General features: G+C 44.3%; 1 protein-coding gene across 2 annotated transcripts; it reads right to left on the reverse strand.

The window, feature by feature from the left end:
* Positions 1–59,829: 59,829 nt before the first annotated feature.
* On the reverse strand, positions 59,830–236,382 carry GUCY1A2 (guanylate cyclase 1 soluble subunit alpha 2). Of its 2 annotated transcripts, none has more exons than XM_079973698.1 (8): positions 235,555–236,382; positions 215,852–215,913; positions 210,629–210,750; positions 203,079–203,797; positions 137,691–138,176; positions 115,550–115,693; positions 87,149–87,303; positions 59,830–70,050 (listed from the first exon to the last, which is right to left on the reverse strand). In XM_079973698.1, the coding sequence occupies exons 1-8, from the start codon at positions 235,864–235,866 to the stop codon at positions 69,843–69,845; spliced, it is 2,208 nt and encodes a 735-aa protein (XP_079829824.1). In that variant the 5' UTR covers positions 235,867–236,382; the 3' UTR covers positions 59,830–69,842. The 2 variants fall into 2 exon arrangements, with proteins under 2 accessions (XP_079829824.1, XP_079829825.1); XM_079973699.1 differs by lacking the exon at positions 235,555–236,382 and adding an exon at positions 224,066–224,121.
* Positions 236,383–288,358: the final 51,976 nt, after the last annotated feature.

The following is a 288,358-nucleotide window of genomic DNA, read 5'->3' on the forward strand; positions in this document are numbered from 1 at the left end:
TACTATACCCAATTGCTGACATAGCTTAATTAACACAACTTAACAGCACCTGCTATACTGCTTCACAGCTGTAAAACTAGGTCACGTTATTTGCTCTGGCCCTTAAAGAAATACACATCTTGTGGAACAATAATGAACCTTCAAATTTAAAGAGACCATTCAACACTTACCAAGCTCTTTTAATCAATATTCACAGAGAGAGAGATAGAAATGTCATCTCTTGGATAATGGTGTTGCTCTAAGTAATCACCTACCCCCCCCTTTCCCTTTCAGTCATCAGCAGCAGCACTCGCTTTATGGTGGCTGCGTAAGGCCATTTGCCTATTCACTTTCTGCTCTACCACTTTCACTGCTCATCGGGTCCTAGGAGAAGGAGGGTCTGGAATGGTTTCTAGTGATAGTGTGTCAGCTAGCTGCTCCGGCTCTGCTGCTCTTCTCCCATTATCTCCCAGCTTTGTCCCTCTTCTGTCTTAGAGCCATGACCTTCTGCAAACCACTGTTGTGAATCTACACTGTCTTCCTCTTCTCTGGGAGGTGCAGGAGGAGGGGGCCGGTCTCCACCATTCCTCCTCAGTCCAGTCCCCGACGCCCTGTCCTAGGACCAGAGGTGTCCACACCATGTGCCTGGTTTCTTGGCCATCTCTCAGACCTCTGCTGCCCACAGTGGCAAGCCCGATGTCTCAGTGGCAAGATCAGAAGCAGGACCTGAGCACAACAGCATTTCCCCCACTTCTTATGCCCAGCAGGTGGCCTTCAGAAGCATACTGCCTCCAACACTGCGGGTATAACATCATTGACATGGCGAGGAGCCCTAGATAGCCTTATCCTTCACGAATATCTTGTTTTAAAGCCATCCGAGTTGGCAGCTGTGGCGTTCGTATGGAGCCCCCGGTCGTCTCACGGACTATTGACCCGTACACCACTAATCCGCTGCCACCAACCAGGTCTTCCCCGGTAAATCACTTAGTCTCAGTCAGGTTCATAAGTTAACAATGAAGATTGTAGTTTATTGCAAACACAAATAAACTTTAGATGCATTCGAAACGCTGTTACCCTTTTCCCTCTTAGTCTTGTTTTATTCTGTCTCTAACTCTTCTACCTCCCCTCACACAAAAACCAGCTGCACTAACTGTCTCTCTATTTCAATCTGTCTGCCAACTGCTTTCCCAACTGCCTTTCCCAACCAACCAACCAACCAACCAACCAACTAACCAAACATCGGGCTAAACCCTTTTATAAACAGGTAGGCTCCGCCTCTGGCTTTCCTATTGGTCTACCTATTAACTCTTTTTTTTCCCCTGTACAGACATTTTCAAAAGAATGGTCAAACGCCACAGCAGCCATTACTACCTGTTGCGCAAGCAAGTTCTACAGCAAAACTGGAGGCATGACATAAGCTTTGCGTCTTGTAGGTCCACAGTGCATGCAAAATTCAGCACATGCCCATCAACTGCTAGAGCTGGACTGCTTTCCTTTTTTAAAAAAAAAAAAAAAGAATAATATTTATTCCAATTTTGAAGTTTACAAAAAAGACAAACAATCCAAGAGAAAAAGAAAAAAAAGAAAAAAGAAAAAGAAAAAACACACAAATCCAACCTTTACATAACTTTCTTTCCTTTGCTTATTTCCTTGACCTCCTCACACCTCCCTTTTTTGTATTCTAGTTTGATTAGATATTTCAGCAAATCCTTTCCATCCTAAAAAAAAAAATAACCTTGATATACTATATTTTTGCATTCTCCTCTTTCACTAATTACCAATCCATTTTTACTTAATCCTTTATATCATTTCTGCTAAAACCACAGAACTTCATTCCAACATCCTTCTAACATTCCTTAATTTTACAATATTTCTGTAAATAAACTTTAAATTTCTTCCACCAACTCTTCTCCTTGGTCTCGGATTCTGCCAGTCATTTCTGCCAGTTCCATATAGTCCATCACCTTCATCTGCCATTCTTCCCGGGTGGGTAGATCTTGTGTCTTCCAATACTTTGCAATAAGTATTCTTGCTGCTGTTGTGGCATACATAAAGAAAGTTCTATCCTTCTTTAACACCAATTGGCCGACCATGCCCAGGAGAAAGGACTCTGGTTTCTTCTGAAAGGTATATTTAAGTACCTTTTTCATTTCGTTATAAATCATCTCCCAGAAAGTCTTAATCCTTGGGCATGTCCACCAAAGGTGAAAGAATGTACCTTTGGTCTCTTTACATTTCCAACATTTATTATCGGGCAAATGATAGATTTTTGCAAGCTTGACTGGTGTCATGTACCACCTATATATCATTTTCATTATATTCTCTCTTAAGGCATTGCATGCCGTGAACTTCATACCTGTGGTCCATAAGTGTTCCCAGTCAGCCATCATAATATTATGTCCGACAGAGCTGGACTGCTTTCCAACAGAAGCCACACTCTGATGGGGCAGAGTCCTGTGATGGGACAGAGTCCTGTGTCCATTTGAAATGTTGCTCTTGTCCACCTCTTCACCTCCCCGCCTCCCATTAATGTCTATGGTTCCTCTGCTGGCCCATATTTTTACAAAGCCAGTTTTTCTGCTGAGCTGCATGCTTCACTGCTTGCCGGCAGCCAGTCTGAGATCACTGCCAGAGATGAAAGTCACCACCTTTTTAATATCTGGGAGAAGTATTTTGCGAACACTTAATAATTTATTTGTTTTAATATTTCTCTCCTCCTGAGGTTTGGGCAATAGGGACTCGAATTAATGAAAGCATCTGTCTTTGCAGATGCGGGGAGAGAGAGAGAGAGAGAGAGAGAGAGAGAGAGAACTGGAAAACAGTACAAATGAAAGCTATAAATATCCTCTAAGCAAAGTGTTCTCCCTCCCCTCGACTCTGATGGCTGTGGAAAACAAATTGCAGTGTTTAATTCAAGTTGAAATGGGCAGGGCGAAGAAATACAATTTGTTTGTCCTACGTGTGGCTTTTCTGAGAAAGCCAGTATATGTTAGAAAAGGCATGTTTGCCACTGTTACATATTTCATCAGCCCAGCCTTCTCCCACCTAGTACTGTCTTCTGGGTGTTGCTGGACTACAACTCCCATCATCCCTGACCATTGGGCATGCTGGATACTGATGGGACTTACCATCCAAAGCATCTCTGGAGGTCAACAGGTTGGGGAATACCACATTAGGCCAATGCCAGAGAATGATGCAAGCACATGGTTGGTTCTACTTGTGGCACAGTAGAGTTGTCTCTAGCATATTCCCACGCACATCTATTTTTCTTCAGTGGGTACTGAGTCCCTAGGTTGCTCATTTGTTCTAAAAGCCCCCACAGGATCACACTCCTTGTGTTTTTCAAAGGGGGTCTCATTGAGGCTAAGGTCTGGACCCTGGTGACTCCCAACAGGACCACTGAAGCAGCAGTAAACGCAGGAACATAAGAAGCTGCCTTATTCTGAATAAGATTTGTTGGCCAATCTGGTTCAGTATTGTCTACACAGACTGGCAACAGCTCTCCAGGGTTTGAGACTAGGGACATTCCCAGCCCTATTTGGAGATGCTTCAGAGATGTTCTGCTACTGGACCACGGCTCTTCCGTAGCTCAGTGGTGATGGGATATATACAAATATCTGTCTGGAAGCAGCCACAGTCACCTTGTAAGATATGCCATGTGTGTGTCATTGTGCATATTAAGGGCTGGCAATCTGTAAAACGGATTGGCCAGAAAAATTCTTCATTAACAAGATCTCTGTCAAGGGTGAAAAAGCGAAAATGTATGATGTGTTCCTTCTCGGTTACTGTTTAGTAACAGGCTGGAAAATGTGTGGGGAAAGGGTTTGCATTTAAATAGGGAATCTGTAAGGTCATGTGATGCAAAATGAATCTGTGTTCTGTCCTTGAAATGTGACTTGCTTTCCTGAAAAAAATACATTTTTTCTACAGTAATCTGAGGTATGAAGGGAGATATTCCTCATCCCACGTGTTAGAGTACATAATACAAAAATGGAGAAACAAAGAGATGATGGTGGTCACGATGATGATGATGATAGAATAATGGAATCGTGGAATCATGGAATTGTAGAGTTGGAAGGGATCCTGAGGGTCATCTAGCCCAACCCCTGCAATGCAGGACTAACACAGCTAATAATAATAACATCCAGCATCATATGAGTCAGGCTATTTGTCCATCCAGTCCATTGTTCCCCAACCTGGTGCTATACAGATTTTCGGACTTCAGCTCTCATCAGCTATCTGAGGCTAATGGGCTTTGTAGTCCAAAACATCTGGATGGCACTAGGTTAGAGCTAGTCCACTATTGTCTGTTAGAAAATTCAAGTCTAAGACCCCATAAACTCTACATTGACGCGGGTGGCACTGTGGTCTAAACCACTGAGCCTCTTGGGCTTGCCGATCAGAAGGTTGGTGGTTCAAATTCCAGCGACGGAGTGAGCTCCCATTGCTCTGTCCCAGCTCCTGCCAACCTAGCAGTTTGAAAGCGCACCAGTGCAAGTAGATAAATAGGTACCACTGTGGTGGGAAGGTAAACAGCATTTCCATGCACTCTGGCTTCCTTCACGGTGTTGCGTTGCGCCAGAAGCAGTTTAGTCATGCTGGCCACATGACCCGGAAAGCTGTCTGTGGACAAACACTGGCTCTGTTGGTCTGAAAGTGAGACCCTGAAAGTGAGACCCCTGGGCCAGTTGGAAAAGGCCCTGGAAGGGAGCGGGCCCTGCAGTCCTCACCCAGCCGATGGTCCGAGGCCTCACTGCAGCAGGAGTCCCTTTGTAGCCGGGAGAGAGGGCCTGGGCCACGCCCCCTGGGCCAGCTGGAAAAGGCCCTGGAAGGGAGCAGGCCCTGCAGTCCTCACCCAGCCGATGGTCCGAGGCCTCACTGCAGCAGGAGTCCCTTTGTAGCCGGGAGAGAGGTCCTGGGCCACGCCCCCTGGGCCAGCTGGAAAAGGCCCTGGAAGGGAGCAGGCCCTGCAGTCCTCACCCAGCCGATGTTCCGAGGCCTCACTGCAGCAGGAGTCCCTTTGTAGCCGGGAGAGAGGTCCTGGGCCACGCCCCCGGGCCAGTTGGAAAAGGCCCTGGAAGGGAGCAGGCCCTGCTCCATTCCAGGGCCTTTTCCAGCAGGCCCAGGGGGCGTGGCCCAGGCATTTATTTGGAACAAACTTTTTGGGAAGGGTGGGAAGTGTTCTGCCATTCTTCCCTGTTCCAGGTGGTTAATGTGCTTTAATATGTCCTCAAGCAGTCGGTGGCAATTTAAATTTAAATTTAAATTTTTATTTTTATTTTCCTTTTTTCCATTGTTGGGGGTGGGTGGGATGGATATTTAGTTGGGGATTAATTTTAGTATAATTGTTCTGTTTCTTTTTGTTGTTGTTGTTTTATTGGTTCTGTATAGTTTGTGTTTTGTTTTTAAGGGGCGGGATCAGGGCTGCCTGGGAGTGGGGCCCCAGCCAACACGATGGCTGGGACAAGTTCCACGGGGGAGGAAGCACTGGGACATCCGATCTCGGTGATCATGGGCAGGAGGCGGAGTTACGCTAAGACCAGACCATGTCATTACCGAGGAGGCAGGTTTAGTCGTTGTTTGAAGATTATCCCTGCCTCCGGGTCTGGCCTTGACCAGATGGATACTGGAATCAACAGGGGAAACCTACATGACCTGAAGGTGTTGCTGTGTAATGCCAGGTCAATGATGAATAAAACCACTGCCATCCACGACCTGATTGTGGATGGAGGATTTGACCTGGCATGTGTGACAGAGACCTGGTTGGAGGAAGCAGATGGGCCTGTCCTTGCCGCTGCTTGCCCACCAGGTTTCTCTTACGCACAGCAACCCAGGTTATGTGGGCGGGGAGGGGGGGTTGCAGTGATTTTTAGGAAGTCACTAGCTTGCACCAGGCGTCCTACTGGGAAGATCCAGTTTTCTGAGTGCATGTTCTGGAAGTTGGGCAATAGGGGCAGTACAGGATTCCTTTTGGTGTACCGACCTCCCCGCTGCACCAAGGATTCCCTGTCTGAGCTGCTTCAGGTCGTGGCGGATTTTCTCCTGGAGACACCTAGTTTGGTTGTCCTAGGAGATTTTAACATCCATGCCGACACGACCTTACAAGGGGCTGCTCGGGACTTCGTGGAAAGCATGGCCTCCATGGGGCTGTCCCTGAATAAGTTTGGCCCAACTCATAGTCATGGACATGCCTTAGACCTGGTGTTCACCTCTAGTGACGTGGGTGATCTGACACTAAGTAAAAGTGAAACAAAAGAAGTGCCATGGTCAGATCACTTCCTGGTGCAACTGGACTTCTCCGCGACCCTTCCCCTCTGCAGGGAGGTGGGACCAATTCAGATGGTCCGCCCCCGCCACTTAATGGATCCAAATGGTTTCCAGAGAGTGGTAGGGGATGCTTTATCCCATGTTGATGGCCTTTCAGCTGATTCCCTGGTGGCCCGCTGGAATGCGGAGTTAACCAGGGCTATCGACTGTCTGGCTCCGAAGCGCCCTCTCCGATTGCATGGAGCCCGGAGAGCCCCGTGGTTTTCCACGGATCTGAGGGCAATGAAACAATCGTTGAGACGGCTAGAGCGCCGGTGGCGGATAACTCATTCTGAAGCTGACCGGACACAGGTTAGAGCTCAATGTCGAGCCTACCAAGTGGCGGTAGCGACGGCGAAGAAGACTTTCTTCACCGCCTCTATTGCATCTGCAGAAAACAGCAGCAGGAGACTTTTTCAGGTGGTCCGCAATTTAGCGGAACCACCTGCTACATCAGGGCCCAGTACGGGCCACATGATCTCCTGCAACGATTTTGCAAAGTTTTTTGCAGATAAAATCACTCATATTCGGAAGGAGCTAGACACCACCGTGGTAGCAGTGCCGGGGCAGGAGAGTGCTAGAGCTCTGTCTGGTCAAGTTGCATGGAATCAATTTCAATCCGTTACCCCCGAGGATGTGGACAGGCTGCTTGGACGCGTGAAACCAACCACCTGTCTCCTGGATCCTTGCCCATCCTGGCTAATAAAAGCAAGCCGGGAAGGGCTGGGCGATGGGCTCTGCGGGGTGGTGAATGCTTCCCTCTGTGAGGGAACATTCCCAGATCCGCTGAAAGAGGCGGTCATTAAACCGCTTCTTAAAAAACCATCTTTAGACCCGGCCAGTATGGCCAACTATCGCCCAGTCTCAAATCTTCCTTTCTTGGGCAAGGTGATTGAGCGCGTGGTTGCTGAACAACTCCAGGCACGCCTGGAGGATGCGGACCATTTGGATCCCTTCCAATCGGGATTCAGGCCTCATCATGGGACTGAAACTGCCTTGGTTGCGCTGGTTGATGATCTCCGGCGAGCTAGGGACAAAGGTGAGAGTTGTTTCCTAGTTCTGCTGGATCTCTCAGTGGCCTTTGATACAATCGACCATAACATCCTTCTGGACCGTCTAGAGGGGCTGGGAGCTGGGGGCACTGTTATACAGTGGTTTCGCTCCTTCCTCCTGGGCCGTGTTCAGAAAGTGGTGGTGGGGGATGAGTGTTCAGACCCCTGGGCCCTCACTTGTGGGGTGCCTCAGGGTTCCGTCCTCTCCCCCATGCTTTTTAACATCTATATGAAGCCGCTGGGAGAGATCATCAGGGGATTTGGACTGGGTGTCCATCAATATGCAGATGATACCCAGCTCTACCTCTCCTTCAAATCAGAACCAGTGAAGGCGGTGAAGGTCCTGTGTGAGTGCCTGGAGGCGGTTGGAGGATGGATGGCGGCTAATGGATTGAGGTTGAATCCTGACAAGACAGAAGTACTGTTTTTGGGGGACAGGGGGCGGGCAGGTGTGGAGGACTCCCTGGTCCTGAATAGGGTAACTGTGCCCCTGAAGGACCAGGTGCGCAGCCTGGGAGTCATTTTGGACTCACAGCTGTCCATGGAGGCGCAGGTCAATTCTGTATCCAGGGCAGCTGTCTACCAACTCCACCTGGTACGCAGGCTGAGACCCTACCTGCCTGCGGACTGTCTTGCCAGAGTGGTGCATGCTCTGGTTATCTCCCGCTTGGACTACTGCAATGCGCTCTACGTGGGGCTACCTTTGAAGGTGACTCGGAAACTACAACTAATCCAGAATGCGGCAGCTAGACTGGTGACTGGGGGCGGCCGCCGAGACCACATAACACCGGTCTTGAAAGACCTACATTGGCTCCCAGTACGTTTCCGAGCACAATTCAAAGTGCTGGTGTTGACCTTTAAAGCCCTAAACGGCCTCGGCCCAGTATACCTGAAGGAGTGTCTCCACCCCCATCGTTCTGCCCGGACGCTGAGGTCCAGCGCCGAGGGCCTTCTGGCGGTTCCTTCATTGCGAGAAGCAAAGCTACAGGGAACCAGGCAGAGGGCCTTCTCGGTAGTGGCGCCCGCCCTGTGGAATGCCCTTCCAGCAGATGTCAAAGCAATAAATAACTACCTGACATTCAGAAGACATCTTAAGGCAGCCCTGTTCAGGGAAGTTTTTAATCTGTGATATTTTAGTGTATTTTTGGTTTTTATGGAAGCCGCCCAGAGTGGCTGGGGAGACCCAGCCAGATGGGCGGGGTACAAATAATAAATTATTATTATTATTATTATTATGAGCGCCACAACCCCATAGTCGCCTTTGACTGAACTTAATCATCCAGGGATCCTTTACCTTTACCTTGATTATAGCCCTGGAAGTTATTAACTACCGGGGCAAGAAATATATAATCTTAAAAGTGAGCTAAGCAATCCACCTCTATTTCTACTACGTCCTGGCAACATTTTCATTCATGTTTTACACTGTCAATAGTTGAGCAAACCACGTGATCAGAGATAACTAGGCAAACGTGGGTCTGGTTTCTCAATGAATTTCTTCTTCTTGAAACAATTGAAGTTTTGCATTGCCTTTGTCAATGAATTTGCCATGTTTGGCATGTAATCTTGATCATTAATATTATTCCACTAGACTGGAGAAGGCCTTTACACTGTGAATAATGCCTTGTCAAATAGCCACAGCTGTGTTTACTGTCCGATGCACTTTACAAATGAAAGGGAAATAGCACAGACACTTACTCAGAAGCGGGCAGCCGGCATCATCCATAGCAAGGTTAACAGCTTGTAACAGGCAAACTGCCATTATGGTTGTCAAGTCTCAGGGAGCAAGCCTCAGAGCAGGGCAAGGATGGGTAGATCATTTAGGTATGCGGGTCAAAGCTGGAATCAGGAGATCAGTGGAAGAGTCAGGCTGAAAGGCTATGGATAAGAAGTAGAACCGAATCATTGAAGACTGGATAGCTCAGTTGGTTAGGGCAGTGTTTCCCAACCTTGTGCCTCCAGCTGTTTCTGGACTACAATTCCCATCATCCCTTGCCACTGGTCTTGCTAGTCAGGGATGATGGGAGTTGTAGTTCAAAAACAGCTGGAGGCACAAGGTTGGGAAACACTGGGTTAGAGCATGGTGCTGATATTGCCAAGTTTGCAGCTGTTTGGTACAGCTGCATATTCCTGCATTGCAGGGGGCTGATCCAGATTATCCTGAGGTTCCCTCCCAACTCTATGATTCTATCCCTTCTATGATCTGGTGAGTCAACAGCAGATTCCTAGAAGGAATAGAATCATAGCATTGTAGCATTGTAGCGTTAGAAGGGACTCCAAGAGTCATCAAGTCCAACTCTCTGCAATGCAGAAGTCTCAGCTATTTGAGGGTTATTGGTAGAGCTTTGCGTGGGGGGAGAAATTTGGTTCAGTTCACATTTAAAGGCAAAACCAACACATCCTTCAAAATTCACACTTTTCTGAATTTTGCAGAAAATGAATATACAGTGGTACCTCGGGTTAAGTACTTAATTCGTTCCAGAGGTCTGTTCTTAACCTGAAACTATTCTTAACCTGAAGCACCACTTTAACTAATGGGGCCTCCCGCTGCCGCCATGCCACTGGAGCACGATTTCTGTTCTCATCCTGAAGCAAAGTTCTTAACCCGAGGTACTATTTCTGGGTTAGTGGAGTCTGTAACCTGAAGCGTATGTAACCCGAGGTACCACTGTACAATGTTAACGTGTGCATACATAGGCATGCACTAGTGAAAAGAATATGTAAAAATGCATTGTGGTGTGGGGGGTACTTTGCAAAAATGTATATAGAAGGGAAAAGTGCATACAAACATGTGTATATCAGGAGAATGCTGATGAATATTCATGAGGACTTTTTAAAGAATTGCAGGTTGATGTGGAAATGTGGAGATTTTGAAAATGAGAAGCTGAAATTGACAGATTCACCCATTCCTAGATACTGACAGAATCTGGACAGTGCACAATTTTACTGGCTAAACCTGATTAGCACAATCATACAGCCCTGCCCTTTCCTAGCCTGTCCCTATAGGATTACCCAATTTCTCCAGTCTTCCTTTCAAGTGTGTGCCAAGAAATCATGCCTCACTTCTGCCAGGTCTGTATATAGAGGCTGCTGCCACAGGGAATACACAGGTTGCAGAAAGCTGGCTGTCACCATTCCAGCAGCAATTTACACTCTGGCAGACTGCATTTCCTCACCATTGTCACATTGGGGCAAGCTTAGTGTCATCCAATAGGATTTACAGTGACTTTGGCACAATTGGCACAATGTAAATGGCTTGGGATCTTCAATCAGAGTCGCAAGGCAGCCTTTCTGTTCCGTTTTATGTGGTAGTCTTGAAGAGACCTGTTATCTTTTTAAAGACTAGTTTAGGGAAAGCTGAAGATTCTCTTTTTAAATTTATTTTTAATGCTTTTATTAACTTATTATACCAACACCAACACAGACGTCACTCACCAGACAAACATACAAAAAGATATAGCTACACATATGGAACAAACAATACACATACACCCCTATTTTAATTCTTATTCATTTCTATTTGACTTCCTCCCCCCTCAATGCAGGTCCGGTTGTATACAGTCATTCCTTGTGTTGCGTCGGCTTCATGTTGCATCTTTTCGCATTACGTCCCACGGCAACCCAGAAGTACTGGAACGGGTTACTTCCAGGTTTTGCCACTTGTGCATGCGCAGAAGCACGAAATCATGCTTTGTACATGTGCAGAAGTGCCAAATCGCGTCGCGCGCCTGCGCAGACACAGCGCTTCGAGTTACGGGCATTTCCCGTTACAGGCATGCCTCTGGAACGGATCCTGTCCATAATGCGAGGTACCATTGTATTTAATAAACTGTTTCTTTCTCAATTCCTCTTCTCTATGTTTCCTCTATAACTTACATTTTTACACCATATCTTATTTTGTGGAAATTAGTCCCGACAAGTCCAAGTATTAATTTGAGGGCACTGCTTTTTCAGGTATTCACTATATTTTCCTCATTCTTTTTGAAATTTTCGTTTGGATTGGTCTGTAATTGCCTCTGACAGTTTAGCCAATTCTAAATAATCAAATAGCTTATCTTGACATTCTTTTTTTGTTGTTGTTGGGATTGTTTCATTTTTCCATTTTTTGGCAATTAGAATTCTTGCTGCTGCTGTCGCATAAAGAAAAATTCTCTTATTTTCCTTTGCAATATCTGGCTCTAATATTCCCAGTAAAAGGGCTTCTGTTTTTTAAAAAAAACCTTTGTTTGAATATTTTCTAGGCAGAGCTGAAGATTCTCATTGCATGGATGAGATGTTGAAGTCGGGAGATATGTTATGCCTGATATTATTAAAATATTTAGGGCATATCTGTGAGATTCTGCACATCTTCTTTTTCCTCCATGACTGGTGGTGCAGCCCACTTTCGAGATGGATGGACGCCAACAACAAAGGAAGCTGTCTTCTGCTGAGTCAGACCATTGCTCCATCTAGCTCAGTATTATCTACACATTGATGTAAGGGAGCGAGTGGTGCTGTGGTCTAAACCACTGAGCCTCTTGGGCTTGCCGATCAGAAGGTCGGCGGTTTGAATCCGTTGCTCTGTCCCAGCTCTTGCCAACCTAGCAGTTTGAAAGCACGCCAGTGTAAGTAGATAAATAGGTACAGTCATACCTTGGGTTACAGACACTTCAGGTTACAGACCGCCGAAACCCGGAAGTACCAGAACAGGTTACTTCCAGGTTTTGGCGGCCATGCATGCGCAGAAGCGCTAAATCGTGCTTTGCACATGCGCAGAAGTGCCGAATCGCAACCTGCACGTGTGCAGACGTGCCACTGTGGGTTGTGAATGCTGCGGGTTGCGAAGGTGCATCCCACACAGATCACGTTCACAACCCAAGCGTCCTCTGTACTGCTGTGGCAAGAAGGTAAATGGCGTTTCCGTGTGCTCTGTTGTGCCAGAAGCGGGTTAGTCATGCTGGTCACATGACCCAGAAAGCTGTCTGCGAACAAATGGTGGCTTCCTCAGCCTGAAAGCGAGATGAGCATCGCACCCCATAGTCGCCTTTGACTGCACTTAACTGTCCAGGGGTCCTTTACTTTTTTACCTTACACACTGATTGACAGCAGCAGTCCAGGATTTCAGACACAGTTTTCTCACAGCCCTACCAGAAGAAACTCCAGCGGGTGCAGAATGCCACGGCGAAACTCCTTAAGGGGTCCTTGCTGCAAGATCACATTCACCCGGTGCAATACCAGCTGCACTGGCTCCCAGTGGAGTACAGGATCATGTTTAAGGTGCTGGTTTTAACCTTTAAAGCCCTATACGGCCTAGAATCCTCGTACCTATGGGACCGCCTCTCCTGGTATGTCCCACAGAGGAACTTACGGTCTTCAAACAAAAACATCTTGGAGATCCTGGGCCACAGGGAGGTTAGGCTGGCCTCAACCAGAGCCAGGGCTTTTTCGGCTGTGGCTCCAATCTGGTGAAACACTCTGTCACGAGAGACTAGGGCCCTGTGGGACCTGACACCTTTCCGCAGGGCCTGCAAGACAGAGCTGTTCTACCAGGCCTTTGGTCAGGGCACAGCCTGACCCCCTCCTGTGGCAATCCTCACAGAACTCTAGCTCAATGGTTGCTATTAATTTGATTTGAATTAATTTTATAATGAAATGGTTTTAGAATGTTGTATTATTTTACTGTTGTTAGCCGCTCTGAGCCCGGCTTTGGCTGGGGAGGGTGGGATATAAATAAAATTGTATTATTATTGTTATTATTATTATTGAACCTAGGACCTTCTGTGTGCAAAGCAGATGCTCTGCTACTGAGCTGTGTCTTTTCTCCTCAATTCCACCATTAGGGTCAAGGTGAGGGTGGGAAACAATTTTTTCTTGCCCTTCTGCCTGAAACAGGGGCTTGTTCTGCAGAAATCAGAATGGAATTTGTGCTAAATGGAACCAGCTTCCTGCCACCAGAGGAGGATTCTGAGATAAAAGTCTGTGTCACATCTTTATTGGCATTTTCAAGTAAATCCCCCCCCCCAACTCACAAAACAACATGGTTCTCATCTCTTTAATGTTAGGGAAGGGGAGTTTGCTATCATTCTAACTTCAAACAGTGTACACAAACCCTGGGAACATGACAAAATGTGGAATATGTCAAAAGGACAGGGCATGAAACTCCCCCAAGATCTATCTTCCAACATAAATTCATATCCAGATGGCCGGACGTGGAGCTGTTTCCCTGCTAAGATGTTTGCACATCTACCCAGAATGGGGCAGTGTTATCTAAGGCAACACATTAATTCTCACTCTCTTCTTGCTTGCAGTCCTGAAAAGCTATGCAGCTTAGAGAGAGAATCTCATGATAAGCTAGGGAGGGAGGTCTTTCGATGCAGAGAACCACTTGTTTGAAAGTGGCGCTTTACAGAACCCAGGGATCCTCTGTGTGTGTGCCCCTAAAATACACACCAAGCTTCTCTCCAATGTGTCAGGTCTCTTAGAGAATAGGTTTGGTGCATAGGAGCCATTGCCACAGGGCTATGGATGCCTTGACCCCCACAATATTTTTAGGCAGGGAGCTCAAATATACTCAGAGTCGAGTGTGAATTTCATGTTCTTTATTCAGCTCGTAGTAGCAATGAATGAAACTTTCCCCAAAACATCTAGCTATGTATACTTTACTTACACAATGGGCCCCTTGTGATTGGCTAATTCCGGGCTGCTCCTGTAGGCCAATTAAGTTGTGGATTCACTTCCTCCAGAAGCCTGATTGGCTGCTCCTGCAAGCCAATCAGGTTACGGATTCACTTCTACCTGAAGCTGGATTGGGTGGCTCCTGTGGACCAATCAGACTGCTGCATTCTGGATCCTATTGTTCTAGGATTCAGCTCAGTACATAACAGGAGCCAAGCCCCCCCCCCCCAATATTGAGGGGGCAGAAAAGGCCCCCTCCTGAAGATGTGCATTCCATTGCCTACCCGCCACACCTGGGGGAAAGTTGCTAAAATCTCTCCACAGATAATCAAACCTTTACACACACACACATACGGCCAAAACAAATTGTGGGCTAAAAGTTCTCCACAAATGTTCAACGGCTGTGTGTGCCTGCACTATTTTTTTTTTAAAAAAATCAAGATATCACTTCTGTTTCCCAAACAGTTTTCATGTCCAACTGTTCGAAAAATGTGGAGCTGTAGCATTTGAAGTGTTTGTCTAAACTAGGACAAAGTGTGCTGAAAATGACTGAAACAGATTCAAAAGGTAGTAATACAGAGTGAAGGGTTTTCTTCCTGTCCTTAAACATGATTTTTAAAAGATAGGTTTTTTATTTTTTTAAAAAAACCTCCCTAAGTACATACATTACGGTATATGTGTATAATATTATTCTTTATGGAGCTCAATTTGGCGTTCAAAATTACCTCTTTTCTCAACACTGTGTTGTAAATATATCATATTTTGAGCATGGCTGAGTCACATTTTACATTTTTAACAAACCTACATTTTAGATGCTGTTTTGCCAGATTTAAACACAGCCTCCATTGAGGCATCTGTTGCAGCCATCTGCTGCAGACAAGTGATTTGGGAGTCTCATTCGTAACCCAAGCTTTACAGAGGCAGGTCTCTCAATGAAGGCAGCAATACTGTTTGTTTGTACCTTTGGGACCACAATGAACGACTGGGGCAAATTACTGGCCATGAGAAAGTCCGGGATGAGACTGGGATGTTGTGGGGTGTGAAATGTCTCCCCTTGGGGAACGGCCCTCTCTTTCCACTCCAAATATACCTAAAATAAGTTTGTTCGGTATCAGATTGATTACTTTGAAGTTGCCATGGAACACACTCCTGGAAAACAAGCCAGTTGACTTTCTCCATCTTCTGGCATTGTGTTGTTGTTGTTGTTGTTTAGTCGTGCCCGACTCTTCATGACCCCATGGACCAGAGCACACCAGGCACTCCTGTCTTCTACTGCCTCCCGCAGTTTGGTCAAACTCATGCTGGTAGCTTCGAGAACACTATCCAACCATCTCGTCCTCTGTCGTCCCCTTCTCCTTGTGCCCTCCATCTTTCCCAACATCAGAGTCTTTCCCAGGGAGTCTTCTCTTCTCATGAGGTGGCCAAAGTATTGGAGCCTCAGTTTCATGATCTGTCCTTCCAGTGAGCACTCAGGGCTGATTTCCATAAGAATGGAGAGGTTTGATCTTCTTGCAGTCCATGGGACTCTCAAGAGTCTCCTCCAGCACCATAATTCAAAAGCATCAATTCTTCTGCGATCAGCCTTCTTTCTGGCATTGTACTGAGATGCAAAGGGGGGGGGGACTGGAAGAAGGGAGGTGTCACGCATGCAATGAGAAAGACGTTTAAGACACCCCCTGAAGCACAGCCAGAAAGGAGGTTCCAGTGTAGTTGCTTGTGAACCAGACTGGGATGTTGAGAGGTCTTCTCCACTCTGCCCTGCTGACCTGCCATAGCTCTGGAGAAGAAATAGTTGGACATGGAATGCTGAGCAACAGTGCTGCTGCTGGAGAAATGGAAAATTGGTTTGCCTGGGGTGAGGGTGGGAAATCCTTCCTCCAGGATCTCCAGGGAGAGGGAAGGAACTAAGTGCAGTGGAAGATGAGGTGAAAAGGGGAATGTCGTGGCTGAGAAGGCAATGAAGAAAGAAGGGAATAGAAAAATTCTCACACAGGTCCTGTGTTCTCAGTTGGCTAGTTTCTGTTAAGTATAATGGCTTAACTGATATTAAAATGGAAGATGCCTGTATGTGTTTTGCCAAAGGTTTAACTGGGATATATTGAAGCTAAGAAGATCTCTATTACCACCTACATGTATTCATAATGGGCTGCTAATGTTCTCTGCTAGTTCTCACATGGTGTTTAACTTTAGATCATATGAGAGAGGTATCAATTGCAAAACACCATTTTGGGGAGTTGATGTTTGAGTTTTTCTCTGGAAGCCACAGAGAAATAAAGGATGTGCTAATGAGGACTCCCCTGAAGAGAAAGCAGCTCCAGGCTAATAGAGGCTGCATGGAGAGAGGCAGATTTCTGATTTTAGGTCTGTTTGGAGTTATTTCAAATTAGTAAGAAGATGGAACCTGTGCTGGACGTGCACATGATGTCATACAACTGTTTGGATGTATCATTCTCTTCTCTTCTTTGTATCTGTTTTTGGAACAAGTTCTGTAGTTAAAGCTTTTGAATCATATTGATGGGTCCAGACACTTTTTATTCCAATAGGAGTTACCGTATTTTTGCTCTATAAGACTCACTTTTTCCCTCCTAAAAAGTAAGGGGGAAATGTGTGTGCGTCTTATGGAGCGAATGCAGGCTGCACAGCTATCCCATAAGCCATAACAGCAAGAGGGATTGCTGCTTTCACTGCTCAGCGATCCCTCTTGCTGTTCTGACTTCTGAGATTCAGAATATTTTTTTTCTTGTTTTCTTCCTCCAAAAACTAGGTGCGTCTTGTGGTCTGGTGTGTCTTATAGAGTGAAAAATACGGTAGTTTTGTATGCATCCTATTGCTTTAAGCTGTTCAATATTAATATCTACAATAGTTTCTACACACATGCCTCTATCTTTCATCCAAGCAAGCAAGCAAGCATCATTATCAGAGTTCAGCGATACATTTCCATCAAGCAAGGAACACTCAAGAATGGTATGAAGCCAAATCATATGGCCTTGGGAGCAAGTGTATGGCAGGGGATAGGGATAGTCCTAAGGGCCAGACAGAGGAGAGCTTCCTTACCATTGGTTCCTCAACCCCAGCATTAAAGGGAAGGCTGAATTGGAATACATATAATCTGTAAAAAAATAATATGCACATCTAATTTCCATGCTTTGCTCTGAAGCCATTCTATCAGGCCCAAAGCTGATGTAGCATTTGACCCCAAGTTCAACTGTCTAACCATTAGTTCAAATTGATCTGATATGCATGCTTGGCATCATTCCACCCAATTGAATATAAATGGTAATAATGGCAGAAAAGTCTTGTTTGGTTTATTTTTTACATGGGACAAGCGTCTGGTTCTTATTTCATTTGCAGGCTCTAGGGCTTCACACACATTAAAAGCAAATTATATATTGCATTACAGCCTCATAATCCAGATAGTCCTTAATGAAACCAAGTGATACGAAGAGGATACAAGGTTTGGCTGGTCTAATACCCAAAGTTCAATGCAATCTAATTCTTTTTTTTTTTTTAAAAAAAAGGTGCATATTCAGATTGATTGCCTCTAATGACTGAATCTTCTGTTTTAATTGCAAGTGTCAGAAGCAATTCATCAATAGCGAAGATATTAATCGCAGTATTAAAAAGCAATATTGCTTATGATCACTAAGAGGAATTTGCATTCTCTCTGCCCCCCCCCCCCGGCCTTTGAAAACCCGAAGGATGTCTCAGTTGTGATTAATTTAGGATTGTGCCGTTACAAATAGGGAATCTAGAAATGTTACAGGAACACACACCCCTGAAGAAGTGTGCATGCACACGAAAGCTTATACCCAGAACAAACTTAGTTGGTCTCTAAGGTGCTACTGGACAATTTTTTAAATTTATTTTGACTGCGTCAGACCAACACAGCTACCTACTTGAATCTGGGTTGCCATATGTCCTCTTTTCCCAGGACACATCCTTTTTTTCATGGGTAGAACCGTCATAGCGATCCATAGTTAAAAGTAGAAGCCGGCAAATGTATCCTCTCTTTTTTGCAATTCAAAATATGGCAACCCTATTTTCAAGTGCCAGAATAAAAAACAAAACCCTGACGATGTGTCAGAAATTCCTATCACTTCCCCAACTTTCAAAGCCTGCTCCCAGTTAGAGGGCAATGCAATTGCTTCTTTTCTTGTTGGAGAAAAATTGCGTATCTTGCAGATCCTACGTCTTAGGTAGCTGCTGAATATCAGAAGCCAAGGAAGTAAAAAAAGCTCAGATGTGAGACAAAATATTCAGATAGCCAACCATGTTGGATTCTGGATTCTGGTTGATAAGGATTTTGAGCGATGCCATTTTGATGCCTCAGAAGTAGGGGCCAGGAGAACCTTCTGAGGGGGGAACAACCAAAGAGCAACAAGATATACACTTCATGAATCTTTTGAAGCTTTTGGATCTTTGCAAACAGGCTATCAGGTGGCATGAGGATTAGCTTGCAGGTTTTAAAAAGGAAAGCGGAACACAAACACACCAGAAACATCGGGTTTGGTAGTTTCTGCATGTTTGTATGTAAGTCCCATATGCATATTTAAATAGTAGTACAGTGATACCTCAGGTTACATACGCTTCAGGTTACAGACTCCGCTAACGCAGAAATAGTGCCTCGGGTTAAGAACTTTGCTTCAGGATGAGAACAGAAATCGTGCTCTGGCCGCGCGGCAGCAGCAGGAGGCCTCATTAGCTAAAGTGGTGCTTCAGGTTAAGAACAGTTTCAGGTTAAGGACGGACCTCCGGAACGAATTAAGTACTTAACCCGAGGTACCACTGTATGCAGGTAAGGGATCATCATATTCAATGCGAAATTTCAAAAGCTCTTGGATACAGTCAAGAATAAAAAATTGCATTCATTGGATTGTATCCACTGCAGCTTTAATGGGGTTTCCACCATCTCCCCACCCTCCTGCACCCCCATGTGTTCTGGGCTTTCCCCAAGCACTCTAGAGCAGATTTGGGGTAGGCGCAGGGAGGGCCCACCGGGGGGGGGGGGGAGTCTGACTGCACAGGCTAAAATTCTTGTGCTGTGATGTAACACTGCATTGGATGCAAGCCATCACTTGCCTCTACCATTAATGTCCCCCAGAGACTCTGGAAGCTGAGTAGGTCACCCACTTTACATGGGACAAAATAATTTGGAAACCTCAAGTGCCATGAGGTGATGGAAGCTAAGACAGCTAAAATTGCTATGCCTGAAAATATCGGTTGTTAAGTCACCGAAAGCAGCCGTTTTAGGTGAGGAAGTCTATGCCTCTGCTTATTTGGTTGATTGGCTTGTGGGGAAAGCATTGTCATGCTGCATTCATCCAGTTCCCTAGAATTGTTCATGGCTGAGGAAGTTTTAGCATGACCCTTATGTCACCGTAATATATTGTGGGCTGACAAAAGACACCTTTTCATTTTTGGAAGATAGCTGCGCCCTCTGACACTGAAGAGCTCACCCATCTATTGAGAGCAGATGTCTGTGCTATTTTAAAATGTCAGCTACAGGAGCACCAGGCATTAATAAACTAACCAAGCAGCAAGGACAGGAGAAAAGGCCTTTAGTGGAATTCTGCAAATTCAGCTGGATTAAGTTCATGCTAGGGAAAGGGCTATAGAACTGTACACGTCACTTGTGAGGAGCCAGGGACTAGGGGTGAAATATACTCGGAGTTGAGAGTGGATTTCATGCTTTTTATTCAGCTCATAGTGGTGAGGAGGAATGAATGTTCCCCCACAATATCTGCTTTATATACATTATTTACACAATGGGCTGCACGTGATTGGCTAATTCCGGGATTCTCCTGTAGGCCAATCAGGTTGTGGATTCACTTCCATCTGGAGCTGGATTGGGTGGCTCCTGAGGACCAATCATACTGCTGCATTTTGGATCCTATTCAACTCAATACACAAGAAGGGGAAATCCCAAGGTCTATGTAGAGAGGCCTGGAGATGCATTTTGTCCTAGGGCCTGAGTTTCCCACTCTTACATGATTGGGTGGGATTACCCATGTGACTAATGTGACCCAGAGGAAAGTAGTGCTGCTATGTTTGTTTCCAAAGTGCATATTCTAGAATCTTTGGGGAGAAGTGTACCAAAATGATTGCTTCTTCCCTCAGAAACGGAAAGTGAAGGATGTTCATATGAACATTGGAAGCTGCCTTTCCACCAACTCAGACCATCAAGCTCAGTATCGCCCACTATCAGAGACTGGCAAGACACTAGTGAGTGTGCCCCGGGGGGAAAGGGGCTGGAGTCTGACTCAGATTTGTGGCAAGAGTCGGAGCCAAGGGAAGCCAAGGGAGGGTTGAGCACATGATTGGTTGGAAGAAGAGGAAGAGGAGCAAGCACAGCAGGTCTCTCCTTTACCTCTGTCTCCCAGAACCAGGAGGGAACTGAAGAGGGAAGAGCAGAGGCAACTTCCATGCAGGCGTAGTCTCTGGCTGCATGTGTGCAGCCCCTCGGGGGAAGGTTCGTAAACTAGTAGAGAAGGAGAGTGGTCCCCTGTTCTTGAAACTGCTCCATGGAGTGCAGACTTTGGGAAAGCAGCCTAGATGCTAGACTGGTATACATGGGAATTTGTTGCCGTGGAAATGACTAAGTGCCAGCTTTGACAATTAAAGAGGCTCTGCTATGTGCATTCCTTTGGCTAGGGAGCACCCTCGACACCCACACTGACTGGCAGCAGCTCTCCAGGGTTTCAGATAGAGATCTCTCCCAGCTCTACCTGGAGATGCGAGATTGAACCTGAGACCTTTTCCACTGAGCTACACCCCTTCGCCAGTTCAATGTCTGACGGCTCTGATAGGCCAATGATATCTCTCTGCAAAGGAGATTCCGACTAAACATTCAGAAAAACTTTCTGACAGTAAGAGCTGTTCAGCAGTGGACCAGACTCCCATGAGAGGTTGTGGACTCTCCTTCCTTGGAGGTTTTTAAGCAGAGGTTGGGTGGCCACCTGTCATGGATGCTTTAGCTGAGATTCCTGCATTGAAGGGGGTTGGACTGGATGACCCTCCTTCCAACTCTAAGATTCTATGATGGGTTCAACAAGGAGAGCTACAGTTAGAGAACACTGCCACCCACCTCAGACAGTCCTGAGCGATTCTCCTGAAAACAGTTCCAGCACACCTGTTATGGGAGTGGAAACCACAAGCCCACAAAATTTATACTCCTGTTCCTGGGAGCAGGCCCCACCAAGTTCACTGGACTTCTTCCTGGCTAGTCATGTGGAAGATTGCACTGCTAGGCAATAATCATTCATCCAAGTGGATAGAATTAAAGAGAAAATGAGGAAGTACAGTGTTTGAATGGGATAAGCTTGCATTTGTCACTTTTAAGGAAAGTTCACTAGGATATAATATAGCTGGAAGTTAATAGCAGCCTGTTATTCAAAGTACCAAACCTTTCTCTTTGCATTAGATTCATGTCTGCTGGATACACTGGGATTAAATAGGCAATATAAAAAAGGCAACACAGTGGTACCTCAGGTTAAGAACTTAGTGTAATTCGTTCTGGAGGTCCGTTCTTAACCTGAAACTGTTCTTAACCTGAAGCACCACTTTAGCCAATGGGGCCTCCCGCTGCCGCCACACGATTTCTGTTCTCATCCTGAAGCAAAGTTCTTAACCCAAGGTACTATTTTTGGGTTAGTGGAGTCTGTAACCTGAAGCGTCTGTAACCCAAGGTACCACTGCATTGTCAATTTAGCCATTGATTGCTTTTCTCCAGTTTTTCTAACACACTCTCCTCCTTTTAACATAATAGTGGTTAATATATGCATGTGTTGCAGCTGCAGGAGCATAACCATGGTGAGTTCTCTTGTACCAGCCTGGTTTTCGCTGCATTAATTTGGACCCTGTCCCATTGACAAACCTTTCCCCTACAGACGGATCTGTCAAATTTGCCATCCTGCAAATGTTTGTCATGGCGAGAGAAAGAGGCAAATGAGTGGAAGGAAATTAATCCCAAAACTAATCTCTAAGCTTTCCAACAAGCAAAGCAGAAAATTATAAAAGTAATCTGAGATTGATACTGGAAATGCAAATGCACTCCATGAATGCTCAAAACTGAGTGGGGAATGATAATGACCACAGTCTAATTCTGCCTGCCATTATTAATAATGGTGAGCTGCTGCTGCACTGTTGTGGATAGGAGTGTCAGGTTAGAACCCGGGAAACCAAGGTTCAAATCCCCACTCGACTGGGAAGCTCCCTGTGGGGCTCAGGGCCTGTCACTGCCTCTCAGACTAACCTGCCTCATGGTGGCTGTGACAAAATGGCATGATGTGGGGTGGGTGTCCTGGATTCGGGACAGTAAAACCCCAAGCCTATGCATCTCCTGGGCTGCTTGTGAGCAATAGCAGTGAGCAGGTGGAGGTGGGCCTGCACTCCTGGCCTGGCTTCCTAATGCTGGGGCTGCAGGCAGAGGCAGCATGGAGGTCCTTGCAGGGTGGGCACAACAGCTGAGCTGATACAACACTCCCTCTTGGTAACCGGCAGCGACCCTGACACTGGGAAACCACAAAGGCAGTGCAGCTCTGCCCAATTGACCACTATTGCTTGTAAGGAAGAAGGCAGGAGGGTACTAGCTGAGGCCAGACTGAGCCTGCTGGGGCGGAACTCCATTTGCCCTAGGCCGCATTTGCGCCCTATATTTCAAGCACCGTGATGCCACTTAGAACAGTCATGGCTTCCCTCGAAGGATTCTGGGAGCTGTTAAAGGCGCCGAGAGTGATTAGGAGGCCCCAGAGCCTAGGACTTGCCGATCAGAAGGTCGGCGGTTCGAATCCTCGCAGTGGGGTGAGCTCCCATTGCTCGGTCCCTGCTCCTGCCAACCTAGCAGTTCGAAAGCACGTCAAAGTGCAAGTAGATAAATAGGTACTGCTCCGGCAGGAAGGTAAACGGCGTTTCCGTGCACTGCTCTGGTTCACCAGAAGCGGCTTAGTCATGCTGGCCCCATGACCAGGAAGCTGTCTGCGGACAAACGCCGGCTCCCTTGGGGGGGTCATTAATGAATAATAGTTCTTTAAATGTGTGGGGTGACTATGCCCCTAGTGGACTAACCTCTGTTGAGACTGGACTGCATCCTTGCTAGTTATGAAACATATACAACAATGGTTCTCTCTCACCCGCTAAGGAAGATGTACTTTTGTTTTAAGGCGTGCAACTTACTTGTAATTTACTGCGGCAGAGGAGGAGACCCAAATGGTACGTGTTCCTATTCCAAATGAGCCACTGGGGAGGTGAAAAATGTGAGCAAGAAAATGTTTTTCTGGCCTGAGTGCTCACAGTTATTATTTCTGGGATAACTTGAGTTAAAAGGCTGGGTCAAAGCAAAAGAACTTGTATTCCCGGGACAGAGACTCAAAACAATTATAACTGCAGCCTTCCTTAGAAACTGCTAAATGAAACACATTGGTTTTTATTGTCTACCACATTCTCCCGTCTCAGACCTTCATCAGCCGGGCACACCTTTCTGTGCACCAGACTGACAGTTAAAGATTGAGAAATCACAGGCAGTCAAAACTTTCCAACCAGAAATATGTTGTTACAGGAGGGAACATAATTAAAGTCTGTTAGATCAGGCCAATCCTGTTCTCACAGGGGCTGATCAGATGCCTGTGGGAAGCTCTGAAGCAAAACCTGAGCTCAAGAGCACTTAGGGCTTATCCACACTAATAGTAATAGTAATAATAATTTTATTATTTATACCCCACCCGCCTTGCTGGGCTTCCCCAGCCACTCTGGGCGGTTTCCAACACATATAAAAACATAATATAACATCAAACATTAAAAAAGCTTCCTGATACAGGGCTCCCTTCAGATGGCTTCCAAAAGTTGTGTACAGTGGTACCTCGGGTTACATACGCTTCAGGTTACAGACTCCGCTAACCCAGAAATAGTACCTCGGGTTAAGAACTTTGCTTCAGGATGGGAACAGAAATCGTGCTTCGGTGGCATGGCGGCAGCAGGAGGCCCCATTAGCTAAAGTGGTGCTTCAGGTTAAGAACAGTTACAGGTTAAGAACGGACCTCCGGAACGAATTAAGTACTTAACCCGAGGTACCACTGTAGTTCTTGATCTCCTTGACATCTGGTGGGAGGGTGTCCCACAGGGTGGATGCCACTACTGAGAAGGCCCTCTGCCTCTCCTCTTCCCAGAGGTGAGGGGTTGTGAGCGGGAATCGCTTCCCGCACTCGCAGGGGGGTGTGGCTGGGTCCCCTGCGTCACTGGAGTCCTGGGCCCACAGCTGGCTGAGGGGCATCATTTAGCCGCATTTAAATGGACGCGGGCCCACGAGCCCTTCCTTGTTTTGTTCCTGCTTCCTCAGACAGGAGTCAAGTATAGTCTGTTTGGATCCAATGCCTAAGCCAACACCCCTCACATTCTGTAACCAATAAATTTGTGGCCTTTTTTCGTCCATTAACCTAAAATACTTGTGTCCATGTGTCTTATTTCATCTCAAAGCAGGGAGCGGGGCCTCGACGCACAACCTCAGAGCTGGATCTCGGTGAGAGTGAGTTCCATAGTTTAACTAGGCACTGCATGAAGAAGTATTTGCTTTTATCACTCCTGAATGCTATTGTATTGTACCAAATATTGTAAGGTAAAGGTAAAGGGACCCCTGACCATTAGGTCCAGTCGTGACCGACTCTGGGGTTGTGGCGCTCATCTCGCTTTATTGGCCGAGGGAGCCGGCGTACAGCTTCCGGGTCATGTGGCCAGCATGACTAAGCCGCTTCTGGTGAACCAGAGCAGCACTCGGAAACGCTGTTTACCTTCCTACCGGAGTGGTACCTATTTATCTACTTGCACTTTGATGTGCTTTCAAACTGCTACGTTGGCAGGAGCTGGGACCGAGCAACGGGAGCTCACCCCATCGCGGGGATTCGAACTGCTGACCTTCTGATCGGCAAGTCCTAGGCTCTGTGGTTTATCCCACAGTGCCACCCATGTGGCTTTAAAAGAGCATTAGACAAATTCATGGATGAGAAAGCTATCAATGGCTCCTAGCCGTGATGGCTGTGCTGTGCCTCCAGAGCTGGAAGCAGTAATGCTTCTGAATACTAGTTGCTGGAAGCCACAGGAGGGGAGAGGTCCTGCTTGAAGATTTCCCATAGGCATCTGGTTGGCCACCTAGCCATCTTGCCACGGGGTGTGCGTGTGTGGAATAGCTGAGCCATTGGCCTGATCCAGCAGGCTCCTTTTATGTCATTATGGGAGCTGAATGTTCCTTTCTTACATTCCCATTTTCCACCTGTTCAGTTATGCTGGCCAAGGTATTTGCCTCTTCCAAAATGTGTTACTTTGCATACTCTACAGTGCTCAGAGATTAAAACCCATTTGGTGTTATCATTATTACCTTCTTTCCCCATACCGACTAGTACCATCTATTTGCAAAATGGGACAGGGGATCCTATCTTGCTCCATGCACTGTTTCTGTTCCTGTATTCACTGTGCTATCTTAGCACTGCACAAATTAAGGAGCAGCAAGCAAGTAGGCCAGAACAAACGTGAATGATTTCTGGTGCAGAGGGTTTCCAAAGATAGATAGATAGATATCTCCATGCATTGTTTTCCACGGCATTCAGTCGAGCTGGAGGCAGAGAAAGCCTAGCAAAAATGCACCCGGAGAACAAAATCATAGATGCCACACTGATTCCTGACATTGGGCAGCTACAAATCTAAAGCAACCTTTCAGGTTGAACGCATTGAGCTCTCGGTAGCAAAGCTGCCATTTCACATTTAATCTATTCTGCACAAACTAACTGAAATGATAAGTATAATCTGCAGAGCCAACAGCTCAGACATTGATGTTTCAGATTAATGTGAGCAGACAAGATGGTGTGCAAAATCCAAGTCATAAAAAAGAGCTGCACCAGTTTAGCAGGAGGTGGGGTGGGCAATGGGAGGAAAACATGCACAGTTACCTAATAATAATAATAATAATAATAATAATAATAATAATAATAATAATTTTTACATGGGAATTATTATTATTATTATTAAAATTCATATACCACTTTTCAGCCAAAGAACCCAGGGCAGTTCCCAAAGGAAAGATACAAACTGAGAATACAAAATACATAATAAAACAAAACAAAACCAATAACTCCCCTCCCACAAACACATTTTAAAACCATAGAATGTCAATCAGCCTAATGCCTGGTTGAAGAGAAATGTTTTCTACTGGGGCTTAAAGATATGTAATGAAGGTGCCAGGTGAGCCTCCCTGGGGAGAGCATTCCACAAATGGGGAGCCACCACAGAGAAGGCCCTGTTCTCGTGTTGCCACAACATAGGAAACTGCTTTATACCTAGTCAGACCATTGGTCCACCCAGCTCAGTATTGTCCACACTGAGTGGTAGCAGCTCTCCAGGGTTTAAGGCAGGGGTTGAACCAGCTGATCAACTACCGTTAGTGGCTGCCAATCTTTCAGCCCAATCTTTCTACCTAACGTCTGACATTGCATATGATATCAGATGTAAGGCAGCAGAAATGGCCCGATGGACCAAACCGGTAAGGTTGTGGGCCTTAATTAGGCCCACAAACCAGAGATTTCCCACTGCTGCCATACACAATGTAATCTCTGGAGGCCAGCAAAGCATGGTCTGAAACCTCACAATGCAACAGGGTTGTTGAAACTCAGTGGTTCTTGGTCTGTTTGATGCCTGGGACTATGTATGTTGCTCTGCGTTCTACAGAACAAAATGGGATTGGCATCCGTCTGTCTCAAGAGAAAAGGGAGTGCACCTCTGGGGGTGAAGTCAAACTGCTGCATTAGCAATACCAACATGTCATTCCCAGGGCAAAAGCCTGGGCATGGAGATCCTGGGCTGCCCAGATGACAAGACCCACCAAAAGCAGAGGAATATGCTTGGGACTAGCGTGGCTGTAGGAGTTCCTGGTAGGAGGCGTACAAGGCGTCGCTCCACTCTGTACTCCAGTCTGGATTTGTGTAGAGTTTACTTAGCCTTTTCTTCTCCTGAAGATATGCCACAAGCCAGTGGAGGTTTAGAATCAGAGTTTTCCTTCTCCTAGATGAGCTACCTTCCCAGGTTGAGCCCTATCTGAACCTCGAAGAATAAAGGCAGTCTGGAAATGAAATAAGCATTTTTATAAACCCACCACTGTGACAGCTATTCCATTCAACCGCTTTCTGCATCTCATCTCAGCTATTGGAAGGCTGACCCAATCTCTGTTCTCCTCTGAAAGAAAATTACATGCAAATGATGTATAGATGGTATATAACATCAGTACAGATAGCAAAAATGTATAAAACTGGGTCAAACACCTGTTGGAAATGTAAAGAAAAGGAAGGGACCTGTAATCGTTCTAAGGGGGTTGCTGGTGCGTAAGTTGCCGCCACTCCTGGCTAGGTTGCCTGGTTGAACCCTTTCTCTCTGGACAGCCTTGCACTCGTGGCTGTCTCAGTCGCTGGCAGAATCCGTCAGTAGGCGTTTCTTAAACTTCTTCCAGCAAAGAAGTTCTTTGACGCCAAGTCTCCTCCTACTCTCGCTGCACGGAAGTCTTCTGCGCAGGGAAGGTGTGGGCAGCGGAGGACCCACGCTCTCCCCACTGGTCTCCAGTGAAGAATCCTGGAGCCTTTTCTCCGATTCCCCCTTCTGCCCCCCTTCACCCCTGGTGTTACGCTGATTTCCTTCCCCAGCAGATGGGCTGCCTCTCTCCCTGCTGGGACCCTCTCCGGCATCGCTCTGGAGCCTTCCCTCCGCCTCTGGCTCCGATGGCAGTTCCCTGACAGGACCTTTTACCATATGTGGTAGGAATGCAGAGATTTTTATTTTTTTTAAAAAAAGGGAAATGATATATAATGAGTTGAAGAAGATGTTTAAAATAACATTTATTTAAAAAACCAGAAGCATTTTTGTTAGGAATAGTAGGACAAGACCTGCCAAGGAAAATAAAGAACTTATTTATGTATGATAGCACAAGGATGGAAGAATGAGGAAACCCTGACAAAAGAACAGTGGAAAGAGAAGTTGATGAACTATGCAGAACTGCCGAAATTGACATGCAAATTATGAGACAAGAACAACTGTGACTTTAAAGAAGAATGGGAACCTTTTATAAACTATTTAAAAAGACAACAAAAATGAACTGGACTCCTTGGCAAGTTTTGAATAAACATACACAAATTTATTGAGGGTTAACATAGTAGATAGATAATATAACGATGTATACAATTTTATAATATGCAGAAGTTAACATTGGTTGAGAAATCAGAGAGAGGAGCTGGGGGAATGCATAGGGGGGAGGGATTGTTGGGGAGGTGGGAGGTGGGAAATGGGGGGGGGAAATAATGAAGATGATTTGTTTTGATAATTTGTTATATTGAAATTGTTAATAAAAAAAATTATATATAAAAATGGAAGGCCGACCTAATCTCAATTTGCAGTGTGTGTGTGTGTGTGTGTGTGTGTGTGTGTGTGTGTGTTTCTGCCTGGAATTTTTTTGGGAAAGAGGTATTGATGTGCAGGCTTATACTGCATTTCCCCCCTTCAGATATCTTTTCGGTTTTAAAGTGGTCTTAACTGTGCCAGACACGCCACATTGTATTATAGCGATAGTATATTAAATAACAAAAGAGGAATGTCAGCAGAATGATTATATTTTGACATTGCACAGTGCCAGGGAGAAAGAGCTAAGTTGCAATCCAGTGAAAGAAACCAGTTTGTATGCCAGGCAACCGGAAACACAGTATGACAGCTTAGAAACAAAGCTATATTGCTTTCCTCTCGATTGCGTACTTAGAGCTGTATTGCTTTTGTTCGTTCCGATTGTGTACTTTACAAAAAAGGGAACAAGAGCAGGAGCAAACAAATTGAAATATTGGGTTCTCGAAGGGAGGAGGGGGTGAAAAACGAATTGCATTGATGACCTGTCTGCAGAAGTTGCATCACGAACAGATCTGGATGATCCCTCTTTGAACGCTGTGAGGTCCTTCTGTGGAAAAATGTCAAATTGCTGCTGCTGGAATCAATAAGCTTTCTCTTCAGGGAGCAGGAAAGTGAGCTAAACTGTCAGTGGTGGTAGAAACAGAAACTCTGAAAGGGAGAAGCAGAGGAGCCAGAGCCAAAATGAGAAATGAGAAAGACAAAGCAAGATTTGCTCAAGGCTAGTCCTACCATTAGGCAGAAAGGGGCAGCTGCCTCAGGTGGTGTGTGCTGAGTGTATGGAGCAAAGAATGGCAGCAAGGTGTTATAGGATCCTGTGCAGCCTGCCCTGCAATGCAGAAGCTAGGCTGCAAAATGCAAAATTCAGCTACCAGTCCAGTCACCTTCTATTCATGGAATGGGAAGGAAGTTGCCATCTTGTCCTTTGCCTCAGGCTACAAAAAAAATGTTGGGTTGGCCCAGGACCTGCAATGAAATGTTATGTTGTATCACCATCCTGGCTAGAGCAGGCATGTGTCTCACTGTATAGTTGTACCTCAGGTTACATACGTTTCAGGTTACATACGCTTCAGGTTAAGAGCTTTGCTTCAGGATGAGAACAGAAATCGGGCTCTGGCGGCGCGGCAGCAGCAGGAGGCCCCATTAGCTAAAGTGATGCTTCAGGTTAAGAACAGTTTCAGGTTAAGTACGGAGCTCCGGAACGAATTAAGTACTTAACCTGAGGTACCACTGTACATAGAACAGTCCTCTATTCGAAGGGCTATGAGAGGGCAGTCCTCTGCTTGAAGGTGCCCTCTATTTGAAGAGCCCAGTTACGATGCTGAGAGTAACCACCCATTTCCTTCGAGTTAATAAGACGATGTCACTTCATTCGTTCGGAAAGCATCTATATAGCACTATTACTTCCAGCCCTGATTATCCTGCAGTTGAGACAATGAGCAAATCACTGCACATTTGTTTTCAACACCTGTCTCCGCAAGTGCAGTTTCCAATGCAGAGATGCTTTTTCATATCTGGCAGCTGAGCTGTTCCTTTCGCCGTTGCTCCAAGGGTCTGGTTATTGAGTGTTGATGAACTGCACGCAATCAGAGACCCACAATGCCAATGAAGTACTTTCTTGAGCTCAGCTAATAATAACCTGGCATAGGAAGGCAGGAAGCCGCCTTATATCAAGTATAGCGCTGTGCTGCCTACCCTGACTTTCAGCAGTTCTCCTGAGTTTCAGATGGAGGTATCTCCAAGCCCTATCTGGAGATGCCAGGAATTGAATCTGGGAACTTCTGCACACCAAGCAGGTGTTCTACCACTGAGCCCCCCAACCCAAGGATCTAAAACTTGAGAATGCACATGAACCATTCATTTCAAATGCTGAAATACCGTATTTTTCGCCCTATAGGACACACTTTTCCCCCTCCGAAAATGTGTGTGCATCCTATGGGGCGAATGCAGGCTTTCGCTGAAGTCTGGAGAGCGAGAGGGGTCAGTGCGCACCGACCCCTCTCGCACCCCGGGCTTCGGGCAGATATCCGCAAACCTGGGGAGCCCGGCGGGAGTTTCCGCCGGGCTCCCAAGGTTTGCGGATAGCAGCCTGTTCTGGGTTCTGGGGTCGGGGGTCGGGGGAAGCTCGGGCTGGGGGGGATTTTTAAAATATTTATTCCCCCCCCCAAAAAAAAAACCTAGGTGCGCCCTATGGGCCGGTGCGCCCTATAGGGCAAAAAATATGGTATATATTTCTTAACATATCTTTGCAGTCTTTGAGGCTACAGACCTCTTGAAAATGAGATTTTTAAAAAAATGCTTTGTAAGAAATTCCACACTTACCTAAGTGCAGTATGAGAATCAGCCCACTGAACAGCAGCTGTGGAAAGGGCAAATTCCATGCTAGGAGGAGAACTGAAAACAGAACTGCCAATATCACCATGCCATTATACAAATCTATAGAGCAAACACGTTTGGAAGACTGTGTACAGTTCTGGTTGCCTCACCTCAGAAAGGACATTTTAGAGCTCAGAATGGTTCAGCAAAGGGCAATCAACATAATCAAGAGAAAAGGTTTCAGCATTTGGGGGTTTTGCAGAGCAGAGAAAAGGCAAATAATAGGAGACATGGCAGAGGAGTATAAAATTACACATTGTGCGGAGAAAGCAGATATTGAAAAGCTTCTCTCCTCTCACAAAGCTAGAACTCGTGGACATCCACAAGATTGGAAGATTCAGGATGGAGAGAAAAAAGTACAGTGTATAGGCAGGTCAAGATGGTGGAGGATGTAGAGATGGCCAGTGACGGGGACGATCTGGAATCAGTGTGATGAACTGTTTCAAAAGGACTGGAACAAATTTATATTTTCCATGAAAGAAAATTGTAAACATCTGAAAACATTTGTATGCTTGAACTGAAATTTTTTGTAATAAGGAACTGATTTACCGATAACAAGGTGAAATATTACAATAAGCTAGAAGGTAAACAAGAGATTATAGAAATGCGAAGCATAGAGAAAGATGTGTGGAAGTCAGAAAGAGTGAGGGAAGGAGGTCGATGCTCTTATAGAGTAATGCATTAAGTTAAAGAATTATGTAACAAAATGTGAATATGATAAAAGTGGAAAATTTAATAAAAATTATTTTTTTAAAAAGAAAGGAAAGTACAATGTATATGTAAACTGTGGAACTCACTGTCACAAGAGGTAGTGATGTCTGCCAACTTGAGTAGCTTTAAAAACAGGACTAGAAAAATTCATGGAGAACAAGGCTACCAGTAGATCCTAGCCACGATGGCTGTGCTCTGCCTCTACTGTCGGAGGAAATATGCCTCAGAGTCCCAGCTGACAATCACAGTTGGGGAGAGAATTGTGCTAAGTCCTGCTTTAGGGCTACCTACAGCCTTGGTGGCCACTGTGAGAACAGGTTGCTGGACTAGATGGGTCGTTAGCCTGATTCAGAAGGCACTTCTCATCTTCTTAATCACAAATGCACAAAGCCCTGGGTGTAATCCACATCCACAACGAGAGGAAATGCCCCCAACTGGTTTTCACGGCTGTATTATTGCATCAGTGAATGAACCAGAAAGCCAATCTGTTCACATTGACTTCCCACCCATCAGTTCACAGAAAATTTGCTTGATATTTTTGCGGAGGGAGGATATATATCTGATTCAGCGTTCATTTGAAGAGAACACCTTAGAAGGTATAACTGCAGAAACTTTTCCTCCTTCGTCTTGCTCTTGCTTTCATTCTCCCCACCCTCCTGAGCAACCTGTATCTGAGAAAGTGATTTTCCTGTTCAGTGCAATCAATCTTAGGCATTTTATTCCTTATTTTTCTCATCTGATAGCTGTCTTCTGGTACCCAACTGCCCCTTCTGTTTCAATTCCAGCCTTTCCATGCCTTATGGGTTTTGTTTTCAATCTCTATGCTTCTTTCATTCCAGGTTTCTGTCAACTCCAAACCTTCCCTCTGTCTTTCTGGTTGTCACAGAGCTCCGTTATTTGATTTAATCTGTTCCCCCTGGTTTCCCAACCTTTACAGCTTCCCTAATCTGATGTCAGGTCTTTTAAGTGGGAAATTGATTCCATAAGGCTGTTTTGCATTTTTCAAAGTGTCTTGACCAAGGACGGGGCAGGGCGGAGAGAGACAAGCTTAAATGTGCTGTTCTGCAAAGAAAGTTGTGAATCCAAGGAGTTTCAAATGTTTGCCTTCAGGGACCACATCTTTATGGGGTGGATTTGACTAACTGGGGAGCCCTCCTCTTCTCTCCATGCCCCCCAATACTCCTCTAGATTTGCTCAGGGGGGTTGAGAGAATCTCCAGAACAATGAACGGAGGCGAGTGGAGGCCATTCTGTTGGGCAAGCAGAAATACTTGTGAAGATGAGACCTTTCTAACAGCGCAACATTGATTTGCTCCTACAGTATCAACTTGCCTGCTAAGGAACCTTGGACATATTGGTCAAATGTGCAATATGCAAATGTGTATATTAAGAGAAAGTGACACTAAAAATGCTGGTAAATTCCAATGACATTTTTTTAACAGTAAATTGCTATTGAAATGTGAAGAGCTGAAATTAAGAATGGAAAAAGTGAGGAACAGATAAAAACTGAAATTCACAGATTTGTTCATCCCTGGGATAGAAGAAGGTGAACAAGCAGGATTTCAATCGTGAAGAGGAGGGCAGGTCTATCATAGGTGTCAACTTTTCCCTTTTCTTGCGAGGAATCCTATTCGGAATAAGGGAATTTCCCTTAAAAAACGGGAAACTTTGACAGCTATGAGGTCTATGGGGCTCTTGTCAGCAGGACCCAGATTGGGCATTGGGTCCTTAGCAGCAGCCCAACTAATCCTGTCTTCTAGGGTGCATATTCTGATCTGGCAGGGCGCACAGTAAGCCTAGTCACAGAATAAATATTTCACATAATTTTCTTCTTCATGTCTAGAATGTCTCCTATGCCGAGTATGTAGAAGTCAGTTTCTTATTTTGAGGTGGCCCCATCTGAGTTTGTTGTTAAGAGGGGGCGTGATAAAATGATAACCCATTCTGATCATTAATGCTAATGTTGCCACCATAATTCTGTGGCTGCCTGATGATTCTTACTATGCAAACAGTACAATGTGCCCTGTAAGTTTTGCATTTGTATTTCTTCATGGATAATATACGGTACTAGTTTTCTCATTTCCTCTTTGATATCCTGCCCTTAGATATTGAGTCATTCATTATTTCAGCATTTTAAAATTCCGCGTATCTGCTTTTTCTAGTCTGGCAGCCTCTGCTGGATATTGAATTATATTAATACGATACATCAAAGTGTATTGTTGGTGATAAAGCAATAATCTCGAAAGAAATAAACAATTCCGAGGCACAATGTCCACTATCCAACGTCATATTTTTAAATGAACTTGCTTTATCCATTGTGTATTGTATAAACTGTGTCTGGCAGTTAGTTTGCTTCAAGATGAACTTATTGTATCTACTATCAATCATCCCCAGAGAGAGATAATCTAAAGTTTAACCACCACGTATTAATGCCAAGGGATGCATCAGTGCTAGGAGGTCGTTTACAGTTCATTCAACACTTGTGCTCATTCATAAGAATTGAAGAAAAGCCTAGGCTACCAAGCCTGTGTACCAAGCCTGTGAATCACCAAGTGCCATCATCTCCTAGCCAGCATGGCCATTAGTCTGAGATGATGGGAGTTGTAATAGTCCAATCACATCTGGAGGACCAAAGCTTCCCCATCTCCAGCCTAGACCAACAGCCACTTAGTCCATCATCCCTTTTCCAGCCACTTAGTCCATCATCCCTTTTCCAGCCACTTAGTCCATCATCCCTTTTCCAGCCACTTAGTCCATCATCCCTTTTCCAATCACCCGGTGAGCTTTAAAAGTAGCAGAGCAAAGAGCTCAAAGACAAAGGGCACTTAGCAGCACCCGTAGAAGTGGGAGAGATAGGGGGGTGGAGATTCACTTGGGACAATGCCATTATCCAACAGGCTGTGTCCAATAGCCTCTCTGTAAAGACTGAAATCAATAAGGATGCTAAGAAACTTTTCCTTGTCATTATACTTTCCTGGGCAACCAACTGGGAGCTGCTGACAGCATCCTGACATCACCTGACTATCTCTTCATCCCACCACAATCCTTGAAATGCAACTTGCTCAACCCATTTCCACTGTAGCTGTCAGAGCCCTCCTTGTACCTTATGTGGAGTTGCTTTTCACTCTAACTTTATCAGTTCTTAGGTTCCCCATTTAGTGGCCCTTACCAGTTTTGTGGTCAGGCCACACTCCTGCGCACATAACACTGGTCTTGCTGTTAATGATTTTTACAGAAATTCCACATTGCCAGGCAGATGCTTCTAGTGAGTCCACAGGCAGGACACGAAGGCATTAATCCTCCAGCTGTTCATCTACCCCAAACCCACTCAGCAGCAGGTGCCTTTTAACATGGAGGATCTGTAAAAATGTGTAAAAGCTAAAGTACTCCTGGACGGTTAAATCCAGTCAAAGTTGCGGCGCTGATCTCGCTTACAGGCCGAAGGAGCTGGCGTTTGTCCAGACAGTTTTCTGGGTCATATGGCCAGCATGACTAAACCGCTTCTGGCACACAGAGGACCGTGATGAGTGCCAGAGCGCACAGAAATGCCGTTTACCTTCCCACCACAATGGTACCTATTTATCTACTTGCACTGGCGTGGTTTCAAACTGCTAGGTTGGCAGGAGCTGGCACAGAGCAACAGGAGTTCACCGTGTTGCAGGGATTCGAACCACCAGCCTTCTGATCGGCAAGCCCAAGAGGCTCTGTGGTTTGGACCACAGCACCACCCATGTCCCTTCAGAGGATCGGTACCACCATCATGACTAAAAGTCATCCTTTAAATAAATTTAAAAATGCCCCAAACCAGTAAGCCTCTCCTCATAAGGAATGTGTTTCAACCCATAATCTCAAGGGCCTTCTGAGCCACTCCCACCCTGGAGAAGCTAGACTGGCTCCCTCCTTGTTGTCCTTCTTGTTCCAAGAGACATTTAAGAATTGATGGCTTTTAATTAAAGGGCTGGTGCCATGCTATTTTTTATTGTAGTTATTGGTATGGTTTTAATGGACTTTATATATGCATTTACTTTTAATTTTATCAGTGATTACTTTTTTTTAACTTTGTTTTTTTTTTCTTATGGTTTTTTTACAGTTCTTATTTTTATCTGTAAGCCTCCTTGAGTCCCGTCAGGGGGAAAAGGCGGGCTATAAATAAATATGTCATTATCATCATCATTTTGATCATCTGTTTCTGCATAGCAGCAGATGCCACACTGGTATCTGTGAACATCATAATTATAAGATCCTTCCCATTTAGAAGCCAAGGCAGATATCCCTTCTTCAATGTTGAAATTAAAAACCCAGCTGCATAATTTACGTGTTCTGCAAGAGTCATGCACTGGCTGATTGTATTAATTTATAGTCTCCCTTTTGGCCTAGCCGGGCCCTCTGGATGGCCCACAATCTTCTTTCATAAAAGCAATTAAAATCTGTTTTAAAGAACTGATATAAAATAATAGAATCAAAACTCTGAAAACACAGTAGAGCATGGCAAGAGGAACCCTCAGTATATCAACCCAACATCTCAAAAAACCTTCCACACTAAAAGGTTTTCATTAGTCATTGAAGGTCAAAGCATCTGAGATGTACTTTGCCCATACCTATGACCTGGAAATATTAGAGTACCTCTAGCTGATTGCTTCCTAAGCTTCTTTATAGGTTTCAGTCACCACTTCATAATTAGATGGTTTTCCCGCAGGTGAGCAAAGCCAACTCAAAGCCAAAAAAGCTTCCTTCCTTATTTCAGAGACATTTGTTTTTCTTCCCAAGACAATATTTCTGCTCTTACCCTCCTTTTGTCTCTGCAGGATTTGTTCCTCCCTCCCTATCTTTCTTTCTCTTGATAACTTGTGCATGAACCGTGTCACAGTCTGAGTCAAAGTCCTGGCTGAGGATGTCGGGACCGGGGGCAAGATGGCAGTGTGGGAGCAGGAACGAGAGTCCAGAAGCCAGAAGTCAGGAAGCCAAGAGTCCAAGGGTCAGGAAGCAAGGAGTCACAAAGTCAAGGGTCTGAGGATCAAGAAGCAAGGAGTCAAACACAGCAAGGCAGGAAACATGTTGCTGTGGCAAAGAGCTGAAGGGAAATGACCTGATATCCCTTCCCGGCTCTTGCCACCAGGTGCTGTGAGTTACCAATCGACCTCACCTGTGAGGCTGCGCCTTGCCTCCTCAGAACAAACTTAGGAAGGCCCCAGTCCTGCGAAGTCCTACTGGTCACAGGGCCTGGTTCCTGCACGTACTCCTGACAAACCGAAACATTTCCAGACAAATTATCAGTTTAAGATCAACAGGCAAAAGCCCTGTTGAAACTCAACACACATCCGTGTCACTGAAACTTAGAAAACCAGGTTTCATATGACTACACAGTTTTCTCTGTTGTGGCCTTCACTTCTGGCTGCAGTGCCCTTGTCCTTGGAGGAAACATTGCATATGAACTTGAAATAAATAAGTAAACAAAGAAACCACACTGTAAGGGCCCATCCATTCAGGACTGGGCTTTAAAGCTCTATGTCCGAGTGTTTGTTTGTTTGTTTGTTTGTTTGTTTGTTTGTTTGTTTTGCTTTGTCCTGGAGCTTTCCCCAGGAAAACCCACATTTTACTGCTGGATTGGAGCAAATGGCAATTGTGTTTCCCATGTATTGCTGTTTGTTCCGATTCAGCAGTAAAAGAGGAAGTGCAGTGCAAAAGGAAGTCCAGATGAGCCCGAGGTCATAGAATCATAGAATTGCACAGATGGAAGGGACCGTGAGGGTCTTCTAGATCAACCCCCTGCAATGCAGGAATCTTTTGCCCAATGTGGGGCTTGAACTCTCGACCCTGAGATTAAGAGTTCCATGCTGTACCGACTGAGCTCTCCCATAAAGCTTTATGCAATTTTCCAATCCCAGCGAGTTTTGTAAGAATATACCCACGCCATATAACACCAACATGCTACCCTGGGTTCCTTTGGGAGTAACTGGCAGCCTATCCATCACTCTATCAATATGCATTACAGAATGTATGTCAACAGTAGAAATGAAAATATGCCCTGTCACTTAGAGAAGTTGCAGATCTTCAGAGAAAAAGAAAAAGAAACCCACAAAGGAAGTCCTAGTGCCCTTCTGTCTAGCTGGGAGGCAACGGTTGTCCCTTCCTATTTTGGAGTGGGGCTGTCTCTTTTTCGTTTGTCCCCATCCTTCCCCTTTGGTGACATCCCTTTCCTTTCATGTAAAAGAACGGCAAATTTCACCTAGTCAGTCATTTGAAACAGGGGCTCGGCGCTCTTGGAATCTGATGAGGTCACAACATTGTAGGTGGCAAGAAGGGTAGCCTGATAACAGCAGAAGCGGCTGTGTTTATTATCTCTGATCCCAATTTGATGTGACTGGAAGCAGCATGGTAACAAGGCTGTCACTGATATCTCCGTTGCCGCTCCGTTTTATAGAGATGAAATTAAATGAGGCATCCAGGGATGGCTTGAGTGCGCAACTGCTTTGTACAGCCAACTCCTGGTCCCTTGCCTTGTCAGAGGATCATAGAACTAGGAGGTATATAAAAAAAAAGTGGTTAGGTATGAATAATAAAAAGAAAGAAATGGGCATTGATTTCCAAGTTGGGATCATTAGGCCTAGTGCCAGAGGTTGGCAAGACTAGCTGAGGGGTTCAGTCATGGACTGGTTGGATTGGGGGGTAAACAACAAACTCGCAAGAACTCGCAAGACGTTTCGTCTTGCGAAGCAAGCCCATAGGGAAATTCGTCTTGCGGAACGACTCAAAAAACGGAAAACTCTTTTGTCTTGCGCATTTTTCGTCTTGCGAGGCATTCGTCTCGCGAGGTACCACTGTAGTTAAAGAGCATACACAGAGTGCTCATAGCAGCTATCTGACTCTTCACAGTGGCATAGTCTTAGTTACTGATTTACTAGTGCTGGAGCCACTCTGCCTTAGCTTTACATCAACAACAAAAGCACTACAGTCATACCTCATATTACGTCCGCTTCATGTTACGTTCTTTCAGGTTACATCCCACGGCGACCCGGAAGTACTGGAAAGGGTTACTTCTGGGTTTTGCCACTCACGCATGCGCAGAAGCGCAAAATGACATCATGCACATGTGCAGAAGTGGCGAATCGCAACCCACGAGCATGCGCAGAAGTGGTGAATTGCAACCCACATGTGCACAGACGCACCGCTGCAGGTTGCGCTCTTTTCATGTTGCGAACCGCCCTCCGGAACAGATCCCGTTTGCAACCAGAGGTATCACTGTATTCCACAGACTACTGCATACAAAATCCATACAGCTCTCTCACTGAGGCTACTTTTTATAGGGAGAATGAGTCATCACCCAAGATGAGTCACGAGTCGCAGTGACTTAGCAGTTTGCTGTTAACAGTTTAGCAGTTAGCAGGCTTAGGCTTGAATGATTGTGTAGGGCTTGTAGGCCTTACTGCTTCTTCTGCTTTCAAGAACCTTTGTCCCATGACAGAAAAGTCCAAGCCAGTGGATTGGTGGAGGGACAACAACGAGTGGTCAGAGGAAGAAGAAGGAGCAGACTGGCTTGAGGAGGTGTCAGCAGCAGGAGAGATGACAGGGTTTCAGACTCTGACCCTGAGGCTGGAAGGGAGGGTGACCAAGAGGCAGAGTGGAGACAGGCTGCTGAAGAATCCAGGGAGTCTCTCCCTCCTGCTGCAACCAGCTCCCCTTCCCCAGTCTCCTAGAACTCGCAGAGAAATGTTGTTTTCCAAGTGGGGGCACATTCAAAAAAATGGCATCTCTCTCTCCCCCCCCCCCCCCCGTAGCCTGAAGTGGTATCGCCCTCACACACCCAACCTGGTGCCCTGCGGATGTTGTTGGACTCTCGGCAGTCCCATCCAACATGGTCAACAGTCAGGCATGAGGGAGGTTTGCCGTCCAAAACATCTAGAGGGCACCATGTTTGGGGGAGCTTAGTATAGTCTACTTTGCCATAACTGTACCCTTACTATCACATTTTGCTACACCTCTACCAGGCAAGAAAGGAAAGCTTGACGAGAAGATACAGTTTGAAAAGCCTCCAAATAAAAACTGAGCTCTTGCTCTCCAGTGAGGTTCTCCCAAACAAACAGTAGGAAAGGGAAAAGGAACAGCTTCCTCTGGAAGGAGACAGCACAGGCTTGCAAGTGAGTGACTGAGACATTTGTCAAACAAGACACCATTATTCCGGGCCAAATTGCTCTGTAGACCACCAATGATCCATAGACTAAGAATAATTGTGTTGTGTCTGGTTCGCTATTTTGCCAGGAGACTGCAAATCAACCGCAGTGTTTTACTGGGTGTATTCATCTCATGTCTGTTTTTCATCACTGTCAGCGTAGGCTTCTGATGTGTTTCAACCCCCTAGAGCCATTATTCCAACCTGCTTTTTCATTTAAGATTTCACAAAAAGCCTTTTATTAATGCCCCCTTCATGCCCAGAAATTCTATACCAACTACATTCTCTCTCCATTCTTTTGTGATTCTATTATAGAAATCAATCCTCGCGGACCTGTTGTGCATCGTTCCATGTGAGCCCTGGCTGTCTATTACTTCTTCCTCAGTCTGTTTACACTGCCCTTTTGTTTTAACTTAAAGGCACAATGAAACCACAACATTTTGATCAGGGCCTCACATTTTAATTTCAAACTTCTGCTAACTGAGCCTCTGTTTTCTCCTACAGTATTCACTTACCTCCTCTCTCGGCATATCATTTTTGTAAGCTCTAAATGGACCGGTTCAGAAATACTAGTGCTTTTACTACATGGAAGTTTGTGAAAATACAACATATTTTATATACAGCTGAAATTCCAAAAGGAACTACTGTTCCCAGGATTCTTTGGGGGAAGTTACATGATTGCTGTTTTGTATACGCAGCCTGGACCTTATCCTGTCTGTAGACTGAGGCATATAGTTTCCATTCTCTCTCTGAAAAATGCAATTTATAATTGCCTTTCTCACAGAGGTATTCTGAAGAGAATAAAGAAAACAGCCTCACATGTCAAAAGTGCTGTTTGTCAATAACAGCCATTTCCATTGCTACAAGCCCAAGCAAGGAGTAGGCACATTTTGCCAGAAGCCTGGGAGAGATGAGATATTATTTACAGGAGTGAGGGGCTCCCCGTGGAGGTGTGTTGTCGCCTCCGGTCAGCCTCTGTAAACAGAAATGACAGGAATCAATAGTAATGCCTCCACAGTGACTAGCCTGTTCCGTGGTATTTCCAATTCACTGAATGGAAATGGATGATTACGTTTTACAATCCCAACAAACACGCCAAGGGTGAACTGTGCTAAAATAAACAATATCTTACAGAAACAATTCTCCCAACCGAACAGAACAGAGGAGGTAAGTGCAGAGACTGGCGATAAGGCAGCAGCCCTTAAAAACAGGCGTCATCATGGAAACATATTTGGAAAGGGCCTTAGAGATCATTGAGTTCAACCCACTGCTCAATTCAGGAGCTGCAACACCCCTAACAGATGGCTGTCCTACTGCTCACCCTGCTCAGGATGTGGTCCAGCTTGTCATCACCTGTCTTAAAATGTTGGGCTCACAACTGGACACACACATACCAAATGCAGCCTGACCACCAGAACAGTACACCATGAAACTAATCATTTGCCCCTGCTGCCCAAGGCAATTGGCTCATTTTGCCTAATGGGTAGGAAGACATTGGGGGCTTTGTATTGGGCTCAGGAGCATTTAGGTCTAACTCAGTGTAGACCCATTGAAATTAATGGCCATGACTAACGTTGGTCTATTAATTTCAATCAGTCTGCTCTGTAACTTAGCTGGACACAACCCGATAAAAGTGGCAAGCCAATAATTTGAAAAAGCAGCACCATCAAGGGGAATAGACTAAAACCAAAGAAAAATCAATAGTTGCAAAGGTGAGGAATTGCAAGTAGTGCAAGTTGATTTGCGACTCAATAAACAAACGCTGCCACAAGTTAGGAGGCCATTGTTAATATTCTGCAACAACGGCAGAACCAAAATAACCTTCAAAAACAAACAAGTGCACTTTTAATACTAAAATAAAATGTGTTCTCTATAACTGCCCAAGTAACATTTAAGTAGACCATAGGTGAGGAACCTGTGACTCTTCAGATCATGTTGGCCTCCAAATCCCATCAGCTGTAGCCAGTGTTCAAGGGTGATGGGAAATGATGAACAGGTATAGCTCAGTGCCATTGGTCGAACGCATGTCTGACAGTTGGTTATCTCTTGGTGAGGTAACCAACTACCTATCTCTGGAAATAGAGAGAGACCAAGATGGTAATATTTTAGTACACCAGTCACAGAAAATTGCTGATGTGTTAACCAAACTAAACTGATGGATGCTAACCCTGTAGACACACCAGTGACAACAGGTTATCAGGTAGATGATACTGAAGAAGCGTTTTCTGACACTACACTGTACAGAAGAGTGCTAGGCAAACTAAACTTCATTGCCAGATGTTCAAGACCTGGCATTGCAGTTAGCTGTAATTTCTAAGCAGACAAGTCAACAATCCTACGGTTAAGGATTGGAAAGCTCTGAAACGCATAGCACACTATTTGAAAGGCACTATGCATTACAGACTGAGATTTAACAATCAAACGTCTAGAGGTCTTGAGATATTTGCAGATGCGAGTTTTGGAAGTGACCCTACAGACAGGAAAAGCACGTCTGGAGTTTGCTATATGTACAATCAGGGTCTATTTGATTGGTCGTGCAAGAAGCAAACAACAGTTAGCTTGAGTACTTGTGAAGCTGAACTGAATGCACTGTCTTATTCACTTGTGGATTGTGAATGGTTGTTACAATTGTGTAAAGACATGAGAATTCCTGTAAAGTGTCCAATCCAGGTTTATCAGGACAACAAAGCATGTTTGGCTTTGCTGACTTCTGAAGGTTGTAAGCAAAGCACGAAGCACTTGCAGTTGAAGCTGCAACATGCTAGAGAATGTGTTCAGAAAGGACTCGTAACGGTGTCCTACATGCCAGGTAATGAAATTCCAAGGTTGTTCCGAAGGATCAACACTGTACCTATGTACAGAAACTGGGTTTGTACTGATATTGTACTGACACACTGCCCAGTGGTGTTCACAGAAAGGGGGAGCATGTTGGTTTCTGTATGTTGCCACTGTGCAGTGCTTTGAGTCACAAGACTCTGTTTACATTCCAGAGACATTCCAGACTGTTGGAAGTCTCATGGAAAACAGGAGACGGATGTGATGTTTACTGGTTTCCTGTTTCTTTGGTTCAGTTGCTCTCTGCTCTCACAGAGAGAAGATGTTTCTTTTCTGTCTGCATAACTAGAAATAAAACTCTTTGCAATGTAGCTCAAACTTCTCATCCTTCCCTGTCTTCCGTGAGACTTCCAACAGTCTGGAATGTCTCTGGAATGTAAACAGAGTCTTGTGACTCAAAGCACTGCACAGTGGCAACACACAGAAACCAACACCATTTTCAATCCCTGGCATCTCAGGGAGAGCTGGAATTTAGACAATACTGAGCTAGATGGTCTCACTCAGTATAAGGCAGCTTCCTAGTCCAACAGCATCTGGAGGGCCACAGGTTGTCCATCTCTACAGCAGATGCTCTTACCTATTAAACTAGTTCAAGTTTGCAGCCCTACTTTGCAATAGAGGCTTGTTTCCAGGCATACTGGAATAACTAGGACTGGCCCTGGCTAGGAGACCCACAGTGCGCACAGGTCAGGAAGCCGTGAGAAAGACAATGTGACTTCCTTGACCATTTTGTCTCAGTGGTGCGGAAGCCAGTACATTGTCATGTTTCATTAGATTTGCAAACCCCAGGCCCTAATGGCTTCCTGGAGAGGACTCTTCTGGAATTAGGATAATTAGCTGAAATGTTGATCCTGGAAGAAGACAGCATGACCTTCAGCACCTTTCTCCCAGATATGACAGTGACCCTAATAGAGCTTGACTGCTGTTGAAGCAACATGGTAGGCTTCTCAAAGAGTTGCAGCAGCGCTTTATTGGAAATCTATGGCCATCAGTCAGAAACCGAAGGAATCCTTGCTGGCTTTAAGTAGGCAATTAGCTAAGAAAATGGGAGGTTTGCATTGGGAACATCCATAAAGTAAGCCACATTTTCAATGGCCTTAAGTTCATTCTTTCTGTCTCCACCCCACCCTGGTTACATTTTGCACCATTTTAATCAATTATGAGGTTCTCCTTCATCACAACTTTGCAACCCCTTACCTACTTGGTTGGAAGACGTATTTTATGGGTGGCCTTGTATCTGAACAGTGGTTGAGGAAAGTCACATAATCTTATATAAAAACAATGTTAAAGAAAAATCACTCACAGTCTGTCTCATGTTCCATCTAGCTCTCTATTTTCAGGAAAGAAGAAATGATTTTGAAATAGATCTGTGTACCAACCTCTCATTGCAGTAAAGAAATATATTTTACAATATGGGCCCAAACAACTCTCCTCCTCCTCCTCCTTCTATTAGATTAATATCCTTAACAGGCATAATTATATTTGAAATTATGCCTTTCTGTAATTTTCTATTAGGTAAAGGTAAAGGGACCCCTGCCCATTAGGTCTAGTCACGGACGACTCTGGGGTTGCGGCGCTCATCTCGCTTTATTGGCTGAGGGAGCTGGTGTACAGCTTCCGGGTCATGTGGCCAGCATGACTAAGCCGCTTCTGGCGAACCAGAGCAGCGCACGGAAACGCCGTTTACCTTCCCGCCGCAGCGGTACCTATTTATCTACTTGTACTTTGACATGCTTTCGAACTGCTACGTTGGCAGGAGCAGGGACTGAGCAACGGGAGCTCACCCCGTTGTGGGGATTCGAACTGCCGAACCTTCTGATCGGCAAGTCCTAGGCTCTGTAGTTTAACCCACAGCACCACCCGCATCCCTGTAATTTTCTATTAATTCTGCACAAAAATGCTTAACAGATAAAAGTACTGTGCAATAATTTTCAGATGGGTGCAAATCCAGTTGCCTTCAGTCAGTCACCCTTGATCACCCTTACTTAAATCAACTGAAATGTATTTGGGTTAGATGTTTTTTATTTAAAAAACTGTGTTAGTCAAGAAATATCTTTGCACCCAAAAGATGTCACATAAATTCCTCCCAATATTATAGGAAATCCTTTAATCCTAGACAGATGTGTCTGCATGCTCTAACAATGCTGTCACGAACACTGGAGTTATTTGCTCTCCGTGACTTGATACCTTTCCAGTATCAGCCATTGTTTTTATCTGCTGCGGGGAATATATTGCCAGATGAACTGCTCATTAACCACTTGCAACTAGAAACCAAGATCATATTAAGAAGAGATTCAGGTGGCACTCTCTTTCAACTTACCGTATTTTTCGCTCTATAAGACCACAAGACGCACCTTGTTTTTGGAGGAGGAAAACAAGAAAAAATATATTCTGAATCTCAGAAGCTAGAACAGCAAGAGGGATCGCTGTGCAGTGAAAGCAGCGATTCCTCTTGCTGTTCTGGCTTCTGGGATAGCTGCGCAGCCTGCATTCGCTCCATAAGACGCACACACATTTCCCCTTACTTTTTAGGAGGGAAAAAGTGAGTCTTATAGAGCAAAAAATATGGTAAGCAAATTGGGTGATTTCTATTGCTTGAGCTTGCTAAACAATGTTTGGGATGTTCCAAGTTGCCTGCTGCCTCACCACTTTACATCATCCTTTCCCAACCTGATGCCCTCCAAAGTTTTTGGACTGCAACTCTCATCAGTCTCGGCCAGCACTGAGTAGTCCAGAGCAGCCTTGGGACCCTGGCTTGGATAAAGTCCGCTTCACATCCTTGTGAAGTATAGCTTCTCCTGGAGTCTAGTCCCTTAGCAAAGACTTGGAACACTAGCAAAATACAGTTTTGAGAGATTTTTGAAGCTGGGACCTGTCTATTGGTAAGGCTTTGGGGCTTGATGAAGGCCTATGGATATTTTTATTGTATCTCTCAGTGTGTATTTTTTTTTAAGATACTGGATTGGAGGTGGAAGAATAATAAATATATTAATGGCAGTTAAAATTTTAATCAGGCTGAACTAGAAGAAGCCTCCAGAGAAATAAATTGGAAATTAGGTGCTGGGAAATGATTAAATTGGCAAAGCTAACGTTCTGGCTTTAAAAAATAGTGAGAAACGAGGAGTGTGTGAGATGGACTGTTCAAATAACTTTTTAAATAATTATAAGAATAGTGTATTTTTTTAGAGAATCTTGATTGGATTAAAACTGACAGATTCTTCAAAAAGAGGATTAGTTATTGTTGCATTATAAGCAATGGAATGGAAGATAATTATTCCATTTAAAATGCATCCTTTATTTACAGAACTGTAGGTTATATTTAAATACTGATAAACTTGTTAGTTGATTCTTTAGTTTCTAAAAATTGAATTTTATATATATAGCAGATGAAGGGTAATAGAAGTCATAGGTCCGCTCTTTGGGCCATTATATATCTTACCCTCCACCATGTTGCAACAGGAAACCATGACAACCATCTTCTAGAAAGCGCATGTGTCACATGACCTGCATGAGAGCACGGTGCCCCAAACTGAGCATCTTTCAGGGCCATGGTCTCATGCCTTTTGGGGCTCTTTGCTTCACACAAGAGCTTGGCCTCAGAAAATGGGATGTCCTGATTTAATTGGACCAAGATTTGGACCAAGAGAAGGTGGAGTGGGGAACCAGCTTTAGGAAAAATTGGGGATAGTGGACATCTGCCAGGGAAGCATTTTAAATGGGCCAGATCCTTGGTATTATATGAATCATTTTGTTGTTGTTGTTGTTTAGTCATTTAGTCATGTCCGACTCTTCATGACCCCATGGACCAGAGAACGCCAGGCACTCCTGTCTTCTACTGCCTCCCGCAGTTTGGTCAAGCTCATGTTAGTAGCTTCGAGGACACTGTCCAACCATCTCGTCCTCTGTCATCCCCTTCTCCTTGTGCCCTCAATCTTTCCCAACATCAGGGTCTTTTCCAGGGAGTCTTCTAATACCAGCTTGGCTTATATTGACTTAAATTGTCCCATGTCTGGAATGGAAATCAATTGTTGTTGTTACTTTCAGCCAGCAAGTGATGCATCACTGATTACATTCCCTTCTACATTTGCATTGCATTTCCTTCTCATTGTAATGAATCGGGTGGAACAACATAGAGGCAATGGTAACTTACACTTTTTCATGGAACTGAAACAGTGCTGCCTGGGACAAATGCAGGGCAGAAAGGAAAACCATGTCTGCTTACATCCCTAGTCTTGAAACACCCGGCCATTGCTGCAGCATTGAGTAGCTTCACATTTTTGTCCTTAAAAAGGCACTATCCAAGCACCCATCTGCTCAAACTGAGAAGCGCTCACCTTTTACTGAAATTTGGGGAAATAAATTGATTCTCTGCCTCTCTTCCCAGGACTGCAGGAGTATTATGTTAGGTCTTTAACTAACTGAAGGACAGGCTGGTAATCATCACATCAACACTTAAGGGGAAAATGTAAATGCAGCTTGAATTTCATAGGGTTGTATCTAACCAAGTTACACCCACTGAAATGAATGGACTCAAGTTAGCCAAGTCCATGAATTTTTGAGGGATCTACTCTGTATAGAATTAACATTGAACACAACCCAAAATCTTGAAAGCTGCATTTTAGCTGAATGGCAACCACAGATGGTACTGTTCAGAAACTGATAACTGGGGAGGCTTTATGATGGTTCTGGGATTGAGTGCGAACATCAGGCCCACTTATCATGGGAGCATGAATTCATGTCTTAGTGCAGTGAGGGGAAACCTCTGGCCCTTGAGATGTTGCTAGACTTCAGATCCCATGATCCCATATCACAGAACACAGGATGATGGGACCTGGAGTACAGTGACATCTGGAAGACACCAGGTGCCCCATCCATGTCTTAATGTGAATGTGTCTTTTTTCTGGTATGTTCTCCAGTTGCCCTCAGAGCATCGGGCAGCTCCCTGTCCGGAGGCTTCTGGTTCCTTTCACTGAAGGGTAGGTGCCCCTTCAGCTAAGGTGCAGCGCCCCTTCAGCTAAGCGGGAGGAAAAATGGAAGGGGCTCCATTTCTCCTGCCGCTTCTCTGAAGGGGCGCTGCGCAGAGAGGGGGATAATTTTTTTTCTTGTTCTCCCCCTCTAAAACAAGGTGCGTCCTATGGTCGGGTGCGTCCTATAGAGCAAAAAATATGGTATTTTGTGAGTGCCAATTGTTATAGCAGAATTGTAAGCAACCTGATCTAACATACTACTAATAATGGAGTATGTAGCTTTGATATTTTATTTCTGGGCATACAAGGGCTTCCTTTCTTTCATTTATGAGGTGAAGAAGAAGAGTTTGGATTTGATATCCCGCTTTATCACTACCCTAAGGAGTCTCAAAGCAGCTAACATTCTTCTTTCCCTTCCTCCCCCACAACAAACACACTGTGAGGTGAGTGGGGCTCAGAGACTTCAGAGAAGTGTGACTAGCCCAAGGTCACCTAGCATGTGGAGGAGCGGGGAAGTGAACCCAGTTCACCAGATTACAAGTCTACTGCACTTAACCACTACACCACACTGGCTCTCATGTGCTTCACATGTGTGTGAGGATGTCCACACAAGCTCAACACATTTCGTCTCTGTGCAGAGGCTTTGTGCATATTATTACAATCTTTCTTACTGTGTTGGATTTCACAAGTCATCTAAATGTTTGCTCGTTTAAACCTGCTTTTTAATTTAGTGGAATAGGAATACAGATTTTAAAGTGGCACACACACGCCACACGCTTTTTTAAAAACCAGGATATTTGTCATCATGCCCACAAAGCAAACAGCCTGACAACATTTAATAGGTTTGGCATAAGATTTATTGATGTAAATATAGTTTAAATAATTGATCATACACTCAAGGGTAAAGAAAATGTATTTTTTTTCCTTCTTTAAAACATAAAACCAGGATATGGACAGTATAAATAGAACACACAACAGTCATAACCACTTTATATTTTGTTTTAATCATCCGGATTTACTGTCGATGTTTCGAATTTCCTCATATACAAATTCATCTTGTTCTGAAGTTGATGACCTAGAAATTTTTGCATAATGAAACATGCTATTTACACCGCGTATGACACACACAAAAATATACAAAAGTGTTTAAAAGGCTTTTGCTGTGTGAAAAGCATGGAAGATACATTTCATGTTTTGACTGAGGGCACAAACCAACAAGCACTGCTATTGCGCTTCCTCCATCTACTCCAGAGATGTGAGTATCTCCCTGTCAGACCAATAGTCAGCGCTGAGAGCTTTGATAATATGGGGAATCAATTCTCCCAAATCTCAGCTAGTCAACTGTCACTTTTAAGACCAAACAGGATGGGAGATCAATGCTTAGAGCAATCTTTGAAGCTCTTCTCTCTCTGCAGCCATGTTGGAAGATGGGACAAACAGGAATGGAATTTGACAGGGGGCCATTTCCCCCATCTGGTAGCATCATCGCACTGTCCAATTTCTTGAGTTGGGCCTGAGATATACAACACATGATGACATTGTGAAAAAAGGTAGATGGATCTACTTGGTGTGGAGATGCCATTTTGAGAGGCCTTAATGTGCCATGCCTAACATGAGGTTGTGAACTTAGGGGTAGAAGTGAAGGGCATGTATTGGGTGTATGTGAGTTAAGGAGTGTAAACAGAGGGATGATGCACAGAAGCTCAGGTGTAGGATTTTTTCCTTAAAACCTCACAAAGCACCTTTTGAATGTGCCACACCCAGTCATGAGGAATGTATGGGCATAAGTGGGGAAGCCTGCTTTTGCACATGGGTCTCTCATCCTGGATCCGACCGATCATCTATTGCTATTCACCTCAAAAGCATCGGCGAGAAAATTGAAAGAGCACAGCAGCAGTGTTTGCTGTGTTGTTCCTCAGCACTATAAATGCATACAGACTGATATAGATTAATTCCAATCTGAAATGGCTATTGACATTATACCTCATGTTTCACTCACTTCTGACAGGAAATACATGGGATGCAAACCAAGTGGAAATTACCAAAGAGAAAACATTGTTGGGAACTGTACATACTTTGAGAGGTGGGTTTAGCTGGGAGGGAAATGTAAATCAAATATTTCTGACACTGCAGATTATATTAGCAGTTGAAAAACACACGCCTCACAGATACTTTTGTATATGGAAGCAATGTGGAATGATGGCATTGCAATTGCTATTTGATATATCTAGTACAGTTTCCAAACAAACAAAAAATTGCTCATGGCATATTGGTATAATAAAATAGCAGATGTACACTATTATTTACACTGCAAACTAAATAAGAGATAATGACCTTATGAAAATGCATCAAATTGCTCGGAATAGTAAAAATCACAGACCTGATTCATAAAATATATGCATATGTATATGTATATTATATATATATATTTATATATACTTATATATAGTATATGAACATGTATAAAATTTAATGGAGCAGGAACATAAGGATTATTTATGTTGCTAAAATACCTACTAGAGATTTTTAAAAAAACTGGGTTCTCCATTCCATCAGAAATGGACATTTCAGAATTGAATAAAAACCCACATGACCTAGAAGCTCCATGGCAGAGTTGCAGAATCCCCTGCATATGTGGAGCTCTGTTTGAGAAGCAGCCACCCCATTCACTCCTATAGGAATTCCCATAAGGTGCTTTTTCTCCTGGTAAAGTCAGTGGAGCAGTTCTCCCTCACGCTGAACTCTGTGGGTGCAATGCAGCTAAAGTTAAAAAGCCTTTTGGCTGCCACTGATACTAATGGAAGAATTAAGCATGTCCTTAAAATTTTGCTCATTGGAACAAGCGGGGATTAAGGCTGCAGTCCTGAGCACTCTTAAAGGGGGAGCCGCACCACTGAACTTACTCGGGCTTACTTCTGAGTTAACACAGAACTGTGCTCCAAGAGCATTTAAATTTGGGTGGTTGGTGCCCTACAAGTGCAAAGGGGATCAATGGGAGCTTTTTACAACTGTGTGTCACAGGGCTTTTATTTTATTTTTTTACAAACCTGTCACTGTGAAAAAGCAGCACTGCCATGAAAGAAAGGAAAGGAAGTCAGTGTTACAAACATGGGCCCAATCCAGTGCTTTATGCCTGGTTTTGGACCCCCCCCCCACACACCATATATGTGTGTGTGTGCATCACCAGTTACATTCTGCACACACAATGGATGATTATAACATCTAGCTTAAAATGTTATTTAAATTATGTTTAAGCAAGAAGAATGAAATACAATGACAATCATACGTCAAGTGGTATTCGAAAACTTTCCTCAAGAGTTGACACGATCAATGGAAGAGGGGAAACAACACCCCATTCTGGCATTTTGTTTGGTCAAATAATTAAAGAATGGTGGCCACGTTCTCAACTGACCTCCAGCAAAGTCACTCCAAAGATATCTATGCCACGGAGACTACATGAAGTCTGTCCAATCAGACAAGCATATTTGGCCACTGAATGCCACTGATAATTTCCATCTTTGGGCAAAAAAACCCCTCAATTTTGGTAGGATTAGTCACACCATTAAACTCAACACGCTATTGTAAGCACTTAAGAGGGCTTATTGAGAAGGCTTCAGTTCTGAAAGCAGAATGCTACATTTTTATTTTTTTAAAAAGTTCCTCTTTTGTGGAGAAGCACATAACAGAATTTTAGCGGGAGAGACAAACGCTCTTCAGTGGCGCGCTTTTACGTGCCAAAGATCCGGTGTTCAATCCTTGGAAACTCCAGTTGAAAAGATCAGGACATTGCTCTGAGTCTGGGGAAAGCTGCTCCTCTTGTAGTAGAAAATATTCCACGAGAAGGACAGCTAATCTGACCTCATAGAAAGCTGCTTATGCTGTAAATTTACATTAGCCATGTACTGTACCCCATCTCTTATTGGCCTCTGTTAATTCACATACACGTTGGTAAATTTTTGCCCTGTGGCCTATTAGAAATATCTAGTGAACAGCATTATGATGGAGCTGTGAAAAGGCCTGGAGATCAGCATATACCTGTGTATAAGTTTTCCAGATTTAAAAAAATGCTCTTATACTTTCCATAGCGACATTTACATTCCATCTTTAATAATGAAAAGAGTGCAAAGGCTCTGACTCAGCTGTGTCCTCATGGAAACACATGCATATAGCAATAATCACACTGGTTAGTTGATTGGCAGGGGAAATGAAGCATGGCGGACTCGCCGTTTCTTTAAAAAAATTCATTGATTGGATCTCAAATTTTATTTTATAAGGGTCTACATGAGCACAGCAGAAGTCAGAGGGAGTGACAGAAGATGCTGAAAAATAATGACTCAAGAATTGGAGAACAAGTTGAAGAAATGCCCATATCCCTGAGTCCTTAAAGTTTCAGAGACTTTAGCAATCTGAACAGCACAAATAAAATTATTGAACTGAGATGCTGAATTATTCCCCTCTCCCCCTTTTTATGAATCAGGTACTGTGTCAAGATCACACATGAAATAGCTGGTTAATTTCCTTTTTTCTCTTTAAAAACCCTTTTTTGTCAGTGATATTATAAAATGTGGCAGATTGGTTGAGGGTTAGAAAATATGGGTGTGGAAGAAGTAGACGCTGACACTGCTATTTATTGTCATCATATTAATAATGTTTGGAAAAAAGCAAGTCGCCTCTGCTTGGTGCAGCGAATATTAGAAAACTGCATTCTGTTTATAAACATTTATAAGAAATAGCTTACCGCTATGGAGGCTTTGACTGAGAAGATGCAGAGTAGAGTAAATATTGCTTTACCTTTTATTTATTTATTTAAAATAAAGAGCGTACTTTAGGCTTACTAATATGGCAACAAACAAGGTTCTCCAAGACAAAGTAAAAACATTGCGTTGTAATACAGACACACGGACTTCCGGGTTAGCGCGATCGGGTAATGGCGGATTCCCTCCGAGCTCTGGAGGGAATCGGCTCTACTGAAGACGGGTCTTGCCGTGGCGGCGACGCGGGGACCCTCAGAAACCGCAGGCACTGAAGCCTGCGGACTTGGTGACTCGGCGGGCACCTTAAGCGCCCCCCGACCCGCGAAGAGTCTTTTTAAAGGCTTCGGAGAGGGTACGGAGAGTGGCGTGGTGCTGTGAGTAGACCGCTACTTCAGTGGAGTGAAGCCGCGAGCCATGACCGAAGAGCGCTGATTTTTTTCCTTGAACATTTGGACTCAAAAAGAAAGAACCCGTGAGTAGTATGGAATTTGGACTTTGAAAATTTATTTCTTTTGAATTCGGTACGTTCAGGGGAGTGTTAAAAAGGAAGTCCGCACCCCCCTTTCTGCAGACATTTAAGGCAAGAACTGGATAACTAAGATCAAGAGACTATCTTTCTCTGTGTGAGATAAAAGTTATTAATTTCACAATTGACACTAGAAGTTTTGAGCTGGAGGTTAAGATCTGAATTTTAGAAGTGGATGTACAACCCCCCCCCCAGACCCGGGAGCGATCCGCAAGTGAGCCGGTTGAGGGGACAAGGAGTTTGACAGCTGTCAAACGAGCTGTCAAACGAACTGTTTAAGCTAGAAGAATCTGTTACATATTTTCCAGACCTGATGGGTTACATTTGATTTAAAGTTGTTGGAAACAAAGAAGAAACAAGTACTAGTAATTGATCGTTGGAGAAGGACTACTAAGTAACAAGAATCCCTCTAGGGGGATTCTGAGGCACTACAATGGCTGCAGATGGAAAATTACAGGCTGAGTTGGAAAAAACACTTTTTCTCGTGGGAAAACTTCAGGACCAGAGCACAGCCATGGCTACAATGATTGCGACCTTGAATTCTAAAGTAAGCAATTCTGTTGTCTGCGTTAAGGACTTGACAAAAGAAAACTCTGCAGTTGAACCAGAAGACGTGACAAAAGAAAATTCTGCAGCTGAACTAGAAGAGATATTTTTAGAGTCAGAGGAGAGGGAAGGAGGAGCAGAAATAATTCAGGAAGAAAAGGCCAACCAAAAGCCTACAAATGGGGAATACAAAGAAAATAAGACATGGACAATGAGAATCTGGTTGAAAATCAAGGATGAAGAAGAGAGAGATCCCCTTATGGGGGAACTGAAAGAGCTATGGATTATAAATCTGTGTAAGACGAAAGAGGGAGCCCTTGGGACATTCGGATTATTTGAACTTAAAAGAAGTAAGAAACAGGATCGGGGCTCCACTCTCGAATATGGAGGGCTGGTTGGAAGAATCACTGACCTCATTGGGATAGAGCTCCTTCGAGACCTGGTGGCCAACATAAAAGACTATCAACAAAACCGACGAAGAGGGACTGATAGAGATTTGAAGGCCTTGGATGTGAGAAATCCGGGCTAAGAACTGATATTATGGACATTTTTTGGGGGGATCGAAACCTGGAAAGGGGGGGGCGAGGGTTCTTTTATAAGGTTATGATTTTTATGTCTAACTATTATGCTTAGTATTTAATATGATAATTGAGAAATTGTTGGAAGGGAATCTAGGTTGATCTTAGGAAAGGATGTAATGATTATAATGGACCTGTATAAGTTAAAATTGGATAATTAAGAAGAATTAAGTATAAGAACTTGCTGAATTAATTATTGGATCTAGGGAACATGAAGGGGGAATGTGGGGAAGTCAGAGAATCTGGTTATGAAAGTAAGAATTTGAAATTGTACATGTTTGTTTGTGTTTTTGTGTGTTTGTTATGTCTATATAAAATGTGAAAACTCAATAAAAATTTATTAAAAAAAAAGGAATACAGACACGCACATACACACATGCACACGCACATACACACAGCATTGAAGCAAGAGATTTCGTTACAGAAGGCAGATGAGGAGTCACAACACACATCAGAGGAGTTATTACAAGGTAAGCTCAAAAGATGTTTTCATTTAGAAGTGGCGCTGCAATTCTCAGGCAAACTGGAGGAGCAAAGTCTCCCTTGGCTGACTGCAGGCTCAGCTTTTCTCTACCTCAGTAGCATAAGGGTGGCCATTTTGTGTGACCCAGATGGGCCAAGGCTCCCGATTCACTCTTTTTCCTGTGGCAAAGACTACCAATGTTTCCTGTGGTAAAAAGCTGCCAGTGTTTGGTGCCGCTGTCAACCAACGCTGTGGTATGCTAATGATGAGAATTGTGTGTTTTTGTGTACTGTAAAATTTCTATTACACTGTTAGTAACAAAGACAAAATGGCTGCCACCAGCACAGCAGTTCTGCCATTTTTGTACGGAGATCCCTACACTCGTGGTGCTTCAGGTTGCTTCCTGATGTGAACAATAGAAATTTTCTACACAATCACAATAAGCATGAAGGAACCAAGTGTTGACATGTGCCTATGATTATGACTTCAAGTGCCCGCTTCCGCCGTGCTGATGGAAGACAGTGGGACACCAGCAGAAATGCTGTGGCCCAACTTATTTTGGGTCAAGCAACATCTAAGGGACTGATCAACTGATACTCATGAAATATGGTTGCTTTCTAATGTCTCCCAGACTAAGTTGCTCCTGAAAAAAAATTGTATCACGTGAAATATGTTGGCCAACAGCCTTTCTACAGAAACAAATGCTTCCTAGTATCTCTTGAGCTTATCTCCCCTTCTGGTTTCCTCTGCTCATTGGTGTTGCCCTCCATTTCAGTTCTTGTCTCCAAGGCATGGAGTTTTTTTGGGGGGAAACACAACACAAGAGGAATGCTCTGAATCAACAACAGCTTCAGAGGTACCCTTTGCAAATCCCCTGTTCTCCCAAAAGGCAACCATCAGCAAAGTTTCATCTCAAGTAATGCAAGTGAATCTTGTAGGAAAGGGATATTGCTCAGTGATAGAATCCATGCTTTCTATACTGATGGTCCCAACATCAATCCATTCAATCTCACGTAAATCTGGGCTGGGAAAGACCTCTGCCTAAGTCTTTGGAGAGCTTTTTTCAGTTGGCATAGTCATAGGGCCGGCCCTACCATTAGACAAAACGAGGCAGCTGATTCTGTATATCATAAAAGGCAAGCAAATTATTCTTTTTTTCCTCCCAGGCATATACATTTCTCAGATATTTTGCTGCCTCGTGTCAAAATAATTTGGCCAGCCTTGGGTCTATGCACTTGACTTGGGGTGGGAGCCATGTGTTGTTCTACCTCAGACAGCAAAATGTCCTGAACATAGACAGTACAAGGCTAAGTGGATGAAAGGTGTGACTCTGTATAAGGCCTGGCAACTCCCTGTGCTAATTTTCTTGCTCTGGTATGTAGTATTTTGGGCTGCTCCATCCCCTTTCCCCACAGCGTTAAGCATAACAACACAGGCCTAATGGGAAGCAGATGCTAGGAACAAGGGCTCCCAGGACAGAGATGGAAACAGTGAAGAAGCCTTAGCAAAAGGCAAGGGTGACTGCTCCAAAAAATATATTCAACTATCATGGAGAATGGTTCAAACCTTAAAGTGTTAAGAAAATGAGTAGTTTTTACTGTGCACAGACAATTGATCTCATGGCCTTGTCATATGGCAGTGAATTTGTTCTATAGACTTATGCACACCAGTGAAGGAAGTAATTAAGTTTTTGTTCCATGCTCTTCTAACATGACTGCTTTCCAGTAATCCCTGGTCAATATTCTCCACTGTTTGGCTATTATGTTTACTATGTACCTCATATACCACCATCACTCAAGAAACAAGGCCATGATCTATCCCATATTATGAATGCTTAAGTCCCATTGGCTTCAGTGAGAAAGGCTTAAGTGTGAGCTTAATTCTCCAACAGATCAATGGGAACTTAAATGCAATTCATTGTGGATGGATCATGCCCCAGATTTGCTCTATTCAAGTAGGTAATTTAAATCTTTGGTTAGATGTAAATTCAGTTGTTTTGGGGGAGGCAACCCTAACTCAATCATTACAAAACAGACACCACTTCCAGAAATGGTGACTATTTGATGGCCATCCACAAGCCAGCTAAACACTACTGCTGGTATCCCCAGTAATGAACATATGAGCTTTAAATGTAATAAAGTAAACATGACACTTCCATGCATGCCCACCCTTTGCCTCTCTTGTTGCAGCATCTCACACGGTGTCAGATCCTGCCCCCACCCCAAATACCCTCAAGCCCTCATGACTTAGGACCATCTCCATCCCTACCACCTCCATCCCTACCAACCTTCTTGAGCATGAAGATCTGCAGAGTAGGCTTGGTAGTTTTGCCACTCTCAGAAGTAGAGAGAATGTTGTCCTGGGAAGGGGTTTTCTCTGTGGAAGCCCAAACTGAGGAACTCTCTCCCTATAGAAGTATGCCAGGCATCTTCACTATACAGCATTCAGCATATGCTGAAGGTGCATTTTTTACCCTGGCCTTTGACAGGCAAGGTATTTTGATTTGTGGGACCCACCTCTTCTGCTGAATTTAGGACGCTCTGTTTTATTTGGGTTGTTTTTACATCTTTTATTGTTTTAATGGTTTTATTTGTTTTTATAATTATATATTCTATTGTTGTAACCTGCCCTGGGACTTTATAGTGAAGGGCAGGCAATAAATTTCATAAACAAATAAAGGCATGGCTTTTCCAGATGCATAAGGGATTGCTTCTGATTCCTAAACCAGCTGTTAAACTACCTTCAGCCTGTACCTAAGCATGTTTTCTGAGACATAAATCCAGTTGAGTTAAATTGGACTTCCTTGGCTTTAGGACCATGAATTTAATTTTGCTTTCCCTGCTAGCATAATAACTCTTATTTCTAAGAAGCCTAAAATGTTTGGCCATATGCTTACACCACCAGAGGGCACACTGCATGCTTGAAATTATAAGCACCTTTTTTTTTGAGAATACAGCATCAGTGTTTTAATTACTAAATGTTGAGCACCATAACTCGAAAGCCTTCTGTTGGCCATTAATATCAAAAGCATCATTTACTGTCATCATTTTAGCCGAATCTTATTTGACATAGAACTGCTGCAGCTGAAGCACAAATTACTTATTTTAGGTTCAAGTTGCGCTCGCTTTGAAATAAATAAATGCTATTTGATGTCGTGACAGAAAAAGGTATTTTGCAGTCCCCGTTGCCTATACAAAGCACATTGGTTTCCAAACAACACTTTCTAGTGCTAGGCCAAAGTGCTGTGTAACAGTTGATTTTTTATCTGCATCTGCAGAGTTGAAATGGTGAATAATTTACCCAGGCTTTTGCCCTGCCCCTTGTCTCAGAACATAAGAGCAGCCCTGCTTGATCAGGACAAAGGCCCACCCAATCCATCCTGTTTTCATAGTGGCCAACAAGAGGCCTTTGCATTCAGCTCCGACAAACAGGACTTGAATGCAACAGCACTCTCCCTACAAGCTGATTCCCATCAACTAGCACATCACCTCCAGCAGTGGAAGAAGAACACAGCCATTATATCTAGCAGTCACTGATAGCTTTATCCGTGAATTTGTCTGGTTCTCTTTTAAAGTCATCCAAGTTGGTCACTCTCAGCTGACATCATTTTTTTCTTCCCCTAGGCTCAGCTCCAAATTATAGATAATGGCACACTACCCCATTGGCTGGGGGCATTAACGTGAATTGGTGAGCTGTAATGTGTGCAGGTTATGCTCAGGGCAACAGTAGGTGGCACCTCTGAATAGACCCTGATGAAAAACAACATCATCTGGTCCTTCTTCCGGGATGCTGAAGGCTACCATCCACCCTTGGGTTGCTGCTCCTTGGATGTCAAGGGCTATCAAGGGCACTGAAGTGGTCAAGTGGCAAGGAATGGGCAAGTGACAATAGTAGCAAGGAGGAGGAGTTTTCTACATGTATTGTATGTAGTGGGAGCTGACTTTGATCTATCAGGAATCTTTTCTATTACCCATAGCTAGAATGTGAGCAAAATGTATTCAACACGCTCTGCTGCAATTCTATCTCTTATTATGTCATTTGTGTCTGAAGAGTTGATACACACTGGTATCAAATGTGATTTTTGAGCTTTACTTTTGCTCTCTGAGACACCTAGCTACTTTAAATTTTATGTTCTCATTATGTATTTTTATGTTGTGAACTGCCCTGTGATCTTCAAATGAAGGGCACAATACAAATTTAATAAATAGCATCATCATCATCATCATTCTCAACAACAACAACAGATTTCAAATCTCCACGATGACCTATTTTTTCAAGACCAATGTCCTAGGAGAATCCTGACAAACTTGGATCACTGATAGCTGTTGGTTGCTTAACACAGACCATACCAGTGATTGCCTGGAACTTTGGTTAGCATTTTCTCACTTTCTCTACTTTTTGGGCACATTCTCAACACTAATCAATTGCCATTTAAACACCCTTTACCCAAATGTTCAGACTCATGATCAGGGGTTAAAGAATGGTGTTCTTTCACAGTGAGTACTAATCTGCATTATTAGCAACAGACAACCAGGGGATGGCTTTGCATGAACGGGGCATGACGTGTTAGTGACACAGGCTCCAATCTCACCATTAACTGAAGCAATGATAGAACTAAGCCTGTGACAGTCTTGCTGATTCTTGTGTGACTACATGACAGCAGAGTAAGTGTATATTGTCTCCTGCAACCTTATTGGTAGCTAAAAATACAAATGCACGCTCAAGGTCACAACATAAGCTAGCTACTCCTTCATAGTTTTTGACTACCTATTTATCTTTATAAACAATTTAAGGCAGCTTATTATAAACATAAGGACGTGGGTGGCGCTGTGGGTAAAACCTCAGCACCTAGGACTTGCCGATCGCATGGTTGGCGGTTCGAATAACCGCGGCGGGGTGCGCTCCTGTCGTTCGGTCCCAGCGCCTGCCAACCTAGTAGTTCAAAAGCACCCCCAGGTGCAAGTAGATAAATAGGGACCGCTTACCAGCGGGAAGGTAAACGGCGTTCCCTGTGCTGTGCTGGTGTCTGCGGACAGCGCTGGCTCTCGGCCTATAGAGTGAGATGAGCGCACAACCCTAGAGTCTGGCAAGACTGGCCCGTACGGGCAGGGGTACCTTTACCTTTACCTTTATTATAAACATAATGTGGTATCTCTCCACCTCCTCTCTAATGTTGTTTACTGATGAGAATGAATAATATGGGGTTATTCTTGATTAATTAATAAAAGAAGTTGGATGTTAGGAGGGTGCTGAAATTTAGTGAAGCGACCTGACTTGGGCAACAAGTTGGATAATGGCTGTATGAATCCTTAATTTTGAACTGAAAATGTGGAAAATAAAGTACAGGTGGATTTAAGGCAGTGTTCTATATGTGCCAGAGAGGTGGCCAAACCTTTTCTGTTCTACACTTCCATTAATGAACAGACTCATTTTCTCTGTGACCTTAATGGAGGGGCTTGATGAAACCTCCATGCGGCAACACAGCTAATTAAGCCACACTGAAGCAATTTTGCACTGTTTATTACCTTGGATACTATATTTCCTCCAAGGAACTGAGAATGAGGGCAGGGAGTGTTCTCAGATGGATTCCTATGTCAGGCAACAACCCAACCCAGACCTGCTAAGTTACAGAGATGTACATTGTACAGCTTCTGACGGACCTCTGGTCAGGGCATCAGCTGGGAGACTTCCAGCTTTAGTTTTACTTATTTCATTTATGGCCCAACTTTCTTAACAACAGCTGAAGGCAGTATATAATTGGTTCCAGATGGTCTCCCATCCTGCCACTGACCAACCAGTTCCAGGCGTAAATAGCACTGCTTCAACGAACTCTCATGTAAAAAAAGTCAATACTGCTATTCTTGAGGATTATTTTAACGAATGCACAGCAGTGTGCCACTGTATGCCAGATGAGAACAGCATTGGCTGCTATGCACAGTTGAGTATGTGCTGAAGGGAAACATCAGCTGTGAATTCTGAAAAAACAGTCTAGGCAATACTAGGAAAGCAATGGCTGAAATGTGAACCTTGCAAAAGATAGACTTTGAAGAAGTCCCAGATAGACTCTGCAGAAGTCCCAGATTCAAACCCATGATTTGGTGGCCATGGGCAAATACTTCTCTTCCAACCTTCACTTATCTCACACTTCCAATGTGAAGATAAAATGGAACAAGAGTTGGAAAGCTCCTTGTACAAAGCAAAGAGCTCTTTCTTGCTTCATTAACCATCTAGTAGCCTGTGACAGAAAGATACATGATGCTATCCTACATAGAAATGCTACTAATCAATAAAAGCTGCCTGGATAAAGGCCAGCAGAAGCTTTGAGGTGGCATAACAGTGTTTCCATGCTTTTATTGTGGGCCAGTTTTGTTCTTACCTTATTTATAAGTTTTGCAAGGAACAAATATAATTTCCTTGAATTTTTATACCAGCTAGTTGCAGATAGGACTTAAGCCAACCTTAAAGCTCTGCAAAATCAGCAGCTACCTCAACCTGCCAACCAGCAGATCTCTTTTTACATTTTTCATAGGTTTTTAAGCACTAGCTCTTGTCCTATCTCCTATCTCCCGTTGTTAAATATTCTCACCCGCAACCTTGCAGGCAATGCATGTGAGAAAACTGGACCTTGAAGTAAAATGCATTCGGAAAGAAAGATAATGGCTTGGTCACACAAGATGGATGCTGAGAGACATTAAATGTTGCCATGTTTTCTACAGCCATTGCTCCAACTCAGAAGTCACTTATTGCTTTGTATGCCAGGGAGGCTAATTTTCAATGTATGACTTACTGGTTTATTGCTTATATACAGTTTAACTGCCACAAGCACAAATAATTTGGTACACAGTATGTACCTACACCAATGTGATCATGGCTTTTTCTTTTATTGCTTCGTACTTGTAAGTTATTGCTAGGAGCTAATTCTCCCAAGCGCACATGCACAATTCATAACAGGCCGCTATGCAAGTACAATATGAATTTTCAGTGCAGATTTGTCTGAAGATTTCATTTGCAGCTTGGTCCTAGCAAAAGATCTCTCTGCATTCTCTGCATTTACACAGCTTGTTAATTTCCTTTGTTTTCTTTGCCTACTTGTTGATTAATAATATCACATCTGGGAAGGATTTAGAAAAGCTGCCAAAAAGCTGAACTGGGCTAGAGCTGAGAACATGGGCATCATACCTTTGGGGTATTAGCTGGACTGTATCCAACTCCGTTCTACAGGTTGAGTGTTATGTTATAAAATAATAAACATACAAGCATAAAGTGATGCTTAAATTAGTGAATTCAAGAGCTGTGGCATCAGAGCACTTAAATGACTGTGCTGGCCAAACAGTGTTATTTCTGATACCAAGGATGACTTAGATCCTTAGAAGGTGGGATGTTTGAGGAGTTCATCCTTTGCAAATTCTGATATGAACTGACCTGATCCCCAGCTTCCTAGACTAATGTGTTGATCTGAACGTAAGTTATCCACCAGCAATCCCACTTCCCAAATACTCTGATGAAGTTCTCAGTTGTTTTTTTAAAAAAAACCCAGAACAAAATAAATTTTAAAAGCACATATTCAAATGTATTATTTTTGTGCAAATATTATTTTAACTTGCAGAATGATGTGGAAACATGGCAGAACGGACAGATAGGAGAACACATACAAAAATGACAAGGAATGGATATGTCAAGCCCTACTAAAAAGCACGTATTTGTTTTCAATGGGATACTTCTACTCATCTCGCAACATTTATTCAATTGCATTTACTTTGCTTTGTAAATGATGGTTGAGTCTCTTAGTGATGTTTGGCAGATTTGCTGAATGTTGAGTACTTGATCTATTCCAAAGAATTACTAGAATGGCTAGAGAGTGACTCATAAATATGTAAGTGATTATAACATACCTGGAAGTGATCAAAATAATGGCACTGACCTAAAATGGACAGGTGGCACATGGATGCACTGCTTAAATTTCCTTCTTCTCAATTCTGGCAGGTGTAACATACCACTTACCAGTGGTAAATGTTGTATGGCAATCCCAGTGCCATCTGCCAATGATCCATTCTTGATATGATTTATTTTCTGGCACAAATAGGGACTGGAGAAGGCTCTGACACCTACTGGCCATTGTGAAATAAGATAGGATATATGGGGAAGGGCAATAGCTCAGTAGTAGAGTATCTGTCTTGCATGTAAATGATCCCAGTTTCAATCCCTGGCACCTCCAGTTTGGGCTGGGAGAGCCTCTTGCCTGAAACCCTGGAGAGCTACTGGCATTCAGTGTAGACAAAACTGGGCTAGATGTACCAGTGGTCTGCCACTAAGATAAGGCAGCTTCCTATGTTCCTATACATTAAGAGGTATGGGACAGCAGAGGAGATTCAGTAGAGTTTGCAAATACTCAGTGGGTCTAGTTTAGACCCATGTTTCAAGACAAAATACTGTATTTAGTAAGCATTCTAAAATAACACCTGTTCAACATTTTTCAAAAAATCTCCATGGAAGCCAATCCTGCAATCTATAAACAGATTTCCCCAATTATTTCCAGCACAGTTACTTGATGCATGTGAGTAATGCGTGTGTGGAGATATTAAATCCTCCAGTTTGCTACCAATTTAAAACGATAATTTAACAGATAGCCTAAAATCCATGGCAATCTAGAGTGTAGTGCCTGGGAATTGTATAAATGTCCCTCCCCACATAGTCTCTGCCTGGAGACATACTGGCTTGTTTGAAGGGCATCATCTGTGTGTTGATCTCTAGGATTTATAAGAACGTCATAGGGATGTCTTAGGTAAATTAAATTTTATGTAGAATTGCAAGTGACATACATGCCATCCACAGTGTAAGATGTAGGTGTTCAGATAGTTCAGAAGATGAGAGGCACCATCAGACGTTAAAAGATGCAACCCTGCCAGTTAGGCATGGCTAAATCTGACTAAGAGCAATGCAGAGGGACTAACCAAAATTCTATGGATGCCCATATGCAATGAGGCTTTCTCCCATGTAAGTCTGTATATTGACTTCTGCTTGAGTGCACCCTGGCAAGAGCTATGTGTAAGTTACAAACATGTGAAAAGCTTGAGGGCACCGGCAAATCTTACTTTGTAACCCTGCAGTTCAATTTAGTTTTAAAGCATTCTGAATGACATGATTTGGTTAGGAAGACTTGGAATATTCTGAGAGGCAACACTACTAGTGGTTTTGATCTGTGGAAGCTCAAAGTTCAAATCCTTGCTTGATTTGATCTGAGTGGCCCTACAGCACAGGGTCCAGCGTGGGTAGCCAATGTGGTGCTCTGCAGATGTTGGACTGCATCTCCCATCAGCCCCATCCAGCATGGCTAATGGTCAGGAATGATGGGCATTGTAGTCCAACAGCATCTATAGGCCACCGTGTTGGATACACCGGCCCTACAAAGTTGCTGAGATGACAATGGTACAGCATTCTGTACACTGTGAGTCCTGTAGAAATAATCAACAATAAACCATAATATCTATTTCAACCTAAGGGGTACATTTCATGGGTATGCACAAAGACATCCTATTGGAGCACATGCTTTAGAAATGGACTCCTTGCCACTGTATTGGAAACATGAAAATCAGATAGCATTATTGTCATGTATGACTGAAATGTGATTATGTTGCAACAAGTTCTGAGCTTTAGTTTTCTCAAGCGTAGGGTCTTGATTAGACTGCCTTCTTTTTAAAGCTCCTAGATGCATGGAGTTAGTGATCTAACATCTACTCCACTCATAGGTCCCAAAGGCAAGACCAACAAGCCTTTAATTCAGAACTTGGGTGGTGTGCCACTGAAAGGTACTAATGTAGTAAATTGTCCTACCAAACGGAGATAATGCCTTAGCACATCTCTCATTTGGATAGCACTGCATTCATTTACATTCTAAAATGTTGCCTTAGTTCCTTTTGATAAGTTTTGCAAAACATTGCCTGCTCACACCTTGCAATTTGAACAGCCTTCCAGCCGCAGAGCTTTGCTGAATCCGAAATGTCTCTCTCAATGAGGGGCAACTGAACCATATGGTCCACAGCATCTGTTTAGTTAAAGCTGGGGGGCGGGAAGGTCATTCTTGATTTAATGAAAAATGTCCATGCTTTTCTCTTCAAGATATTAAATAATCTGGCCATTGCAGCCATATAAAAAGGCAAGACTGGCAATACGCTCAAGCTTCCCTCACACAATGAGCTAGAGAAACGTGCCCCCAAAGGAACTTTAGCTGTCATAATACGGAAGCACATCACTTGGTACAATGCACTGAAAATGGGTGTCTGGGAGGTGTCGCATTTGAAGATGCTTATATATAAAAAGCACTGTCTGCAGGCTCTTTGTGGGAAGCTATTCTTTCTTTTGAGAGAGTTGATTTATTTGCAAACACAGCCATTATCTCCATGGAGATGATGATACCCAATTGTTTAGGTTTTGCACTGATCTCTGTGATTATAGTGGTTCTGCTTTTTTCTCCATTCAGGACCATCACTCCTACCTCCTGGACACTATTGTTCAAAGGAATTAGTATTCCTAGTCTCTCTACCTGTCTAGAAACAATGGGAACAATTCACCAAGCAATGTTGCCATGCAACGTCCCTTAATTATAACTGAGGTTGAACAGAAGGCCCCTGCAAATCCTAATGCAATGAATGGAGGAGATTACATAGCCATAATGCTTGGTAGATTTTGTTCCCACTGTCCCTATGATTTCCATAATCATAATGATTTTCATTGTTGGGACCATGTGTGTGTTGGAAGCTCAGTACTCAGAAGCAAATTTTTAAAGTTCATATCTAAATGAAGCTATTTCACTGCAAAATTGGTTCCATGATGACTCCAGTTTAGAGATTCAAATGTAGTATAAGATGCAACCCACCCCCCAGTCTATCTGCTAATAGCTTGCATATTGCTGGATAAAGCAGCAACCAACAGCTTTCTCAGAGGTAATCTGCTGTGCTAAAAGTGAAAAAACAAAAATGTGATATTGACTTGAGACTCTGCTATGAATGGCTACAATGTATGGGAAAATGTACAACCTTTGACACAGGAATACTTCAAGCCCTGCCTTGCACCTTATGAAAACAGATTTTGAACCAAAGGTAATATGGCTAATTTTGCTCTGTTAGAGGGTGGGACAGCAATGAAGAGCCTCTAATTTTTAATAATGTCCTTAGATCAATGGGCTTGTTCTGAGAAAAATGACCGATATTGATAGAGCATCATCTGTGGCCAGTTTACAAAAAGAGTCTTCTAACAATGCAATCCTATGCATGTCTACTCAAAAGTAAGTTGAACTGGGTTCCATGGGACTTGCTTCCAAACAAGTGTGTAAATGACTTTTTATTATCTTATTATCTTATTCCTAGTTATTACTTATTTTATTATTCCTATCATCAGGGGTTCAATTTCCACTCTCAACTGCTATTAATCACAATCTATTTTAAGGCAGAACATCCCATCATGACACTATCTGGATGTTTCAAACTAAAATTCCTATCCTCCCTGACCATTGGCCATGTTGGCTGAAATGTCTGGAAAGCCCCAGGCCTGGGAAAGGGATATCAAGCTTGCAGTGGATATGGTACCCTCACTGATATCCTGAGTGGGTGGTCCAGTCATGAGGATGGATTAGGAAAACTGCTTGCTGGACCAAACAATGCATATGGTGACCCGGACCCATCAACAGGGGAAGGGGGTCTGGGAGATGGCTGTGCCCACAACTCACTGCTTAAGAACATTTGCTGTAAATGAATGAATCTAGAGAAACAGCCTTGTTCTCAGAAGCAACACACTCTTTGCAGCGAAGAGCACAGCATCCTCCTAAACCTTTGACTTCAGCTTAAATTCCAGTTCTGCTTTTAAACTTCAGAACTGCTGTACAAACCTGCACTTGAGTGTTCATCTGTAAGACACGGGCAACATTCAGCTTCAAATTAGCATTCTGCTCAAGGTACCATTGCAGACGTAATATGCCAGCCACCTCTTTAACTGTCAAGAAAGCTCCAGGGATGCAATACCAGAGAAATACAGTATGTTCTATGCTTCACCTTCGGGTATCAAGGATCACACAGGGCATAAATCATCAAGGTTCCACTGGAATTGTGTTGAATTGCTTCTGTGCAAGATAGCCAAGAGTTTTGTGGCACATTAAAGACTAACAAGATGTATCGTGGCATCAGCTTTTGTAGACTAGAGAGCACTTTGTTGGATGCATGAAACATTATCTTGTGCATGTATATCTCTGCCTATCCACCCACAAATATAGAGGGAAAATGGAAGTGTTCGGTTTCAAATCCCAGGGGGATGCAGAGCCCACATGTTCCAGAAAGCGCCAGTTTTTATCGTGCATACACTTTTGCCCTGCACAGCAATCTCAGAAGCAGAATGCTCCCTCTTGCATGGTTGGCTATTTATTTACATTTTTACCCCACGTTTTCCTCCAAAGAGCTCAAGGCATTGTACACAGTTCAACCACCCCCACTCAGCTTTGGTTAAAAAAACAAAAAGCCCAAAGCCTCCAACAGCAAAACAGTACTACCACCCCAGCTCTATTAACACAAAATATCTGAAGGAATGTCATTAGAACAAAACACAGCATATATCAGAATGTAAAACAAGTCAAATCCAAATGCATGTCAAAACAATCTCAAACACAATCGATCAAATCCAAGAATTAATTCAACAAAGGTCCTCCATCTGGCCTTTGTGTTCCCAACCCATACTTGGCCTCCTTTTTACGATGATGGGAGCTGCTTCTCCACGGAGCAATTTATTTTATTTTATTGCAAAACAGTGGCAACAGATATCTGTTGACCCCTAGAAGCTGGCCTTGGCTTGAAGTTGGGTATCAATGTCCAAAGGCCTGGGGATCTTCTTCCTATTAGCCCAGCTCTCCACGCATCACTATGTGAGAGCAACAGATGTGCCAACGAAGATAATACTCTCTGCATCCAATGAAGTGGACCCTAGTCTACGAAAGCTTATGCTCAGGCCTAGCACAAGGGGTTGCGCCACCTGAGGCAGGCAGTGGCTCTGCCATCACCACTTTCCCTCTTCATTGAGGTTTTGCTGATGGCGTCCTCGTCTTCCCTCCTGCCATCCTTCCTTACTTCTCATCCTTTCTCTTTGCTCCCAAGTAAGTGTTGGTGCTGATGTCTTCCCCACTGTTCCCTCTCCACCCTTTCTTCCTCACCTTACCCCAGGGGGCCCTCTGTGGCATTCCACATTTATAACAGTCTCTTTAGCCACTGTGATTTGCCTTAGGCAGTCTCCTGCCTACCTCACCCAAAAGGCCTTGCCCTGTGGGACACTGAGAGCAGGATGAGGCAGGGGGGAGGAGTAGGGCTCCAAGACTCTTGCCTTGTTGGGTGGAATGAGAGGGGCTGATGGGCAGCCAACCCAGCTAATAACGAAGTGAGCAGGGGGTTCAATTGCAAATTCACTGCCCCTTGTGCTGACCACTTGAGACTACTGTCTCATTCCTCTTTGTAATTGGGCCAACCCTGCTTATGCCACAATAAATCTTCTAATGCGCAATTCTGTACATGTCTTCCCAAAGGCAAATCCCACTGAATTCAATGGGACTTACTCCCAAGTTAAGTGTGTATAGGATTACAGCTTAAGTTTTTAAGATGGCAAAAGATCTGTGTTGTTTTTGCTGCAACAGGCTAAATGGACAATTTTTCAAGAATCCGTCCCTTTACCAGTTCTGAGTTCACCGAGTTGTGATTTCACAAGTAAAGCCCCATGCATGGTTTTATGTTCTTCAGAGTATATTAAAGTTTGGCTTGGAATGACACACTGCTGATGCAAAGGAACACTATAAATTTTGTAAATAAAAATCTCTTACTGAATTAGTCCGCATGAAAAATGAACATGAAATTATCTACATATACAAGTGAAATTTTACTGCTGATCAAAGCAGTAGCTACAGTCCTCAAACTGCTTACTCTAGAGTAGTTTCAAGGATATTGATGGCACCAGGACTTTTGAAACTCCAGAATATGAAAGGTATTTTGAGGGGATATTTCTAAAAATATATCAAATCTTGAGAAACTGAACGATGAGAATCAACGTAACAGATGGATTGTCCCCACCGCGCCAACATTAATAATTGGATATTCTACCCATGTTAGTAACTGGAAATGCAAAGCCAGTGACAACAGGTATCTTATGCCCCCCAATGATAACTGGAGGTTTGGGAGAAGTTCAGAGCACAATGAGGTCATGATGTTGGACCACCTACTTTTAGGCATGTTTCATTACCAAGGACAATTACTTTACTCTGGGGAAAAAACAAAAAAAATTCCTTCCAGTAGCACCTTAAAGACCAACTAAGTTAGTTCTTGGTATGAGCTTTCGTGTGCATGCACACTTCTTCAGATACACTTTACTCTGGGGCTTTAGGATTTCCAATAATATACCAATTAATGAGTATGAAAATAACTACTTTGCTTGCATTGTTCTGATGCCAGGACATAACACTACTAGCAGGACAAATATTGAACATCAGTTTAAATATGCAAGACATAAACATCTACTAAACAGAAAATGAACATGATCGAAGTGTAGCTCTTGCAAACCCCCAGCAAAATGGCATTTCTTATAATTTGAAGAAGAAGAAGAAGAAGAAGAAGAAGAAGAAGAAGAAGAAGAAGAAGCAGCAGCAGCTTTGACAGATAGATGGCAGAAAATATACAGTAGCCTAGCCTCACATCTGATACAGCATGTGAAATATAGTCCAGATAATGAAATGTATAAAAAGTAGACAAAAACCCTATGATGTTATATGCAGAATTATAATTCCTCCTGCTGAGATGATTATAAATGATCTCTACAGTATTTGTATGAAGTGTTGTTTTTTTAAAATAAAAAAATAAATACCGAGAAGCATATTTAGGTAACCTTCCTTTCAACGCAGGAATGCATCATAATCAGTTTAGCTGGTGCAACTTCTGAGAGCAATTCACCAAGTACCGCTACCATGACTCTTACATGCATTTCACAGATGCATGTGAAGGGGGCCTACCCCGATTCTGTTGGTGTGAATGCTGGATGTTTAAAGAAGTAGCAGGGGCACTACATCTTCAGATAAAAAGAAATGCCCACCTGTTTCAGAACAGAACAAAGCAATATACCAAATGCTCCATTTATTTCAACGGGCCTTGCAGAAGAGTCCCAATACTTTGTGGAATGCCTCCCCCACTAATAGCAACTCAATCTGGATTCTTCTTCTTTTTACCACATTGATATTTATGGCCAACAGTAGCTCTGGCAACAGAAAGGTATTTTGTTTTAATTTGATTAAAAAATAAAAACCCCTGCTCCCTCCCTTGACCCTTTCCAGTTTGTTTATGGACTGCAGTCACCCACCTTTAAAAAGAATTATTGCCTGACATTTCACGGAGCTTTTACTGCTTGCTTGGAACAATGCAGTGAAACAGAAAGAATCTCCTCTTTCCTGTCATGACCCAGTTCTGGGTTTGTGCTTTTTTGATGAGTCTTTGATCTGCAGCAGGCCTCATAGGCTCGTTTCCCGGAGGAACATGGTGCCAATGTTGTAGGAAATCTTTCTCACTCTGGCAGATGTGACAGAGGACTTTGGCTGCTTCTGACCAGTTCTGACCTCCAGGAAATAACAAATCCCAGGGATTTCCTTTGGAAAGTTGTCTGGAAGCTCTTCACGGGATCGAGGAATGAAGATAAATTTTTCTTCCTTTTTCAGAAGCCTGGGGATGGATGGGGAGGGAGGGAGGAGAGATTAAACAAAAAATCAGTGTTGAATTGCAGTTCTCAAACTACAATGCAGACCAACTTTACAAGGCTCAGAAGATTAAGGACAAGTAAACTTTTTCATAATTTCTGCACAAAATATAGTGTCGGTTGGCCACTTGGTAACAACAATTGGCAACAGCAGATTGAGCAATCCATGTTCATATATTTATTCATTCAATACTGCTCTTCAAATCTCCTAATGACTGTCTCCAATGGCTTCATATAGATGTCAAGTAGCACTGGGGGCAGAATACTGCCTTGCGGAACCCCACAGCTCAGTTAGAAGGGGACCCAAAGGCAATGTTATTCACTGAAATTGACCATGAAGGTAGGAGCAGAACCACAGTGCCTCCAACTCCTAACATGGAGGTGATCCAAGAGTATACCATGGCCTGGCCAATGGTATCCAAATCCTCTGTGAGATCAAGGAGAAACAATGATGTCGCACACTCTGTTTCTCTCCTAATAAAGGTCATCCACCAGGGTCAATTTGATCCTCCAACCAGTTTGGGGGACCCAGACTTAAATGGGTCTAGATAATCAGTCTCACCCAAGAGTGCAAGTAGCTGCACCATTATACCCTTAATTATAAGAGAACATAGCTAAATCTGGAAATCTCAGCATCCAGCACCTCCCCTTTCCCTGGCAAAGTGTGGAACTAAATTAGGAAATATTGCCTAAAAGCTAACACATTAAACTCCGTGGAATTGTGCTATGTGTGCTTTGGATTCGGAATAGTTCCATTTGCCACCTGTGCTTTAGAAATAGAAATTTAGGAACCATGCCTGAGCCAATGGTCCAACTCTGTTTTGGCAAGAGATGACCAATATGGCTAATTGAACTGAAGAGACACACCTCCCCAATCTTTCTGACTCACAACTTGTCTGTATTTGCCAATACAATATTGGAAAAGCATTCTTTTTGTTCAAAGGTTTTGAGCAGGTTTTATTCCTATGGCAAGAAATAAAGGAGCTTACGGCACAGTTTCCACTGCTGGTAGGGGATTCTGTGCTACCGTAAAGCACAGTCAATATGTTATCCATACAGAGGCCAGACAGATCCTGTAAGGGTATGAGAGGCAATGCAAAGACTGTGCCAAAAGTAGAAATGCACACACACTCTATCTCAAGAGGAGCTGTGTGGGATGAATAAGTATCTGCTTGGGGATTAAGTGTTTTGGAAACAGCCGTCCCTGCCAGGGACCTTGCAAGTCTCAGACCATTATACTGAGCCCAAGCAGGTCCCTTGAGCTTGATAGCAAAATCCATTCTTTCAGCTGTAAAAATTATATGGAAGCTTACATTTCTGCAAAAAGCCAGTATAATCCCCGAATGTTTTCTGTAGGAGTCTTATGGCTTCAGCTGATGATATATACCCTCAGCAAACAAGAACTGCATTCACAAAATATTCAGATGCTAGCCAAATCCATTTCTTGCTGCTTTCTCCCATTTTCAGAAAAAAATGGACGTAATAACTGTTTATACAAAATGGACCTAAAAGCTGTTAGCATTCATATATATAGGTGATATATTCTAACGGAAAGTTTATAGCAAGTAGAACATGTTTCTATGGGAAAGAAAATTCAGTTAATATACAATTTAGCCTTAGATTCAGATATTGGGGTATCAAGCTTATGAGATATCTACCATAACAGGTGAACATCAGTAAATACAGAAATACATTTGACAGTAGACGTGTTTGCATTCGGCCTGTTTTGAACAATTAATTTACCTACTAGTCCAACACTCTTTTATTCATGACTCTACCATTGTTAGTGGCCTAATACAACTATTACATTACTCAAGTCCATCAAGAATAGAATAGATCAGTGGTCACCAACCTTTCTGGGCTCAGGGGCCCATTTAGAATTTTGAGAGGATGCTGTGAGCACCAGCCACAAAATGGCTGCTGCAAAGATTGACCCATAATGGTTGCCATGAGGTTGTGGGTTGAAGCAAAAATAGGAATATTGCTATTACTATATTTAAAAAAGCATGAACTGATTGGTTGACCTGAGAGACCAGGGTTCAAAATCCCAGCTGCTCACTTTGTCTTCTGCTGATAAGTGTAGATCAGAGCCTTCCAAACTTTCCATGTTGGTGACACACTTTTGAGACATGCATCACTTCGCAACACACCAATTTGGCTTTACTAGCAAACCGCAGGTTAAACTAACCCCTTTCCAGGAGCCCAGGGAGTGTTCGCACGACACACCTACACACTGCAGCCAACTCACTAATGTGTCGCGACACACAGTTTGGAAAGTTCTGGTGTACATTTTTGGGGCAGATGGTTTACTGTTTATAAAGCTGGATAAATCAACCACACTGGAGAGACTACCAAATATGCCTTTGGTTAATGCAACCTCCTTGAATTCCCAAGTCCTGTTTATCATGAACAATAGAAACCATTTTAATTTTAGTGCTAGCAATACGGACTAAATATGCCCCCTTAAAGCTTTCTACAGAAAAATATATGCTCTGCTGTATACGCTACTGTTAGATATATTGAATTAAACCCGGCATCTGTAGTTTTGCTTTATTTTCAGGCCAAGTAGCCAATTTATTTCTGCTTCAGGCCTTGGCTACTACCAGATAACACTGGTCTGACTCAATATATGATAGGACTGTTGACCAAGAAGTTATTTAATAGTCCTCATTAACCAGTTCTCTTCCACCAAGGCTCCTTTTCTCAGTCTTGCTAACGCAGGCTATAAATTCTGATATGAAGTTTTTATTTCTTCATTTGATGGGCTTCCACAGCCACAACTGTGTTATCCATGACCCTTTCAACAACTTAAGTAGTTTAAAGTGAATTTTCCACTTGTAAAAAATACATCCTTTCCTAAGCCTATTACTGGTAAGAAACTCTGGATGCCCTTTGTATAGAAAGGGGATGGTGTCCCAAGTGCTTCTTTTAAGTCCTCCCAAGGGATTAGCACAGTCAGTTGGGTTTTCTCCCCCCTTGAGCAGCATACCACTATGTCCTTCCTTCCTTCCTTCCTTCCTTCCTTCCTTCCTTCCTTCCTTTCTTTATTAAATATTTTCTTGTTTTACAAAAGTGTTTGCAATGTCTCTCTCATATTATTTTGTTCCCATGTAACATTTTTACAAATCAGTTTCATTTCTTGAGACAACGGAAAGAAAAGGGGGAAAGATGGGTGGGGTCGGGCGACAGTGTTACTATTTTACTTACTATATGTAGGGTTTGGTGTCAGCGTTTGTTGTTTGCTTGTGTTCCTTTGGTGGTGAGAGAGGTTGGGGTTGGCCTAGGGTGTGGTTGTTCATTTGTGGATGGCTGTGGTGGTCTTTGTTTTTATGTGTGAGTGGGGTGGGTGGGTGTTTTGGATCAGGTTAGCCATATTGATTTGTATGCTGTTGGTGGGTTTTTGTCGTTGTCTTGTTGGGCTGTGTATGTGATAAAGGGGAGCCATACCGGGGTGAAGGTGTCTTCTTCTGTTTGTCCCCGTGTCAGTTTCAGTTTATTGGTTAATTTTTCTAATAAGGCTGTTTCCCATACTATTTGGTACCACTGGTCCATGCTTACTCCTGACAGGTCTCTCCAGTGTCTGGCTCTGATGCTTTTGGCTGCTGAAAGTAGGTGGGTTATGCATTCTTTGTGGTGTAAGTGGGCATTATTGTCTTGGAAGATGTTTAGTAAGGTCAATTCTGGGGTGATTTCTAATACTTGCTTGGTTATTTTATTTATTTCTTGTATGGTTGTTGTTCAGAATAGTTGGATTTTGGGGAACTCCCACCACATGTGGAGGTATGTGCCTGTGGAGGTGCACCCTCTCCAGCATTTTGGTGAGGTTCCTGGGCGTATTAGCGCTAGTTTTCTTGGTGTTAGGTACCACCTGTAGGTGAGTTTTAGAGAGAGTTCTTTTCTTTTCTTTTATATGGATTTAAAGGGGGGGGGGGTTAGACCACATTTTGGTCCATTGAGTGGGGTTAATCTCATAGCCTATGTCATCCTCCCATTGTTTTTTGATTGCGTCTAGGGGGTTTGTGGGATTTTGTAGTGGTATTTTGTCCTTTCGATACTCTCCTTAGTTTCCAGAGCACTGTGATATGGAAAGCTAGCATTTGAGACATGGAAGGTAAAAAAACAAACCACTCTGTACATTGAGCCCAACAGGACCGACTTCAAAGTAGACCAACAAAGAATTGCTCTGCATATCCCATTCACAACTCTTTCACAGGTGGCAAGCTGCAAAAGAGGGCTGGGATCCTGTATTTTAGTTATTCAGCAGGAGAAACTTGCAGGACAAGCTAAACTGTTCATCCACTAGTGACCTCCCACTTAAGGATATCAGCACAATTTTATTTTCAATTCCTTTTCTAATGGTCCTCGGCATGGAATTTGTCTTTTTCACAGCTGCTGCACTCTGGGCCAACATCTTCATCAAGCGGTCATCCATTATGACCCCAAGTTTTCATTCCCAGCCACTTACTGCCCGTTCAAATCCCATGACCATATATGTGAAATCAAGGTTCTTGGGCCCTGACATGCATCACTTTACCCTTTTTAAATATTGAATTGCATATGCAATTTAAATGCCCATTCATTTAGTTTGGAGAGGTCCTCCTGGAGCTCTAAGCATGCCAAGCCCTGGCTTGGTGCCAGGCAATGAGTCCTTAAAGGCCATACTGGACACCCCAAAAGACAAAGTCCTTGAGGAGCACATGGACCCATGAGTCCATTGTGAGGATCCCCTGATGAGGAACTCCTAGGCCTATTGGATGAGGTGAATCAGCCCCCTGGTCCTTGAGAATGGAGCCACCAAAAAGCTTTGGATCCAGGTCAAAGTGTGATAACATAACACCAGTGTCAAAACCTGACTTATATCAGAGAGAAGATGATTCCACACATTAAAAAGACCCTTGTGGTTTTTTTTTTGCAGGGGGAGCACAGCTCCATATGCTCAAACTGAAAAATCACATTTGCTCTTTAGATTTTACGTCGATTTCCCCATTGCCTACATGCCACACTAAGCCACAGAACAGTTTTCAGAAGCCCAACGTAATTGGAAGGGTGAGAGAACTTCTAGCTTTCTATCATGCTTAATCATTTTTGTTGCATATGGCTAACAAAGGTAATTAAGAGATCTTCAGTATATACCCCAAGCAAATGGAATTGGGGAGAGGGAAGTCCATTCAGTTGCCAGACATGAGCCCTGTCCCGCCTTGATTTTGCCTTGTGCAACATTTAGAATGGGAAGAAGATTGTAATCCACCGAGAAAATCATGCACACACTGTATATCTCTCTGTATTATTAATTGGCCAAAACATCGCATTTTGTTACAAGCAAAGGTTGTTATACTCATTATTGTTATGCTGATGATTTGAGATCAAAAGTTAGTTCCCAAATTGCAAGTAAAAGCAAGCTGAGCCAGCCAAAGTTATTTGTATGATAATAAAGTACCCATTATGATTGCTCATGTATTTTTAAAATGTTTTATATCTCATTAGATTTCTCACGCAACTGAACAATTCATGCACTATTGCCCCTGAATAATACATAAATGTGGATTATAAAATGCAATACGATAGAGTAATTACTGGCTGGTCGGTTATACAATACAGATATCATAGCTAGCCACTAATTGCCAGGGCAAGGGACAGGGGAAGCTGTCTTGATTTCTCTGCAAGATTTTTTTCTGCAGTAAATTCCTGGAGCTTTTGTTTTTGCATTTTATCTATCTGTTTATCCATGCAAGTGTGCAAGTATGTATATAGATGTATACAGTGCTTTTTTCTGGGGGTATGCAGGGGTACGCATACCCCCTAAACATTTTGTGAATCTAAGTTTGGCCTCATTGAGAGGCAGTATTTCAATACTGGGAAAATGAGAGTACCCCTAAACATTTTTTTTTTAGAAAAAAAACCACTGGATATATATAGATATAGATAAAAATATAATAATGTTTATATAGATGCAGCTGTCTATATACACTCAAGACAGATGCATATTTATGGTTTGTATAATAAATAAATACGGTGTTTCTGTGTGAGGCTCTGGCTCGCCAGAGCAGCGATGTCACGCTGGCCACGTGACCCGGAAGTGTCTCCGGACAGCGCTGGCCCCTGGCCTCTTAAGTGAGATGGGCGCACAACCCCAGAGTCTGTCAAGACTGGCCCGTATGGGCAGGGGTACCTTTACCTTTACCTCTAATAAATAAATAATAGGTAAAATTCATTCTGACACTGTTTTTCTTTCTCATTTTTATACATTAGATATATTTTGTGTTATAACTTGTGGGGGGGGGATCAGAACGTAACCTCAGTGTATGCCTATGGTATAGGGTGGTACACAAATCTAATAAATTATAGTCGTCATCGTCATCACCATCACAAAGTGCATTCTGAATTTGAGTTGTTCACATTGGGTTTCACTCAAATGCACGATTTCCCCCAAGGGGTCTAGACTGAGTAGAACTTAGTTGACTACAATCTAATAATGATGATGTGCGTAGATCTTGGTACGCGGAAGTTCTTCTTTGTTTGTCTCAAACAAATACATGAACACTGGGGTGACAACATTGGGGATGGAGCCAGCAGGCATGGACCAAGCTCCCCACTCTGCATGTAAACTAAACGTGTGGAGGCAACCATGTGAACCATCTTAATGAGGTCTAAGATGAATGAAGTCTCACTGGGTTTTTTAAAAAATATACATATAATGTTTTACTGATTTTTTCCAATATATCTTAACAAATAAAACAGAACCAATACGGAACACAAAAGATAACTTGCAATGTGCAATGACTAAGATGTGAAGTTTTACCAGTGGGAGACATTAAAGACAAAATAGCATGCGAGAGGCAGCCCAATCGGGCACTGTCTATGAGAGAGGCAGACAGACTCCTGCCAAAATGAAAAGCAAGTGCTAGGACGTGCATCTCCCGTTTCTGCCTCTATACTGCAGGTTTCAATAATAATAATAATAATAATAATAATAATAATAATATTTACACCCCACCCATCTGGCTGGGTTTCCCCAGACACTCTGGGCGGCTCCCAACAGAATACTAAAAACATGATAAAACATCAAAAATTAAAAACTTCCCTAAACAGGGCTGCCTTCAGATGTCTTCTAAAAGTCAGATAGTTGTTTATTTCCTTGACATCTGATGGGAGGGTGTTCCACAGGGCGGGCGCCACTGTCGAGAAGGCCCTCTGCCTGGCTCCCTGTAACTTTGCTTCTCACAGTGAGGGAACCGCCAGAAGGCCCTCTGAGCTGGACCTCAGTGTCTGGGCAAAACAATGAGAGCAGAGATGCTCCTTCAGGTATACTGGGCCGAGGCCGTTTAGGGCTTTAAAGGTCAGCACCAACACTTTGAATTGTGCTCGGAAACGTACTGGGAGCCAATGTAGGTCTTTTAGGACCAGTGTTATATGGTCTTGGTGGCTGCCCCCAGACACCAGTCTAGCTGCTGCATTCTGGTTTAGTTGTAGTTTCCGAGTCACCTTCAAAGGTAGCCCCACGTACAGTACATTGCAGTAGTCCAAGCAGGAGATAACTAGAGCATATACCACTCTGGTGAGACAGTCTGTGGGCAGGTAGGGCCTGCATACCAGATGGAGCTGGAAGACAGCTGCCCTGTACACAGAACTGACCTGTGCCTCCATGGACACAGTTACCCCATTCAGGACCAGGGAGTCATCCACACCTGCCCGCGCCCTGTCCCCCCAAAACAGTACTTCTGTCTTGTCAGGATTCAACCTCAACCTGTTAGCCACCATTCTATGGACAGAGATGTATCTTTTTTAATGTTGCTGCTGTAAAGCAGCCTTCCCCAACCCTACAGATGGGCTCCCATCTGCCATCAGAACCAGCCACCATAGCTAATGGCCAAAGGATGATGGGAGTTGTGGTCCAGAAACTTCTGGGGGGGGGCATAAGATATGGAGAACCCATCTAGTTCAACATCCTGTTCTCCCAGTGGCCAACCAGCTGCCTGTGGGAAACTTGCAAGCACAAGAGACCCTCTTCTCTTGCTTGAGGGACCGAGGAAAGCTGCTGTGAAGTGCAATGTACACTGAGGGTGCTATATAAATAACAATGTGCTGTGTGGGGAAAATCCATGGCAAAGGCAGCATTGATTGCAGCCAACGCACACAACTGCATGAACTTTTAATCCCTCAAGGAGCCACATTTATGGCCCCAAAGTGGTAGTGGTATGAATTAGCTCGTAGGAAATCAAGCTCTTTTTTAACCTTGGCAGTCTGCAAAAATTATATTTTGTGTGTTCTCCTAGGTTTTTCTTTTTTACCAGAAGCTCACATAAAAAAATGTTTTCTTCCTGTACAAAGCTCTATAATTCCACAAGATAAAAAGAGAAACGTAGGTATCTTGTGGATATGCCTGCAGTACTCCTAGGTAAGTAAACACAATACGTTTGTACTTTGTACAATTAACAAAAAGCTGGTAAATATTTAGAAGAATTGCTGGCATTGGCCTATAACTCCACACCCACACACCCTTTGTTCTTTCTTGGAATTTAACCTCAGCAGAGATAAAGAAAATGGAGGTCAATACCCATTTTTCTACCTACTTCATACTGCTCACTCAGCCTGGTTGTTTTTTCTGCACAATTTACAAAAGAGCCAAGAAGGAGCATTATCTGTCAAGAAGTAAAGTGCATTCTGAAACATGCAAAGCACCCAAGGGAGCCTCATTTGAATGTCTGCTACCTCCTCCCACGTTCCATCTTTACGACTGTGATCAGATGCAGACTCCATGACTTCACCATCAGCCAACATTTTCTTCCTTCACCTGCTTGCTCTATTTCCCATCTAGCCCAAGGGTAGCTGACATGGTCCCTTCCAAAAGACAATGGACTCCAAATCCCATCAGCCCTAGCCACCAGGGCCCTTCATCAAGCAGGATGAAAGTTATAGTCCAACACCATCTAGTGCATTACGTTGGTGACTCCTAACAATGAGATGTTGGTCACTTTTTTGTTGCATTTTGTTGACCGAATACAGATCGTTTTCTTAAGGGTCAGTGTGGCTACTCTTACTTTTTGTGTGTTGAGTTGTCCTCTATTTAAAGCAAGGAAGATCTTGCTGAGGTGTTAAAGTCAACATGAAAAAAGATGGTGCAATGTGTTACTTGCTATAAGAAACAAGGACTGCTACACAAAATCACAGTCAATCCATATCAAATTCCCTTCCCTTCCTCTGTAATGTGCAGTACAAAGTACCCCGAGTCCTGATGTTGTGAGGCAAGAAATGATCAGCGCAACAGCACCTGAAGTCCTTCTTTGTGTGCCTCCTCCAGGAGAAGTCCGGAGGGTGGCAATTCGAGAACAGGCCTTTTTTGCTGTGGTTTCCCCATATGTGGTGTAGTGGTTAAGAGCGGTAGTCTCGTAATCTGGTGAACCGGGTTCGATTCCCCGCTCCTCCACATGCAGCTGCTGGGTGACCTTGGGCTAGTCACACTTCTCTGAAGTTTCTCAGCCCCACTCACCTCACAGAGTGTTTGTTGTGGGGGAGGAAGGGAAAGGAGATTGTTAGCTGCTTTGAGACTCCTTCGGGTAGTGATAAAGTGGGATATCAAATCCAAACTCTTCTTCTTCTCCTCAAGGAGCTTTGGCTGGCGCCTCCATTATACACCTTTAAGTGCCAGGTGGAAATGTTCCTCTTCAACCAGGCCTTTGGCCGATTGACATCCGATACCCTTTTAAAATGTGTTGTAGGAGAGGGGGCTATTGGTCTGTTTTTGTTCTCATATTTTTCTATGCATGTTTTTTATATTGTAATTTTATGTTGCGAACCGCCCGAGATTTATGGACGAAGGATGGTATACAAATTTAATTAAACGAAGATGCACTCCTCCATGGTCTCGAGACAGACAGATTCAAATAGTAGTAGTAATAGTAGTAAGAACGACACGAGGTAAAGTGCATTACATGATTCAGAGAGGGAGGAAGAATGCAACACATGTTTCTTATCACACATGGTTCCGCCACTCCAGAAGGAAGGATCCTGGTGTTCATTTTCTGAATCAACTTAAGTGCAGGTGGGTGAATATTTTAAATCTCTTTTAAACTAGTGCTAGTCTAGTAAATTGGTGGTGGTGCAGAGACAGTATGGGTGAGTGCATGAGCCCTGCCCTGTTCATTGCCTTGTCGTCTTCCACAAGTTGGAAGGTGTCTAAAGTTAAGAGTGTTTTGTATCTGCGGCAGCTTCCCACATGTTCTACAGTGGTGCCTCGCAAGACGAAATTAATTCGTTCCGCGAGCTTTTTCGTCTTGCGATTTTTTCATCTTGTGAAGCACGGACTTTGGAAAAGCTTCAAAAATCACCAAAGTCTTCAAAAACCTCAAAAAGGGCTACCACACCGCGTGCTATGAGTTGCTCCTCGAAGTGAATGCACGGTTTTAAGAAAAAGGAAACAAACTTGCAAGACAAAGGAAACAAACTTGCAAGACGTTTTCGTCTTGCGAAGCAAGCCCATAGGGAAATCCGTCTTGCGAAGCAACTCAAAAAACGAAAAACTCTTTCGTTTTGCGAGTTTTTCGTCTTTTGAGGCATTCATCTTGCGAGGTACCACTGTACATACTGTCCATCCCCCACCCCCATTTGTTTAAATTTCCATAAAACCTGAAGAGGGCCAGCGTTGTGCATGTGTGTGCTGAGCTGGACATAGAGATTGCACAAACAAGAAAACAGGTGTGAGACACACAGATGTTTCCAGAATAAATAGGATTTTTTTTTATTCTGAAAAGATTACAAAAAAAAACACAACTAATGCAAATCCTCCTATCTTTACATCTTGACTTTCTTTCCAGACAGGTGTAGCTTGGAGCAGGCCGACCCAAAGTTCAGCGCTGTTGCTAGGTGACAGCAAATCTTATATTTAGATTTGTAAACTCTTACTTCTATCACAGGCAGGCTATGGGTGCCGAAAGCTCACAAAGATCATTCTGAAATGCAATTACCATGTGAAAGCTGATGTGATGACGGCTCACAATGCACATTTGTAAGGCAGCTTCTCGTCTGGAAAAAAATAGTATCTCTGGCTTTGTATAATGTAACATTTATAATCCGAATGGTAGTTATGGTTAGAAATAAACATCCATGCTTTTATAGCATCAGCCTGCTTGAGTCATAGGTGGGACTGGAAAAATAACAGATCATCCAGAAATACGATTGTGATTTTTCCAGCCCTCCACACAGGCATAAATTGCAAGAAGATAATAAGATCCCTCCTGCACCAGACCAAAAGTACATTGAAACCAGCATCTTGCTTCCTACAGTGGCCAACTAGGTGCCTCTGGGAAGGCCAACAAATGGGATATGAAGGCAAGAGCTCTCTCCCATTGTTGCTTGCCAGTAGCTGGTATCTGGAAGCTGCAACCAGACGCCATGACTAACAGCTACGGATAGACTTACCCATGGATTTGGGACCGCCTCTCCTAGTATGCCCCGCGGAGGACCTTAAGGTCCACAAATGACAACATTTTGAAGGTCCCAAGTCGCAAGCTGGTTAGATTGGTCTCAACTAGGGCCAGGGCCTTTTCAGTACTGGCCCCAACTTGGTGGAACACTCTGTCACAAGAGACTAGGGCCCTGCGGGACATGACATCTTTCCGCAGGGCCTGCAAAACAGAGCTGTTCCATCTGGCCTTTGGTTTGGACTCAGCCTGACCCTTATGTTTCCCTCCCCTTATGGTTTTGATCTATGGGCTACTTTGAAAATGAGGCTGCATTTTAAATTGCATTTTAACCTGTATTTTAAATTGATTTTTCCCCCTATTATGTTTTTACTGTAATTTTACTGGTGTATATGGACGGTTGATATGGGCCGTTTGCATGAACTCTGCTTTTATAGACTTGTGCATTATATGGGAATGCTAATCTTTTATGTCTGCTTGTTGGAGGGTCATAGGTCATCTGCCCCAGCTGCAACAAAACATGTCTCTCCTGTATTGGTCATAAACTATGCTACTTGGAGAAGCTTTAGGGTGACCCAAGGGAAGCTTTTAGGCTGACTGATAAAGGGCAGCCTTGTTGAAATCAAATTCCCTTTATCTGGTGGCAGAGAGTTCTTACATGGGGAAAGGGTGGGCTGAACTACAACTCCCATCATCCATGGTCATAGGCAATGCTTGCTGGGGCTGATGGGAGTTGTAGTTCAGCAACATGTGGACGGCCAAAGCATCCCCAGCCTTGGAAGTGGGAACCATTTAACAATCTCTGTCTAACCAGCTTCACATGTTCAAATGTCCTTCTGAGCAGAACACAAAACAAATCCTAACTAATTATTCTAACTAACTAACCATTTGCTCTCCCCTCCCCCCAAAAGTTGGTTATTTAGATTTTGTAAATGTCACAGTAATCATGGATTGCATCTGTTTGTTCTCTCCACCGCCTCCCCCAACCACATTATAAGGAGAAAAGTCTTTACTTTCCATTGGACAAATTCATTATTCATGCAGTTTTCAAAAACCAGAGAAATTATCTCTAAAATAAGCAATTACTTCAGTTTCACAGCTCGCTGGCTGGGCATTTAGTAAAGCTGTTCCTTGCATCATGTCTTCCACTTTTCCCCTTTTTAATGTGCACAGGAATGGGTTGTTTACAAAGGTAGCCAGAATATTGCACAGATATTGTACACATATTAGTGAAGAGGAGGCATTTCAACATCAAGTCTTCCAGTGTATCCTCTTTAATGAGCTCTGCTCCCTTTGCTTTACAGCAAAATGCATTGTTTTCTGTGAAACAAACACTTGAAACAGTTGCAACAACCCAGGCACAGAAGCAAGTCCTTTGTGCTGAATGGTAGCATCAGATTGCACCTCTTAAGATCATAGGATCCTGACTTACGCAGGCTACACTATTTAATCAGCTAGCCCAGAATAATCTAGCACAGTGTTTCTCAAATTTGGGTCTCCAGCTGTTTTTGGACTACAACTCCCATCCTCCCTAGCTAGCAGGACCAGTGGTCAGGGTTGCGCTCCAAGGCCCCAGGACCCACCCCCGAAAATAACTTCACACGGACACTTATTTTAGTTTTAAGTTTTGGGGCAAATTTTGGCCACAACTTTATTGAAATACAATCACGTGAGCGGTATTGGCTTAGGCATTGACTCTCGACTATAGCTGACTCCACCTCTCTGGGTGATAGTCCAATGGGGTTAACCAAATGAGGGAGCAAGGTCAATGAGGACCAACCGAAGTTCACCCCAGTTCCTGGCATGGCCCTAGCCCCTCAAGAGGGCTTCGGTCAAGATCCAGGACCCCAAGATTCCTTTAACGGAATACCTAGTTCCTGGAGGGGCAGGTGATGGCCACACCTCTCCAACTGAGCCACACCTCTCCAACTGAGCCAATGCCTAACCACCACCTTACAAGTTGTGACGATTGCTAGGTAAAGGTAAAGGGACCCCTGACCATTAGGTCCAGTCGTGGCTGACTCTGGGGTTGCGGCACTCATCTTGCTTTATTGGCCGAGAGAGCCAGCATACAGCTTCCGGGTCATGTGGCCAGCATGACTAAGCCGTTTCTGGCGAACAAGAGCAGCGCACAGAAATGCCCGCTGGAGTGGTACCTATTTATCTACTTGCACTTTGATGTGTTTTCGAACGGCTAGGTTGGCAGGAGCAGGGACCGAGCAATGGGAGCTCACCCTGTCACACGGATTTGAACCACTGACCTTCCGATCGGCAAGCTCTAGGCTCTGTGGTTAAACCCACAGCGCCACCCGCGTCCCGACGATTGCTAAGGGGTAGGCAAAAACCAAGTGGCTAAAGCCAATCTGCCAAATAGAAAAAAATCCTACCCAGCCCCTGTTCCAAAACAGGTGACCCAAACCAAAGCAAGGCCAAGCAACTCTGCCTAAATCTAGGGAGGGTGGGCGGGTGTTCAGGAGCACGAAGCAAGTGCCCCTACTTGCATCACATTGCCGGTTTTAAAGCCCCTGGGATCACGCCACCCTCCAGCAATTGGTTAAAACAGCCTCACATGATCCCAGGGAAATGGCCGGGACTTCTGGCTACTCCCCCATCAATTAGCGCTGTAGGGGGAGAGCCCTGGGGCCCGCGCGTAACCAGGGCCCTCTGTTAGGAGGATCCCATTTGTAGTCCAAAAACAGCTGGAGACCCAAGTTTGGGAAACCCTGAAGTAGATTGTTGGTGAGCCTCCGGGATTGTGTTTTTTTTGTTTGTTTAGTCGTTTAGTCGTGTCCGACTCTTCGTGACCCCATGGACCAGAGCACGCCAGGTACTCCTGTCTTTCACTGCCTCCCGCAGTTTGGTCAAACTCATGCTGGTAGCTTCAAGAACACTGTCCAACCATCTTGTCCTCTGTCGTCCCCTTCTCCTTGTGCCCTCCATCTTTCCCAACATCAGGGTCTTTTCCAGGGAGTCTTCTCTTCTCATGAGGTGGCCAAAGTATTAGAGCCTATGCTTCAGGATCTGTCCTTCCAGTGAGCACTCAGGGCTGATTTCCTTAAGAATGGAGAGGTTTGATCTTCTTGCAGTCCATGGGACTCTCAAAAGTCTCCTCCAGCACCATAATTCAAAAGCATCAATTCTTTGGCGATCAGCCTTCTTTATGGTCCAGCTCTTACTTCCATACATCACTACTGGGAAAACCATAGCTTTAACTATACGGACCTTTGTTGACAAGGTGATGTCTCTGCTTTTTAAGATGCTGTCTAGGTTTGTCATTGCTTTCCTCCTAAGAAGCAGGCGTCTTTTAATTTTGTGACTTCTGTCACCATCTGCAGTGATCATGGAGCCCAAGAAAGTAAAATCTCTCACTGCCTCCATTTCTCCCCCTTCTATTTGCCAGGAGGTGATGGCCCAGTGGCCATGATCTTCGTTTTTTTGATGTTGAGCTTCAGACCATATTTTGTGCTCTCCTCTTTTGCCCTCATTAACAGGTTTTTTAATTCCTCCTCACTTTCTGCCATCAAGGTTGTGTCATCTGCATATCTGAGGTTGTTGATATTTCTTCTCGCAATCTTAATTCCGGCTAGGGATTCATCCAGCCCAGCCTTTCACATGATGAATTCTGCATATAAGTTAAATAAGCAGGGAGACAATATACAGCCTTGTTGTACTCCTTTCCCAATTTTGAACTGGGATTGTAGGGAGTGATAATTCCCCATCAGCTACTACCAAATCCTTAAAAAAACAAACACAAAAAACCCCTGGAGATGCCAGGGGTTTAACCTGGGGCCCTCTGCACGTAAACCACGGGCTCAGGAATGCTAAATAGTACCGCGATTAAAAACAAAACTGTTGTACAGACCTTGGAGTCTGTCAGTGCTGACCCTGCTTCATGGGACCACATCTTCTGCCATCGTCACCATGATGGTGTTTGTCTGTTGGATGAGGTGGTCCAAATGGCTCTTTCCTCCTTTCCAGCTGACTAACATTTCTTCGTTTAAACTATTTCTATACTGCTCAATTTCCACCAAGGTCAGGTTCAGAGTCTCACAGTTTAAGGGATTAAAGCTGCCGCACAATGTGTCAAAAGTCAAAATCTGCGTTTCAGGTTTTGCCAGTGGATTGTTAATGCCAACAGATGGTGAAAGCGTGCCAGAATCCGCCAGATGGCTCGTGCCACGTGAGTCATGGGTACTGTACAGAAATAACGAAGGCGTCCTGGCTGGGTTGTTGGGTCTCGGTTGGCTAATGATCTTGCATGCTGGCAAGAATGTTCTTGCCCTATCGGGGGACAGTGGGGACGGGTGAAGGAAGGGTCATAGCTCAGGAGGAGAACATGCAATCCTGGCACCTCCAGTCAAAGGATCTCAGGTGGCTGCTGATTAACTGACACTTTCTTTAACCAGGTAACAAGCTACAGTTTAAATAATTGTTTTCACATTGTAAGCCACATTCCAATATCCTAAATCACATTCTGATTTCTAGGGACCAGCTGTCAAATACCAATTTACACAGGGAGTTTTGAGTATCAAAGCAACAATTAAAAAAAACAAAGCAAAAGCAGAACAAAAGCAGCCTGTACAAGAATTGCATTTCTGGAAATTAGACCCCGATTATTCTCCTTCAGATCTATTGTCAAGTCAGTACTGCAGTGGATTCTGACAACAGCATTTGCAGAGATGGGCTTTGCTTTCTCCTGACCATGTCCAGAACTACTTTGTATTCCCAAGTCTCTGCTCTGCCGCTCTTCATCCATCACGATCCGTCCCTGCCTATTTTGCCGTCAAAAGTCTGCTCAACATGCCTGCCTTTTGTACAAGCAACCGCGCTTCCTCCCCAGTTGCATGATTTTTATCTGAAGTGAGCTTGCTTCATTTCTTTCGCCTGTTTTTAATGAGTTTTTAAAAACACCAGTCTCTAGCTGCTTTGTATTCTAGCGTGGCGAATGCCTCGCGCCCTGAGTGCAGACAATTACATAAAATTTCCTTTACATAGAGACTAACGGGGAAGTATAAATACAGCGTAAGCCCTGGTGCTGCTTAAAAAGAGAAATCATACGAGCAGCCGAACAATGCTGAAGGCTGAGAAAGCCACATGCCTCCAAATTGCTATCAGTTGTTTTAAAAAATAGAGAAGAAAATGCCAATGTCCTCACCTGAAAGCAAGTGCATAAAGCAGAACCGTTGGTGCTCTAGATGTTGCTGAACAACGTTTCCCAGCATTCCTGGCCATCAGGCATGTTGGCTGGGGCTTATGGGAGCTGTAGTTCAACAACATCTGGAAGGCCTCAGGTTCCTCACACTCAAAGGTAGAAATCTTTATAATTAAATCAATAAAAATCTAAACAGAAACACCTGGAAGTTACGGATTGCCTGCCAACTCCCTGTCCATACCATCCACCTACAAATCCTCTGTTGCTTAATTTAACATCTTCTTAATTTATCCTTCAGCTAACCTTCTATCCTTCAGAAATATGCAATATTTTCTCTTTTTTTTTTGCTATTTTGGGACATATTGTTTTATTTCCAGACGTTCATGTATTTCTCTCATAATAATACATTTAGGAATAAAAACACGAAGGTTCAAAGAAGATCATGGGATGCATAGTTAGAGCAGAGTACGCAAAGAAAGGCTGTTGAGTACTTACTGGTATGTTGTCGGGCTGACGTTGATGCGTCGAGGATGACTTCCCGACTCAAATTTGCTTGCTAGGGTGACATTATTGCCAAAGAGACAGTATCTTGGCATTCTCACACCAACAACTCCAGCCAGAACAGATCCTGAGTGAATCCCTATCCTCATCTGTTAAGGGAAAGGGGAAAAACAATAAAAATGAAACCTCTTACGTCGAATCTTCTGTTATTTCCCTTAGCGAATGAATGGATGCTCAGAATCCAGTACGATGTTAATTTAAACTGGTATCAATAGCCGCAGATCCAGATGGTCAGGAATACTCTGGTTTGCGTTTCTGAAGAAGTCAGATAAAAATGTGAAAGAGTGTTGTGTGCGTGCGCATGAGCCCACATGTTTCGCTGTAGTAGAACGCATCTCATTTCATTTGGGTTAACCCCAGAATATTTCATGTTGCTAACTTTCATAATCATAAAAAACCACACCAACAGATGCAATGGTATGCAACTTTGTGGCCACTGACAGAGTATACGAAAACATGGCCAATTAATACACGCTCATGCCATTTTTGGGACGCGGGTGGCTCTGTGGGTTAAACCACAGAGCCTAGGACTTGCCAATCAGAAGGTCAGTGGTTCGAATCCCTGTGACTGAGTGAGCTCCCGTTGCTCAGTCCCTGCTCCTGCCAACCTAGTAGTTCGAAAGCACGCAAGTGCAAGTAGATGAATAGGTACTGCTGTGGCAGGAAGGTAAACAGCATTTCTGTGCACTGCTCTGGTTCGCCAGAAGCGGCTTAGTCATGCTGGCCACATGACCCGGAAGCTGTATGCCAGCTCCCTCGGCCAATAAAGCGAGATGAGCACTGTAACCCCAGAGTCGGCCACGACTGGACCTAATGGTCAGGGGTCCCTTTACCTTTACCACGCCATTTTCAAAATCAGTAGTATGAGATAGTTATGTACATATTGACTACATCAATGAGGTTTTTGTCTACTGCAGCAATGGGGAACCTGTGGCCCTCTAAATGGCATTGGACTCCAACTCCCATCAGCCTCAGGCTGCAGGACCAACTGTCAGGGATTATGAGAGCCGTAGTCCAGTAACACTTGGAAGAGCACAAAATTCCCCACTCTTGGTCTACAGTCTCCTCAACCAGTTGTGTGAATTAATGGGGGAAAGCACCATGTATATAAAAAAAAATCCACTAAGATATACCTTTGGAAATCACCTGCCAACAGATTCAAACCAACCAAGCAATTTACTATCAAACTATGGATATTTTCACAAAAGCTCACCACAGTCGGAGCTGGAGTGACTACAAAACAGTGTGACCTTGATGAGATGTGATGAGATTTTTTATCAGGAATTTCAGCCCAATGGCCTGCTGGTTTTAATGGCTGCATCTTCCCTAGTCTGTTTAATGTGGTAGTGCAAATTAAGTATGGCTGAAAGGGTAAGAAAAATTATATAACCCATGCCTCCTTGCATCTAATCAATTAAATCAGAGATGGGAGAGCCTGAATGATGGCTATGCCTGCTCTAGAGATTTCCCCCCCACACATCGGGTCGGGTCCTTTTTGGAAATATTCCATAGCACTTGTGGCTTCCTGGATTCACAATGAGATGAGCCTTCATCTCATCTGCGCTGTGATCAGGCTCAGGAACAAGGCTGCAGAACCAGCTTGTTGCTTTCCATGTCACTCCTATTTAAAAGAGAAACCATTCATCTCCCTGCGATTCTTCCGACCTGAGTTGAAACCAAAGTCTGGCAACCCTTCAGTCTGCATATATTCTCAAAACTGTCAGGCATGAAAGCATATTACATTGGACTGGGAAAACTGGAACGCCACCAGAAGTCTTTTTTTTTTTTTTTTTTTTTTTTGGCACAAATGCTTCTAAAGAGGAATTATACTTTGGTTTTGCTTCGTTTGCCCAGGAAAGAGTGTTCAGGTTTGGGAAATAGATTCCTTACTGGAAGAGCAGCCATCCATGTTTGCCTTCTTGGTTTGGTTCGTCCACTCGTGTCATTTGGAACGATCTGCTTTGTCAACTCCCTGGAGAATATGCTCCAGCTCAGTGGTTTGGATTGCACAGCATCCTGCTCTGGGGCAGGGAACCAGGCCTTTCAGGTCTTTGAACATTAAATCGCAACACCTGGTATTTAAACTGCAGCACTTAGCATTCCCATTGTTCAAAGCCCTGTATACCTGGAGGAGCTTCTCTACCGCCATTGTTCAGCCCAGACACTGAACTCAAGCTCTGAGGGCCTTCTGGTGGTTTCTTCACTGTGAGAAGTGAGGGTACAGGGAGCCAGGTAGAGGGCATTCTTGGTAGTGGCGCCCACCCTGTGGAACGCCCTCCCATCAGATATCAAGGAAATAACTATCTGGCTTTTGGAAGATATCTGAAGGCAGCCCTGTATAGGGAAGCTTTTCATGTTTGATGTTTTACTATGTCTGATGTTTTAATTTTCTGGAAGCTGCCCAGAGTGGCTGGGGCAACCCAGTCAGATGGACATCATCATCATCATCACATTCAAACACGGCTTCAGTTCTCTTCACAACAGCCCTGTATTGTCATTTTCAAAACTTTCCACTGATATTTTTGTGGGAGGTTTGAGCAAAAGAAGGGGGACAATGCATTACTTGGGGCATTCTGGGGAAACCAAATGAAGGCTGCCAGCAGCTGCCTATGGAAATCAGCTCTGCTTTTGCTACTGGCATTAAAGGAACAAAGAAAAAACCAACAATGCAGATGAAAACAAATGTAATTAGATGAACGAGAACTGAACAAATAAAGAATGCAACTAATATGAATTACCAAATGAATAACGAAACAAATCAGGTGTTTAGTCACGGAAACAAATAGAAACATGGAAATCTTGCCCATCACTACCGAAATGCTCAACTGTGGTGCATAGAAGGAAGCTGCCTTATATCTGAGAAACTCCCTTTTTAGTTGTGGTTTTATGGGGTGAGATAGGACAGAGGGTCGAAAGCAGTCCTATGACCAAATCTCCTAGTAGGTCAGAGCAGCCACCATGCTTGACCTGGAAGTTTTTACAGGGGTCAAGGAATATGGTCTCTGGAATATTTGCGGCATGGAGGCATCTTCGGCTGGTGTGGGGCGAGGCAGTTCTGTTCTTTGGCCAGAACTGGATGGTGGTACAACAGCTGCATCCCCACTTGCCCTCCTTCAGGCCACTAGTGTTCCTTCTGCAACACTATTTAAACTTTGCCTCCATTAAGGAATACAGTAATGTTTAGTGCATCTTGAACCTGGTTTCCTTCAGCAAGACATTTCTTAGCTAATGAACATGAGTAGGATACACGCTCAGCTGAAGGAGACCACATGGCTTAAACCAAATAAGTATCTAAATCAGTCAGGTTAAATTTGGTCACCAAATCAAATCAGCTCTCTGCAAAAGGTCTGCTCAGTGTCCAACCTGAAGGCAGTGCTCGGTAATAAATTTTTATTATTAGTTTGCTACTCTAAGTGGAATGAAAAGGTTTCTTTCTTTCCTCATAGTTTTTTTTTAAAGATCACGGTTGGTTGACTCCTGCTTTCCGCTATTTCTTCTCCTTCCTTGGCATATACATGATCCATTCTAGACATGTTCCCTGTGAAGAGTCCTTGCTTTACAATTTGGTTACTAATACATTTCAGGTTTAAATCCTTGCGCATTGTCTTGGGCTCCGCATAACTGTAAATGAAGGGAAGTCTGTAATGGACAGTGCTATTTTTCAAAAGAGAGTTAACAAAATGTACTTCAGATTGTTAGCCAAGCATGAAGGGAAGAAAGCCAAAGCCTATTTATAAAAGACAGGATGTGTGAGAGAAAATATGAGAATATTACTTCACTATCTTTTACATGAATGTTTTCCAGCTCTCTGAAATATCCTTTTCTCTAGTATTATGAGGTCTTTGGGGACAGAGAATTGAATCAATATTATAGAAACAGCAAAAATAAGACGCTCTCTGTAAGGAGAAAGGAGGGTGAAAAACAAGTACATAGTATATAGAAGAAATATATAATTTTTTGCATGATTATTCATAGGTCTTTCAAAGAGGAGAAAATATCCCAGAGAACTGGGCCTCTGTGGGTTTGTGACATATCTTCAAGCATTGGGGGACTTTGCTGCAGGTCTTATGGTGTCACTGCACAGAGAGAAATTTGGACACACAGACAACTCCTCTAACGGAGAGTTTCTCATGCGTGAGTTGTTCTGTGAAAGCTGGTTTATTCTCAGCAACCTTCAAAATAAAACCATCCATTTCATTCCAGTGTTTTCAGAAAGAAATTTTTTTAACTGCTGTGTGAAAATAAAATCCAAAGCCATTCGCTTTCAGAGGATTTCATCATGTGTTGAGTCAAGATTCTTCCATATGTTCAGGCAAAACAGGCCTGCTTCATAGAGTCTATGGAATTAAGTTGCACAATTCAGCTCATATATCTCAGCACACCCATGACATACACGTCAACAGCCCCGGACAAACTGGGACATCCCATGAGAGTAAGGCAGCCATTTTGGGCGCCTTGCTCTCACGTGATTTCAAGCTGAGATCTCGCCCCTCCCAAAAAAGTGCTTTTTCAAGGTCTGTGATCTCGCGCAGGATTTCAGACCCAACAGATGGTGTCCCAGATTTGGCCTGCATCATGTTGGAGGGTATGCCACGACGAGATACCCAGTCTTTTTACAGTTCTTTCTGAAGTGCTCACGGAACTTCACATTTCTCTGTAATTGTTACCATAGCGCTGTACAATACGCCAGAATTTATCCATACAGTGGTATCTCAGGTTACATACGCTTCAGGTTACATACTCCGCTAACCCAGAAATAGTGCTTCAGGTTAAGAACTTTGCTTCAGGTTGAGAACAGAAATCGTGCTCCGGCGGCGTGGCAGCAGCAGGAGGCCCCATAAGCTAAAGTGGTGCTTCAGGTTAAGAACAGTTTCAGGTTAAGTATGGACCTCCGGAACGAATTAAGTACTTAACCCGAGGTACCACTGTATTAAAGACTGGGGAAATGTATAATATTTTACTTTTCCAGACTTAGCAAAAAGAAACTTAAGTCACATGGCTTACAAACGAGGAAAAAGCCTAGGGCCAAGCATAGGTCTACTGTTAGCTTCAGTGAGCCAGGTAGGATATAGCAGCAAACAACAACAACAACCAGTGTATCATCTTGAAGGTCAACAAACATATATAGCACAAGCTTTCATGGACTAATCTGTTTGTCTTTGAGGTGTCACAAGACCCTTGTTGGCAATGTATTTTATTGAGCTTCACATATGGAAAAGTGGGCTATACCTTCAACAATCAAACGAAAACCCGCAATATCATAGACTACTTGAATGTTCCATCTATCATATTGTCTCCACAACCTTTTCCTCAGCTAAAGGGAATATAACAAGATGAGAGGTAGAACTGAAGGCCATCCAATGAAGATGAATGATGGAAGATTCGGGATAGTTAAATAAAGTGCTTCTTCACACAGCCCAAATATGGTTCAGCAGTAAAATTCTCTACCAGACTATGTAATGATGGCTACTAGTTTGCATAGAAGAAGAAGAAGAGTTTGGATTTGATATCCTGCTTTATCACTACCCGAAGGAGTCTCAAAGCGGCTAACATTCTCCTTTCCCGTCCTCCCCCACAACAAACAATCTGTGAGGTGAGTGGGGCTGAGAGACTTCAGAGAAGTGTGACTGGCCCAAGGTCACCCAGCAGCTGCATGTGGAGGAGCGGAGACGCAAACCCGGTTCCCCAGACTACGAATCTACCGCTCTTAACCACTACACCACACTGGATCTCTGGCAGTGCTGGCATAGGTGTCAAAAGAGGATTAGACAAGTTTATGTATTGCAAGGCTTCTAGCCGTGATGGCTATGTTCTGACTTTACTAGCAGAGAGAGCGTGTCCCTGAATGCCAGCTGTTGAGGAAGACAAGTGGAAGAATGTTACGGCCTTCATGACCTGTAGGGGGTTTTGCATTTCAGTTAATAAGAGGACACAGCTAAGCCTTGGATGAGAAAGAGCTGCACAGTCTCTCTCTCTCTTAAGCAGTTATGAAAGAAATTGTCAATACTTGCAAATACTGAGTGCATGCACTTTCATAGCCCAAGCATGACCAATTAGTGCTGGCATCCCTTCATTTCAAATTTGAATATTTTTAATCATTTCCTTACTTACATTATGCTTATTTAAATGTCAGATAATGTTTTATTCATCGCTTACTCAATGCTTCAAAAATAAATAAATATATGAAGGATTTCCTCTCCGGGTCTAACAGAATTATTTTATTAAATCAGAAATCTGTGTTATGTCCTTTGCAGTCTATTAACATTTCCTGTGTGTTGTTCTTTTTTTCCTCTCTCTCTCTCCTTCTTGGTGTGTCTTTTGTCAAAATAAAGATTATGTCCACTTATTGAAAGGAAAATGCAATGGGAAAAGATTAAAACATAGATCATTACACCCTTTTTTCTTTACTACTACTAGTCATAGCTTTGTTCATGAAAAGAATTGTTAGTACTTTCAAGAAAGCAGTTGATCTACTATAGGATTTATTTTCCAGCTTGATTCGTAAGATTTCCAAACTTTTACTAGATTCTAAAGTAATACCAGGATGGACTAGGCTTCAATTTATGCTTTATCTTGCTGTCAATGGTATTCAAAGTGGTTAACAGGATAGCAAAAATACAATAAAAATAATGGTTAAAATGTATACACATAAAAGAGCAGGGGGGAATCAAAATGTTAAAATATGGAAAAAAAATAAGGCATAAACAGCAGACAGTTAAGAATAAAAACCAGAGATGAGCTGGATCAGGCCAATGGCCCCTCTAGTCCAGCATCCTGTTCTCACAGTGGACAAACAGACGCCTATGGGAATCTTGCAAGCAGAAGCTGAGTGAAACAGACCTCTCCTTTACTGCAACATCCAGTAACTGGCATTCAGGGGCACACTGCCTTCTACTGTGGAGGTAGAAACAGCTTGCCTTCCATCAAGGACCACCAGCTCCTACCTGAAGGAGCGTCTCCACCACCATCGTTTAGCCTGGACACTGAGGTCCATCTCCGAGGGCCTTCTGGTGGTTCCCTCACTGTGAGAAGTGAGGTTGAAGGGAACCAGGCAGAGGGACTTATTGGTAGTGGTGCCCGCCCTGTGGAACGCCCTCCCATCAGATGTCAAGCAAATAAACAACTATCTTACTTTTAAAAGACATCTGAAGGCAACTTTGTATTGGGAATTTTTTTATGTCTAATGTTTTACATTTTTGTATGTGTTATAAGCCACCTAGATGATGGGACGCAGGTGGCGCTGTGGGTAAAACCTCAGTGCCTAGGACTTGCCGATCGTATGGTCGGCGGTTCAAATCCCCGCGGCGGGGTGAGCTCCCGTCGTTCGGTTCCAGCTCCTGCCCACCTAGCAGTTTGAAAGCACCCCTAAGTACAAGTAGATAAATAGGGACCGCTTTATAGCGGGAAGGTAAACACTGTTTCTGTGTGCTGCGCTGGTGCTGGCTCGCCAGCTGCAGCTTTGTCACGCTGGCCACGTGACCCGGAAGTGTCTTCGGACGGCGCCGGCTCACGGCTTCTAGAGTGAGATGAGCACGCAACCCCAGAGTCGGATACAACTGACCCGTACGGGCAGGGGTACCTTTACCTTTACCTTTAAGCCACCCAGATGGATCAGGTATAAATAATAAAATTATGATGATGATCCCCCCCCTCAGGTGGAATCAAAGGTCTGCTCTGAATCACACTGGATGGGTACAGAGTCCAGGAGACCCCAGAGGGTAGCCCCCACCATTTCCTCCCAAGGTGTGGAAGGAGACCAGCAGTAGGGCAGGACGATATATCAATATATTGTCCAAAACTGGCTTGAAATCCATATCATGATATCGGTTTCATAATTTTTGACCTGGCCATTTATTGCAAATCATGATGTGTGTTACGGCTGGGCGATATATCGTCCCAAACCCGCTTGAAGTCCATATCATGATATCAGTTTTAGAATTTTTGGCCTGGCAATATATCACGACTCAGGATGTGTGTGTGCGTGCCATGCAAAAATCACACTGTGGGGAAAACTGTGAAGCCAGCCAATGCCTCTACATGGCTATATCCTTATTTCAGACCTTGTGATATATCAGCATATTGTGATGTATTGCGATGCTGAAAACCAGATAACTGAAAACCCAGTCCTAACCAGTAGCACCTCCTAATCACCAAGAGGGCACTGTAGAGGCAGCAATGGTGGGGCTGCTGAGAAGTATGCCCAAGCCATTTCTGCCACCACAGCAGCAGCAGGAGCACAGCCCATGCATTCCTTGGAGGCTGGATCTGCTGTCCTGTGGATCCTGCCCCCTGAGGCAGTCGCCTCACCTTGCCTCATGGGTGGGCCAACAATAACCAGACGTCTGTGTTCAAGTGAAGAATGTTGCACCCACTTCGGGAGAAAACACACCATCTTATGAACATTCCTTTCTAAAATCTTCACCTGTACTATTTTTTAAAGTCACAAATATTTCATTAAAGCACCTGCATACTAAATTAAAGCAGCCGGGGTTGCAATAACTTAAATTCCACCATTACGAATGGATTCCCTAACAGCTAGCTTGCTAATCAATTTGTTTTCATGCCAGATACCATCCAGTTAATTGCTGAAAATTCAAAGCTCATGAAAACTTGTGTTTCAGACCCCTGCTGGGGAGGGGGGAGTCTCCTGATGCAAACAAGCCACTCTCTGTAAAGTGGGGGAGGGGAGATCCTGCCTATACAAAAATATAAAAGGAAGAGGGAAATAAAACAGATATGATAATTTCTGCAATTCTGATTTCTCAAACTGTGTGGAGTATTGCAGCACAGTAGGTTTATGCGTAAAGTTTTGCATTATTGCTTCCTTTCCTTTTCGTTCTGATTGTAAGCTACTTTGGAGGGATATGAACCCAGAAAAGCAAGCTAAAATATTTCAAATAATTAAATAAACCATTGTGGCCTGAACCAAGTGTTAGAAGTGTGGTAAATAGGCAAGTCATGCATGGTTCCCAAGATAACAGTGAAAACCAGGAAGGAAAATGCTGGAGAATGGAAGTGTCTATTCATATTCCAACTAGCATTTGAACTGGGGGAAGCACCCCAGCTTCAGCGGTGCTCTGTTTAGCATCTTGAAAACAAACTTGAGAGAAATACCTAGTGTCAGGGACTCAGCGGGAGCGCAGGGAGGAGAGGAGATGGAGAGCGAGGGGGAGCCATCCGAGGGCAGCGTAGGAGAAGATGACAGCAGCCCGATAGATTCCATGAGCCTCTCCAGCGAATCGGAAGATTCACAGAAGGGGGCGCCGATGGGCAGGGCAAGGGGGGACCCAAGGGGGACACCCCAGAAGCAAGGGGCCAGCGGGGACTCCCAGAGCACCAGTTGCAAATCAGGACCAGCTTCCCCACCAGAGCGTAGTGGGGGGGAGGAGTCCCAGGTATCAGAGCCCACATATGCACCACCAGTGAGAGAAGATGAGTCAGGGTTGACCACGCCTCCATCGGAGAGCGAGTTAACGGTCAAGAGGAAAGTTGCAGGCTGGGCGCGCGCGCCAAGTTCAAAGGTACAGGTGAGCGGCACAGAAGGTAGCCCGGATAGGGAACCAGGTCCTAAAGCCCGCCGGAAGGAGGGGGAAGAATCATCAGGGTCAGCGTCAGAGGAGTCCAGAAAGGATGAAACCCTAGCGGGCAGGAGGGCCCAGAGGAGAAAGGAACTTAGGAAGAGGTGGAGCAAAGCGAGAGTGTTAAACTGGTGTGGAAGGGGCGGAGACTCAGACGGGACTTCGCCGGTCTAAGGTCGAGACGTAGAGCTGCGCGCTGCGGCTTTAAAATGGAAACTGAACCTCAATAAAGACTTTTGTACATAACTACAGCCTAGCGTTGGTCCTCTGTGAGCTGGGACCTGGAGGCAGCTCTGACACCTAGCTATGTCTATGGTCCTCCTTATATGCTTTGTTGATGAATGACAAATTAACTAGTAAAAACTCCATTCATAAGTCTTTCATGGGTTCGGCCAGCCAGTAGGCACACAGTGATGTGCGTAGAACAAAAAGCCCAGAAGTAGGGCCTGCCCACCCTTGAAGCAAGGTGAGAGGAGCAAGCTCCGGGGAGTTGGGAGGGGCGGCAGATCTGTGCCCACAGCCACCCACTGCTCATTGCTGCCTCCCACTCCCCTCTGGGAAGTGGGAGATGCAGCAGTGAGAGAGGTGGCTGATGGGGAAAGCACTCAAACCAGTCCCTCTCTCTCTTTGCTGCATCTCCCTCCTCCCTGAGAGAAACGCGGCTGCTGTGAACCAACCCACGCCCCTCTCTTCTACTCAAGGGAGTTAGTAATAAATAATAATAATAATAATAATAATAATAATAATAATTTATTTATACCCCACCCATCTGGCTGGGTTTCCCCAGCCACTCTGGGCGGCTTCCAACAGAATATTTAAATACAATAACCTATTAAACATTAAATGCTTGCCTAAACAGGGCTGCGTACCTTCACTTTCCCCCTTTATTTCTGATGCTGATACCCACTCCTCCCCCACCCCCCATGGGCAGCTAGACTGGTGCCTGGGAGTGGCTGCCTCGATCATATAACACTGGCCCTGAAAGACCTACATTGGCTGCCAGTACATTTCCGAGCACAATTCAAAGTATTGGCGCTGACCTTTAAAGCCCTAAACGGCCTCAGCCCAGTATACCTGAAGGAGCGTCTCCACCCCCCATTGTTCAGCTTGGACACTGAGGTCCAGCTCCGAGGGTCTTCTGCTGGTTCCCTCACTGCGAGAAGTGAAGCTACAGGGAACCAGGCGGAGGGACTTCTTGGTAGTGGTGCCTGCCCTGTGGAACGCCCTCCCATCAGATGTCAAGGAAATAAGTTAAGGTAAAGGGACCCCTGGACGGTTAAGTCCAGTCAAAGGTGACAATGGGGTTGTGGCACTCATCTTGCTTTCAGACCGAGGGAGCTGGCATTTGTCCACAGACAGCTTTCTGGGTCATGTGGCCAGCATGACTAAACCGCTACTGGCGCAACGGAACACCGTGACGGAAACCAGAGCACACGGAAATGCTGTTTACCTTCCCGCCACAGTGATACCTATTTATCTACTTGCACTGGCATGCTTTTGAACTGATAGGTTGGCAGGAGCTGGGACAGAGCAACGGGAGCTCACCCTGTTGCTGGGATTCGAACCGTCGACCTTCTGATAGGCAGGCTCGGTGGTTTAGACCACACCGCTACTTGTGTCCCCTGTCAAGGAAATAAAAAACTATCTGACTTTTAGAAGACATCTGAAGGCAGCCTTGCTTGGGGAAGTTTTTAATGGTTGATGTTTCATCGCTTTTTAAAAATTATTATTAATAATTTGTTGGGAGCTGCTCAGAGTGGCTGGGGAAACCCAGCCAAATTCCAAAGCTGATTTTTCACCTCCCCCTCCCCCCATTTCCAATATTCCCCAAGTGAAAACCAGTATGGGGAAGAAGCTTGGAGCAAAGATCAGCATTGGGAGTGAGGCAGGGGCATGAGGAGCCAACTGGAAGCGAGTCCTGGTTTGAAGATGATCTTAGCAAGTGTGTGGTCCATGAAGAACCACAAGAGGGGAGTTGCTAATGACAATGCCTTATGCAAAGCATGAATAGTTTAAATTAATTAAATAAGTAAATGCTTGCTTGGATACTTCTGTGGTTATATAGCCACTCCACAAAAGTAACTGGGTTGAAATCGAGGAAACACTGTGAGCCAAACAAAGACAGGTGCGGTTTGGAAAAGTATTAAGGCTTGCACATGCGTTGGCAGAAGGGTCCCCTGCTGTCCTATTATAGGTTTATTCTACAGAAGTTCTCGTAACATCTTTGGATTTAGTTTCATTTTTCTCACGCACAGCACTACTACGTCACACAAAACGGCCTTTCCGGGAGCCGAAGGGTACTTTAGGCTCTGTCCGACTGTGTACAAACAATCCAGCCTTTTCCAACTGGTTTCCTAAGAGGGTACAGAAAAATTGGGCCTGAGGAACCATTCTAAGATCCATCCTCACTCCAGGCACAATCTAACAACTTTAATAAACTGAAAGACTCCCACTGGCTTCAGTGAGCCCTGTATCAAGTGAAAATAGGAAGCTCACACCAGGGTTGGTTGCAATTCACACCTAAGCTGGTTTCGTTCCAGATGACAGAGGAAAGAAATATGAGCCCCTGTCGGGAAATTCGTATTATCTTGTTATATGAATTTTAAGGTCTTATATATATATATAAAGTAAATGTTCATAAATGTACCAAGCAAGCACATACATAAATGTATAGACCACATGTCTGAGACCCACAGAAAAAGCCCTGAAACCATTTGTCTCTCCCAAATGACCTCAAATGTTTCTCTACAAGGTCAAAGGAAATGGGGAGCCTCCCCATTGTCTCTTTGCTCCATCACCAGAAACTAAGCACCATCACCAGAAACTATTTTCTTGCTTTAATTTCTAGCCACCAAATTCTTTTTTTTTTTAACCACCTTTGGGGTTTCCTTACATGCAATCGCATATATTAAAAAATGTAATTTGCCCCACAAATAACCCTCCCCCCTCCCAAAAGACACAAAGGGAAGACGCACAAAGTTAATATACTTGGGCTTCGCCCAAAACTATCTTGACCTGATTTCCCAGGCCTTTGATCAGCTACCTTGTTCATCTGTACTCCAGAAGCACAAAATAAATATAGAGATTAGACTGAAGTTAACACAGCATGCTCTCTGGGGGGATGGGGGGGGTGGGAACAGCAAGATGAATGAAAACGCCGATTTGGCAGCGGATACACTGACAGATGATGGTGTGGCATGTCTCTAACTTCCTTGTTTGTTATTGCTCTGCAGCCACCCTTTAATGCCACTAATTGGGCACAATTGGTAGCTTAAAGGACCCAGATGCCTCTCTCTCCAGTGTGCTGCACTGCCATGATCATTATTAACGTTTATTGCCTGCCTGGGCTCTTATCTGGGCTTTGCTTTATTTGGAACACTGCCTGGCGATTTCTCCTCCTAGAAGTCATTTCCTTCTCATTCTGGGTTGGTTTCAACAAGATACGCGTTTATTTTTAGGAGGAACAAATTGAGGTTTGCCAAGGCAATAACAGGCCCGCTTTCCATGAGCAGCGCAGGACGCTTCTGAGGGAGCTTCCACACCAGCTGTGCACGGAGCATCCAAGCAGATGTGTTTGCACAAAGCTTGCACCAAAGTTATACAGTGTGCCTGATCATCCTAATAGGCTTGCATGGAGGCTATAACCAATGTGTCCAGCATTTGCAGACCCTCCAAGTGTCCCTATTTTCCAGGGACAGTCCTGGATTTGCAGAAGCTGTCCCAATTTCTGATATAATAAATAATAATAATAATTTTTTATTTATACCTTGCCCTTCCCGGTTCAGAAAACCAGGCTCAGGGCAGCTAACAACAAATTTAAAACACTTAATTGATGCAACAACAAAAAAAACAGCTTAAAAACAGTACAAAACATGAATAACAATAAATTCAGAATTCAAAAATCAATTTAGGGAGAAAATTCATCCAATAAACATTACGTGATCACCAGGGCTTGCTGGCTAAATTAGTCCTATTTGGGTCAGCGAAGAGACCAGGGGAGAATTAGCTGTGGGATCCCAGAGTGGGTAATCTTCATAAAAAAGGGGAGGGGGAGGGAAGGAAGGGGAATAAAAGATCAGGCTAAGTTCAAATTGAAAGTCAGGCAGAATAGCTCTGTCTTACAGGCCCTGCGGAAGGAAGTTAAATCCTGCAGGGCCCTGGTCTCATGGGACAGAGCATTCCACAAGGTTGGAGCCATCACTGAGAAGGCCCTGGCCCTGGTGGAGGATAATCTGACTTCCTTAGGGCCCTGGACCTCTAAACTATGATTATTCATGGACCTTAAGGTCCTCTGTGGGGCATACCAGGGGAGGCGGTCCCGTAAATATGATATGATCCCAGAATATCCTGTTTTTCCTTAGGACATCCCTGTTTTCATTAAAGAAAAGTTGGAGGGTATGGTCAGACATCCCTATTTTCTTCAGAGATATGTTGGAAGGTTATGGAGTTATGCGACCTCTGAGCCAAGAGATAAGTAACTATACAACCTTTAGAAGCCATCTAAAGGCAGCCCTCTATAGGGAAGTTTTCAATGTTTAATGTTTTATTATGTTTTTATATATGTTGGAATCTGCCCAGTGGCTGCGGCAACCCAGTCAGATAGGCAGGGTAATAATAAATAAATAAATAAAGGAATAGGATGCCCCTATTTTTATTGGATAAATGTTGGGGCATTTTAATTGGAGTTAGTTCCCATAAGAACAAGGCCTGCATTTTAAAAGGCTTCAGATAAAGGTATGCTACAATACATGGCCAGCAATGGGAAGCATCTTAATTGGTTATACATCGTAAGAACGAATATATTAACAATTGGCAAACAGATACAAAGGTGTTAATTTGCTGATTAAAAGGTCCAGCGATAGAGTGTGATTCAGCTCCATTAAAGCCAGTGGGAGCTTTGCCATTGAGCTCAGCAGAACACAGCTCGTACGCTCAGCTGATACTTCTTTTCACAATTCAACTAAAAGTGTGCAAATATCATTCTTAACAGAGGATACATTTATGACTTATGATGAGTGAACTCCACTCACTTTTATTCAAAATCTGAGAAGTGTTGCTGGAAAACTCTGAGGAAGAATACCTCTCTCTCTCTCTCTCTCTCAAAAAAAAAAAATGTTTTGCAATTCATTGCACTACATGAAATTGGATTAAAATCTTATCGGTACTGCAATTTGCATTGAATATCAAGGCAAGGAAGTAATTTTTTTCTTTTTGCTCTAAAGCTTCTAAAGAGGTCATAAAAACATATGCTGGGGAGAGCTAGCTAAGTCAGTAATAACAAGCTTACTGGCTGACTGGGTATAGAAGCTTATCTGAGCTAGTTAAACAAGCTTTGAGGACTCCAGCTTCGTTATTATTTTTCTGAAGACTTCAGTGTGCCCCCTGATCTCTAGAGAATAGTTAGCCAATATAAAACCCTCCAGGTGGTGTGAACCATTCAGAACTACCATAGCCTGCATGGACGATGGGTGTTGCAGTCCAACAACTTCCAGAGGGCCTCGTATTGGCATCCCCTGCTCTAGAGCCTTTAAACACTGCCCCTTTTGGCGGAGAAGATTTGTTCTCTTGCTTAGCTCTGTGTGAGCAGAGCAGAACAAAACAACCTCAGAACTCCAGTTGTGCTATGGAAATGGCAGACATGGGAAGGGTTTTAAAGTACCGTATTTTTTGCTCTATAAGACTCACTTTTTCCCTCCTAAAAAGTAAGGGGAAATGTGTGTGCGTCTTATGGAGCGAATACAGGCTGTGCAGCTATCCCAGAAGCCAGAACAGCAAGAGGGATTAATGCTTTCACTGCGCAGCGATTCCTCTTGCTGTTCTGGCTTTTGAGATTCAGAATATTTTTTTTCTTGTTTTCCTCCTCCAAAAACTAGGTGCGTCATGTGGTCTTATAGAGCGAAAAATACGGTAAGTTGAAAGAGAGCGCCACCTGAATCTCTTCTTAATATAATCTTGGTTTCTAGTTGCAAGTGGTTAATGAGCAGTTCATCTGGCAATATATTCCCCACAGCAGATAAAAACAATGGCTGATACTAGAAAGGTATCAAGTCACGGAGAGCAAATAACTCCAGTGTTCGTGACAACATTGTTAGACCATGCAGACACATCTGTCTAGGATTAAAGGATTTCCTATAATATTGTGTTTGAATTATTATTTATATTTGTCACTAAGAAAAATGGGTCTCAAAGCGACGTATGGTTTTGTTTTTTAAAAAAACATACAATAACAAATTTAAATATATCCAAAGGTTTAAAGAAAACATTAGCTGAAAGTGCCCGTCCTGAAAGAGCACCCTATCCTACCCTACTAAAATATCAACACCAATCAAGAACAAAATGGCTGGGTGAATATGGACATCTTCACCTGGCACCCAAAGGTGGATAGTGATGGCATTAGGCACACATTCTGGGGAGATGCTGTCCAAAGCCCAGCCTGGCTGCGCTCTCTCTCTCTCTCTCTCTCTCTTGTATAATCATCCACAAAATCAGTTCCAGGTTGCTGAGCCTGAGTACTGGGCCCCGTGGGGATCTACTGGGGTTTGGATCCTGCCAAGCCAAAGCTACTGTCCTCCGGTCCTGTTTGGGGGCCTTCTTAACAGTGGAGTACCCCCCAACCCCCGCCCTGCACTCTCCCATCTGCCAACAAATGCTAACTGAGAGGCCACTCTGCACAATCCTATCGCCCTCTCCTCAGCCATCAACATGCGGGAGAGTAGGACTGCACTCTTAGAACTTATTGAAGCATGTAACTTTACTCCTTTTTTGATTAAGAGGAAAGGCTTGAGAACTGCGATATCTCTAGCTGTGCTCCCAGCGGTTGAGATCATCTCTCTCCTCCCTACCCCCAATCTCTCAGGAAGAGAAGCTGAGGCATTTCAATATTCTGCCCGCGTCTTTATTTATAGCAGGGAAAGCATTCAACCCTCAGGTTACTACATCATTCTGAAACAGATGGATGTTTTTCATCTTGTCAGCTTCAAACCCAAGGCCGAGTGGCACCCTCCGCTCTCCCAAGCCCCCGCTGAACTCCCAGCTAATTCTCAGAACTTGTGCCAACCTGCGTTCTTAAAGCGGCGAATTTATTTATGGCGCTGTATTAGAAAGGCATATTCCTTCTAGCATGAGAGATGATAGCTTGGAAGGCAGAGGATCCTAAAACCCTTCTGTGAAAACAAACTGCACCTCAAGAAAGATGAGAACGGACAAACTTTCCTTTGGTGCACTGGGGACCCTGGTTTGGAACATCTAATACACTTGACAGGGTATTAATATCAGGATTTATTGCTACTCAGACCTGGAACCTGGCTGCACTCCCTTCCGCCCAGAAGTTATCTGCACCACCTGCAACCCTGAGGAGTTGTTGTATCCATACATTCCTGCCCCAGGAATGGAAGCCTCAACAACAGTTGCCTAGGCTCTTATCAGCTTGACACACACCCACACACCCACACACCCAACATGCTGTTGTCACCTTTAGGGCCGCAACACCAGAGAAGATCACAAGCAAGCTATAAGCTTTGAGGCACCAGAGAAGTTCCTAGATACCTATATGTAAGGCTACTTGAGAGGAGGGGGAAGCATGTACAAGTGTGGATCAACCTGGCCAAGAGCCAGAAAGGAGTGGCACCTCCAGCTCCTAGAAATGTAGGAAGCCGCCTTATACCAAGTCAGACAATTAGCCAATCTAGCTGAGCACTCAGCTACACTGATTGGCAGAAGCTCTCCAGGATTTCAGACAGGAGTCACTCCCTGAAGTACCTGGAGATGCTGAGGATTGAACCTTTTGGTTGAGCCATGCCTACCTGCCCTACACCTAATGTCAGCTGATTTACTGCACTAGAAAAGTGCCACACTTACTTCCCCTCCTCCATGTACAGTGGTACCTCAGGTTACAGACGCTTCAGGTTACAGACGCTTCAGGTTACAGACTCCGCTAACCCAGAAATAGTGTTGGTTTCTGTGTGTTGCCATTGTGCAGTGCTCTTGGAGTCACAAGACTCTGTTTACATTCCAGGGATTCCAGACTGTTGGAAGTCTCACGGAAGACAGGAGACGGATGTGATGTTACTGGTTTCCTGTTCCTTTGTTTTTCAGTTGCTCTCTGCTTTCACAGAGAGAGGATGTATTTTCTTTTCTGTCTGTGTAACTAGAAATAAAACTCTTTAGCAATGTAGCTCATAAACTTCTTGTCCTTCCCTGTGCTGGATACTCTGCGTAATGAGGGAATGTGCCTGCAGTCTTATCAGAGGCTCAGGTCGTTAATCACGTCAGAGGACTCGGACCTCGGGTTGAGAACTTTGCTTCAGGATGAGAACAGAAATCATGCAGCGGCAGCGGGAGGCCCCATTAGCTAAAGTGGTATCTCACGTTAAGAACAGTTTCAGGTTAAGAACAGACCTCCAGAACGAATTAGGTTCTTTACCCCGAGGTACCACTGTAGTTTGATTTCACATTGTGCGGCCACCTGGTGTCATTGTGATGCCAGGTAATTGTCAGGTGGGCAGCCCTGACCGCTTGTCGCACTGGGCAGAAGGTGTGTGTGGAGAGCAGGATCTGCCCCATAGTTTAAAAAAGTATTCTTATCTCATCATTTCTAACTAGCCTCCTTTGAATCAAAACGTCACGGACAGGTTGGAGGAACCAGCTGGGCAACACCTGAGGGAAGAAGGCTCAGAGCCCGGGGATTGGTGGTGGGATGCCGATACGTGGTCAGAGGGAGGAGAGAGAGACTAGGAAGAGGAGGAGGTGTTGGAAGCTGAAGAGGTATCAGGGCTTAGTGAGCTGGGAGAGGCTGTGGCCAGAATCTGAGGCAGAAACAGAAACAGAAGCAGGAGAGTGGGAAGAGGCCAAGAGGCAGAGATGAGCCAGGCTGGTGAAGAGCCACGGGTGTCTCCCCTTCTTGCTGTGACAAGCTCCCGTCCCCTCTCCCAGAACCAGAAGAGGCATAAAAGGGGCAGGGGAGAGGTTGGCTTCATGCAGGCGCAGTCTCTGACTGCTTGGGAAAAGATGAGAGAACTTAAGACGGCTGTGGAGAGGCAGGGACTTTCAGCCTCGACAACTGACCCATGGGGCAAGACCTACTGGGTCTGTGCAGAGCGTGTTCTTGCTAATAAAGAATTAGCTCCAACTTGAACGACGTGATTTACTGCTGGCTCGCTCCCTGTCACGAAAGTGCTTCGTAGGAAGGTGCCACAAGCCGCGAAAAGTAGGCATTAATGGGGGCTGAACTCTGATTTGTGCATTTCGGCAAAGTGTGAAGATGCTTTGAAACATCACCAGAGCACTGCGGTGTGAACCCATGGGAATTCCACTCCCGCAATGCTGGATCAATAGGTGAAGGTCATCTCCCTCTAGCCGCATCAGTTACAGGACTATGCGCACACTGTATAACTGCGAAAGGATGAAGTAGGTGTGCTCTCTCTTGGCCCTAAAGCCAAGACATCATCTTCTGCTTCCATAGGGATTGTACATTTCAGCACCTTCTCCCACACAGTGCTATGATTTAATAGCATCTCTGGCCTTGAGTAAATAAATGCCTTTGCTTCCGAATGCAGACAGGACTGTTATTTGTTTTCCCCCCATGTTCTCTCCCCACCCACCCTGGTTCTTACTCATGAAATGCCAAAGATGAATAGGGAACTCCTCCTTCCAATACTAACACTGCTGGAGAGAGGACTCTGCAAAGCTCTTTCAAAATAGAAAGCAAATCAAAAGACAGTTGCAAACAGTGCACCCCTGGAACAGTTACAACTTCAGGGCCCTTTGGGAAGGACCATGATTCAGGGGTAGAACATGGGGCAGCTGCATATTCCTGCCTTGCAAGGGGTTGGACTAGATCAGGCATCCCCAAACTTCATCCCTCCAGATATTTTGGGACTACAACTCCCATCATCCCTGACCACTGGTCCTGTTGGCTAGGGATCATGGGAGTTGTAGTCCAAAACATCTGGAGGGATGAAGGTTGGGGGTGCCTGGACTAGATGATCCTCAGCGTCCCTTCCAACTCTACGATAACATGAGTCTATGTGCTTTGCATGCAGAAGCGAGAATTCTGAAAGATGGCTGTGTTTCGGTTCTCGTACTGTTTTGGGAAATCGGAACTTGGCAAGTTTACCTTTAAATGTGGACGGAATCAAATCTCTCTCCCTGTATCTAGGGCTGGCTTGCCACATTTTGAAGTCCGTCAAGTAAAACACACTGCCTTCTAAATAGGGGCCTTCTTAACTCCAGAGTCTAAAATTAGTTTGAAAGGATCTCAGAACGGCTCAAAATGAGACGCAGAGGAGTATTTGCGACCCCAGTTTAAGCTTCCCGCCATCAATAAGAAGAGCAGAGACAGTATTTTTGAAAAATAGCGCGCTCATCACAACCAGCCTGTACTGCAAAGCTACTGGGGAGTGTGCCTGCTCTCAGTTCACGAGAATCATAGGATTATAGAGTTGGAATCTCAAGGGTCATCTAGTCCAAGCCCCTGCGATGCAGGAATCTTTTGCCCAACGTGGGGCTCAAACCCACAACCCTGAGAGTAAGAGTCCCATGCTCTACTGACTGAGCTATCCAGGAGTGAAGCAGCATTCAGTCTGTAGCATTCTAGAGTTCAGTTGATTCCAGGGTGGTTTGTTGTTGTTGGTTTGGTATAACGTGCCCCAGAATCCCTTGCAACACACACCATTCCCTCGGCAGTCACATGGCAAATGATTCCTGAAAGTTAGACACTTAAAAAAACCACTATGAACTATATTATGTAAGCATTTATGCCAGGTTTTTTTTTTTATATAGGGGGGAGAGAGCAATACTCTAGTTTTATCTGAAGAAGAATTATGTGTGAATGGAAAACTTGCATTTTGAACGATGTTACACAGAACTAATTCTGTGAGCTTATTTCTGTGGAGAGGAAAAATGTTACCACCAACTCTTGGATCGCTAACACCAAGAAAGGAAGCTCCAGAGCGGGGGGGGGACGGGGGACGGACGAATCTGGTTATATAACCACATTGCTGAGGCATTAAAAACATGATTAGTTGTTCCATATGCAAATGTACTCTTTTGCTGTAATGTTATTGCGCAAAATGACAAATAATTTCTCATTTCAGGCGAGCCACCCTGAAATAGGCTATTTTGTAGCTTTTGGGGAATGATTTACACATTAGAAAGGAGAAAAAAGAAAGGAGAAAGAAAAAGAGAAGTTGCTAGGATACTGGAAGGAAGATTTCCACATACTAGTGATGGAATTATCAGCAGAAACGCAGGGCTCAGCTTTTCTGGAGGAGAGTAATGTTTGGCATAACTGTACACAGCTCAAGTGATTTAAGCACCCTCATGTCAAGTCGACCACCTGCAACCCTAGCAGGCGGAAATAAACATTCAAAGAAAGGTACAAGATTATGAAGAATGTTGCTTCGACATAAAAACGTACCTGTGTCTTTTTCTTTTTATATCTTAAAATGTACCTGCAGGCATCTAAGCCAGAAGTTCCATCAACCATCTGAGGAAATATGGCTCCACGAGATTAAAGAGAGGAGCCATCAAAATTTGAGTAATGTAAAATTCAAGGCAAATTTGGAAGGGTTCGCTGAGACAAGACAGAGGTAAATTTTTTCAGGAAAGCCGAATATATATATATGTATGTATGTATGTATGTATGTATGTATATGGGACGCGGGTGGCACTGTGGGTTAAACCACAGAGCCTAGGACTTGCCGATCAGAATCTTGAAGTATGGGTCCCCCCAACAAAATTTAAAATTTGGCTTTGTAATTCGGAATTTATGTGATGTGTTTTAATTTGATGTGATTGGCCAGTTAATAAAAATTATTTTAAAAAAACAACAACAGAAGGTCGGCGGTTCGAATCCCCGCGACGGGGTGAGCTCTCATTGCTTGGTCCCTGCTCCTGCCAACCTAGCAGTTCGAAAGCACGTCAAAGTGCAGGTAGATAAATAGGTACTACTCTGGCGGGAAGGTAAATGGCGTTTCCGTGAGCTGCTCTGATTTGCCAAAAGCGGCTTAGTCATGCTGGCCACATGACCCAGAAGCTGTACACCAGCTCCGTCAGCCAATAAAGCGAGATGAGAGCCGCAACCCCAGAGTCGTCCGTGACTGGACCTAATGGTCAGAGGTCCCTTTACCCTTTACATGTATGTATATAGTTATGCACACTGAATTCCGCAAGGCAGAGGGTTCTAGGTTGGTGGTTTTCAAACTATTTTCTGATTAACTCTGAGTTCCTTAGGGGCTCCTCAACGAAAGCCCAGATCGGTAATAGCGAACCAGCTCCCCTGTATCTACCATTTCCCTGCACTGTGCATTTACAGAGAACTGGAAGGTATGTTTGAGGTCACTTCCTTAATTCATATGGAACACTACTGTTGCACAACAAACCTGTATTCCTATGAGACCTGAGTGTGCATACCGAAACATGCTATAATCCACAGGTAGGGAACCTTTTTTTTTTGGCTTGAGCATCACACTAGCTCTCAGGACTGGGATGAGCAAAGCCTTTTTCAGCCTTGCTGGATATAGGACCATATTCTCCCCAGTCCATTTGATAAGGGCCCCGTACATTTTCAAGAGCCCTTTACTGAGTGCTCCAGACATCCACAGTGTATCTGCAGGATGATGGTGCAACTCAACATCACTCTATGCCAACACAACACCAGTTTTCTACAGCACAGAAGAACTAATTGCTGAATGGAAAACTCTATGTTGTGCCTTGTAAAGTCAGCAGGTCTACAGGTATCTGGGATTAATGACAGTCTCAGAGTAGACCTGCAGAAGTTAATCGGATGCAAGTTAGTCCTTAAGTTTGGATCCAATACATTCTATACTGCAATTATTTCCAGTTTTAGACCAGTGTTTTAAATATTAAACTTCTTTTCATAGAATCATAGAATCATAGAGTTGGAAGAGACCACAAGGGCCATCGAGTCCAACCCCCTGCCAAGCAGGAAACACCATCAGAGCACTCCTGACATATGGTTGTCAAGCCTCTGCTTAAAGACCTCCAAAGAAGGAGACTCCACCACACTCCTTGGCAGCAAATTCCACTGTCGAACAGCTCTTACTGTCAGGAAGTTCTTCCTAATGTTTAGGTGGAATCTTCTTTCTTGTAGTTTGGATCCATTGCTCCGTGTCCGCTTCTCTGGAGCAGCAGAAAACAACCTTTCTCCCTCCTCTATGTGACATCCTTTTATATATTTGAACATGGCTATCATTTTATTTTATTTGGTAGATTTCTTTGGTGCAAGGTAAAAGTACTTTTAAAAGTAAAAGAAGAAGAAGGACGAATAGTTTGACGATTCATATAGAATCTTCATATACATTTCCCTGTTCATTCTGATCGCAGGTCTCCATACTATTCAGTGTGAACTTCTCCCACATTAAGAAGCACATTTTAAAGGAGGTTTGGGTTCTCTTTCACCCACTCCATGCCCTGCAAGCCTTCAACAAGGAAGACTGCACACAACAAATCTGCATAATTGCAGAGTTAATTTTAGAAGCACATGCAAATTGACGTTTGCTTTTCCTCTGCGCCTGCTTAGTTTTTCGCCTCGCTCCTCAGACCCATTAGTGCCACCTTAACTCACTAAAAAAAATTGCAAATAATTATTGAGACTTAAAGGAAAAACTCTCTTTAGTCAAGAATCTCACTGACGTAGCCAGCATGACTAGAAACCTCAAGCCTAAGCTTCATACGTCAAATGCTCAGTGTCTCCCAGCAAACTGAGGAGGCGACTTGCAAATAGCGTATTTAATAAAATAACTATCACAACAAGTCCTCGTTTTTTGAATTTTTCATAGCACTGTACGCAGCAAGAATATTAAGACAATGACAAAAAAAAAAACAACTTTACAAAGAGAGTTAAAAAAAACCAAATCCCCAAGCTGCAGAATGTCCCGCGAATGTCACATACAGGTAAGTTGTGTAATGATGCTACATTATGCAGAACCCATTAATGAAACATTCCTTTCTTTTGCCTATTCTTCAGAGATCCCTCCACAAATTTCCAGGAGTGGCTGGCAGATTCGCCACTAGTTCACTCATTTTCGTATAGTGCCCCCACCCCACCCCAGTCCCAACTTGGTACCTGGGGCGGTTCAGGAAAACAACACGGCACCTGCAGTATATTGATATGTTTTGCTGTGCCGCTGCTACAGGTAGCAGAGAAGAGTTAAAAACAGGTGCCTATGCATTTGATGCTGCCGCTATTTTTAAAGGTAGACAGCAGCTACTTTAAAAATTAAATAAAGAGCCAGAAGACACCAAAGAAAGGTGGGCAGACCTCTGTTGGGGGCCGTTGCTGGGCAGGGAAAAGTGAAATGATGCCACTAGGGACGTGGGTGGCTCTGTGGTCTAAACCACTGAGCCTTGGGCTTGCCGATCAAAAGGTTGGCGGTTCGAATCTCCGTGACGGGGTGAACTCCCATTGCTCCTGCCAACCTAGCAGTTCGAAAGCACGCCAAAAAGTGCAAGTAGATTAATAGGTACCGCTCTGGCGGGAAGGTAAATGGCATTTCCGTGTGCTGCTCTGGTGTTGGTGTTCCATTGCGCCAGAAGTGGCTTAGTCATGCTGGTCACATGACCAGGAAAAACTGTCTGTGGAGCGGACAAACACCTGCTCCCTCGGCCTGTAAAGCGAGATTAGCGCCACAACCCCAGAGTCGTTCACAACTGGACTTAATTGTCAGGGGTCCCTTTAGAGTGAGGTCTAAATTTAATCCTCCTCAACCTAATATCCCCACAGCCATTGATCCCATTTGTATAGTTCCCACCTGTCAATAACATGTTGTTATTGAAGTTATCCATCTAGCAAGATTGTAAGACTAGAGCTATGCAGAATTAAAGAAACACCTCCCTCCCTCCCTATTTTTTGTTTCACCAGAGCATGAGTTAATTGGGCAATAGTTTAAGCGTGCTTTTTTAAATGTACATCCAAAAATTACCTTTAATTTCAATGGATTAAATATGCTAAATGTGGCAGAGGCAACAATATCTCTCTCTTTCACTCTGAAGGTCAACATTCTAGAGAATTCCTATTAGCTCTGCCTATTAACATTTACTTCTGCTAGACTACAAGGAATAAAATTGGGGAGAAATACAGGGTATGGCCGTGCCAAAGTTAAGTACTTTAAAAGCCACTGAGTTCAGTTTGATCATCCCTGAACTCTCCTATTGAAATCAATTTAAAACTGCTTTCCTTAGCCTCAATGGTGTTCCAATTTGCTGTTTGAGGATGTACAGGGAAGCTTAAAATCAATACTTTCGAGAAACTACAGCTACCTTGTATTTTAGCGCAAGGTCAATCTATTGAAGGCTTCTCCCCAAAATAATAAACACCAATTTTATAGACAGGGACAAATCTCAGAGTTCTTAACTTGGTTTTCAGTCAATCCCCAGTCAAAACCAGCCAACGATGTGATAATAATGGAATTACTTTTATTCCAACAAACACAACTCCATTACTAGATGTTAGAGGCAGGCATTTTCAGCTTACAGTTATGAAAAACCAGGTCCCTGGATAACCAACAAAGGAGATTGTGGATGTGTGTGTCTGTGCAGACAATGGAGATGCAAATCTGGGCATGCATCCCTTTCCATATTGCAGTGTTCATCAGGAGCCACTGAACCGGCTGGACACAGAACCACACAGTTGCAGATGGAGATGTCTGTGCACCTGCAACACTGGGAGTGGATCAGGGTCATTATGCCCACTATTTCATCTGTTTGTCCAGATGTAGGAAGGTACAAAGCTAGGGAAGAAAACGGAATTTACAGTTTTTATCATTATCTCACACTTTTTTTCTGAGACGCATTACATACCCTTCAAATGTCCAGGGACAGTTCTGGGATTACAGAATCCATAACGGTTTCTGATTAGATCCTGGAATGCCCAGGCCAGGTATTCCTGTTTCGTCCCCTCCTCATCTCGGAGGGGAGAACAATTAAAAGTGGTGTGTGGGTGGGTACGAAAATGGAGTACTGTTTATACTCAAAATATAATACCGGCACAAAATGAAGGAAATAGTGAAGCTGAATAGTGAATTTCTCCCCCATTCCTAGATAGTGGTAAACACACACACACATGCAACTCAAGTCCAGAGGGAAAAGGCGAGATATTGGCACTCCTCTGAGGCATTTCCAGACATTTATCATTCTAGCAGAGGAAGTGGAACAGAGAATGTGAGAAGATCTTGTCTGCATTCCTTGCATTTATTCAGTAACAGCTTAGCACCATGTTTCTAGAAGAACTGGAGGCAAAACTAGGAACCACTTCATCTATATGGTATCTCCTTTTCTGAAATCCAGCACATCAGGCGCACCACTGCATTGTCAGTGGTTGGTTCTTAGCTTTTCAGCCTCCCAACATGATCCCCACAAGAGTCAGTGAAGAGTTACATCTCAGGAGAAGATGGCTCCATTAGTGTCAAGATCATGCAATTATGTCTGTTCTTTTGAGTGTTGGGGAAATTTAAAAGTGGGGGGGGGGGAGCTGGAAAATTATTTTACAATCTGTATTGCAAGCTCCTTAATGAATTCAAACTTTAATGATCTGTAGTTTATTATCTCTCATGGAAGGTCTTGCTAGCAAGTGCTTGCTGTTAAATTAGGTGCTATCATTACCCAAGAAAGGTGCACAAAACATTGCAGCAATTAGCAACTGGGGATGCCAAAGTACCACGGGAAAAGAAAACTAGCTACACCTACACAATTGAGTTCTCTCAAGGGGAACTTGACCTTGTAGCTGATCCAGCCATGGCTCTACCTGAACCACATCAGATGACACATACGATGCCTAATGAAAGGCTTTAAATGTATCTCCAAGACAGTTTAGCATCCAAAAACTTTCCCCCAGGCTTAGTGAAAGATATTGCAAACAAAGCACATTGTGTATTTATTTTCCCAAGAAATGGATAAGCTAATTTCAGTGCAGATAAGCTCTGTGTTGTCATGCTCCAACGTAACTGGGAATGAAGCATCTGCCTGGGGGACGAATGTAACCAGCAATACATCATGTTGGGCTTATCAGAAAATCATGCTCTACTCAGTAGATGTAAAGGGACGCCGCAGCTCAACATTTGGACTGACGCGGTTCAAAGCAAGAGGAAATACTATCTCTTTTCCATGCTATCTTTATGGCTTGTACTTCAGGTAGAGAGAATGGAAAATGGATCACTTGCTTGACATGATAGCCAGCCGCTGAGCAGTGGAGATTTCAAAGTGGAAAACTTTGTGCCATGTTTTATTTCTCATGTTTTAACCAAGAATGCCCCTGGAAATGACACCACATTGTAATGTAATGTTGTTCTCATTGGACCATTCTCTATGAAGAATGCCACATTGACCTAGGAGCAAAGCTTTTCTTTAAAAAAAAAAAAAAAGTATATGAAAAATTTATTCCAAACCCTGAAGAGCATTCACATCTAAGGGAGTGCTTTTGCTTAACCTCCACACCCCAAATGCAAATAATTAAGAAAAGATGGGGGGAAGAAATGGGGGGGGGGAGAAAAGCATGTGCCCAACACTATCATAAAAACATTAGGGGGGTGTATATCCTTACCGCCTAACAGGAGTGCTCCTATTCAGGGTTCTGGCCAACCATGCTGTCTACTGTAAGTTTTCAGTATCTCAAGTAGGCTTTCTTATCCTTTCCATTTCACGCCTTTCCTTCCCAAATGACACAGCATTCTCTGGCACCTCATGTCCACTGAGCATGCTCAGTCTGCACTAGGCTGTTCGGACAACAAGCAAATGCTGATACAGTTTCATTTCCCATTGGCTCCATGTTTGTCTCCTTTCTTGTTAGTACAGGGGCACCGAGTTTGCCATAAGAGGGAATGTGGGGTTGTTACCAGCTGGTCAGATGGAAAGCAGATGGAAAATTGATCTTTCACTCATAGAGTAATAAAGTGAACTGCCATGGATGCTTTAGCTGACATTCCTGCATTGCAGGGGAGTGGTCGAGATCACCCTTGGGGTCCCTTCCAACAATTCTATGATTCTGTGTGGGGCTTGAACCCACAAACTTGAGATTAAGAGTCTCATGCTCTACCAACTGAGCTATATGAAAATATGTAGGGTCCATCCTATTCTCTTGGTTGCAATCTGTTTTAACTCCTCTTAATACAGTGGTACCTCAGGTTACATACACTTCAGGTTTCATACGCTTCAGGTTACAGACTCCGCTAACCAAGAAATAGTACCTCGGGTTAAGAACTTTGCTTCAGGATGAGAACAAAAATCGTGCTCCGGCGGCGCGGCGGCAGCAGGAGGCCCCATTAGCTAAAGTGGTGCTTCAGGTTAAGAACAGTTTCAGGTTAAGAACAGACCTCTGGAACGAATTAAGTTCTTAACCCAAGGTACCACTGTATTGTATTTTTAAATTGTCATAATTTGCCCTGGCACCTTAGGGTAAAGGGTTGGTAATAAATTATTATTCTTATTTATTAAAAGATAAGTTTGCAGGTTCCTAAAACCAGGAACCATTGAATCCTGAATCTCATTTCCCACAGTAGCCAGCCAGATGCCGCCAGAAGCAAGGCATGAAAGCAACATCCTGTGGCTTTGCTCCCCAGCAAGTGGTATTTACTGGTATACTACTCTTGGGGATGGAGGTTCCAATCAGCTATCGTGCTTTGCCTAACACCTTGCTGACCTACACTCTGTAAGGGCTATAAGTTGCACCCAGGGCAATTCAACTGTGCCTGTGCTACAGCTGCTTTCCTTTCGATTGCTCAAGATGCAGAGCAAGTAAGTTTACCTTAATAGGTCTTCCGTCTGGTGTAAGCACCTCCTCTGACAGCTCCATCATCTTCAGGGCCATCAGCGCGATGGGCTTTGCGTGATTTAGGTTCTGTCTGTGGAGCCCTGCTGCAACACAGTACGCATCACCTATTGTTTCCACCTGCAGCAATCAGACAAATCAAATGCAAAAAAAATATGATAATGAGCCATGAACTGGTACCATTAAGTCTCTGCAATCACTGAATGTTGTTTCAAAACATGTCAGCACAACATCAATAAGATAAGCTATTAGACAACTGAGTATAATTACCCCCAAGTTTGCAAACAGCCACCATCAAATCCTGACACCTCATTGCACAGTTGTTCATTATTAGTGAGCGCAAAATCATTAGAATTGAGGACAACTTATGCCACCAAGTGGGTTGTAACAACAGTGAACCATAAGAAAGTGGGGTTTTTTCTGGATCAGGGAGCCTACTGCAAATGTGCAGGTGGGGGAGAAGGTGCCACTGCAGTTTGTCCTCTTGTAGGATAAGAATTGTAGATTAGTACCTATACAATCTGTACATCTTCTACACTAAAGCAATCTGACACTTACAGACTGAACATAGAATTTCTTCTACCTCTCTCGCAGCAGTAGAATTCAGGGGCTCTGGTCACAAATGCAGTTGCCATGAATGCCAGAGCAGCTGCCCCACTGAACTCTGGTGAGTTCATCTCTAGCAACAGCAAATGATCTGGCAAGAATAATGCTCTGGTAGCCTTCAATGTTTCCTATTCTTTGGCTCATTGATACCAATTTTAAACATATGGAGATCCACGAAGCAGGAGACATCACTCTGAAGTAATATTTGGGGTGGGTGAGTGGGACCAATTATCTTATCTTTGATAGTGAAGGATTGCAGACAAGAAAGAAAGAAAGAAAGAAGGAAGGAAGGAAGGAAGGAAGGAAGGAGAGAGAGAGAGAGAGGAGTACCCTGGATTGAACACACATCATATTGATGTTGTGGACTGGCTGGACCAACTGGGGAACCCCCAAGGGATGAAGCCTGGGAAGTGGTAGCGAGATGACGATGAGTTGGTGAAGAGAGAAGAGGGAGGAGGAGGTGTCAGAAGCTGAAGAGGCAACAGGGTTTAGTGAGCAAGGAGACTCTGTGACAGAGAGAAGCCCAGAATCAGAAGAGGAAGTAGGAGAGGAGGGAAACCAAGAGACAAAGATGAGTTGGGCTGGTGAAGAATCGACAGTATCTCCCCCTCCTGCTGCTACCAGCTCCCCTCTCTCCTGGTCTCGCAGAACCAGAAGAGGCATGAAGAGGGAGGAGCAAAGACAGTCATCCTGGCAGAGTCTCAGATTGCTTGGGAAGGTCCCGGGAGAGGAAGCTATGGCAAAGCAAGGATATTCAGTCTCAACTGCCTCATAGGGGCATGGCCTACCAAGAAGAGTTGCTGCACTCATTAGGCATAGCACTCCTGAGCAGATTCTGTTTCTTCTAATAAAAAGTTTACTTCACTTACTCTGTGTGATTTATTGCTGACCCGCACCTGACACCCCCAGTTAACATCTGAGGGCTTGCCGATTAGAGAGAACAGGGAGGAAAAGAACCATGTAGATGGAGACTAGCTATTTCTTTTCATATTTTTTAAAATCTATTTTATATTAGAGATTTCTTGGTTTACAAAAGTATGTGCAATGTCTCTTTTTTCAAGTTACATTTTCTACAGATCAGTTTCATTTGTTGAGACATTAGTGTTACATTTATTGAGCGCCTAACTCAGGGCTCTCCAGATTGCTGCTTTTTCTGCAGGTGTATTCAGCAACGTATCATTGGCACCATATCACTGCATTGGTGGGTAGATATAGTGGAGCATCCTTACATCATTCCTCTTTATTAGTTTTGCTATAATGCACTCCCACTGTTCACATATTATTGCTGTCTTGAGAGGGAACTCTTGCACAGCAGTGGGACAGAACAACAACATCACTAGAACTTTTGATGTACACAAAATTTCAGGATGCCCGCGGGAATCCACGAGACACACGCTGACTGGAGATGAAACAGGGTGTCCGTTGCAAAACTTCTGCAGACACAAACATTACTGAAAGCAGGTTTGCTTATAAGCGCCTCGATACCATCACCAGTGCAAATCCTCATGATGCACAAGGGACGGGTTTTCTGGAAGGGTTTAAAACTGCAGACGAACAGAGGAAATGTTTTGTGAAATGCTAACAATAACATTTGAAAGATCATCCTGCTTGTTCTCAGAGAAAAGCAAAGCATACGTGACAGCTGGCAGAAGAACCACCTTTGTCAAGCAAATGCTTGATGGGTTTTACAGCCTGATCTGCAAGTTTTGTCCCACTGAGTTCAGTGAAGCCGATGCTCAGGTAACAGTCTTAGAGGAAAACAATGAGGAGTCGACGTTTGTAGGCAGGAACAGAGGATGTTGCTTTAGAACTGGGGGTTGCCATGAGACTTTCACATAGTTGCCTATGTATGCCCTAAGCAGGGTTGCCAAATCTTGAAGAGGAAAAAAAGAGGACAGCCTGAGCCACAGCCAGCCTGAGACAAGGAAAGAGGTGTGCGGGCATGTGGGACCACAGCTGCCAAGCCCACATGACTGTTTACCCAGCTCAGACTGGAAGCAGCTATGGTGTGCAGAGCAGCCCAAGCCCACCCCCAAGCCCCTCCAAATAACCCCCCCCCCAAAAAAAACCAGACTTCCTTTAAAATCTTCCTGGGTGGACATGTTGGCCCCACAAAAGAGGACATGTCCAGGTTTTCCTGGACATATGGCAACCCTAGTCCTAAGTCTCTGTCCCACTGACGGCACAACTTACTCAGCACAGACTGCGAACTGGGTAGTTGAACCCCAATGAATTTTAAAGCACAATCACTTTTTGACCACAGATCTATTTGGTGCCCAAGAAAATAAATAAGGGAATTTGTTTCAGAATGAAGGATACAGTGGTACCTCGGGTTACAGACTCTTCAGGTTACAGACGCCAGTGGCGTAGCGTGGGTTGTCAGCACCCGGGGCAAGGCAAGTAATTTGCGCCCCCTAACCCATGGATTTGCACACCCTAACCCTAACCCCCAGATGTTGCGCCCGGTGCGGCCGGCCCCCCCTGCACCCCCCACGCTATGCCACTGACAGACACTTCAGGCTACAGACTCCGCTAACCCAGAAATAGTACCTCGGGTTAAGAACTTTGCTTCAGGATGAGAACAGAAATCGCGCAACAGCAGCGCGGCGGCAGTGGGAGGCCCCATTAGCTAAAGTGGTGCTTCAGGTTAAGAACAGTTTCAGGTTAAGAATAGACCTCCAGAATGAATTAAGTTCTTAACCCGAGGTACCACTGTATATTGTGTGTGTTTTTAATGTTGATGCATAAAAGAAAGATAAAAACAGAAACCTCAGGCATGAACTAGTGTTATATTAGAGGTGGAAGATCGGAAAATATCTTATAACAAGCCATACCAACTGGCTATCTAGCTTAATACTGTCCACACTGATTGGCAGCCGCTCTCCAGGGTTTCAGACAGGAGTCTCTTGCAACCATCCTGGAAAAGTTGGTGACTGAACCAGGGACCTTGTGCATCATGAACAGCATATGCTCCACCACCCAGCTATGATCCTTCCACTTGTGGAAGAGATGTCTTGTGTCAAATAGCAGCATTTCCAATTGTTGCTCTCTCCTCCGCTTCCCTCCCCTCCTCTTTTGCTTTAAAATACTGGCTTGAAATAAGCCTCAAAATGTAATCACAGGGGGCCACACTTACAGCTTGTCTGATGCATGCCTTTCGCGGCAAAAACCAGACAAGCCCGGTGCACTGAAAAGAGCAGCTGCAGAGGGAATATGCTGCTATTTTGGCCTGGCTTCTCGCAGCAGGATCCCTGTAAAAGCTTAATAGACAATTTGGATTATAACTGTTGCAGCTGAGGACTCAACACTACTCTCCACCCCCACCCCACCACAAAATGAACAAGCTTGCAACGTCTCTCTCTTAATCCAAGCTTAAATCCCACCGATGCTATAAAATTCAACAATGTAAATGAGGGGGGAAAGCATTTTACTGGGGGAGGGGTAGAACGGACACACACTGCCCACTTCGCAATTCAGTATCTAAGCTTCTTCCGATTACAGGACAAAGATTTGAGGCTGATACTAGAACAGCATGGACGTTTGACTCCAGGTTGCAAATTTAAGAAATGCTGCGTTTTGCATTTGTCAACTTTCCAGTTCATCTTGAATTATTTTAATTATTGCACCATCATTGTACATGCTGCTTTACAAAGTAATGTAACCAAAAAATCATAGCTGGCTCCTTAGGGAAGGAAATGCAAAAATCCATAGTAGGGCAATCCCACTATTAGGATTAACCAAAACGATCTCCCTAGTGTGTGGTGTGATGCCTAACCAAGCTGCCCCTTAATACCAGCTGTGCCTGTTAGAGGACCTGAAATGGTGGAAGCAAAGAAAGTGAGGAAGCTTAAGGGACTTCAGGTGAGTCTGCAGTCCAAGGTAGGGAAGGCTAGGCTGAGTTGAGCTCAATAATTCCCGGCTGTAACTGAAGATGATTCAGTTGCCTAATGGGTTCTTCTAAGCTCAATGCACACCCAGACAATTGCTGCACACATATGCAAGAGTTACAGCTATAGGGACTAGAAAGCTAAAGAAAAGTGGGAAAGGCAAAGCTGATTTGATACCAGGGAGTTGTTCACAGTGCTGAAGAAGGTTTGCTGACACTTAGAGCTCTGGGGCGCTGTGGTCTCAACCACAGAGCCTTGGGCTTGCCGATCAGAAGGTCGCCAGTCCAAATCCCCGTAACAGGGTGAGCTCCCATTGTTCGATCTCAGCTTCTGCCAACCTAGCAGTTCGAAAGCACGTCAAAGTGCAAGTAAATAAATAGGTACCGCTCTGGCGGGTAAAGTAAACGGCGTTTCCGTGCACTGCTCTGGTTCGCCAGAAGCGGCTTAGTCATGCTGGCCACATGACCCAGAAGCTGTACGCCGGCTCCCTTGGCCAATAAAGTGAGATGAGCACCACAACCCCAGAGTCATCCGCGTCTGGACCTAACGGTCAGGGGTCCCTTTACCTTTACTACTGCATACACCTTGGGTGGCATTTGTTCCATCATGTGACATCTCCTTGTAGGTAGCTTCTGGGGAGGATGAAAAACCACAGGGCTTGCAAATCACATTAAAGACAACCTCTTTCACCTGCCCTTCCCCCCCACTCACCTCCATTTCCCTCCTGACATGCCTACGGTAAAAACCATTCAACCTCTACTCTGGCTCACATCAGATGTTTTGGAAGGCAGTGGGATATTTGCAAAACTGCTAAATAGAGGCTGTTAGCCATGATGACTATGTTCTGCTTCTATGGGCAAAGAGCTCTTGTGCTTGGGTCCCCACTGAGGAGATTTCACCCCTCCCATATCCAAGAATCTGCTGATGTTCTCTGCTGATTCTCCAGAGAGGAGGGGGCGGTTTCTGCTCTCTACTTATTCCGCTCCAGCCTCACATCAAAAGGAGAGAGAGAGACTGAGTGTTAGTGAGAGACTGTGTGTGATCTCTGTATAGATAAGGTTGCTGCTAAGAGCAGCTGCAGACACCCAGTGAAGTTCAGCATTTTCGTTTAGACCTCATTTAGCTCTGTATATAGTTGTGTATTAGGGACGCAGGTGGCGCTGTGGGTTAAAGCCTCAGCGCCTAGGACTTGCCGATCGAAAGGTCGGCGGTTCGAATCCCTGCGGCGGGGTGCGCTCCCGCTGCTCGGTCCCAGCGCCTGCCAACCTAGCAGTTCGAAAGCACCTCCGGGTGCAAGTAGATAAATAGGGACCGCTTACCAGCGGGAAGGTAAACGGCGTTTCCGTGTGCGACTCTGGCTCGCCAGAGCAGCGATGTCACGCTGGCCACGTGACCCGGAAGTGTCTCCGGACAGCGCTGGCCCCTGGCCTCTTGAGTGAGATGGGCGCACAACCCCAGAGTCTGTCAAGACTGGCCCGTACGGGCAGGGGTACCTTTACCTTTACCTTTATAGTTGTGTATTATAGTTGTAGATAGAATAAAGAAGATATTCTACAGAGCTGCTCTCCGAGTCGTTTATGCTCTGCTATACTCTGCTGTGCGATGACTGTCTTCTTGTGCAAGTGAATTCGGTGCTCACAACTCTAAGCTGTGAGTCCACAGCACTTTGACTTGCTCCTGTGCAGAAGGTGGTCTCTGGAAGTGCTACCCAGCTCGCCTAGCCCAGTCAGGGATGAAGTGGATGAGCCCAGTTAGTGGCACTGGCTCAAGGGCGATGCTGACACCCACTTGGGGGTTCCCCACAGGCTGCTGTGAGAACAGGATGCTGGACTAGATGGGCCATTGGCCTGATCCAGCGGGCTCTTCTTATGTTCTTAACGGAGTGAACATGAGAGCTGCACCACTAACAGTTATTTCAGTTGCAAACACAGCCTGTGGTTGATTGGTTATTCACAAGTGCATATATTGATTCCTCCCACCCATCAACCCCAGTTTGTTTCCAAGATGGTTGTTGCTATCTACACTTCTTGCCTAGTGCTGACTTACAACCCATGGAAGACAATCTCACTCAGCTACAAATGATCACCAAAGGAGAAGAAGAAGAGGAACCCATGAACCCATCGCTCCCGAACACAGCTTCTGAAAGGCCATTTTTTAACATAATGGGAGCTCCTCTCTTTTATAACACAATCACTTAAGTACCCTTATGAGAGTCTTTGGTGTCTTTGTGGGGATGTTAGCAGAATCAACTCAATGAATTAGCCAAACCTACTTACTTTGGCAAAATTCTTGACAAGTGCACATCTTTTTTTATTCCACTTCAATAACCTTTGATTAAAATGGTTCGGGCAGTGGGAGTGGAGAGAAAGCATTTGTTCTAGTTCACTCTGAGCTGATCAACAAGTTCTATAGTTTCATGAATATCTGCTAAAATAAATTCACTTGCTGCATTTCAGCTTATGTATGAGTGTGTGTATGTATGTGTGTATGCATGCATGTATGTATGTATTATTGTATTATGTTAGCCACTCTGAGCCCGGCTCCGGCCGGGAAGGGTGGGGTACAATTATTATTATTATTATTATTATTATTATTATTATTATTATATACAAACCATATATTATGTGTAATTCTACACACACACATGAAAATGAAGTTTGCATTTATAGATCAGTATTTATTGCTGCAACTGAGAGGGTGCTGCTCTCCCAAATAAAAATATTCAAGAAGCAATGCAAATCCCACACCTCAATAGTCCTCCCTCCAGTTAATGCTGAGAGAAATTGTCCACCCCTGTGCTATGTCATTTGCAAACTGTAAAAGAGCCCAACTTTTAGCCAGCTTTTCTAGGCAGGGCCTGAATGTGCAGAATTGGTGTGAAACTCAATATACAGTATCCCAGAGTTGCCATTTCCCTTTCTCCACAAGCCCTTTGAAGCAACACTTTTGTGCGTTGCATCCAATATTACTTCTGCTCATGGTAGACGCATTGGAACTGATGGATGCAGCTAATTTAGAGCCATTAATTTCAATGGGTCTACTCAGAGTAAGACTTAGTTGGCTACAATCAATTGTTCTTAGGCATTCCCTAGTAAGCCATATCTCAAACCCAGGTAATATACATTTTTTACTCCTCCTCTATCTGTATTTTATTTTTCTATTTTCACATTTATTTTTATTCACCATATCCATTATTTTTATTGTATCTTGTATGTGTTTATGCCAATAAACCTTTGATTTTAAAAAAAGAAAGTCAAGAGCAGGACCCTGCATTTAGCCAAAAAACAATCTGGAAGCCAGAGAAACTCACAAAAGACCAGTTTCACATGTTCCTGGCAGCTAGCTAGTGCTTGACAGAAGACATGCTGCTGAATTCTGGGCCAACTGCATGTTAGTCTTCTAGACTGTCACTACAAAGCACATTGCAGCAATATAGTCAAGCCAAGATGTTACCATAGCATCCATGACAACTGCCACATTAATTTTAAGGCGAAACAGATGGATGTCAACAACAAAGTTAATGTGAAATCTGACAGATCTTCCTTTTCCCTCCCGCACATTCCTTTCTGTGGCATACAGAACAGACTGAGTAGGGGGCTTCTTCTCCCTTACGCCATTGGTTCAAAACTATGCTTAGCCATACCATGGTTTGGCTTAGCATGAGAGTAGATTGCGGTTTCTTTGCTACCTCCTGGTTGTTTAGTTGCTGTGCCAAACTGAGCTAAGTCATGATTTGGCTTAGCGCGCAGTCTGAACCTGAGCTTGTGATTTTGTTCCCTCCAGACTAAACACAAGCTGTAAACCAAGAGCAAAATTCTTCCCCCAGAGCCTGCATGCTCACACTAAGCAATGGTTTGCCTTCGCGTGATGTGTGAACCAGACCTATAGCAACAGTAACATTTAGCACGTGAATATAGAGGAATACATACACGTTTTCCATTGAAAAAGAAGAGAGAGAATGAACCTCAAAAAAAAAAAAAAAAAGTTCTACATGTTGTGATCTTGGATCTTAGGACAACCTTGCTGCCTGATAGTTTTATAGACAGGACTGCTGTTTGATGCTGCTGTACCTCTGCTTGCCTGCCAATCAAACTGCAGGATGCTCTCTGCCTTGATTTCAGAGATTTCTTTAGCCTTTGCTGGAGACTGCCAATAAAATAACCCCTCCCTGCCTTCCTCCTGTTGTATCCCTTTTATCTATTTTGTCTAAAAGCAAAGTACAGGGGACTGACAGAAAAGCAAAAGCGACTCAGAACATGAGAACCTGTGCTGGCTTTGTGTTGGTGCAGCAATTATTATTTTTTAGTTTGGGGTATATCATCCACCTTCCTCCAACCCAGGGGCGGAGGAAGTGGGGTGCAGTGGGGGTGGTCCACCCCGGGTGTCATCACTGAGGGGGGTCACAAAATGTCAGGCGGCACTCAACGCAGGGCCTGCAGTGTGCCCGAGTCATGCATCTCTCCTGGGAGTGACACAGTGGCTTGGGCACCCGCAGGCTCCATGCTGCCCCAAATGGTCTACCCACTGCCTCCCCCTCAGCTGTAGGGCGGCTGAGTGGGAGGAGGCAGGCAGACTTCTCAGAGGCCCCATGGAGCATCCTGCCCCGGCTCACCCTGCCCCTGGCTCCAGGCTCCTGATCAGCTTGCTTCATCGCTGTTCCAACCACAGTGAAGAACAGGCCTCACTAGCCAGAGATTAACTGAAACTCACTAGCCAGTGAGTCCTGAAATTGAGATGAATAGGGCTGGGCAATATATTAATATATCGCCCCAAACCGGTTTGCAGTTCATATCGTGATAACGGTTTCATAGTTTTTGACCTGGGAATATACTGTGAAGCATGATGTGTGTGTGTGTGGTGCCCGCTATGAAAATAATCACAATGTGGGATAAACCGTGCCATCCAATGTCTAATTAACAACAACAACAACAATTTATTTATACCCCACCCATCTGACTAGGCTTCCGATGCCACTCTGGGCAGCTCCCAACAGAATATTAAAAACACAATAAAACATCAAACATTAAAAACTTCCCTAAACAGGGGCTGCCTTCATATGTCTTCTAAAAGTCAGGTAGTTGTTTATTTCCTTGACATCTGAGAGGAGGGCATTCCACAGGGTGGGCGCCATTACCGAGAAGTCCCTGTGCCTGCTTCCCTGTAACCTTACTTCTCGCAGTGAAGGCCCTTGGAGTTGGACCTCAGTGTCCGGGCTGAACAATGGGGGTGGAGACACTCCTTCAGGTATACTGCTCCATCCTTATTTCAGACATTGTGATATATCAGTACATATCACAAAGCTAAAAACCAGATATCACCCAGCCCTACTATTCACCTCTACATATGTAGAGTTCCATTTCAGATATTGTGATATACTGATATATTGCAAGGTTTAGCTGGTAATATCCTGATGTTGGAAACCAGGTATCGCCCAGCCCTAGAGATGAGTTCTCAGAAGATGTGCTATGAAAATTCACTCAGCAGGAGAGCCAGTGTGGTGTAGTGGTTAAGAGCAGGGGACTCGTAATCTGGTGAAACGGGTTTGCTTCCCCGCTCCTCCACATGCAGCTTCTGGGTGACCTTGGGCTAGTCACACTTCTCTGAAGTCTCTCAGCCCCACTCACCTCACAGAGTGTTTGTTGTGGGGGAGGAAGGGAAAGGAGAAGGTTAGCCGCTTTGAGACTCCTTCGGGTAGTGATAAAGCGGGATATCAAATCCAAACTCTTCTTCTCGGCATGGGGAATATGAACCTGAGCTTGCTGCATCAGACCAGTGGCCCTAGCACTCTGTTCTGCCTGCAATTCCTCAACAGCTCCCAGTGTAGCAACCTCTATCCTTGATCGTCTTCCGCTTGTTCACAGCCTAAGTTGCTGTTCTTCCTTTTAAAAAAGAAGAAGCTATCAGGAGACTTTCACACATCTCCTGCATGCTGCCTAGTTTGGCACTAAAAGGATGTAATCTTTAACATACTTAATTGGAAGGAAGTCCCACAAAAATAAATGGGACCTGCCTTCAAGCAAATGTGCTTAAGACTTGCGTTTAAGTGCTCCTCTGTATTCTGCTTTCATTTAAAATGGATGACAACTGTTACATTCCTTTTAATATGTGCCATTTTTATCTTCTCTCCCAAAATGCTTTATGAATTAAATATAGGGAAGAAGATTAAAAGGGGAGAAATAAAGAGGCAGAATTTTTTTAAAAAAAAAATTGGTTGCACAAGCAAGGGTGAAAAGAAAGAATTTTCAGGAAGAACTCAGAATAGATTGAGAGTTGATTAGATACAAGAAAGCTATTCCTGGAGAAGAGGAGAAAGATACAATTCTGATTGAGAGTCTGTCTGGGATTACCTAAAACAGATTAGATAAGAGCACAGCCAGGCTAAAGCTCCATCGATCCTCAGAGCTAAATTTAAAATAAAGAATTGCATTTGAAGCACCTTGAAAATATCTCATTCAAGACAGTCCTGTGATTTTAACAACAACTTGACAACTTGATTTGGTAAAGATATTTGTGCATGATCTCTTGCCCATTTGCAAGGCAAAGCTATGCACCATGTGACCCAGGAAGCCAAACCAGGGATACTGGCGTCTTAACAGACCATGAGCTTGAACCTCTTGTGATAGTGAGGCATCTAATCATAAGCCTGCATTTTTATTAAAGCTTATATGTTTAATCAGGGCTTGTATTTTAAGAATGAGCTTAAAAATGTTCTGTTTCATGCCAGGCAGAAGACCAGTTGCCTAAAAACCTTGGCAAGATGTTTTTACTCCTAGACAAGGGGCCCCCCTGATTTATAGCAGAAAACAATTCTCAAAGTCGTAAAAAGGGAATTACAGGCTGACAGCCAAGGTTACACTGACCCTACAAATTAAGGGTTGATAAATAGTAAAATGAGCCATATCTTCTTCCTAAGGTTAAGAAGGTCAAGAGCAGTGAAAAAGCATCTAGCTGGCAGAAAGAGAACATTTTCTGGGAAGTCTTTTCTAAAGCTGTTTCTTTCTTAAACTAAGATCCTTTTAAGATTTCTTTTCCTTTTAAAAGGTTGTTTATGTATTAAATATATTAGTTTAAATATAATTATGCAAAGGATTTAAGAAATGCTAGATTCTTATTTCATATAGTTGTAAGAGTTGTAACTATCCTGAAATTAAGTCAGCCACCAGCCCCCCTTGCCAGACAGAAGACGCCAGTCGAGCACTCCTGATATATGGTTGTCAGGCCTTTTGTTTAGAAACCTTCAAATGAAGGAGATCTCTCAATGTTGATGTGAACTCAATCCTTGACATATGCTTAAGATAAAAATTCAAGATTAATCATCTGTTTTGGAAGGCAATAGGGCAAGGAGGGCAAGAGGTGAGCTGGTAATTAAGATTCCTTGTTGAGACACATGTAAGATATATTACTACTTATTTGTCATTTATAGATAGAAGAATATATAGCTTTTTGATTTCCATAAAAGGGCAAGAGGAAATGGGTGTATCTTTTGTGATTGGTTCTAGCAAACAGCCAATAGGAATTTCAACCAGGCTGATTGGACAGAGGCAGCCACAGGAGGAGCAAGGGGGCTGGATTAAGGAAATATAAGTGCTGGCCAGAATGGCAGGAGGCCAGGCCAGAGCTTGGTAACCATATACCACTGTGCCTCATATTTATTTGTCTGACAAATAAATTACTATTTTAATTTCTCTATTGCTGCGTTGAATATTTCATTCCAGCTAAGCGTTAACCACAAGCAGGGTGCTACAATAGGAAGCCAAAGTTCAATAGCTTCATTTCCATATGTGGAAAATGCTTTTAGTGCTTTCGGAACATTTTAGTTCCACTCGCTGCTTTATTTTTTGTCATTTTTTTTTGGGGGGGTGTCTTTTTAATTTGATACACTGCTTACCGTGTTCTTTGTTCCCATTTGTTGTGCAATCAGCATTGAGGCACTTCTCAAAAGGCAAATTACAAACCCTGCAGACAGGGAAGAGGGCAGTGCTTCCCCTTCCCAAACCCGTGATGCTGATGGCTGGGAAGGGGTTTTTTGCTTTTGTTTTCTTAGCAAACAATAAAACATATATTGGTCTTAACACTAAAGACCCAACCTCCCGTCTATTCCATATTTCAATTTCATATTACTTATTGCCAATACACACTTTTATCATAATTAAACTTATTCTTAATAAATCTAATTTCTTATATCTACCTTGCAAATTATTACTGAAGTTCCTCGAATGCTGCAACAGAATTTAAACTACTATATTTATTTTTCAGATATTCTTTGAAAACCTCCCATTTTGCAACAAATTCCTGTTTTGATTTATTCTTTATTTTTTCTGATAGACCATCTAATTCGGCATATTATGTCAGCTTTTAGATCCAATCTTGTATAGAGGGGATTTCATTACTCTTCCATTTTGCTCCGATCAAAACTCTTGCTGCCGCCGTCACATATAAAAAGATACCCTTCCTCTTTTGTGGAATATCCAAATCTGTTATTAGGCTGGGAAGGGGTTAAGAGTGTGCTGCAAGTTGAAGGCCAGGGTGGAAGCTCTGAGCCGTACTGCAGCAGAAGCCCTGAGCTTTGCCCAAGTGGACAAGAAGTTATCACTGCTTAGTTCTCTAGTTGGCGGCAGCCAGCAGAAATCAGCCCAAATCAGCTGCCACTGGCAGGTCTCCAGTTGACAACAGCCAGGAGAACGCATCAGACCAGGGTGTCTGAGAGCACCAGAGGATTTGGTATCCACTGTCTCCAAAGCCTCCTGGATCCCTTGGGGGTCCTGATCCTCTAGTCCCTCCGCTGTGCTTTCCTGGATCAGCCGCAGTGAAACCAGAAAACACTCCACACTTTTCACCACAGGCACTGCAAGTGGCAGCCTAGGCTTCCTACTCCCATGTCACAGCGCAATCCTAAGCACGTCTCCTCAGAAGCTAGTCCTACTGGGTTCTATAGGGCCTACTTCCAGGAAAACGGGTGCAGAATTGCAGCCTTTATAAGAATGTCAGTAAAAGTATAAGCCACATCCACATGTTTTTCTACATGCCAAGAAAATCCAATTGTGGCCACTACTTGCAAGAGTCGTCATAGCATGCACACCAGTGACTAATCGCATCTATTCAACTCTTTGAAAGTTTATAATGGTTTACATACATTCTCCTTTATTCACACTCAATTATGCCTCATATTCTCATGCTCAGGGAGCTCTAATTATATTCTTTGCCATACTCAGCTTATGCTTCTAATAATACTCAGGCCTAGGAAAGTAGATTAATACTCATATTCAACCATACAAAGAGAAACCTCCACCACTTTTACTTCTGTGTTGCAGCAGGATTTGGCTGCTGATTCAAACCTTAAATCTTCTGCAGACCTTCATTTTCCTGCAGTTTCTTTCTCCGTGCAAACCTGAGGCTCCTTCTTCCAGCGGCGTAGCAATGCTGCATCCACAAGGGAGCCAGGCTTTTGAAAACCAGCCTACGTGAGCAACACACAGTCCACTGGTTGGTGGGAAACCATTCCCAAGCGAACGGGAAGAGATTCCAAATGGCAACCCATCCATCTGCTTAAAAGTGTGATCTTCTGAGGGCTGCCTCCCCTCTGCAAATCCCAGTTCCTTCCCCAAGAGTCTAATTATGAAGCAATTGCTTTCGTGAGCCCTACAGGCATTTAAACACTCCCTTCCTTTCTCTCTCTCTCTTAATGATCTTTCACACCGGCAAGCCCAGGAAAGCACTGGTTCTAACACCTCTGCTTAGCAGTCAGGGCAGGAAGCCTCGAGAACCCAGGATAAAGGGAAATTCTGACGAGAACAATGTGTTGAGCCATAGACAGCTATTTTCAAGGGAATGGAAAGAAGCAATCAATTCTCGACATGTACTCTCTCTACCTGATATTAAATGACATTTTGTCATTCCCCCCCCCTCCAAGTAAAAAACAAAAAACAAACACAAGACATTACAGCAACTGGCAGTTTAAAACCTCAACTATATAAAAAACAAAACACATGGGAGCAATTTTTCAAAAGTGCACAGGAATCACGATTTTATCTTAAGCATTTTTTTTCTACTCGGAAGTAAGTCCTATGGAGCTCAATAAAACTCTTCTGAACGAGGGCTTGCATAGCAGCAAGCGCCTTTGGATTTGATTGGACTTGCTTCTGAGTAGGCATGCATAAGATTGGGCTGCTAGGCTCAGTAGGTTCAACTGAAATCAGAGGGATTTAGTTCAGTGCATATGATGAGGCTGTGTAAGCCACAGTTTTGTCAGTCATAAATGGAGTATGGATCACCCTGTCGTCAGAGAGAGAATCATCAGAAAATCATAGAGTTGGAAGGGACCCTGGAGTCATCTAATCCAACCCCCTGCAGTGCAGGAATCTCAACATGTGGGGCCTCATCCAATCTGAAACCACACCAGCCCCTGTTTAGCTTTGCAAACATACTAGCAGTTTTATTGCTGCACCAGTAGGGTTCATCATACATAAACTCCTTTTAAAACCAAGGAGGCTGCAAGCCTTCCCCCAGGTGAATCTGTCATTTTCAGATTCTCAATTTTCCAACAGTAAATTCAGTTCTACACATTTCTGAATCAGTTTATGATAAATGGCCTTTTGGAAATGCATTGGCCTTTTTTGGTGACCAATTCTCCTAGTATACAGCACACAATTTTGTATGTAATTTCCCGTTAAATACATGCCTTTGAAAACAATCTTCCCCTAGCATATCTTGTATGTTATTTACACCAGCATTTGCATTTTTATGCACATTGCTTGGCCAGAAAACCAACTGCATTGCAAAATTCGGAGCTGCCTCTTTTCTTAGTAAAGCTTCAAGGTGAATCCCGTTTTTAATCTTTGCAGCAACATGCCGGCTGCTTTGGTGGCATTTCTGCCGATCAAAGGGCTCACGAAAGCACATAAGCCATGATGAATATAAAGTAAAACAACTTAAGTTGTCAAGCCTATTTATTTAATCAGATTTGGTTATCAGATTTATATCGTGCCCATTCACTAAGCGATTTAGAGTGGTATACACGGGATCATATTACTGTATTCTCAGAAAAGACTGCTTGGGGAAGATAACCTGAAAGAAAGGGTGATTTGCTCAAAGTCAATCAGTGAATGCCATTGCTGAGCAGGGGTTTGGACTCTCTAGCTCATGGGTAGGCAAACTAAGGCCCGGGGACTGGATCCGGCCCAATCGCCTTCTAAATCCGGTCCATGGATGGTCCGGGAATCAGCGTGTTTTTACATGAGTAGAATGCGTCCTTTTATTTAAAATGCATCTCTGGGTTATTTGTGGGGCCTGCCTGGTGTTTTTACATGAGCAGAATGTATACTTTTATTTAAAATGCATCTCTGGGTTATTTGTGGGTAATAGAAATTTGTTCATTTTTCCCCCTTCAAAATATAGTCCAGCCCCCCACAAGGTCTGAAGGACAGTGGACCGGCCCCCTGCTGAAAAAGTTTGCTGACCCCTGCTCTAGCTGAAACCTAGGCCTTTTAATTTCCAAGTACAAAATTTGTAATTTTGGTGGGATATAACCCACCTAAGATTGTGCAAATATTCATCTTTTACAAGCCAGCTCAGGTCATTGTTTCCTTGGCTTTGTCTGCTTCTGTACTGACCCACGCCATTGGGTTATGAAGAAGATGCTCAAACTAGCCAGGAATAGAGATATTTGTCTGAGGGCTTATCCACACTTCCTGCTTTCTCCCAGGGAAAACGGCTCTTTAGAGCTTAATTGGAGCAAATAGCAATTTGAATTTTCTCCAGATCAACGTTTGCTCCGATTTAGAGCTGAAGTGTGGGTTTTCCCTGGGAAAGGAACGTGGCAAGGGAGAAACTGCTTGGGTGTCAAGCAGAAAACCTCTCAGACCTGTACTTTCTAGGCACAGGACAAATGAAAGTGTGGCCACTATTGAGGTCTAGGAGAGCTGCCGCCACCTTGCTACTGCAGCAAAGCCATTCGCGGCACTCCTACAGGGCTCTCTGGCAGTGGGTCAGCCATACCCTGGGAGGGTCCTTCTTCAAAGTGGCGCATATTGAGAGGGGCAGCCCCAGGGAGTGCCTGTGCCACTGCCGCTTCGCAAATGAGCAAACATTGCTGTTAAACTTTACAAGATTGACAGTTTCCTGCTGTTGAAGTTGAAAGGGTATTTTCTACCACTGTGGCAAAGTGGAAGCAGAGCAAGCACTCTCTTACCCTGCCATGGCATGGGAAGACCCTATGTTCCCCTGGGTCCTTCATCAGAGCAAAACACGGTTGTATGTAATGCTCTTGAGAGCCTCAGCATGACCACAGCTGCTGCAGAGGGAGGTAGCATCAACTCTCCCTCAAATAGCATCATTACTTGTGCGAGCCCTTTTCTGCTCTACTCCTGCCCATTTAAACATTGTTGCTGCTTCCTCTGCTTTCTTGCCTTAACCATAAAAAGGTAAAGGGACCCCTGACCGTTAGGTCCAGTCGTGGCCGACTCTGGGGTTGCGGCGCTCATATCGCTTTATTGGCCAAGGGAGCCGGCGTACAGCTTCCGGGTCATGTGGCCAGAATGACTAAGCCGCTTCTGGTGAACCAGAGCAGTGCACGGAAATGCTGTTTACCTTCCCACTGGAGCGGTACCTATTTATCTACTTGCACTTTGACGTGCTTTCGAACTGCTAGGTGGGCAGGAGCAGGGACCGAGCAACGGGAGCTCACCCCGTCTCAGGGATTCGAACTGCCGACCTTCTGATCGGCAAGTCCTAGGCTCTGTGGTTTAACCACAGAGTCACCCGCCGTCCCTGGCTTAATCTTTGCAGCAACATGGCTTAACCATATGGACGATCAAATCAGGTTTCATGTAGTGAATGGGACAGTATTCCCATGCTGAGAAGGAATGACTAAAGGGAATCCTTTCTTTGGCAGAAAACGTGAAGAAGAAAAAAGAAAAAAGTTAAGAGGAGCTTCTGCTCAACTCTGGGGCAAGTTAACACAGTAATTCAAATTGTTCTGTGAAAACTGAAGCTCTCCATTTCAAGTTGCTTCTAGCAACAGTGAATTAAGCAGCAATTCTATGATCATTTACGTAGCAAGTTCCACTGCACTCAACATGGCTGTATCCTGTACAGGACTGCATTGCACACATAATGTTCTGCTTGCCTACATGCATTTTTGTAAAAAGAGAGAGAGAAGAGCGTAGATTATGGCTCTCCTCCCCTTTGCTATCACGTAAGCCATCTCCTTTGTGATAATCTAATATCTCTATAGCAACTACACCAATTACTTACATAGGAGAATAACATCAGGGAAGTATATTTTTAGATGTCGTTTAATGTGTAATTTAGCAGCAGGAAACAAAAAGGCGAGCCACCTCCATGCCAGCAAGTGCTTTAAGACCTACAAACCAGAATCTGAAGATGTCTGATTTAACCTTTGTTTCACGCTTGCGCCAATCTCTTTTAATTATTATTTTCAATGCCACACATTTTCTTGACGCAATGTTTGATTTGCTTTTTCAATGCAATAACTGCTCTAAATGAGTTCTGATGCCCCCCCAATCCTGAGATCAATCTGATATAAGCCAGGTTACAAATATTTCAATCAATAAATAAAATAAATATACGAAACCTGCTCTGCTTCAGCACATTTGAAAAGCTGTACATAACACTCATCTATGCAACAATACGTCTGGTGGTTTGTAGGGTTGTTTCAGGTATTTTAAGCTACTTATGCAAGATGATGATCCTGTTTTATGAAAAAATAAAAAATGTGACTTTACATGGGGGCATTTATGGCCCTGCAGCTACATTGGTGCAAGGGAGCTTCATGCATGCAACACAAATTACTATTCATCTCCTATCCCCTCCAGCCCGCTCCCATTCAACTTCAAAATTAGCTCCAGAGGGTTGGGGGATCCTCAAGAGCAGATGAGGGCAAGGGGTGGAGAGAGAGAAAAAACCAGGAGCACCATTGTGCCAATGGAATCCCCTTGGTACAGCATTGGACCCAACCTCCGGGAATTCTAATGGATAGTCAGCATTCATAATTCATTTCATTATACCTGTGACATAAAAATAGGGAATCTGGGGTAAAGTGTCCCTGATTCAGAGAGAGAGAGAGAGAGAGAGAGAGAGAGAGAGAGAGAGAGAGAGAACCATCCCATGTTTCCAGTAAGGTAAAAAAGGTAAAGGACCCCTGAACGGTTAAGTCCAGTCGAAGGTAACTATGAGGTTGCGTCGCTCATCTCACTTTCAGGCCGATGGAGCTGGTGTTTGTCCATAGACAGTTTTCCGGGTCATGTGGCCAGCATGACTCAATCACCACTGGTGCACGGAGGACCGTGATGAGTGCCAGAGTGCACAGAAACGTACTTTACCTTCCCACCACAGCGGTACCTATTTATCTACTTGCACTGGCGTGCTTTCAAACTGCTAGGTTGGCAGGAGCTGGGACAGAGCAACAGGAGCTCACCCCTTTGCGGGCATTTGAACCGCCAACCTTCCGATCGGCAAGCCCAAGAGGCTCAGTAGTTTAGACCACAGCGCCACCCGTGCCCCTACCCTGTTTCTAGTACTCAGGCGGCAATGGGAAGGAAAATTGATTTGGTTCACCCTAAGCTGCACGTCCTGAAACAATTCACTAAGTCAAATTAATCTACTTCTCCAGATTTTGTCACCCACTTCTCCAACCAAATATATACAAAGAAGTTTATATTAAGGGGGCATGGCGGGGCGGGGTAACACGCATATAACAGCAAAAAAACCAAAAATGCTTTTGGTTGATGCTTTTGAATTGTGGTGCTGGAGGAGACTCTTGAGAGTCCCATGGACTGCAAGAAGATCAAACCTCTCCATTCTTAAGGAAATCAGCCATGAGTGCTCACTGGAAGGACAGATCCTGAAGCTGAGGCTCCAATACTTTGGCCACCTCATGAGAAGAGAAGACTCCCTGGAAAAGACCCTGATGTTGGGAAAGATGGAGGGCACAAGGAGAAGGGGACGACAGAGGACATGCTCTGGTCCATGGGGTCACGAAGAGTCGGACATGACTAAATGACTAAACAACAACAACAAAAGGTGGTAAAAGCAAGTAAAAGCTAATTTAAAAATGGCATGCAAGACAGAAATGATAAAATTATCATCTAGTGATATAGTAAGAATAACAGGTCCTACCACACCCCAGCATTCATCACAGTAGTAGCAGCTGGCACCCCAGTTCATGACTGGGAATGAAATAGCAGAGCCCTCTGGGCCATATCAATGACTGTTTTTGAAAATTCCCTCTGTTTCAGAAGTGGCTTGTCAGGCAGTGCAGAGCTGCTAATTTTTGAGAAATGCAACCCCACCTAATTCTCTACATGCTTTTCTTGGATCCCATCCACTTTCTGCCAGAAACCATTGGCCCTTCTGGAAGAAACTTTACTGCAATCTCTTCATCAGAGACCAAAGAGTTGATCCCACAAGTGAACCCAAGTTGTGAAAAGGATCAAAGAGGTGGTGTGTCAAGCAACTGTCTGTTTCTATGCCATCCCTCCCCCCCCCCTCCCGGTTTTGAAGTGAAATGCAGCAATTTCAAGCTCACAGACCTTTCATTCATTCACATAACTGGTACCAGAAACTCCCTATGGGAACTCATGAGATTGATGCTTGGCTGGAACCAGAGCCCTGAGTGATCCTAACACAAGCTTAAGACAAGCCTGATAGATTTAAGCATTGCCTTGCACAGTGCCTTAAACAAAGCACATTGCAAAGCAGAAGACACCAAAACCTGAAGGACAGCACAAGTTTTCAAGGTGATGCTGCAGAGAGTGATGGATAGCAGCAAATGGATTATTTACAGTGATTTGGGGTCCAGTCGGGCAGCCGCTGATAAATGTGGCCATCCATAGCAGAGAGAGAAATGCCAGTGGCCTTCGCTGTTCGCAGTCACTAGAACGATAAAACCTTGGTTTTCTGTTCAAGAAACTCCCCGCATGAATATGGATTAGGGAGGCTCAACTACAGCTGTGGGAAATAAAAAACACCATACGGCAAGGATGTAAACAGAATGCAATTAAGCTTCAGTGCGGTTAGGGGATGAAGGGAGCGGATAGCTTGTGATTTATTTATTTTTATGTAGTGTTCAAAGTGTGGCCCTTTGGAGCCAGAAAAAAAGGTTTACCTCCTTTAAACAGCCTCCTCAAATCCCTCCGTACTTGTTTATGTTGGACTCGGTACTTAGAAGGCAACATCCAAATATTTTAAATTATAATGTCTTAAAATATGGCAAGGCTCATCCTCAATTGGTTTACAATCGTTTTTTTCCCCTATCATGCAAACCTTGAAGGAATTTCCTTGCCTCCTAAGCATGCTGGAACTACGGACAAAGGAAGCTGATTGATGGATAATTAACTACAGCGAGAAATTCTTTGCATCAAGCTGTCAGGTACTTAGAAATAACAATCACCTGGAAAGTTTGGGGGTGGGGTGAAAAACATTTGCCTGCTATGACTTGGATCTTTTTTTTTTTTTTTTTTTTGAGGGATGAGACAAGCTATTTTTTTTCTGTACTGAAAGCTGGCTGGATTTTGAGATGGCTGAACAGATGTAGTTACACGATTGTTAAGTACCCCACTACTACGGACTCAACATATGTATTAAATAAACAGAAGATGGTCCAAGTCTCCAGTCCTTTTTCCTCCAAAGAGGACTGCCTTAAGAAAAACTGTCTCTCATCAACTCCCATGAGGGCTCCTACCACTGAAAAACAATGGACTTGGACACTTCCACCTCACATTATATCATAGCTGTCAACTTACAGATTTGAAAATAAGGGACCAGCAACCTCAAAAATAAGGGATCAGCAGCCAAAATAAGGGATTTTCCAAGCACAGGTATGTTCAACTTCTGAGCCCCTCTGAGCCAAAGGCAGAAAGCTCAGCCAGCAGTCAAACGAAGCCTCAAGCGGTGGTTCCCACAGCACAGCAACCCGGCAAAGGGGATGCCGCAAGGAAAACCACTGTCACCTCTCCGCTGGGAAGCGCTGAGCAAAGGCGAGTCCCCAGGCAATGCTGCCGAGTTGATCGGCCCAAGGCATGCAAGCTCCACCCCCCAGTCATTCTTAGACTCCTTATTGGGTGATCAACGCAGCCAAACAACCCAGTTGGAGCCTCCCTCCTCCCTGGCCGGCAGGGAGGAAGGGAGAGGAGCTGCTTCCTTTGAAACCCGGGAAATTTAAGGGACATCATCAGTGAGGGACACAGCGCTGGGATAAGGGACTTTCCCACCAAATAAGGGACGGTTGACAGCTATGCATTCTATAACCAGCACCCCAAACATAGCCTCTCTCAACATTTCCTTCTTCCATGCCTCCACAACTGATGGTTTTGTAATTAAGTGCCATACAGCTCCACGAATCTTCCCAGCATTTAGCCACAATCTCTGAACCCTCATTCCAACCTCAATCTGCAGAAAGAGTGAGTAACAATTCCGTCAGTAGAAATACGATTGCTTATTCCACCAATTCATACCATACCAAAATTGTCCTGTCCACCCCAACTCAACTGCCCAGTGATCACCACCAGTCATCTAGACCAACCTTTATTTTACTGAGAAAACGATATCCTTACTATGCTATTGTCTAGAGGAGTTTAATAGGGCCAGAGGGAGCTGAAGGGTGTTACCTTATAGATATCCAGGAATCCACACTGATGGTCAAATCGTGTGTAGAGCTCGTTGAGCATGCTGATCACCTGCATGGGAGTGCACTGGGCGCAGACCGCCGTGAAGCCAACTATGTCAGAAAAGAGCATGGTGACATCGTCGAACTTCCTGGCCTGAACTTGCTGCCCTTGCCACAGCTGCTGAGCCACTTCTTCCGGGAAGATGGAAATAAGGAGATCCACTGTTTTCTTCTTCTCTTCTTCCAGGGCTTGATGTGTTTGTTCCAGCGTTGCCTTCAGCTTGTCCATCCGTTTCTTCAAGCCGTCCTGGGCTTTGGCCTGCTCCCCAACGAGGATGACGTCGCGGGTGGCATCGTGAATTGGTATGTCTGAAAGGTGGAGGCCTCGGCCCATGAGCTCATCCAGCTTGTCCACACAAGGAGAGCCCAAAAACAAAATGGAGTTTGATTCCGGGACGTGAATCATTTGTCCTTTGATTTCCATCACCTGCAAAGTACACAAATGTAGTAATAATATATATATATATATCAAAGATTATGGGATAATATACACAGTGACTTGCGATCTCGATCACACACAGTCTGTAGTTCCTGGCAGTAGGAGTACAATATGGGCATGTGTCAGAGCTGCCTCTAGGTCCCAGCTCACAGAGGACCAACGCTAGGCTGTCGTAATGTACAAAAGTCTTTATTGAAGTTCAGTTTCCATTTCAAAGCCGCAGCGCGCAGCCCTACGTCTTGAACCTTAGATCGGCGAAGTCCCGTCTGAGTCTCCTCCCCTCTGACACCAGTTTAAGATCCTAGCCCTGCTCCACCTTTTCCGCTGCTCTCTCCTCCTCTGGGTCCTCCTGCCCGCTGGGGCATTGCCCTCTCTGGACTCTTCCGACGCTGAGTCGCTTAGCTCCTCCCCCTGCCTCTGGCGGGCTTTAGGACCCGGTTCCCAATCCTCATTCTCTGCTGTCCCGCGCTCCTGTACATTTGAACTTGCCTCTCGCACCAACCCAGTGACCTTCCTCCTAACCGTTACACTAGCTCTGTCACTGCTTCCCTCTTCCGGGATACTGGCCGGATCTGACCTCCCCTCCGTTGTCCGACTCTCCGATGGAGGCGTGGTCAGCCCTGCCTCGTCTTCTCTCCCTGGTGGGGAATGCACTGGCCCCGATACTTGGGACTCTTCCCCCCCACTCTGCTCTGGTGGGGAAGCTGGTCCTGATTTCCAACTACTGCTCTGGGAGTCCCTGCTGCCCCCTTGCTCCTGGGGCGTTCCCCTTGGGAACCCCCTACCCCTAGCCACTGGCGCCCCCTTCTGTGAATCTTCCGATTCGCTGGAGAGGCTCATGGAATCCCTCGGGCCACTGTCATCTCCTACGCTCCCCTCGGATTCTTCCCCTTCGCTCTCCATCTCCTCTCTTCCCTGTGCCTCTGCTCCTGAACCCCTGACAGCATGTCTTTAAGTTAACACCTTACATTAAAAACCTAACAGTACCAAATTATCGAAGGTTATTCACCAAAGCCAGACTAAATGTCTTTCCTTCTGCAGTGTTGGATGGCAGGTTGAGAGGAGTTCCCTACCAGGACAGACTTTGCTTGTGTGCTCAAGACATTGATTCTATAAAACATATTTTGCTGCACTGTGCGAAATATGAGCAAGCCAGGGCCGAACGGATATTATCCTTGCTGGTACCTTTCCCAGGAAAATCAGAGGCTCACTATGTCAGGTTCCTGTTGGAAGACCAGACAAATGCTAGAACATTAGCAGTGGCGAAGTTTTTATTGGTGGTTGCAAGAACCAATGATCCCTATCTTTAAGTCTGAACAAAATGCTTGTTTAACCTGGAGGTAGGCTGTCTGAATTGTGCATTGCTTTTAACGATTTGTTTGGTCTCTGGACCGTAATAAAGATTGATTGATTGATTGATATACATATTAGCAATTATGCATGGCTAGACATCTCAAAGCAAGCTTTCAAAGGTCCAAAGGAGAATTTTAAGGTGCTTCCTAAGATGCACAGAACTACAGTTACAAAGTACCTTGGGAGGTCATCAAATCCCTGCTCAGTGCAGGATGGAATTGCAGAATCCCTGACAGATGAACATCCAAGCATCTACTTAAATACCTCCAGAGAAGAAGAGTCCGCCACCCAACCAGCCACTGTTTGGGAGGGCTCTATTTCCAAGGTTCATCTTATAACATTAACGCCAGGTAATACATATAAACATCAGCTTACAGGTTCAACTAATTTGCCCATTATACATTCTCTGTATATCTAAAGTCTGTACAGTCGTACCTTGGTTCTCGAACGGAATCCATTCCAGAAGTGTGTTCGACTTCCAAAACGTTCGGAAACCAAGGCACGGCTTGCAACCAATTGGAAGCCGTGGAAGCCATGTGGGACATTCGGGTTCCAAAGAGTGTTCACAAACCGGAACACTCACTTCCTGGTTTGCGGCGTTCAGGGGCAAAAACGTTCGACTCGCAAGGCATTCAGGACCCAAGGTACAACTGTATATAGATCTTCCTGGTAGCTGATTCTCAGGACTACTGACAATGCTCAAGAATGCTGATAAATTACACCAGAAGACAACCCCCCCCCCCAAAAAAAAGAAAACACAGAGAAAGAAAATACACAATGAAAATTGCAGATTAAGTAGGGATTCCGGATTCCATCAAAGTTGCAAGGGAATTAATAAGTTTTCGTAAGGGTTTTTTTTAATGTAAAGATGTAGTTAGAGAGACACGTGCTAGGCCACAGGGTCACCCCAAAAGCGCAAATGCCTGCTGACTGAAAGTGGGATCCTCAGATGGAGGGCTGATTCACACACTGTCCTCCTAATCCCATCTGCTGGGAGTAAAGAGCATATCCAGCATAGCTGCATATAGGTGGTCCTGAATGTAGCAGCTGTTGGTACAGCAAGATATTAAAATGCTCACCTCATTTTTATTTTAAAAACCATATCGTACTTGATCTGTAAATAAGTTGAAAAGGGCACATCAGGAGGACGTTTAAACTCTGCAGAACAGAAGAATCTTCCTCAGCAGTTTGCAATCTGGGTTTTGATGTCTCTCCCAGGCTTACTCATGTTTTGTTGCTTCATGCAGAAAAACTGCTGCTACTTTAAAAGATTTTTACATTCATTTGGTTTTGGTAACATACATCTAGGATTCAGTTATCGGCAAGCCATTGGAGACACTCACTAATAGGATGTTGGAGGAGTAAACCTGGCCAGCCCTGTTCATGTGCCAAAGGGTATTAGTATTATACTAATTAGTATTAGTATTATCAGTATTATACTAATACTAATTAGTATAGAGTCCCATGGACTGCAAGAAGATCAAACCTATCCATTCTTAAGGAAATCAGCCCTGAGTGCTCACTGGAAGGACAGATCCTGAAGCTGAGACTCCAATACTTTGGCCACCTCATGAGAAGAGAAGACTCCCTGGAAAAGACCCTGATGTTGGGAAAGATGGAGGGCACAAGGAGAAGGGGACGACAGAGGATAAGATGGTTGGATAGTGTTCTCGAAGCTACTAACATGAGTTGACCAAACTGCAGGAGGCAGTGGAAGACAGGAGTGCCTGACGTGCTCTGGTCCATGGGGTCACGAAGAGTCGGGCACGACTAAATGACTAAACAACAACAACAATTATCAGTATTATTTTACTTAATCCAGTATTAACATGATTTATGTATTTATTTTTTAGCTGCCACTCTTCTGCTTATTATTATTATTACACCTTCAGTGTGCAAGGTATGGAACAGCGTAAAAGAAACAAGCTGTAAAAAAAAGGTAGTGTTCCCCATACACAAACATATTTTTAATAATAAATTTAGTTGTGTCATAAAAGTTGCACTTGCAACATCTTCTGTCAACCTGGAACTAGAGTTCTTATTAACTCTGGTAACTGTGAACATTTGCTCCACAAGAGTTTGTCCTCACAGGGTTTTTTCTGGTTCTTGACTATAACACTGCAAAATTGTTCCCAGCTTGAAATCAAATCCCAAAGGACTGAGAGGCTCACAAAAAGTAATTTAGGGAAAAGGGAATCAAATAGAAAGAGACAAATTTCAAAGTGTGATGGGGGAATACAATCATTTAAATTCTTGAGACGTTCACAAAGTTAACTTGTTCAATTATATTGGGGAGGAACCTCCATATTTAGAAAATACCTTGTTAGGCAATGCACTATAAACATGTGTAGGACTGCTCTGTCACAATATTCTGGAATTATTATGATTTAAATGTCTCCTAAACTGCTGGGTAGATATGGACCCAGTGAATTACCTCTCCTCCTACTCTGAGACCAATGTAAGGTCAAGGAGGAAATGAGTTCGTTCTCTCTCAATAAAGGCAACTGCTTGAATCTCTTAAGTGATGGTGGAGCAACCATTTAAGGCATGGATGGATAACTGCAACCCCCATGCACTCAATACAGCCCTGCAGAACTCTTTCGGGGCCTTGGGACTCTCTCTCTCTCTCTCCCTCCCTCCCCCCCTCTCTCTCCCTCCTCCTTAGCCACACAACTTTTCTCTAGGCCTCAGACCTCACCATTCCCACTTCACAGCCTGACTGTAATGTGCACTTAAACTCTGATAATACCTCTTGCTCGCCTTGCTGGAGGTTACAGAGCTCTGCATGTATCGGAACTAGCCTACAGTTGAAAAAGTAAAATTCATTGCTCCATCTACTTTGGCTGCACCCGGAAGGTTGTCCAACCCAAATGTGGCCACCAGAAGGTTGCCCTGATGGAAACATGGTCCTCAGGCTGAAAAAGGTCCGCCCTAGCTTAAAGTGATTTCATGTGCCTTGTGAGAACAAGCCTTTCATTTGATGCCAACGTGTTTTATCTTCCAGCCTTCTCTAGCATCCGGTCCTGGTTTTCAAACATTTGCAGTCATCATCCTTGCAACCACGTAATAACCTCACACCTAATTTGAGAGTAAGCAATAGCTGACCTTCGGTGTATGTTAAGGGCCATCTAAACTTATTACTAATAACAGTTGTTAAGATAGCACTACAGAGTATTTTCATCATGCCCTTTGCACACATTATATCTGTAAGCACCTGAAATGGGCATCTCTAGCTTGACTCATTGGGTCATCTGTATGGAAAATTGCTCTTTGCTTTTAACTTTGTTTTAAACTGTTCTTAATGTATTTTTGTAGAGTCCCATGGACTGCAAGAAGATCAAACCTATCCATTCTGAAGGAAATCAGCCCTGAGTGCTCACTGGAAGGACAGATCATGAAGCTGAGGCTTCAGTACTTTGGCCACCTCATGAGAAGAGAAGACTCCCTGGAAAAGACCCTGATGCAGGGAAAGATGGAGGGCACAAGGAGAAGGGGACGACAGAGGACAAGATGGTTGGACAGTGTTCTCAAAGCTACCAGCATGAGTTTGACCAAACTGCAGGAGGCAGTGGAAGACAGGAGTGCCTGGTGTGCTCTGGTCCATGGGGTCACAAAGAGTCGGACACGACTAAACGACTAAACAACAACAACAACAATGTATTTTAAATTGTTGTAACCTGCCCAAGCATCTTAGGGTAAAAGGTGGCTAACCAATCAATCATCATCAGCTTGGACTCAGGTACAGCATGAAGGAGGAATTCATAGAGGAGGAGGAGGAGGAGGAGGAGGAGGAGGAGGAGGAGGAGGAGGAGGACGACTTTGGATTTGATATCCCGCCCCAAAGCAGCTAACATTCTCCTTTCCCTTCCTCCCCCACAATAAACACTCTGTGGGGTGAGTGGGGCTGAGAGACTTCAGAGATGTGTGACTTGCCCAAGGTCACCCAGCAGCTCCATGTGGAGGAGCAGGGAAGCGAACCTGGTTCACCGGATTACGACTCTACCGCTCTTAACCACACCACCATACTGGCTCTGACAATCCTAGAGCCTTGGGTCTAATTGTAGTCCAAACTCGGGGGACCAGGAGTAGGATTCATGATAGCACCAGTTACAGATAGGTAGCCGTGTTGGTCTGCCATAGTAGCTGTTTTACTACAAAGGAATTTCAGAAATAGACTGGAAAGAGAAGCTGCTGAATTGCAACTTATCACCAAACTTAAAACCATGGAGAGACCTGGTCTGAACAAAGACCTTGGATTCTTATCTCATTATACATGACAAAGCCATTTTTCACCTTCTCACCCCTTGCTTTTTCCTGTAAGACCTATTGCAGTCGTTAAGAGTCGTCAACAGGCTCATCACAGCTATCTGCCAATCACCCATTCCCACCACCCTTCTGAGTAATACCCCTCCCCACCTTCTCACTATATAGAAGGGTCTGGAAACTTCTGTTTCAGTGTATCTGAAGAAGTGTGCATGCACACGAAAGCTCATACCAAGAACTAACTTAGTTGGTCTTTAAGGTGCTACTGGAAGGGGAAAAAAAATTATTCATGATAGGAGTTCATGATAGGAGACTTTCAATTCTACCTCCAAGGATATTACAGACCTATTTATCAAATATGATAATCCTTTAAGAGCCCCACACTACACCAAGCATGATAGAGCTGAATAGGGCCTCCCATTAAACTCTAAAGCATATATTGGGAACCTAGAAAACCTGTAGACCTCCAGAAGTTGTTGGACCACAGTTCCCATCATTCCTAACCACTGGCCATCCTGGCTTTGGCTGATGACAGTTCAACAATATCTGTAGGTAGGGATGAACAAATCTGCTAGTGAGGCAGAACTGTTAGAGTAATGGACTAGGACCTGGGAAGCCAGAGTTCAAATCGTCCATGAAGCTCGCTTGGTGACCTAGGGCCAGTCACTGCATCTCAGCCTAACCTACCTGACAGGGTTGTTGTGAGGATTAAATGAAGACACCCAGAACCATGTGACCACCTTGAGGTCCTTGGAGAAAAAAGGTGGGATATAAATGCAATAAATTATAATTTTGGTTTCTCTCAGTTTCTAATTTTTCTAGTCTAAAGTTCAGTTCTCCACATTTCCATGTCAGTTTGCAAGTATTTTCTTGAATCCTCATGAAAACTCCCCAGCTTTTTAGTGCGATTTTCTCCTAATATACACGTTCATGTGTAATTTAGCCCTATATGCACATTTTTGCAATTTCCCTTAAAACAATGCATTTTATTTTCACCAGTCTATGCATTTCTGTGTACAATTAATCATGGGACGCAGGTGGCGCTGTGGGTTAAAGCCTCAGCGCCTAGGGCTTGCCGATCGAAAGGTCGGCGGTTCGAATCCCTGCGGTGGGGTGCGCTCCCGCTGCTCGGTCCCAGCGCCTGCCAACCTAGCAGCTCGAAAGCACCTCCGGGTGCAAGTAGATAAATAGGGACCGCTTACCAGCGGGAAGGTAAACGGCGTTTCCGTGTGCGGCTCTGGCTCTGGCTCTGGCCAGAGCAGCGATGTCACGCTGGCCACATGACCCGGAAGTGTCTCCGGACAGCGCTGGCCCCTGGCCTCTTAAGTGAGATGGGCGCACAACCCCAGAGTCTGTCAAGACTGGCCCGTACGGGCAGGGGTACCTTTACCTTTACCTTTTATGTATTTTTCTAAGCATCCCTTGCCTGGAGAACTACATTATAAAATATGGAGAAGAGCAAATTAGGAAGGACGGCTATGTTGCCATTCCCTTGCAAACTAGGTAGGCACCCCTTTAAATACAAACTAAATCACATTTCTCCCCATTGCTACCTGGAAGGCACTATGCTATCTTGGCCCTAGAAGACTGCTTATGTGTTAAAACCCAGTAACATACTTCAACATTGCAATAAACACGGCAACAGAGCTAAGCAGCAGTTTTGATCCTATGATTAGGACCTAATAGGGGGGCATAAAGATTCTTGGTTGTCTCTCCCCCACCCCACCACAAAAAGGTGTCACCTTTTGTCTGATCTTCCCCCATTTGAGCTTCCAGCCGAGCGAATTGTCAAGAGACATTATTCCTCGCCGCAGAAAAGCTACCGTTACAAATTTCAAGTTATTTATAGAAGTCTCCAGGGTGTTATGCAATGTGCAACAGCCTTCCAACCCCCCAAGACAGCAAATTTAGCCTTTTTGATTTATCTGCGATGCAAGAGAACAGCATCAGGAAGGCAAGCAGCTGTTATTAAGGGAGAGGGAGGAGACATACGGGATTGATAAACGTCAGCCAATTTGCTGTGAAAAGAAGATAAACACGGAAGATAAAAGAACACGCCCATTAAAGTACCGCAGAGCCAATTAGCCAACAAAGGTTGCCTTCCCAGTGATGCAGCACCCACAAAACAGACCCCTGCTTGGCTTTCTGAAAATGGATTTTCAAGCAGGGGTTCTGAAAAGATGCAGGCCCCTTATCGTGTTTCAGAGCACGGAATATGGCATTGAGCACATTCATGAGAACCTCGAGGCTGAATAAGACATTAGTCCAAATACAGGAGCTATTTCCCAACTCTTCATGTAATAAGGAAAAAAGAACTGCCTGCCTGGATCATATACACTTGGGGGAGAATGAAGAGGTGGCGTATCACTTCAGCTAGAAGAGGGATGCTGAAATAAAATTAAAGAAAATTAAAATAATAAAATAACAATCCCTTACAACAACAAAAATGGCACAATAGGAGGGAGGGGGGAAATCTAACCTGACCCCTTCCTTGCTGTGCTAGTTTTCCATTTGGAAACTTGGATTTATGGATTTTTTTTAAAAAAAAAAAGATTAACTTTTTATATACACAATAATATTTTATTATAAAAATCTAATGGCTGCCTGACTCTTTGTTGATGCCCTCATCTCAGTATGGTTGCATCCGCACCATTCATTTAAAGCACTTATACCACTTTAACAGCCATGGTTTCTCGCAAAGAATTCTGGGAACTGTAGCTCCATGACTGTTGCCCTGGGATCAGTTCCCATGACTGTGACTCGAGGACATGGACAAGATGCTTGAGGGAGTTTGGTCAACCACCTGTCTTATTGATCCTTGTCTAGAAAGCTAGGAGGACTGGGCTGATGGGGCAACTCCTGGAAGTAGCAGATGCCATTTTGTTGGGACATTCACTGTGGTTGCTTTCACATTTTTCTAGGGTGGTGACACCACTTGCTTTCTCATTTACCCCTGAGAACCCAGTATCTCCCAACCTGTTGCATTCCTGTCCCACCTGCCTCCCGCTTCAGCTGCGAGTCCAGCTTTCCATTGTGGTTGCTTGTAGCAAATTTTGGAGCTTTCCACTCAAAGCCATCCAAGCACAGATCAACAGCACTGTTGTCTCAATAATTCTGGAACTGTGCTGTGGTAGATGATTAGCTGTTCAACCCTCCCATCATTAAAAAAAAAGAAGGTAAAGGTAAAGGCAACTATGGGGTTGCGGCGCTCATCTCGCTTTCAGGCTGAGGGAGCCAGTGTTTGTCCACAGACAGCTTTCTGGGTCATGTAGCCAGCATGACTAAACTGCTACTGGTGCATGGAGGACTGTGACAAGTGCCAGAGTGCACAGAAATGCTGTTTACCTTCCCACCGCAATGGTACCTATTTATCTACTTGCACTGGTATGCTTTCAAACTGGCAGGTTGGCAGGAGCTAGGACAGAGCCATAGCTGTCAACTTTTCCCTTTTTTTAAGGGAAATTCCCTTATTCCGAATAGGATTCCTCGTAAGAAAAGGGAAAAGTTGACAGCTATGGACAGAGCAATGGGAGCTCATCCCATTGCGAGGATTCAAACTGCCGATCTTCTGTTCGGCAAGTCCAAGAGGCTCAGTGGTTTAGACCACAGCGCCACCCGCGTCATTACCAATACAATGAGCCACTTAAGGCCAGATACATAACTGCTCTTCCAAACTTGCCTGGTTTACCTCTTCTGTTCTTTCCCTTTGTATGAAGCACTGTGTGCTGCCTTACTCTAACACTGGGGCACACAAGCTGCTTTTTTAGGTGGGGGGGGGGGAGAGAGAGGAAACCTCCCCATTCTTCCACAGCAACAGCAGCTATGGCAACAAAAGTTTTTACAGGGAACTGGGGTGGGTGGATGAGTGTGTCTCCAACAGCTTCAACCAGCAGGTCTTCCAGTTAACAGGAGAGGAACTTTTCCTTTTGAGGGCTGGGGGGAAGAAAGTACTGTGTGTGCCAGTGCTGCTGTGCATGTATGTGCCTTTTCCCCCTCTGGGGTAGAGACAGGGCTTTCTTCCAGCCAGAACTCACCAGAACTCAGTTCTGGCACCTCTCAGGTGGTCACCATTGCCATTATAAGACAACAAGGGAGGTGTTTGTGGTGAGTTCTGGCACCTCTTTTTCTAGAAAAATAGCACTGGCCGTGGAGGCAGTAAAAAATTTCTCCCCACTGTAGAGCAGTAGCAAAAGCAGAAACTCTTTACAGGAAGGAAGAACCAGGAAAAGTCCCTGAGAAGAAGGTTGTCTACTGCCCTGGTCCTCAGTTGGTGAGGACTGATCCAAGGTGGGTCGTAACAGGAGTGCTACCCTAAAATATATGGTAAAAGGTTAGGAAATGGATCCCCAAATGCATATTTGGGATTAAAGTGGGTCCAGGGTATGAAAGACAGCTATCTATTGTGTGGAGACCAGATACAGGACTGCACAATTAGGAGGCCTACTGCTAGCTGCGTGTGCTGTGCTGTTGTTTTAGACTAGTCCTTTGTTACTGTTGTCTGGAAGCTATGGCCCTCCAGACTACAACTCCCATAATCCCTGCCCACTGGCCATCCTGGCTGAGGAAGATGAGAGATGGGAGTCCGATGATGATTGGAAGACCACAGATCTTCCCAACTCCTTTGGTAAAGCAAATTGCCGCTTGTGAAGCAGCTCTTAGATACCAGCTTCACTGAGATGGCTCTCTTATGCCATCAGTATGGCTGCTTTAAATACAATTAACTTTCCCATCATCATTGATATAATCAGATAAATTTTGCTTTTGGAATTTTGCAGGGGGGTTTTTTAAAAAGGAGAATCAACAGTGGCTTATGCTCCATGTGTTTCTTTAACCCACACGCCACCTGTGTTCCTGGTAGTTCCTGCTGTCCTATTCTCCTGGGCCAATACCAGGCCCTGAGGCAAGATCATGTTCCTAATAACTATCTTCCTGAGCTCCCTCCTTTGCAAAAAGATCCTTATGGCAGATATTGCTTCTTCCTGCAAGAGACCGCAGAAAGTTCTTATATATTCTTGCAGCCAAGCCTGCAATACAAACTGGCACACCATTCATCTTAGGTTGGGAAAACCCTTTTACGACATTGAAAATTCTAGAAATTGTGTCACGATTCCTTCAGATAAGGAGAATTTTGTAAAATGTCCTGTACAGTGGTTAGAGTTATATCTGAAGGAGCGTCTCCACCCCCATCATTCTGAGGAGATTTCACCCCTCCCATATCCAAGAATCTCCTGATGAGTCTGCTGATTCTCCAGAGAGGAGGGGGCGGTGTTCTGCTCCCTACTTATTCAGCTCCAGCCTAACATCAGTCAGTCAGTCAGTCAGTCAGTGTGTCGGAGAGAGAGAGAGACTGAGTGTTAGAGATCGTGTGTATAGATAAAGTTGCTGCTAAGAGCAGCTGCAGACACTCAGTGCAGTGCAGCATTCACTTATGCTTAGGCCTATTTAGCTCTGTATATAGTTGTGTATTATAGTTGTAGTTATAGAATAAAGAAGATATTCTACAGAGCTGCTCTCCGAGTCGTTTATATGCTCTGCTATACTCTGCTATACTCTGCTGTGCGACGACTGTCTTCTTGTGGGAGTGAATCCGGTGCTCACAACACTAAGCTGTGAGTCCACAGCACTTTGACCTGTTCCTGTGCAGAAGGTGGTCTCTGGAAGTGCTACCCAGCTCACCTAGCCCAGTCGGGGTTGAAGTGGATGAGCCCAGTTAGTGACACTGGCTCAAGGGCGATGCTGACACATTCTGCCCGGACTCTGAGGTCCAGCACTGAGGGCCTTCTGGCGGTTCCCTCACTGTGAGAAGTCAAGTTACAGGGAACCAGGGCATTAAATGAGGTAAAGAACCACGTATGCCACCTTGAGCTCCTTTGAGAAAAAGCTGGGATACAAAAGCAGCAAATAAATAAGTCAAATAAATAAATCAGAAATACTGAAAGCACAGCAGGGGAGGGTTTTTTTTTTTGTATTTTAAATTTCACTTCATTATAGGTATGAAATCTACCTGCAGTAAAAAAAAAAAAAAAGAAAGAAAGAAACCACAACAACTTCCAATTGCCTTGACACCCCTTGCTGAATTACTGAAATCCCTTGCTATGTGAAAATCGTTACAGGAAAGATCTAGCAGTAAATACTGCAGAAGGTTTTCAGAGATGTAGGTATTCTATAAAAAGTGCCATGAGAACCATAGTGAGATTGATTGAACATTGTGTGTGTGTGTGTGTGTGTGTGTGTGTGTTAGTAAGGTAATCTTTAATGTCACCCATTCTCATCTGCAAAACATTGCAGAATGTGGCTTTCCTAAGACCACCTCTTTGCGGCAAGGGCAAGGAACAAAGTAAGGACTTTGTAAGTTTCAGATTGACCACTATGCTTCAACTGTGTTGTTAAATCACATGTTTTGATGCCAGGTGGACATCTTATTTGATATGGTAAAAAAAGCAGATTTTCTCCAAGGTTTTAGTACTGATACACCTGTGTAGTCTTGACTTTTCTAGCACTGCATCTTTCCATTCTCCCTACGACAAATAATCAGTATTCAAGGGAAACAGAATTCAAGGGAAACAGAATACTGCACACCTATTCCTCCAGATTCAATTTTAGAAACATCGGCATACTTCCTGCAAGAGATTATTTTACAATAAATGCCAGAAATGCACTAGTAGGAATAATTCATGCCCAAGTCTCAAAAGCTGAGATTTGTGATTTTGTTCAGGCAAACCATTCTATTTTTACTTGTGATTAAATCAGACCCAGGCAGCATCAAAGCCCTTGCAGCTTCTTATGAATTATTTAATAAGAAATCTTTTTTAAAAAGTCCACCCAAAACTGAAGCTTGAAGACTGCAACAGTTTCTCTTTATGACACATAGTAGTCTTCCTGCAGGTCTTTGTGTAAAATTCTTCTTCCTTTCCTTGTCAAAAACGGAACAATTTTGGTGGTATCCCTGAATTTTTCAAAAGTCCCTGAAAGTGTCATTTCACCTCCAGAAAACCCAGAAACGGAACTTTTAGCAAACTGAAAAGAGAGTTAACTTTTCTTCCTCAGAGAATCAGTGTAGTGTTTCATAAAGCAGTATCACACCACTTTAAAAACCATCATGGCTTCTCACAAAGTACCCTGGGAACTGTAGCTTGTTAAAGGTGCAGAGAGTTGTTATGAAAACTCTATTCCCTCCTCAGAGCTGCAATTCCCAGAGTTCTCTGGACAGGGGAATTGTTGTACAACTCTGAGAACTGCAACTCTGTTGGGAGAACAAGGATCTCCTAACAACTAACAACACCTTTTAACAAACTGCAGTTCCCAGGAATTTTCCGGCGAAGCCATGGCTATTTGACAGAAGTGATAAGTGTATAGTGCAGATGGGATGTATAACTTGCTGAGGGGGGCTGTGAAATCTGGAGACAGGGCAACGTGTAGCAGAAGAGAGAAGTTTCACAGTGATGCAGTACTGCCTCCTGCCAGATATAATGCTGTATCACCTTGCCGACAAAGGTCCGTATAGTTAAAGCTATGGTTTTCCCAGTAGTGATGTATGGAAGTGAGAGCTGGACCATAAAGAAGGCTGATCGCCAGAGAATTGATGCTTTTGAATTATGGTGCTGGAGGAGACTCTTGAAAGTCCCATGGACTGCAAGAAGATCAAACCTCTCCATTCTTAAGGAAATCAGCCCTGAGTGCTCACTGGAAGGACAGATCATGAAGCTGAGGCTCCAATACTTTGGCCACTTCATGAGAAGAGAAGACTCCCTGGAAAAGACCCTGTTGTTGGGAAAGATGGAGGGCACAAGGAGAAGGGGACGACAGAGGACGAGATGGTTGGAGAGTGTTCTTGAAGCTACCAGCATGAGTTTGACCAAACTGTGGGAGGCAGTGGAAGACAGGAATGCCTGGCGTGCTCTGGTCCATGGGGTCACAAAGTGTCGGACACGACTAAACGACTAAACAACAACAATAACTATGCAGAAAAGGTTAAACAGAATTATTATTATTATTTTAAATGCACACTTAAACTTATTTATTCATGCACAGAGATTTGTGCATTTCCAGTTTTACAATCAAATTAGCCGCAGGATCTTTCCTGAAGCAATGCAGCCTCGCCGTTTGTGAATTAAATACCACGAAGAGATGTAAAGCTCCGAGAGTTGCTCAGAGGAGCGCTTTTATTAGTGCCGCGAATTGAGGAACCTCAGCGCTCATTACATCTCAATAAAGGGTCTTCAGCTCAGGTAACATCACATTACTCAGAGAACAGGGTAAACAAATTGGTTTCAATGTACGCTGGGCAAATGCAAAACGGTAGATGGTTCTTTCATCTCAGGGTCTAAATCCTAAAAGGAGTTCGTCCCTGCCAGTCGGAAGCCAGCCATTGTTGACAATGTGTATTGATAAATGTACTGTGCTTATAAATGAGAGGAAGCTCTTATGAAAGTTTGCCACCACCTCCATGGGCTCTTGTACAGTATGAGGAACTCGTGGCCCTCCAGATGTTGGCAGATTACAACTTCCATCAGATCCGACCACTGTTTTCCTGCCCTTTCTCTAGCATCTTTGTCCACTGTGCAGGAAGAGAAAGGTGATTCAGCAACTGAGTTAGTTCAAAGCAACTGTTTTGCATTCTCCCCTGGCTCAGGGACTCTAACCATGCCTTTGTCAAATAAATGTTACCCATGAAGGCATAATATATTCCATTTCATATTGCTAAGTCACCCTTCTGAATGAAGGGTTGAACAAGGCTCCTGCAATTAAACGGCCAAGAAGATTCAAATGCTTTCTTTGTTATCTTTCTCAACATAAAATTTGTATGCATTTATTTTCTTGCATAGAGGCTGTCCAGTAACCATTTGAACAGCATGTATCTTAAAGTGACCATCCTAAAAGAGGATTTCAAAGACAGGGCCAAGCAGGAGACCACTGAGATACCACTATAACCATTGGTCAAGACCCACCTTTTCCCAGGTCTAGCTCAGCTCTCCCCCACCAGACTAAAAATCGGAACACCTCTGTACCAGCCCCAAATTCCTCTCTCATCACCTTGTTTGACTTGTCTCCAGGGATTATATCCACAAAATCATGACCCTGTTTCATACATTATGGCAATACATACCCATCAACTGTCCCAATTTGAGCAGGATATCCTGGAACTACAGAAGTCATCCCAGCTTCTGACTGGATCACAGAATGTCCTGGTTTTGGGTCTAGCTCTCTGGCATGAGCCTGCTGTCTTCCACCAGAGCACCGGACTAAAAGACACTCATTTTTGGGTCTCACGCAAATGAACTTGTTTGTACCAGAGCAGTGGAGCAAAAAACAAGCATCCCGATTCCGATCAGTGGGATGTTGGAGAATATGGCAATGTGGTGTGGTGGTAATGAGTGCTGGACTGGGGAGACCCAAGTTCAGATCCCCATCCAGGTCACTGGATGACCTAACCCTGTCCATCTAACCTACCTTGCAAGGTTGTTGTGAGAAGGTGGAGAGCAGAACAACGTACAGTACGTTGCCCTGAGATCCTTGGAGGAAGCATAGGACGCAAACATGTAATAAATAGTCATATGTAGGTCCATGACCTGCTAACTGGGGGCCGAATGTGCAAATTGATTCTGCTGGAAAGCATTGCATTTGTGGTGCAGCAAGCAGATTGGAAAAGTTCTAGTCATACACAGCAGTCTGCAGTGATCAGCAAGCCAGCTCTCAAGGGGCATTTTTGCAAAGATCGTGGCTTTGGAGGAAACCTTAATTTCTCTCAGTAGCACCTTAAAGACCAACTAAGTTAGTTCTTGGTATGAGCTTTCGTGTGCATGCACACTTCTTCAGATACCTTCTTCAGATACAGATTTCGTGCATGCACACGAAAGTTCATACCAACAACTAACTTAGTTGGTCTTTAAGGTGCTACTGGAAGGAATTTTTTTATTTTGTTTTGACTATGGCAGACCAACACGGCTACCTATCTGTAACTTAATTTCTCTTTCAGTGCTGATGACACCTAGGCCTGCTGTTTAAATGAGTGTTGATTGCTAATCATATCATTACTGCAGGACATAGCTAGGTTCTGAGAAGGAGACTTTCTGTGGCTCATTTTCAGTGTCTCCACTGCACATAGTATCTTCTTCTCTGGTTGAGGCCACCTGTTAGCACTCCTGCCACAGAGAACATAGTCTTTTCTCATCAGGGAGTGTGCTGGGATCACAGGTCAAAGCATCACTTAAGAGAGAAGTACTCTGCATGTCAGTGACTGGTACCCTCTCCCCTTGGCCCTTGGGCAAGGTAAGTGGCTCTGCTGGGGGTGGCTCTGCCACCAGCTCTTGTAGAAGAAAGTCATGCCCATAAATGTATTCCAGTCGTATGAAGCTGAGACTCTGTATATTCACACTTAAGGTTAGCAGTTAGCCAGAGCAGGAAATACGGCTTGCAGTTGGATTGAAACGAAAACAGGGAAAACAAAACAAGCTGGGGAGAAGGAAGAAGGCACTCTGCACATGGCTATGTGCCTTACATGAAGCAGAAATGGGAAGTAGACACCTTGGACTTTGCTGGGACATTTGAATCATAAGCAGTACATGTGGAGATCTGGGCTTTGCAGGTGCAAGGGACATGAACAGTAAAGATTATCACAAGGGGGAAAGGCAGGAAATGTAGACGGATGCACAACTGTAGAAAAATGGATAAAACTCGGGGGCGCAATTTTCCTTGGGCCTGTATCCCTGATCGTGTGGACTGTGCACTGGGATCTGGGATCCAGGCTGACAGGTAACCATCACTACCACTGCTACCTTAGAATGTAATAAATGTCTTTTTTTGTCCTCTTTATAGGTGTGCAATATTTTGTAGCTAGGGATGATGGGAACGGTTGATACCTCAAGGGTTACACATCCCCACACTGAGGCCATAGTCCTCTATGTCCAATGGGATTTGGCAACATCAAAACAGAAGCTTAGAACTCTAGTATCAACTGAGAATCTTTCTTCAACTGTGCTGTGGATGGAGTTTAAATCTGCAAAGCAAGAAGCAACCAGGCAGGAGTTTTTTATGGCTGTTGTGGAATTCCCTCCCTCCTTGCATCTTGTAGAAATGGAACAAGGTCTTTTTGGTTAAAACAGATCTCAGTGGCTGAAAGGGAGCTACTGTTTGACTGAATAAGGTTGGGATTTTGATCCAGTGTATTGGGTTGTGTTTTATTGATTTGTAGAGTCAATATATTTTAATGATGATTTTTATGTATTCTGCCTTTTTAAAAAAAATATTTTAAAAGGCTGCTGCAATACACTGGAAGGGATGGGTGGGAATTACCACACTCCTGGCAGCAAGCAGGCAGTGGGATCTGGCTCTCAGCCTAACAAAACGAAAGGCAGCTTTCCACAGAAATTTTTTTAAAAGGTTTGATCCCTCCTTCGCCCCTGCAACAAGTAACTTTGGAGCACTGCAAGAGTCTTATGGATAACCCCAGTCAAATTATTAATTATTACTCTTCCCAAGATCAAACATTCAAAGCAGGTCAGCAGCAAAAAGCAAGCAAACAAACAAACAAAAAAAAGAATTATAACTATCGCCACCAGGGAACAACTAGCGGAGTCAAGCTTCAGGTTCCTGGTTGATCCCAGAAATGTAATTAGAATGGTATTTAAAAAATCCAAAGTTGGTAAAATGTTCCCTTCCAAAATCCCAGCTGAAAGCCTTTCTAAAGCTAGAAACTCACAGCAAGCAGGAAAGACCCCTATTTGCTGTCCCTATTTTCAAAAAGGGGAAAAGAGAGGACCCAAATAATTACCGCCCAGTCAGTCTGACATCAATACCAGGGAAGATTCTGGAGCAGATCATTAAGCAAACAGTCTGTGAGCACCTAGAAAGGAATGCTGTGATCACCAATAGTCAGCATGGATTTCTGAAAAATAAGTCATGTCAGACTAACCTGATCTCGTTTTTTGACAGAATTACAAGCCTGGTAGATGGAGGGAACGCAGTGGATGTAGCCTACCTTGATTTCAGCAAGGCATTTGACAAGGTGCCCCATGATATTCTTGTAAAGAAGCTGGTAAAATGCGGTCTTGACGATGCTACCACTCACCAGTCAACCATTTAAAAGCGGAGTGCAGAATAGGAGTGAATTCGGGGTCTACCTTCCCCATGAAATAACAGATAATCTTTTTTAAGCAGTTATGCTTGCGTTCTATTGCATCAAAACCCTCGTGGTCTGCCGCTGGTAAAATGCGGACTTGACTATGCTACCACTCAGTGGATTTGTAACTGGCTGTCTGACCGAACCCAAAGGGTGCTCATCAATGGTTCCTCTTCATCCTGGAGAAGAGTGACTAGTGGGGTGCCACAGGGTTCTGTCTTGGGCCCGGTCTTATTCAACATCTTTATCAACGACTTGGATGATGGACTCAAGGGCATCCTGATCAAATTTGCAGATGACACCAAACTGGGAGGGGTGGCTAACACCCCAGAGGACAGGATCACACTTCAAAACGACCTTGACAGATTAGAGAACTGGGCCAAAACAAACAAGATGAATTTTAACAGGGAGAAATGTAAAGTATTGCACTTGGGCAAGAAAAATGAGAGGCACAAATACAAGATGGGTGACACCTGGCTTGAGAGCAGTACATGTGAAAAGGATCTAGGAGTCTTGGTTGACCACAAACTTGACATGAGCCAACAGTGTGACGCGGCAGCTAAAAAAGCCAATGAAATTCTGGGCTGCATCAATAGGAGTATAGCATCTAGATTAAGGGAAGTAATAGTGCCACTGTATTCTGCTCTGGTCAGACCTCACCTCGAGTACTGTGTCCAGTTCTGGGCACCACAGTTCAAGGACACTGACAAACTGGAACGTGTCCAGAGGAGGGCAACCAAAATGGTCAAAGGCCTGGAAACAATGCCTTATGAAGAACGGCTAAGGGAGCTGGGCATGTTTAGCCTGGAGAAGAGGAGGTTAAGGGGTGATATGATAGCCATGTTCAAATATATAAAAGGATGTCACATAGAGGAGGGAGAAAGGTTGTTTTCTGCTGCTCCAGAGAAGCGGACACAGAGCAATGGTTCCAAACTACAAGAAAGAAGATTCCACCTAAACATTAGGAAGAACTTCCTGACAGTAAGAGCTGTTTGACAGTGGAATTTGCTGCCAAGGAGTGTGGTGGAGTCTCCTTCTTTGGAGGTCTTTAAGCAGAGACTTGACAACCATATGTCAGGAGTGCTCTGGTGGTGTTTCCTGCTTGGCAGGGGGTTGGACTCGATGGCCCTTGTGGTCTCTTCCAACTCTATGATTCTATGATTCTATGACCCTAGAGGCAAAATATGCAGCAGTGGTTCAAGCAAAGAAGGCAGAGGTCAATACCAGGGCGAGAACCAGGGAACCACATTGTGGTCATTGGAAGAATCGTGGGATATAATGCCCCATTCACACGTCAAAGTAAACCACAGTCCAAAATAAACTATGATTTAATGCAGGAGTATGGAACTAGATCCAGACAGCAGGTCAGATTCTTGTTCTGCCCCCCCACAACGTTTGACAGGTGCAAAGTCACAAGGTTTTGCAGGTACCACTAAAAAGCTGGTCGGCAATGCCTCCAAACCATAATCCAGGCTGTACCTTTACCTGCCCTACACCTGAGGTCATACTTGATGTCAAATGTAGGACAGGCAGATGTGGTTTGACCAAAGCAGCCTCATGGGCTAAATGAGGAAGCCTGGTGGGTTTAATTAGGCCCACGGACCAGAGTTTTCCCACCACTAGTTAAAGGCAAACATGGTGGTTCATGTGGCTCAATTGTTCCTGTTGATCTGCACTGTGTGAACCAAACTCAGGACAGCAAACAGGTCCATGAGCCAGCATCTGCTGGGTCTCCAAGGGCAAAACCCTTGGCGGAAACAGTATGTCGCAGTATTCTGTCCAGCACCAAGCACAACGCAATAAATGCAATTAGGCAATTCCTATGCAGCTCTATTAGTATGAATTATTTTCTTAGCATTCTGTGATATTGTTATTGGAGCGGCAGGTTTTTCTTTTAATTCCGGGTTGAATTCTCCTTCATCCGAAACCCATATGGCAATGCCAGGGATATCTGTCACCAGCATAAGGTTATTCAGACTAATGAAAACAAGTCAATTTTTCTGCTAGAAAATTAAATGTCACAAAAGTTAAAAGTTCTTTTTAAAAGGCTATTTGCTTTGGACTAGAGCCAAAACACACAGCTCAATAGGACCGTTTAGTCTTTGTACAAGCTACAGAAAGAGTGGCAGGAGAAAATATATATGAAGGGTGTTTTTAAAAAGCAAGTAAAAGTGTTAATGGGTTCCTTTCTGTAAGCTGTCTCCTGGCACAATAAAAGTAACATGCTGAAAGAAGCCTTTCTATATCTCCCAGGGTGTTCAGTGTGAAAGAATAACCTCAAAAGGTCAAGTTACTTCTTAGCTTTGTTCCTACACTACTTCTTGGAACAGACTCATGTCTAGAAAGGAGAAGAAGAAAAAACCTACAACTCTATGGCTTTGTTCAGACGTACGCGGTTTGGCTGTGACAAGGAAACTGGAAGCACCCTGGTTAATCCAAACCAGTTTTCTCGTTTAATCCAAACCAGGACAAACAGTGGTTAGTTTAAACCATGTTTTGTCCCCTAAAAGCTAAGACCATACCAGGTTTCTGATCCTGCCTTTTCTTGGACAAACTATAGTTAACAGGGCTTCATTCCCTCTGAACTCATTAGAATTTACATCTGATCAGACATGCGTAAGATTGTACCACTCAAATTATAAAAGACAGGCACGCAACAGATTTTGAATTAAAAAGTAATGCTTGCCCAATTTATGAGGAAGGGCCGTAGCAGAGTGGAAGAGTTTGTTTTCCATGCAGAAAGTCCCAGGTTTGGGACCTCCAATAGGGCTGAGAGAGACTTCCTGTCTGAAACTCTAGTATAAGGCAGCACCCTAGGTTCCATTTCTAGTTAAAATGTCTCTAGTGCAACTCTCCAACTACCAAGCCGACTAAGCAACAGTTAGGAGAAAAACAGCAACAAAGAAATCCAAATGCATCCACAAAAAGGCTTGGATCTACATATCGGACTCTGAATCCTGGGCAAGGAATCCTACTTGAGGAAGGCGTTAGATTAGATTATGAATGTTGTCTAACTCCTAGATTATGTAATTCATCCGTATTCTTAAATGAAACCCAGAACATAGAGAAAGAAAAGGTAATAGAAGAAAAGCCCCTGTGTCAGAAAATCCATATTGTTTTGAGTCAGTTAGCACTTTTCACCTGCAACTGCTACATCCAATACTAAAAGCTCTGTGTTGATTTCAGTCCACCTATCCAACCAGTTCCATGGCACACAATTCATTGGGAAATTAATGGGAGTGTTGATTTGTACAACTGAATGATGTTTTTCAGATAGACGTAAATAGTTTTTACTTCATTTATTGCATAATGAAAAATGTAGCATCCCAACCATCGTCCAGTTATATACATTCTTGCAATGACCAGGCTATTGTATGCTAAAACAATCAATAAGTAATATGGAATTCCCTACTGCATACTCAAAGCGGTGCTTACTTTCCTCCATAAACTTGGGGGAAAAGAAGATTGCTTGTACAGATTCTAGCTCTACTAAAACCATCAATTACATAATTATTTGATTAAACTGGGGAGTGGGGTATTATTTTTAAAAAAGTAATTATCAGAGCATTGTCCTAAACAAATAACTATTAAAAGATTAAAAGCCTTCAAAAGGAAAATTACCAAAATGCGCTTTAGCAATAAACAAAGCAAAGTGTTAATGAATGAACCTTCCTCACTCAATTAATTCTCTCCCCCAAACAACAAAATTCTTCTGCGCACACCTTATGAAGAAATCCACTTCTAGCCCAGGCAGATATTTTGTTCCTATCAAAACGCTTTCTAAAGTCCCCCGCTCCCCGCACTTTTGTCTGCTGAACAGCAAAGTGTAATTCTATTTTCAACATACACAATAAACTGGAAATGAAAAGTCACATTGCTGTTATCATCATTAACCAAGCATTTCCAATTTCATACCAAGTTTCTGTCGCGAAGTTCCTCGCAGCGCTTTCAGCAGAAACGCTAAGAGTCCCAGGTTTTTCCCAGTGCAGTCTTTTAATGTGAGGTATATACAGGTATTTACAAAAGAGACAGTCCATACAGAGTACTTACAAACGAATACTCTCCACCACAGCACCACCACACTACAGCACAACCACCACACCAACCACACCCACTGTTAAACAGGCTTTTCTTTTTAAAACAGGTGATAGCCAATCACATTAATCACACTCCTGCTGAGTCACTCTGACTCAGCACTTCACAGAGTATTGCATCATCCTGTTGAAGCCTGCAGACTTATTCAGTATCCTGAAAATCCCAACACTCCTCCTTAAGTCAAAGGCTTGAGACCTAATAATTCTCTTAAGTCTCGAAATTTAGGAGCATCCAAACATTTTGTATACAAATCTGCCACATTACATTTTGTGTTACAGTGCTGTACCTTTAACACATTTCTTTCCAAAGCATTTTTCACATTTCCGTATCTTATAGCTATGTGTTTACTTTTGCTTTTAAAGTTCTGTTGGTTAGCAAGCTGTTGTGCAGCCATGTTGTCACTTAACACAGTGATTGGCATTTCAGAAGGTATTCCAAGTTCTTTTGTTAGACAAGCAAACCACTCTATTTGTGACACACATTCGCTTATGGCTGAGTACTCTGCTTCACAAGTACTTGTGGCAACAAATGTTTGTTTCTGGGATTTCCACTGAATCAGGGCATTTCCAATATATATGGCATATCCAGTGGTAGACTTTCCATTTTCTCTGTCCCCCCAACTGGCATCAGTGTATGCATACACTTGCTGATCATATCCTGTATCCAGCATCAGTTTGTAATCTTTTGTGCCTTTCAGATACCTTAGGATTCTTTTAAGTGCTACCCAATCTCTCTGAGCCGGGTCTGCACTTCTTTGGCTTAACATGGTGCACTGCCAATGTTATGTCAGGTCTTGTCCAGCAACTTAAATATAACAGAGAACCCAACAGAGAATGAAACGCTGTTGCATTCTCACATTTTTGCCCTTCTGGTTCATTTTTGTACTGGGTAGTTATGGGAGTGTCAACCTCATTTGCCCTCTCCATTCCATATGTCTTCAGTAACTTTTCAATTTTTTCCTTCTGACTCAGAGAGTAGACGCCCTTTGCAGTTTTAACACCATGCTGTCTTTTTCCAGCTCATAACCTGGTATTTGCTGTAAATACACCTCAGCGTCAATAGGAGCATTTAAATATGCTGAGGCAACATCAAAATGATTAACTTTTAACCCTCTCAGACTTGCCATTGCTAAAACTGATTTTACTGTTTCAGCCTTTGCTGTTGGGGCAAACACTTCATCATAATGTATCATTTTTCTTTGTGTAAAGCCCCTTGCAACCAACCTGGCTGTCCTCTGACAACTACCATCAGCCAGCTTTTTCACTTTAAAAACCCACTTACAGCTTATGGGCTTTTTACCTTCAGGCAATTCTGTAGGTACAAACACATTGTTGTTTAGCAGAGAGTTATACTCTGCCTGCATTGCCTTTAACCACGCCTCTTTCTCTAGAGTAGGTAACTCTTGCACTTCTTCAAAGTTTTCTGGCTCAGTTACACAAACCTGGTTTATGGTGGCTGGGAACCCATAACGGTCTGGAGGTTGACCTTTATTACTTCTTGAAGACCTCCTTGGTTCATTAATCTCACCCCTTGGGCTACCTTCAGGACTGCTTTTGGGGTGGATTGACTCTGGAGATTTACCTCCTCCTGTCCCTGTTGCACTCTCTCTTCCCACTTGCTCCATGCTAGCAGCTGGAGAAAAATGCTCAACCTTTACCTCCTCCCTTTCAGTTTCTCTGGGAGAGCTGCCAATTCTTAGCTTTGTTTCAACTGCCTTATCAGGTACGCTCGGCAGTAAAACTTTTCCTGGCAGCAGGTTTGCATGTATCTTGGGCCAATTTCTTTGCTCATTAAAGCTGGCTGATCGACTATAACTCAAAATATTTTTATCATCTTCAAACCTGTAGGCTTTCGTACCACTTTCATACCCAAGAAATAGCAACTGCTGTGCCCTTTTCCCACCTTTTCTTCGGTTCTTTACAGGTATGTCAACCCACGCCTTTGTCCCAAAGATTCTCAAATGTTGCAAACTGGGACTTTTGTTATAGAGAATCTTATAGGGTATGTCATCTAGTACCCTTGACCACAAGCGATTCCCAATATAATTTGCGGTCTTAATACTCTCAGCCCAGTACCTAATTGGAAGATTTGCATCTGCTAACAATGCTTTCATTTGTGTCTGCAAGACACCTCCCCTACGCTCTGCTACTCCGTTCTCCTGAGGCGTTGCCACATTGGTAAATCTATGTTTAATCCCTTGGGAACGCAACCAGTTTGTTAGGGAGCTTGCCATAAACTCTCCTCCCCTGTCTGTCTGAATAGAGCACACCCTCTCGCCAAGTTGCCTTTCTTCCCTTCTTACCCAGAACTTCAAAGTTTGGGCAACGTCAGACTTTTGCTTTAATGGACAGACCCAGCCAAATCTAGAATAGTCATCCACTAGGATCAAACAGTACTTGTTATGGGAGACACTTGGTGGAAAAGGACCAGTTACATCAGCATGAATCAACTCCAGTGGTTTTTTGGTTTCTCTCTGGCTTGCTCTTGCTACTGGGCAAGCCCTGCTTTTAACCTCCTTGCAGATATTACAGTCTAAGTAATTATCACAACTTTTAATGTTTTTCATTCCCCCACACAACTCCAATGTTTTGTTTAGCACCTTATAGCTAGCATGAGCCAGACGCCTGTGCAGGAGATGAATACACATATCATGGGTTGGGACATTTTGCACATTAGCAACCTTAGACTCACACTGCAGTACATACGTATTAGTTCTAAGGTTAGCATTTGCCAGCACTGCCCCATTTTGCTTTATCTGGCACTGATCTCCCACAAAGTTTACTTCAAAGCCTGCTTTTGCCAAGTCAGGAATGCTCAGGAGATTGTTTTGCAAACTAGGCACACACAACACATTCCTGAATGTGTGTCCCAGTTGTGGGAACACAACCTCCCCCTCACAAACCACATTAGCTTTCTGGCCCGTAGCAAGACTTACATGTTTTTTGTTTGAGGCCCTAGCATCAGTTAGCAATCCTTTTCTTTTACAAAAGGTTTGAGAAGCTCCACTGTCCAGAACCCACAGCTCTTCCTTTTCTTGACCATCTGCATACACCCAAGCGGTAGACTCTCTCTGCTGCCTCCTGTGCTTCTGCTGTTTTTGTTGTTTTCTCGGGCAGTCCTGCAGCAGATGTCCACTGGACTTGCAGCAAAAACACCTTTTTACTTTGTTGACCACCGGCTGGTCTGCAGCAGCTCCTCCTGGCTGTTTCTCCGGCTCTCTACACCTCTGCTCCTCCCGGCTGTTGTTCCCTCTGGGATGCTCCAACAGCTGGGCTGAGGTCATCTTTCGCTCTGCACGCCTGTCCTCCTCTGCATACAACCGTCCAGTTACGTATTCCAGAGTCAGCTTATCAGTCTCTACAGACTCGAGGGAATTGACCAGCATATCATAGCTGTCATCAAGGGAACTCAGGACTATAAAGACTTTGTTCTCTTCCCCCACAGGCCTCCCTCTTAAGGCTAGCTCCTGGAAACAGCCTGTTAGGAATTTTAGGTGGTTGACCAGGGAGTCCCCCGGTTTCTTCCGACACCGGTACAGTCTCCTGGTCAGTGTTATCAGTGAGCCAGCTGTCTCTCGCACATGGACAGCCTTGAGCGCATTCCACGCCTCACTTGCCGTCACCTTATCAGCTACGTAGACTAGCTGGCTGTCGTCCACTCCAAGGATGATCGTAGCCAAAGCTTTCTCATCCTTTTCAAGCTGGGCCTCTGCTAGTGCCAGCTTTTCATCGTCGTCCTCATCCTCCTCAGGGGGCTGCGGTGGAGTTTCCACCACTTTCCACAGGCCCTCACGCTTGAGGAAGTGTTGCATGCGGACCGACCAGATGCTGTAGTTCGTGGCCGTCAGCTTCTCCAGCAACACGCCACTTCTGGACTGCTCCATCCCTGCAGCTCACCTCCAGCACCCACGGCTAGATAACTGCCACCTGTACTCTTGCGCAGCAGAAGCGTGCTGGGCCCATAACCCTGTCGCGAAGTTCCTCGCGGCGCTTTCAGCAGAAACGCTAAGAGTCCCAGGTTTTTCCCAGTGCAGTCTTTTAATGTGAGGTATATACAGGTATTTACAAAAGAGACAGTCCATACAGAGTACTTACAAACGAATACTCTCCACCACAGCACCACCACACTACAGCACAACCACCACACCAACCACACCCACTGTTAAACAGGCTTTTCTTTTTAAAACAGGTGATAGCCAATCACATTAATCACACTCCTGCTGAGTCACTCTGACTCAGCACTTCACAGAGTATTGCATCATCCTGTTGAAGCCTGCAGACTTATTCAGTATCCTGCGAATCCCAACAGTTTCATCACTATAGCAAATCATTGTCCTATAATAAATTAAAGAAACGTACTTAGATGAGCACACTCTAAATCACCTGCCTTGCACGCACTGAAAAAGATGAAGTGTGGATTTTCCCCCCCATGCAGCTAAAGGGAAGGAATTCATAAACTGCTTGGAGGAAGCAGAATAATGCAATTAAAATACATGACCTCTTATCAACACATCTGGGACATCAAAGTAAGACTTGGATAGTTAATCTATATAACGGCACCAGGCTCTCAGAAACCATTGATTTGCATTGTTACCATTGTGGATAAACAATGTTTTTGGTTCATGAAACAAATATTTTCCTAACAAGTGTTCCCAGCACAAATCTTGCTGATGGAAAGTGTTTTAACCTCTGTAAAGATTATTTGGCAGTGGGCGGAATCCACAAGGAAATTCTCTCCTGTAAGTTATTGTAATTAAGGGGATTGCGAAAGAGCAGGATTCTAATTTACAACAATTAATTGAAATGCAATTTTACATTGACTTTATTTCATGTTTACATGCACCACAGTACTGAACATTAAAATCATAGAATCATAGAATCATAGAGTTGGAAGAGACCACAAGGGCCATCAAGTCCAACCCCCTGCCAAGCAGGAAACACCATCAGAGCACTCCTGACATATGGTTGTCAAGCCTCTGCTTAAAGACCTCCAAAGAAGGAGACTCCACCACACTCCTTGGCAGCAAATTCCACTGTCGAACAGCTCTTACTGTCAGGAAGTTCTTCCTAATGTTTAGGTGGAATCTTCTTTCTTGTAGTTTGGAACCATTGCTCTGTGTCCGCTTCTCTGGAGCAGCAGAAAACAACCTTTCTCCCTCCTCTATGTGACATCCTTTTATATATTTGAACATGGCTATCATATCACCCCTTAACCTCCTCTTCTCCAGGCTAAACATGCCCAGCTCCCTTAGCCGTTCTTCATAAGGCATCGTTTCCAGGCCTTTGACCATTTTGGTTGCCCTCCTCTGGACACGTTCCAGTTTGTCAGTGTCCTTCTTGAACTGTGGTGCCCAGAACTGGACACAGTACTCCAGGTGAGGTCTGACCAGAGCAGAATACAGTGGCACTATTACTTCCCTTGATCTAGATGCTATACTCCTACTGATGCAGCCCAGAATTGCATTGGCTTTTTTAGCTGCCACGTCACACTGTTGGCTCATGTCAAGTTTGTGGTCAACCAAGACTCCTAGATCCTTTTCACATGTACTGCTCTCAAGCCAGGTGTCACCCATCTTGTATTTGTGCCTCTCATTTTTTTTGCCCAAGTGCAATACTTTACATTTCTCCCTGTTAAAATTCATCTTGTTTGTTTTGGCCCAGTTCTCTAATCTGTCAAGGTCGTTTTGAAGTGTGATCCTGTCCTCTGGGGTGTTAGCCACCCCTCCCAGTTTGGTGTCATCTGCAAATTTGATCAGGATGCCCTTGAGTCCATCATCCAAGTCGTTGATAAAGATGTTGAATAAGACCGGGCCCAAGACAGAACCCTGTGGCACCCCACTAGTCACTCTTCTCCAGGATGAAGAGGAACCATTGATGAGCACCCTTTGGGTTCGGTCAGACAGCCAGTTACAAATCCACTGAGTGGTAGCATAGTCAAGTCCGCATTTTACCAGCGGCAGACCACGAGGGTTTTGATGCAATAGAACGCAAGCATAACTGCTTAAAAAAGATTATCTGTTATTTCATGGGGAAGGTAGACCCCGAATTCACTCCTATTCTGCACTCCGCTTTTAAATGGTTGACTGGTGAGATTTTTAAAAAGGGAACACTTAAGTGTAAGGCCGGCTGCTGGGTCTGGCTAGGGAATCGGACTTTCAGCAACTGTTTGTCATCTAGCTAGTAACTATGCATGATCAAATCCCAGTCAAAACACAGAAGATACGATCCTGCTAAATTGACACCACAATCCTGTACAAATCTACTCAGAGGTCAGTCCCATTGAGTTCAATGGGGCTTGCATTCAGCCTAAAGGTGAAGTTTTATTTCAAAGATGGAGAACATGTGGCCCACAAGATGTTGCCGGATTGCAGTTCATAAGGCCCCTCACCATTGATTGCCATGCTAGCTAAAGCTGATGGGATTCGGAGTACAACAACATCTAGAGAACCACAAGTTTCCCAACCCTGCTACAGTCAGTTGTTGCAGCCTAGCCTAGCGTTAGCTTTTTCTGCTGCTGCATCACACTGTAGACTCATGTTAAGCTTGTGGTCCACCAAGACCCCTAGATCCTTTTCACATGTACTGCTGGCAAGCCAGGTGTTTCCCACCTCATATTTGTGCAGCTGGTTTTTCCTGTCTAAATGTAGAACCTTACATTTGTCCCTATTGAAATTCATTTTGTTAGTTTGGGCCCAGCTCCCCAATTTGTTGAATCCTTCCCAATTTGGTGTCATTTGCAAGCTGGATGAGCATCCCCTCAATTCTTTCATTCAAGTCATTTATAAAGACGTTGAACAAAAATGGGCCCAGGACAGAACCCTGTGGCACCCCACTTGTCACTTTTTCCCCAGTGAGTGCTCTTTGGGTTCAGTTAGTCAACCAGCTACAAATCCACCTAACAGTTACCTCATCCCGCCCACATTTTACCAGTTTCCTCGGAAGGAAAAGCCTTACTGAAATCAAAATACTCTACATCCACAGCATCTCCCTGATCCAACAAACTTGTAGCGCTGTCAAAAAAAGAAATGAGATTCGTCTGGCATGACTTGTTTTTGATAAACCCATGTTCGGTCTTAGTAATCACAGCATCCTTTTCTAAGTGCTCACAGAATGACTGTTTAATTATCTGTTCTAGGACCTTTCCTGGTATCGACGTCCAGGTGACCAGTTGGTAGTTATCTGGGTCTTCTTTTTTCACATACTGGAAAATGGGGACAACATTTGCCTGCCTCGAATCTACAGGGACCTCAACTGTTCTCCAAGAATTATCAAATATTATAGACAGAGGCTCTGAGATTACATTCACAAGCTCCTCTAGTACCTTTAGTACGTGGGAGCGTCTCCACCCCCATCATTCAGACCAGACACTGAGATCCAGCGCCAAGGGCCTTCTGGCGGTTCCTTCATTGCAAGAAGTGAGGTTACAGGGAACCAGACAGAGGGCCTTCTCGGTAGTGGCGCCCGCCCTGTGGAACACCCTACCATCAGATGTCAAGTAAATAAGCAGTTATCCTATCTTTAAAAGACATCTGAAGGCATCCCTGTTTAGGGAAGTTTTTAATATTTAATGCTGTATTGTTTTTAACACTTGATTGATTAGGAGCCGCCCAGAGTGGCTGGGGAAACTCAGCCAAATGGGCGGGGTATAAATAAAAAATTATTATTATTATATCACCCTTGGGTGCAGATCATCAGGCCCTGGAGGTTTGATTTCACTTTGTTCCCTTACCACCTCTTTTTCAATCTCGGGCTGCAGCTCTCTCCTTGTATCATTTATTTTGTTATCACCAGGTTGAGAACTGCTTTCCTTCTGGGACAAGACAGAGGTGAGGTAGTTCAAGCAGTTCCATCTTCTCTCTGTCACCCAACAGCATTCATCTCCATGCAAGGGACCTACTACTTGCTGGTTCTCCCTCTTACCTCAAACATCAACCTTTTTTAATTATTTTTAACCTCTCTTGCAAGCCAAAGCTCATTCTGAGCTTTAGCCCTCCTGACCTTCTCTCTGCAAATGTTGGCTACTCATGCATACTCTTCCTTCATGATTTCCCCTTTATTCTATTTCTTATACATGCCCTTCTTAAATCTCAGCTGATCTGTAAGCGCCTTATGCAGCCGCACCAGTTTCTTCAGCTGCCTCTCGTTTTTCTTTCTTGTTGGAATTGTATGCATTTGTGCCTTCAATATTTCACCTTTAAGAAACTCCCATCCATCTTGGGCTCCCTTTTCTTTGAGCTGATATCTGTAAACTCGGAGTTTTCAAGCTCTTTTCTCTCTGCACCCTACCTGGGTAACTTCCAATTAAATTTAACACTAACTCTCAAGAGCTAATCAGGTCATTTGTCAAAGTGAGGTATTGCCAGGTGAGGGGGGGGAAATCACCTGAGTAATAGTGTGTGTAGTTTTACGGTACATTGAACAAATGTTGTACACCAACCTCACTTTGGCAGAAAAGAAATATGGTATCCCGACTAACAGCAGAGAGAATTTATTGTGACGTGGACCAGTGATTGAGTATAAATGACATTGAGCAACATCATCCCCCAAAACCTGTCAGCATTGGCTGTGTAAGTGGGAAAAGTTAAAGATTTTCACATTCTGTGACTCCCACAAAATAGTTGTAGGAGGAAAAATGAGCAGCCTATCCATGCTCATCTCAAATCTAGCAGACAGAGTGCAGGACTTCCTTTCTTTAAAAAAACAAACCCAAAAACTTTTATTGGGCATATTGGCTAAGTATTGCAGAAAACACAAATGGTCCTCCGCTGAAGGGCTTCCTAGAGAAAGGATAGAATATTCTATCCAGATCTGGTACCTCTGATCCTTAGCAGCTTTCTCCAAACCAGGCACAGTGCCATTTCTGTACATCCCAGTTGAAAATGCATCTTGCACTTTGAGTTTCGATATTGCACTCTTGAGCAAATCTACATGACTGGACAGGCTTCTTTAAACAACAAAACAGAAAGTTTTCAGCAGGTGACAAAAACAGTACAGCACAGACACCTGCCGAATGTCCAAGGTGGTTGGAATTCCCAAAGTGCAGGTGCCGCCACACTGAAAGATCAATTCCTTGCAAGGAATCTAGCAGCTGTTGGAGTTTTCGCAGCAACAAGTTGTTCCCTTCCGTACTGCTATAGCACAGTGTGGGCAAGCAGGAGTCTGTATTCCTGCTTAGATGGTGTCTTCAGTGCTAGGAACTCATCAGCTGCTAGGAGAAGGTTCAATCTCAGCTTCAACAGATAGAGAAGGACATCTACATGTACAGGACAATGTTTTCCATTTGGGACACTCACAACAGTCATTTGGGATTGTCAACACTCACACATGAATGCTTTGACATTCAACCACATTGTAAACTGTAAAGCATAGGAACACAGGAAGCTGTCTTACACCGAGTCAATCTATTAGTCCATTTAACTGACTGGCATGTGGCTCTCCAGGGTTTCAGGCAGCGTTTTCCCCCCAACCCAGCTGGAGACATTGGGGATCGAATCTGAGATCATCCGTATGCAAGGCAGATACTTTATCAGTGAGTCATGGCCCATGCCTAAAACAGACACTGAAGTTGAAAAAACAGATGGAAAGAATGTCATTGTGCTATAAAGAACACAGAAATGAAACAGTCCACACCCAAAGCCACTCTTCACATACTGGCAAGCTGGTCTCAGGCAATGAAAGCAGGTTTGCCAATTTGGTTTTAGAACTGGAGTAACCACCTCATGTGTGGGATGTGGATGGCGCTGTGGGTTAAACCACAGAGCCTAGGACTTGCCATCAGAAGGTCGGCGGTTCGAATCCCCGCGATGGGGTGAGCTCCCGTTGCTCGGCCCCTGCTCCTGCCAACCTAGCAGTTCAAAAGCACATCAAAGTGCAAGTAGATAAATAGGTACCGCTTCAGCGGGAAGGTAAACGGCGTTTCCGTGTGCTGCTCTGGTTCGCCAGAAGCGGCTTAGTCATGCTGGCCACATGACCTGGAAGCTGTATGCCGGCTCCCTCGGCCAATAAAGCGAGATGAGCGCCGCAACCCCAGAGTTGGCTACGACTGGACCTAATGATCAGGGGTCCCTTTACCTTTTTAACCACCTCATGGTTCAAAATGTTTCAAGGGTGGCTGAAGCCCAAACCAAGGAGCTGTACTTGCATGCTACTGTTTAGTGAAAACTGTAACTAGGGCCTGATTGATTGACCTACATATTACATAAACTTGAAAACAGGGGAGAAAGAAACCCCTGCAGACAGAAAAACAAAGAAGAAACCAGCAGGGTTTGGGAGAAGCTGCTCTTCAGTTTACAGTATCCTTTGAAAGGCGTTCAATTAAACACAGTGGACAAAAGAAAAGGTGGTAAAGACAATTTGGCGTTTCAAAAGCATCCAATCACCTCCCATAAGGGGGGTTCAAAAGACGTTAATTAAAAACACTAGGTTGCTGAGCTAGCCAAACCTTTGATCTGACTGTCTATGACAATTCACAGTCTCTTAATTACGCTTCCCTACAACAGCATGCTGAGATACTTTGGTGTTCCTGTAATCATTTTATAGGTGGTAACAGAAACTCTGAAAATCAGAAGGCTATAAAGGTATTACTTCACATTTATGCTGCACATTTCAAGTATTCAGAAAGCCTCGTTTTCAGTATCTCAGTAATCCTTGCAACAGGCAAGTATTAGGACCAGCATGCAATAGGTAGGAAGGCACAGGATTTCTGGCTCAGATCCACAGATCACACTTTTAGGTAAAACACTAGAATCTTCAGGTATTTGTCTGAACAAGTGATACTTAAATGCAGAGGGGGGGCACATGCAACCCCTATCCACAGTGTTGCCCCCAACCTATCTGTGTTTAGATGGGGAGGTCTGCAAGGGACTTTTACTGAAGTTTACTGTGCAACATCATTTCTGTGAAAAATGAACATTTACTACCGAGCCAAGAAACATGGTGTCAGAGCTGCCTCCAGGTCCCAGCTCACAGAGGACCCACGCTAGGCTGTAGTTATGTACAAAAGTCTTTATTGAGATTCAGTCTCCATTTCAAAGCCACAGCGTGCAGCTCTACGTCCCGAGCTTAGACCGGCGAAGTCCTGTCTGAGTCTCCTCCCCCTCCACACCAGTTTAAGACTCTCGCTTTGCTCCACCTCTTCCTAAATTCCTTTCTCCTCTGGGCCCTCCTGCCCGCTAGGGTCTCATCCTTCCTCGACTCCTCTGACGCTGACCCTGACGATTCTTGCCCCTCCTTCCGGCGGGCTTTAGGACCTGGTTCCCTATCCGGGCTACCTTCTGTGCCGCTCGCCTGTACCTTTGAACTTGGCGCGCGCGCCCAGCCTGCAACTTTCCTCTTAACCGTTAACTCGCTCTCCGATGGAGGCGTGGTCCACCCTGACTCATCTTCTCTCGCTGGTGGTGCATATGTGGGCTCTGACACCTGGGACTCCTCCCCCCCACTACGCTCTGGTGGGGAAGCTGGTCCTGATTTGCAACTGGTGCTCTGGGAGTCCCCGCTGGCCCCTTGCTTCTGGGGTGTCCCCCTTGGGTCGCCCCTTGCCCTGCCCATCGGCGCCCCCTTCTGTGAATCTTCCGATTCGCTGGAGAGGCTCATGGAATCTATCGGGCTGCTGTCATATTCTCCTACGCTGCCCTCGGATTGCTCCCCCTCGCTTTCCATCTCCTCTCCTCCCTGCGCTCCCGCTGAGTCCCTGACATCCATCCCCCCCTCGAAGCCCCCCCTTCCCCCCTCCCCCTCCTCTGGCGTGGGTTCCGGGTGCTCCAATGCTGTGGGGGTGCATGCCGGATACCGGTCTTCCCCCCTGGCATGCTGCCAGTCCGTGACGGGTACATCGACGTCGCTCTCCTCCGCTTCCATCTCGTTGCCGGCGTGCTCGAAACCAGGATCCTCCCCCAACCCGTTCATGCCCCCTTGTTCCCCCATTTCCTCTGGGTAGTCTGCGTGCCAGGGCCCTCTGAGCAGTCTCCTGCGCCACTCCTCCTCGGGTTGAGTGTCCCACCAATAAGAGCGCTCCGCACCCAAGTCTGAGACCGACCCCTCCGGCGAGGTAGTCTCTGGAACCGTCTCCTCAACCGAGGAGAACCCCTGAAACGTACTGGATGAGAGTGTGGGGGTGAAAAGATATTCGTCAAAATAATCCTCCGGCATGGGCCTGTGTGGGAAGAGTGCGTGGAACTCGTCTTTGAGGTAGTGCTCCTCCACCGCATAGTACGGCACCCAGCTGTTGGCGCTGGCCGGGGCACCTTCCCTTGCGATGAGATATTCGACTCCCTCTTCCCCCCATCTCGAGTCCAAAATCTCCGTCACCTCGTTGAGTGGCCCCGCCCTCGGCGACCCCCCTGTCATGGGTGCATCTCTAAGCGGACTGGGAGCTGTTCCTGGCTCCTGAAACCTGTGAGGTGCCTTGTAGGGCGTTAGCACCGATCTATGAAAGACCGGGTGCATTCTGGAACCCTCCGGTAGTGTCAAACGGAAAGCCACTGGGTTGATCTGTGCCTCGACTAGGTAAGGGCCCAACTGCTTGTGTCCTAGCTTCTTCTTAGCTAAGGACCTGGCCGGCACTGCCTGGGCCGCTAACCAGACCCAGTCCCCTACCCGTATGTCCTCCCCCACTCTTCTGTGTTTGTCTGCTTGCATCTTGTATACGTGTTTTGCTAGGTCTAACTGTCTACGGAGCTGTTCATGGACCTCCTGTAACTCCTCTGCCAATGCCTCTGCTCCCTGTGGCTCCCCCTCCCCCTCTTTCTCTAAGCCCGGGAAGGTCCTGGGATGTCGCCCGTGGTTGGCAAAAAACGGTGTCACCCCCGTGGACACGTGTTGTGTGTTGTTGTATGCAAACTCGGCCAGGGGCAGATAGTCCACCCAGGTCGAGGGCTGCTGGTTGGCGTAACATCTCAGGTACTGCTGCATGACGGCGTTGACCCTCTCCGCTTGTCCGTTGGTCTGCGGGTGTCTTGCCGACGCTAGGTTGACCTTGACGTTCAGGATCCCCATCAGCTTCCGCCAGAAACTCGAGATGAACTGGCGCCCCCTGTCAGACAGGATAGACCGTGGCAGGCCGTGTACCTTGAACACGTGGTCTATGAACAGCTTGGCTGTCTGTTCCGCTGTGGCCACCTTCGCGCAAGGAATGAAGTGCGCCATCTTGGTGAACATGTCGACTACCACAAGTACTGCTGTTTTGCCCCTCGAGCTGGGCAGGTCAGTGACAAAGTCCAAGGCCACCCTCTCCCACGGTTCGGACGGGGTCTGTAGCGGTTCTAACAGTCCCGCCGGCGGTCTGTGTACTGGCTTGGCCCTTTGGCAGGTGTCGCACCTCGTGACGTATTCCGCGACTTCTCCCCGCATCTTGGGCCACCAAAAGTCTCTGGCTACTAATTCCACCGTCTTTTCCCTGCCGAAATGTCCGGCGCTGGGCGCGTCGTGTAGCTGTTGCAGTACTGTCGCGCGGAGTTCATCTCCCGGTACGTAGATGGCCCCCTTGCGGAGGAGCAGTCCGTCGCGTATCTGGAACTCGTCGTCCTTTGCCGTGCCGCTGCGCACCTCCTCCATCTTGGAGCGCGCGAAGGAATCTGTTCGCAGCTCGCGCCGTATCGCTTCCAGGTCTATTGTGGCAGAAGCGCATGCCCACGCCTTGGGTGCGAAAATGTGTTTGGCCGCTACCGGTGCTGCTTCCTCCAGATACTGCGGCTTCCTAGATAGCGCATCAGCCATGACGTTGTTGTCTCCGGGGATATATTCTATCCTGAAGTCGAAATCCGCAAAGAACTCCGCCCAGCGGATGTGTCTCTGGTTCAGGAACCGCGCCGTGCGCCAGTACTCCAGGTTCTTATGGTCCGTGCGAACTTGCACCGTGTGTTTGGCTCCGATGAGGAAGTGCCTCCACGCCTTGAATGCTGCATGAATGGCCAGCAACTCTCTGTCCCAGATGGTGTAGTTCTGCTCCGACTTGCTGAGCTTCCTGGAGTAGAAAGCACACGGCCTCCAATCCCCTTGCGGGTCTCGCTGCAACAGGACTGCCCCCACGGCTCTGTCGGAGGCATCCGTCTCCACCCTCATGGGCTTGCTGGGGTTCACATGCAGCAGTTGTTCCTCGGAAGCGAAAAGACGCTTGAGTTTCTGAAAGGACTGCTCCGCCTGGTCCGTCCAGATGAACTTCTTCTTCTTGGAGCTGAGGGTGTCCGTGATGGCCGCCGTCTGCATAGCGAAACCCTTGATGAACTTGCGATAAAAGTTAGCAAAGCCGACAAACCTCTGGACCTCCTTCCGATTGCGCGGGCTCTTCCAGTCCAGTACTGATCGTACCTTGGCGCTGTCCATGGCGATTCCCTTGTCGGACAGCTTGTAGCCCAGGAAATCCACCTCCGTCATGTCGAACTGGCATTTCTCCAGCTTGGCGTAAAGCCTGTGCTCCCGTAGTCTTTGCAGGACTTCCTTGACATCTCTCTCGTGAGCCTCCTGCGATTCCGAGAAGATCAGAATGTCGTCCAGGAAGCAGACGCACTTCTTGTATAGGAACCCCGCTAACACGTGATGCATGAAGGCTTGGAAGCAGTGGGAGCCATTTTGTAAACCGAAAGGCATAACCCTATACTCATAGGTGCCCAAGGGCGTGAACATGGCCGTCTTCCACTCGTCGCCCTCCCGCATGCGTATAAGATTGTACGCCCCTCGTAGATCCAGCTTGGTGAAGATGCGTCCCTTTCTCACCGTCGCGAGCAAGTCGTCGATCTTGGGCATCGGGAAAGCCGTGGGCTTGGTTTTCGAATTTAAAATTCTGAAATCAACTACAAGCCTCTTCTGGGGCGTGTCTTTTTTCTTCACAAAGAAAACAGGACTGCCCCCCACTGCTTTGGATTCTCGGATGAATCCCCGCTTCAAATTGTGATCTATGAACTCCCTGAGCTCTTGCAGTTCGTCTTCAGACATGGAGTACAGTTTTCCGGTCGGCAGCGTTGCCCCCGGCAGGAGGTCAATCTTGCAGTCGTAGGGTCTGTGGGGAGGCAGCTTGTCCGCTTCCTTCTCGCAGAAGACCTCCAAAAACGCCTTGTACTTGTCGGGTACAGCTTGCAGCATGCCCAGTTGTAGCTGTGGGTCATCCTCTTGCCCCTCGTCCTCCTGGTTAGTCATGATGCAATGTTCTGCGCAGTAGGAGGAGCAGAAGGTCAATTTACGCTGGTACCATGCCAATGCCGGGCTGTGCCTGTCCAACCAGCTCATGCCCAACACTATGGGCGTGTCTGACAGTTGGGTGACGTTGAAGCTGATGACTTCGCGGTGATTTCCAATGCGCATCACCATTGGCGGCGTTTGCTGTACCACCTGTCCCCCCAGCAATTCTCTTCCATCGACTGTCACTACTTTCAGGGGCATCGTGGCAGGCAGGAGCGCTATGCTATGTTGCTTGATGAAATCCACCCCCATAAAGTCTGCATTGCTACCAGAGTCAATGGTAATAGGCACTTCCATGGTGAGCCCATTGGGAAGTTGGAGTGTTGCGGTGAGCTGCACCACTGGTTTGGGCGGGAGGGGGTCTGTGGGCTGTAAGATTCCTGGGGACTGCTTCACTGATTCGTCTGGCTGGGCCCCAGCGGCTCTGCTTCCAGCCAGACTTCGTCGTTTCCCTGCTGCGGTTCCCTCTGCTGAGCTGCTTCTGTTACTTTTGCTGAGGCTGCAGTGTGCTTGTGGAGCCTCTGGGGGCACTCTTTTGCCATATGCTGAGCACTTTCGCAGATGTAACACTTCCTGTTCCCTCTAGGAGGCTTCACCTTGGCTGCTCCTGGTGTGAGGGCTCTGGTCGCTGACTGAGCCTTGGCACCACCTATCTCCATCGGCTCCTCTCCCCCTCCCAGTGGAGGCGTGGATTGAGCGCGCGCTGAGTCTCTGGGGAAGAAAGGAGGTGCCCTTGCTGGCGTGCGTCCCCAACGCCCTTCATCTTTGCTCCAGGGACGTTCTTCCAGCCGCACACCAATCGTCAACGCCTTCTGGACCACTTCTTGAGTGCTCCGTGGCCTCTCCCCCCTTGCGATTTCGTCTTTCACAGCCCCGTTCAGCCCCTCCCAGAACAGGTCCCTGACGGCCGCTGAATCTTTTTCCCATCCCAGCGCGTTGACCAATGCAAAAAAGCGGGAATGATATTGCCTTACAGTGGCTCTGCCTTGTTTCAGACCGTGAATCTCTTTTCTAGCGACATCGACATCTATCTCCGATAAAAAACAATCGTCCATCGCCTTAATGAAGGCTTTTGCGTTTTGGAGGGCTGGATCATTATCTCTCCACAGATTGCGCAACCACGCTTTAGCTTCTCCATGGAGATGCGTTAGTATGAAGCCTACTTTCTCCTGCTCATCTCTAAAGTCCTTCTCCAGCAACTTTAGCGCAAAAACTACGTCTGCTCTGAAGTTAGGATATTGCTGCAGACTCCCATCGAAATGCGACACCAGGCTCCCCCCTCTCTTCCCGAGCCCGATCCCTTCTGATTTGGCTGCCGGTGGCCCCTGTTTAGTCAACATTTCCAACCTGTTTTGCAGATCCTTGCAGACAGCATCTGATTCCTCTTCTCTCCTCCTTGCCGCTCGTATTTCTGCGTTAAGTTGTACCACGGCTTCTTGCAAAGCTGCCAGTCGTTCTTCTGTAGTCATCTTGTGCTGCTTTTGTGAGCTCGCGAAGCACCAATCTTCGCCCCTCGCTGCGTCCTCTCACGTTGCGAGGTTCTTTGAAATCTGAGACAGGACTTACTGTCAGAGCTGCCTCCAGGTCCCAGCTCACAGAGGACCCACGCTAGGCTGTAGTTATGTACAAAAGTCTTTATTGAGATTCAGTCTCCATTTCAAAGCCACAGCGTGCAGCTCTACGTCCCGAGCTTAGACCGGCGAAGTCCTGTCTGAGTCTCCTCCCCCTCCACACCAGTTTAAGACTCTCGCTTTGCTCCACCTCTTCCTAAATTCCTTTCTCCTCTGGGCCCTCCTGCCCGCTAGGGTCTCATCCTTCCTCGACTCCTCTGACGCTGACCCTGACGATTCTTGCCCCTCCTTCCGGCGGGCTTTAGGACCTGGTTCCCTATCCGGGCTACCTTCTGTGCCGCTCGCCTGTACCTTTGAACTTGGCGCGCGCGCCCAGCCTGCAACTTTCCTCTTAACCGTTAACTCGCTCTCCGATGGAGGCGTGGTCCACCCTGACTCATCTTCTCTCGCTGGTGGTGCATATGTGGGCTCTGACACCTGGGACTCCTCCCCCCCACTACGCTCTGGTGGGGAAGCTGGTCCTGATTTGCAACTGGTGCTCTGGGAGTCCCCGCTGGCCCCTTGCTTCTGGGGTGTCCCCCTTGGGTCGCCCCTTGCCCTGCCCATCGGCGCCCCCTTCTGTGAATCTTCCGATTCGCTGGAGAGGCTCATGGAATCTATCGGGCTGCTGTCATATTCTCCTACGCTGCCCTCGGATTGCTCCCCCTCGCTTTCCATCTCCTCTCCTCCCTGCGCTCCCGCTGAGTCCCTGACACATGGTAAGAAACGATTACTACCATTAAAAATGCACAAAATATAAGAATACTCCTTAAGAAAACCAACCAGCACTACATGCAACTCAAAGCTTTATGGTGTGGCACATTGCTCTTGGTGAGAATGAGATGGCTCTTAGGAAACACAAGAACCTGCCTAATCCTCACATTTTGCCCCTGTTGGATCAGGCTAAGAATTGGTGGCTGGCCCAAAGTTAGCCAGTGAGCTTCATGGCCAAATGAGACTTTGAAAATGGGGGTGGTATTCAACTAAGTCCTACTCATAGTAGACATATGGAAGTTAATGAACCCAGGTTAGCCCTGAGTATGACTAGTGTTGAATACCAGTCCTGGACCAACAATCTAACCCAGGAGTGGCCAAAATGGTGTCCACTAGTGTCTGTTTATTTCTGGTATTTCTTGCCCATTCTTTCCCCTAAGTTACCAGGGAAGGTTACATAAACTATCATCAAAAAATAATGCATGACCAACAAACCATAAAACAGCAAAAATAAAAGCATAAAACAGATAAACCGTGGAACTGTGTGAACAAACACATCACTAATTTCCAGAACATGCACACACAAAAGTCTTTGCATTCATACAAGCTATTGGAAAGTGGATTTGCTTTTTTCCCTCTTTTCCCTCTGATCGCTTCTTTCGTAGTTAATGTTAGCCTGTTTCCTCATAATCTATGAGCCACAGCTTGAACAGAGTGATCAGGCAAACAAACCACCCAGAAGGAATCCTTACTTGCCTCTGGCAAGAGGCTAACTGCATGGCTGCTCCCCGTTCTGCCCTTAGAAAGCCTTGCTAAGTCCATGCAGCTGGGGATTTGTTTTCTTAATGGGTGTCGCAAGGAAACATATGTGCCAGCCTCAGACTCAAGGGAAGATAACTCTTGGTAAGGAACCCTTGATCACTTTTCAACACCATGGCTCCAAAAGTATGTTCATGAACCAACTCTAGAAAATATAATTTGTGGTCATAAACGTCACGGATATTAGAAGTATCTGAAAAAGAGGCAATTGTTTCAGATACATAGACTGGTTCCATCAAGCTGCATGCATCAAGCAGAGAGGCTTACAAATCGCATCATCAAAAAGAGGGCCTGGGCAACAGACTGTGACTTAGAATCATAGATTAATAGATTTGTGGAATCATAGAGTTGGAAGGGACCACAAGGGTCATAGAGTTCAGCCCCCTGCAATGCAGGAATCTTTTGGCCCAACGTGGGGCTGAAACCCACGCCCCTACATGTCTCATGCTCTACTGACTGAGCTATCTTGTTGAGTACAGTGGTACCTCGGGTTAAGTACTTAATTCATTCCGGAGGTCCGTAATTACCCTGAAACTGTTCTTAACCTGAAGCACCGCTTTAGCTAATGGGGCCTCCTGCTGCTGCCGCGCCGCCGGAGCACAGTTTCTGTTCTCATCCTGAAGCAAAGTTCTTAACCTGAAGCACTATTTCTGGGTTAGCGGAGTCTGTAACCTGAAGCGTATGTAACCTGAGGTACCACTGTATTAATTAATTAACTAAACAATTAATTAATCAAATCATTTCTATGCCACTTAATTACAATAGCCTTTCTGTTTACAAAAGCACACAGAGACAAATAAAAATCATTTAAATCTATAAAATCAAACTTCAATTAAAATGCCTGCTGGAGTAAAAAAGTCTTCAGTAAGTACTGAAAGTTTGGGGGGGCACAGCTGGCGGGGGAGGGGGTTGCTGTCTGACCTCCATACATTTGGGCCCACACCATTCTGAAACAACCTGCAGCTTCAAGGTCAAGTGCAATGGAAGTTTTACATAGAGTACAGTGCAGTATTCCAACAACCTTAAAGGCATCATAATGGTGATAAGAGAGCAAGTGGGTACAGCAGACCTATTTACTCACATAAATGACCATATTCACCAAATGTGGTGGTGTTGCGCATACCGTATTGGCCCGAATATAATTATATTAATAATAATTTATTATTTATTCCCTGCCCATCTGGCTGAGTTTCTCCAGCCACTCTCAAATGTTAAAAACAATACCGCATTAAATATTAAAAACTTCCCTAAACAGGGCTGCCTTCAGATGTCTTTTAAAAATAGGATAGCTGCTTATTTCCTTGACATCTGAAGGGAGGGCGTTCCACAGGGTGGGCGCCGCTACCAAGAAGGCCCTCTGTCTGGTTCCCTATGACCTCACTTCTCACAATGAGGGAACCACCAGGAGGCCCTCGGAGCTGGACCTCAGTGTCCGGGCTGAACAATGGGGGTGGAGACACTCCTTCAGGTATACAGGACAGAGGCCGTTTAGGGCTTTAAAGGTCAGCACCAACACTTTGAATTGGGCTCGGAAACGTACTGGGAGCCTATGCAGATCTCTCAGGAACAGTGTTATGTGGTCCCAGCGGCCACTCCCCTCCCCCACTTTCCCCCCTAATTCTGCCTGTGAAAAGTTAAAGTGTGGCTTATATACACAACCTTGCGGTATGCAGCCAAGAGCATGGGGCAAACAGTACCAGGAATGCAGCAAAGCAGCGCCCACCCTATGCATTGACCCCTGTCCTCTCCCCCAAGGCTGGGAAGGGAGAGAGAGTGAGGAAGGGGAAAGGCTGCTGGCAGGGCAGTGTGGCTCCCCCCACCCCCCCACCCCAGTATGCAGCAGCAAGGAAGGAAGCGTCTTATATTAGGGTGATTTTTCTTTTTCCCCCCCTCTAACTTTAAAGGTGCAGGTTATATTTGGGTGTGGCTTATATTTGAGCCAATAAGGTAACTCAGCAATGGAGCACCCAATTTGCACATAGAAGAGCCCAGGCTCTCTGCAATGATGTCCCATCGGAAAGAATTCAGCTCATAAGGGCGGATGGAGAAGACCTTTCTCCAAGATCCGGAAAGGCTGCTCCCGTTAGAGCAGACCGCAACTTGGGACCCACCAAGCTGTATGTAGGTCACCAATCACGAAGAGTGGGCTACCGGGAGCTCAAAAATGCAAGCGAGTGTGTCAAGAAGCTGCCAGAACAGCAATACAAGACTTGTACTATTATTTCTTTGTAAAACACTCCCCTTTTCACTGCATCTGGGTCTCAAAGTAGCTTAGATAAAACCAAGCACTATACAAAATGTAAAACAGGACTCTCCTGTGTGAGTGTATGGGGCCCTGCTCCTTCCTGCCACTTACCACCTGGCCCAGGGCAGGGCCTGACGGGCCTCACTAGGACAGTTGCTGTTACTGCTGGAGGGGTGCAGAGTGTTTTTAAAATGTTTTAAAAATTTTATTTTGAATTTTTTGTATGTGGGGGGTGGGGTGGGGTGGATGTTTATTGGGCCTGGGAATTTGTTTGATTTTATGTTTTTGTAATTTTTATAATTTTTATTGTTTTTTGTTTGTATTGTTTTATTTGTGTTGTTGGTTTTTTTTTTTTAAAGGGGTTATTTTGTTCTTAAGGGGAGGGGTCAGGGCTGCCGGGGAATGGGCCCCAGCCCACAAAATGGCTGGGATATGTTTCACGGGGGGGAATGCACTGGGACAACCGATCTCAGTGATCACGGGTAGGAGGAGGAGTTACGCTAAGACCAGACCATGTCATTACAGAGGAGGCAGGTTTAGTCGTTGTCTGAGGACTATCCCTGCCTCCGGGTCTGGCCCTGACCGGATGAATACTAGAATCAGCAAGGGATACCCACATGACCTGAAAGTGTTGCTGTGCAATGCCAGGTCAATGATTCATAAGACCACTGCCATCCATGACTTGATCATGGATGGAGGACTTGACCTGGCATGTGTAACAGAGACTTGGTTGGATGAAGCAGATGGGCCTGTCCTTGCCGCTGCTTGTCCACCAGGTTTCTCTTACGCACAGCAACCCAGGTCATGTGGCGGGGAGGGGGGGGTTGCAGTGATTTTTAGGAAGTCATTAGTTTGCACCAGGCGTCCTATTGGGAAGACCCAGTTTTCTGAGTGCATGTTCTGGAAGTTGGGCAATAGGGGCAGTACAGGATTCCTTTTGGTGTACCGACCTCCCCGCTGCACCAAGGATTCCCTGCCCGAGCTGCTTCAGGTCGTGGCGGATGTTCTCCTGGAGACACCTAGCTTGGTCGTCCTAGGGGATTTTAACATCCATGCCGACACGACCTTACAAGGGGCCGCTCGGGACTTTGTGGAAAGCATGGCCTCCATGGGGCTGTCCCTGAATAAGTCTGGCCCAACCCATAGCCGCGGACATGCCTTGGACCTGGTGTTTACCTCTATGGATGTTGGTGATCTGACACTAAGTAAAAGTGAAACGAAAGAAGTGCCATGGTCAGACCACTTCCTGGTACAACTGGACTTCTCTGCGACCCATCCCCTCTGCAGGGAGGTGGGACTGATTCGGATGGTCCGCCCCCGCCACTTAATGGATCCAAATGGTTTCCAGAGAGTGGTAGGGGATGCTTTATCCCATGTTGATGGCCTTTCAGCCGATTCCCTGGTGGCCCGCTGGAATGTGGAGTTAACCAGGGCTATTGACTGTTTGGCTCCGAAGCGCCCTCTCCGATTGCATGGAGCCCGGAGAGCCCCGTGGTTTTCCACGGATCTGAGGGCAATGAAACAATCGTTGAGACGGCTAGAGCGCCGGTGGCGGATAACCCATTCTGAATCTGACCGGACACAGGTTAGAGCTCAACGTCGAGCCTACCAAGTGGCGATAGCGACGGCGAAGAAGACTTTCTTCACCGCCTCTATTGCATCTGCAGAAAACAGCAGCAGGAGACTCTTTCAGGTGGTTCACAATTTAGCGGAACCACCTGTAACATCGGGGCCCAGTACGGGCCACATGTTCTCCTGCAATGATTTTGCAATTTTTTTTGCAGATAAAATCGCTCAGATTCGGGAAGAAGTAGACTCCACCGTGGGAGCAGGGCCGGGGCGGGAGAGTGCTAGAGTCCTGTCTGGTCAAGTTGTGTGGGATCAATTCCAATCTGTTACCTCCGAGGATGTGGACAGGCTGCTTGGACGAGTGAAGCCAACCACCTGTCTCCTGGATCCTTGCCCATCCTGGCTTATAAAAGCTAGCCGGGAAGGACTGGGCGATGGGCTTCGTGGGGTGGTGAATGCTTCCCTCCGTGAGGGAGCCTTCCCAGACCCGCTGAAAGAGGCGGTTATTAAACCGCTTCTTAAAAAACCATCTCTAGATGTGGCCACGATAGCCAATTATCGCCCAGTCTCAAACCTTCCATTCTTGGGCAAGGTGATTGAGCGAGTGGTTGCTGAACAACTCCAGGCACGCCTGGAAGAAGCGGACCATTTGGATCCCTTCCAGTCGGGATTCAGGCCTCATCATGGGACTGAAACTGCCTTGGTCGCACTGGTTGATGATCTCCGGCGGGCTAGGGACAAAGGTGAGAGCTGTTTCCTAGTTCTGCTGGATCTCTCAGCGGCGTTTGATACCATTGACCATGACATCCTTCTGGACCGTCTTGAGGGGCTGGGAGCTGGGGGCACTGTCATACAGTGGTTCCGCTCCTTCCTCCTAGGCCGTGTTCAGAAAGTGGTGGGGGGGGATGAGTGTTCAGACCCCTGGGCTCTCACTTGTGGGGTGCCTCAGGGTTCTGTCCTCTCCCCCATGCTTTTCAACATCTACATGCAGCCGCTGGGAGGGATCATCAGGAGGTTTGGGCTGGGTGTTCATCAGTATGCAGATGATACCCAGCTCTACCTCTCTTTTAAATCAGAACCAGTGAAGGCGGTAAAGGTCCTGTGTGAGTGTCTGGAAGTGGTTGGAGGATGGATGGCGGCTAACAGATTGAGGTTGAATCCTGACAAGACAGAAGTACTGTTTTTGGGGGACAGGAGGCGGGCAGGTGTGGAGGATTCCCTGGTCCTGAATGGGGTAACTGTGCCCCTGAAGGACCAGGTGCGCAGCCTGGGAGTCATTTTGGACTCACAGCTGTCCATGGAGGCACAGGTCAAATCTGTATCCAGGGCAGCTGTTTACCAGCTCCATCTGGTACGTAGGCTGAGACCCTATCTGCCTGCAGACTGTCTCGCCAGAGTGGTACATGCTCTGGTTATCTCCTGCTTGGACTACTGCAATGCGCTCTACGTGGGGCTACCTTTGAAGGTGACCCGGAAACTACAACTAATCCAGAATGCGGCAGCTAGACTGGTGACTGGGAGCGGCCGCCGAGACCATATAACACCGGTCTTGAAAGACCTACATTGGCTCCCAGTACGTTTCCGAGCACAATTCAAAGTGTTGGTGCTGACCTTTAAAGCCCTAAATGGCCTCGGTCCAGTATATCTGAAGGAGCGTCTCCTCCCCCATCGGTCTGCCCGGACACTGAGGTCCAGCTCCGAGGGCCTTCTGGCGGTTCCCTCACTGCGAGAGGCCAAGTTGCAGGGAACCAGGCAGAGGGCCTTCTCGGTGGTGGTGCCCGCCCTGTGGAATGCCCTCCCATCGGATGTCAAGGCGATGGACAACTACCTGACATTCAGAAAACATCTGAAGGCAGCTCTGTTCAGGGAAGTTTTTAATATGTGACATTTTAGTGTATTTTTCATCTCTGTTGGAAGCCGCCCAGAGTGGCTGGGGAAACCCAGCCAGATGGGCGGGGTACAAATAATAAATTATTATTATTATTATTATTATTATTATTATTATTATTATAACATAAACTAAGCAGCAGAGATTAAGCATCAGAACAACATTCGTGGTGCGCAGAGATTAAGCATCAGAACAACATTCGTGGTGCAAATAAAACCGTTTTGACCATTTGTAGACTGTGTTTGGGAACCAAGCACACATCTCAGCCAATTGCATGAGCTACAAAAGAAACACTTCTTTAAAGCTTAATTTCAGCCTGGGAAAGGTGGCAGGCATGCATACGATGCAAGGCTCTATTTTGGTGAACCCTGGTTTGGTGGGTTATGTATCAAGGAGGACTGGACTATCCTGGGTTAAGTGAACCAATAGCACAAAGACGAAGCTTTAAAGAGCTAGACGGACTCAACTCCTGACTTATCTCAAAGAGAATGTTTACGCCAGAAATCAAGTGATACTTCTGAGCGCATTCATGAGGCCAGTGCACCATTTATCATACTTGTTATGGGAAAAGCGCAAGAAGCATGGGGGGGGGGGAATGGGGGAGGTTTATCACCATAGGAACAATTTTGCGAGTCTGTACAGAGGGAAAAAATGCACGAAAGAGAAACATTCAGAAGGGAGCAAAGGTCAAAATGAGTAACTCCTGGAATGCAGCTGAATTTGTATGTGGCAAGCGAAGGACCCAAGATAAGAGCAGAACAGGCTGCTTTGGTTCAAAGCACATGCAGCAGAAGAGTCAAGAACCACCAAAACCCAGTCACAGAATCATAGAATCATAGAGTTGGAAGAGACCACAAGGGCCATCGAGTCCAACCCCCTGCCAAGCAGGAAACACCATCAGAGAACTCCTGACATATGGTTGTCAAGCCTCTGCTTAAAGACCTCCAAAGAAGGAGGTCAGGAGAAAGAACACATCATGGGGGGAAAGCGAGAGTCTTTGAAACACAAAAGTTGTCAGCAAACTATGCTATGCGAACTATCTTAATATATTAACAGAATACAGCCATGCATAACAGAATACAGCCATGCATAAAGGATAATTAAGTGTTCTGTACCTAAAAGGGACACGGGTGGCGCTGTGGGTTAAACCACAGAGTCTAGGACTTGCAGATCAGAAGGTCGGCGGTTCGAAGCCCCATGACGGGTGAGCTCCCGTTGCTCGGTCCCTGTTCCTGCCAACCTAGCAGTTTGAAAGCACGTCAAAGTGCAAGTAGATAAATAGGTACCACTCCAGCGGGAAAGTAAACGGCGTTTCCGTGCGCTGCTCTTGTTTGCCAGAAGCGGCTTAGTCATGCTGGCCACATGACCCAGAAGCTGTACACCAGCTCCCTTGGCCACTAAAGCGAGATGAGTGCCGCAACCCCACTGGACCTAATGGTCAGGGGTCCCTTTACCTTTATCTAAAAGTACTCTTTGAATATCCAGAGGCTGATAAAGGTTCTGCCGAGATGTTGCTTCAATCATGTTTTTATATCCGGTGCTTCGGATTGCCCACATCAGTTTCTTTTCAAAAAGCAGCCAAAGGAGCCCAGAACCAGATTAGGATTGCAGCACAAGGAAGAGGAGGGGTTTAATCCCTCAGTTGTGTTTTCCCACTGAAATTCCACTTCCCACTATCTCATTTCCCCCCAATGTTAAGTTCACATTTCCACATCAATTTGCAAGTCCTCATGAAAATTCATCAGCATTTTAGCGTCAACCTTTCGCAATATACAGATTTGTATGCAATTTTGCCCAACACACACTTTTTTGCAGAGCAATTCCCCATGATATACAGCCTTTTTGTGCACTATTTTCACTAATATAACCATTTTTACACATGCTTTGCCCCAGTACATGAATCTTGTACACATTTGTTGGCTGGAGAACTGCACCAGAGAAATTTGAATTTTAAAAGATGGCTGTGTTTTGGTTCTCTTATTGAACTGATAAACCAGCCTCATATAACCAGCCTCATATAACCAGCATGTTTGAGCCTAATTAATGCATGAAGGGGTTAATGCCATAGAGTCAGCTGACCTACCAGGCTTAGCCTATGTAATTTCCCCTCACCTTCAGAGGAAATAGGTAACTAAACCTTTTGTTCTCTCAGTTCAGACAACAGGATGAAACTTATGTTTTCCTATACCAATAGTTCATATACCCTTTTAAATGTGTTTGTTGGAGGGTTTGGGTGTGTTGGTTTGTTTTGTTTTGATTATGTATTTTGTGCTTTCATCTTGCATTTTTATGCTGTGAATCGCCCTGAGATCTATGGATGAAAGGCGGTGTACAAATTTTAAAAAATAACAATAAAATAGTTTAGAAACATTTACCACATTGAAACCAAGCAAAATTTTATGGGCTGTGTGATTTTTCTGTCTGCTGTATGGAAATGCACATGAATCTAACCTTTGGAGAGTTTGTAAGTAAACCGTTTTATAACTTACCAAACGTGTGGTCTTTTTCTATGTTGGTGGAAGCGGAAAACTTCAGAATTCACTGAAAAGGCCACATTTTAAGGTTTTACAAATCATAACACTTTTACTTTGCTGCAAGTTTTGTCATGTTAAATCTCTGCTAGAATTCTCTCGCCAAAGGGTACTTGTCCCAAACTTGGATGCTGTCATCCAGCATCTAGACAGGGCTTGAAAAGACCATGTTTGAAACTTTAGAGAGCTGTAGCCAGTCAGAATGTAAACAATAGAGTTTGATGGACCAATAACTCAGTATAAATCAGTTTCCCCTGGTTTCTGCTGGCACTCAGACATCAGCCACTGCTCTGGGAATCCCAGTCTCATACCTTCAGTCTACAGAGGCCTGTCCTTCATTGTTCTGAGCCTGTTCAGTCTCAAACCAGCTCTCTCCAAACAGATGTCTCCTTCCCTCCCACTCACCTCTAAAAAGCAGAGTCAGGCTTTTATTTTTAATTCTTGACATACTTTTAGGAGAGCTAAAAATAGTTCCTCCCCCGCATCTGTCTCCTTCTCTTTCCTCATCCCTTTTTTTTAATGTTTCTGTGCAATTTTATTGGATTTTATTTTATTATTCATTGGTTAAAGCTCCCCTATTGCCCAGGAAGTGTGGTCCGATCTCTGAGCCATGGACTGGGCCTATGGAAGGGCGGGGTGGCATGAAGCAATCTTTTCCGCAGTTGCAAGGAGGATGCCTTCCTAGACGGTCTGAGATCCAAACAAGGAAACATAAATGCACCTCCTTGATGCTAAATTTGCAGTGTGCCCATAGTTTTAATCCAGGAAAGAAATAGTGTCTGAGGTATCAAAACTTTCAGAAATGCTGTGTTAAAGGATTCTTCAACCAGCTTATCAAAATCCTAAAGGCTCTTCCAGATGTCCTATTTACGGAGCATTCATCCTTATTTGCTTGCACAAAGTTTACATGGAGATTAGATTATATCTGGTACTTTACTGAGCATTATTTCTTTGCGGTGAGGTTGTATGCCATTGAGTATTCATCCTGACTTGCTTCCGGAGTGCTTGTAAGCCTTCCCTTTTATATTAATCTCACACTTTTCAATGCATCTCCACCTCACTTTCCTAACCACAAGGAAGTCTGATTCTTTTAAAGTGGATTTGATTCACTAGGGAAACAGAGTACTTCAATCCACTTTAGTTAAGCAAACCTAAATTGCCCGGTATGTGCTGAAATCCCTCCCACAAAAAGCTGACAAACTGGAGGTGCCCTAAATCTTTCTTGATTGGTTGTTCGTCCAGCCACTCTTCTTCAAGTGCAAACTATTGGTGCAATCAAACATTGATTTAAGAACCTGCAGGACCACATTACCCCATATGAGTCCATTTGAGGACTTTGGGGTCTACAGACCTGGCATGGTTACAGGTGACACAAAATACTCATTCTGCAGTTGTAATAAACTGATTTTTACCCAGGCCTATGGCTATTAAATAATCTATGACCTGTAAAAATGTGAGGGAGAGGCCTGATATTATTATGATTATTTTTTTATTAGGCTCTCTGTCAGTATGTTTTTTTTTGCTGTTTTTATCAGTGATGTTCTGTAATGTGTTTTTAATGTATCTTTTGATAAAGGACATCTTTTGATAAAGGGACATATATAAATTGAATAAATAATAATAATAATATAACAATAGCATTTTCATTTAGGCAAGCCTTTCCAAACATGTAGCTGTTAATGTGCTTTAATCTTCTAACAGTTCATCTTACTTTTAAATGTTTCAATTACTTGTGTTTAACTGTTTTTATTGATGGTTTTGATGTTTCTTGTAAACAGCTTGGGAGTTTTGTTACAATCAAGCGGTATATCACTTTTGTTAAATAAATAAATATGAATTATCACCGATGATGCTGTGAATTCCACTGTCTTGTAACCTGACTGGTGGCTGTTCTGGCTTTTGTTGGAAGCACTCTGCGTGCCCTCAGTTTTGTGGGATTTCAAAAAATACAGCTTGCTGAGACATATTTATTTAGATATTTTTATTTCCCCACCCAAATATGTTCTAACAGAACTTCATCAGGAAAGCATTCCCTGGACTTGAAATTAGTACAAAATCTCTGCTGACCATCATTACTGAGAAACAGCCATTTATGGTTCGGAGTGCGAAAATTATATCTTCATAGAAGGCTCGGCTTGTGTTGACCCACAACACATTTGGTCATGTCATGTTCTACTTATCCAACTACTCTGTACAAAAATAAAAGCAATGTTGCTTTTGTCAGAGATTCTGGGTACAGTGGCCAAATCAATGATAGCTCAATTTCCAACAACAACAGTTTATATCATTCTTGTTAGAAATAGTCCGCTAGCAAACCAGCAATTAATCACAAGGTTTAAAATCATAAGAGCTTTCGGACAACCTAACAGAAACTTTGGGTGAAGGAATTGCTACAGAATGTTTTTTTGGGGGGCTTTCTCCTTCTTATTATCTGGAAAGACAGCTTACCTCAACTCAGACGGTGGCAGCAATTGTGGCCTAGTGCAGTTGCCAGGGAACGAAGGAGGAGAGGCAATCTGCGTGGTCGGCCGACATTAGCATCAGCCGACTGCTGGGCTGCTGGGATCACACACCAAAAATTTAAATTTGATCAGGCCAATTAGGGCCCTTGGTGGGTGGGTGAAGATCTGGTGACAGACCTGGAAGGGCCAGTCTTCTGAGGGGTCTGCCAGTCAAACATGGAAACCAGCTGCGCTTCCAGCAAACAGCACAATTAGGAAGCAGTTGTCCCACCTGCTCACCATGGGTTAAAGCCTCTGCGCCTAGGACTTGCCGATCGAAAGGTCGGCGGTTCGAATCCCTGCGGCGGGGTGCGCTCCCGTTGCTCGGTCCCAGCGCCTGCCAACCTAGCAGTTCGAAAGCACCTCCGGGTGCAAGTAGATAAATAGGGACCGCTTACCAGCGGGAAGGTAAACGGCGTTTCCGTGTGCGACTCTGGCTTGCCAGAGCAGCGATGTCACGCAGGCCACGTGACCCGGAAGTGTCTCCGGACAGCGCTGGCCCCCGGCCTCTTAAGTGAGATGGGCGCACAACCCCAGAGTCTGTCAAGACTGGCCCGTATGGGCAGGGGTACCTTTACCTTTACCTTATTCAGGGCCAGGGAGGAACTTGCCTGTATAATTACTGGGCCTGTTTGGGCTCTTGCCTTCCTCATACCAATTGCCACAACTTTTGGCGGAAAAAAAGGCATTATTTGAACTTACTCAGTACAGTAAATTGTTTTCTCTAGCACACTTCAATGGCTTCCCCTCAACATGTTTAATAAATCTGATAAATAATAATAATGTTTAAGGGGCAGATCTAACCAAAGTCCCCAGATATTGCCCTTGTAATAATAAAGAAGTGAAGTCAGGGCCACGTGTTCTTTTTAAATGCAGTTTTTAATCCGGGGGTTGGGATAGATCCCATTACACAGTCCATCAGCAAAAGTCTCTGTTGAGCATTGTATTGGAGGGCTCTTATTTTTAAAACATTCCCATGTAAGTTGCAAAATATCTAAATATTGCAATATCTCTTACATAATCTGAATGTTTTCTGATTCCCCTCCCTCTTTTAATGCTTTTATGTGCTTTAAATTCTGTAACTTTTTGTGGCTGGTAGACAATAACAGCTGTTCGGCAGTAGACTCCCTCAGGAAGTGGTGGCCTTTTAGCAGAGGTTGGATGGCCATCTGTCATGGATGCTTTAGCTGAGATCCCTGCATTGCAAGGGGGTTGGACTAGATGACCCTCAGGCTCCCTTCCAACTCTACAATTCTATGATAGTATGATTCTGTGATTCTATTTCCTATATATACTTCCTCATCCATTGGCATTCTCTGCCCAGAAAGTCTTGCCCAATAACATCTTTGCTTACTAGTAAAGGCAAGTAAATGTTCACAGTATTTTCAAACTTTCTCACAAAACTGATCCCTTCCCAACTGCCCCATCCCAACCTGTTTCACTACAGACAATAGTTTTTATTGAGTTTTAAAATTTGCTTTTGTTGGCTTCTTGCTCCAAGAATTTCAACACCAATAAACAAAACCCCATTGCCTTTAGTTCGTGCCTTGGGAAGTTGGTTTTCTTTCTCCCTGACTGCAGCCTTACAAAATGCACACAGAGGCTTCGGTACCCTTAGAATATTGTGAAAACACTATTTTCCTGTATGAACACGAGGCGGGCACGATCACAGTTTCAAACTGCAGGTCTAGGTCAGAGAACTACTATTGATTGTGATGTACTCTGCGTTGCGTCTTGCTGATTTACAGGAAATTTTATTCAACCCTGGCGCATGCTCTCCATGGCAGAGAAACCCTCATCTCTATTAAATTGCATCTCACCTCAGCTATTTGCAACCTCCGGAATACCAGACAGTAGACAATGATTTTAAATATCCTCATTAAAACTACTCATTATGAGCTCCGAGCATTGATGAACAATAAATCACCTCATTAAAAAACAACCTCCGGTACAATTATGTCACTAGAACTGGTCTCCATTGCTGATTCCCTCAATGAGGCATATAGGACTCATTAGAGACTAGCACATTACAAGGCAAACCTAGGAAGACCCAACATCAAATTTGCCTCAGAATATTAATGCGCGAACTGGGTGGGAATTGGGTGGGCAAGAGATAGTGCATAACACTTTCTCACCTGCTATTTCTTCCCTGCAAAAGGGCATTTTCCAACCATGTCGGCTGCTCTTTTAATCCACAGGGGGGCTCCAGAAGTGGAAATGTGTCCCGCAGGCAAAATGTAGTGAGGGAAGGAAGGATTTGCAGAGGGAGGGTCAGTGAATGTGGAGGGTATTAAGGAGCCTCGCTCACATCTGCCAATCATGTTTCTTGATGCCCCAAGGGTGCCTCCAAACTATCATTGTTTTCAGGTAGGGTTCAGTCCTAACCAGGTAAATAACAGGTGTGCAATTAAAGCTAATTTAGGGCTCTTGTGAAACAAAGCCTTAAAAGGTAAAAGGACCCCTGACCATTATTAGGTCCAGTCGTGACCAACTCTGGGGTTGCAGCGCTCATCTCACTTTACTGGCCGAGGGAGCCGACGTTTGTCCGCAGACAGTTTTTCCGGGTCATGTGGCCAGCATGACTAAGCCGCTTCTGGCGAACCAGAGCAGCGCACAGAAATGCTGTTTATCTTCCTGCCGGAGTGGTACCTATTTATCTACTTGCACTTTGATGTGCTTCCGAACTGCTAGGTTGGCAGGAGCAGAAACCGAGCAATGGGAGCTCACCCCATCACGGGGATTCGAACCGCCGACCTTCTGATCGACAAGTCTTAGGCTCTGTGGTTTAACCCACAGCGCCCACCCGTGTCCCTAGAAACAAAACCTAATTTTCCCCAAAATATTGGACTCCTTGTGATAAGCAGAGTGAAGTTGCCAATGAATGTGCGGGATAACCCTTGCTTCCTGCTACACCATCTGATTCCCACCACGAACAAAGGAGGCTGGATGCTCATTAAATAGCAGACCTGGTCTAAACTCTCTGCAAACAAATCAGGCTGAACGCTTCTCGAACAGGTCATGGGGAAACGACCCCTAAGCCATTCCATCTTCAGCTATCCTCACGCTGAATCTTAATACTTCTAACAAGCTCCATTCCTGGAATCTGTCTTCTCTGCTGGACATGCACCTTGAACCTAAACCCACCAACTGTTTAAAAATGAAGTTTGGTGGAACTAAGCCATTGGGCTTTGAACTGTGGCTGTAGTTCTTACTTCTCATGCAATCAAATGTTTGGAAGGGGGAGGCAGAATTTGGCTTGCTATTGTTTTTAAAAAAGCTTGTCAATCTAAATTTCATAATATTTTTTTTTTACTAAATGCTCTCCCGGTTGTTAAGCTACATACCGTATTACTTACAGAATGTTTAATGGGAAACAGTAAGTTGGAGTCACCGCTTACTCTTAATTAGATGGCAATTTTATGGGTATTTCCCTAGCGCTACATTGACTACAGGAAAGAAGCTTAAAAATTATACACACAGGAGAAAGATAAAGCTTATAGGATTTTCCAGGTCATGGCTTCAGCTGAATGGCAAATGAATGCACAAGTAAAGCAACCCTACAGAAGCTAAGGACTTCAGGTGTAGCAGTATTTTATTAAGCTCCAGTAAAAATCAGAAAAGGAAACAAAAGCAATTCTTCCAGGGTTTAATCAACCTTGCTTAGTCAAACTCAGTCTGTGTACACACCATACATTTAAAGCAGAAGATTTTCCCCAAGAGAAGCATGGGAACTGTAGTTTAGCCTTCAAAGAGCCACAATTCCAAGCACCCTTAACAGACCTCAGCCTCAGACTTCAAGGATATGTATTGCTCAAGGCACTGTGAGATCAATCAAAGTTAAGTTCCTATGCTGACAGTGAAGATGAGGTTTTATTTATCTATATATAGAAAGATGAAAAATATTTACACTATAGAATGGGATATGACCTATCACATTTGCAATAAAAAACATTTAAAACAATCATGCTTCTTCAGAGAGGCAGAGAAAAATAAAAGAAATAAGAAAAAAACAGAGGGTTGAAAAGGGAAGGGGACAAAAGGGGCAGGAATGTCAATTATCTGTCCATATAACTCTGCATCTTAATTGAGGATTGATTGATTGATTGATTGAGGATGCTAATTTATATCCATGAGAAAAGTATAATGGCAATCAGAGGAACGAAAAAGACTGATCAGTGGCCAACTTCTCCCACAACTTGTTGGGTTATTTGAAAGTAAGCACCATTGAGATAAACACGAGAAGATGTAAGATTAGATAGATACTTATTCCAGCTCTACATTCAAGCTTAGCTCTAGTGTGGGCATCCAGATCCATTTTTAGAAACTCGCAGTGCAGAGAAAACAAAGGCAGAAAGAGAGCAACAGAGTCAGCAACGGAAAAGGAGGGGAGTAATCTCCACATTTCTGCATAATCATCGTAGGATTGGGCTCTGCAGCATAAGATAAGCTTTGCGACAGGCTGGCTGTACTTCAAATGAGTTGTAGTCCAGAACTTACAAGCAAGGCAAGTCTGAAAGCCCAGTGTTTTGTGAATTCTAATCTTCAGACTTTAGTTGGTGGTCGTTGTTTTACTTCTGAGTAAACATGCACAAGACAGAGTTGCAAAATCTGGAATAATTTGAGTGGCTGCCGTAGTCCTATCCAGACTTATTTAAGTGTAAGTTCACTGCTTTTGAGCCACTGTGTTTTGGAGAGCAGCTCTGGCCCACTACCCACCTTCACTGCTTTCGAAAATAATTAAGTAGACTCTGCAAGCTCTGTTCTACAAAAGAGCTGTTGCTATAATTGGTATTACCCTGATCTTTGTTGCCTTTCTCATATATGAATGCTTTAGATGCTCAACAATTATTTGACCAATTTCAAACCTCTCCCGCTTCTGTTCCTGGTGGAGAAGTACACGCAACGGAGCATTTTGTTTATTTATTTATTTTAATGGTCTGCTTTAGCCAAAAATATGAAACCCCAAAGCCTGCCAAGCCTTTCTTATTAGTAACAGCCTGAGCTGGACAGCATGACATTTCTCCCACCGTTTCGTCCAACCCCCTGCCGTCATTGGACACATCACACTTAATTATCCGTAAGTGAACATTTGACACAGTGGGGAGAACTGGGCTCTGAGCGAAGGCAATGCTTATTTTTGAGAGACTGTTTACGAGTCTGGAAGTGTTCTATTCCCAACATACCCAAGGGCCTCTGTAATTTCAACCCATTTCCCAAATGGCCCACAAAGCACATAGCAGGGGCCTCTCTAAGCTGCCACCGTCGGATCAAAGCAGAAAGATCTCAGATCTTAAGAGTGCTAGTTGGATGGCTAAAGCATCTTGTGCCATTTCGTCCCCCATATTCCCAGAGCTCAGTGCCATAAACTCCGTGTTCAAGTGAGAGAACAGAATGTTGGCCCAATACCGGAGAACTGAATTCTTCGTGATTCACAAACAGAGACTACAAGGATGAAAGACCTGTCGGGTGAGGGAAATCTGAGGCTCTTTTTAATGTTTAGCATTCCAGCTAAGAGACAAGGACACATATTTGAGCGAACGTTAAATGAAATTGTGAGTCTGCTCAACGTCAGTTTTGATGGCGGTGCTTCCACCCTCAGCCCTCCGGCAGCGTAATATTTCTCCCCATTATGATTGTACGACCTTCTACAAATTTTCATGAAGCTTCTCCTGGAAACACTTAACAGTAGAACAAGCTCTTTCCTTTTGGCATTTTTAAAATGAGTAGCAAGGTGTAAAAGCTCTCTCGAATCCCCTTTATGGGCCTCTAATATAATATGTAAGATTATCGCTCCAATGCAACAGTTATTTAAACTCAAGATTCTGCTACTGGGTATGTCAGTGTGCTGTACCAATTGTTTTTATTCATGTATTGCATTAATATCCCACTGCTCTTCCAGGAATCAAGGCACTGCATGTAGCTCGCTTTCCCCAAGTTTAACTCCCAACAAGATAAATCAGGCAGAGAGACAGAGACAGAGAGAAAAGGGCCCTCAAGTGTTTTCATCCCTGAGTAGGGATTTGGAAAAGAAAAAAGCCTTAAAATAAAATGTGAGGGGTGTGTGTGTGTGTGTGTGTGTGTGTGTGCGCATATGTGGAACTTAAATAAAATGCAGAAATGCCCAACGATTCTAAGAAGCCAAAACAACAACAACAACAACAAAGCGGCGAAGTTTTGAAATCAGCGGTTAAAATCAGTGCCGTTCTTAAAAGATTCAACCTGCCATCTTGATTCAAAATGGAGTCAAATCGTACCCAGACACAGACAAAACCTAATTCTTCATTATACGCCTTTAGGCAGCAGGCAAAAACGTTCCTTTTTGCCTTTGTTTGATTTTATTGGCACCCTATGCCCTTTTAAAATGAAGTGGGGTTTTATTTGGGAGGGAGGGGTTTTATTGGGTTGTTGCTTTTATTTTGATTATGCATTTTGTGGTTTTATATTTTGATTTTATTCTGTGAACTGCCCTGAGACCTCCAAGTATAGGGCGGTATATAAATTCAACAAATAATAAGAGTATCAACAATTCTGGTTGCAATATTGTAAGGGAACAGAAAGACAAACAACTTTCCAAAACATATAGCAGATTTTTAGTGAGGAAACACCTCTTGGCTTGTTTTTCATCCAAACAGTCTCCTCTGAGGGCAGGTTATTTTGGCTGTATCATTACGCTGGCACCATCCAATCATGCCCTCATTAAGTATATGCCATTCGGAGTATACTGCATCTCCCTGAGAATCCACAGGCCTGTCACCTTCCAGTCGGGAAGCTGAGCCTGAACAGCAACCCAAACAGCCCAAGGAGGTGGCAGAGTCCCTGAACAAACTATCAGAGATGCTCATGCCAGGAGCCGGAAGAATCATCTTCCCTCAGAGGAGGCATCTGTGCCTGAGTCTGCAGTACAAGTGCTTCAGAATAAAGTGAAGGAATGGCAGACAGGATTGGACTGGCGGCCCCAGGGGTATTGTTAAGGAAGGACCTACAGGGCCGTGCTTCTTCTCCCCAGGCCCTAAGCTCTGCAGGCAACAGAGTGGGTGGCGTTAGGGATGTGTTTCTCTTCTTTTCCACCTACTTAAATAAAAGCAAGTTGGCAGCTAAGCTGCATTGCCATCGCTACCAGAGACAGACAAATCAGTCCATTTCAATTTGTGTGTCATTTCCCCCCAATTTTAAATTCAATTCTCCACACTTCTGCAGCTTTTTGCCATTCTTCTCCTTTTTACAAATGCTCATGAAAACTCACCGCCATTTTACTGCATGTTTCTCCTAACAAACACATTTTTATATGTAGTTTCAACCAATACACATATTGTTACAAGCCGATTCGCTAATACGATGCTTTTGTTTGTATGTAATATTCACTAAATATATGCATTTTTAATGTACACTTTCCCCCAATACAATGCAATATTTGTACACTGGTAGTTGTTGTCATTAATAGTTATAATAATATTTACCCACCCTTCACTCTCACGTCCCAGGGCATGTTACATTTGTTTGGAGACCTGCATTGCACAATTCAGAGACACTTCATTTCTTCAAAGAATAATTGTGTTTCTGTGTGCATGTTGCTTCGGGAAGTGTGAATTAGGTATACTCATTGAAATGCAAACAAAATCAAATTTCTCCCACATCCCTAACTGCAAGTTTAGGTTCACTTCACAGGGGCGGACTTTGGGCTCTCAAATTTCAGTGACAACCTGTGTGACACTAAAATTGGGCACCTCCTGCCTCTCAATGCTGCCTCTACAGCTTTGTTTTGGTGCTCCCTGCAACCACAGTGGTTGCACCACCCTAAAATTGTCTCTGCTGCAGCCAACTGAAACCTCAACTGCTCCTGGGAAGGAAAGCAGTGTCATTTAAGTTTCTTTTTGAATATACAACATCCCAGAAAAAGAAAAGGAAATGACATCATATCCCTTCCCAGAAGCCCTAACGGTTTCAGTTTCATAACAAGCTATGCAGAGAAGAGACACAGCTATCCTTCCTTCTTTGCTGCAATTTCAAGGCAAAGGAACAGCCACAGCACCCAGTAGTGAATAGGAGGAAATATGGCAATAAGTTTCTTCCTCTCCTGTCTTTGCACCTTATTTCTTAGCTTCAGATGGCAAAAGAAAAGAAAAGGCAAACAAAATAGAAATCTATACAAACGAAGGTCTTGGTTTTTTACTACTTCAGATTTTCAAACCAGGCCATGAGTGAATACCGGTATATAACTTTTATCAATTCTAAACCCAGGAAGGTAAATGCATGTTTTGCTCCAAATATACCATATTTTTTGCTCTATAAGACTCACTTTTTCCCTCCTAAAAAGTAAGGGGAAATGTGTGTGCGTCTTATGAAGCGAATGCAGGCTGCGCAGCTATCCCAGAAGCCAGAACAGCAAGAGGGATTGCTGCTTTCACTGCACAGCGATCCCTCTTGCTGTTCTGGCTTCTGAGATTCAGAATAATTTTTTTCTTGTTTTCTTCCTCCAAAAACTAGGTGTGTCTTGTGGTCTGGTGCGTCTTATAGAGCGAAAAATATGGTACTTCTTTCTGCGTTTCACTTCATTCTTGGGTCCTCGGGTTCTAAGTTGATCAACAAAGAACAGATCAATCACGTCGATCTGAGGTTGTTGTTATGCCCTATTTAATCACAAAAGGCTGCAAATAACAATAATGTTTTTATTGACGTACCTGGAAAAAAAAACAAATGAAAATGGGGGTGGATTTTTTTTTGCAATTTCTGTATTCAGAAGCTGTAACTGCATCTTTGCAGAAAAGTACTGCAGATAAAGAAGAGTTTCTGAACTCTTATTTGTAGATCCTTTAAATAGTAATTGTAGATCCTTTTAATAGTAATTATAAAGTTGCAAAGAAATAATAACTTTCCACTAGATATTTCACAACAGCTTCCAATTACAGGCAACAAAGAAGGGTGTGCAATAGCCATGTCTTTTGTGAAGTAGCTGACACGTTTCTCAAGAGCAAGACATGCAACACATCGATAGGGAATGACAATAAGCAAAGAAAGCAGTTGATATTACTGAGGAGATTTCACCCCTCCCATATCCAAGAATCTCCTAAGGAGCCTGCTGATTCTACAGAGAGGAGGAGCAACGTACTGCTCTCTACTTAATTAGTCAAGTGAGTGAATCAGTGTGTGTGTGAGAGAGTCAGTCAGTGTGTCAGAGAGAGAGTGCAAGAGATCGTGTTTATAGATAAGATTGCTGCTAAGAGCAGCTGCAGGCACTCAGAGTATAGCATTGATTTATGCTCAGAATATTTAGCTCTGTATATAGTTTTGTATTATAGCTGTAGTTATAGAATAAAGGAAGATATTTTACAGAGCTGCTCTCCGAGTGGTTTATACTCTGCAAGGCTCTGCAAAACGCTGCTGCGCAACGACTGCATTATTGAGACAGTGAATCCGGTGCTCTCAGCTCCAAGCTGTGAGTCCACAGCACTGTGACCTGTTCCTGTGAGAAAGGAGGTCTCTGGCAGTGCTACCCAGCTCGCCTAGCCCAGTCGGGGCTGTAGTGCATGAGTCCAGTTGGTACACTGGCTCAAGGGCGATGCTGACATCGGTTATGGGCCCAGTCGTCTGACCAGTCGTTGTTCCAGTCGTCCCAGTCGTCAGAGGTGTCTGTTGCTGATCGCTGGACGGCGGAACGGAGGCTGCATGCTGGACTGATTTGTGGTGCCTAGAAGCAGAGCTGTGTTGGAGCAGAGTGTTCAAGCTGCCGCTGTTGCTGTTGCTGCTGCTTGAGGTATGTTGCTGACTGCCAAAGAAAGAAGATAGCATCCCTGTTTGCCTGTTAATTGCGCTCTGAGTGGGAGAGAGAGTGGCTGAAGAAGTCCAAGGCTTTATCTGTGTTTGTACGAGGGAAGTGTCTTGCTCTAAGTAATAGCAGACATGGCCTGTGCACATTCTAGCCAGATGGCTCTATCTTTTCCCCTCCTCACGCCTGAAAACTATGCAGTTTGGCAAGTTAAGATGAAAGCGCTTTTACAAAGGGAAAAGCTATTTCACACGATAGAAGATGACCCTCCAGATAAGGATGATGATGATTGGGCATGCTGCAGATATGGAAGCCCGAGGGACAGTTGTTTTGAGTGTTTCAGACCACTTGCTGGTGAACTTAGAGGGTCAAGAGACTGCACAAGCTGTTTGGCATAAGTTGAGAGATATGCATCTGAGACAAAATGCTGGTTCCAGTGTGATTTTCTTCAAGAAGCTGTGCAGGTTACAGTTGCAGAAAGGTGGTGATTTGCCTAGCCATCTATCTCAGTTAAAGCGTCTCAGACAGGACCTTGTTCAGTGAGACCTGGCTATTTCAGAGGCTGTGTTTGCAATGCTGATGATAAATAGCCTAGATGATTCTTACGATGGAGTAGGTGCCCAGATTTCTACAATGCCTGCTGACCGGCTAACAGAAGATTATGTGTCTAGCGTGCTCTTGAATGAGTGGGATTGCAGACAGGCTGTTAGAGAAAGCCGGGATTGTGCTGCTAAAAATGTGCTTGAAAATGTGCCTGAGTCTTCAGCAGGGGAAAGTGAAAGTGAAACTGCTGCTGTTAAAGCACTAAAGTTGAGGCGGTGCTTTTCATGTGGAGCACAAGGCCATTTGAGTTTTCAGTGCTGCAAGAAATCTTCAAAGAAAAAGGGAAACTTCAGAGGCAGAGGGGGAGGAGGACGAAATCCCCAAGCACCTGCTACTTCAAAGGTTTTGATCTCTCGCTGCTGCAATCAACGTGGGCGGAGTTTCTTCGTGATCGACTCTGGCTGTACCAACCACGTAGCCAAAGATAAGGATCTCTTTGTTCAGCTTGAGAAGCAAGAGAAAGTAATTCATCAAGCAGATGGGACAGTTCTCACGAGTGAGGCTAAGGGAACTGTGTTCTTAAAGAGCCTGAATGCAACAATTCAGAATGTCCTGTATGCGCCTGATATTCAGGACAATTTGTTGAGTGTTTCCCAGCTTGATCATCAGGGTTTTAAGGTGGTGTTTGCTAAATCTCGCTGTGAAATTCGTTGAGATGGCAAGCTCATTCTATATGCAAAATCTGTAAATGGTCTGTATCAATTGCCTTTTGTTTCAGGTACTGGTACTGCAGAAGCAACTGAGAAAGAGTGTTGCAATTTGTCTATTGATAAGAATGAGAAGTTACATGACCAATGTATTCATTATTACCACCGTGTTTATGGTCATTTGAATTTCCAGGCTGTGGCAAAAATGCCTGATATGGTTCAGGGTATGAAGCTGAAAGAATGTCCCTACCACATGAAATGTGTTTCTTGTGCTGAGAGTAAGGCAAGGCAAGCTCCCAAAGGTACAGAGTCTGGGAGAGAGGCCAAGAAACCATACAAAGTCATTCATGCAGACTTAGTGGGGCCTCTAGCGCTCTCTAGAGGCAATTCAAGGTTTTTCATGGTTCTGATAGACTCCTATTCGAAATATGTTTGGGTCTATATGCTGCAGAAAAAGTCTGAAGCCTTTACTAAGTTTCGTCAGTTTTGTAAATGGCTCAGGAATGGACATAATGAGAATGTACGTTGTATTTTCACAGACAGGGGTGGAGAGTTTTGTTCAGAGGAGTTTGAGGCTTTTCTTTCTGAACAGGGCATTGAGCATAGGACTGCCACGCCCAGATCGCCCTGGCAGAATGGTTTATGTGAGACAATAAACCAGACCCTGCAGCAAGGAATTAGAACATTGTTACATGATTCGGGGCTGCCCAATCCCTTTTGGGCCGAAGCTCTTTCGTTTTTCTGTCACGTGTATAACAGGAGGTACCAGTCTAGTGTAAATTGCACCCCGTATGAGATGCTTCACGGAAGGAAGCCATGTGTGAAGCACTTTAAAATTTTTGGGTCGGAGGTTTGGGTGCACACCTCGCAGGGTGACAAACTGAGTAAGCGTGGAGAACATGGTGTTTTCCTAGGATATGAGAAAGGGTCTTATCGTGTCCTGATCACAGACACGAAAACCATAAGGCTGACCAGGAGCATTGATGACAATCCACAATGGGACAGAGTTGGCGTTTTTCAGTGCCATCCCATTTGTGATGATGGTGCAAAAGGGGCAAAGAAAGTTAAAAGGGAGGCAAGTTCTGATGTGATTGATAATCCTGATGCCAATGTAGTTCCAGATGATGGCACAGATTATCAGAGCCCAAAAGCCTCAGGTGAGTCTGACGCTGATTCAGACTTAGCAGCTTCATATACTTTAGCTCCCCATTCTCCTGAAGAGGAGGAAGCACCAGAACAAGTGGATCAAAAGGTTTTGCGCAGATCTGAGAGAGCAACCAAGGGTGTACCACCGAAAAGGTTTTCTGAAGAGTTTGCAAAGGCTGCGGTCACATGCAACTCTGGTGGGGTTTTTAAACCTAGCATGAAGTGTGCTGAGAGTAGTAGCACAAAACGCTTCGTTTATTTCCTTACCTGACATTTGAAGGATCAGGATTGAAGGAGCAAGCATGTGTTTAAAGTGGTTTGTTCAAATCTGCCTAATTAGAAATGTCAATTTGTATCTGAGAGAAAGAAATGTGTGTGAAGATTTTTTCCAGAAGCTGCTTATTCATTTGTGTATTCACAATGTGTATTTTGTGTGAGTTACAGGCTGAGGTTTATGTTTTAACTCTTTCCTAATAGACACAGAGAGGTTGTGGTAACTGTTTAATGATGTGATAAAGTGTCTTAGATAAGGGGGGAGAGAGATACCTGCAAAAATGTTACCAAGGTTGTAAGCAGAGAACAACTTTTGGAGTGTGTGTGCAAATTGCAGTTATGTTAAAGATTCTTGAAATGGTCGGATGAAATGGGGGAGGATGAGGAGATTTCACCCCTCCCATATCCAAGAATCTCCTGAGGATTACACCAGAACATAAGTGGAATTACACCAGAACATAAGTGGAAGCAAGCCAGTTCTTACTTTGAATGGGGAAACTTTTAATTGCATTATTCTCCCACCTCTTTTCTCCAATGGGCACTCATGCTAGGATGCAGACTAACATGCAAACTAAACATTCAAAAAACTTGTTCCCTTGTGAATAACATATACCAGCTTTCCCAAGTAAATCCAAACAAAATGCAATGTTCAGCATCATTGGAATTAATAGGGAAAGCTTTGCATATCCCTAATTAAAAATGCTAAGTGGCTATCCAAGATGCTATTAAAGTTCAATGAAGCACAACCATTAGTGTGTTGGGTGATTTTTTTTATTTTAAAAAAACCACGTTGCCATCTATTCTTTCACTTTTCTCATTTACAGCCACTGACAGCTGTCAAATTAGCCAACGTAATTCATTTTGGAAACCATCAGAGTCTAAACAAGTTTTGACAACTAAGCGTGAGGAATATTGGGGGGGGGGGGGGAGAGAAGGAAGGGACAAAACATCCATAATTTGAATCTGGGATTTTTATACATAGGCTGCAGACAACAGCCAAGTGTCAAGTTTGTTGTTGTTGTCGTCGTCGTCGTTCAGTGATTGTGAATGAAGGAAGAATTAGAGCCCCAAAATTATACCTGGCAGATGTCCCTCATGGTCCAATAACATTCAGGCCATTCTATTTGAATTTTAAATGGGACAAAACAACAACAAACAACAATTCAGGGCTATGAGTTATGAAGTTAAATGACTTGGCTAGCATCAGACCTGTTGATTTCATAAGGTGAAAAAAATACATATGGATTTAAAAAGATCTCTTGAGTGAAGCAATTTATTAAAAGTCTTTCATCAGTGAAAATTAATTTGTTCATATTTAAACTATTTAGGTGAGGGAAAGCACCTGAAGGAGGGGACTGGGAGAGAAGTAACACTCCATAAAATGACTCCAGCAATGTAAAACAGAGAACAGTGCCAATCACCCCAGCGGATCATTGGGAGATCCACAGATCTAATTTGTCTAATTTGGCCCTTACGAAATGTTGTTTCCCCCTCAGTTTTACGGATCGTGCTTGCTAGAAGACTCCTTGATCTGCCAACAAACCTTTTTTTTTTTTAAGCAGGCTAAACGTAACGGTATTACCTTGTCTTTATTTTCAGAGCCAGACGCTTCAAGTTTGGTTCGGATCACGAAGGGTGTCGACAGCCTCAGGAGGACTCGCTCAAACGTGGCACTGATTTTTGGGGAAACGATCTCGAAACAGTCTTGGAACCTCAGCGTCTTGTGAGCATCGCATCTGAGCTGTTTCCGGAGCCCTTCCCCTAACTGCAGCACTAGCATGCTGGGATCAAACATCAGGTGGAAGGGGAAAGCGCGGCAGAAGTTGCTGATGCTTATCCTCAGGTCCGAGGGGGACTGGGAAGAGCCTAGAGGAAGTGCTTTTGTGATGTTTGCATTTTCGCGCTCTTTGATGACGAAAGTCAGGCAGCTGCAGTTGCCCGGGTTTGAGTCCTCGGGGCACAACTTGTCGTTTGCAATTGGCTCCACTTCGACTTCCAGTTGGTAGATTTTCCTGGCCGCCGCCTTGACCATACCCACCATGGCGAACCCAACAATCTGATGAGGGTGGAAGTAGTGGAGCATCAGGTTGCCTTCGGGAAGCTCTTTGCATAGGAAAGAAGGGGATTCCGAAGTGGCCTGCCTTCCAAACGAAGTCCTGATGTGCTCCAGCAAAGCGTCAAAGCCATTGAAGAAATCTTGCAAGGTGCCACCCACGGCTCGCAGGACCCGCTCGTTCTCGTCAAAGCAGATGTTGAAGAATTCGGCCCCAAATTTCTCCTGCAGTTCTTCAAACTTCAAGCCTGCACAGCAATGGATAGCACATATCAGCAAGAGACCACTGTTGCAAAGCAGTAGTCTTTTGGGGAGGGAAGTGGGCCAATTCAGGGAGCTACTAAGTCAAGTTTGGCAGGAGTGATGAGACTTATGGCCACCTATTGAAGAATATGGTTTTAATGGTTGGTCGGAGACTATGTTCCTTTTAGGTTCTGCAAATGGAAAGGGGCAGAGGACCAAGGCCTGAATTCCTTATCCCTCCAACTGGGCCAGGCCCAGTACATTTTGCTGCCTGAGGTGAAGAACAAGATGGCGTCCTGCCCACATTCCATGTACAGAAGCTGACTGGACTGGCATTTGAATATGACTTCAATGCACCGGAGAGCAAGAGGCTACTTTAAGAGATGTATGGCAAGCCTGTGGCACACACAGCTACAGATTTGTGGCACACAGAAACCTATGAGGGCTACCACTGGTGCCCTCTAATTCCTGTCACACAAGGCGACTGACACCCTGCTATTGGTAGGGCTGGACCTGACCAGAAAGTAAACTGATTGCACATTTTGTTATCACAGACACAACGCCCTTCACATATCTCTCTCTCTTTACCAGAGCCACAATCCTAAACCCACTTAACCTGGGAATATGCCCCACTGAATTCAATAGGACTGAGTAGACATGGTTAGGACTGCACTGTAAGTTAGCAATTTGGGAAGTCAGGCAGTACTCCATAGGAGGCCAGACTTGATGAGCTGACCTCCAGTCTATTGTCTTTGTCTGTGAGGTGGACCTCAGACTGAGCTATGGTTACATACCAATTGCTAGAGGACCAATGAAGGAGATGAAATCTCCTACCCACCACCCTTCTCCTCCTGTAATGCTCAGAGAACTGAGAACAGCGGCTTCCACACTGTCCTCAAGCACTACCCACCTGAAAGACACGCCAGGAAGATAGTGATTAGATAGACGACAGTACCAGCAAGCTATAATTTAAAACAAAAATGTATGCAACCTTTTCAAGCTCTTGTCACAGAAGCTCATGCTTATGATTAAGAAAATGTTCGGAATAGCAAGAGCTGACACTGTCAAATAAGAGACCACTGAATGACAACGTGCACCAAATGTTGTCTGGCTTGGGTAGGCTATTACCTTAAAAGGTGACTGCTAAAGGACAGCCGGCTTTAAGATGACTGCTTTGTCCTTTGCAGTCTGAGGAGTGGCTCTGTTGAGCATTTGACCCTCCGGTCGCTGATATCTCTTAGGCTGAACAGCGTCTTCTGTGCTCAGAAGCGGCAAGAAGGGGAAAAGTAATATGGGAAACTGAAGTTTCCTAGGAACCACCAAATATCTTTCTAGCAATGGCTTTGACATTTGCAAGTATTCTGCGGGCAGCTTCTTGCCTAACAGGGCAAGGAATATTGAGAAGGGTTTCCAAAGGTCGAGTCTCCATGGAGACCGTCCCTCCCACTCTCTGCTAATGCCAGCCTTCCTTTCACTTAGCAAGGATATCCAGGTTCAGGAAAAAATAAAACTACCTGCCAAACGGCACCGGCCCTCAGTGGCCTTGAGGAAGGAGCATAGGCTCAGAGATAAAGCCATTCCTTTGCATGCAGAAGGGTTCAATCCCTGGCAGCTCCAGGTAGGCCTTGGAAAGACTCAATGTCTGAAACCCTGGAGAGCTGTTGCCAATCAGTGCAGACAGTACTAAGCTCAATGGACTAACAACGTGAACTGCTTCATTTTGGAGGAAAACGTGGGGGGGGGCATTAACATTAACCAAGTCTTACGTTTCCAAGCACAATTCAAAGTGTTGGTGCTGACCTTTAAAGCCCTAAATAGCCTCAGTCTAGTATATCTGAAGGAGCGTCTCCACCCCCATCGTTCTACCCAGACACTGAGGTCCAGCGCCGAGGGCCTTCTGGCGGGTCCCTCACTGCGAGAAGCCAAGTTACAGGGGACCAGGCAGAGGGCCTTCTTGGTAGTGGCACCTGCCCTGTGGAACGCCCTCCCATCAGATGTCAAAGAGAACAACAACTACCAGACTTTTAGAAGACATCTGAAGGCAGCCCTGTTTAGGGAAGCTTTTAATGTTTGATGTACTACGGTATTTTAATATTTTGTTGGAAGCCGCCCAGAGCGGCTGGGGAAGCCCAGCCAGATGGGCGGGGTATAAATAATAAATTGTTGTTGTTGTTGTTATTCATAGTCACAGCAGCCATGCATTCAAAGGTGACTAGCACAGGTCTTTCATTGGTAGACTTATTTGCATAAGTTAGGAACATCCGCGAATCTGCTAAGAATGTCTCTCTCTCTTTCTTGTCTTCTGGCAATCAGGAGGCATTGTCCTTGCAAGTGCAAATTCCCACAGCTTACACCTGGGGCCTTCTGCATGCAAGGCGGATGATCTACCACTGAGCCATGGCCCGTAAGATGATGGGGAAAACACCTAAGTTAGTTGGCTCTGCCTATCATTGGCTCTGGTCCCATCTGCTGCTGATCTCCCAGACTTCCACACAGTACCTGAGAGCATCACTCATCACCAGGCATAACTCTGCCCTGACTTCATGATGTGGACGGGACTTGAGAGGGGTAACAGGCAGAACTATGTCTGGCAATGCATTGACTCTGATTTAAGAATCCCCTGTGCCACATGTTTATGTAACAGGTTGCAGTTTTCATACGCAACCTGCTGGTATTCTCTCCACACTGAGAGAACACCATGCAGAAAGCTTGCAGAACCAACCACAACTTCTCCACACACACCCACCCCTCCAGAATCTCCCTAAATAAAACGTTAACAAATAATTATCCAAGAATGAAAACAACAGCAAAAGACCACGTCATCCGTTTATACCAGAATATTTATTTCCTAAGGGCATGAATTAGCTACTTGGTATAAATATTCAGCAGCCCCAATGATATCAATGGAATCCCAATGGAGAAGTAAGAAATGTTGCACAATCTGGATGGCGCATTGTCTTCTGAACTTGGGAGAGGAGTGTGATTAAAAAATTTCATGCCCGCAGGCAAGAAACAATAGGGTAGGGTTGATGTGGGAGGGTGGGAATTATTTATCCATATCCGCAGGGAGAAAAAGATTATAATCCCAATGCAGTCTCCCAAATGAAGCTCAACACTTACAGCGTTAATGGCTTCATAAGGCCTTGCAGCAAAGCTATCCCCCAGTCGTTAAAAAGTGCACTGCCTTCTCCTCTACCAGGGTTTCCCAAACTTGGGTCTCTAGCTGTTTTTGGACTACAACTCCCATCATCCCTAGGTAGCAGGAACAGTGGTCAGGGATGATGGGAACGGTAGTCCAAAAACAGCTGGAGACCCAAGTTTGGGAAACCCTGCCCTATACAAACCAGCCCGTCGAGTGAGGTTATCATATAATGGGAAGGCCAAAGTGGTCCCCCTCCAGATGTTGCTGGGCTACAACCTCCATCATCTGTGACAATTGGCCATGCTGATGGGATAGGGCTGATGGGAGTTGGAGTCCAATGTTAACTGGAGGCTATTACTTCCATAGGCCCTTCTATGGTTACTGGGTGACTTTTCTGTGGTGGTCTATGAGTTATAGAACTCCCTCCCCCCACAGGCTCCTAAAAACGTCCTTTTTTATCTTTAGATGTCAGGTTAACTCTACCCTATTGACTAGAACTTTTCATAATAATAAATCAACCTGCTTTTAGCTGCTTTCAAGGAAGCATCTTGCTGGTTTTGGTTTTTAAGGTTGCTTTGCTTTAATCTGTTGTTGTGGGTATTTTTAATTACGTTTTCATGCTGTTAAGCCTCAGAGACCATAACGGTGGAAATGATGGGATATAAGTTTCTTAAATAGATTTAAAAACACATGGAAGAATCAAGGTGTCCAAGCCTGACCACCCCCACTTCAAACATAGCACAAAGAAAGTGAAACCATGCTTAACGTTGGGAAGGGAAAGGGTAGAAGCATGCTTTCACAAAGCTGGTTCCTGATTTAACAAAACACCAGTTTGCAGGAAGTCAAAAGTACGTCTCCCCTGGACCAGGAATGCCTGTTACTGCAATTATATCTCAGCCTGCAACCTGTACTGGAATTGTTTTTAGAAGTTCTATTGTTTTCTCGTTCATGTGCTGCTGCCCTAGGGTACTTTTGGAGGAAGTGCAGGAAATATATTTAATAAACAAATAATATTTTTTGTAATCTAACATAGTAGTTTAATATCCCCGTAGTCAAATATTTCTATCTCATCCCCGCCCCTGTTTCCTAATCCAGGACTTGTGCATGGGATTGACTCCAACTGCAAGCTATGGAGAAAGAGATCCATACATGTGGAAATGTTGCTGGAGACTTTCCCCCACACCTGTTCCTTTACATAAGATTTTTTTTCCAATAAATCTCATGACTCAGCCCAGTTAATCTTTTCCAGCGAGCCGCCACAGTGACAACATCCTATGGGCAGGATTGGAAAACATGGGCTGTGAAATAGAACAGGCCAGCTCCTAAGGCATAAACACATGATAGAAATCTTCAAGGGTCTTTGCAAGACACAACTTGGGGTGGGGAGCTATTTGGTGGTTAAATTCGCACCCTTAAAAAAATGCATGCAAGAGGCAAAGAAATTAGTGAGAATTTCCTTGCACAGCTTTCGACACACTATAATATTAAATGTGAGAGAATCGCAAAGCACAATTGCGGAGGGGGTGGGGAGAGATGTTTTAGCTGCTTGCAAATTCTTGGAAAGGCACTAAATGAGCAACCTGCCAGGAATTTCTCCTTCAGAAGAGATGGGGTGAGGAACCTGTGGCCCTCTAGAGGTCGCTGTGGCATCTAGAGGGCAGAGACTGTGCAGTTTGGGAGAAGAAAAGTGTAGGCACCGGAGAGGGCAATAAAAGAGGAAGGAGAGGAAGGAAATGGGCCAAGAGACACCCAGGTGAAGAAGGGGCCACACTCAAAGTGAAGCGCAAAAACAGGGTGCCTGGAAGGCAAAAGCAGGAATGCCTGCTCACAGAACTAGAGAGGGGTCCACTTAAAAAGGCCTTTAATCTATCTATGGTATGAAAAGAGAAAAATTCATAAAGGTTTTGAAAACCACATCTTCCGAAGATCACTGATAGAGGTGTGGGAGAGGTACAAAAATCTGTTGGAACCAAGACTCCCCCATTGGATTTCCCCATTGGAAGTGATGAATGTGAAAAAGATAAACATGAGGGGGAGGTGGATAACCTATGGAGAATTGATAGTAAGAGAGGGGGGGAAATGGAAAATGAAAACTTATGAAGAGGTGAAAGAATTTGTTTATGATTGGTTGCATTACTATCAGATTAGTGAAATGTTTAAAAAAGATTGTAAAATGTGTGGATATGAAGGAAAAGAATCAAAATTTCAAATAGATGTACTGAATAATGATTATAAAAAATTGTCTAAAATGTATAAAATGTTGCTGGAATGGCATACAAAAGATGAAGAGGTAAAATCGGTAATGATACATTGGGCCAGAGATTTCGGTTATAATATACAATATGATGACTGGATGAAATTATGGAATGAAAGGTTAAATTTTACGGCGTGTACCGTGTTGAAGGAAAATGTAATGAAAATGGTATATAGATGGTACATAACGCCAGTTAAATTGGCTAAAATGTATAAAACATGTAACAAGTGTTGGAAATGTAAAGAAAAAGAAGGAACTTTCTATCATATGTGGTGGGAGTGCAAAAGGGTGAAAGGCTTCTGGGAAATGATATATAATGAATTGAAAAAGATGTTGAGATATATATTTGTTAAAAAACCAGAGGCCTTCCTACTAGGATTGGTAGGTAATGAAATTAATAGAGAAGACTGTAAACTTTTCCAATACGCAGTAACAGCAGCAAGAATACTTCTGGCGCAAAGATGGAAGCAGGAAGAAATTCCAACAGTGGAAGAATGGAGAATGAAACTGACTGAATACGCAGAATTGGACAAACTGACTGGGAAGATTCGATATCAGAAAGACCAAAAGTTTATTGAGGACTGGTGGAGATTTACAGAATATCTGAAAAGCATATGTGATGTACAGACAACGCTTGTTGGTTTTGAAGAGTCTCTGTGAAAAATTAAGAAATATTGTAAAAAAGAAAGTAGGAGAAAGGAAGAGGAATGGCTAAAGGCAATAATAAGTTCAGAAATGCGTTAACAATAGAAATTTTAACGAAAGATTGGCAGAGAAACTGAGGGAAGTCAAAAATTGATGAATGTGTGATTAAATATGAGCTGACTGTATAAAAATGTTTGGAAAATGAATAAAAATTATTATTAAAAAGGCCTTTAATCATGCAGAATGGAAGACAGACAACAAGGACCAACAGAGCACTGTTAGGATGGAGTGGGAGTGAGCTTTCCACCACCCACAGTAGCAAAATCCCATAGCTTCTAACTGTGAACATTTCATCAAGGAGAAGCAAAATTCTTCCAGCCCTAGAACGTTTAGAGCACGTGTATAAGAATCTGAAGGAGCTTTTTGAGATAAGCTCACCTATTATCTGACCTACAACTTCTTGACAATGAGCAACACCATTTACAAGCAGTAGATTGCGTCCCGAGGATTTTATTAGTGGGGTCAAATATGTTGGTATACTTTGAAAAGTGGAGAGATGACGACTGAGGAGGGCAGCTGCTTTTCTGCCCCAATTCCGAGAGGCACCTAGCTAACCACTAACAGTTGGGAACATAACGTTGGACTATAAGGCAATGATTATAGCTGCATGGAAGCAACCTTGGCATTACTAAGCTGAACTCTGCAGAATGGGCCTCCGAGGAAGGGAAAGCTCAGAAAACAAGAAGGGAAACTCAGAAAAACGTCTTCTGCTAATGACACAAATGTACACGGTACCGAGTATATTTGCTGTACACTGGAGGATTCCTGAGACATCTTCAGTTTCGTCGTTGCCAGGGCGGTCTGCATAGGAGCACCGGTTAGAGAGGTTGTGGAAGTTCTTTTCAGCATCCCTGTAACTAGAAAGAAACACAAAACTGATGCATGAAAACAAAACAAAAATAAACTAGCATCTTGAATGACTGAACATAAAGAAGGACAAGCCTTCTCAGGAAGAATCAGCATGGCTTCTTCAAAGGTTAAGTTCTGCCACGTCCACATTTTGAGTTATTAAAGCATGCCAGATGGGAGTAATCCAGGAACTCTGGACTTCCAAAATATCCCTCCTCAAAGGCTATGTGTAAACTTAGCAATCAAGGGATAAGAGGAAATGTGCTCTCATTGATTGGCGACTGGCTAAAGGACTGGGAACAGAAAGCAGCAATAAATGATTAGTTAGAGCCACTGCCCAAGGATCTATACCGGGACTGGGGCTATATAAATCTCATAAATGACTAGCAGAGCCTGCAACTTAATGTTGTGGTGCATCCATTCCTCAAAGAGGACTCCAAACAACCTGGAACAGTAATCTCAGAGTGCTGTTCAGACCTTTTGGAGGAGTTTGAGGAGGAGGGAGGGTAAAAGGACCACTCCCCATGACCTCCCCTTGCTAGGCAATACAGCACTAAAGAGGCTTCCAGCTCCAAACATAAGCCCTATATAGTGGGGACAACTGGGGAAGACATGCAATTCTGGAGAGTGGGGAAAATGTGTTTTCACGTCCCTCTTCTTGCAACATAACTGAGATGAGTGTGTATGAGGGAGCTTCTTAAAGCTCACAACACACATCCTCCCCCAACCTTAAAGGTAAAGTAAAGGTACCCCTGCCCGTACGGGCCAGTCTTGACAAACTCTGGGGTTGTGCGCCCATCTCACTTAAGAGGCCAGGGGCCAGCGCTGTCCGGAGACACTTCCGGGTCACGTGGCCAGCGTGACATCGCTGCTCTGGCCAGAGCCAGAGCCAGAGCCGCACACGGAAACGCCGTTTACCTTCCCGCTGGTAAGCGGTCCCTATTTATCTACTTGCACCCGGAAGTGCTTTCGAACTGCACTTTTTAGGCTTCTCCCCCTCCTGCTCTCAACTGTAAATTTAATCAATAAGATTCCCACAATTTACCTGACCTGGTTTCTTTAGACCTTTGTATTCTCTTCCTCTCCCCCCTCACCAAACGCTCAATTGCTACCAGCATTCTGTAAGCAAAAGGCTAATGACAGACAGTTTCGGGGGTTTTCAGAAAAGCATCTTTTAATTTACAAGCTTACAGAATTTTGCATAGCTATGGAACCTTTGTTTTGAATGGCCCCGTTTTGCTCCAAATTTGACCCCCCTGAACCCATTATTAGATTGAATCACCTACAGTCAGAAGCAAGCAAGTGAGATGGTCAAGCTTGTGGGGAAAAAAATACCAAAAACATACCAAAGCTTGTGGGGAAAAAACATACCAAATTGTTCAGGTAGGGGAGAGAAAAAGGGGTGGAGTTCTGCAGACACACACTCCCTGTCTCAAGCCTTGAGTCTTAGGAACCACAAGCTTTAATGGAAGAGCAGCTCTTTTGCCAGAAGTTTTCCACTCCGTTTCTCCCACATCTGTTCTATATTCTGCATCGAGCTATGAGTAAGGATGCACAGGCGACTCCCCAAGCAATAGTTCTCGTTCTCTCTCTCTCTCTCTCTCCCACTCTACCCCAGGGGTTCTCCAGACGCACCAGCCTTATTAACACCAAGGACAGCGCTGCAGCTCAGCTTGATAAAAGAGGCTATGCGATGCACAAGGGCGAATACCTAAAGCCTAGAGAGTTTCAGAAGCCTGGGATGAATTTTTTTTTGCACCTAGGCGTACACCTGATCCGACTTGTACAGCATGCCAAAGCTGCCAGGGCACCCGGGTAATTACATAAGAGCCCACGGCAGCAGTTGGCATTTGCCCCTTGTCACTGCTGCTTAACCCATCTTGGCAGAGGCTTCATCCAGACTATATAGGAAAGGTGCAGTGGCCAATATAAACAAGGCGTAGGCAGTTACTCAGGGTTGTTAAGGGTAAATCTCTGGACCATATATAATCTGATGCTGCTACTTGGGTCCATTTTTAAACTGGGTGGGGGGGCGGCAGGGTACTGTTTCTATATATTGGTGCAAATGATCAGCTTTTATGGGCTTGCCAGTCTTATTGTAAAGGCAGTCAAGCCTGGATAGCTCAGTTGGTTAGAGCATGGTGCTGATAATGCCAAGGTTGCAGGTTCGATCCCCTCATGGGACAGCTGCATATTCCTGCATTGCAGGGGGTTGGACTAGATGACCCTCAGGGACCCTTCCAACTCTACAAATTCTATGATTCTAAGGCGATATACGCTCAGCAATTGCTCTAGCATCCCATGGATTTGGTACAATTGCGTCAACAATGTGCACTTCAGGCCCCTGGGAATAATATTCAGCTTAGAGGGCCAGACAAAGAAGGCGGGTGTCGTCCTCTGATCTGACCTGCAGCACTTGCAGTTTTCCAGGCACCACACAATATTCATGCTCCTCATTCGTGAGGAGTCACTCCTTTGGTGTGCTCTGGAACTCCACATCTAATGGCATGGGACAGTTGCCTTCATTGTGCTTCTTTAGAGGCTGGCTGAAAACTTTCCTATTTCAGCAAGTGTATCCAGACACATGGGGCCGTTAGCCAACAAAACAGATCCACTAGGAGAAGAATTTCCATTTGTGCAACAGAACACCCCCCTCTCTCCGTGTGCCCCCACACTCTCCCCAGATCTGCTCTGTGTAAGAACATTGGCCCCTCTAAGTCCAGCATCCTGTTCTCCCAGTGGCCAACCAGATCTTTGAGAAGCATGGAATAAAGGACATGAGGGAAACAGCATTCTTCCCACTGGACTAGATGGACCCAGCTCCTGATGACTCCAAGGGGGGGGGGGGCAATGCAAAAGGCACTGTGGAGTAGGGCTGGGTGATATCTGGTTTTCAACATGGCTCTGTACCGAATCACCAGCTAAACATCGCAATATATCAATGTACCACAATGTCTGAAATAAGGTAAAGGTATTGGCTGGCTTCACTGTTTTTCCCCTCATCGTGATTTTTGCCAGCGCCTGCTCTTGCGATTCGCTGCCCCCCCTTGCATGAGCCAGGGGAGAGCTGATCTGGCAGAGTTAAGAGGGACTGCAGGACTCAAGAGAGAAAAATTTGGGCTTCACGGTTTTCCCCACTTTGTGATTTCTGCATAGCACATATCATGATATCTTGCCAGGTCAAAAATTATGAAACCAGTATCGCGATGTGGACTGGTTTGATATACCACCCAGCCGTACTGCGGAGAGGGTCTGAAGAAGGTGGAGGGGCTTGTGGCTCTCATCATAGACAAGGGTGAGGTGGGAAAGCAGGCTGAGGGGCCCCACCCCACTCCCCAGGAGCCTCATTATCCGGCTTCCCCCAAGTCTGGCAAAAATCTCCCCATCTCACTAGAGACCTTTCCCCGGCAAATCATCCATCTGCATCGTGCTGACTCGGCCAGCTCATGGCATCCCAGTATCAGAAGCAGTACTGGGAAACACAAGCAGGAGAGTGCTGTGGTCCTGTTTTTGGACTTCCCAGAAGCATTCGCAATTGGCCACTGTGGAAACAGAATGCTGGACGAGAAAGGACTTTTCCAAAGAAAAAATATTATCATAAACATAGTTTACTGTATTGCTACAACACCATTCCGCTTCACTCTTTTGGCTATCAACACAGTTTTCCGTTTTCCTTTCCTTTCTAACAACACAGTGTTACTCACGTATATAAAGCATTAACTGGAGTAGCACACTCTCTCTAGCAAGGACTAGGTGATGTATTCTTACGTTTAGCACAATAGAAAGGCAGTCTGGCCGAGGTCTGAACTCATTTCCACAAGGCAAATATATCTGAACTGTTTATAAATAAACCATTACATGATTCATTCTACAGAAAGGTCATAGGACTGTATTTACACTCTGATAAAAAAAAATCAGAATCCTGAACCGAGGGGGTGGGGGGAAATCCAACTACCTTTTCCTTTTTAAAACAAAAAAAGTTAATCCTGTCCCCAGAATTAGTTATGTTACAGTATTTGGTGCTGATTTCTTTATTGATCACTTCTGCAAATACTCCAAGAAGTGCGCAACATTAGCATTTAAAACAAAACATTACAATACAATACAATACAACTCACACGCCACGTACAGTTTCTCCATAAAATAGTCCCAAAATAATAAAAACTAAATGTTTTTTAAAAACATGTTAAGAGCTGAATCCATATCTTTCCCTTCCCATGCTGTTGAGTGCACACACAGTCTTTGAGCCAGTAGTACAAAGCTTTCCCCGACTTCTGAAATAAGCTGAGCTACTTCTCCCAAAACTGGGAAGTAGCGCCACAAAGGGATTTTAATTTTAATTTTTTGGCTGGAAATCACTGGAACTCAGTTCTGGTACCTCTCAAGGTGGGCACCGTCACCATTATAAGAGAACAAGGGAGGTGTTCATGGTGTATTCCAACACCTCTTTTTCTAGAAAAAATCTAGTTCCACATATTCCTGAGGGAATCCAAATTCACCCCTAGCTGAGTCTTAAATACCATTCCGTTTCTTACAGTGCATCCCACACTGTTTACTGTTTACTGAATCTAATGTCAACAGGGTTTTCTGCCAGTTAACTTTGTGGTGTTTCAGCGGTATCCCCGGGGAACGGGGTGGGACAAAAAAAACACACCTCTTGAACCCATTCCTTAGAAATCATGGGACAAAGAGAAGCGTGAATGATCCCTAAGAGAAATTCCATGGCTGTGGACAAAACTGTACCAGTAGCTTACAACAAATAAATGGATCTTTCTGCGTTGAGAAGAAGAAAAAGCTAGCATGAGCTGAGCAGTTGTGGGCATCCGAATTCTATGAACAGCAGCACCACAGCCATTTGAGAATTGGCGTAACAAGCTAGCAATGAAGAAGACACCTGGGGAAGGGCCATAGCTCAGTGGCAAAGTGTCTGCTTTGTATGCCAGAGGTCCCAGGTTCAATCCCCGAGGTCTCCAAGTAAGGGCAACTTCCTATGCGCCTATGAGGTGTTCATGTTAGCAAACATCATAGAATCATAATGTCACTTGCTTCTTATTGTCACCACCATCTATCTATCCACTCCCCGTTTTTTGAGAAATGAGCTCTACTTACCCAATAACTTGATGCTCGTAATGCTGCAATGTCCTCTGGAGAGTCTGCCTTATGGTCTGAGGCTACAGAATAAACAAAGAAAGAATGGTTTTGTTTTTTTTATTTTAAAAAGTTATTAGCAGTTCGTCAGCCAGCCTAGCGCTCAGCACGATGTCTGGAGGTGACTACTGATTTTATCGCTTAATCTAATGTATGGTGTGTTTCTTTCCCAATTACACTTTTTCTCTCTCTCCTCACACATCTGCTGTGCTTCCCCCAGAGAAACGGGAAGAAAACAGCCCAGAAGTAGCAAGCTGTTTTTCTTCTACAAACACATCAATATTTCAAGGCTCTTCCCTGATATTTTAGTCCTCCATTAAATCAGCAGTGGTTTCTTTAGCCAGCGCTGCTTAATACAAAAAGCAGCAAACAGAAAACACAATGGGCCCATTCACAAGTCACAGCGCATCATAAACCATAGCTTATTGTGCACAACTGACTCAGGCACACTTCGCTCCTCTCCACTCGTGCCGAGAGCAATAAACACACAATCCTCTGGCTTTGTGTTACATCTTGACCAGAGATCATGGTTTGTTTCATGTACAACAAACCATAATCTGCAGCCCAAATTTGCTCTTGATCATGGCAGAGACATAGCGTTCAAACATAATACTAAGACGGGAATTATGGTTTGTTTTCTCCTGGTGAGGAGAAAAGTAGGCATGGTTCACTCATGAGCAGTACGCCACATGATAGCTTCCAGCAGCCAATCGGAAGCCACGTCGGACGTTTGGCTTCCAAAAAACTTTTGCAAACCGGAACACTCACTTCCAGGTTTGCGACGTTCGGGAGCCAATTTGTTCAACAACTAAGGAGTTCGACTACCAAGGTACAACTGTATAGTAGTACTTCGGGTTACATATGCTTCAGGTTACACACGCTTCAGGTTTCATACTCCGCTAACCCAGAAATAATGCTTCAGGTTAAGAACTTTGCTTCAGGATGAGAACAGAAATCGTGCTCTGGCGGTGCGGCAGCAGCAGGAGGCCCCATTAGCTAAAGTGGTGCTTCAGGTTAAGAACAGTTTCAGGTTAAGAACAGACCTCCAGAACGTATTAAGTACTTAACCCGAGGTACCACTGTAGTTCTTACCCACCCTTCACTGTAAGATCCCAGCGCAGGTTAGAAAAATGAAATAAAAAATTCTGAAAACAAACTGCTACAATTACTTTTTTAAAAAAAAATTCATAAGGGACCAAAACAGTACAAATGTGAGGACCACAAAACAAAATACCTCAAAGGCCAACTTAAAAAGGTATATCATCAGATTATGGTGAGAGCTGTACACTGAATATGATAGACCCAGCTCTGTGGAGCCAGTCACAGGGAAAATCTTCTCCTGGGCCACTATTCCCCACACTTTGAGCAGGGAACAACCAAGAGGGCCCATTTTGCTGAACTCATCACCCGAGAAGGTGGGTAGGGATTAAAACAGTATTGTATGCATAAGGTTTATACGCCGCCCAACTTGCAATGTCATCAGGCCAATTCACAATTTAAAAATCAATAGAAAACAAATACAGTGGTACCTTGGGTTTAAGAACAGTTCTGTTTACGAACGATTCGGTTCACAAACTCCGCAAAACCAGTAGTGTCCCGGTTTGCAAACTTTACCTCGGTCGAAGAATGGAATCTGAATGGTGGAAGGCCTCATTAGGGGAAGTGTGCCTTGGTTTAAGAACAGTTTCTGTTTACGAACGGACTTCCGGAACGGATTAAGTACGTACCACTGTATTATCAAGTAGAACAAGCAATACGAAAGTTGCACCAGCAGAAAAATGAGTATAAAAACAGCATAAAACTACAAAGAAATGCAAGAGCAATAAAGAAACAGCACTAAAAAACAAGAAGGAAAACATAACTATGAGACAGTGACAGACATAGGCAGAAGAAAAAGGGTGGAATGGATCTGTAGCTTCTGCCTGCATCTGTCACTGGAAGCAGTTTCCTGCTTTCTGCCATTGTTGGAGCCAATCACCCAAGTGTCACTTGCAGATCCATTCCAGCCTTGTTCTTCCGCCTGCATCTCTCTCTGCTTCATTCCTCCTCCCTTCCGCCTTCATCTCTCCCCATCAATGCTTCCCTGAGTCATGGCAGCCGAGGGAGCCAGGGTTGCCACCTCCTACTGTCTCTTCCCTACTGCAATACCTGTAGGAGTTCTTATATGACAGTGATCATTCATTTGGCATGCATCTTGATTTGCTAGCAGGATGCTTCTATGTTCCCCATTTACAAACCTTTCTTCATCCCATACTTTTTTCAATGCATTTCCCTGTCACTTTCCAAGTTGCAAAGAAGTCCCAGTCTTTTTTCAAGTGGATTTGTTGAGCTGGAGCGACAGACCACTTTAACCTACTTTAATTGTGCAAACCTAAATTTCCAGGCATGTGCTTGAATCCCTCCTGCAAAATAGTGACAGTCTGAAGGCGCTTTAATTTCGCATGGCACAGCTGATGTGTGTGTTTGAGCCTGCAAATGCGTGGATAAAATGGTTGTTATTTATTGCAAAAACAAAACTGGGAAGATTGCTCACGTATTACTTAATTTTGATAAATGTGGCTTTAAAACACACATTAAGAAAATCAGGTTGGCAATAACGATCCCTGCGTGGACTCCAAATTGCAGAGGTGACTATAAATTGCTTTTAATTACGTGTACTTCGATGAGGGACCTTGAGTTTCAGCCGTATTTTAGGTCTTGAACGCTGAATTCAGTCATCTTTCCCCTGTCCTGTCAATACGCAAGAAAAGGAAGGCCATCATGCCAAGTCAATTTAATAAAAATTGTGATAAATCACAGTTCAATTATTCTCGCTGCAATGGCAGCACAAACGAAAGATCCATACAATGCCCAATATCGGCCGTAAGTAGAAGGCCAAACTTGTAGGAGCCTTCTTCCAACAGCAGGAGCTAGCAGTTTACCTGGCCTTTTGCATTTAGATGTGCAGCTCAGCATAGACTTGAAAAACAAAGAAGGGAAATAGGGTTAAGCCTTTGAACAGGTTTGGGATTGTCGGTTTTTTTAAAAAAAATCAAGTTGGCAATTACATCTGCTCTCAGCAGGAGTCAAATTTACTGTCTCAGGAAAGCATTTAAAAATCCGATGTGCTCTAGCAAAATAAAATAAAATAAAAAATCAACATAAGCTCTATCTAAATGAGACCACACATAAGGAAGCAGCTTCCTCTCATTTGGAGAAGCAGGTGTTTAAAACCCAAGGTCCTGATGGAGCAGAAATTCTCTTCAGATGCTGCTTTGGGGGGGGGGGGAGGTCAATTTAGCAGCTCCACAGCACCAATTTTTGCTGAGAAGAAAGGGATAAAAGAAGAACACAGTGTTCATCTCCCAGGAATTAAACTCTTTCTCCATTGACTTTTATCTTGAAACCTGAGGTCAATTTGACCAGTTGCCAGATTTTGCACAATTAAAATGAAACAAAGAAAAACTGGCAACTCTATAAAGACAATACGCAATTAAATTACGCAAACAGTAACCTGTCTCTTTTTTTAAAAGCATTTGTTTTGCTTTGCATTATTCACCAGCGTCAAGTGCTCTTAACCTGTCTACGTCCCTATCTTTTTGTTACTATTATTATTCACTGAATTTATCTTCATTTACATCACTTTGATCATCCAATTCCTATTCACAGATACCTGCAGTTACAGGAAAGCAGAAAGCCAGGACAAAATGTTTTCTGCGGCCGTGAAGTTCCGTGGAATATAAAGCTGTCCTGTCGGAAGCGAAGCATTTTAGAAACACTTCACTTGTGGTAAAGACTACAGGCCCTATTTGCCTTAGGCGGTTAAAGCAGTCGTATCACATTGAACACCATGGCTTTCCTCAAAGAATATTGGGGACTATAGTCTGTTAAGAAGGCCGAGAGTTTTTAGGAGACCCGTGTTCCTCTCATGGTGTTACAACTGCCAAAGTAGCTTAACAATCGCAGGGGTAATCATAACTCCGCAAGGGGAATATGGTCATGTACCACAATACATAGGGACGCAGGTGGTGCTGTGGGTTAAACCACAGAGCCTAGGGCTTGCCGATCAGAAGGTTGGTGGTTCGAATCCCTGCGACGGGGGTGAGCTCCCGTTGCTCAGTCCCTGCTCCTGCCAACCAGCAGTTTGAAAGCACGCAGTGCAAGTAGATAAATAGGTACCGCTCCAGCGGGAAGGTAAACGGCGTTTCCGTGCACTGCTATGGTTCGCTAGAAGCGGCTTAGTCATGCTGGCCACATGACCCGGAAGCTGTACGCCGGCTCCCTCGGCCAATAAAGTGAGATGAGCGCCGCAACCCCAGAGTCGGTCACGACTGGACCTAATGGTCAGGGGTCCCTTTACCATTACCACAATACATGACTGGTGACCGTGAGCCAAATCCACCCTGGTTGATCACAATTAGAGCATCAAAATTAAGAAACTACTTTTCATATCATATATTTTGGATGCCTCATTACACAGAGTGCCTCTGGCAGTGACTTCGCAGTCTAACCTCCAAGTTCATTATCTTGTGAGGATTTGTGACACTTACACTGAAGTCACAACTGTGTGTTATCACTGTGGTAAATGGACAACAGCTAGTTGGTAAAATTTAATCCAGATCCTCAGTATTTGTAAAGGCCATGCACATTTAGGAAAGAAAAACAACAAGAAGAATCCCAGGTCTTATTTAAGCAAAAGCATCCCCCTCCCAGTGTTTCAAACTATGCTGATTCTGCCTCAGAAGAACTTTTCTCACAAGCCACAATTAAACACGGAGGACTTCTTGTTCTAAATACTTGCTAATTTTGTAACAATAACATTGCTATAGTTGTTGTGAGGTTATTGTGTGTGTTTGTGTTTACAGTGGTACCTCTGGATGCGAACGGGATCCGTTCCAGAGCCCCGTTCGCATCCTGAAGAGAACGCAACCCGTGTCTGCATGTGCGCAGATCGTGATTGGCCGCTTCTGCGCATGAGTGTGACATCATTTTGAGCGCATGCGCGAGTGGTGAAACCTGGAAGCAACACGTTCCATTACTTCCGGGTCACCGCGGAGCGCAATCCGAAAACACTCAACCTGAAGCAACTTTAACCCGAGGTATGACTGCATTTCTTTTTCTAAAAAAAACACCACAATATTTACTGCTGCTTTTCAACTTAACTTAATCTAGAGTGGGTCCTTTGGATCTCTTTCCTACTCCCTAGTAAAATATCTTCCCTACCCCAGGAGTTATCAGGGGGCAGGCCCAGTCCTACCATTAGGCACAGAAAGGAAACTGCTTCAGGTAGCAGGTGTCCCTCCCAACAGTCTCCCTAAGACATTGAACCTGCTTTGCACCTCTTAAGATATGCACTCAGGTAGAGTGCAGGATGCTGTTCCAAGGCTGGTGCTAAATAAGATTCAAGTACCAATCCAGTTTATTGGGGGGGGGGTGAAGGAGGAACACCATATTATCCTTTGCTTCAGGCAGCAAAATGTGTTGGGCCAAATAAAGTGAAAGATAGGGGACTCTTAATGGAGCCTACAAGCCTCACCCTCCGATTCCCCCCTCCCACTTTTGCTAAAGTATGCCTCCATGATGACTTCTAGAGGCAAGGGGATGACGTCCCCTCTGCCCTTATGGTAATTTGGGCATTTTGCCTCTCCTTCCATAAAATCTGAAACAGCATATCCAGCAAGCATGTTAGAAGGGCTTGCCAATGGGCTTCATCTCCCGGGTCTCCTGCCTGTGGAAATCAAACACAAGAGCTCTAGCCTTATGCCTGAGCTACTCGTTTTCCGTAGACGGCCCGTTATGAAAATGTAGAATGTGAAGCTACTGTTAAATGATTGCAGTCATGGGATTGCAGTCATGCTCCATGACTGCAGTCATGGGATTTTTGTCTTTCACATGACGGTATATGTTTTGACTCCACAGAGTGGGAAGTGACGGAAACAGGATGTTTGTGTTACTGTGTTCCGTGAAGTGGGACTATTGTCCTTTGCTCTTTTTCTCTTTGCTGTCTGATGCTAGAGAGAGAGGGAACCATGTTGCAGTGCTCCGTGTGTGTTTATATGTAAATAAAGAAGATTAGCCAAAATGCTGAGTTGCTGAGGTCTGTCACGAAAAGCTGCGAAAACTCTGCGGACCCCTAAGTGCGCCGATGTCGGTTGGCATCGGTTGCTGTGATGTTCGGGCAGAAGAAAGCTTTTGAAGCTGCCAAACAAACGACCAGGAGGGAGAGAACATGCCAGTCAGACATGTGTCTCTATCAGGGTCCTACTCGAGTGTAGGCTGAACTCCTGACAGCTACACCTTCCTCTTGAGATTAAAAGCTGTTTAGACATGCAAGTGTATTACCTCTAAAAGCCGGGGGGGGGGGATGCAGATGAAGATCACTGAATACAAGCAAATATTTAAAAGCAACCAGTGTCACAGGTTACATCTGAGCTGAAAGTAAGTCTGTTGAGTTTGGAAATCCAGAGCCTAGACACGCCGCCCATCTCTGACAGAGTCCTACTACTTCCATCTAAACCTAATAGGATCCTCCCCTCACTTCTCAGCGAGAAGCTAAGTGACTTCTAGCAGATCCATTAAGGCACTTCAACTGTCATGCACTTATGAAGTGCATGCTTAAAATGTCTAAAGCGCACCAAAGTTAAAGATCTGAAGAGCACAATGATGCCTGCCACAGGGGAGGCTGGTCGGTTAGGCTGAATGGCACACTAGTCTGTGTTGCCCTTCTAGAACTCAGCAAAGAGATGGGTGCGGGCAAAATTCAAATCGATGGGTTCGGTCATTGGCTCTTGCTCCATCTCCCTCCCTTCCACCCTCCCTATATAAAGCCCCAAATGACCTGGTGATGCAAGTACCTTTAAAGGCCCCAATATCAACAATTTCTGACCCTACAATCATTGGCTGAGGCCTTGTTGGTGGCGAAGCCATTGAGGGCTGCTCAATTGTGCCTGATCCATGACAGGGGCCTTTTCAGTGGTGGCTCCACATTCATGGGATGCCTTCCTCAATGAGGGATGCCTGACTCCATCATCATTAACTTTCAGGAGAAATTTGAAAACATTCCTGCTTACCACGAGGCTGGAGAATGCTGTTCCTGGCAACCCAGTGATCACTGGATACAAGAACATTTTTAAACTACGATTGCTTTTAGAACGTTTTAACTGTTTTGGAATGGTTTTTACTTTGTTTTTAAACTGTGTGTCTGTCTGCCACCCTGGCCTCCTTAGGGAAGTAAAGGCAAGGTATAAATTCAAATAATAGTCATATTGAGCACCAGCCACCACTGCTAGAGAACCATAGCTCATGCATAGCTGGAACGGATTCTGAAAATGAAAAGGCATCGAGATGGAAAGAGGTTACAGTCCCTACCAGAGAAGAATGGCAAACAAAGCTGATGGACTATGCTGAAATGGCAAAGCTGACTGGAAAACTCAGCAACCAAGAGGACAAAAACTTTATAAAAGAATGGGGAAAATTTATTACTTATCTAAGAGACCGCTGTAAGCAGATGGAAACATTAGCAGGATTTTGATTTCACTTGTAGTGTTTCATGGAAAATATGGATTTGATATAATAGAGTTTGAAGAAGATGCAGTTTTAAATAATTACAATGGGACTCCAGGGAGGGGGGAAGAGTCCTGAGATTCAGAGGAATCTCTTTATATGATATGTAATTGATTTTTTAAAAATAATTTTGCATCGCAAAAACCAAATAAAAAGTATTGGAAAAATGGAAATGGAAATCTTGGTGGTTTCACCATGCCCTCAGCTGCAGTAAAAGCAGTGCCCTGTCTAGATTGCTGAACATCAGCTGTGTTCTGTAAAGAATGAATAGCCCCAACAGTGCCAATGTGTGTTTTTTTAAAAAAAACCACACAAAACAACAGATCATAGCAATTTCAAATACTTGTCATAGCACTAAAGTTAAATACAGAAGGACTCTGATGTCATAAGTAACACTAAGTAAAGCTGAAATTCCAAAATGACTTGTGAAGGCTTGAGAAATGCGCTTAATGGTCTCTGCCAACGTATCAAATATAGATACACCACAGTGCTGTGAATGATTCGCACTAGACTAATCTGTTGCAGAAATGTGTCCAGCAAGGCTAGATTCTAAGTTCTCTGATACAATTTCTTGAAATTCAGGCAAGTTATACGCAGAGCTATTTTTCTAGTCAAAGATGTGCTAGAACTCACCATGAACACCTCCCTCATTCTCTTTGAATAGCAATGGCGCTCACCTGAGAGGTTCCAGAACTGAGTTCCTGTGAGTTCTGGGTAAAAAGAAGCCTTGGTTAGAAGAAAGCTAAGAGCAAGGCCTCAGCTTTGAAAATATAAAATAAAATTTGCATCTTGGGTGAACAGACACTTTTTGCAGTTGTGACCACTGAGCTCTGTCCCTGCAACTGTCAAAACCTACTAAAGGTTTAAAAAAGGTAAAGGACCCCTGGATAGTTAAGTCCAGTCAAAGGCAACTATGGGGTTGCGGTGCTCATCTCATTCAGGCCAAGGGAGCTGACATTTCTCCACAGACAGCTTTCCGGGTCACGTGGCCAGCATGACTAAACCGCTTCTGGCGCAACGGAACACCATGATGGAAACCAGAGCAGACGGAAACACCGTCTACCTTCCCGCCTCAGCGGTACCTATTTATCTACTTGCACCGGCATGCTTTCATAACTGAAGGAGGGTCTCCACCCCTATCGTTCTGCCCGGACACTGAGGTCTAGTGCCAAGGGCCTTTTGGCGGTTCCCTCATGTGAGAAGCCAAGTTATAGGGAACCAGGCAGAGGGCCTTCTTGGTAGTGGCACCAGCCCCGTGGAACGCCCTCCCACCAGATGTCAAAGAGAAGAACAACTACCAGACTTTTAGAAGACATCTGAAGGCAGCCCTCTTTAGGGAAGCTTTTAATGTTTAACAGACTACTATATTTTAATACTTTGTTGGAAGCCACCCAGAGTGGCTGGGGAAACCCAGCCAGATGGGCGGGTTATAAATAATAAGATTATTATTATTATTATTATTATTATTATTATTATTATTATTATTATTTCAAACTGCTAGGTTGGCAGAAGCTGGGACAGAGCAACGGGAGCTCACTCCGTTACAGGGATTTGAACCGCCAACAGCCTGACGGGCAAGCCCAAGAGGCTCAGTGGTTTAGACCACAGCACTACCCACATCCCAAGGCTACTGGGCCCCACAGTGCAAATCAACTCCAGTGCCACAGATATTTTGGGGGAGTGATTTCCAGATAGTTGAATGGAAGTCAAAAGAAGATAAATGCTTTGTGATTCAGATCATGTGCTGCTCACTGCCTAGACAAATATAGTTGGAAATAGCCCTTTACCAGCTCATTGTCCCTTCCTATAACTGCCAGAAATAAAATATACGATACTAACCAAGAAAATATGCGCAAATTAGCATGATTTGCATCACTTATGCCAGTGTGGTTGGGGATGTTGGGGCTTGTTATTATCTTATGTTGGTGCTTGTTATTATCTTTATTATGATTTGCAGTATTTACAGCATATTCTTCATTAAATATTTTCAACTGCAGAGCAAGTGGGGAAAGCAATAAAAATAAACAGAGAGAAACAGCAATATACAAACATTGCAAAATCATATAAACAGGTCCAAATAAACAACAAATAAACAACTCCATCATAAAGCAAACAAAATCACAGTGGAAAAAAATATTTTATTTTTAAAAGCTATGCTCCAACCTGGGGCTGAAAAATACGCTAAAATTCTAAATATACAATGCAAACCTGCTCCAAATTAAGTCCCACTGAGTTGAGTGGGACTTGTTTCCAGATAAGCATATATAGCATCACAGCTTCAAATAAATAAAGATACTGTAATTATGTTTATTTGGTTATTTAGGCTGCAATCCTAACTCTACTTTCCTCTGAGTAATCCCCAATGAATTCAGTATGACTTACTTCAGAGTAGACATGACTAAGATTGTGCTGTTAGTTAATAAGTGAGTTATAATTTTATGCCATCTATCCAGCTATGTTTTCTGTGTCTGATTTATGCTTAATTATTACAACAACAATTTTATTATTTGTACCCCGCTCATCTGACTAGATTACCCCAGTCTCTTTGCAGAAAATTTGCTCAAAGCATTTTCACGTTGGATGTTTTAAGTTTTATAAATCTGTTGCCTCTTGCACCCACAGACTGGTTTTTCACTCATTTTGTAGTCACATGGCTACATTGGAGTCCATTTTTCACTGCCAGTTATGCAGACGTCTTTGCAGATTTTATTTTATTTTTGCCTAACCACGTAATTTCTAACTTTCCGCAAGTGCTGACAGCAACCTGCATCGCTCAGAGGAATAGTTTACAGAACTTTTCTGTGTCCTGTATAATATTCTACATAAGGCTATGGCTCTCCCATATGCTACAGAAAACTCACTTATTTTTCTTTCTTTCTTCAACTTCCTTTTTCCAACACCTCCTGCTTTCTTCCATCCATTTCGTACCTGCCAATTACCAAGTGGAAGCACAGCATGGGAGAGTCCCCCCTGTGCTAAGACAGCAAAGAAATTGCAAGGTAGCAGCTTTCAGCTAAACATCAGGGGAAACTTCCTAAGCCATTCAACAGTGACACAGACTGCCTCAAGAGATGAGGAGCTGGTGCCCAATGGGACTGGCAGGGCAGAAGGCATAGAACTCATTGGAGGAAGAGCCGGCCAATGACAGGTGGAGCCATAGAATCATAAAATCACAAAATGGAAAAGACGGAAAGGACCCCGAGGGTCATCTAGCCCAACCCCCCTTCAACGCAATGCAGGAATCTCAAATTGCAATGGTTGAGGTCCAACTGTTTACAACAACGGGATTCAAAACCGGGGGATGAGTGGTATGGTGGTTTTCAGCTGCAGTGGAGCAAGAATAAAAAGGTAAAGGTACCCCTGACCATTAGGTCCAGTTGTGGCCGACTTTGGGGTTGCGGCGCTCATCTCGCTTTATTGGCCGAGGGAGCCGGCATACAGCTTCCGGGTCATGTGGCCAGCATGACTAAGCCGCTTCTGGCGAACCAGAGCAGCACACAGAAACGCCATTTACCTTCCCACCGGAGCAGTACCTATTTATCTGCTTGCACTTTGACATGCTTTTGAACTGCTAGGTTGGCAGGAGCTGGGACCGAGCAATGGGAGCTCACCCCATCGCAGGGATTCAAACCGCCAACCTTCTGATCAGCAACTCCTAGGCTCTGTGGTTTAACCCAAAGCGCCACCCGCGTCCCGGAGCAAGAATACAGATGGGTCATTGGCCATCTCTCCCCATCGTGAAAATGGACCATTAGTGAGACTGAAAGAATGAAAATAGAGAGGGGGGACGATGAATCCAACTCTTGTCTGATCCACTGCAGCTGGAAGCCAGGAACACCGCAGCGCTGAGCATAAGAGTCCTGGAATCACAGAACTGTAGAAATGGAAGGGACCGCAAAGGTCATGTCATCCAAACTCCCGCAATACTAAGGAGGAGGAAGCTGATAGGCAACGTTGCCTCCGAGATGAGCTGTAAGTAAGGCAGGCAGGTGGGGGCTGGCTGAGGGTAGATTGCTGTTGCTGGGGCAGTGCCCCATTAGCTCTCATACAGCAGCTTCTGCTGGTGGAATCTCCATCAGTGGAGGGTTCAGACTAGAGCTGGATGCCTACTTTTCAGAGATGCTGTAGTTAAGTCTGTGTTAAGTCTGCACCGAGCGGGAGTTGGACTGGATGACTTTGGAGGAATCTCTCCTGGTTCCAAAATTCAATTATTCCAAAGACTCTCTCATTACTGAAGAGAATAGCGACCATTCGCTTGGAACCAATTCGCATATAGCTTGTACATCACTTGATTTTTCATCTTTTGCATCACAGCTAAATGCATGAGTCAACTCCTTTGAAAATATTTGCGTTTGAGATGATGTGGAAGTTCTATCTGGGGTGTTTGATCTCCAGTTTCAAGTCACCCACTTGATGCTATAGTCATAAAATGATGGGCATGTGTATTATGTGTGAAATCAGCCCACAAAGAATTGTGTTTGACGGATCCTGCCTTAGAATAAAAAGGCTGGGCCGGATAACCTTCAGTTCCTTTCTAAATTTATCCTGCATACACTCTAGTTATCTCTAAATTTAAGCCCTGAATAAAAGCAATATAACCCAAGCATTGTTAAATGTATATCGGGAGCATCTTTAAGCTCCTGATCCTATGTAGTGTGATAGAAGGTGAAAAAAGTTGTCCGAGGCATACACAATTCATAATCCATCAATCCGAATGTAAAACCACCAGTCATTTATGACAACCACCAAGGGTTTGACAAGCGCCCTAGTTTTGCTGCCTGTCTACAACTAAAAAAAATGAAGTGATTGTCACATATCTGGCAGGCCATAGTGCACACTAGGTGGGCTGTGCTTGATTTGGTGGGTCACAGACTCATAATGCGCAAAAGCACGACTTACTCCAAATCTAGGTTATCCATCTAGCAATCACGATTATTAAGATTTAAGAAATAATTTCTTGAATGTTCCAATATTCTGGCATGTATGGTTACTATTCTGGGAAAGAAGACTCAAACAAATGGAACTGCCATTGTGCAATGCAGCCATCTGATCAGAATGAAATATTTTGCACTTGAGATTCAGATCTAAACTCCAGGATAACAACACACTGCAATGTGACACTCGCCTCTATTTCCCTTCCTAACACATAGTTTGTAAATGATGATACTATAACGTCAGTGAAGTATCGTAATCTGCAATTTAATCATGAGCAAGGATCGCAAACCAGGGTTTGATTCTGGTTTATACTTCTGGTTTAGGAGAGAGGCGATTGCTAGTTCAGACATGATGATAAAACAGGCATAGGCAAACTCAACCCTCCAGATATTTTGGGACTACAACTCCTATGATCCCTAGCAAACAGGACCAGTGGTCAGGGATGATGGGAATTGTAGTCCCAAAACATCTGGAGGGCCAAGTTTGCCTATGCCTGTGATAAAACATCACCTGAGCTAAACAAGAAGAAATGAGTTGGGTCTGCGGAAACTCTGGGACCAGAAGCAGCCCTGCCCCCAATCTTCCAAACCATGTTGCTTTGCATATGAACCATCATAGGCAGTCCGCCGTTCTACTCAGTTCGCTATGTCACAGTTGCAAAGCCCTGCAACGCCCCAGCAGATCTTGCAGAGTTGTGATAAAGGCATGCAATAATTTTGTAAAACAGTTTGAACATTCCGAAGCACTATATAAATTCTGCTGTTCTTATGGGAAACCTGCAGTGAATTTTGGTGCACAGGATTTTTTTTTTACATGGAGTCAGTCCATTGGTCCACCTACCTCGTAATTTCTCAAACTTGGGTCTCCCAACTGTTTTTGGACTACAGTTCCCATCATCCCTGGCCACTGGTCCTACTAGCTAGGGATGATGGGAGTTGCAGTCCTAAAACAGCTGGAGGCACCAGTTTGGGAAACCCTGATCTAGCTCAATATTGCCAACACAGACTGACAGTAGCTCTTCAGGGTTCTGCTTGGAGAGTCTCTCCCGGTCCTTTCAGGGATTGAATCTGGGACTTTCTGCATGCAAAACAGGTGCTCTACCACTGGGCTATAGACCCAGTAAACTCTATCGTGCCCAACTGAGAGGTGATGTGGTGTAGCATCTAAGAGGATGAGCAAAACATCGAGAATCCCCCAGCTCATATCTGTGCTCTGCAATAAACACTCTTGTCTTAGACAAGCCACACACTCTCTGCCTCCCCCAACCCCTTTTTAATATGGGGCATAATAATACTGACAAACCTTATGACAATATAAAAACGTTAAATATCAAATATTGTTATTGAATGTACTGTGAAGAAGTGGAGGCAGGGATGTATGCAAAGCACCTTTTCAGCAGCAGAGATCTGCAGTGATAATCACTAAAGTAACTTGAAAACCAAAGCAACAAGTAGTCTGTTGGCTCAGCCATGATCTGAAAAATTAACTTACAAATGTATAATCCTCCAAGTGGCAGGGGATGGACAGCCCCGAATGGTCAGAAGGAGCATTCCCCTTAATGTGTGTTTGTTTCCTCAGATTAACAGTGGCAAATAAATATTCTTTTATGGTCTGAATATCTGGACCTACCTTTTAAGCTATCTCATTCTGGGAGGGTTAATGATGCATCAAAATGTGAAAATATAACTGCTAAAATCTGAAGCAGTGCCAGCTCTGGATGATCTTGGAGTGGGGAGGGGAATACAACAATGCACTTCATCAGATCACTTTGAAACATACCATACGAGAGTTATGAAAATTATGTCACTATCTTATTAGATAGATAAAATATACCGCAGGCTAGCTGGGATGTCTTTGGTTAATTTTGACATCATAGCACCAACTGTTAGGTCTGCTTACTCAAAAAAAAAAGGGGGGGAGTTGGAAACCAATGAAAGAAAATGCTAGTTAAACAAACTGTACTACAGTTAACCATGTAATATACTGATAAATCTCTTCACCTATATCCAGCCCAGTGCTCATTTGCTTTATCCACTGTTGTCACGATGAATAAAAAGGATGTCAAAAGCAAGGGTGAACCATAGCAATTGACAGACCAATAAATCAAGAGCTCAGATAGAGATCTTTTTCCCCAAAAAAATGGGAAGGTGGCACACAGACAATAGATTGCCCAGTGATTCCTATCATTTACCAACTATAATTTGACTCGAACCGAACAAACCACCTGCTACAAGTGGAATGATAACTGCATAATGTTTTATATTGCAATCTCCAGCTCCAACAACTGAATAGATCATTAACTCTAGCTGTAATAGTATAGGTGGAACTGTTTACCCCTTCTTGCGGTGGGGGGTCTGATTCCTAATATCTAGAAATCAGCAATCATCTTTTGCAGGACCACAGCCTACACAGGATTATTCCAGTTCCCTAGCATCAAAATTCTGCATGACCAACTGCCTTGATTTTTCCCCCTACGCCTGTCGAAACCTATTTATCAAAAGTCAGAATTGTACGCTGCAATCCTAAACACTGGGTGCAAATGCCCTGAATTGGAGGGAGAAAGGGGAGAGAATAAAGATAATCTAATTTACTGCACTCCTGCCTGACATCAGAAATTATGGTTAAGCTACCAACTTGTTCACTCTGGCTTCTGACACAGTACAAGGATCTCCTACGACTCCTGTCCAAGGTTAAGACTGAGATTTAGGTGCTTTCAGCATTTCATTAACTCCAAAACAAACTATTTCAGCACAGATAAAAGAGTAAAATTTAGCCGGTGCTTTCAGGACACTGCAATAGCATTTCAACGAACACTTGTCATTTACAGCCAAAATTGTTCTTTATTACATCCAGTAATGTGAAAGCTCTATGCCAGTGGGAATGAGGGAGCAGAGACGCACACCTGCATTTTTAGACACAACTTATGAAGATGCCAAATATATACCCCAAAGTTGTGCTGATTGATGAAGTGTAAAAAGCAACGACAGTGATGAACTCAATTCACTGATTTCAAGATGGTGTCAATTCCACCCTTAATATTTTGCACGCTTTGTAAAATGGCACGAAAGAGCTCCCACACAACAGATCAGAGTGGAGGAAGAAGGTGCTCCATGGTTTGCTACCATGGCTAAACTGCATTCATCCTAATAATCTCTCCACCAATTTTAGCTTCTCTCCACAGCACTGAGAAACAAGAGAGGCATTGCAGTTGCTGTAAAACGACGCTGGTAAGTTCTAGATGTCCATCAAGCCAAACAAACGGGGCTAACAGGTAGAATACGAAGTGTCCCCCAACTAAAGGCAGATTTCACTTTCACCACAATAGTGACCCAACAGCACCGATTTATTATTCCCCATCAGAGGGAAAGGCAATGATTCACTTCTATGAGAGCATGTAAAGGGGGAAACGAAGGGATGCAATTAGAGGCTAACTGCACCCCTGTCCCTGCTAATCACAAACATACAGCTCAGTTGGCAGATGACTTGCTTTGAATGAAAATGGTCCCAGGTTCAAGCTGATGGGGACCATACTGGGCTAGGTGGACTTGGTATAAGGCAAGCAAGACTCCATAGCCCGTGACAGAAAGTGACAGTATGTTGGGGACTATCTTTTATATGAGAGGCTCTATTCTAGGGCTGAGTTCTAGCACTGAAAACAATTTATGGACCTGAGTGCTGGTGAGCTATTGCAGACACTGGCATACAGGTGTCATAAGTAAACCTGCTTCCATCATTTTATATTTAGCTATTATTTCGGTATAGATTTGGAGCAGAGATGCAGCATGAAGATAGGGAGCTTAACCTTTTCCCCCCATCAAGTGTTTCCCCACTTCCAATCACTCCCACAAGCTGTTTTCACCCCTGCAGAGCATATAGAAGTTTCTCGAGAGTCTGTCACGCTCTAGTGTGACCAAGAAAGAGCTCTGGTTTGGAAAAGTAAAGCATTGCAACTGGGAACAAGGCTGCGGTGGGGGCAAACTCCACACATGGTGCTTTAGTTATTATCACTGATCACAAACCGCAACAAGGGACACAGGGAGCTCCATGCAATATCCTCTCTTCACAACCACCATAATGATTGGGATTTTGCTAGTCCTATATATAAATGGCAAACTTGTTCTCCACAAGGGTCCTTAACAAGACAAAACAGCGCCATCCACATGCAGGAGAGAAGTGTCAGTATGCTTGGGGAAACCGTAAGGGTTGCAGCAAAGCATAAGCTCTTTAGAGGAAAAACCCTATGATGGAGGACACCCCAAAACAGCCCAGTGCAGACTGAACATGATCAGAGGGTGTGGAAAGGGGGAGAACGGGATGGAATATCTTGGAACCCGAACAGGAGCATTCCAATATTTTCCTGCAGATACCAGTTGCGTTTTCTAATTCCAAACCATTGATTTGTTATCTCCAGCCTCCCTGGGAAATGCCCCAGTTTCCAGTGCTGCTGAAACACGTGGCTCCTTTCCTTCCTGAAACGCTGTAAACAGGAGATAGGGTTCTTTTTCCCCCTTCAGATTTTTCCTTTCAATGCTCAGGACAATGGGAGCCTTAGAAGGTGTACTGCACCCAAGATAAGTGGTCAGTTCATTGTTTTCTGATTGGATTCTCAGCAGCAGTCTTTGCAACTCAGCACATGGGTCCAGCTGACATGCACAGAAGTAACTAGGAGCAACAGCTAATAACAGTAGGAAACTTCGGAGGCTTTTCCTCTAAAGGGGCCCAAAATTGTAGGAGCTGAAGTCAAACAGCAAAGCAATCATCACCGCCAGAAATAAGAGCAGCTTCTCCGCACAGATGAGAATCTTCACAAGCAGCCAGTGCAGATCACTGGAGTGCAAGAGGCTAAGTCGGTGCATTGAGAGCCTGGCTACACCTTACACATTAATCCATGTAACCAAACGACAGCTGCCCATTTCTTTTTAAAGGAAATGACACTTTGGGAATCCAGTGGGATTCAAGCTGCAAAAGCAGCCTCATTTGAGGAAGTGAGTGTTTAGATTGGAGAAGCGACAGGCACACACATTCCTTTCCTTTGCTCCAAATTGCCCAAAATGACTTTTCCTGGGGGGTGGACCATCAAAATCCTCATGCTCAGGTCCTGCTTGCCAGTTTTCCCACAGGCATCTGGGAGGCCACTGTGAGAACAGGATGCTGGACTAGAAGGGCAGTTGGCCTGATCCAGCAGGCTCCTTCTTAGGTTCTTAATTCGGGTATTTGCGTTTGCACACCCACACATGAAGCATACTGAGTCAGACCAATGGTCCACCCAGCTCAATAATGTCTACTCTGATTGACAGTAGCTCTCCAAGTCTTCAGACAGGTGATATTCCCAGCTCTACCTGGGGATTCCAGGGATTGAACCTGGGAGATCCTGCATGTGAGGAAAAGCTCTTAGCGCTGAGTTACGTGGCCCTTTCCTAAGTCCTAAGTCATCACCAGCATTTAGGAGAGTAACAGAGGAACCCAGAGCTGGGAAAGCGGGGAAATGTTGGGTTTAGGAGAAACTCTGACCATAGGATCTGGAAATAAAGGGACAGTGATTTGATGATGGAAGCAAGGAGAATATCTAAGGATAACCAGAAACTGAAATACAGTAGTGACAGAAAAGGTGTCACAGAGGAAGCGTCCAACAGTTATTGCGATACAGACTGTGTAAGAAGTGTAAAGAAGATCAACAGGGAGCTTGACAAGTGACGGATGAGTAAGGGAGAATTCAGAAGAATTATATCTTACCTCCAAATCTCTTCTTTTGAATCATCCCCTAGAGCCTGGGACACGTTAAAAGGAAATACAGAAGGAGGGGGATGCAAAGCATTATTGGTGGCGGAGACTGCAGGTGAAACATTGCCCAGGTGAAACTTTGCAGATTAGAAAAAAGGAACAATTTAAAGCGTGCGGATGCTTGGGCGATAAGACATGTTTGCATCCAAACCACTACATATGGATTCAGGTAGCATAAGAAGCAAGGAAGGTGAGGCAACTTACAAAGGCGGCAAGGCACTTGACCCAAATGCTCGTTGGAAAGCTCTTATGGCTTGCACACAAGAGAACGTAAAAAGAACCACAGCGGCCAGCCAGGAGCCCAGAGGGAGATAGGAAGCTGCCTTATGTACCAAGTCAGACCCTCACTCCATCTAGCTCAATATTGCCTACACTGACCAGGGTTTCAAGTAGGAATCTCTCCCTCGAGATGCCAGGGATTGTACCTAGGAAACTTCTGCATGCAAGATGGATGCTGTACCATTGATCTAAGGTCCTTCCCCTAAGGCCATGAAGACAATAGAGCTCTTTGGCCAATGCCCCTCCATAGCTACCGGCATTTATCCAAGGAACCTAGATGTACCAGATGCATGGCTGGGCATCACTCATCCCTTTCAACGGGACTGATGGGAGAACTTCGGATGGACTGTGTACCACGCTAAGAACAGGGGAGAGAAGACACCACAGGACGGGGAGCTATCGGAATTTTCTGCCTTAGGCACCTAAATATCATGGGCTGATTCTGTGCATAACAGTAACTCCTCTTGCAGTCCGATTCTCCGTTATGGTGGCTTAGGAAACGCTAAACGCAGCGGATTTCCCACGCTTTCAGCATAAGCTGCAGCGAGAGAAGCCAGAAGAGGAGTCCCAGATCCTGGCTGAGGATCTCGAACCAGGATAGCGGAACCAGACAACGACACTCGATTTATGTAGGTGAAGCAAGAAGGAGAGGCGCCGGCTGTGGGATGCTACCAGGATGAGACAGGACGGCGCGGAGCAGAAACCGCACCGGGAAGGGGAAGGGTGGCTATACAGCAAAGTTACGCCGAGGCGGGGACCGGGAGCAGAGGGAGACACTCCGGAGCAGACGGCGCCGCGCTTTCAAACCCCGGATTAGCGGTTGTGCGCGCGGTTTTCCGCAGCAAACGCGTAAGGCGGGACCCGAATGCAGGCGAGAGACGGAGGGCCGCTCCGCGCGTTGCGAAAACCTCTCTCCCCTGCAAGCAGAACAGAACGCGCAACCCGCGTGCAGAGCGTCGCGTGTGATGGCGGCGACACGCGCGTCTGGTGTCGCCCGGAGGTTTTGCTGGATTTCGACCCCTTCCCTTTCTGTGGCCGCCTTTGTCTGGGCCACCCTTCCCTTCCCTGCGTTGCATGCATCGAGACCGCCCCTGCACCTGATGGCGGCCCGGACGCGGCGCAATTACCGTGGGGGCGGTGAGGCGGCTGATGCTCTCGCCCAGCGAGTCCAGGTTGACCCTCCTCCGGCGAGGAGCCCTCCGGGAGCCCGAGGGGGCTGCCGAGACCGCGGCTGGCCCCGCCGCCGCCGCCGCCGCTGCCTCTACCGGGGGGGCTGTGGCGGCGACGGGGGTGGTGGCTCCGGACTGCGAAGGGGGGCTGCGGCTGCCGTTCCACAGCAGCCTGGCCACGGGACATTCGCCTTCCTCCTCCGGGCTGGTCTCCAGGTAGTCCGAGCCGAGCGAGCTGAAGGATTCCGACGAGATCTTGCGCCGGGACATGCTGCGTGGCGTCTGCTCCTGCCGCTTGGCCGGGGGGGCATCAGATGGCGAGCAGCTCCGGCGAGGCGCGGCGGCCAGGGAGTCCCGCAGGGCTGGCGATCGCGCGGGTGGTCATTGCTCGGGAGGGCGCCGAGATCCCTCTCTCGCTGCCCCTGCCTGCCTTCCTCGCTCGCGTCCACATGCGCTGCCTTGCTCGCAGCCGGGAGGATTTAAAGGAGACGCCTCCGTCCGCCGCCCACCTCCTCCTCCTGCGTGGATCTGCCAACCGCCCCCCACTCGCCCGCCCGCCCCTCTCCTCTCGCCGCCGCCGCCGCCGCCGCCTTCCTCGCTCGCTCCTCCTCCTCTCGCCTCCGCCGGCGTCACGTGCGCGCAACGCGGAAGGCGCGCCTCGCCTATCGCCAGATTTAAACGAGGACGCGGGGGAAAGCATGCCATGGCAGGACCCTGGCAATCTCAGTTTAGTATTGCTTCCCATCTGATGCTCGGATCTCCACATTTCCACATCTCTTGGGGTTTTTTATTTTTTGGAAAAAGCAAGAACCCAGCCCCGAAGCAAAGGGGAGCGGCTGCCAGAAAGGACCCAGCCCTTTAGGCTTTAGCAAAGGGGAGCGGGTGGGATACCAAGTCCCTCTAGTTTCAAGATTGTCCGCGCTGGCTGGTAGCGGCTCTCCAAAGCAGCCCGGGGTTTACGCACGAGGCAATCGAGCAGGACCGGCCCAAGAGGTTTTCGCACCTGAGAGGAAAAGCGAAATTGGTGGCGCCGCCCCTTGCCTGGGAAGAAAGGGCGACTGAAGATCTCCATCAGGAATGAGAGGGGAATAAGTATCTACATTATGGGGAATACGTGTGGGAGGCAAGGGTGCCAATTTGAGTAATGGTAATAATAATAATAATAATAATAATAATAATAATAATAATAATAATAATTTATTTATTCCATGCCCATCTGGCTGGGCTTCCCCAGCCACTCTGGGCGGCTTCCAATCAAATATTAAAATACAGTAATACATCAAACATTAAAAGCTTCCCTAAACAGGGCTGCCTTCAGATGTCATGGGGCGTAATCGGAACATTCCATTTCACATCTAAAATCTCAAACTGAAGTCCAGACTGTTTGCCCATCTAGCCCGGTATTGTCTAGTCTGACTGGCAGCAGCCCTCCTGCCTGCTACCTGAGCTTTCATCTCTAGAGATTTCAGGTGTTGGAGATCACATCTTACACATGCAAAGCAGATGCGTCTTCACCCTCATTGTTCAGCCCGGACACTGAGGTCCAGCGCTGAGGGCCTTCTGGCGGTTCCCTCCCTGCCAAAAGTGAGGTTACAGGGAACCAGGCAGAGGGCCTTCTCGGTAGTGGCGCCCACCCTATGGAATGCCCTCCCATCAGATGTCAAGGAAATAAACAACTATCTGACTTTTGGAAGACATCTGAAGGCAGCCCTGTTTTGGGAAGTTTTTAATGTTTGATGGTTTATTGTGCTTTTAACTCTGTTGGGAGCAGCCCAGAGTGGCTGGGGAAACCCAGCCAGATGGGCGAGATATAAATATTATTATTATTATTATTATTATTATTATTATTATTCAGCATCTCTGAAATATAATATCTCCCACTGTGGGTTAAACCACAGAGCCTAGGGCTTGCCCATCAGAAGGTCAGCGGTTCAAATCCCTGTGATGGGGTGAGCTCCCATTGCTCGGTCCCTGCTCCTGCCAACCTAGCAGTTTGAAAGCACGTCAAAGTACAAGTAGATAAATAGGTACCGCTCCAGCGGAAAGGCAAACGGCGTTTCCGTGTGCTGCTTTGGTTTGCCAGAAGCTGCTTCGTCATGCTGGCCACATGACCCGGAAGCTGTACGTCAGCTCCCTCGGCCAATAAAGCGAGATGAGCGCCACAACCCCAGAGTCGTCTGTGACTGGACCTAATGGTCAAGGGTCCCTTTACCTTTACCTAATGTGCCATGTCACATCCGGCAATCTTGATGTTCAAGTGGCATGAATGGGCTTGTCACACCACCACAGAGAACTTTCACATCACTTCAGACACAGGGCTTTACAATGGATGCAGCCAAGGTTCTCGCATTCAGCTGCCACCAGTCAAATGATATCCCTTGGTGACTGGGAGATGGATATGGGAATTGACTTCACTGTGTTTGTTGTGAGTCAAATTGATATTTAAAAAGCCATGTGTGGTTGTTCATCTATGACATGATGCAAGTCATCACTTAATGCTGCAGTAATTGAATAAGGAATGTAGATGTGTGAATGGGCCCCTAACCCCAACCTAATCTATCTACATTAGGGTAGCTCACCCTTTCTCTCTTATTTTGGGCTGCATTAATCTTTGACCAACATTCCAGGGGTGGGGGGCATATACCAGCAGTGAGTATAGCTGCTCCATACTATCTCACAGATGCCCTCATGTGACATACACAAGCATTCAACGCTTCTATGCTGATCTGTGTAGATTATGATGGCAATGATGAACTGTTGAACTTATTGGTAGTTTGCTACACAAAAAGGACCCCAAGTAAGTTACAAAAATGTTTAAGAGAATAAAGCACGAATAAAGAATTAATAATGATAATAATAATAATAATAATAATAATAATAATAGCATAATAATAACAGTTTGTGGAAAAAAATCCACAGACAACAGACAGCCAAAGGGAGCAAATATTTTGGCAGCAACAAACAATAAAAGCCAATGACTCATAGTCCTTCAAACACCAAAAGGAAAGAGGAAGGTTGGTGGTGAATGATGTTTATGATGACGCCTGGTGGACCTTAGTGGGGAGAGCAGTCCACGGATGAGGGACCACCATTGCAAAAGGCCCTCAGGTCAGTTGAAGTTGGGACTTATGAGCCAACACTGAAGCTACCAGAAAAATTGCTGGGGGGGGGCAATGGGGTCAACCACCGATTGTCTACCTGGTTGGCATGGGCTCTATGTGTTGGTGTTGCTAACATGTTCTGAGTAGACAAATCCACACTGATAAGTGGATCTGAGTTCCCTTGCAGTCAATGCACAAGTACAAAAAGCAGAAACACTAAGCAGTGGCATATTCTGTTAAGTTGTGGGTGAACATATCAGACAACACAGCGATTCTTCAAACAGCTCTTGTTTATTCACAGGTCAGAACAGAACTGAACTGAAGGGTTCAGCCAGCCTGCTTATATAGAGCTCCACTAGAACGCAACAGTTACCACTTTCTGTAACTATCCAATCACTGAACGTCACTTTCAATCCCTTATTTGCATATGTGGACCTGAGTGAAAACTATCTACAGTATCCCCCTGCTGGCTCAGGGTGAGAACTTCAGTGCATAACATATTCCATAAGGAAAGGTTGGAAAATTTGGGTCTTCCTAATTTGGTGGGAAAAGCAACTAATCATGGCAGGCGTCATGGAGGTTTGTACAATCATGTGCGGAGTAGAGAAGGCTAATATACAACAACATTTTTTCTCTCTCCTTCCCTCATAACATTCAGACCTGTGGGGTTATTCAGAGAAACGTCCTTCCCGTTTTAATTAATGTTTTCTTTCCATATTTTAATATTTTAGTTGTATACCGTTTGAACTTGCTGTGAACTGCCCAGGGGGCTTTGTCAACTGAGTGGCCGACAAATGTTCTGAATAAATAAAATAAAGTTATTGGCAGGAGATTCAAGGCAGGCAAAAGGAGGCAACACATGTAATTAATTTATGGCACTGGCTGTCACAAGATGAACTGATGGCCACTAGATTAAATGGCTTTAAAAGGGGACTGGACAAATTTATATACGGTAAGTCTATCTATGGCTGTTAGTCGTGAGTCTGCTGAGTTTGCAAAAATTTGCATTGAATAATTTGTTTTATATCATCATTATTACATTGGTTACCCCCTGTTCACCAGGATGGGTTACAACAATATGTCATTCAGAATGACAGTCGCATGAATAGTGTGGGTCTTGAAAACACACACCTCAGGAAGCTGTACAGTGAAGAAGTCAGAGAATGAGACTCTTAATCTTGGGGTCATGGGTTCAAACTTCACATCCGGCAAAAGATTCCTGCATTGCAGGGTGTTTAACTAGATGACCCTTGTGGTCCCTTCCAATTCTATGAGACACCTCTGTATATTGCTTTGTTAACTTTTTGTTGTGGAGCGTTTTATGAACCTGCAAATGAATGAATGACAAAAGCAAATGAAATGAAATGATGACTCTATGCAATTCAGAGTAGCTCTGAATACCAGTTTGTGGCAAACCCACAAGCCTCTCCCATGGACACCAGCCATGGAAGAATCTTGTGTGTTTCAGAGAAACATCTGGTTGGCCACTATGGGAAACAGGATGCTTGTGTTGGGATACTCAGGCCCCCAGCTGGCTCCAGCCACTGGCCGGCAGCTGGTCTCCCTTGGAACAGCATCAAACAGCAACACGAGCCTCCGATACGTTTAGAGACCCGTGCACGCTCGGTCAGCAGAGTGTGTAAATCTCCTCACAGCAGAAGAGGCAGACAGAGAAATGTGTAAGCATAATGTACAGCATTTTATTCAGCATAGTTCAGTAACAAAGGAAAACATGTCTGCTTCCCTTCGTCTCCAGCAAAACAGCAGTAACACAAAACCTATATACAAATGGAAGTTCCCAGCAGATCTGTGCTGGAAGTAAACAGGCATGTGACACCCAACAGTCCTGCCTGTACCCTTTTAAGGTGGAACAGAACTATATCCTAACAACTTAGACCAGGAGTGGGGGAACTTTGGCCTTCCATATGTTGCTCAACTATATCTCCCATAAGCCCTAGCAAGCATGGCTGGTGGGCAGGGGTTCAAAGGCACCGAGGTACCCAATTTCAAGCACTTATATAACACCAGTGGCAGGTTACCGGCAGAGTAGGCACTGGCCTATGGGTCCCAGAGCTTTTAGGAGCCCCACGACAATAGATCAAAATAATATTGATTTGATCTTGAAAGGAAATGCCAAAAATGTATTAGGAGATAATTTGTGTGCCCCCCCCAAAAAAAAACCCCGGAGATTTTGACTGCCTAGGGGCCTCCACAGGGTTTAATCCAGAACTGCACAACACCCTGTGGATAGATAATGGTAATAGTCACCGATTCTCTTAACACCCAAAGCCATCTTAAATATATTTGTGTGGCATCTCCGTTCTCCCACACTGTGCATTTCCCAACAGCCGTGGGCATCTTCTTACAAAAGTACATGTGCAAATGGTTTGAGGTTCAGCAAACCATTAGGACATGAGAATCAAATAACGCATTTCACAGGAGGCAGCGATGCTAACGGCTGCAGGTATTACTTGACTATTTATAGATTAATAATGTTAGTTAATTAGCAGGACTAAAGTGCCGCTGTGGCTAAGGGAAAAAGCTGTGAACCGCAAACCCACCAGCTCCCATCTCACCTTGACCATCAATCTACTAGGAAGCTTTAAGCAAACTGCTCCCACTCAGCTTCATTCTCCCCACCCCAACCTGCAATATGGGGGGGGGGGGGGACTGACCTACCTTGCAGGATTGTTTAATGATTACTGAGGCAATAGATGTGGAGTTGTCTGAGCACTCCAAAGCATTGCATACATAAATACTGTTATTGCTAATCATATTATTATTGCTGTTGAACACAGTCCAAAGCATTACATAAGCTTAGCTCAGCTGGTTAGAGCATGGTGCTGGTAGCACTAAGGATGCAGGTTCACAAAAACTCCAATAATAATAATAATTAGTAGCAGCAGCTGCAGCAGCAATATTACATTTACGAATCACTTCCTGTTAAGCATCTCAAAGCATATTCACCTTACAATAAAAACCAAGGGTTTTCAGTGCTAGTCATACTCAGAGTAGAGCTATTGCAGTTAATTGACATGAATAGCTTAGGCTCGTTCATTCCAGTGGGTCTACTCTGAGTAGGACACAACCCTATATACAAAACATATTTAATGTTTAATAAAAGTTAAACCTGGGATAGCTCAGTCAGTAGAGCATGAGACTCTTAATCTCCAGTTCATGGGTTCAAGCCCCACGTTGTGTGAAAAATTCCTGCATCGCAGGGGGTTGGACTAGATCAGGGGTCAGCAGGGGGCCGGTCCACTCTCCCTCAGACCATGTGGTGGACTGGACTATATTTTGGGGAAAAATATGAACGAATTCCTATGCCCCACAAAGAACCCAGAGATGCATTTTAAATAAAAGGACACATTCTACTCATGTAAAAACATGCTGATTCCCAGACCATCTGCAGGCTGGATTTAGAAGGTGATTGGGCCGGATCCGGGCCCCGGGCCTAACTTTGCCTACCCATGAACTAGATGATCCTTGTGGACCCTTCCAACGCTACAGTTCTATGATTCTATGATTATTGGACCATATGCAGCGAAGCATAATCCATCAAAATCCCGTGGTAATATATAGAATGACTTTTTGGACTATAATATAGGACCATTATTTGAGCCACAAGAATGGTGTTGTTGGTGTGTTGTGTTGTTGTAAGTGTGATATAAAAAATTTTGTGGGGAGGAATTTAAAAAATAATAGTCAAACAATCACAGATATAAAACACTTAAAACGAAAAAATGAAAACAATTACATATATAAAAACAGTCAGGTATATAAAATGATATTTAAAATAAAATAAAATTGAATGCCAATTAGGCTATAAATCTCCTCTTTGAAGTCTTCTTGAAGGTTGTCAGCATGCACCAAAAAGACAATAAAAACAGCACCTGTCTGATATGTAACAGGATTCTGACTCCTCCTAGTTTGACTTACCAGAAGCAAAGGAAAGGGGAGAGAACAGAGGATTGTAACAAAATGCGACTCAGACAGCATGGCAGCAATGCTCCTTTCAAGAAGAGAAAGAATGCTGAGCAGTGCTTTGAAAGAGGATGACACCTTTAAAAACAATGAAAGGCAATCTTTCCAGATCCTCAGCCCTTTCCCTTTTCAACCCAGCCTACGCTTTCCTTTTCCAACCTCTTCCCAGCAGCTCATGGAAGTTGTGCTGACAACATCACATATTCCATCAAAGCCCCCACAGCCCCTAGAACACCTTTGGCTAATGTGATGCTTTAATTAGGGTTGCCAGAGGAAGAAAGGGGAAGGGATGGCAGATGGCGAGAAGCGTCACTTCGACGATTATTTGCTGAGAATAGAAACGAAAGCTCAAAAGCACATCCATTCACTCCAGCGCTGTTGGGGTGGGGGGGGGGGCTTATGGTCAGAAAGCGGCATTAAAAAACCACAACTTTAATGTAAGATTTCTAGCATGCTGGCTAGAAAGACTGTCCACTTTTCATAGATGGAGGGCGAGTAGTTTTGATTTCAGTTTTTTGATTCAGATGGAGACAGAAGCAGCTCACCAGAGAGCATGGAGCTGCTATACTAGCTTCTCAGAAGGTGGGTCGTTGTTACTTACTGCGAGGCGTAAGGAGAGGGGCAAGGCAACAGGGAGGTTTGCATGGTGCAAACACGGGCAGGAGCTAATCCAGCACACCATGCAAACCCCCCTCTCCCTCTCTCAGCAACCCACCTTTTCGGAAGCTAACACAGTTCTACTGCATTAAGCGAGCCGCTTCTGACAAACATACATTTGTCCTTATTTAAGGGAATCATAGAATTGTAGGGTTGCAAAGGACCCTCTGCAATGCAAGAATCTCAACATGTGGTCTCCCATCCAATTTGAAACCATACTGGGCCCTGCTTAGCTTTGAAAATGTGCTAGCAGTATTATTGTTGCACCACTAGGTGGTGGAAAAACATGGGATCAGTCCATATTTCTAAATTTGCTTCTATCCATGTAAATTAGCACATCTAATTTCTCTCTCACTTTCTCTCTCTCTCTGGTGAGGAATAACTGGCCACCCTAGAAAACCCCACGTTTTGCAGAAGTACCAAAATATTTAAGAGGAGAAAATCTGGGTTGGAAGGCACCACATAAAATAGCCCAATAGGCAAAATTTAGTGCGTAGAGTGGCCCCAAAAATGCTGCCTGAGGGAAGAAGGAGACAGGAAACCGATTGAGCAGGGAAATAATATATATTGTTATAAGTATGGAGTATTGGGTGTGGGCCAGCACTATAAAACACTGGTTGCTTTGCCATTTTCGTTGCCAACCTTCGAGTCTCCTCTCCGACTTACTTAAGGACTCTTATAAATCCAGATGGTTCCAACACTTACATAGCAAAATCAGATCTGTTGGTATTGACTTGGAACACTTGTTTAATTCAAGTGAGCAATATATTTATCACAATATTCAAACCAGATTAAGGGCCATTAAAAACAAAACATCGAGTCAGCTGTAAATAAAATTTGCTCCCCCAAGTTCTATGGTTTAAATACAACAGATAACAGGGTCACTTATATCTCAAAATTAATAATTCCAGTGCAATGCAGGGCCTTTATGATAGCCTGACTGAACATTTTCCCTTCAGCTTTTGTCAAGGGCAGATATTTAAACATCCCCAGAAATGACAGACATTGTGGATGTTCTTTGAATGTGCTGGACATTGTCTACTGTCCATTGTACAACCAGCTACACTAACATGTACTTCCCCCTTTTTTGGGTAGTCTAACATCACAACCCACTGAAAATATCAGATTCTATCTCTCTGACATTAACCTGGAAGTAACTGCAAGGGTGGCTGAGTTTTTTTGCACAGAAGTGGCAGTTCTAGATGCAGACTTTTTGGGGTACGTACAGATCCTTGGAACGAATTAGGTCCGTATTCGAAGGGTCCACTGTATATGTTTTACATGGCTGGGGTTTTTTTGCATATATTTTAAAATTTTATATATGGATGCTTTATGATGTTTTATGATGGAGATGACTAAATGACTAAACAACAATAACATTTATAATGCCTAATAAAGCTTTGGTGAAAATAAGTATTGTTATGAGTTCGGAGGAGAGAGTAGGCTGTATGCCAAAACCCTTCTAACTCCTGGATCCACCAATTGTTAAAACAGGGGTAGGCAACCTAAGGCCCCGGGCCTGGATGCGGCCCAATCGCCTTCTCAATCTAGCCCTATGGACGGTCTGGGAATCAGCGTGTTTTTACATGAGTAGAATGTGTCCTTTTATTTAAAATGCATCTCTGGTTTATTTGTGGGGCATAGGAATTTGCTCATATTTTTTTCCAAAATATAGTCCGGCCCACCACATAGTCTGAAGGACGGTGGACCAGCCCACAGATGAAAAGGGTTGCTGACCCCTGTGTTAAAATATAAGCCAGGCTAGCTTCTTGTTGAGGTGATGGCCTGGGTGATGGGCCATTAAGGAAACAAAGAAGGGGTGCTGTGAAAGACGGCAAATGGTTAGTTAGAATTAAGACAAAACCAGGGTTGAGAATAGAGAATTTGGACTGATATGAGCTAGAAGTAAAGCAGAAAGCTAGGAAACAAGGGAGGCAGAGGAATGTTTGATTTCTGTTTGAATCCAAGGCTGTGGCTATGAGAGAAGCAGGCCCTCTTGGGGTGTTCATGTTGTGAACCGCTCAAGCTGTATATGTGTGTAAATAAACCATATAGCATAAAGACACCATAGTCTCCCCTGTGCCTCATTCCAAAGGAAACACGAACCCTGGGTAAGTGCCTGGAACCCCTGGAATATCACACCACTTTAAGATTGGGGTGACGTGCAACAGTATAATAACACTTTGTGCAAGTTACTAGATAAGTTACTGCAAGTTATCTAGATAACTTGCACAAAGAGATAACTCGGGTAGGTCTTATCTCATGGGGTACTTGAGAGGACCAGAGAGCATTAGGGGGGTGGGGTGGAGACTGAGTTGCAAATGAGATCAGTTACATAAAAATCTTACTCATGCCGAAATTCTCCACAGATGACAAATAAAGATGCGACTTGGAGATGTTCTGAATCAGCCTGAATGTTTCCTGCTGCTCTTTTTCGAAGAATTGAAGAAGAACTGGTGCTGTATGAGGCAATCTGGTGCCCTCAGGTGTTTTGGACTACCACTCCCATCAGTCATTGGGAGCTGTAGTAAAAAAAACACCTGAAGGCAATGCAGTGGCGTAGCGTGGGTTGTCAGCACCCGGGGCAAGGCAAGTAATTTGCACCCCCTAACCTGTGGATTTGCGCCCCCTAACCCGTGGATTTGCGCCCCCTAACCCTAACCCCCAGATGTTGCGCCCGGTGCGGCCGGCCCCCCTGCACCCCCCACGCTACGCCACTGGGCAATGGGTTGGCGAAGGCGAGTATAGAGCTCTTTGCTGTTTAGCAGGTTTCCTGCCCAAAGCCTGAGGATACACAAAAGCTGGCAAGAACCAAACGCTCTACCTCAGTTTGCTTCTGCTTGAGCAAACAGGTTACTGAGGGTGCAGCCTGCTTTGTTTTCGCAGCCCTCCTTATTATATTCCTTCAGTTGCTCCAGAAGAGGGACCATAATTGCTTCTGTCAGAAAAGGGCTGGTGATAAACACGGATCCACGTCCAGCAGCTTCTGCAAAAGAGCCAAGGTGTATACCAAACCCAGAGCATTTCCTTCTCTTCTACATCCCAGATGCACCTCTTTTCCTTGGCCTTTTGACACCTGAGCTACATAAATATATGTAGGGCCCAGCCTATTCTCTTGATTGTAATCTGTTTTAACTGTGGGGTGTAAAAACGTATTGCAGTCAAATACAACATTCCTACAATACACATGCTGGGGAATGCTTTGTATCACTCAGGAGAAAACTTGCTAGTTCCTCCTGAGCTGGGACGGACTTCCTTTGCATGTGACTTAATGTGGGTGTGGCCTGTTCTTGGACAGAGGAGCAAACGGTCTCCATTTTCTGCTCTTCTTCTCCTTTTCGTTTTCCCAAGATTTAGGAAAAGTGACTGCTGAGTCTCAGGCACTTGAGACTATTTCCCTTATGGGATAATTCACATAGTTATATGTTGTTCTGTAAATTAACAAAACAACAAGCAAACCTATGGTCACGTAACGCATCCTCAATATACACACGAGATAAATAAGGTATACTATTCATTGTATCAAATGTCAACAGAAGTAACTCATGGACAACCTTTTATGTGGATTGTTTGGACTTTATGAAGAGAAAGGTGGAATATACACCATTACATGGCTGGACCTTATGCATGAACTGACTAGAGAATGATCTGATCCACTGGGTCTTCTGCTTTGTTCATTTGTTGAACTTTATGAGTTACTTCTGTTGAAATTTGATACAATGAATTGTTTACCATGTGTTAATTGAATTCTGTAAATTAAGTCTGCCTTCAGGGATCTTATTGTGAACTGGATGATTGTAAGTAAACTAGTTTTATGTTAACTTTAAGCAGATGGTCGTGTCTATTCTTTTAGGGGGGATATAAAAAGGGAAACCAGGAATCTTAGAGATTGCAAACCACAAATGCGTTTCTTAAGAATTTAGATAATGTGATTGCCAAATGTAAGTCTGTTCGACTTCCAAAACATTTGGAAACCAAAGCGCGGCTTCTGATTGGCTGCAGGAGGGTCCTGCAGCCAATTGGAAGCTGTGGAAGTCACGTCGGAAGTTCAGCTTCCAAAAATAGTTCACAAACCGGAACAGTTACTTCTGAGTTTGCAACATTTGGGAGCCAAAACATTCAAGAACTAAGCTGTTCGAAAACCAAGGTACGACTTTATTACAAAAGATGATCCGTTAACATCTTATATTTACTTATTTTAAATATATATACGCCCTTTTTTGTTTCAAAATGAAACACTTGGGACTCAGCTATACAGCTGCAAATAAAACATTTTAAATGTCTTGTAAAGTGCAATATACAAATGTGATACTAGTTGGCGACAGTGAGCTGTGCCAAATTCAATGTCTTTTTCAAAACGTTTTTTAAAAAAGCATTTTCACAGCGTTTTTTTTATATGTGTGTAGATTCCATCACAGTGGCTTACAATAAAATACAATAAAATCAGCTCCACATTGGGAAGAAACTCTATTTTCTTTGCATCTTAATGAGAAACTGCTTCACATTTTTTGAACCAATTCCAGCTACCTCCTGATATTCAGACTTCTCCAAATTTTGTGTTCCAGCTCTTCAGCCAAACAGTGCATACAAAATGTATATATTATGGGGGAAAGTGCATAAAATTAGTGAACTTAACATAACAACTACATTATATTGGGGAAATTGCTTGCAAAATCTGAATATTAGTCAAAATTAGATATTAAATGTGTATATTGGGAGAAAGTTGCACTATAGCACTGAAGAATTTTCATGAGGATTTTCATGTTTCTCAACATTTTCCCTCCCCTTTGTATTGTATTGTATTGTATTGTATTGTATTGTTTTGTTTTGTTTTGTTTTGTTTTGTTTTGTTTTGTTTTGTTTACCATCTAGCCCAACGAAGAGTTCTGGAGAACTTTAAATCTTGTACCCTATTTTGAAGACATTGAAATAAAGGAAAAGGGGTGTGACATGGGAGCCACACGGTACCTTATAGTTTACAATCTCCACTAAAGGGAGGAGGAGAAGAGACCACATCCCCAAGAAGTGAATGGCTATTTCTGGAGCAATAAATTTTGTTACTTTTGTACAGTAGATCTCGACAACGCATAGAACTGAAACCAAGGAATGCTTTCGGAACCACAGTTTTGGTGTACTAGAACCTGGTTCTTTCTGCTGCTTCTCTCACCTTTTAACATTATTTTTATATAATAACCAGTTTGGACAAATTCATGGAGGATAACGCTGCCCGTGGCTGCTAGCCACAATGGTTGTGACCAGTTGCCCAGAATCACAACTGGGGAGAGTGCTGTTGTACTCACGTCTTGATAAACATCAAACATTAAAAACTTCCCTAAACAGGAGCTGCCTTCAGATGTCTTCTAAAAGTCAGATATTTGTTTATTTCCTTGACATCTGGTGGGAGGGCGTTCCACAGGGCAAGTGCCACTACCAAGAAGGCCCTCTGCCTGGTTCCCTGTAACTTCGCTTCTCGCAGTGAGGAAACCACAAGAAAGCCCTCAGAGCTGGACCTCAGTGTCTAGGTTGGACGATGGGGGTGGAGACGCTCCTTCAGGTATACTGGTTTTAAATGGTGACTGGACCCACAAGTCTTCATCCATCTGTATAGGATGTCATTAAACCTCTGAGATCAGGTTTGAAAAGCCAAAGAGTGAAATTTAAGTGAATATATACAAGGACGCGGGTGGCGCTGTGGGTTAAACCACAGAGCCTAGAACGTGCCGATCAGAAGGTCGGGGGTTCGAATCCCCGCGACGGGGTGAGCTCCCGTTGCTCGGTCCCTGCTCCTGCCAACCTAGCAGTTCGAAAGCGCGTCAAAGTGCAAGTAGATAAATAGGTACCGCTCCGGCGGGAAGGTAAACAGTGTTTCCGTGCACTGCTCTGGTTCGCCAGAAGCGGCTTAGTCATGCTGGCCACATGACCTGGAAGCTGTACGCCGGCTCCCTCAGCCAATAAAGCGAGATGAGTGCCACAACCCCAGAGTCGGCCATGACTGGATCTAATGGTAAGGGGTCCCTTTACCTTTACCTTTATATATATATATACCTTACTGAAAACACGAATGAGTATTCAACAGAGGCAAATTATGACTGACAGTGGAATGGATTGCTGCTTTGCAGACTATCCCCTGCCATTCGATCAAAATCCTTTTCCTCATAACGCTAGATAAAGCAGCAATAATATATAACACTTGCATTTACAAGTGTGGAGGTAGGAAGCAGAGTGGGTTGCACTGGGGAAAGGGACGGCGTTGATCTATGATATGAACTAGGTTTGTCAGCAGCTGATTTTATTTTTTTTTACACAATATCCGTGCTATGAAATAGACTGTACTGTGCATTTGAATTATGAATTGGATACCTGGCTATCTCAATTTATTTTTGGTATACAATCTCAAAATCCCTGCAGTGCTTTTCATTACTCTCTCTTGGCTTTTCTTCTTCTTTAGATAGCATCATGTTCCCCCTTCAGATGATGGCAGTTGACTGCATTTTATGAGTCAATATGATGAGTGACAACGTATCTGAAATGTTTTTTAAAATGCAGTTTTATTGGATCAATTTTTTATTATTATTATTCAGCAGAAGGGAGAAGGAACTGGGTAAACCAGGCTGTCAAGTTGGTGGTGTGAAACTATGGGGGATTGATGTGATCTGGTTTTTTTGTATATTCTCTACACTGCCCTGGGATTCTATGTAATGAAGGGCAGTCTAAAAGTGCCTAAAAATATCAATTATTATTTATATCCATTGTATCCAATGGTAATTCTGATCAGAGTAGACCCTTTGAACTTAATGGACATGGGGAACTTAGCTCAACCAATTCCAGCAAGTCTCCTCTGAGTATTATTAGTTAGACTTGTCAGTTGCTTGTTACCTGAAGCTTTCCAGGCTACTTACAACACCTTTCAAAACATTAATTTAAATATATTATGGCATCAAAACAAACCCCGTGACAGCCACAGAAAGCTTTGGCAGCACACCAGTAGCAAGATACTATCATCTCAATCTATCCAAATGTCCCAGGTAAAAGGTAAGTCTTTACCTGGCACCAAAAATGTCAATGAAGCTGCCAAGTGGACCTTGCTGAGGAAAGCATTCCGCAGACGAGGAGCAGAATTTAGTTGGAATCATTATGGATATCTGCACAATCTTCTTCAGGACAACCATTTCCTTCTCCTTCCAGCTGGATTAGACACTCGGTTGATTCTACCCAATCAGTCAGAGATCACACCAAGTGTCTGGGTAAATGTCCACAATGTATACAACCAATCAGATATGGCGGTGTGGTGATGTCACTGTGGGCAGAGGAAGCGTGAAGGCAAATTTTGTTAACAAGCAAGCATTTTTTGAATGAGTGCCAAAAATGTTCTGGAAAAAGGTAAGGAATTTCATCTCAACTCTCGAAGCATCTGAAGTATGCTAAATCCGTATCTTCCTCATGCTTCTCTCATTTGAAAAAGGAATAAATGTCCAAATCACAAAATATGTCAAAGTTGTGGTTTCTCTGCCTGGTGTCTGTTTTTTGGTTTTTTTAAATGCAGGAAGCAAATTGACAGAATGCAATTAATCAAACAATATATTTTGCTCCTGGTAAGATCTCTCATTAGCAGTGTCACCATCCGCTGAGACTGAATCACACATCCAGCATCTGCTGTGCCATAAATTGGGCCCAGCTCTTCCTTCCTCCATGAGAATCAGATGCCCTTGCGGTGGTGCCTGCCTGCCAAATATCAGCAATGAAAGCAACACCTAAAACAGATTGATCTAGGTTTAGCCTGGAGCAGTTAAAGAAAAAATCCCCTCTAGGAAGATTCTAGAAGCAGGCCTATGAATCACAAAGAACACTCTCTAGCAGAGAAGGAAAGATGAAGTATCTCCCTTGCAGCTGCCTATTTTATTTGCACTTGCCATATATAGTCTCGTTTCTGATTTTAAAAAATGCCCCTCTTTAGTTAAACAAAGCTTTTAATGAGATAAGACGTGATAAATGCTTGCCATTAAGGAGAAAACTGTTGTCGTATAGTTCAGTGCTGCACATTTAAATGAGCCCATCTTCTTTTCAGGGGAAGAGAGGGCCAAATGAAAATAAAGCCCTCTGCTGCCAATGTGGGGCAAACAGTCAGGCAGAGAGCGGCTTCATCACAGTTAACAATCTGCTTGCAGTTGCTTAAGTTAAGGTAGTTAAAATGGGATGCAGGATGAGCTATGATGGGGTGAGCTCTCATGGCAAAGAGGTTGCCCTTTAAGGCATCCTCTCTCTGCTAGTGCAGAGAATTGTGAACATAATAGAGCTCAGCCACATGGTTGGTTGGTTGGTTATTTGTTTGTTTGTTTCTGAGCCTTTCAAAGGCCATTGTCAATGTAATCTCTGGGATCAGGAATCCTGACTTTTCAAAAGTGCTGTCTTGCTGGTTCCTCCCAGACACTGAGGTCCAGCACCGAGGGACATCTGGCGGTTCCCTCACTGCGAGAAGCCAAGTTACAGGGAACCAGGCAGAGGCCCTTCTCGGTGGTGGGACCCGCCCTGTGGAACACCCTCCCACCAGATGTCCAAGAGAAGAACAATTACTAGACTTTTAGAAGACATCTGGAGGCAGCCCTGTTTAGGGAAGCTTTTAATGTTTGACACACTATTGTATTTTAATATTTTGTTGGCAGCAGCCCAGAGTGGCTGGCGAAACCAAACCAGATGGGTGGGGTATAAATAATAAATTATTATTATTATTATTATTATTATTATTATTATTATTACTTATGTTAATCGTTTAATTTACACTGAAATGGAGAATGCCTGAGAATGTGTATTGCTAACTGGGTTGTTTTTTTTCTGTGGCAGCATTCTGAGATTTAACCACACGTTAACTGTTGAATGTTCTCTGCTCTAATACTGAATGTTTACTTTGGAACAAGTGATATTTGGTTGCCAATCTCCATTTGGAAAAGGATTTGCCTTTAGTCTTTGTTCTCAGGATGTATGCATGGGTCTCCCAAAGTGAGGAAGAAACAGCTCCAGGCTATTGGACACTGTAGGAAGAGAGAGACCTTTGCTTCTAGGTCTGCTGGGAAATATCTTGTATTTCTTATAAGATGCTGAGCCTGTGCTGGACATGCACAAGATACTGTATGGAATGATTTGGATATGTATATTTGATGCTTTTGTTCTGTTTTGAAGAAAGTTCTTAAAGTAAAGCTTCAATCAAATTTATGGGTCTGGGCAATGTTTTTATTCAGAAAAGAGTCAGCTTTTATTCTTCCAGTTGCTTCAAGCTGTGCAATATTACTATCTATAGTATTTATTTGCTTTTAAAGCATTTTAATGTTTAAACAATCATATCAAACTACCCTTTCTCCATACAGTGGTACCGCGGGTTACAGACGCTTCAGGTTGCATATGCTTCAGGTTACAGACTCCGCTAACCCAGAAATAGTACCTCGGGTTAAGAACTTTGCTTCAGGATAAGAACACAAATCGTGCGGCGGCAGCGCGGCAGCAGCAGGAGGCCCCATTAGCTAAAGTGGTACCTCAGGTTAAGAACAGTTTCAGGTTAAGAACAGGCCTCTGGAACGAATTAAGTTCATAACCTGAGGTACCACTGTATTTCTGACTTTTGCTTTTGCAAGTCATTGATTCCATGCCGCAATGCAATATTTACCAAAGATCTTTCTTGCTAAGACTATGGTGAACCGTATCAATGGAATACAAGTGGAAGGGGCCTTAAAGGCTATCCAGGCCAAACCCCGGCTCAGTGCAGGCTCTGCAATGCAGAATGCAACTATGGCATCCCAAAAATACGGTTGCCCGGTTTCTGCTTAAATGCTGCCAACAAAGATCTCACCACCTCCTGAGGCAATCTATTCTATGGTTGAACAGCTCTCCTCACAATTTCCTCTTTCTCCTCTCAAATTCTGCCCATTGGTGCTAGTTCTTGGTTGCAACAGAACCTCTCAGGTGTTAAGATCAGCAACGTGTGTCCTCTTGGTAATTTGACCACCCTCAGAAATTCAGAGGTGGCAGAATTCTTGGGGGAGTTCAGCAAGAGAGGATGTTCATTGTGGTAAGTTGTGGAATTCCTCCATGACGGAGGTGCACCTTCACTATGTGGTTACGTTGTATGCTGGTCTTTGGCACTAATATCTATCTATCTATCTATCTATCTATCTATCTATCTATCTATCTATCTATCTATCATCTATCTCTATCTATATCTATCATCTATCTATCATCTATTTATCTATCATCTATCTATCTATTTAAGGGACGCAGGTGGCGCTGTGGGTTAAAGCCTCAGCGCCTAGGACTTGCCGATCGAAAGGTCGGCGGTTCGAATCCCTGCGGCGGGGTGCGCTCCCGCTGCTCGGTCCCAGCGCCTGCCAACCTAGCAGTTCGAAAGCATGTCAAAGTGCAAGCAGATAAATAGGTGCAAGTGGATAAATAGGGACCGCTTACCAGCGGGAAGGTAAACGGCGTTTCCGTGTGCGGCTCTGGCTCGCCAGAGCAGCGATGTCACGCTGGCCACGTGACCCGGAAGTGTCTCCGGACAGCGCTGGCCCCTGGCCTCTTAAGTGAGATGGGCGCACAACCCCAGAGTCTGTCAAGACTGGCCCGTACGGGCAGGGGTACCTTTACCTTTACCTTTATCTATCTATCTATCTATCTATCTATCTATCTATCTATCTATCTATCTATCTATCATCTATCTATCTATTATCTATCTATCTATCTATCATCTATCTATCTATTATCTATCTATCTATATCTATCTATCTATCTATCTATCTATCTATATCTATCTATCTATCTATCTATCTATCTATCATCTATCATCTATCATCTATCATCTATCATCTTCTATCTTCTATCATCTATCATCTATCATCTTCTATCTTCTATCATCTATCATCTATCATCATCTATCATCTATCTATCTGTCTATCATATACAGACCCACCCTATTCTCTTGTTTGTAATTGTTTTAAACTGATTTTAGTATGGTACAGTGGTACCTCAGGTTAAGTACTTAATTCGTTCCAGAGGTCCGTTCTTAACCTGAAACTGTTCTTAACCTGAAGCATCACTTTACCTAATGGGGCCTGCTGCTGCTGCCGCGCCACCGGAGCCCAATTTCTATTCTTATCCTGAAGCAAATTCTTAACCTGAAGCACTATTTCTGGGTTAGCAGAGTGTGTAACCTGAAGCGTATGTAACCCGAAGTACCACTGTATTTTTAAATTGCTGTGACCTATCATGGGACCTTGAGGAGAAGGGCAAGTGAGAAATCAAAACATCATCATCATCATCATCATCAAAATTTCTATCCTGTAGAGGCTGAAAAGAGAACACAATCTAATATTTAATAGAAGAAGAGGAGAAAGAAGCTGTTCTGCCCTCCGGGGCAACAGAATACTCACAGCATTCTGCATATGACCTGACTAAAGTGAAGCAACTCGTGTTCCAAACACGCAGTGTGAAGTGTTCAATGAATAATCTAGTTCAATATTTTAAAACTCTTTTAAACATTTTAACACAGTGAAATATAGATATATACTCCACCACTGGCACTTTGTGAGTGTTTGCGGTGGGTTTTTCCACTGCTTAGTATTGGCAAGTTAATAACTATAATACAAAATTACAGCTATAATTATGCTGAAAAATATGTACTGAACACTGTACGCTTTGCCTTGTCAAGCTTCCTCATAAGCTTCAGGTTCTATTGGTGCTAAATATGAACTTAATTAGTAATCAGAGCTTGAGGTCTTCCTTTGTAATTCTACGCCATCAGCTCAAAATATTTTTTAAAAAATACTTTTCTTTGCAATAGCGCTTCAATGAGCCATTGAAAAATCAACTTTCTGTACTTCCTTTTAAATACTTGATAGCTGTTCTTGAAAAACCTTCGAAAGCAGCTATAATTATTTAAATTCCAGTTGATAAGTATTTGAACTACAGGCAGAGAAAGGGGGAAGAACCTAATTAATGTTATTTTATGCTAAGAAAGTATTGCAAGCTGACATTCCTGGCATCTTCGTGCAAATGAATGGAGTGATAATTTACAGAGATAAATGGGTAATGATAAATGGCCAATGTAAAAAACAAGCATTGTCATTATTATTGATTTATTGATCATCTTCTACACCACCATGTCAAGGTGATTTCCATAAAGGAAGTTGATTTATACTCAACCAGACCATTGGTTTGTCTGGCTCCATATAGCCTACTCTGGAATGGCATAAACTATCCAAAGTCTCAGGCAGAGAAAGATCCTTCCCATCTCCTGCCACCTGAGCCTTTTAAACTGGAGATCCAGCAAATGGAACGTATGCTCTACTACTGAGCTACAGCTAGCTCCTCTCTAAATGTCCACCATGATGATGGATAAGAAAGTAGGTTAGATGGAGTCAGGAGGTGCTGGTCTGGATCTTGGAGCTTCCATCTTTGTTCAAGGATGTTGTGTTCCAACAATATCTGGAGGTAAGATGTTAACCGCAGCAAGAATTCTGTTAGCGAAGAATTGGAAAACACAAGAAGTACCAACAGTGGAAGATTGGCAGATGAAGATGATGGCTTTTTCGGAGCTGGCTGACCTGACTGGAAGAGTCTGCGACCAGAAGGAGGAGGAGTACCAGGAAGAATGGAAGAAATATAAAGACTATTTAGCTAAATATGTTAGGATAATTTAATTGGGAAAGCTTGCAAAAATTAGATAGGCTTAGGATCTAAATATGTAAGGATAGGATTTAAGATGTCTAAAGCTAAAATAGAATGAATGAAAGATGTTAAGTGATCAAGTTAATCTTTTGAGAAAATAGATTTTGGAAAACTGTTAAAATGATATATAATGAAATTCAACCAAGGGGATTTGAGGAAGTCACTTAATAATGCTACCAAGATTTAAACAGGATGTCTGTCTGTCTGTCTGTCTGTCTGTCTGTCTAATTTTTTTTTTTGGAAAACTAATAAAAAAAATTGGGGGAAAAACAATATCTGGAGGATACCACATTGGCTAGCCCTGCCCTAAACAGGAAAGCAGGGATGGCAAGCCTGTGGCCTTGCATACATTGCTGGACTACAGCTCCTTGACCGTTGACCATGCTGGCTGGGGCTGATGGAAGTTTTGATCCAAAGTACCTGGAGAGCCATGTCACCTTGTCACCCAGACCCCGCAAGGAGGACACATGATTGGAAGTTTAGTTCTTTATCGGCAAAGGTCTCAATTACATCAGCTCCAAAGGTGCAAGAATCACACACAGAGCTCCTGCTAAATAGCTAGCTGGGCATCTCCTTCAGATCTCTACTCCATCCCAACAGCTGGAGCAACAGAGCAACAAACCTCCTCCAGCCCATTGAAACCCTGTCTTCTTACGTGGAGTGTGTAAGCAAGCTGTGGCTTCTCCTGCACGGCATCTCCAGCTGCTGCTGTTGCTTTAAGCCCCTCCTTGTCTTTGGAGGTAGTTGAGGAGGGGACAGAAGTGATTCTAATCCATCTCTGCTGTCAGGAGTGAGCCAACAGTAAATCACACTGTGCAAGTTGGACTTAACTCTTCATTAGCAAGAACATGACCTGCAGAGACTTGGTGGAGTGTCAGCAGTGCTTTCCTCCCTAGAAAAATAGGTGCTGGTACTCACCATGAAGTTGTTACAGTAAGTGCCACACTTCTTAACAACAACAAAAAAGAGGTGCTGGTACTGCATTCCATTGAGTACCTCCTGGGGGAAAAGCACTAAGTGTCAGGCCTAATGAGCACGGCAGCTCATCCCTGATAGGTCTGGCTCCATGAATCAGTTGCCAAGACTGAAAGTTCCATCTTGTCTAGGGTTTTCCCCAAGCAATTGGAGACGGTGTCTGTGTGAAGCCAACTTCTCCTGTACCCTTTTCACACCTCTTCTAGTTCTGGGAAATGAGGGGAAGGGAGCTTGACGCAGCAGGAGCAGGACACACATGTGACTCTTCAACAGCCTGATTCATCTCTTCCTCTTGGCCATTGGTTCTCATGAACAGGAAGGGTGACAAAGGCTTTCTTTTTAGGGTGGGGCTTTAAACTGAGCAACGAAGGTCAATTCTAGCTCTGGCTTGGGTCACTGTTTCACCTGTCATTTGCTACCTGTTATTTTTTGTGCCATTTTTTTAAGATACTAGGATGAAGTGAGATGGGGAGCACTTGAAACGAATGTAAGAATTTGGGAATCACCACTGTATTTTGTTGCAATTCACCCTAACACATGGATAGTTGAAGCCTGTACAGGTTCCTTCTGATTTTCTTCACCAATGGGGTGTAATTTAATGAACAGAATTTATTTAAATTTTGTGGAATCCGAACACTTAAATATCTAAAAATCCTTGCAGCAATGTGGAATAGTAACTAATTCTTCTAATTTCAATTGTTCACTTGGGGCTATGTTATAGTATATAATTAAAGATTTATCCAAGTTGGTTCAAAGGCCTATCATTTCAAATTTGGAAAACTCAGCTTCTAAAGCTTGCAGGGCTTCCCTTGGGTTATGTTTCACACTAATAATATAATCCACATAAAGATTTTAAAGGTGCTCTTAACACGCACACTGGTAACATTCCTACTTGTTCCTTTTTGACTGACTGACTGATTGATTGATATCAGTTGTATACTGTTTTTCATTTGGAGAATACCAAAGCAGTTTACAGAACAACAAAAAAACCTGCAATAAACTCAATCATAAAACATCCCCATCCCAATAAAACATTTAACACTAAATGCAAAAGTGAAGATTGCTGAACATTACACATGAATAAGTCCCCATATGCACTACACATTTAGCATCATGGAATTGTAGAGTTGCAAGTTTTATTTTAATTGCATCACCATTCATGTACCACCCCATAACATAGCATCATCTGGGCAGCATATATTAAATACTTTTCTTAAAAACTAAATGTAAAATAACCATAGAAACAAATGTTATGTAGAAGCAGCAGAAGCAAAACCCTGTACAGGGCTGCCTTCAGTTGTCTTCTAAAGATTGTATAGTTACTTATCTCCTTGGCTTGGGGGTTTGCATAACTCCATACCCTCCAACGTTTCTCCGATGAAAATAGGGATGTCCTAAGGGAAAGCAGGACATTCCAGGATCAGATCAGAAACTGGGACGGCTTCTACAAATCCAGGACTGTCCCTGGAAAATAGGGTCACTTGGAGGCTTTGCAGTTGTTCAGGTAACCTGCTCCCAGACTTTGGTGCTTAAAAGCAGAACTGTAAACTGGGCCTGGAAATTGGCTAAATAATTGTCCATTTTCTTACCTTTAAATAGTACCTCTCAATCTACTGCTCATTCTGTCTCTTGACAGAGCCTGGCTTTCCATATTAATGAAGAAAATATGTATAACTTAGAAGAAAGCTATTCTTTCTTCTGTCAAGAAGAAGGGGAGCTGGGCTAATGTCCTGTAATGTGAAAGAACTCTGTGAAATGCCTTTTCCCATTCTCTATTAATAATGTTCAAGGAATATAAGAATGGAGTGGCCTCACTGCCCAGGAGAAGGTCAAACAGCGTGTTTTCATGTTGACTCAGAAGCCAATTGCGTAGACCTTTACGCCAATCAGTAGAACTGCCCCTTTTAACACTGACATGCATAAATACCCAGAACAAATAGCCTGTGATAACCAGGACCTTTAAGTAAAGAAGAGTTGTGTTTTGAGAAAAACCAACACACATAAAAGCATTGCAAAAAGTAAATTTTAAAAGTGAATAGCTCACGGTGCCTTGTCTGTTTACCTTACTCAGGCTCCCAGCACCAATTTACTGCTTTCAGGAACCACAGTGAAGCTTATTAAATTATACAATCACCACCGCTGCTGCTAGTACTACTATTCTTTTCTACTGCAGCCTCCTATAATAAATATAAAGATCAGAATCTAAAGGGCAACTGCCAAAAATAGAAACATAATTTCTAGCCAGCGAGGCTGGGAGTGTTACCCAATACATTTTATTCTTGTGACAGTTTAATTTTCTAATTTATCACCCATGAGTAATCCAACCTGATGGTATGCCCTTATATTTCTGCTTGATGCTGGTAAGATGGCATCCATGCTCAATTCTGGGCACCAGAGTTCAAACAGACGCTGGCAAAGCACTGGAAAGGACTCTGATAAGATCACAGATATGATGAATTGGCTAAATTTGAGCAACGGCTGAAGGAACTGGGCATGTTAGATTAGAAAAGGAAGGAAATAGAGTTGGATTAGTAGCAGCCAAGGAAGGTAGCTGAATGGTAAATAATGAAATATATATTTACTTCTAAGTAAAGATGCTTGATATGTTATGTGTGATATGGGTAGTGCCATTTTTCTAGGAAAAGAGTGTGGGAACTCACCAGGAACACCTCCCTCTTTCTCGTAGAATGGCAATGGTGCCCACCTGAGTGATGCCGCAACTCACCTGAGAGGTTCCAGAACCCACCTGAGAAGTGCCAGAACTGGTTGCAGAGCTGGCAGCAGGAAAGGTGAAAGGGAAAATAAACTCACATCTCAGGCAGTTCACTTAATGTCTTGTTCCTTATATACATCAACTCTCTATTGACTTTTTCATCTCACTACTGTGTTATTGATTAAAGGTTGTTGTTTATTCCAACACCCAATTCAATCTCCAGTAGGACTGGAAGAAACCCCAATCTGAAACCATGCAGAACTGCTATGAGTCAGTGTAGCTAGATGACCCAATGGTCTGGCTCAGTATACACCAGCTTCCTCTATTCCTATGTACCTCCTGCATATGAAAACTGGAGAAAACTCCAGTGTTTCTCTCTCCTTAGAGATGTAAAATGTTCGTCTCTAAGAGGCGATCTACCTCAGACAGCCCATCTGTTCCCAAGGTCAACAGAATTTGATCAGTACATAAATTCAGAGCTTCCCCCCTCCTAACTGAATCCACTGCTATATTTCTTCTATTTTCCACTTCTACCAGAAAGAATGGCCTTGTGAGAGTCAAAGGAAAGCTGCTACATTATTCCAGCTGTGGATGTCTGTCCAATAAAAAACAATTACTTTGCTTGCTTGTATTTTCTGGAACCAGCACAGCCACTGTTCACGACGCAAACTGTTCTTTTTGTCATATCTATTACACTGTCAGAGACCTGCTTTATAGAAATACAGAATTTGTAAGGGAGGGAAAGCGGGTAATTAATGGGGGCCTTTGCCATTTCTCTGCTGTCTTATTGGCATAGCTGCTTTTGGCAATTAACTATGATATTTTTTGAGAAACACAGTATGACTCAAGAACCCTCCCCCCTGTTCTCTGAGAACCAGTCATTTCCCCTAAAAGAACACAAATGACAAGTTGACTGATGACATACACTTTTCTTTTTCTTTTTTTTAATGTTGAATTACATTTTCTTGGTGGGAATGAATCAATCAGCAATTCTCCTGTTGGAGGGCCTAGAATTGTGTAAAGCAGCCTATATTAGCAATCTATGGAACAAGGACTTCTCAATCCTTTTATCAATGCACTTTATGCCACTGTTATGTACTGAGTTGAATAGGATCCAAAATGCAGCAGTCTGATTGGACCTAGAACAATAGGATTCAGAATACAGCAGTCTGATTGGTCCGCAGAAGCCACCTAATCCAACTTCAGGTGGAAGTGAATCCGCAACCTGATTGGCCTACAGGAGAATCCCAGAATTAGCCAATCACATGCGGCCCATTGTGTAAATAATGTATATAAAACAGACATTTCGGGGGAACTTCCATTCCTCACTACTATGAGTTGAATAAAGAGCATGAAATCTACACTCGACTCCAAGTATATTTCAGCCACCTTCAGCCAGCCCTTCTTAGCTCTCTAGTGCTCGAGCAGTTCCTTTTGCATTGTGAGGAACTATATACGTCAGAGAAGAAAACACTGAGTAATGTCATTTTAAAAAAATTATCTTCACACACTTATACCCTGCCTTTCTTCCATGGTGGAGCTCAAGGAACTGAAACCATGTTTAGAATCTCTAACAAAATGCACACTCTACCATGTGGACCTTCTCTTAACATGAAACTGTAAATATGGAACAATCATGCATTTATATAAAGCAATAATGCAAATGCAATTCAATGCAATCAACAAACCATAAGACAAAGTTGAGGCTGGTACATTAAATGGGGCACTGCCACAGTGGACCCTGACGCAGAGCCACAATAGAGCATCTGCTTTGCATGCAGAAGGTCACAGGTTCAATCTCTGGCATCCCTTTCTGCTAGTCAGCGTGGACAGCACTCAGGAGCAATGTTGTGACTCAGTATAAGGGAGCTTCCTACACTCAAGTCCAGCTCTGAGGGCCTTCTGGTGCTTCCCTCACTGCGAGAAGCAAGGTTACAGGGAACCAGGCAGAGGGCCTTCTCGGTAGTGGTGCCCTCCCTGCAGAACGCCCTCCCATCAGATTCCAAAAAGTAACTATACAACCTTTAGAAGACAACTGAAGGCAGCCCTGTAGAGGGAAGTCTTGAATGCTTGATGCCCATCATTCTGCCCAGACACTGAGGTCCAGCACCGAGGGCCTTCTGGCAGTTCCCTCACTATGAGAAGCCAAGTTACAAGGAACCAGGCAGAGGGCCTTCTCAGTAGTGGCACCTGCCCTGTGGAATGCCCTCCCACCAAATGTCAAAGAGAAAAATAACTACCAAACTTTTAGAAGACATCTGAAGGCAGCCCTGTTTAGGGAAGCTCTTAATGTTTGACGCACTATTGTATTTTGATATTTTGTTGGAAGCCGCCCAGAGTGGCTGGGGAAACCCAGCCAGATGGGCAGGGTATAAATAATAAATGATGATGATGATGCTTCAATGCGTTTTTTTATATTTTGTTGGGAGCAGCCCGGAGTGGCTGGGGCAACGCAGTCAGATCAGATGAGCAGCAAATAATGATGATGATGATGATGATGATGATGATGATGATGATGTTCTGTAGACCTCTCAGAAGACCCTACCTGCATACTTACTTACATATAACCAGTCCAAAGGCCTGTAGAGATATTTGGACTGATGGAAAGTACTCCATGAAGTACGAGTCCAGCTGTATTTCCTTTCACACATTCATCTGAACGTAAGGGGCATGAGGTAATGCTGGCCTCTAGGGTGTGGCTAGTCAGCACAGCCCCACTCCCCTGTCCATTTGTTCATGATCCTATGAGTGATTCCTCTGAAAAGGGCTTGTTCGTCCCTACAATATGCTAGCCCTCCCTCCACACAGACTGTGTCCAACTGAACAATCTTCCTCTAGCAAGAAATAATGAACTCTGGTGAATATTGTCTGTGTGCTCCAGATCTTGCAGTGGGAAAGTCTCTTTGAATTATTGCAGGAGTGCTTGCCGGTATCATATATTTTTATTTACTGGAAAAACCTGGCTTAGTTGTGCCTGCTGTAATCCTGGCCTGGCCACATTTCAGTTGTGATAGGAGAGCTGTTAACTTCTGACACCCTCTGCTTTGCAATTTGCAGCTATGGTATCAACTGGAGGGAAGCCACGGGTAAAACAGCAAAAGGCTGTCTGCAGAAGGCTTTTCTGATCTAAGAGGGTGACCCAGTTAGACCAGGTTTATGCTGTTTCCTCCACACCTCCCCACCCTCACTCCCTGTAGCATGGAAATCTACAGGCCAGAGGCTACTAACGGAACTTAGGCTTAACAACATCTGGCAAGTCCAATTGCTTATTGAAGTTGCTGGAACAGATGAAGAAGGTTTGACACCTGGGGCAAAGAACCAGCTTGAGCTTCCATCTGTTAGAAACTGCATGCCCATAATTATTATACAAGGAGGGGCACAGTTCACATCTGAGTTGGACTTCAGGTGCAGGAGAAGGGAGGGAATGAAAAGGGGGGAGAATCCTTGATGTGCCTTTCAGAAATATTGACAGCAGATACTGTCAAAAGGAAGGCAAACAATCTTCAAGGACTCTGGTAATACTGAGTGAGTGATTACTAGCATTTGTATAAACTGAACGTAAAAAGAACCTGCTGAATAGGACTAAAGGCTCATCTTGCCCAGCATCCTAGCCTCACAGAGGCCAACCAGATGCCCATGGTATTGCAGATATTCATATTGTGCGGCTTGAAGCCATTGGATACACAAAAATTGAAACCTTTTAGAATAAAAATTGTCCAGACCCATTCTGCTCTGGTCAGACCTCACCTGGAGTACTGTGTCCAGTTCTGGGCACCACAGTTCAAGAAGGACACTGACAAACTGGAACGTGTCCAGAGGAGGGCAACCAAAATGGTCAAAGGCCTGGAAATGATGCCTTATGAGGAACGGCTAAGGGAGCTGGGCATGTTTAGCCTGGAGAAGAGGAGGTTAAGGGGTGATATGATAGCCATGTTCAAATATATAAAAGGATGTCACATAGAGGAGGGAGAAAGGTTGTTTTCTGCTGCTCCAGAGAAGCAGACACGGAGCAATGGATCCAAACTACAAGAAAGAAGATTCCACCTAAACATTAGGAAGAACTTCCTGACAGTAAGAGCTGTTCGACAGTGGAATTTGCTGCCAAGGAGTGTGGTGGAGTCTCCTTCTTTGGAGGTCTTTAAGCAGAGGCTTGACAACCATATGTCAGGAGTGCTCTGATGGTGTTTCCTGCTTGGCAGGGGGTTGGACTCGATGGCCCTTGTGGTCTCTTCCAACTCTATGATTCTATGATTCTATGATTCTATGAAATATTATTCAAAGCTTTACTAACCAGAACTTCTTCAAAAGCAGACACCAAATCATTGATACACCCAGAAAGTTGTATAAAGCATAGCTCTTGTATATTTTGTCATCTGTTGTTGACCTGATGGCTGAAGCTAGGTACTCAAGCTGATCCGTTTCTACGTTGAGTTCATTTATAGTTATATTGTTACCAGGTAACACATAGCAACAACAAAAGCTCGCTGTTTTGCCAACACTCTTCAACTTCCTTTTCCAAGTATGTAAGATTAATTAATTTCTCAGCCATAGTACATTTCCTGAGACTTTTAAAGTCTGCAAAAGCCAGGCAGTACACCCCAGGGTTTTTATTGCAGATCTTGTTAAGAAATGCCCTTCTTTATTTCTGGTCTACCACATTTTTCCTCTATACTTAAACCCTTTCAGGTGAAGTACAGAATGGAACAGAAAGGGACGCGGGTGGCGCTGTGGGTTAAACCACAGAACCTAGGACTTGGTGATCAGAAGGTCGGCGGTTCAAATCCCCGCGACAGGGTGAGCTCCTGTTGCTCGGTCCCTGCTCCTGCCAACCTAGCAGTTCGAAAGCACGTCAAAGTGCAAGTAGATAAATAGGTACCACTCCAGCGGGAAGGTAAACGGCATTTCCGTGCGCTGCTCTGGTTCGCCAGAAGCGGCTTAGTCATGCTGGCCACACGACCCGGAAGATGTACGCTGGCTCCCTTGGCCAATAAAGCGAGATGAGCGCCGCAACCGCAGAGTCGGCCACGACTGGACCTAATGGTCAGGGGTCCCTTTACCTTTTACAGAATGGAACAGATCATTGAATATACAGTTGCGTTGTTCTGATAAGACAAAGCGGCATTCTGTTTACATGTCTCCATAGCTCTCCAGGTTCAGAAGCAAACATAGAGTTCTGGCTGAGAAAGAAAACCCTTCACTGGGGTCAAGCAAGATGCACACAGCAAGGGCTGGAAGGGAAAGGAATACTTGAGATGTGGAAGACATCTCTGGGTAGGTCATGACCCCCTCCATGACAGCACTACAGTCTTGAGAGGCCCTCCAGGTCTGTCTCCTGCATGAGCGTCTTATCTCCTTGACTCAGTGGCATGGTTTTGCTGCTTCAGAAATGGGAGAATAGCAGCACGCCAAATCCTAGAGTATCTTGGACTAGAACAACAGCAAGAAGTGGGCTCCTGAGGGGTGTGTCCTGTCCCACTTTATTTGGCAGGGAATAATTCCCCCCAGCAAAGCTGTTGCCTCTCCTGTTCGGTGGCTGTCTGTTGTAGCTGCAATGACTCTTCCTGGCATGCCTGCTCTCTCTTCAGACATGGCAGAATCGAGGAAAGGAGCTGTGCTCCACCATGCCCTCTCTCAGCGAGGTTATTTAGATGTACGCTTCACCAATTGCACACGCGTAAGACTTGTTTCCAAACAGATCTTTCCAAAGGTTTGCTGCCTTTATGAGGAACCTTATTCACTCCTTGGGCAAAGTAATTTTAAAGAGGGCGACAGCTAATATTTCACATGCTGCTCACCACAATTTTTAATACCCGCTCTTACTTTGCCTGCCTTCAGATTTTAGCAGTGCAGCAATAAAAGTGTGACGATCGACAGGATGCCCTCAGTAGGTACTGGAACAGCTGTTAAGCCCTTTGCTAAGAATGGGCTGTATGAAAATCTTAAGCAGGAAGCTCTGCATCTCTGCTGGCAGGTGGTACTTAAACTTCTGTGCATGCTTAGCGTCTCAAGGGCACATTTTCATCCCACACTCTACAAGATGAATGGAAATAATAAAACCCAAAGAGCGAGAGAGAGAATGGGGGAGAAAATATTGTTCCAGTACCACGGATTCACTTCATTCTTTGTTGGTCATATATTGCAGGTAAAATTGGATGCCGTACCATGCCCAAAGGAGACAGGGGCAACATACAACAGATGTCGTGCAACTTTATTCCATTCCACAAGCAAAATAATGCTCAGTGTGTGTGCATGCAGTATAGTTGTACCTTGTTTTGCGGCCAGGATCCATTCCGGAGCCCCGGCCGCTAGCCGAAAAGGACACAGGGCAAAGCGCTGCATCTGTGCATGCGTGTGTGGCAAACCCGGAAGTAACCCGTTCCGGTTCTTCCGGGTTTGCCGCAGACGTTTGCTGGAATGGACGCTAGACAAGGTGGACGTTCGTGGAGGTATTACTGTATGTGTGACAAGACATCATCATATTAGTACTTCCACAACCGATGAATGAAAAAGCAGCCACTTGGGTTGTAGAAGTGCAAATATGGTGACATCTGGTCACCTATACCACATGCGCGCACACTGAGCATCATTTGAGGGAGAGCCATGGATAAGCACTTGCCTGTGTGTCTACCCATAATGTGTTGCCTGGCCAAAGACTGAATGCGGGGAATGTTCATATGTGAGGGACCCCAAAAATCCATTGCATTACTTCCTCTACAACAATGGGAACAAAACAGATGCCAGACTGAGGCAGGGGAATTCTGAACTTCAGACTGCTGTTTGGGGAGGGCATTATTTTAGTGCAGTGCTTTGAAAAAAAAACCCACCTCACTTCAGGTAGTAAGCTAGCAGTTTTGGAAGAATGGTTCAGAATAGGCCTCTGCCAGATGTACTAGTTTACTGCATGCATGGAATGTTTACAGGAAAGACCCATTAAAACTAAGACTCTGCCTCGTCCATGCTGCAATCTGTACAGCCCAGGCTGGGCTTTTTTTCAGCCGGAACTCACTGGAACTCAGTTCCAGCACCTGTCAGGTGGGTGCCATTGCCATTATAAGAGGTGTTCATGGGGAGTTCCGGTACCTCATTTTCTGGAAAAATAGCACTGAGTCCAGGGTTCTCCCACCTCAGTCTGCAAAATGTGAAGATCAGCTCAGGAGATGCAAACGTCCCCCAACTTCTCCATGCAGACTGTTGCTCCTTCCCTCCTTGCCCCATTCAGTGGTCTCCAGGGACCCTTCACAACAGGGTCACGGATTGTACCTCTGTTGCCGCACCATTCTTGCCTTAGGCTCTATGGAGATTGTTAATATTCTGCATATGGAAGCAATTTTGATGCCTAAAAACTGACTCTTCTTTGAAATGAAAATTTCTTTGCTCCAAAAATATGGTTAAAAAGCTTTACTACAGAACGCTACTCCACAGCAACTTTAAACAATAAAGCAACATTCGGATACGTGCATAAGATCCTATGCTGATCTCACATAGGTAAACTATCATAGATTATGAATATCTTCCATCCAGATCTAAAAAACAAAGTTCTGTCTCTCTTCCAACAGCCTGAGGCTGTTTTCCTACAGAGAGAATTAGCACGTCCATTCTTTCCAGTAGCTTGAGAACAAAGACTCACTCCAACCAAGATGGAGGTCCACATATGTGCAGACTTGTAACACAATTCACCTTGTCAATGAGGCACAGAAATAGTAACATTAGGCTCTCCACTTCAGCACTCCTTTGGCTTCAATGGGAATTTCCACGCCATGCTTCACAATATACACACAGACATATTACAGAGTTATTTTCCATTTCAGTGTGCATTAAACAATTATATTTAACAGGCTCTACCTCGTTCTCTGATCAAATTCTCTTGTGGCTTGGGCAATGTGCCTTACTTTATAACTGAAGTCAGGCAGCTCGTCATTTTTCTCACCTGGATTGGGAATTCATTGCATATTGTATCGGTTGTATGGCATCAACTTGCCATGGGAGAGATTTGCCAGGAAGCCCACAATGCACTGTGTCAATGAAATGACAGTGCAGATTTATGCTCAGGGCAGCGTAATATGCATGGCCAATTTGCCATGCACACATCGCAGAAGAAGCAACCAGCAAAGAGTAGCAACGTTTGCTGAGCACTGATACCTTGGAGATCTCTCAGAAAGCTAGCTATTTTTTGTATAATGCCAAAACTACAATCCAAAATTAGACAAATCTTTTTCATAGGTTTTGGGTACATTGACAACTTCTCTCTTTGCAACTCATTTTCTTTGGTTGTTTGGTTATTTACAGGATTTATTCCCTTCACCATAAGGTCTCAGTGTGGGTTACCACAAAGCAATGTAAAATCAAATAAAATGAATACGTAAACAAAAATAAAAGCAGATCCTAAACACATATCTCAGCTGTCAAAGACCAGGGGGGAAAGATGCATTTTCAGCCTACAATGAAAAGCTGTATAATGAGGATGTTAGCTACACCTCTAGGGCATGGGAATTTGTGGGGGGGGCTGCTTCAGATGAAGACCCATGTACAGCACATTGCAATAATTCTATCCGCAGGTTGTCAGAGCATGGAGCACAGGAAACAAGCAGCACTTTGAGACTGTGCTTCGAAATAAAAGGAAAGCCAGTGCAGATGAAAGAAAGGATGATGAAACAGTTGTGGGTTAGAGATGGAGAGTGAAATGTGCAGAGATCATCTTTGGGACTCCCTCCCCCCTTTGAGTGACAGCCTCTCGCTGCAGCCACCCCTTTGCCTTTGAAGCATAGAAGAGAGGCAACCTTTCCTGACATCATTCAATTTGCTGGAAGCCTTGTGTGTGTCACCATTCCGTTTCTGCTCCCGACAAATTAATCATCAGTCAACTTGAGCATCTGCACACATGCTGAATGTGTAATGGGCTGTCCTCTGCTTGCTTGACGAACAGGGAGCCAGTTTGATTAACATGTAATTGAAAGAGGAGGAAGAGGAAGAGGAAGAAGTAGGGTGAGCAATACGCTCAAGTACTCAGACATTCTGCTGCAGTCCAAGGTTTGCTGAACCAGGAAAAGTAAGCCGCATTTGAGCTCAGGGGATCTTATTTTTGAATAAAGTTGTTAGGATGGAGCTAGGGGTGGGAGCATCTAACACCTTCGGCTTCTCTCCATTTCTTATTTTTTCAACCTTAAATTCAGGTGTGGGTCGAACACCAGAATGTTGAAATGAAGCTGAATGTTGGAAGATTTAGGCCAGATTGAAGAAAGCATTTCTACATGCTGCACATAGTGAAACTATGGAAAACACACACACACAAGTCAGTGATGGACATCAACTGGGATGGTTTTCAAAGAAGATGGGCAACAAGATTATCAACAGCCACTTGCCATAATAGCTGTGCCTCAACATTTGGATGCAGAAATTCTTCTGAATTACCTGTTGCCGGAAACCACAGCGGCAGTGGTGGGGAGAGTGCACTTGTGCTCGAATCCTGTAGTGGCCACTGTGAGAACAGGATGCTGGACCACATGGGCCACTGGTCTGACCCAGCAGGACTCGTCTTGTGTCCCTATGTTGCCCTCTGCTCTAGCTAAGCCCTGATGCTAGGCGTTCCATATAGAGTTGGAGGAGATATTCAATTCTCAACTAAAGGCAAATCTACATAATTTGCACTTTCCAAAACGATGTGAAAGGTGATACACAGGCATCCTTTAAAATCCGTGCTCCCTTGGGTTTAGCAATGCAGTTCTCTGACCAAGTAATGTGTACAAAAATGCATGTGCATATCTTAGAGACCACTGTAAGCAGATGAAAACACTACCAGGAGTGCAATAAAACTTGTAACGTAGCAAGAACTATGGAGATAATGGAGTTATATAAAACATGAACTATTGAAAAAGATGCAGCAGAAAAGGTTTAACAAAAGGACCCATTGAAGGGAAGATGGGAAGTCCAGAGATTCAGAGGAATCATTTAACTGTTGATGTGTATGGTTGTATAGTTATAATTTTATACATGTAAAATCAAATAAAAATTATTTCAGAAAAATGCATATGTGTATGGGAAAGCATGCACAAAACAACATTTTTAAAAATGCATTGTCTTAGGAAGCATTGCTTTAACAATGTGTATATTAGGCAAACATTTCCTGCAAATGTGGGGGGGGGGAGGGGGAGAGAAATTCACACTAAACGGCTAATGAATTTTCATGAGGACTTTCATGAGGACTTTGAAAAAGACTCCACAAACTTAACATTGGAAAGATGAGAAACTAAGAGAGAACAAAAATGGGCAAATCCTCACTCTGTTGTCATACATTGTCTTTCCGAAGCAATAAAATTCTTTTTTTATATATATATAATATTTATTAATAGTTTTTTTTAAAATTATAACATAATAAACAAAACATACAAAAAACATCACATTTCATAACATATTTTCTTATCCTTTTTGGACTTCCTCACATCTCCCTCTCCTACGTTCCAAAATATAAAAATTAATTCAGCAATTTATCACCTTGTCCCCACCTTATCTAATTTTCCAATGTTATATCTTAAATTTTAGATATATTCATTTAACTTTTTAAAACTTTTTAGTTTAGCCTAATCATTATCTAAAAGTTGATTTTTTCCTAAATTTAGCTTATCTTCATAGTTCAGTTTATCTAATTCAATGGTGCCAAGTTGTTTGTGATCAAGCATCCTCCTTAACATTCATACAGTTTACAATATTTTTGCAAATAGTCCTTAAATTTCTTCCAATCTTCTTCCACCGTCTCCTCTCCCAGGTCTCGAATTCTGCCAGTCATCTCAGCCAGTTCCATATAGGCTATCAGTTGCATCTGCCATTCTTCCAGTGTGGGTAGATCTTGGGTTTTCCAATGCCGAAGCAATAAAATTCTTTTGATTCTTACTACTATTGCTAATACGATTGCTTGGAAAGGAGGGGAGAAATACCACACAGCACTGCTACAGCAGCAGCAAACAACAAAAGTATCTTCAATCCCTGATGTACTTTCAACCGTGGTCTTTCTCAAGGGGAAAATTGCCTCACGAATAAGTAGCCACCATGACAAGTTCTGAAGTCTATTTGGGCGGTTATAGTGCAGAACAGCACACCTGTAAGCATACCCACGCAGGAATAAGTCCCACCGAGATCAAGATCACTTGCTCCCAGGTAAGCATGCATCTGACTACAGCCTTATCTCATAATATGTGGCAGGAGAACACCCAACAGAGGAACAGATTCGTTTAGCAAAATTTCCCTTGAGAAAGACTGGCTTTTAAAACGCATTGGGAACTGAAAGGTACTTTTGTTGTTTACACAGCTGACACTGTTGCCGTTTCCCCCCCAGAATTTCTCACAGCTGTTAGATCCCTCCTCCCCCCCTTCAGATTCCCTTGACAACCCTTCCCACATTCAATTTCCCATCATTTGCTGTAACTTTCCTAGTGTGTACTGAACCTTGAAATGGATGAGTCTTCTTCCGATGGGAACTTTCCCTCCAAACAATGTACCCTTCTGCAATTCTCATAAAGTTCAATGGGACTTGAAATAAATGAGTAGGCTTTGCGCTCTGAAGTCCGTGTTGGATTGCGATTTGTGTGTCTAAATGGGGAACTGGAGGCTCTGAAGTCTAGTCACTTTTGCAATGCCCACGCGGTGCTTTATTTGTTTTATTTTTTGTTTATTAATATATTCATACACTTCCTTCCCATGGGAAAATGCTCACGGCAGCTTACACTGAAAGCATTTAAGGCACACATCAAAGATAATAAATAATAAAATATCAAGGCCACATTAAAGGGATTTCCTCAAAAGCCAACTTATGGTTGTATGCTGGAAAGACTACAGTCCAGTCCTGTGGCTAGTGAATGAAGCACAGATCTTTGTTGACAGGTTGCCCCTGTCTAGAAACGGTCATATTTTGTGTGCCAGTATAATGCTACTGCAGGCACTTGGGCCTTGAGTGGCAATGATGGTTCAATGAGCAGCCTCAGACTAAAAGGTAAAGGGACCCCTGACCATTAGGTCCAGTCATGGCCGACTCTGGGGTTGCGGCGCTCATCTCGCTTTATTGGCCGAGGGAGCCGGAGTACAGCTTCCGGGTCATGTGGCCAGCATGACTAAGCCGCTTCTGGCGAACCAGAGCATCACACGGAAACGCTGTTTACCTTCCTGCCGGAGCGGTACCTATTTATCTGCTTGCACTTTGACGTGCTTTTGAACTGCTAGGTTGGCAGGAACAGGGACCGAGCAACGGGAGCTCACCCCGTCGTGAGGATTCGAACCGCTGACCTTCTGATTGGCAAGTCTTAGGCTCTGTGGTTTAACCCACAGCGCCACCCACATCCTTCAGCCTCAGACTACTCACTCCTTAACAGGAAATGCAACTTACTCAGAATAGGAAAGCTGTCTAATTCACAATCATGGGAATAACCTGTTCACCAGGCCCCTGACTTGCCAAGATTCAGATTCAGCTTTATGTAGTGGCATGTCAGGCTTCCACTTAAAACCTTTATGAGGGCCATTTTAAAACACTGTTGAGTTTGCTTCTGATAACAAATGAAAAACATGGCTTTCTTATTCCTAAAATGGAAGGTGGCGTTTTGCATTCACTACCCATCACCTTGTCCAATTAGATTTCTTTAAATTTATAGGTGAACAGGTACAACCATATTTGAAGGGAAATGTAAAAAAAAAAAACAAAAAACACTTGACCTCTCTTCCTTTCCTCAATAGCTCCTTCCATGCAGGTGGGCCTCTGGAAACTTTATGCATTCTATTCCCATCCCGACTCCCCTGACAGGCAAAAGGGAATATAAGCAACAGAGATTTGGCTTGCCTTAACGCCTCTGCGCTTCCTTGAGAAATGTGACATCTCATCTGATGTGCATTACTCCAGCAGCACAGCGTCCCCCTGGTACAATGAATGTGTCCAGATTTCTCAGCCAGTCTATTACCTTCGGGCTCAGGAGCAAAAGAGTGGTTGACTGACATCTCTGCAACACCAGCAAAGAAATGCATCCATTTTCTCTAACTCTGGAAATAGCTGTTAAGCCTCTGTGCTGGAAATCGATCCAGCAACTAAATATTTAGCTGTGACTACTGGTGTTTTCTCAAAGGCCATTATGCCAAAGACAGAGCTTTTGCCCAGAGAACACTAGACTTAAAAATGTGGGTGTCCATTTCCACGTTGCTGAAGAAAGGGGAAACCAACAAAGAGAATATTAATAATAATAATAATAATAATAATAATAATAATAATAATAATAATTTATTATTTATACCCCGCCCATCTGGCTGGGCCTCCCCAGCCACTCTGGGCAGCTTCCATAAAAACCAAAAATATAGTAAAATATCACACGTTAAAAACTTCCCTGAACAGGGCTGCCTTAAGATGTCTTCTGAATGTCAGGTAGTTGTTTATCGCTTTGACATCTGCTGGAAGGGCGTTCCACAGGGCGGGCGCCACTACCGAGAAGGCCCTCTGCCTGGTTCCCTGTAGCTTTGCTTCTCGCAATGAGGGAACCGCCAGAAGGCCCTCGGCGCTGGACCTCAGCGTCCGGGCAGAATGATGGGGGTGGAGACGCTCCTTCAGGTATACTGGACCAAGGCCGTTTAGGGCTTTAAAGGTCAGCACCAACACTTTGAATTGTGCTCGGAAACGTACTGGGAGCCAATGTAGGTCTTTCAAGACCGGTGTTATATGGTCTCGGCGGCCGCCCCCAGTCACCAGTCTAGCTGCCGCATTCTGGATTAGTTGTAGTTTCCGAGTCACCTTCAAAGGTAGCCCCACGTAGAGTGCATTGCAGTAGTCCAAGCGGGAGATAACCAGAGCATGCACCACTCTGGCGAGACAGTCCGCAGGCAGATAGGGTCTCAGCCTACGTACCAGATGGAGCTGGTAAACAGCTGCCCTGGACACAGATTTGACCTGCGCCTCCATGGACAGCTGTGAGTCCAAAATGACTCCCAGGCTGCGCACCTGGTCCTTCAGGGGCACAATTACCCCATTCAGGACCAGGGGATCCTCCACACCTGCCCGCCTCCTGTCCCCCCAAAACAGTACTTCTGTCTTGTCAGGATTCAACCTCAATCTGTTAGCCACCATCCATCCTCCAACCGCCTCCAGACACTCACACAGGACCTTCACCGCCTTCACTGGTTCTGATTTAAAAGAGAGGTAGAGCTGGGTATCATCCGCATACTGGTGAACACCCAGCCCAAACCTCCTGATGATCTCTCCCAGTGGCTGCATGTAAATGTTGAAAAGCATGGGGGAGAGGACAGAACCCTGAGGCATCTGCTAACCTATGTGTATAGATGCAAATTTAGAAATATCGTACTGTATTTCTTTTGCAAATAGTCATCTCACTACAGCAGGGGAGATTGACCAGTTGACCCTAGATGCCTGCTCAGCCTGCTCTCCAGACGCTAATTGATGATGGAGAAACAACAGAAGGTGTGTTCACTGGTGGTGCAAACCGGCAAGCCCTTCCATCACTCTCATTTCTCAGGGTTCTTTATTTCTAAATTGGACTTTGGCAGCCCTTCAAACAGAGGACAGTAATGAGGGAGACATGGCCACTATGCAGAAGACACATACATGTCTTGGTGCTCTGGTCTAAACCACTGAGCCTCTTGGGCTTGCTGATCAAAAGGTTGTTGGTTTGTATCCCTGCAATGAGATGGCTCCCATTGCTCTATCCCAGCTCCTGCCAACCTAGCAGTTCAAAAGCATGCCAATGCAAGTAGATAAACAGGGACCGCTGTGGTGGGAAAGTAAATTGTGTTTCCGTGCACTCTGGTTTCTGTCACGGTGCCCCATTGCACCAGAAGCGATTTAGTCATGCTAGCCACATGACCCAGAAAGCTGTCTGTGGACAAACACTGGCTCCCTTGGCATGAAAGTCAGATGAGCACTGCAACCCCATAGTCGCCTTTCACTGGACTTAACCATCCAGGGGTCCTTTACCTTTAGCTTACATGTCTATGCAGTAGTCAGCCCCATTGAGAAGCAAGTCCCAATGGGTACTGGGCATGATGCCTATATTCTGCTTCAGTGATCAGAAGCAGCAATGCTTTTCAATAGCTGTTGCTGGAAACCACAGGGCGCAAGAGTGCTCTTGCACTCAGGTCCTACATGAGGGTATCCCATAGGCATCTGGTTGGCCATTGGGAGAGCAGAATGCTGGACTAGATGGGCCATTGGCCTGATCCAACAGGCTTTTCTTGGGTTTATATGAGCTGCATGGGTCTCCTTTGTTATCTTTTCTTCTATTTAGAGTGGCATTTGTTTATTTGTTTATTATTTAATAAGTTTCTATCTTATCCTTCCTCCAAAAGGAGCCCAGCAGACATCAAGTTAAAACAATGCCATTTAACAATAAGATCAAAAACATATTTAAAACAAGCTTACAAATCTATAAACATATGGCACATCTGAAAACACTCAAGAGCATCTAAAAACATTTTAGAGCAATCACATCACCTTGGAGTGCTCATGTTAAGGTTGTCCTGGCCCGTATCTTTCAGGCATCAAATGCCTGGGTGAGCAGGAATGCTTTTAAATTTCTCCTGGAAGTCAATAATAAAGGGAAATAATGATACGGACAGGGAACTAGCACTGAGTAGGCCAGCTCCTCAAAGAGAAAACCCTGTCATACAGAGGACTAATTCAGAGAGCGGACTGTCCTCTGAAATAGGACACATGGCCATTCCACTTATAATGGAGCTGGGCCACTGTGGTGTAGTGGTTAAGAGCTGTAGACTCGTAATCTGGTGAACCGGGTTCACGTCTCCACTCCTCCACATGCAGCTGCTGGGTGACCTTGGGCTAGTCACACTTCTCTGAAGTCTCTCAGCCTCACTCACCTCACAGAGTGTTTGTTGTGGGGGAGGAAGGGAAGGGAGATTGTTAGCAGCTTTGAGACTCCTTCAGGTAGTGATAAAGTGGGATATCAAATCCAAACTCTTCTTCTTCTACTGAGGTGTGAAAAAGGGTTAGTCCAGGGTTGCAGAACCTGTGGTGCACCTAATGTTCTTGGACTCCCATCACCCTCATCCAATATGAATGTTGAAGGATGATGGTACTTGCAGTCCAACAATGCCTGGATGGCCACAAGTTCCCAATCCCTGTCTTAGAGACAGCAATAACAACTTGGGAGACTGCTATGCACTCCTATCTTCTTCAGCACGATTTGATGTATCCTGTCAAGAAGCACAGGAAATGGGGTATGGGGTATATGGGATAGTTTGGTTTGTAATAAAATGGTTGAACCTTTAACAGATAACGTCACAGCTGAGAGCTGTACTGGTTAGGTAACCTTTGAACATGCCGCAGATGATTCAGCTATTGGCCTGCCTGGTGGATTCATTTTGTTTGGGTTTTTTCCATTCATGAATTCCTTTGTTTCCAAACAGAGCTAGAGTTAAAGTATGCAATCACCAGTCTCACTTATGGTTTTTTAATGCTGTCTTTCCATTTGCAAAACCACCAGGACAATTTAACATTTAAAAACAGAACAATATACAAGCTAAAATCAGCAATACATTCACTCAAAAGAACAAGGGGAAAAAATCTGCATTAGAAAACAGTAAAGTCTATACAGCCATCAGATTAAAGACAGCTAAATTATGTGTTGGAAAGCCTGAAGCAACCTTCCCCAACCTGGTGCCCTCCAGACATTTTGGACTATAACTCCCACCAGCCCCAGCTAGCAGGATCAAAGGTCAGGGATGGGGAGAGTTGCAGTTTGACAATGGAGCCAAATTCCTGAGGGATGGGGCTCTCCCACCGGAGGTCTTCAGGACAGCCATCTAGCACTGGATTTCTTGCATTGATCAAGAAATGGGTTTGACTATATCAGGGTGGAGAATATGTGGCCCTCTAGGTACTGTTGGTCACCAACTTCCTCTGCCCCAACCAGCATGACCAATGGCCAGGGATGATGGGACTTATAGTCCATCAACAACTGGAAGACTATAGGTTCCCCATTCCTAGACTAGATGGTCTACAAGCCTGTTGTACCTTTTGCGGCCCACATCTGCAATGTGAAGTGGTACTACAGTATCTGGAGTGCTGCTGACATAATAGGGAATAGTACAAGAGACTAGACCTTGGTAATAATTCCTCTGTCCCTACTTATATCCCCTGAAGTATCTAGGAACCAAAAGGATCAAGAATCTGGAGCAACTACGAGGAAAGATGGAAACAACTTTGCAGAGCCTAACCTCTTGCACATCTTTGGAATGGGAAAAGCAGTGCTCACCTTTGCATGGGAATGTGAAGTGAGCATTCAGCAAAGCATGAATGAAGGAACAGTTCTTACTCTCTGGGGTCTTCATTTTTGCGGAAGTGTTTTCAGTTAAATGAAAATTAAAAGGCACTATGGTAAGTAATGTCTCCACCAGCACAGAGAATTTAAGAGAGAAATTATCCTTTTTTTAAAAAAAAAAAAATGTATTGGACAAAATAAAGGTATCTGGAGTGGAATTAGCAAAAGAAAATGCATTGTCCCAGCAGTGGAACAAAATCAGCACCATGGACAAAGCACTCCTATTACTTTGAGTCAGGGAAGAAAAGAAGGTACTGTATTAGTTGTCACGAACCCTGCAGCAGTGTTGGAACTGGGCATGGATTGGCAAGCCCGAATGGAAGAGGAGGAGGCTGAAGAAACAGAGGCAATGATGGAAACCTAGCTTGGAGGAGAGCAGGTATCCCATTTCCACCCCAACTTCAGTCACTTTGGAAGAGGAAACCTCTCCCCTCTGACTCTCCTGCAGAGAAGAGAGCCTCATGGGTGGAGGGTGAACAGGTGGCAGCAGTGACTGAACAAGAGACTGGCAGAAAGCAGCAGACTTTTTGCCTAAAGGGAGGTGTCACCCTTTGTGGATGGGAGGAGGGCTACCACACTTGCAAGCTTGATGTTCCTGCAAGGTGGGAGACTCTTGCAAGTGAGCATGCCATGCCTTACCTTTAAAAGCTTGGCAGGAGGGATGAGGAAATTTGTTGAGACATCTTCATTGCTGCCATCCAGCTCTGAACTTGTTGAACTGTTCCTGAATCTTACCCTTGAGCACTATTTCTGCTGTTGAGCCTGTGCCATTGCTTACCTGAATAAAGATCTCACTTACAACTAAGAGCCTCTGTCTGTGTGTTTGGGGCAGGAGCCAAGACAATAACAGCTTAAGATGTTCATAATCTAGTGTATGGTACCGTAATGATTAAATAACAGCTCCTGCTTTCTTGAAGTATTCCTCCAAAACTTGCAGTAATACTACCCAACATGGCAGTTCTGACATAGTATAAAGCTGTCAATCCTGATCTTCTAAAACTGGGGTGCAGCTACAGGTCTCTGGATACTGCTGGACTACAATACCCATCATTAATGACCTTTGATCAAGCTAGTCAGAGCTGATGAGAGTTGGAGATGATGGGAGCCCAGAGGACCATTGGCCCATTGAGTTCAGTATTGAACTCTACTCTGACTGGCCGCAGCTCCCCAGGGTTTCAGAACCTGACACCTTCTGCATGTAATCCTCTATTGAGGATTAGAAAACAGGATGTCCTTTGTTGGTCTAGATCCAGTGGTTACAATAAGGCTGCAATCCTAGACACACATACAAGGGACAAAACCCCATTGGCATAGTGCGACCTACTTCTGAGTAAACATGCACAGAGTTAAATATGACTCTCTAAGGACATATTGATACCACAGACATTAAGGTAAAGGTAAAGGGACCCCTGACCATTAGGTCCAGTCGTGGCCGACTCTGGGGTTGTGGCACTCATCTCGCTTTATTGGCCAAGGGAGCCGGCGTAAAGCTTCTGGATCATGGGGCCAGCATGACTAAGCCGCTTCTGGGGAACCAGAGCAGTGCACAGAAACGCCGTTTACCTTCCCGCCAGAGTGGTACCTATTTATCTACTTGCACTTTGACGTGCTTTTGAACTGCTAGGTTGGCAGGAGCAGCGACCGAGCAACAGGAGCTCACCCCGTCGCGGGAATTCGAACTGCTGACCTTCTGATCGGCAAGTCCTAGGCTCTGTGGTTTAACCCACAGCGCCATCCGCGTCGCTCCCACCACAGACATTATTAAGTTATAAATCCCCCCTTGTTTCAAATGAAAAGACACACACAGTGTGCATTTAAATTGAAAGACACATTTATTTACCGTATTTTTCGCCCCATAGGACTCACTGGCCTATAGGACGCACCAAGTATTTTTGGGGGGAAATAAAGGAAAAAAAATTATTCCCCCCCCCATGTGCTTGTGGGGCCAGCAGCGGGGAGAAGCACTCTTCTCCCCGCCGCCCACCTTCAGACCAGGTCCGGGGACAGCGGGAAGACTCACTGCGCCTCCCAGCTGTCCCCGGAGCTTGCGGGGCTGGCGGCAGGGAGAAGCACGCGTCTCCCCGCCGTCAGCCTCCAAACCACATCGGGAGACAGCGGGATGGCGGCGTTCCGCCTCCCTGCTGTCCCCCGACCTTGTGGGGCTGGCGCTGCGGCTCTCCTGAAGCCTGGAGAGCGAGAGGGGTCGTGCGCACCGACCCCTCTCGCTCTCTAGGCTTCAGCGAAAGCCTGCATTCGCCCCATAGGACGCACACACATTTCCTCTTCATTTTTGGAGGGGAAAAAGTGCGGCCTATAGGGTGAAAAATACGGTATACATCAAGAAATACTTACACTACATCAAAAAATTTGGATGGGGGCACAGTCCAATTGATCAATATGTTCTGATCCACATATAGGTTCACAACCAGTAAATAACATCCGTTTGCTTTAACATACGGGCTGAACAAAGATCTCTTCCATTCCTTGTTGCAATGTCTTTACTTGATTGTTGTTTGACTAATAAAATTTCTGCTGTCAACATCAGTTGATTCTTTTCAAACTCTAGGTAGGTCTACCCACATATTTTGGCATATGAGGCAAAAATAATAAATAAATAAATGGTGCCCTCCCTAGGGTTAAAAAAAATGTAATCATAAATTAAATAACTGTCAACTTGTCATCTTTTGATAGCATTCAGAATCTATTGCCTGTGGCTCTTTGTCTCACAGCAGAACCACCTGAGGTTTAACTATTACTTTCCAGTATATGTTGAAAGTGAGAATGAAAGCTCAGTGAGATCTTCCAGGGACCAAAGGTGTTATAAAAAATGCATTGGCATTCCTTTAAATACATTTATTTATTCAGTTACGTTTTGATTCATAGTGCAGATAGGTCCAGTTTGGTAAATATTCCAACACTTCCCCACCACCACCAACCTTCACTGAAATATTTTTAGAAGTTTAAATTGTTCTTAATATATACAGTATATGCATATATATTATTGATTGATCTGCTCTCGTCATCATTGCTTCTGTTTTTGCTGCCCTTGTCTCCTTTGGGAGAGAGAATGGGATATGAATGTATTAAGTAAATAACCCTAATTGTCGATTCCCTCCCCTTTCTGTTCTAGGAAGGAAAAGACACCCTTGAAGATATAGATAGGGAATCTGTGGCCCTCCAGATATCAGTGGACTACAATACCCATCACCCCTAACCATTGGCGGTACCAGGTGGAGCTGATGGGAGTTGAAGTCCCACAGCACCTGGATGTTTTACAGGTTCTCTACTGTGCTTTGAAGGAAAAAGGATTACTCTCAAGCTTTTCAAAATTCCAGTACCCATCTGCCTCTTTTGCTTCTTGTGGGCATAATTAAATTCCACTCCCCTTGAAATCTATGTCATTTCAAAGGGTGTTGAACGTGCCAACTCCCTCGGCCATGGACTGGTCCGGGAGCGCACGCAGGTGTCCAGCGACCACCTCTGGTGGAGCTGTGGGACACAAATGCATCAGCAGAGTAACAGCAAGAAGCGAGGCTGTGGAGGCACTGGCATCATGAAAGCTTCCTTTATTTACAAATCAAAACAATGAACATGGCTAGTGTGAGCAGCAGCTTCACACGTCTGCTCTGTCCAAAATCAATGAACAAAGAGAAAGAACAAAAGCACATAGAACGGAAGTACAGGGTCTAGTTCCGTTCCCACACTCCTATCACAAAGGAATGTAAACAGTGGATCGCGAGATCCAACAGCAATGGAGAATGAAAATACTAACAGGTGTGTCCACACCTTCCCTGGAATTTGATGAAAGAAGGTTCAACTGGGGTATCCAGCCTCAAACACATACCCAACACCGAGTGCAAACTTATTTGCACTCGATATCCTGGATAAATGCTCAGAAGCCCTGCCAGCCACACCTGTGGCATGTAGATTGTCAAGATCACAGGCATTCCTCATACTATAGGGGTGGGGGAGTAAGAGATGTTTGAAATACCAAGTTGAGAGACTTGTATTATTGTATTATCACACAAGGCAGAACCTCTCAGACAGATGAATAGATGATAGATAGATGAAGATAGAGATTAGATAGATAGATAGATATAGATAGATAGATAGATAGATGATAGAGATAGATGATAGATAGATGATAGATAGATAGATAGATAGATAGATAGATAGATAGATTATAGATATAGATAGATGATAGATAGATAGATAGATAGATAGATGATAGATAGATAGATATAGGTGATGATGATGATGATGATAGATAGATGATAGATAGATGATAGATGAGAGAGATGATAGATTTGATAGAGATAGATGATAGATAGATGATAGATGATAGATGATAGATGATAGATGATAGATAGATAAGATAGATAGATAAGATAGATAGATAAGATAGATAGATAAGACAGATAGATAGATTAGATAGATAGATTAGATAGATAGATTAGATAGATAGATTAGATAGATATGTTGTTCTTGATGTTTAGTCATTTAGTCGTGTCCGACTCTTCGTGACCCCATGGACCAGAGCACGTCAGGCACTCCTGTCTTCCACTGCCTCCCGCAGTTTGGTCAAACTCATGCTGGTAGCTTCGAGAACACTGTCCAACCACCTTGTCCTCTGTCATCCCCTACTCCTTGTGCCCTCCATCTTTCCCAACATCAGGGTCTTTTCCAGGGAGTCTTCTCTTCTCATAAGGTGGCCAAAGTATTGGAGCCTCAGCTTCACCATCTGTCCTTCCAGTGAGCACTCAGGGCTGATTTCCTTAAGAATGGATAAGTCTGATCTTCTTACAGTCCATGGGACTCTCAAGAGTCTCCTCCAGCACCATAATTCAAAAGCATCAATTCTTCGGCGATCAGCCTTTTTTATGGTCCAGCTTTCACTTCCATACATTACTACTGGGAAAACCATAGCTTTTACTATACGGACCTTTGTTGGCAAGGTGATGTCTCTACTTTTTAAGATCCTGTCTAGGTTTGTCATTGCTTTTCTCCCAAGAAGCAGCAGGCATCTTTTACTTTCGTGGCTGCTGTCACCATCTTCAGTGATCATGGAGCCCAAGAAAGTAAAATCTCTCACTGCCTCCATTTCTTCCCCTTCTATTTGCCAGGAGGTGATGGGCCCAGTGGCCATGATCTTCGTTTTTTTGATGTTGAGCTTCAGACCATATTTTTCGCTCTCCTCTTTCACCCTCAATAAAAGGTTCTTTAATTCCTCCTCACTTTCTGCCATCATGCACACAAACATACACAGAGTTGATGACAATTCCACCTATGTCAGTGGAGTGCATGCCCCGCCCCCATTCCACCATTTTCAAGACCTTTTTGTGACCTTTTTAGTTTCAAGCTGCTAAGGGCTTTATATATTAAACAGTAAAAACCTTGTACCCGTAAAGTGGTGAATACAAAAAGATTCCATCCAACCACTTATGGAGACACAAGTTACATATGTCTGAGAGGTTCTGCTTCGGTCATGATAGGTTACAACAAACTAAAAAACATAATATCACCACAAAACAATAGTATCCCCCACCCACCCCACCCAAAAAACAGTAGAGAGGAAGGAGGAACCCAACAAATGTCAGTCACTCGTCTTGGCGTCCTGTGATTTGATATAAACTCAGGGGAAGACATAATGAGATAGCTCCTCCTATGAGGTTTTTCCAAGTCAGGAATCAGACAGCCAGGAAAAGTTCTGGATAAAACTTTAATGGGAAGAAACATACACACCATCCTTGGATACTTCACATGGGCAAATCTGTCCATTTCAGTTTCTCATTTTTGCATTCTTAAGTTTTGCATTCTCCACATTTGCATATCAGTTCTTTTTTTTAAGTCATGAAAATTACACTCCTTGCAGTTCAAAAGAGGCAGAAAATATGAGAAAGAGGCAAGAAAAAAATGAACACTGTGAATAGTTGTATCTGTAGAAATATTCTGTGCCACACACGCACACCTCTTTCAAGCAGGTTTGCTATATTATTTCTACAGCCACTTTTAAGTATTTACAGTGCTTTTTGTCAACTTGTAGAGGCTGGTGTAGTTTAATTCCTCATACGGTCAGTGTTCATACAAATAAAAATAAAATGACTTGCCTCCATTTGTCCTTGAGGAGATAACTGGAATGGAGAGATAACATAAAAGTTAATGGAAAACCAGTGTCCCAGATACGCAATATGGCATTCAGTTCAATTTCCTTCTGTAAAGAAATAAAACCCAGTCTTTCTCAGTAATTATTAGAATTGTTCCACTTGCTAGCCGAGAGGACGGATAAGTACAAGAAGGTAAAAAAAGAAAACACAAGTGTTGCCTGCCTAACACTCAATGTGCTGATTCATTATCTGCTGTAAATATTGCCTGTGTATTGATGCCATAGGTTCAGACTTGTGAAAAAGGACGTTGAGATGCCACATAGCATGAAACCAACATAGCATTCACCACATGGTAACACAAACTTTCAAAAATGCATAGTATAAAAGACTAATGGTGCAATTTCCCCTAACACAATGCACCTTTGTATGCTATTTTCACTAATTTCTGCATTCTTTTAAGCACATGCTATCTAAGCGTATGCATTAGAACACATTACTTGGCTAGAGAACCACACCGCAAAATTTATCCCGCATTCCTTGGTGATAGATGGCGTGTCCCCTACAAAATTAAACAATCCATCACCTGCCAGAATTGAGAAACCTTGTGAAACATTGAACCCGCCTTCTCTCTCCCAGTAGATGGGTAATAACATCTTCCTGAGGAGAACCAGTTAAGGATGTATCTGACTGTATATAGCTGACAGCTGCTGGGAAATCCCCCAAACATCACCATTGACTGGAAAGCATGGTCCCAGATCTGAGCTGCAATTGGGCAAAAAGAAGGGTAGAACATTTGGAGGATCTACTAAGTGGGTTGTCCTACTTCTGCATAACTTTGCCTAGACGTTGTTCTGAATGCTGATCTTGTTGAGTGTAGCATGGTGTGCATTCATTTTTAATCTGGGGAGGGGAGAGAATTACACCCCCAGGTTTATTGGTAAAGGTAAAAGGACCCCTGACCGTTAGGTCCAGTCGTGGCCGACTCTGGGGTTGCGGAGCTCATCTCGCTTTACTGGCCGAGGGAGCTGGTGTACAGCTTCTGGGTCATGTGGCCAGCATGACTAAGCCGCTTCTGGCGAACCAGAGCAGCACACGGAAATGCCGTTTACCTTCCCACTGGAGCGGTACCTATTTATCTACTTGCACTTTGACATGCTTTCAAACTGCTAGGTTGGCAGGAGCAGGGACCGAGCAATGGGAGCTCACCCCGTCACGGGGATTCGAACCACCGACCTTCTGTGGTTTATTGGGGGCAGGGGTAAACTGCAGGATAGTTGAATCACTCTGTGATTGCTTTGCTTTTACCCTCCCCTCTCATGCATCTATTGGTGGTGTTGGCCAGGATTGGAGATATTGTGCAGTGAGAACGTTGGCTAGCTCAAGAACACAGCACCGATGTGCATTCATCAATGCATTCAGCATCTTTGTTGATACCATTCAATGCCAGTACCTTTGCAAGGTGAACGCAAAGCAGCTGTTCACTTGGCCTCTTTCGTATTAAATCCTCTTTTGAAAGTAAAGCATTTAATTAATAATTCTCCTTTTATTTGGTTATCATGGACAACCAGCTTGAACGTTATGCTGCCAGCGCATTCCCTCAGCACTAACCATCCTCTGCACCAAAGAAGGCTCTGAAATCCTGCGGACAAAGCCCAGAGGAGATTGTGCCATTAATGGCCACATCACAAAAGCCTCTGTACAAATGGGATGAATTAAGGACTCGCTGACTGGCTCAGATCCACAATTTCCCTAACCTGAGTTTGCTGCTGCTGCATCCCCCCCCCCCAATAAATAAATCCCCATTTAATGTAGACCAGAGACATATTTGAAAGCTTGGATTTCCCCGCTGAGTTTACTGAGACATTTCAGATACAGAACTGCATTATAGAAACACGCAATCTGCAATGTACTCTAGCAAGGGGACTTGTGCGAAAACAAAATGGCGAGAATGGTGGTAAAATATAATGATCAATGAACTGCATCCACATTATCTAAACTGTATGCATGTGGTATTCTAGGTGGATCAGTCTCCTGATCCTTACAGAGAACTTCAGGTCATGTTTCCAGAGGAATGCATTTGATAATCTATCAAACACCTAAAATGTCCTTGAAGGTACATCTGCCTGCCTTGCCTTTTTTTCTATCTCTCGTGTTCTTGTGCTCCTGCATTTGCCCAGCCTGTCAAATTTCATTTTGTCACAAGCTCTTGAATATTGTTGTGGTGAATGTTCTGAGCGTTTATCCTCATCATCTAGGAGGTGTGGCCTTCCATATATTGTTGGACTACAACTCCCATCACTGCTGGCAATTGGCAATGCTTATTGAGGCTGATGGGAACAACATCTGGAGGGACAGAGGTTTTCTGCACCTACTCTAGGATGTTTGCAATTCCTTTTTAATCTGTACCATTATTGAAAATGATAAATGAATTGCTCACTGCTTCATTAGTGATGGGGGATAACTTCAATTCATATCACCTTTAAAGATGAATCTACCTAATTCACACTTTCCTGAACAGTATGAGACCCAAAACACAGCCATACATTGAAATTTGCACATCTCTGAATTTTTCAATGTGCTTGCTGGGGTAGAATATGCATTAAAATGCACATATTAGTGCTAATGACATACAAAATGGTGTTACTTTGGCAAAACCTGAATACAAACGTGCCCTTTATTAGGAGACATTCACACAAAAGTGCTGGCGAATTCTCACAAGCACTTTTAAAATACATAAATCATGATATGATGTGGAGGAAATGCAGACCTGAGCTTAAGATATGAAAAACAAGTAACTGAGGGAAACCCAGACTGACACCCATCCATATTCTTCATCCGGGATAATGATAATGTTATTGATTTGCACCAGTACTGATGTCAGAGGATCTCTCTTAGTAGTGCTGATTCATTCATGCAACATTTTAAAAGCAATTCAATATCCAGCCAGTCTATTTTCCATTTTCTAATCAGTCTGTCACATCATACATCTAGATAGGATTCTTTTTATATTATAGTTTTATTATATAATTTTGTACTGTTGGCCACCTTGAGCAGCATATGGAAAGAAGGAAATTAGATAGATGATAGATATAGATAGATAGACATGATAGATAGATAGATGATAGATAGATAGATAGATAGATAGATAGATAGATGATAGATAGATGATAGATAGATGATAGATGATAGATAGATGATAGATAGATAGATGATAGATAGATAGATAGATAGATAGATAGATAGATAGATATAGATGATGATAGATAGATAGATGATATAGATAGATAGATAGATAGATGATAGATAGATAGATGATAGATAGATAGATAGATAGATAGATAGATGATAGATGATAGATAGATGATAGATAGATAGATAGATAGATAGATAGATAGATAGATAGATGATAGATGATAGATAGATGATAGATAGATGATAGATAGATAGATGATAGATAGATAGATATAGATGATGATAGATAGATAGATGATAGATAGATAGATGATATAGATAGATAGATAGATAGATAGATATAGATAGATAGATAGATAGATAGATATAGATAGATAGATAGATGATAGATAGATAGATAGATAGATAGATAGATATAGATAGGTAGATAGATAGATAGATAGATGATAGATAGGTAGGTAGGTAGATAGATAGATAGATGATAGATAGATAGATAGATGATAGATTAGATAGATAGATAGATAGATAGATGATAGATAGATAGATAGATGATAGATAGATAGATAGATAGATAGATAGATAGATAGATAGAGATAGATGATAGATAGATGATAGATAATAGGTGAGATTAGATAGATGATAGATGATAGATAGATAGATAGATAGATAGATAGATAGATGATAGATAGATAGATAGATAGATAGATGACAGATTTAATATCACATCACAAGGAATTGGGGAATCAAAGAGATGTGTATCAGCAGCAGCTCATATCTCTCATATCTATTTTCACCCTCTGCTTCAGTAAGTGCTTCTCTATCACCCCCCTCATAGCCCTTTTATACTGCAGCTGCTTCAAATTAGTAGAGTGGACAGTTGTAGCAGGTGCTGCTCATGAAACAATGAGCCAAAAATAATAATACTAAAATCCAGGGGACTTTGAGAGCACTTGGCACCTTGTCGAATTGAGAGTTGCCTGTTTTCAGAAAGCATCTGAGCCCCTGGTCACTTGTTGCTTCAAAGTCCATTTAAATTATGGATCACCTCCAGTTGCACAGAAAACAGTCCAGCATCTAACCAGGAACTTCTTAAAACCATCTAGACCTAGTATACATGCATTTACAGTTCAATATCAATGTAAGCCAATAGTGACTTACATTTTAATAGTAAACGGGGGGGGGGAGCATTGCAAGGCAGTAGCACTTTAAAGGTAAAGTTAAAGGGACCCCTGACCATTAGGTCCAGTCATGACCGACTCTGGGGTTGCAGCGCTCATCTCACTTTATTGGCCAAGGGAGCTGGCGTACAGCTTCCGGGTCATGTGGCCAGCATGACTAAGCCACTTCTGGCAAACCAAAGCAGTGCACGAAAACGCCGTTTACCTTCCTGCCAGAGCGGTACCTATTTATCTACTTGCACTTCATGCTTTCGAACTGCTAGGTTGGCAGGAGCAGGGACCAAGCAACGGGAGCTCACCCCGTCACGGGGATTCGAACCGCCGACCTTCTGATCGGCAAGTCCTAGGCTCTGTGGTTTAACCCACAGCACCACCTACGTCCCTGCGCCACCCGCGTCCCTAAGGTAGCACATTAGCCTCTGTTTAATTCTATCCAGACTTAACCAGCAGTTTTGATTGCACGGGATAGCACATATCAATACTGTGTTACATAGAAAGCTGTCTTCTGCTGAGTCAGACCAGTGGCCCATCTAGTTCAGTATCGCCAACAGGGGCATTCTCGACCCTACTTGGAGATGCCAGGAATTGAACATGGTACCTTCACAGAACAGCCTGTGCATCACATTGGCTCCCCTTGCTTTATGACATTTAAAGGCATCCTGGAAGCACTTTTCAAATCACTCCACACAGCCACTTATGGAGCAATCCTAACCCACAATCCATAGTTACTGGGTGAGGATAGGATGCTGTAAACATGTTCCTCCACCGGGTTCCAGGAATTCCAAGGGAAACCTTTCTGAACAGCCCTGATGTAACTGTGGAAAGAAAACTATTCAAT

This window comes from Podarcis cretensis (genome assembly GCF_951804945.1).
Source record: "Podarcis cretensis genome assembly, chromosome: 4".
Taxonomy (NCBI): Eukaryota; Metazoa; Chordata; class Lepidosauria; order Squamata; family Lacertidae; genus Podarcis; species Podarcis cretensis.

Excerpts from the sequence above, each read along its gene's own strand:
- GUCY1A2 (XM_079973698.1), bottom strand. The coding sequence starts at position 235,866 with ATGTCCCGGCGCAAGATCTCGTCGGAATCCTTCAGCTCGCTCGGCTCG. Across the intron at positions 215,914-235,554 it reads GCCGCCTCACCGCCCCCACG|CCTCAGACCATAAGGCAGAC; the intron begins GTAATTGCGCCG and ends TTTATTCTGTAG. Across the intron at positions 87,304-115,549 it reads CAGACGGAAGACCTATTAAG|ATGAGGATAGGGATTCACTC; the intron begins GTAAACTTACTT and ends TTCCCTTAACAG.